This window comes from Labrus bergylta, chromosome 5, assembly GCF_963930695.1.
Source record: "Labrus bergylta chromosome 5, fLabBer1.1, whole genome shotgun sequence".
Lineage (NCBI taxonomy): Eukaryota > Metazoa > Chordata > Actinopteri > Labriformes > Labridae > Labrus > Labrus bergylta.
The window spans coordinates 1,300,414-1,519,705 of record NC_089199.1 but is presented as its reverse complement, the minus strand read 5'-3'; the positions used below and the strand labels follow the sequence as shown (position 1 = coordinate 1,519,705).

The 219,292-nt window shown below is 39.5% G+C and overlaps 12 protein-coding genes across 19 annotated transcripts; 9 read left to right on the top strand and 3 right to left on the bottom strand.

Annotated features, from left to right (window-relative positions):
- Nucleotides 1-14,058: 14,058 nt before the first annotated feature.
- LOC109990133 (RNA-binding protein 5) lies at nucleotides 14,059-22,172 on the bottom strand. Of its 5 annotated transcripts, none has more exons than XM_029278942.2 (26): nucleotides 22,045-22,141; nucleotides 21,545-21,611; nucleotides 21,350-21,402; nucleotides 21,123-21,270; nucleotides 20,861-21,031; nucleotides 20,373-20,442; nucleotides 19,924-19,997; nucleotides 18,932-19,015; nucleotides 18,758-18,818; nucleotides 18,580-18,648; nucleotides 18,338-18,498; nucleotides 18,136-18,233; nucleotides 17,726-17,813; nucleotides 17,073-17,135; nucleotides 16,915-16,975; nucleotides 16,720-16,823; nucleotides 16,482-16,611; nucleotides 16,239-16,330; nucleotides 15,934-16,125; nucleotides 15,713-15,850; nucleotides 15,537-15,611; nucleotides 15,268-15,447; nucleotides 14,996-15,070; nucleotides 14,797-14,897; nucleotides 14,592-14,721; nucleotides 14,059-14,419 (listed from the first exon to the last, which is right to left on the bottom strand). In XM_029278942.2, the coding sequence occupies exons 1-26, from the start codon at nucleotides 22,116-22,118 to the stop codon at nucleotides 14,294-14,296; spliced, it is 2,685 nt and encodes an 894-aa protein (XP_029134775.2). In that variant the 5' UTR covers nucleotides 22,119-22,141; the 3' UTR covers nucleotides 14,059-14,293. The 5 variants fall into 5 exon arrangements, 4 of the variants coding, with proteins under 4 accessions (XP_029134775.2, XP_029134774.2, XP_020497794.3 ...); XM_029278941.2 differs by having other exon boundaries at nucleotides 17,073-17,141; nucleotides 22,045-22,140; XM_020642138.3 differs by having other exon boundaries at nucleotides 17,073-17,141; nucleotides 20,861-21,004; nucleotides 22,045-22,139.
- Nucleotides 22,173-22,780: 608 nt separating this feature from the next.
- Nucleotides 22,781-27,894, top strand: emc3 (ER membrane protein complex subunit 3). The gene is made up of 9 exons (XM_020642084.2): nucleotides 22,781-23,015; nucleotides 23,445-23,610; nucleotides 23,700-23,757; nucleotides 23,846-23,939; nucleotides 25,134-25,238; nucleotides 25,825-25,906; nucleotides 26,028-26,107; nucleotides 26,903-26,985; nucleotides 27,070-27,894. Exons 2-9 carry the CDS (start codon nucleotides 23,456-23,458, stop codon nucleotides 27,196-27,198), a joined length of 786 nt encoding a protein of 261 aa, XP_020497740.1. The 5' UTR covers nucleotides 22,781-23,015; nucleotides 23,445-23,455; the 3' UTR covers nucleotides 27,199-27,894.
- A 296-nt stretch (nucleotides 27,895-28,190) lies between these two features.
- usp4 (ubiquitin specific peptidase 4 (proto-oncogene)) lies at nucleotides 28,191-40,628 on the top strand. The gene is made up of 22 exons (XM_020642081.3): nucleotides 28,191-28,364; nucleotides 29,547-29,674; nucleotides 29,789-29,919; nucleotides 30,008-30,134; nucleotides 30,231-30,376; nucleotides 31,131-31,192; nucleotides 31,358-31,498; nucleotides 33,561-33,678; nucleotides 33,775-33,948; nucleotides 34,066-34,224; nucleotides 34,542-34,766; nucleotides 34,956-35,039; nucleotides 35,121-35,215; nucleotides 35,308-35,490; nucleotides 35,651-35,862; nucleotides 35,999-36,217; nucleotides 36,316-36,386; nucleotides 36,471-36,586; nucleotides 36,670-36,819; nucleotides 37,875-37,978; nucleotides 38,287-38,375; nucleotides 38,570-40,628. The coding sequence occupies exons 1-22, from the start codon at nucleotides 28,213-28,215 to the stop codon at nucleotides 38,690-38,692; spliced, it is 3,009 nt and encodes a 1,002-aa protein (XP_020497737.1). The 5' UTR covers nucleotides 28,191-28,212; the 3' UTR covers nucleotides 38,693-40,628.
- Nucleotides 40,629-41,036: 408 nt separating this feature from the next.
- Nucleotides 41,037-43,414, bottom strand: gpx1b (glutathione peroxidase 1b). 2 transcript variants are annotated; one of them, XM_065954522.1, is made up of 2 exons: nucleotides 43,123-43,414; nucleotides 41,037-41,682 (listed from the first exon to the last, which is right to left on the bottom strand). In XM_065954522.1, exons 1-2 carry the CDS (start codon nucleotides 43,336-43,338, stop codon nucleotides 41,305-41,307), a joined length of 594 nt encoding a protein of 197 aa, XP_065810594.1. In that variant the 5' UTR covers nucleotides 43,339-43,414; the 3' UTR covers nucleotides 41,037-41,304. The 2 variants fall into 2 exon arrangements, with proteins under 2 accessions (XP_065810594.1, XP_020497739.1); XM_020642083.3 differs by having other exon boundaries at nucleotides 41,037-41,655; nucleotides 43,123-43,402.
- A 551-nt stretch (nucleotides 43,415-43,965) lies between these two features.
- Nucleotides 43,966-58,509, top strand: fancd2 (FA complementation group D2). Of its 2 annotated transcripts, none has more exons than XM_065954521.1 (44): nucleotides 43,966-44,066; nucleotides 44,311-44,371; nucleotides 44,718-44,852; nucleotides 44,962-45,029; nucleotides 45,226-45,332; nucleotides 45,442-45,502; nucleotides 45,851-45,903; nucleotides 45,992-46,070; nucleotides 46,237-46,361; nucleotides 46,441-46,528; nucleotides 46,617-46,721; nucleotides 46,811-46,911; nucleotides 47,015-47,126; nucleotides 47,248-47,283; nucleotides 47,632-47,778; nucleotides 47,884-48,018; nucleotides 48,109-48,240; nucleotides 48,357-48,464; nucleotides 48,569-48,678; nucleotides 48,776-48,830; nucleotides 49,835-49,954; nucleotides 50,108-50,181; nucleotides 50,279-50,422; nucleotides 50,551-50,651; nucleotides 50,756-50,871; nucleotides 50,953-51,061; nucleotides 51,159-51,257; nucleotides 51,364-51,458; nucleotides 51,663-51,818; nucleotides 52,008-52,115; nucleotides 52,474-52,602; nucleotides 52,704-52,822; nucleotides 52,961-53,071; nucleotides 53,434-53,564; nucleotides 53,753-53,852; nucleotides 54,337-54,459; nucleotides 54,613-54,706; nucleotides 55,016-55,087; nucleotides 55,243-55,281; nucleotides 55,363-55,437; nucleotides 56,617-56,691; nucleotides 56,859-57,005; nucleotides 57,102-57,197; nucleotides 58,283-58,509. In XM_065954521.1, the coding sequence occupies exons 2-44, from the start codon at nucleotides 44,311-44,313 to the stop codon at nucleotides 58,367-58,369; spliced, it is 4,338 nt and encodes a 1,445-aa protein (XP_065810593.1). In that variant the 5' UTR covers nucleotides 43,966-44,066; the 3' UTR covers nucleotides 58,370-58,509. The 2 variants fall into 2 exon arrangements, with proteins under 2 accessions (XP_065810593.1, XP_020497744.2); XM_020642088.3 differs by having other exon boundaries at nucleotides 43,968-44,066; nucleotides 51,999-52,115.
- Nucleotides 58,510-59,312: 803 nt separating this feature from the next.
- Nucleotides 59,313-126,095, top strand: tex264a (testis expressed 264, ER-phagy receptor a). Its single transcript, XM_020642152.3, is given in 5 exon segments — nucleotides 59,313-59,846; nucleotides 72,387-72,554; nucleotides 72,556-72,609; nucleotides 116,592-116,763; nucleotides 124,767-126,095. Coding segments are annotated over 5 exon segments (1,014 nt in total). The 5' UTR covers nucleotides 59,313-59,588; the 3' UTR covers nucleotides 125,129-126,095.
- A 1,825-nt stretch (nucleotides 126,096-127,920) lies between these two features.
- Nucleotides 127,921-158,538, top strand: grm2a (glutamate receptor, metabotropic 2a). Of its 2 annotated transcripts, XM_065954519.1 has the most exons (7): nucleotides 127,921-128,255; nucleotides 128,363-128,710; nucleotides 136,862-137,603; nucleotides 148,563-149,400; nucleotides 150,923-151,986; nucleotides 157,558-157,735; nucleotides 158,096-158,538. In XM_065954519.1, exons 3-7 carry the CDS (start codon nucleotides 137,076-137,078, stop codon nucleotides 158,167-158,169), a joined length of 2,682 nt encoding a protein of 893 aa, XP_065810591.1. In that variant the 5' UTR covers nucleotides 127,921-128,255; nucleotides 128,363-128,710; nucleotides 136,862-137,075; the 3' UTR covers nucleotides 158,170-158,538. The 2 variants fall into 2 exon arrangements, with proteins under 2 accessions (XP_065810591.1, XP_020497763.1); XM_020642107.3 differs by having other exon boundaries at nucleotides 127,921-128,710.
- Nucleotides 158,539-160,686: 2,148 nt separating this feature from the next.
- parp3 (poly (ADP-ribose) polymerase family, member 3) lies at nucleotides 160,687-165,208 on the top strand. The gene is made up of 11 exons (XM_020642156.3): nucleotides 160,687-160,844; nucleotides 161,128-161,324; nucleotides 161,408-161,533; nucleotides 161,732-161,911; nucleotides 162,075-162,213; nucleotides 162,916-163,139; nucleotides 163,227-163,379; nucleotides 163,457-163,543; nucleotides 163,619-163,796; nucleotides 163,888-164,031; nucleotides 164,186-165,208. Exons 2-11 carry the CDS (start codon nucleotides 161,145-161,147, stop codon nucleotides 164,356-164,358), a joined length of 1,584 nt encoding a protein of 527 aa, XP_020497812.1. The 5' UTR covers nucleotides 160,687-160,844; nucleotides 161,128-161,144; the 3' UTR covers nucleotides 164,359-165,208.
- Nucleotides 165,209-166,406: 1,198 nt separating this feature from the next.
- gpr61l (G protein-coupled receptor 61-like) lies at nucleotides 166,407-169,638 on the top strand. The gene is made up of 2 exons (XM_020642131.3): nucleotides 166,407-166,739; nucleotides 167,634-169,638. Exon 2 carries the CDS (start codon nucleotides 167,668-167,670, stop codon nucleotides 168,979-168,981), a length of 1,314 nt encoding a protein of 437 aa, XP_020497787.1. The 5' UTR covers nucleotides 166,407-166,739; nucleotides 167,634-167,667; the 3' UTR covers nucleotides 168,982-169,638.
- Nucleotides 169,639-173,393: 3,755 nt separating this feature from the next.
- Nucleotides 173,394-175,241, top strand: LOC109990113 (caveolin-2-like). The gene is made up of 3 exons (XM_065955512.1): nucleotides 173,394-173,870; nucleotides 174,430-174,617; nucleotides 174,754-175,241. Exons 1-3 carry the CDS (start codon nucleotides 173,760-173,762, stop codon nucleotides 174,911-174,913), a joined length of 459 nt encoding a protein of 152 aa, XP_065811584.1. The 5' UTR covers nucleotides 173,394-173,759; the 3' UTR covers nucleotides 174,914-175,241.
- A 1,955-nt stretch (nucleotides 175,242-177,196) lies between these two features.
- cav3 (caveolin 3) lies at nucleotides 177,197-179,965 on the top strand. The gene is made up of 2 exons (XM_020642155.3): nucleotides 177,197-177,485; nucleotides 178,742-179,965. The coding sequence occupies exons 1-2, from the start codon at nucleotides 177,369-177,371 to the stop codon at nucleotides 179,081-179,083; spliced, it is 459 nt and encodes a 152-aa protein (XP_020497811.1). The 5' UTR covers nucleotides 177,197-177,368; the 3' UTR covers nucleotides 179,084-179,965.
- On the bottom strand, nucleotides 179,837-190,241 carry oxtra (oxytocin receptor a). The gene is made up of 3 exons (XM_065954518.1): nucleotides 188,767-190,241; nucleotides 180,685-181,892; nucleotides 179,837-180,012 (listed from the first exon to the last, which is right to left on the bottom strand). The coding sequence occupies exons 1-2, from the start codon at nucleotides 189,692-189,694 to the stop codon at nucleotides 181,639-181,641; spliced, it is 1,182 nt and encodes a 393-aa protein (XP_065810590.1). The 5' UTR covers nucleotides 189,695-190,241; the 3' UTR covers nucleotides 179,837-180,012; nucleotides 180,685-181,638.
- Nucleotides 190,242-219,292: the final 29,051 nt, after the last annotated feature.

Genomic DNA, 219,292 nt, shown 5'->3' with positions numbered 1-219,292 from the left:
CACTAATTACATTCATGCAGAGATCATTCTAACCACACAGATTGGACCATTAGGAAGGGTTGACATTGCATTAGATATTTATATTGGATTGTGTACCACATTTTTTTCTCTAAGGTTACGTATACACATAAACATGTAACAAAACGTAAAGAAATGTAGCTCCATTAGACAGCGGTGGACTCAGGCCATCTGTGTGGCATGGAGTAACAACGCAGAAACTTTTGGTGTGAGATATATAGTGCACTGTAAAACTAAACCTTGGTTAAGATAAATATATTATATAAACTACTGCACCTCTGTAATCATAGAGGGAACAATAACCTATTTAAACATTTATTTAACAAAGGCACATTATCTGTACATATTTAGGAGATAGCCATGTTAGGAGGATAGATCCAGCCTTTCAAGAAAGAACTGCCTCTAGCTGCATTTTGAAGACCTTTTCAGGATATTCAGGATACAAAAGTATTACAGCATTACTGCTTGATTTGAGTTTGATTCACCAGTTAACTTAGAAACAGTGAAGCAAGCTGTAGCTGCAAAGCCAGACATCCTCCATGGTCTTGTAAGGTATGGTTTTGTTTTTGTAATCAGACAAAAACAGTCTACACACAATAATAGTACAGTAATAAATGTTATTCAGTAATTCTTCCACACAACTGTCTTTATAACTGAAAAGAAAACAACATCAGGGGTAGAGTCATCTATAGAAGCATCCCATAAGAGCACATTGATTTACATAAAGGGATGTGAAAAGAAACTAATTTACCAACATGTATAATTTTATCCACCAGAAGGGCACCTGAGAGGGAAGATGATTCATCCATTGGAAGGACATCTGAAAGAGCCCTCTATTATGTTTTATCCATAATTACAACCACTGTCATGTTTCCCACCTTGGTTTATGCTAGTAGTTAGCATTCTAAAATAGCACTGATGTTTAATTTCATGAGACAAGATCAACTGACTGAACAAAGACTGCAACTCCAATGATGCTAGCATATGTTGCAACCTAGAAATATTTGTATGCAATTTAATTTGACAGAAGAAAGCACACTACACTATAAGTTAGAAAGTACTGTATATAATATTATTTAACATTTGTTTAATTTGTCAATTAAAAAAACATACAGGTACTGTAATTTCATGTTAGTTTACACAGAAATTAAAAAGTTGTTATTAACTATTTTAATTTTAGGTTTTGATATATGACATCATCGGCCTGCTTGCAGAGGTGACGTAAATGGTCAGGGTCGTAGTCAAGAGATGGATGCGCATGTATGCCGTTTTTATTGTGAGGACCCGATGCTACTTAAGAAAGATAATCATAAAAAAAATACAGCACTGGGAAGTATAAAGTTGCCAAATGGAAGACTTTTGGTCAACTTAAGGTCAATCTCCTATTCATCATTTGTGGAAAATTCATAGAATGGGTGTTAAATCATCTTTGTTCAAACTTCAATACACACACTTTTGAACCTAAAGTATTACATCTACAAAGCAGTGCAGCCTTCCAAACAGCTTTGAATGGATTTCTGAAAACAATGGGAGCATGTGATCTCTAGGAGGTCAAGTGAACCTGCAGAATTATATAAGAGTTTACAACTCTGGAAACTCGGGTTAATACATAAGTGGATTTAGTCTTCACAAGGCCAGGTCGTGAAAGAAATACCAGATGTTTTACCCCACAAAAACTCTCCTCTTTCCTTAGCACAAAAACAGTTTAATCTTCCCTTGATTGCTTTCAATTAGATTGATTTAAAACTTTTTTTTTTTTTTTTTAATCAAGGTCTTTTCCAACACCCTCAAATGGAGTTTGACTTGTGGCCTCCTGTCATTCTCCACAGCCCCTGCCATGTTCATAATGAGGAGAAGCAGGGAGAAAAGATCTCATCACAGACCACTAAACCCATTCACCTTATTCTGCTGAGCCCTGCTGGAAGATGTTGCAGTCAAACTCAATTAAGGTCAATCTCCTATTCATCATTTGTGGAAAAGCTATGTGCTTATTGAAATCAACGTGGCCCACTCACCAGCAAGAAATAGCCATGCCGTGGAAATGATGATGCTTATGCAATTACCTGAGTGAGAGCTGGTTTCAGAGTGATGGAGCTGTATGTAGGACTACAGACAGTATGGTGGAGGTTTGTTAATGCCTGGTGACTCATAATCACGCTCTGTGAATATCAGCTAACACTGGTGACAGTGGACTTGCAGCCTTGAGGGCTCTATGAGTCACTCTGTAGGTGTTCAAGAAAATTACATGCTTGCTTGGGCTATCCGGTTTATTTACATAGATTACAAATGTAAATAAGACGTAGGTGGAGAATGAGATCCATATTAAAAATTTTAACTGTCATTTAATAAGATTTGTTACATATTTTTAGTTCTTCAGTATTTGTTTACATGAAACATTGGTTGAGTCCTAACAAACCAATCCCTTTTGTGCAGAATTAAAGATATCAAGGAAATAAAAGAGGCTGAGATCTTTTATTCTTCTGATCTTTATTAACAAGGCGATGTGTCATGACTTAGAAATCCACTTTCTCCTTCCCACTCAAACTCAAACCATGTTTTTACAAAAGTCATAACTTGGAAGTAGAGGAATGTTTTTAACTTTATTATTCCTCAGAGTTAGCGAGTAGCTACATTTCTTTCCACATATACAAACCCAACTTAAGGTCTTGGTTTTCATCAAAACATGTAGTTTTAAAATGCTAGTTTTTAAAAAGGATCTGTTACATCTGTCAGCTAAGTTTTTCAACCTATAATTTTTCTGTCAAAGTGAATTTTTTTTTAAACAATTTCAGCAAACAGACTGAAACTGTAAGGTCGCCAGAATTGGCTGGCAGCTTGAAGGCTACAGTCCTTGCAGCCGACTCAGGGTCGTTTCTGATCCTCGACATTTGCAGCATGTCATCGCCCAATCTCTCCTCCCATCATTTCCTGACACTCTTCATTGTCCTGTCCAAATAAAGCTAAAAATGGCTCGAAAAAATATCTTCAAGGGAAAAACTTGTTTTGTGTTTTGACAATTCAAACCGAACTTGGAGGCAATTTGCAAGTTTTTTCCAAAGCTTTCATTTTTTAAAAACATGGTATTGAAAAATTTAGTCAGATCTGTTAGACTTGTTGACCAGGGTTTACTAGATCAGGAGTTTTCTTCAGTGTCTGTGATGTGGTTGGATAAAAAAATATGAGGGACATTTTAACTTATAGTTTCTCCCTCAAAGAAAGCAATTAACAACATTTAAAACAAAATCTAAATGCTTTTCTTTTTTTGGACAGATTAAAACCTCAACTAGACTAACATGGTTCTAAGGAGTTGGTGTACTCATGCAAATTTTGTAAGTCTTAAACTCTTAATGTTATGCAGAAAGCTACAGTAATAAATGGATTTCTAAATCTTATCAAAAGGAGACATCTGTCATACCCGGGGAATGCTGTTTGTTATTCTCTTCTGACTTCAATCATTGAAAAGTTTTTACAGAAGGAGTTCAGTCTCCCACACACACACACATACTTGGGCCACCTGCCCACCCTCCTCTTTAGCAATCAAAGAGCCTTCACTGTATGACACACACATGGAGTCCTGAGCATTATTTCTCTCTGCGGGAGGATTTCCCTGAAGGAGCAGCCTGGCGGTCCCAGGGGGAGCTGGAACATGGAGGCCCAACGAGGGGAGAGAGTCAGGGGGGTTACAGAGTGAAGTGAAGGCAGCAGAGATGGAGAAAAATCACTCTAGTTTGGCTGTTTTAATGTGGCTGTCTAAATGGTATCCCTGAAGTACATAAAACAATGCAGCAGTTAAGTCTAATTTGTAGATGAAAACAATCACATCTCAATTCAAATATTGCAATTTGTTACACAATTGTTTCAGTTCACCATATAAGTATAACATATAACCATATAACAATAAGTACCGGTCATTTTGGACACAATAGCAGAATGGCTTATTGCATGGGGATGTTGTTGGTTGGTGACTTCCCTTATTGGACCAATCCAAAAAAATCTCAACAACTACAGCATTTTGACATTTACTGTGATACAGATGTTCATTCAGAGGAAACATCCCCACCACTTTTGTCAAACCTGAAACTGTTATTTATCCCCCTGAGTTATCTTCAACTTTGCTGAATGGCTTAGTTTTAGACCAACATTCATGGTTCTATGAGGATCCTATACTGGAATGTCTCAACAGTTATAAGACAAATAACCATGAAGTGTGATGAACATGAGGATGATTGTCTGACTCACCATCATCACCACAATTTATTTTAGTTACCTGATAAAAAAAACCAAATAAAGTTAACATCAGTTTGAAGTCTGTCATATGTTTCTTGCAATTGTTAGTCCAAATGGCAATTGGACTTGGAGTTAATCAAAATGGACAAATGTTTTACCAACAAAAACAAACATTGTCTTGACATGTTGTCTTTTGTCTCAAAGCACAACTCAAATCAGAGGTGAAAAGAGAACATGGACCTGGTGTGGCATTAGAACTGTATTCATCTCTTCATTGGTAAATCTCATGCTAGAAACAGATTATAGTGTTTGTATTCATGTAATTATCACCATGTTTGCTTTTTACTAAAGGATGTAATGAATTGGATTGCACTCAACTGCACTGTTAAGGGGATTCTGAGGGTCCGCCCACTTCTCCTTATAAGATCATCACATTTATCCTCTTGACAGCTGTCTGGTTTGCTTGTCATGTTCACATGACGTGATTTGTTCAAGAATATTATACTTAAATACAAATTGAAATGCGCTATTGAAGTTTTATCTTCAAACAAATGTGAGGATTTAAAGAATCTAAAAACTAATTTCCAAACAGTAAGTTCAAGACTCCCTCTCCATAACATCACCAAAAGCGTATGCATTCTTAAGACAGTCTAAATTTCAACATGTAATTAAATTGTATGTCGGAAAATAAAATGTTCAAACAGATGTTATCAGACTTGTTTTTTGGGGGGCCCTATGAGAGAAATATCAAAAATATTTTTGGAATGTTTAGTAAATTTGAAAAAGCAGAAATACCTCAGTTTATTACTGCTCAGATTCAATAATACACCTCAACTCTTTCTAAATGAATATGAGGATCAGAATTCCCTCAGTTATTGAATTCTGTTGATTCTGTTTGGACAGCTGTCCAGAGTTTGAGATCACTTGCCTGCATGAGACAAGTGTATGAGCAGTGTGGTTCCCCCTGTGTGTCATGCATTTGATCTGAGTATAGCCTCAGATGTATTTCCTGTTAGATCCCCGAGGAAAGGAACACAAACATTTAACATGTAGACAAACACAACATTGTACAGTATGTACTCTGGGTCAGTCTGTGAACGTACAAAGCTCTCCTGTTTCATTTGACAACAGCAACTTATTTCAAAGTTTGTTGACATCTACACACAGTCAGCAGAGACACACAGACTTATCACTTGGTCAATTAAATTAAAAGGTCATATTCTGAAGAAGTCTTATATCACAAGACACACAAATCTAATATTATGTACAGTTATTTTAAATGTATACATTAGACACATATACCTCATGTTAACTTATTTTTTCATTATAGCCTTCTCTCCTTCAAACTTGTAAAGTCCCATCATGCAATAGTTTCCTCAAAGCCTTTTCTTTATGATGCAGATGTTGTTCAGTTTCTATTTTCCACGTGACTTCACATTTAATGTGTCTCATCACATGTCACACTTCCACAATGATGACATTTTTTAAGTGTAAAAAAATTCTTTAAAATACTTTTAACATGATATTATGAATGATTAACATTAGATCTGTTTTGATTGAAGTTGTATGCACAAGCAAAAATGAACATTGCTCTTCATATCTGACTTAATTGTTCCAGTATGAGTAGAATTTTATAGTGGTGAGAGGAAATAAAAATCAAACATCTAGCTAACAAGAAGATGCAGGTTAGGGATTCTCATTTCTTAAGCTGTCTATTAGAGTAAGTCACTGTAAAAAAGTTTAATTCTATAGGATAGGATAGGATAGTACTTTATTGATCCCCAGAGGGGAAATTCAGGCATTGTAGCAGCACAGACAAGTAAGGTCAAAATACAAAATACATATTAAACAGAATAGATTAGATAAGATAAATAAAAATAGGGGGTATATACAAGTACAAAATGAATGATGAAGTTAACTATGCAGGGAATTGAGACAGTATGTGCAGAGAATGACAAGATAAAGTGATAAAAAACATACATATACATGACTAGTATTGCACAGTAGAAAAAGTTAAACTCAAAGTACACATTATTTGTGTATGTTTGTGTTAATGCATGTTCTTATGAGTATCCTTTGCAACCGTAGCAAGTTAATGCTTTTTTTCTTATATTACAATATGCAAAACTTCACACATCTTTGAAGTTGAAGTTGTTTCGGCTTCCATTTAGGTCCATTGTCCTACATGTTTTTTTTCGTTTTTTTTCTTAGCTTTTAAAAAAAAAAAGAAGATATTTATGGGGCCTTTCTGCCTTTATTAGATAAGACAGCTGAAGACAGATATGAAATGTTGGGCTGAAGACTATTGCCCTCATACATGGGACACATGCCAGGCTATCAGCGCTCCTTCTTACCAAGTTTAATGAACTTAATTACTTGTTTGCTTTGCCTTCACCTATAATATCTTCACTTTATTTAAACAGAACATTCACTACAAGTTGTGTACATTTATGAAGTTTATACTGATGGTATATTTGTCATTCATATTCCCATACTTGTTTCCCAGCAGCACAGAAAAGTATTCAAAACTTTGTGTAACACCTGCCATTTCAAAACTTTAGCTCCAATAATTCACGAAGCATATAGCCCTAATGACTTTCAGGCACAAACGCGGCAGACGGTTTGCACATTTGGAATCTGCACCAAAACTATCGGCCAGACAACACACCCATATTCATATTTAATGGCTCCAGATTGTCTCCACACGTGGATGACTCTATTAGATCACCGTCACAGTCTGTTGAAGTGAGGATATAACCAGCACTCAATGTTACTTGTTGAGGCAAAAGTCGACCCAGTCCAAAGAAGCAAATAAGACAAATGCAAAATGTAAGTTTCAATTACACAATCCAGCAAAATGACGAGAGTGCATTTCCCTTAACTTTACACATGTCATGTCCTTTATACATTTGGGACATGGTGTACATATGCCAATCTCATCCTCTCGCTATTTTATGCAATATGTGGCCACTGACTGTGTTATGCAAAACGGCTTAGTCACCTGACACAGATTCTGGTAAACTGAGCTGGTGCCATGTGAAAACTGAGTAGGCATTCACAAGTGTCCCTGTGAGACAGTGAGCACAGTTCATTTCGTGCTGCCACATTAATCAACGGGCAGATCAAAGCTGTCATTCTGCTACTACATGGTTACTTAACAAGCACTGTTTGGTTGTGACTCATGAGGAGATGCTTCTTTTCCATGACTCCTGGTAGATACACAAAACCCCAATTATAACAAACTTTTTTTATCTTCAGTAAAAACAAACCGAAATGTCTTAAATTAACCTCTAGCCTTAATGTTCGGACAATTGCTACCAACAGCGGATGTGTTAATCAGCTACTCTCCTCCCCTTTCCTTCTCTTGCCAAGCATCAATTAGGACACTATCATGTCAACAGGGGACAGCTGGTGCTGATGTGAGCAACACAGCTTTCCTCATCAAGATGGAGAAAATGGTTGAGAAATAAGTGACAGAAGCTCAGTCCCTTGGGACTTGGGTTGGGAACATGAGGTTGCAAGTTCAAGACCTGATTCCGACCAAAGTATTGAAAATGGTGTGTTTGCTGGAAAGGTGTCTCCTTCGTTCCAAAAGACATCTCCTTGACTGCATATCCACAGGTTCCTTCTTGTGCATCTGTGTATTTCAGGCCTGTGTGTGAGCAGCATTTCACTCTATAACCAAAATTTCCCCATTTTGTATTTTTTATTTATCATTACAAAAATACATTTGACTAGTTTTACCAAAAACTTTAGAACTAATTTCTAAAATGCTGGGGGTTCCTTTTAATGTTTGGTTGTTTAAAGTTTTCGTTATTTTATCACATTTAATAATGACTAAGGGAAGAAACCACTTCTGAAAGTGACACTGCCCCCTAGTGGTGGAAAACACTAACAAGTGACCTCTACATAACATACAAGCTATAGTGTATGTTATATTTGAAGTCTTTTAATCCTCTAACTGAAATTGCATTTTGGAATATCACTTTTTGAATATTGATTCAAAGTGACAGTCAATAGGAAGACATCACAGAATACCATGATGTCACTAGCTTACAACAAGAATGTCGGAAATTCTTCCAAGAAATATAGGACTTGATACTCCAATCTGGACAAGGTCGTTGTAGAGCTACAGAATCAGGAGATTCAACCAGTAAAGTAGATATGTTGTACTGTATCTTTGTGGCTTTGCACATCACTCTATAAGCTATGGCTTTTTCCAGTTCTTCCAGGAAATACAAGCAATGCAATGAATCAAACATACAGCAAAGAGTGATTGAAGGACATCTTCAAAAAACACTGAAGCAATGACAGCTTGTGAAATGTTCCAGCCATGAAGCCTTGGGGACAGGAACGTGAAGGCAGCCAAAGAGGCTCTGACAGAAATAATTAACTTGTCTGCTGGTGGAGGAGAGATGAGAGACAAGGATTCAGCATAACTCAGGGAGATTTTTCTCTATGAAGGTCGATGCTGAAGACCCAAGTGTATCTTACATAAGGACTGATTGATTGGACTCTTGCAAAGAGACTGGCAGTAGATCAGGAATGTAAATATAGAGCAGATTAACACCACAATGCTTGAAAATGACCCTGATAAATAAATCTCTTAAACGTAATCATATTTGGCCTCTTGAATCACTGTCTTAAACTTAAAATAACCTAATTTAAATTATATCCACTGCAGTATGTACTTCTATTGTAGTTGAACTGTAAAGGCTGTGGATGTAATGGATAAAACCACAAAACCAGAACAAATTCTAGCCTTGAGCACCAAGTCAGTATATGAGCTACCCTAAATATACTTAATCAGCTCTATTTAGCCCTGAGGCTATGCTACATCCTCAGCGATGGTTTTGTTGTGCTGTACAACAAAACCAGTGCTGATACATCATCATCAGTCCAAGGTAAAATGAAACATTACTTATAGTAGAGGAACTTGGGCCCCTAAAAGTTGAGATATCCCTACCCGTGGTAGAACAAAGCACAACCATATTTTTTCATAACTTGAACATGTCTAGTTTATGAAACGGATGGTTGTATAAAAATATTTTACTGCAAAATAACTTTTTTGGGATGTTTTATGCATCTTACCAAAAAACGAAAATAGGTCAAATTAGGGCTTCTCCGAAAGGGACAGCTCTAGCCTTATCACATGTATCTCTGGGAATCAGAATTTCACAAAATTTGGAAAGGATGTTCACAGATAGTTATTAGTTTCAGTTATGCAAAGTTTTTATCAATACCATTTTCAATTTTTGAAACTTTCACACTTAAACACACGTAGTTTAGGCCGAAATTGAAAATTGAAACAAAAATTCAAAAGGTATGTATATCAAAGTCTGTCATTTTTTAAGTGAGGACACCAAACATTAAAATATGTCATTTTTATCTTCTTTAGACTGTTATGTCAACAAAAAAGCAAGTTATTTGACTCTCACTTATTTTGACTTTCACCAGCCCCTAACAGGAAACTAGTGCAGCCAGGATTTCAGGGTGACCTGGTACAATGTGACCCTATGGATGTGTATGTGGGAGGAGATGGCCACAAACAATAGATTAGGACTTAACAACAAGACACAATATAATTGTATTCTGTAATATATATATATATATATATATATATATATAATTAAAATTTTTATAGTTATTCCTAATACATTTTGTCTCATATTTTCTATCTTACATATGAGTTATATGATGACACTCAGAGTCAACTCGCTGCTTTCAACAATAGTCACCTACGACACTGTTTCTATTTCATTCTAAAAAATTAAAGCATGGTCTTGCCATCAGTTGTGAAATATTAATGAACTAAAAAACAGTATTGACATATTTAACCTTTAGTTCTTAGAATTTAAATATACTTCATATAGTCTATTTGTATATCAGCCATATGTTGTAGTTTTTTTTATGTATTTCAGTCATATAAAGATGGCATGTAATCACCATATCTCCTGCTTTTAAGACGAACCCTAGTTACACCAGATGATACATTGGATGAAGGGATAGTTTTTATAATACTCTAAGTATGATAAAGTGTTAAAAAAAGCTACAATAGCTATTTTTGTTGAATGATTTATCGGGCAACCAATGGAGCTGGGATACAAAACAATTCTTATGATGGCATAAATGTGTGTCAGGTGAATTAGGATAATAATCATGCAGACATGTTTATAAGAAACTTCTTTATACACTTATTTTACCTCATTATATATAATGACATTTGATTTTAATTGCTAATTACAAAGGATGATTTCCACTTTTAGACAAAATGACTGTGAACCTGAGAGCTTAACACCTTGCAACTAAAAACCTGTGTGTCACACTAAGCATTCCCTGGGGACAAAGTTTGACCTCTTATCTCTTCACTGATCTTGTCCTGTACTTGTGTAAGTTGTGTTTACTGATGAAAAATCTACTTCTACCAAATTTGAACCGTCAAATGTATCCCTAACTCTGAATCTTGGCTGTAGAAAATGACACCAACATGTTGAAAGCAGTAATGAATAAGAATAACTTCACAGAAAAAAAAATCTATCTTCTATCTTAAGGTCTTGTTTGCTTTTGTAAACCATTTAAAGATATCAGCCTAAGTTTAAGTGAGCTTCATAACCAACTAAAACAATCCTCCCAGGAGCTTTAAGAAAACAATTGCTGCAGAAAAAAACCATCAACAAAGTCAACCAACCAAACAAAGAATTGTAGAAATAAATTCAACAAAATCAAATACAGCAAAATTAAGACAAGGCAACAAAAAGTAGACAATACTGACTCCATAACCACATGCAGCCAACACAACAAAATGCAAGGAAAAGGCATTACCATCTACAAGCAATCCAGTCACAGACAATAGAACATAGCTAAATGTATTTTTAAACAAATAAGTTGTGTGTTTGGTTATATGTTGTCATTTGTCTTAGAATAGATGGTTGCATATGAATGTAGAATCTGAAGGGGTCTATTATCTTTGGAGGCAGGGCAATGTTAATCAGACGCTAAATGCTCATCAGACTAAAGCCAGTGGGTGTAAAATTGATTGTGATGCCTGCGTAAGGTTTTGCCATCTGCAGTCTATTCTATTATATATATTTGGTTGTGTTTTCTACATTTGGCATTTGTGGTCTGTATTTGTTTTTGGTTTCCTTGATTGGGTTATGTTGTCTTGATTTGGTTGTGATGTCTTGATTTACTTGTGATGTCTTGATTTGGTTGTGGTTGTCTTGATTTGGGTTGATTTGGTTGTGTTGTCTTTGGTTGTGATGTCTTGATTTGGTTGTGGTGTCTTGAAACCAAATCAAACCAAATCAAGACACCTCAACCAAATCAAGATATCACAACCAAATCAAGACAACCACAACCAAATCAAGACATCACAACCAAATCAACACAATCACAAATAAATCAAGACATCACAACCAAATCAAGACATCACAACCAAATCAACACGTCACAACCAAATCAAGACAACCACAACCAAATCAAGACATCACAACCAAAGACACCACAACCAAATCAAACCAAATCAAGATATCACAACCAAATCAAGACATCACAACCAAATCAAGACATCACAACCAAATCAACACAATCACAAATAAATCAAGACAACCACAACCAAATCAAGACATCACAACCAAATCAACACAATCACAAATAAATCAAGACAACCACAACCAAATCAAGACATCACAACCAAAGACACCACAACCAAATCAAACCAAATCAAGACACCTCAACCAAATCAAGACATCACAACCAAATCAACACAATCACAAATAAATGAAGACATCACAACCAAATCAAGACATCACAACCAAATGAACACGTCACAACCAAATCAAGACAACCACAACCAAATCAAGACATCACAACCAAAGACACTACAACCAAATCAAACCAAATCAAGATATCACAACCAAATCAAGACAACACAACCAAATCAAACCAAATCAAGACACCTCAACCAAATCAAGATATCACAACCAAATCAAGACAACCACAACCAAATCAAGACATCACAAGTAAATCAAGACAACCACAACCAAATCAAGACATCATAACCAAATCAAGACAACCACAATCAAATCAAGACATCACAAGTAAATCAAGACATCACAACCAAAGACAACACAACCAAATCAAACCAAATCAAGACACCTCAACCAAATCAAGACATCACAACCAAATCAACACAATCACAAATAAATCAAGACATCACAAATCAAGACATCACAACCAAAGACACCACAATCAAATCAAACCAAATCAAGATATCACAACCAAATCAAGACAACACAACCAAATCAAACCAAATCAAGACACCTCAACCAAATCAAGATATCACAACCAAATCAAGACAACCACAACCAAATCAAGACATCACAAGTAAATCAAGACAACCACAACCAAATCAAGACATCATAACCAAATCAAGACACCACAACCAAATCAAGACAACCACAATCAAATCAAGACATCACAAGTAAATCAAGACATCACAACCAAAGACAACACAACCAAATCAAACCAAATCAAGACACCTCAACCAAATCAAGACATCACAACCAAATCAACACAATCACAAATAAATCAAGACATCACAACCAAATCAAGACAACCACAACTAAATCAAGACATCACAACCAAATCAAGACACCACAACTAAATCAAGACAACCACAACCCATTTGATTTGGTTGTGATGCCTATATATATATATATATATATATATTACAGAATACAATTATATTGAGTCTTGTTGTTAAGTCCTAATCTATTGTTTGTGGCCATCTCCTCCCACATACACATTTATAGTGTCACATTGTACCAGGTCGCCCTGAAATCCTGGCTGTACTAGTTTCCTGTTAGGGGCTGGTGACAGCATAGGGTCAAGTGAAAAGTCAAATAACTTGCTTTTTTGTTGACATAACAGTCTAAAGATAAAAATGACATATTTTAATGTTTAGTGTCCTCACTTAAAAAATGACAGATTTTGATATACATATCTTTTGAATTTTTGTTTCAATTTTCAATTTCCGCCTAAACTACATGTGTGTTTAAGTGTGAAAATTTCAAAAATTGAAAATGGTAATGATAAAAACTTTGCATAATTGTTACCAATAACTATCTTGAACATACTTTCCAAATTTGGTGAAATTCTGATTCTGATTCCCAGAGATATATGTGATAAGGCTAGAGCTGTCGCTTTCGGAGAAGCCCTAATTTGACCTATTTTCGTTTATTGGTAAGATGCATAAAACATCCCAAAAAGTTATTTTGTGGTAAAATATTTTTATACAATTATCCGTTTCATAAACTAGACATGTTCTACTTATGAAAAAATATGGTTGTGCTTTGTTCTACCTCGGGTAGGGATATCTCGAAAACCAACACCTTTTTTGGGGGGTTTGTTCCTCTACTATTAAGAACATTTCAATTAAATCTATACTTCCAAAGAAAGATCAAGTCCTGAAATGATAAAGTCATGGACCTTTATAAAAAATAAAACACCCACTGTTAGGAAACATAGAAGAAAGAGATCTGATCACCTTGATCCTAATGTATTGATCCAAGACCTTATTTACGCCAATCACACATCTCATATCATTTAAAGTCATGAAATCATGAGAAAGCCATAAAGCATGGTTTATGGCTTTGTCACCTTTGTCAAACCCTAACCCTATGTTAACACTTCATCAAAATGAACAACACTTTTATGACTGTCTCATTCATTCATCTCAGAGTAATATGCAACTTTGTTACTAGTATTCGATTCATCTAAAATAATTGAAAAAAAGAAAAAGGCAGGCCAGTGTATTTTGTGAGCACAGATTTAATTTTCACTTTGTTTCTTTTGTTTTTCACAGAAACAAAACCTCAGCTGGTCCACATTATTTATATACAAAAAAAACTGTACAAGATTTACATGTTCATTCAACTGAGAACAGATAATAAAATGTCCAGCAATAAGATCAAAACCAATTATATACGCCAAAAAACATTGACATTTCAGTTTTTAAGTCTGAACAGAAACAAATAACTTGGTGTGTTCACTCTATCTCAGTGAAGCGTGCAAACATGGCCTTACGAACAGCATCCTTGTAGGTGTCAGATGCTGACAGTTCATATGAGCTTCCTTTAATACCCAGGCCGGTGCCCTTAGTCCTTAATGAAGCCTGTTGGGAGCAGAAGACACTTATTAGAGGAGACAGAATGCAGGCAGGTAGCCCTCCAGTATTGTGCTAATTGCTTTGTTAGTGCAGAGGATCACAGTGACATGCATATCCCATCTGTTAGGAGCTAGCACATATTTGAGTTAATGTAATAAGAATTGATGTCACTCCTCACCGCGATGGGAGTGGTGATGCCCTGCTGGTGGCGCCCCAGACCTTTGCCCTCCTGCCAGCCCATTGCTTGCAACATTTTGTTGCCGATATTATCACTTGTAAGGCCGTCTTTGGTGGGCTGCTCGTAGTTTCTGTTGAATGACAGGAGATGTTAGGAGATACAGACTCAAACAGACTTCAGATTGTTTTTAAAGGAAAATACTTACACTGTTGGGGTTAGTGGTTTGTAACATTTCTTTTTAGGTGCGGACGGTTCAGGAATACCGTACTTTTCCCTTCTTTCTGCAGCTCTGTCTCTGTACTTCAGCTGTTCAAATGACCATGAAATTGTTTTTTTTTTTTAATTTGGCCTCATTACATAAATCATTGCTGAAAAAACATGTATAAAGTTCGTGAGACAAATACCTCAGTTTCCGTCCTCTCCAACTCCTCGAGCTCAGCTTCTGTGAGTTGGGATCTTCTCTGGGTCTCCAAGTTTTGCTAAATTCAATCAAAAACTCAAAATAAAAAATCTTGAGCTAACCAAGTAAATATATTCACGTGTGTATGCAAGGCTGCATAAGACCCATTATGCCCTTTCCATTTTGTATTGAAGCTTTTATTATTGAACAGATGGCCACACCAGGCTATTTCCATGCTACTTGCAGATTAAACTCCTGCTGTTTCATTGTCCTCACCTTGTGGAGGTCAGAGAGCTGCTGGTGACGCAGCAGAGTCTCTTTGGTGGGGAACTGCCGACGACACAGCAGACAAACCATCTTCTTCCAGTCTGTTATTTTTCCATCCTCATCCTCTGCTCTATCTGAGCTGCTCTCCTCTGTCACACTGTCTCCATTGTGAGCAGCAAAGTCACCACTCTGTGACATGAAAACAAAAAGCTGACAGGTTAGAGTTTAACTTTTTATAGGTGATGTCACAGTGAGAAATATGACAAGCAAAAACAAACCTTAGCGAAACTCTCCTGCTCCACCATTTTGAATTGTTCAGTCATGAGGGGTGGCATCTCAAAGCCTCCCATTTGCTAAATAGGAAACAAAACATCTAATCAACAAATAGTACATATAAACTTTAATATCAGAACAGTACAGTCTAATAATACATAGAGAAGTGACTTCTGAATACCTTCTTCTCAAACACAAGGAAACCTGCATCAGCAGCTGCAGACTCTTTCCTCTCCTCCTCTCTGGATGGTCCACCGCCTTTGTAACTCTCTTTTTGCTTATTGAAGCTTTTTGCCCAGCGCTCCATGTCCTTTGCAATCTGAAATAGTATTAACTATTTGTACAATTATCTTTAAAACAACAAGGTATCACAAAAAACAAAAGACTGAACAAAGCCATTACCTGCTGTGCAGACTTGCTTTTTGGCTTGTCTTTTTTCTCTTTGCACTCCTTACTGTTTGGAGTGACTGTGGTTGAAGAACTAGCTGCTATGTTAGCTTGTTCTGCGCTCGAGTCTGATTGAGTTGCAGGGATGTAATTCTGCTTCTCACCGTCCCAGTAGAGGTACTGCTGAGTCTCCGAGTTGTAGTAGTACTGTTTAAATGAGCAAATGACAAAATGTGTAGAAAGGATCAAATAAATCAAACAACAATGCACAAAGTCTAAGGGTGAATAATGTACATATAGCAAGGCTTCAGGGTACATACTTGACTATTAGGATCATAGTACAGGCGGGTCTGTGGATCGTAATAGTAACCTGAAGACTCGTCATACTGGTATGTGGAGGTGTCAGGGGCTACTACATGAAGAGGCACATAGGAGACAAAACAGGATTTCTAAAATCACATAAAACTGATTTCAGGTCTATCTGATCCGTTACCCCAGGAAGAACAGCTAATGGGGATCCTAACAAATAAACAAAAGGCATTTCTATAGTTCACTTATCTCACCTGCTGTGTTAGCAGTCGGAACAGCACTGATTGTGGCCGCTGAACTGGAAGCGGCTGATGTCACCAAAGAAGAAGTAAAAACCCTGGCAGCCTGCTGTGCTGCATGAACAGGCGTCACTGCTGGATGAGACTGATAGTAGGCAGGGGGGAGAAGAATGTCTTTATTAGCTTTTGCATCCATCACACAACACCTCTTAAATCTAAATGAATAGTTGTTTTTTTCACTCAGACTGTGTACCTGTATGGCAGGATGGTTGATAATAACAGGTTGATACGTTTGTGCCGTCTGGGAGATGACCACGCCTGTCCCCACAGGGATCAGTGTCTTCATTCCTGGAGCAGCTGAAGAGAGGTGGTAATGTGAAAATAAGTCATCTTAGCCTTGGTAGTAGAAACAACACAACATTTAAGAGTGTCTGACACCTCATATTACCTCCAAGTAATCCATCTCCAATGACTGGAGCTTCAGGCTGCTGCTGCCACACTTGATGAGTCTGTCCACATGCATCAAGAAGTGTTCAAGTCAACTATCCATCAAGTCTTTCTCCATAAAGTTGTTCTTTCAAAGAAGTAGACTTTTTGTGAACTTACCTGTGTTTGCTGCGTGTAGCCCTCTTGGTGGGGAACATAGTCAGATGTGAAACCTGATCCTCTCTGTAACTTCATGAATACACAGGGATGAAAACATCAATTAGACATCAGATGCAATATCTTATCAATAACTGTGTTAACCAGGGGTGTTGGTGGCGCCTCCCCATGTATGGAGGCTTTGCTCCTCCAAGCAGGGGCCCAGGTTCGAGTCCCACCTGTGGCTCCTTTCCCCATGTCATACCCCACGCTCTGTCCCTGATTTCCAACTCTATCCACTGTCCTAGCTCTCAATTAAAAGCACAACAAGCCCAAAAATAAATCTTTAAAAAAAAAAAAAAAAAAAACTGTGTCAACCCAGATAACTGGGAATCAACAGCCCATTTCCTCTGGCTCTGGCTCCAACATAAAACATCCCACAGACAAAACAATCTACAATGACAAGTCACTTCTACCCTCTTGCCAAGCTGGATATGGAGGATAGCCAAATACAGCAAGTACCACTGAAGAAATAGTGCTGACACATATATCTACATACTAGTATTCATTCAGTATTTATAAAAATAAAACACATTTTAGTTCAGGGAACTGAAAAATGCAGCATACGCAAGCAACTCCAAACAAAAAACCCCAAAACACATGTGCATCCCAGGTACCTGACTGCATGACCACTGAGCAGCAGCAATGGCGGTACTGGCCACAGACAGGGCGTTCGCTCTGGTCCCATCAGGCTGGGCGGAGTCTCTGTAGAGGACAAAGAGGGATCAGTTAAACCTTCATTTTGCAGCTCAAGCAGAATGAAAATGATGATTGACTTTACCTGTGTTTGCATTTAAAACACTGAACCTGTGTGCTTCTTCTACTAAGTAAACTTCATGGAAATATGCGTATGAGGGTACATTTTAGAATGAGTGAATCAGATTTATTTGGATTCTATTGTGTTACAAAAAACAGAATAAAAATATCAACACAATGCTAAGTGAGATTAAACTTCCCACATGGTGTTGCTCACACATAATAGAGCTTATATGTGCTGAATCCAACAGTATGGCTTGTGATGACTCACTTCCTAGCGCTCTTGGCATAATCCACACCAATTGTTTTTCCGTCCAGTTTTAGAGGTGGCTGAAGGCTCTGGAGAATCCTGAGCAGTTGAGAAGCCTCCTTCACAAGAAAGCGCAGATACAAGATTGTCACACATTTATTCATATCCAACCAAAACAAAGACAAACAATAACGGCGACATATTGCCTCCAGAAATAACGTACCAAGGGGGATGAGAGCTGAACAAAGGCAAAGCCTCTATTCTGTCCCGTTTGCTTGTCTTTGATGAGGCGGATGTTTCCCACTGACAGGTTTGCGTAGGGGTCCAATATGCTCAAAATTCCATCAACAGTAGAAAGAGGACTGATGTTCCTTAAAATCATTGCTGTAAACAAAGATATTATGACTTTATGTTCCACAATTCTACTCGAGGAAGTAATAATGAATATGTGGAGAAAGTGCTCACTGTCTCCGCTGTAATCTCCCGGACGTTGAGCGTCAGCGTTAAAACCGCTCTGTCCCAGGAACTCCCCATCTTTACGCAGCCAAGACAAAGTAAGTTAAAATATAGATAACAATAAGGAAAGGCAAGCCAGTCACAGATGAAGACAGAAAAAATTTTGTATTATGCATTTACGACTTACCAATTTTGGCTGCTCCACACCTGAAACACTTTAACCTCTTCCGGAAATTGTAGAGGCCACACTGAGACAACAAGAACAACACTTTACACTAAGAGAAGGATTTCAAAATGCTTTGGTCTGTAGCTCTGCAAATGGCGAGTTGCTTATCTAAGTTAGATATGTTGCCGTACTTACTGCGTTGCAAAGCCAGTTTTCAAACTTCTGTCTCCTGTTGCTGTAGTGCAACGCAATGCTTTTCCCTTGGATCACCAACTTATCCTGTGAAAATCAAGAAGCCACCAATTATTCCAAATCCTGAGACATTAAAGCCAAAGATGCAGGTGAGGTCCTGCTGCTACCCCACCCCATGAGCGAGAGCAGAGTGGCTAGGCTTTTACACTCGCTGCTTAGGTAGAGTCTCTCAGGGACTAAAAAAGGAACAGAGATAGAAGGAGAGGTTCAGATAGAGAGAGAGGGAGATGAAGGTCTGTGTATGAGTGAATGAGTTCTCAACAACTGTACGTCTAAGTGTTTGGGATCGGAGTGCTTCCAGCTCATCCATATCTCTCACTCCAGATGAGAAATAACCAAGTGACTGAGCTGGAGCAGAATGTGCAGTGAACGGGAAGAGAAGAAAAAAAATCCTTAACCAGTTCAAGACTATGTGTCTACTGCAAATTATCTTAGTTTATATTAATAACATCGCAAAAGAAAGAAAATATTTCATTGCATTCCCATGAGCAAAACCCTTTACATAGTAATTCTATACTGAATACACAACAGTTCATTCTGAGTGACGAGCCTGCTGTAAACCTAAAAACATTCTATAAATGACTCTGTCAAGTATGTGATATCAAAGATATCAGTTTTGTATGACCAAGGTTGTGAGTCCTTGAACTTACCATCAACAGTATTTACCTCAATGTATAACTGTACTGTATTCTCCTCTCCTTTTTTCCCCTTATTTCTATCTGTAACTTCTAAAAGCCTCCTGTGCATTTTGCTATTAACACTAAGAGCAGTGCATCAGGGCATGGTTTAATGTTACAGCACCAATGGTACTGTATGTAAATCAAAATAAATATACTGCATATAATGTCCAACTCCCATTGATCACACTCATGTATCGCTTCAATGGGGCTCTTATGTCCTATAATAAAGCTAAACTTGGTGATTGTTGAGGCAACCTGATTGGTCTCCATCCATCGGGTAGAATCTTGCAAGTGATAAAACTCCACGAAGGCGAAACCTCGGCTTATACCTAGAGACAGCATTCAAATATAGACGGGAGGCGTGTTAGTTAGAATGCTTTGGTGCAACATTCAGACTCACAATGAGCTCCAGTTCGTGTTAATAATGTGGATGTGGTTGGGAAGGCTGCTTACAGGGTCAGGGGGGTGATAGTAGATTTAATTTACTTAAACATTGAATGTCTGTACAAAAATGGAACACATTGTATATTTACATCCTTACCTGACCATATCATCCAAAACCAGACCAGAAATCTCTCCTATGATCCACTGACTGACTATTGCAATATGAGGCTTTACTTACTCAGGGATAGCATTAGGGCAGGTAAAGTGTGTTATAAGACAGAGTGTGAGGGTGAGACACTCTTCAAATCAGCAACACTTACCTGTGCTTTTCTTCATCAAGCGAATGTCCACAGGCTGGGGCCCCTGCAGCAGTTCGAGGGCTGAGCGGATCTGGAAAGTGAAGGCAGAGGGTCCAACTGAATATGACTATCATCATATCATCAAAAATCGTAAAGCAAACGCAATCAGATTCAAAATCATCAAGCCAACATGATGATCAATCTTAAAAGGTGCTTCTTTCTGATAGTCAGGTTAAATAGAAACAGAGGACACTAACGTTAAAGTATCCCAATAATACAGATCCATCAACAAATGAACCCAGTGCAGTGCTGAAGTTGCCTCTGATTTGTACAATTTACTCTTTCATCTTTTCTGCTCATAAAGGATGCCAGGTGTGATTTGCTTCCATTACAGGTCAGTTTGACCCTCTCCACCTATGATACAACAGCATGGAAACTATCCCTATTGGGCAACACTAGGTGTGGCTGTACTTTGGAAAGCACAATAAAAGTGAAAGTTGCTGGCTTACGTCTTCCTCTGTGACATGAAGAGAGAGTCCCCTCAGCATTATAGTCTTGCTCTCCTCCTCCTGCTCCATATTGTTGTCCTGATCTGGATAATCTGCGTCATATTCATCATCAGAGAGGTCACTATTTCGCCGTTTTCTTCCCCTCTGTTGCAGAAAAACAGAATCGGCATGCTGTTGATGTAAAGTTTTAGTGCACATTATGTGTATGTCTTTGTAGGTTTGGCAGCAACGTAGGCATTTTCAGGTCCTCCTATTTTCTCACCTCTGGGCTATCCCAGCACTCTCTTTCCCTCTCATCACTCCAACGTCGATCACATCTCTCCATATCTTTACCTCGTCTCTGATGCCATTCTGGATCATCTCTCCTCCTATCTGAAACATATCTTCCACTACGTTCATCCCGACTGGGTCTGAAAATGATATATACCAGAGTGAGATACTATGGCACTGAATGTGTACCACATCTACTTTCTATTATGTTGGTCTTACCTTTTATCAGGTCCCATGGTTTGTGCAGAGGACAAGAGATTGATAAGGAAACTCTAGAAAAAAAAATCGAAAGATCTTTAGTTTGTTTGATGTCTCCCAGTAAAAACAACACATCGTTTGTTAGCTATCAACTGCAAGACTTGAGCTTATGCTGGGTTTGTTTTTCTTCCAGTGTTTCCCCTACCATTACATTACCAAAAAATATGAGAAATTTGGGGATGAGGAGTTGATGCTGAGGGTACTGTAGACCAGGTGAGAATCACTAATCCAAATGTTTCCATGCATTGGGGAGATAGAAAGGAAAAATAAATTATTTTCATTCTTGATAATATGTGCATTACTAACACTTCCTGCCACCCCTGCAGAAGTCACGGTAGCCCGGTTCAGCCACCCCAGTCTGGCTACACCACTGGACTCTTTCCTATAAACAACGCCAGCGTAAAAAGTGTCGCCCTGAACGCTTGGACGCTGCTTTTCCCGCTGGGTTTTGGCTAATATGCATTTGCAAAGTGACGTTATTTAGCATTTTGGACTTGCCATGGATGTATTGTAAAAGTGGATGTAGCGATTGAAGCTACTCGCGCGACCTAAGTTAGCATTCACTTTTGGAAATCTTCCGGGTCAAGTAGTGTAACCCCAAAAAAACCACTTTACGTTGGCTATAAAAAATAATCGTGTTTATTCATGTTACATACCGTAAAATTCCCGTTTCTAAGCGCAGTTCATAGCAGACAAAAAGGGTTTGTATAAACCGGTCGGTCAGGAGCATCGACTATAAATATTAGGTCAGGAGCATGGTCAGGAGAGAAGAGTCTTCTTCTCTATTAAAAGACTGTTAGGAATGAGACTCATTACGCTTTACCGCCACCTACAGGTGAAGGTTGGAATGGCAGGATACACAGTGTGGTCTGGTTGAAAAATATCCTATGAAAATATCCGACACACTAAACAAACGAATACAATGGAGGAAAGGCACTATACAATGTCAAATTACAGAACAACGTGTTTGTTCTTACCAGAGAAAACGTCTATTTGACTACTTTACTATAAATCATATGTATTGCAGTTTGATAAACAGTCGTGAAAATGTATGAGTCATCACAACTTATAACTATACATTATTATACAAGAACTGCTTGTTAGAATGAATACACCGTTTTAAAAAGTCTGAACTGTTATAATGGGAGACATTTAAATCCATATGATTTTTCCCGATTCTCATCACAGAAGTAGTAGGCTACTCATGTCCTAAACATTGCCCCCAATCTTCTCAAGCACCATTCATTATCAAGTAGATGGGGTTTCACCCTTCGTCTATAGTATCACCATTGGGTTTTTGTTTTACCATAGAGTTTCACTGTTCTCACTGCTTGTTTTGAGCAGGCAGTTCGCTCCATCACCGCGGGGTGGCGCTACAGTTCTGCGCTACAGTGTTGCGGATGACAGCTGCAGAAGCACGAATCAGCTCTCATCCGCGGAGCCAACAACGGAGCGATGGCGAATGTTGATGCGAGCTGTTAATAGTGTCTGATTAATTGAACTAGCTACATCACGTATCGTATGATAAACGTATCTGCTGCTGGGAAAACAACGCAAGTAGAGGTCGCTGCGCCAAGACGACTCACCTGGTCCTATCGACTGTGACCCGGCTGCTATCAGGAAGAAGGTAGCCTGCTGGCTAACGTTAACAAAAGATTAGCGTCATTTGTGTGAATCATTTCTAGTTTCATACACCTTCGCTACTGTTTTATATGAGAAATACCGTTTCAATCGTGTGTAGTGACTGTTTTATTGGGTTTTTAAAGTTTGTTCGCTAGCTTGTACGCTACGGTTACCTTAGCTTAACTTAACAATGCTGGTTAGCTAGCTAGTATGTATTGACAGCACATCCCTCTGTGGGTCCCAGGCCAGGTCATTCCTTGCTACCGCTGGCTACACCTACATTTTCATGGACATTTGCCAACTGGTTATAGGAAGCAGGCCTCATATTAGAGGGAGCATAACTCTAATACTCGAGATGAACCAAAGCTGATAAGAATTACCTGCTGGTTTGCTGAAAGTATGCCCTTCATGTCTTTCTGACTCTTCGGTTTAGCGACCAGCTTAATGGCCGAGCCGGAGCTTCTGCTGGACTCCAATATTCGACTTTGGGTGGTGCTGCCCATCGTCTTCATCACTTTTCTTGTTGGGGTGATTCGACATTATGTCTCAATTCTTCTTCAAAGTGACAAGAAGTTGACGTTGGAACAGGTTTCTGACAGGTATGTTGTGTCATCCTCAATTAGGAGTTGAATCATATTTCAAAAACCCCTTGAAATTAAGTTGCATTTATGTGTTTCTTCAATTCCAGCCAGGTTCTTATTCGGAGCAGAATTCTCAGAGAGAATGGAAAATATATCCCTAAACAGGTAGGCTTTTTTTTTTGTAAGTCTTACAAAATAAAGGAAATACAGACTCAACTCCACAACAGTTTGACTGTTAATCTCTTTGTTTCAGTCATTTTTGATGAGGAAGTTTTACTTCAATAACCAAGATGATGGATTCTTCAAGAAAACCAAAAGAAAGGTTGTTCCACCCTCCCCAATGACAGGTACATATTTTACTTATTTACCAGTATCCAGGATACAATGATGCGATCTTAAATGTTTTAATCCAGTGTGTGCCCTTATGCTGAAGCCCAATTAAATTCAAAATGCCAATGTGATGATACTTTTAATTAGAGCTGGGTGATATGACCTCAAATCAATATCATGATTAATGGAACATTTTACCGAGATTACAATTAATGAACGATTATTAGTCTTTTTTGCCCTCATAGTTCAGTGACATGGTCTCTACTGTAAATATGTTCAACTTTTAAAGCTGGGATATGTTTTCTAATGAATGAGAGTACAATTTCTGATTAACTATTTTGTGGTCATTTATTGAACATTTCAAACCGAAATCAAAGCATCGCTTGAAATGAAAACGACCTATTTTAGTTTTAAAGTAGAAATTAACTTCTCTAATGGTAGTGGTAATGGTCTAAAATGGTAGAAAATAAATAATGTGGGATGGCTGTGGCTCAGTTGGTAGAGTCGTCGCCTCTCAACCAGAAGGTTGAGGGTTTGATCCCCAGCAACATGTCTGATGTGTCCTTGGGCAAGACACCTAACCCTGTGTTGCTCCCGCTGCTTCAGTGGCGGTTTATGAATGGATTAGTGTTGTACTTACTCTCTGATGTACGTCGTTTTGGATAAAAGTGTCTGCTAAGTGAATTGTAGAATTTGCATTTCTTGCAAACTTTTTTTCCGTAGTGTTTACATTTGACTTCTATTTGTTCGGTGTCGTCTTTCCTAAAGACAAAATGTGTCCAAGCGACGGAGATTGCTTCCATGTCGCGGATTGGACGTGTCATCACATGCCCTGAAAATAATAAAAATAATCGACAAGGGCAAGTTGACGTAGGTTAGAGGTTCTGAATGTTGGTTTCGATTAATTTCCAATTAATTACCCAGCCCTACAATCAATAATGGAAGTAATATCAATCAGAGTCAATTTGTTTCCATTGTAGCTTCATTCATTTGGCTAACCCAAAACACGAGAGTAACAGAATTTCAGGGCCTTTTAGGTCTCTTCTTTCTTTATTTTTACTGGTATTTTTTCTTCCAAAGGAATTATATAAATCATGTTTAACATTTACATTTGTATAGAGGAGCAAACTGACTGTGACATCCTTATCAATTGAAAACAAAGGAGTTTCTTTCACTGAGTGTATCTTACTGAACACTGTATCGTTCCACAGATCCCAGCATGCTGACAGACATGATGAAAGGAAATGTCACCAACGTGCTCCCCATGATCCTCATCGGTGGCTGGATCAACTGGACCTTTTCAGGATTTGTAACAAGTAATGACAAATATAATGACCCATGTAGATTTAAGAATTAAATCTCTTAAGATTGTGTCAATATTGGGCAAAGCCCAAAAACCACTGACTCAACTATTTACTGAGAGGACAAGGAAGAAAGCCAGGAGTATCCTAGCAGATTATCTCATCCTCTCTTCTGCCAGTTTGAGCCTCTGAGCTCAGGGAGGTGCTATATAGTCACTCTGGCAACTAAAAATGTCTTTAAGAAGTAATTCATCCCAAGTGAAATAAACATTCTTAACCTTATAACTGATGAGATCTATCATTACATGACCTGTTTTTACTGTTTTGATGTGTACTGAACATTTAGCTGCTCTGCTTGTCTGTGTCATTGACTGTCTGAATGTTTTTATTTCACTGTGGGCATCTGGAGAGCCTTAGGGAAATTTCCACATTTGGGCAACAAAGTTGCATTCTATTATATTTTATTACATGTGGCAGAGGTCGCTTGTTCTTGTAGAGAATGTGGCATACACAAAACGACTATTATTATGAGTTACTAACAGATAAGATAACATTTGCACAGGAGTTCTACATTAATTTTTTTCTGTTCTCTTTCACACAGCTAAGGTCCCTTTCCCCCTCACTCTGCGCTTCAAGCCCATGCTGCAACAAGGAATAGAGCTGCTCTCACTTGATGCTTCCTGGTAAATGAATAAAAACCACATCTGTTGAGAGAGAATGCATAAATCATTTTTTTAATCAAAGCTACTGTGCTAGCTTCTTCTAATTTGTTCTCTTTGTGTTATTGTGCATGTTATCTTTCAGGGTTAGCTCAGCGTCATGGTATTTCCTAAACGTGTTCGGACTACGGAGCATGTACTCATTAATTCTAGGACAAGACAATGGTAATGAGCTAATTTTGTTTGAGTTTTTTTTGTAATAGTAACTTTTGTTTGTAACTTGAGAATGTCATGTGTTTTTGTTTATTCTAAGTGGGTTCAATAGTTAAAGCAAATCTGTTATACATGAGTTTGTAATCATTAAACTGAGCTCTACAGTACTGAACAGGTAAGTGTGATAAAAAATATTGATATCTTAGTTTATAATTCTATGTGTGGGGATACTGGTTCGATTCTTTAAAAAATAATGAATTATTGGTTTTTGACAGTGGTTCATTTTGTGTTGTGTTTAAACTCTAACTGCCATGTGACGGTGCTGTAAGCTATCCTAAGCCATTGGACTCCTCTACTTGAACAACACTAACCCTAACATAAACTGACACAGAAGGAGTTAAGATTATATCACTTTTATATACACTGAGGTCACATGCCTCTGAAACAAGCAGTCTTAAAGTGTGATGTGCAACTTTTTAATATATCAGGATATATTTAAGCTAACCCCTGTATTAGATGTATTGTATTACCAGATTATCCCTAATGCAGAGACCTAGAAACAAAGCTATTTTATCATGAACATTATTCTATGATCAGGAATTTAAACATAAAATTCAATTTCTTTTGCGCACAATTTGACAGATGCTATATCATGACTATAAGATTTAGCTGTACATGAATTCTTGCCTGTGTTTAAATCCTGTTTAGCCTTCAGGTCTGAGTTAGCACTGACTGTGGAACATTCGGGGTGCACCATCTCTTAGTGACTGCTTTGCATTCAGATGATCATTTGGCAATCCCCTACAGGTGCAGATCAGTCGAGGATTATGCAAGAACAGATGAGTGGTGCTGCCATGGCTATGCCTGCTGACACAAACAAAGCCTTTAAGGTATATGCCGTAAACATACTGTAGCACAACTCATTACGGTGGTTGGTCTTTGCTTGGATGTCCATGTGATATCTTTTATTTCAGGCTGAGTGGGAGGCACTGGAGCTGACTGACCATCAGTGGGCGCTGGAGAGTGTAGAGGAGGATCTGATGAGCAGAGAGCTGGACTTTGATGGCATGTTTAGCAAGGAGCTGCCAAGCGGTATCTTCTGATGCCCTGCTTACTTCTACCTGGAGCCTTCAATTTGAATTGTGTTCATGGCAGGGATTTGATTCAGTCTAAGCAACAGAGATGGGACAAATCCCTTTATGTTATCCAAAGTTTACATTCCCTTATTTGTGGTCCTTGTTCTTTCACACAAAATTCCTTTCCATTCCTATCCATGAAATATTTAAAATGATTTAAAGTACACTGGTTATGTGCTGACTATTTCATACTAGTAAACATTGCTTTTGTTATTTAACTTTAAGGAAAGTGAAATGTTTCGGAGCAATATGGCAGGTTTTTGATTATTCAGTTGCATTAGAAGCTTGAAACTGTTACCATCAACATGCTATCAGGTAATAAAATGTAAACTATAGTGCTTCTTTTCTCATGTCACGCAAAGGTAGAATATCTGCCCTAATTTTCATGTTTAGAAACAAGGAAGTAATGTAATTTTATAGGTCAGAGTTATGGTAGTTACATTTAATTTTAACAGTATTTACTGACTCCCCTGTAAGATCATATTAGGTTGATGAAGTGTTCTGTGACAGCTACATTCTGTTGGAAGCAGACCCAGAACTAATGAGTTGTTGGCAGAGGAAATGATTGTGTTTGAAATATTTTGTTTTTGAAGTTTTTAGGCGGTTTATTTTCTAATGTAATTCTCCTGTGTTTTGTACTACATTAAACCCGTTTTGACAAAATACCTGGTGTTATGTGTTTTAGTGAACAGTCAAAACATTATATGAACGCAGTATGTTATTCTTATTACATTTCGCAATGATGTGGAGATGTGTTGATGCTCTGAGGTTATTTAAGAGTAACGCTGGCTATTTTGGTGGCTTGCTGGTCCAGAACAATCTGCCCTTCAGCATGTTGCTGTTTGGTCACCAATAAGTTTGTCAATCATACCGGGGAGCTACAGTCAACATGCCCTGACCGTAAAGGAAGAACAGCTCCCTGATGCTCGTGAACGCGCGGCTCTTCAATCTGCGCGGTCACGACACCGGTACACTCGCTGCATGATGGCCGAGGGAGGCGGACCCGAGTCGGGCGGCGCGGCAGACTCCGACTCGGAGCCGGTAGCCGCTCAAATGCCAACACCTTCAACAGAAAGCCAAAAACAGACTATTGGGTCACTTCTGAAAACGACTCTAAGAAAGGGTGACGAATGGTAAGATGTGGCGACGGCCAACGTTTCCTGGGTGATTCAGTTAGCATTAGCTAGCTAGTGACATACAGTGAATGCTAACATGCTAAAGCTACCAGGCTAACGAAACCTATGGTTGTTAGTATGGAAATCGAAAGCTAATATCAAACAAGTTAGCGGCTAGCCAGCTCGACCCAACACTTTCTGTTTCAATAGTGTTGTTTGGAGAAACAGTTGTTATTGTTAGTCAGAAACAACCACACTTTAATGGAAAACCAAAGGGCTTATTTGTACCGCTAGTACTTTGACGTTAATGCCTGTTGTGTGATAAGTTAAGTGACGTTGACTGATACGCTGGCTAGTAACCCGGTAGAATAGGCCCTGTGTTCAGATTCTCCTGCCAGTCAAACATGCTCGTTGCTGGTTAGGCTTTCCTTAGAAATTATATGATGCAATGTCGTAACCTTACTGACATCGCAGTTAAAGTTGCCTGACAAGTTTGTTAACCCTACAGCCACTTTGTAAGCTAACAGTTTCCCATCAAACAGAAGATGCAGGCCTGGACAGAAAGCATTCAGATGTACTAAAGACTCTTCACATCAGCTATTTCTTTTTACATGAAGGGAATTTAATTATCATCTTTGCTAATGTAAATGGGAACCAGGAGAAGAGAATGCTGAATTTTGATGTAGTTATTGCAATTCATAAGGGGCTGCCTTTACTATTTCATGACACTATGGTTGAAAATGACCGACTATGTTTTGATAGTTTTCAGCTGAAATCGATTGGGGATTTAAACTTCAGGTTAATGAGTAGAGATATCCTGCGTTTATTTTGACAGTAGTTGCACTAAACTGGTTCCATGACCAAACATCTTACCATGTTAACACTTGCTAACAAGCTTATTAAGTAAAGAAGATTTCTTGCTTGGGATGAGATTAAGTCAAACTAGCTTGCGGTTGCTATATCTGCAAATGCCAAAGCAGTTTGGTGTTACATAATCTTCCGGGTTTGAATAAGATTGAGTGTACTTACTATCTCGCCAAGCCTGACACATTTTATCACCTCTCTTCCTGACTCTTTTGCTCTTGCTTTATCATTAACATGTCTGGCAACCAAAGAAAATTCCTTTAAAGTAGTTTAAAGTCACAAAGGTTGAAGGCAAAAATTAAGTTTACATCAACTGTAACCGACCTTTCTTTGTAGGTATCTAATAGACAGCCGGTGGTTCAAACAATGGAAGAAGTATGTTGGATTCGACAGCTGGGATATGTACAATGTTGGAGAACGTAGCCTCTATCCAGGACCCATTGATAACTCTGGACTGTTCTCAGGTACAATTATCATCTTAAGAGAAATACTGATTGGGAGTTAATTTCGATTGCTCTAAACAAAGCACAAGTTCTATTATATTTCAGCCTGTAGTAAAATAATTTGTTTCTCTAAAGACCAGGAGACTCAGGCCCTGAAAGAGCACCTTATAGATGAGCTTGATTATGTCCTTGTACCCACTGAGGCATGGAATAAGCTTGTCAGCTGGTATGGCTGCCTTGATTGCCAGAGACCCATTGTTCGGAAGGTAAAGCTGCTTTTTTAAAAATCATTATTATTTTACTATGACATTCTACTTATGGGTTTGGCTGCTGATTCTCTTCTTCCTTTTCCAGGTTGTTGAACATGGAATGTTTGTCAAGCATTGTAAGGTGGAGGTCTATTTGCTGGAGCTTAACTTGTGTGAGAATGACAACATGGACAATGTGGTCACGCGTCATTTCAGTAAAGCTGACACTATAGGTAAGAGTTGAGTAGATTCAACTATGGACACTGGAATGTAAATGTGTTGTCAGTAACTGAATGTGTTTTGTGTAAAAAAAAAATCCCCTTTTCCAGACACTATAGAGAAGGATATGAGGACACTGTTCAATATCCCGTCAGAGAAAGAGACACGGCTCTGGAATAAATACATGAGCAACACCTACGAGCAGCTGAACAAGCCAGACAGCACTGTACAGGATGCTGGACTCTTCCAGGGGCAGGTAGTGTAGAGCTGCGTTATTCAAATAACCTTGAGATCACATATAGATACTCTTCCCTTTCCTTTGAAGAACATCACAATGCAATAACACAGGGTACTCACTCTGCATACATAATTCATTCACAGGAGATGTAAAAAAAAAAAAAAAAAAACAGGAACGTCTGAGAGTCTAATGCAATACGATACATGAGCTGTGCATTAGCATGTACTGTGAATTTTTAAGGTTATGATGTGTTATTCTTATTGCAACTGTCCGAGAAGTCAGGTTATGCCTCAGCTTCTTTAAAGTTTATGCTAAGTGTGTGATGCTTATACTGCAAAGGTAATGTAAGGCTGTACTAATATTGGTCCACTTTACATAAGTAGGGTTGGGCTGAGTGTAGGCAAAGGAATTAGGTCTTACCATAACATACAGACTATAGACACAAATATGATTGCAAAGTTTATATGCTATCTCAGTATTAGCTGTCAAAAGAACCTTTACTGTTTACATTTCACACTATCATATTGAATTACATTGAACTGTAGACTTGTCCATGCTGTTGTTCCAATACTCCATACAGTTTGTCACAGTAGCCTTTGTCCTTAAACTGTAAACTGTAGATCACAAGCAGAATAGTAACACATCAAAGGAATGCAGTTGATACATATACCTAGCACTTTAAGGTATTAGATTCAGGCCTGAGACGCGATAGCTCTGACATGAAGGCATGCTTTGCCACTTGGCTCTCACTCAGCAGTTTGTTGTCATACAGGTGCTTGTGATTGAGCGGAAGAACGAGGATGGCACTTGGCCCAGACAAGCCTCTCATCCTAAGTAAGCAAATACCTTTTTTTTTTTTTTTTCAGCGCGCACACACAGACACACACACACACACACACACACACACACATTCACCTATCATTTGTATCCATGTTTAAAAGTTGTAGGTCATTTGTTTTTATAAAACTGTAAAACACAAGTTTTGCTCTTGCTCAACAGATCCAGTACAACACCATCAAGGAACTTCACTACCTCCCCAAAACTCTCCTCCAACTCAACAGCCAGCATCTCCTCAACAGTAACTAATGGAGACAGCAGCCCTGGCTACACACTTAACAACAGCACCACCTCTGGCAACAGGCAAGGTTTCTCTTCTGATTCAACACCCCTTTAAGGTGGAGATATACTTGCTTTTAACTGTGCATACAAATACACGTACACGTGGTGGCTGCCTCGTATCCTCTGTGTCTGTTTGGTGCATCGACTGTGCACATCCTCAAAAATGTGTGTGTTCTGTTCCTCACTCGTCTAAGCTGATCTGATGTAAGATCAGACTTGAACCAGGGCCTCCAGCTTGAGGGACTACAGTCTTTGTACATGGGGTGCATGAATTAACCACTAGGTCACTGGCAACCCTAATATTGTTATTTATTGTTGTATTTTAGTTTTATATTGGTTCTAAACTCATGATAAATATAATAATGACCTGCTCCAGTGTAACCCTGTCTGTTGATACATCCTGTATGCAGACTGAGCCCTCTGGTGTGCCCTCTAGAGGTGTCCTCTAGTAACACACACCTGAGCTTTATTCTTAATGCTGCACAGGACTGGTATCCTTTCCTCATGTCTGTGAGAGAAATGCATTATAACCATCCATTAAGTACGCACAATCTTTTTCTCTGCCAGTCTCTTTTTTTGAGATTTTTAATTTCAATATAATGTGACTAAAAACAACATCTAATGTTTTCAAAGCTATTCTTTAAATTAATTAATTAAATCAGTACATCAGGCTAATGTTGAATCCCTACCTATCTTCCTCAAAGCAGGAGGACTTTGTTCAAAGAACACAAAAGGGAACAAAGAATACCCTTTCTGTTACACATTGCAAAACTGATATTATGTACTTCTCCTCTTCTTTTCCTCTTCTGCTTTCCATTCTTTAAATGTGTGTTTGTTTTACCTCTGTGAATTTGTCTTCTGTTGGTTTTGCTTGCTTACCAATGCATGCTGCTTTTAGAAGCACACTGGCATTTCTCAAATAGTCGAACATACACTAGGGTGCTTCATTAGCTTAGTTTTAAAGATATTGTACCATGAGGAACATGTCAAAATTTGGAATCAAGACTGAAAAGTCTTAAAATGGGAGTCCTGTACGTTGGTTGACTTTTAAAACAGACTTTTCCCCGACCCCTTGGGGAGTGCGGTAAAACAAAAAAAAGTTAGCTCTTTACTGAATGACCCTGTGTAACAGAAATGAATCCAATTCTCGATTACTGGTATGTCAAAAATAAGTGACTGTTTGTTTGTTATTATTACAAGTGCATGGAAAAAAGTCAATCTCAGATGTAATACAAAACTATACATAGGCTACTCTTGTAAAGCTACAGCTTTAGAGATTCAGCAGGGTTAAAACAGTGCAGAACACAACATGCAGGAAAAGAGCCACAGGTCAGAATAGAACCAGGGTCTGCATGAGGACGTCTGTACATTGGGCGTGCAAACTAATGGCCACAGAACCTTAGATGTTAGTGTTGATTATTGTATCTTAATATTCAACTTGTTTTGACCTCTGTATTAACATAATGGTAGTCCATGTTACTCAAAGTATTCAAATGAATTCACTTATCATAACTGTTAGAAGTTTCCAGATAAAAAAAGGGAAACTCAAAACAGGACACAAGACTTAATCATAGTTATAAAAAGTTTTTGCCCAAGACAAATAAATAATAGTAATACAATGAACTTGTAGGCACAGTATTTGTGGAAACATTTGAGAAGTACCAGTATTTGTTTTACTTTTTGGTGGTATGCTTGGGGTTGATTTTTACTGCTTTTTCACATTTTAGCAGTTACATCCCTGTACCATAAACTCTATGTGATGGAATTCAACATTATATTTAACATGAAAAAGACGATCTAACTTTTATCCATGTGTCTTAGCGATACAAGACTTTATGACTTAGTGAGCCAGAATTAAAAAAAATAGCAATGTGACGGTGGTAGCCTGGGCAATCTCACTTGATGAAAATAAGTAGAGGTTTGCTTGATTACTGGTAAACATGCTCATGAAATCGTAATTTGTCTGTCTGATATGTATCTAGGTACCTTGAATGGCATGCTTAAATATATTTTCAAAGTACAGGATTCTTCCCAGCATATTGTCTCTTGGTTAACGATAGTAACAGGTTTGTTTACTCTGCAGATTGGGAGGCTACAATTCATACAGCTCCTCCTACAACTACAGAGAGTCCCAGTCACAGCCTGGCCTGTGTGGTCTCAGTAATTTGGGAAACACATGCTTTATGAACTCTGCCCTCCAGGTAAAAAAATTTAACAGTCACAATTTCCTCTCAGAGAAAGTATTTTTCCTTCAGGTGTCATTCTTACTTAAACCACCTTTATTTGTCTTCTTCCAGTGCCTGAGCAATGCATCTCCACTAACGGAGTACTTCCTGGAAGATCAATACGAGGCAGAAATTAACCGAGAGAATCCTCTGGGAATGAGAGGCGAGATTGCAGAGGCTTATGCTGATCTAGTAAAACAGATGTGGCTGAGCCGCAGCAGCTATGTTGCCCCTCGCACGTTCAAAGTGAGTTGTGTCCATTAACTTTGTCTGAAGTGAATGTACACCGATCAGACACTGAATCTTTTCATAATCTTAAAGCAACAGCCAAAATAATCTGGATGTTGTTGTTATTGTTTCCAGACCCAGGTTGGACGCTTTGCCCCCCAGTTTTCAGGCTACCAGCAGCAGGACTCACAGGAGCTGTTGGCCTTTCTGCTGGACGGGCTCCATGAAGATCTGAACCGCGTCAAGAAAAAACCTTACCTGGCCCTGAGGGACGCGGAGGGACGCCAGGATGAGGTGTTTTGCAGATTTTGAGTTGATGTGATGAAGGTTTTCAAGCAATGATTTTTGTGTAGCTCTGTCTTTTAAAAACAGGTACCACACATTTGCATTCAATGGCTCAGTGTGATAGGGAAAAACTACTGCTTATTTCAAATTGATTAATTTTCAGGGAAATTCTGTCTGAGACTAATTGACTTGGATACATACACTCATATTCTCTGACAGTTTTTATTCTCAAGCTGAATATTAAATGCCTCTATTACCTTTTATATAGCATCAGAAGGCCATGGGGTTTGAAATGATGTCTAATGAAAGTTTATTTGTAATTTCAGATTGTTGCCAAGGAAGCCTGGACAAACCACCGCTTGCGTAATGACTCCATCATCGTTGATATTTTCCACGGTCTCTTCAAATCCACTTTGGTGTGCCCAGAGTGCTCCAAGGTGTCAGTAACCTTTGACCCATTCTGCTACCTCACACTGCCTCTGCCCATGAAGAAGGACCGCACAATGGAGGTTTTTCTGGTGCGGTCAGACCCTCAGTCTCGACCCACACAGGTGAGATGGAAACACGCTCAGGGGTTTCTTTCTTCACTATAACCACATATGCAGTTTAATTCCAACAAACTGTAACTTCTACTCCAATTTATAAAAACAGAGCTGGCATGAGTTGATTCTGAAAGTGCGCCAACATATCTTTAATGGTTTACTGATTTAGGTCACATGTTTTATTGCTTTGCCTTACAGTATCGAGTGGTGGTCCCTAAACTTGGTGCGGTATCAGATCTGAGCAGCGCCTTGTCCAAACTCTGTGGTTTCCCTCCAGAAAATGTGAGACCTTCATGCCAGTCATACTATACTGTGATACTACCACTACAATTATTTGAGCTAACTTTACACTTGACTCTCTAGATGGTGGTGGCGGATGTTTACAATCACAGGTTCCATAAAATTTACAGACGAGATGATGGACTCAACCAAATCATGGAAAAAGATGACATTTTTGTGTAAGTATTGTTGACAATATGATATTTTCTGTCTTTTCTGTTCAGCAATAGTTGTGTTAAACATCTGAGTATTGTGTTGTTGCTCTTTCCAGGTATGAGGTACAGGAAGAGGACAGTGAGAGGATGAACCTGCCTGTATATTTCAGGGAGCGCCACTCCAAGCATGCAGGAAGCTCTGCAAGCACCATGTTGTTTGGTCAGCCTTTACTCATCACTGTGCCCCGACAGAACCTCGTAGCAGATGTTCTTTACGACAAGATCCTTGAGAGGATCGGGTAAGAACCTACTGTTTGGAAAATGAGACAGGCATGGCAGAGCAGTGAGCGTGTGTAGAGCCAGCTAGAAAGGAGAGTGCAGGAAATTGAGGGAAACAAATCCATACTGAGGTTAAAACTACTGTTTGCAGTCTAATCCCCTCTGTTCCCTGTTGTGCAGACGCTATGTAAAGCAATCCCAGAGCCATAACAGTGAAAGCAGGGCCTCCTCCTCAGCCACCTTCACCAGCTGCAGCCGGGCTCCTGATGGTTCATCGTCCAGCCTGGGAGGCTGTGGCAGCCCCTTGTTGGACGGGGCGTCTTGCAGTGCCAGCTCCAGCAACGGCAGCAACCACTCAGGGACCTGCAATGAAACCAATGGGCTTTGTGATGGTGAGCAGGTTAAAAAGATGTTATCTGTAACCAGATTTTAACAAATGTAAAGGAAACAATGATGATCAGAGTGCTGTTAATCATTATGAACTTTAAAATGAAGCCACACATTTTCAATATATCTGTGTCTGTTCAGCTGAGGAGGAGGCCATGGACCACCAAGTGAGTCCAGAGCCAGAGAACGGCCAGTCTGAAGAGGAGGAGGAGACCTCTGACTTGGAAAATGGGCCCAAAGTAGACTCAGCCAAGCAGTGCTCTTCACCAGCCAAGCTCTTCACCTTCAGCATTGTGAACTCATACGGAACAGCCAACATCAGCCCACTGCCTTGTGATGGGAATGTCCTCAAACTCAATCGTCAGTTTTGATCTTATTATTAAGAAATATCTTGTAGTTTTATTATTAAAGGCCTCTTGATGTTTACGCAGCGACACTCCCACTTCTTGTCTCTGCAGCACATTCCACTGTGGCGATCGACTGGGACACAGAGTCAAAGAAACAGTGCTACGATGAGCAGGAAGCTGAGGTCAGTGGCTTTATATTCATCGCACAGTTGTGTGAAAACTTCCAGCAACCAGTCTTGTTTATTTTGTGTAAATGTGTTGTGTAGGCGTATGAGAAGCACGAGAGCATGCTCCAGGCCCAGAAGAAAAAGGCCACCGTGGCTCTGAGGGAATGCATCGAGCTCTTCACAACCATGGAGACACTTGGAGAACACGATCCATGGTAAGAGTTACATTAGCCTAAGTCAGTGTTTTACCTGTGCTGTTGCTCCTATCTCTTTTAATTAAACATGGTCCTTTTTGCAGGTATTGCCCAACATGTAAGAAACACCAACAGGCTACAAAAAAGTTTGACTTGTGGTCACTGCCTCGCATTCTTGTAGTTCACCTAAAGCGTTTCTCCTACAACCGGTGTTGGAGGGACAAGCTGGACACAATCGTGGACTTTCCCATCAGGTTTGAAAGCACTCATATTTAATGACATATAAAAAAGCGTTAAGAACAATTTTTTAGTCTGATGATTCTGCTGGAGTTTTAAATAGAAATTACCCATCTGTGTACTAGTTCTTGATGAGAACCGTCTGTGCATGCTCAAAGCGTTCTGGAATGAGGTCAAAGAAGCAAAAATCAGCTGTGTAGGTGGAAGCTTGATTTGTTGGGTCTTTACATTTTAGTTTAAATTTAAGAAAGCTTAGGCTTCATATCTTAACAGTTGGGTTAGGGTTAGGGGTATTTTGAAAATCAAAACGACTCTAAAATGTGGACATGTTAATGAATGTCTTGCTTGAATAATTGACTTCTAAAAATGAATACAACATCTTAAGTGTATCTAATTGCAGAAGTTTGTAGAAAAGCAGTTTTTAGTATTTAGTGACCAAATGTTACACAAATAACCCGTGGATCATGAATCCACATTTCTTCACTGGGTTGAAGAAAAGCATTTGTCAGATTGCAACATCAGTGGGCCTTTGCACATAAGGGAGCTGTAGTGATAAATAACAGAACAAAGTGACCTGAGGAATGAGGATATAAGAAATGGACTTCTTGTCTCTGAGAACTGACATCACACTCCAAAGAACAATTACTTTGCCTGTAATGTCTTTATCACTTCTAGTTACGAAACTTTAACGACTTTAAACTCTAAATGAGTCAATAACCTCGTGGGATGGCAGAGGACAGCATTTCCTTTGTGTTTGAAAACAAGGAAGTTGCATTTGGATTTTCTGGACTAACAGCTACCTGACTCACTAAACACGTTATGTGAAACACACAACAACCTCTGTTGAGAAACCAGGAAGCAGTGAAAATGTAAATTAAATCCCTCCTTTTAAAAAAAGAAACTGAATCATGCTCACTCAGGGTTTTCCAACACACATGAAGCTTTCATGCTGCTTTTTACAATGGATATGATCAAGTGTCTTATTTCCTGCCTGTTGTGAGATTCATATCTGTCTCAGTGTGATGGCAATGTTTTTTTCCCCCTGGTTATCTGATGATATTTTCTTTGTCAGGGATCTGAACATGTCTGAGTTTGTGTGCGACCCCAAGGCCATCCCCTACACGTACGACCTTATTGCCGTGTCAAACCACTATGGAGGAATGGGAGGCGGTCACTGTAAGTCCCTGTTCAGTTTTTCTTGTTGTCTATAGGTTTTCATGGTAAAACCTGCCGTTGTCACTCCACATCAACATACCCTAAAGAGCTGTTAATCAGTTGTATTATTATAAGTTAGTAGTATGATGGCTCAGCAGTACATCTTGTGTTTCAAACTTTCGTGTTCGAACATCATAACATGTTGTCATGGATACTGTAATCGTTTATATCTCTCGGACCTTTATTTAGTGTTTGCTCTGTTCATTCACCTCTTCCTGGGTAAATGAATCACCTGAGTAATTGTTTGTCAACACTTCTCTGTTTAACAGACACAGCGTATGGAAAGAACAAAGTGGATGGAAAGTGGTATTACTTTGATGACAGCAGCGTCTCCTCTGCCACAGAGGACCAAATTGTGGTGAGTTCTGACCTTAAGTTCTTACTAGTACTATATCGTGTAGTTAAACACATTCAGAGATGCAGTATTTGTTGATCTATGTGCTTTGTATCCTATTGCTGATGTTTGAGTTCTGGAACTGTATTTGCTCTCTGTCCTTGGTGTCGAGTGTCTGTGTTTTTGTAGCGTAACTCTATCCCTGTCTTCCCTCACAGACTAAAGCAGCCTACGTGCTATTCTATCAGCGCAGAGACGAGGAAGCCCCGTCCAAACCTCAGCCTTCGGCCTCACTGGGAGGAGCCCCGGAAACAGCCGAAGACCACATGGACACAAACTGAGGAGCCCCCCCCCCCCGATATGACGGGACACGCACTGAAACACACATGGCAAATAGAGACACTCTGACGCACACACAAAGCTACTTTAGAAACAGAGGACTACTCACAGACTCATCATTATTAACCCTACCTTCCCCATATTTTGATTTGATTTCTGTCTCATATGTTGTCAAATCGAACCAACAGCCTTGTCAGGAGAGTGACCTGAGGCCCTCCCTCTCTGCAGTGGGTGCTCTATCGATTCATGAACATAGTTTACTAGTGTGGAACTCAAAGGAGTAAAACATGGATATAGATCCTTTCACTGGATCAACAGAATGTTAGAAGTGCCCTCAAATGCGTAGCTGAACAAATGTTTCTGTTGCCCCTAACAACAGTCAGAAATACTTAAAAAAAAAAAAAAAAAAGAAGCCAAATGCAAATGTTTCAACCAAAGCGTACCAAGGTATTTATGACGCGATGAACCAACTGTCTCCTTTTTTGCTGTATTCTGGCATTATGCCTAGATTAATCTCTTTAAAATCTTGCTGCACTGCAGTGAATGCAAATTTTAGTGTGATGTCCACACAGAACAGTATATGCTTGTTGAAAGAATCCTGCTACCTTCTTCCACCTGTGCAGAGTGAAGCACTGATGGGGATCTCTGCAGAGTAGCTGTGGCAGCTGTGCTACATGCCTGCAAGGTCTGTGTTGCAATCTAAAACCGCAGAGGGGGTGGTGTCTTGTGTTTTTTAGGTTTTAAGATCGACATCTTGACATGTGCACCCCCCCCCCCCCCCCCCCCATTGGGACACAGTTTGGTGTAAATTTGCGTGAGAAATCCCAACCCACTAACACATTTTCCTTTTTTTTTGTAATCACAATGCAAAAGCGGCCTTTTGATTCCTGCAACCTGACAAAAAGGAGGCACTTTGAATTCTCCATAAGTACATTATCTACCTGCTTCTTGGGTATGTATGGTTTGGCCTTAGCATTAAGGGTTATGGTCTGTCGTACACTTCCAGATCATTTTTAATGTGTCTTATAAGAAGATTTTGATTGCTGCCTGATTGGACCCCTAGCTCACCTGCAATGGCTTCTCCTTATTAGTCTTGTACATTAATGCAGCTCTGTATTGAAATGGCTCTGTTATTTGATATCTTCAAAGCACACTGAGTGAAGCTAAATAAACTAGTATAAAAGTGGTGCTTTCTTCATGAAACTTGAAACTTGCTCATTGTCTTGAGGAACAATCTACGTGTGTCATCATCGGATATGGTCAGGACATTATCTGCACCTTATCTGATCTCTCACTGAATTCAGGCATTGTGATCTTAGACTGAACGGCTTAGGAAAATATGACACAATGATCCAAGTTGGAAGCATTAGAAAGTTATGTATTTGATTAATCTTTATGGAGTCACAAAACAATCCCAGGAAGCACAGCTTTAATGGGTAACTTGTATTAGATGGACTCAGTATAAAAAGCAGTATTTATACTCAGTCCTCGGGGTCTTGCAGTGAAACCAGATGGCGGTCAGTACTTGATACAACTTCAACCATAGATCTTGTTCTGTGGCATCAATATTACACTCAGTTGTATAGCAGCATGTTGAAATGCAGGGCCTCCAGTTTCCCTCTTTGCTGGTTGGTCCTGCTGTCATTTTGCTTTTGAGAGATGACTTCCTCAATATAATCATTTATGCCTATGACTAGAAAAGCTTTACATCATATCTGTAATCCGTGCTACTTAAAGACCAAATGCAGCCAATCTGGTTTTCCTTCTTTGAAATCATGGCAGCAATTCAAATTAAAAAATAACTCAAGATGTAAATAATCATACTATTGAAAATAGGTGTATAAATTCTTGTCCTCATATTTATCTGATTGCCGCTATTGACAATATTTGTTTTTAAAATATTTCAATTCAAAGTACAATAAAGACTGGAAGCCTCAACGGGGTGGTTTTGTTTGGAGTAATTGCATGCAGAAATTGTATGTTGGACCCAGGGTGGCCTTCACGTCAGGAGTTTTGCAATAACTGCAATCATTGTTTATTTGTAGGTTATGCAACCTTAACTACACACCGTTCAAAATGACCAGGTGCAAAATAAAATATGGTCTGTGGTTAAGAAGGCGTAGGCCCTGAACTGCTCAGGTAGTGATCTTAATATCACCACGAAACCAGAATTCACTGGGCAACTTCTGGATGGATATTTTACCAACAAGTTTCTTAGTCTCCTTTATATAGAGCTTCCTTTAAATTTTAAAAATAGAACTTTAAATGTGGTCTGTACCATGACATTGTATTTAAAATATCAACAGTGCAACTTGAGATTCCAAATAAGAAACACAGTCTGAAAAGTACTGTGAAAAATGTTTTTATTCTCCTCTTCATACATCGAACCACAGCTGTGCTTTACATGCACCAAATGCAGCTAAACATGTTCAGCCTTTTACATTTCATCAGTCATCCCCCTCACAATGAGCTTGGTTTCAGAGGACGACTTCACACAGTAAAAGAACAGAAGACAGCCAATCAGGTACAGTTGAGCACAAGTGGTCTAAAAACACCATCTGATAAGATGAAAGAGGTGGGAGCTGCAGGATGGGATATTTCAGTGGACGGTGATCTAGCTGGCCTGGTCGAGGAGCTTCTTTATGTCTCCCTCGATGTTGCTGGTGAGGAACCTCCTGCTGTAGCGCTTGAATGGCGTGCCGTCAGGCCTGATGAGGAACTTCTCAAAGTTCCAGGCCACGTCATTCCTGCACACAGGACTCCAGATGATTAACTTGGGATCACTGATCAGGGCCGACGGATCGTCGCTAGGGCATGGGAGTGCTTCTCTTAGGAATTCAAACAGAGGATGTGCGTCCTTCCCATTCACGTCCACTTTTTCCAGGAGCTGAAACTTTGGTTCAAAGCCATTTCCAGGGCGGACATACTTCAGAGACAGCAGGATTTCGTCATTCTTGCAGTTCTCCTGCATGACATTAGGCTCATAAGAACACTGTACAAAAAGTGACATTCAAATGAAATGAAAGGTTATTTAATTACTAGAAAATAGTGTGTGGACGAAGTGAGAAGAGTAGATTCTTTCATGGCATATTAAAGATTTGAAAGAAATAGCAGATACAGTTCAATTCCTCTTCATTATTCTAAAGTCATACGTCAGAAGTTTTACCCCTCTGTCTCCAGTATGTGATGTATGTAAATCAAACGATGGTTCTTAGCTGCATTTATTATGGGACTGTCCTTTAATTGATCTGGTCAAGAACTCTTTCCGTCCTCTCTGGGGTCTATCAGAGGACTCTCTCCTGACAGAGACTTTGCACTTAGCTGTTAGCAAAACGATTCTCAAAGACTGCTGGAAGGCACATACTCCACAGAGCTTCAGAAACGTGATGCATGAACTGGTTTGGGTTATTTACAAATTGCAAACAAATAATCTAAAATGTAAAAACTGAATGTGAAGAATCTTTTTTTTTTTCTTTTTTATTACATTTGGACTCATCTTGACAGCATTTGTATCTCAATGGTGCTTCTCATGTCTCTTATTTTTCATTTCCTCGTGTCTGCATCTCTGGTGGGAGGGACTAAGACACCGGTGAAGGAAGTAAGAGAAGGAAATGTGGATGTTATTTAGGAGACACAAGAGGTTTTGTCTCTGGATTGTTTTCTTTCATTTTGTATGATTGTTTATGGATATTTCCTTTTTGGACAGTTTGGATTCAACATGTGGATGATATATAATAATGTACTTTACACATAGATTCATTACTTTTCATCTGTAGTTGTACTCCTCCTCCCCGTTGTAAATGTGTGTGTGTGCGTGGGTTTGGGTTTTTGTTGTCATAAAAACATGTCATTAAAACTTATATAGAAAAAAATCTAACTTTAGTTTTGAATTGGCTGTTAGTCAGACTCCTGTTATCATCCATCAATGAGTTAGTCTACAAATAGTTGACTGTTTTCAGGAATGCTTGAGTTAATAAATAACCTTTAGAGGACAAGTCAAAATGTAGAACTGGTAGAATTGCTTTGTCTGGCTACCCAGTAACCCTACACCAGTTTCCTCTTTCATGAATATTGCTCAATGAAACTGGTAACAGTTGAGTTACTAAAACAGAAATATGCTTCCTTAAAATACAAGTTTATTGTCACTCGTTCTACTTTTCCTGTTGAAAACGGTGTATTTAGTTTTATTACGAAAAGGTTAAAATAAGACTAAAGCTACACAAGTGAGGTGTTAGTACGTGTAAAAAAGGAACCGTTTAACATTTGAATACTTCAAATGAACCAAATAACTATAACACTTAATGAAGCTTTTTTTCTCTTTTTTTAAATAAACACTATTGATAATGTAACCTTAGAAGCAAAATACACAAACATCATTCAAATAATCCAAATCCCAATAGAGGAAAACAGAGGAGACCTGGGAGATTCGTACCTGATGGCCGAACTGGTTGCAGGGCACTCCCAGGACCACAAGCCCCTTACTGCCGTAGCGGTCGTGGAGCTCGTTCATCTGGGTGTAATCCCTGGTGGTCGTACCTCAGAGAGATGCCACATTCTCAATAAGGACAACTTTTCCCTTCAGAGAAGAAAAATTAAACGTTTCTCCCGTTAAAAGTTTGGATGTGAGGTCGTAAAATTTCGCTTCCATCTTTATTCTGCCCAAGTTATTTTCCTCCTTCCTTATCTCTGTCAGACACTCACGACACTCACACTTCACTTTATCTTATCTTGGTTTCAGATAGTTCACACCCAGCACCCTGTGGGACGGACCAGTGGAGCGTCCCTCCCCTCTTAAGCCCTCCCACTATCACTGGAACTTCTACCCAAATTAACATATGTTATTATTTTTTTGGCTCTTTTGGACCCCCAATATTTTTCTTATTATCTAAAATAGTTTTTGGGGTTTTATCATAGGACCCCGACCTTGTAATCTTGCAAAAAAAGTTTCCCATGTAATCACCCTGTAGGCCTATCATGTTTACAAGTCTACTGAAGTTTACCCCGCCCAGCAACGCCGAAACGGTTTTACAAAAAGGTGCAGCCCAATGCTACAACATTATAGACAGTCCTAAAAAATGTGGTATTCTGTGTAATGTTGAACGTCGGGCCACTTGTAATAACAGAGTAATAATAGAGATTTCAGTGTAGATTCGAGAGAAAAGGTTATAAAGGAACAATATTCAAATTGCATAGTTGCTTTATTTGACTTTTCTCAGACGTGTTTGGTATTTTTCGTTGTTATTCAGTAACAGTCAATGCAGATGATCCCTAAGTCTGGGCGATGACGTCATACTACATTGGCGCGGAAGATTTGTTTTGTAACTTCTGTGTCTGAGCTCGAAATATCGTTTTCTGTGGGCTTATCTGTTAATTAAAGTATGTCTCGCTTTTATCATACTGACATATTTTGCTAGCTAACAACATCTCCCCTATATAACATTATGCACGTACTTCCGCTAATGAATGTCTGTACTCGTAGTTGTTAGCTATCGTTGCTGTAGCATATAGTTTTTTTTCTTTGCTAGGTCCTCAGGAGAGTGAAGAACTGCTAAGCTTGTTTGCTACTGTGGATCTAACCTTGTCTAGCTTTCTCACACCTGACCTTTTTTTATTTCATTAGATGATGCGTAAAAAGCGACGCCCCTCTGTGGATAAAGAAGATGTGGCTACTACATCAACTAGTAAGTTAGATTTAACGTAACATCAGAACTGTTCATTCCTATGTGCCAGTTCCAGTGATGTCCTTATGTTTACCAACTATGATATCCTAATGTCATTATTCAAATCCCCCTGTACATTGACCAAATCATCCACACAAAGGAAACACTTTTAGAGGTGTTTAACTAAAACTGACAGGAAGACTGTATGCGTCATACTCACTGACATGACAACACATACATGTCAAAAGTTTGGATCTGTCCCTCCCATCACTGATAAGCCTTAGACATGGACAGCTCTACTGGGTCATTTCCCCCCAGCTTTTTTTTTTTTTTTTAATGTTCAAGGTTTGATTTCTTCTGGTCATAGAAGCAAAGAAGAGTCGCAGTACAGGTCGCCAGCCAAGGGAAGCTGCTTCAGAGGACACAAATCAAAGTGTTTTTTGCACGTTTCTTCGAGAGGCAGGTGTCACCCTAAAACAAGGTGGCACATCCAATGAGATCGGTAAACACACTCCAGTCCACGATTCAAAACATTTCTGGCCAGTAAATGAAATCAATTTCCCCACTTCTGTTTTCTTCCTCATCGTAATCTTTATTTTTTTTTTCTCTAGATGTGGACCAAGTAGTCTTTCAAAAAAAGATACAACAAAAGTTACAAAAGAGTCCACGTTACCCTGGGGTAAGTAGATTACACCCTCCCTTTACAAATCAACACATTTAGGAGGAGATAGATGGGGTATGAAGAAGAGTGAAGCATGCTTGTGGTAGAGGACAACTTGTCAACGACTCTGCTGTTGGAGATTGACAATGGCTTCAGCAAACATTGCAACCTTAAGCGTGAGAGATTTAATTTTCATTGACAATTTAAACATCAGATTGTGCAGGAATTCACCACTGGATTGGAGTCTCATATCGAGGATCCTGAGTGCTTCAGGAACTGCCTCCTTCCATGTGTTCCAAAATTGCAAGATGGACACTCAAGGTAACCAGCAAATAAACATTAGAGGCCAATTCAGGCCGCTCACAGCTACGACTTAGACAATGGTTTGTACGGCTCTATGTGGAGTGATGTGTTTTTTCCTGTGTTGCAGTGGTGTTAGCTCATTCCAAGAAAGTCTTCTGCGTATGCTGTTGGGGATTGAGATGCTGCAGGTATCTGCTCAGATTCTTCTAAAGACAGCTGGGTGGGGGCGCTGGTGGCGCAGTGGTTAGTGCACACACCCCATGTATGGAGGCTGTCGTCTCAAGCGGGTGGCCCGGGTTCACATCCCGCCTGTGGCTTCTTTCCCGCATGTCATTCCCCACTCTCTCTCTCCCTGATTTCCGACTCTATCCACTGTTCTATCTCTCCATTAAAGGCACAAAAAGCCCCCAAAAAATAAATCTTTAAAGACAGCTGGATGTCACACAATAAAAAACAAACAATAAACTGTTCCTGTTTTTGGGCATGCCCATCACGTGCTGCTGTTCATCCTCCACACACTTCTCTTTTTATTACAGACGTTCATCGTTAACATTTTGCTTGAGAAACTTCCTGAATTTATGCTTGATGGGTCAGTAGTTCTTATACAGTACTTTAAATCATTGTTACTATTTGTTCCCCATTGATTTATTCTAAGTACCATCTTGTTCTCTTCACAGCACTGGAGACGGGGGGCTCAGTATTCCTCGCATTATTATAAACCAGCTCAAATGGTTGGACAGAGTCATGGACAGCAAGGTAGTCATTCCTTAAATGATAGGTCTTGTTGCTCGTGCAGTAGACATTTCATTTAATGCTGATCTCCTCCCACAGACCTATAATCATTTTGTTTTAGCCATTGCATATTTCTAAATGGCAATAACAATCTCTAACTTTGGCCCTTTTTTCTGTCCCATGATTGCAGGAGTTGGCTGCGAAGCTCATGGAGCTGGTCTCAGTAGCACCTGTGGAGGTTCAGTGTGACATCATCACCAGCCTGCCAGAAATCCTGGAAGACTCCCAGCACAATGATACAGCCAGAGAGCTCAAGTATGTGCTGTAAAATCTCTGCAACAGATCTGTAGTTTAGTTTTGAGAGGTTTGATAAGCCCGTCTTTGTTTTGTGTAGCGCTTTACTCCAGGAGAACACTCAGTTAACAGTCCCCATCCTGGATGCCCTATCAAGTCTGAACCTCAGCTCCTCATTACTGACTGAGGTAGTACACACACTCTTTCAGACTTTTTCATTTATTTATACTTTTTGCAAAGGCTTAGTTCACTTCCCGTTCCTGTCTTCTGTCTCAGGTCCGTGGAGCTGTTATGGCCACTTTGGCTGCCGTGCAGCTCGATGACCTCCCTGTGGTGGTCAAGTTCGTCCTCCACTCTGTCTCAGACTCTGATGCATGTGAGGTCAGAGTCAAATCCAAAGCATTAGTAATGTCCTGGTTGTTAAAGTACATGACACTGTTAAAGTGTTGGGTGTCTTTTCCCACGTGTAGGTGGTGAGTAATCTTCGTAAAAAGCTGGAGTTGGAGCAGTGTATTCTCCCTCCTGTGCTGCAGACCTCCCAGAGCCGCACGAAGAGCAAAGGATCAAGAGCGTAAGCCAACACAGTTTCGAATACACTAACAACTATTCCTGCTGTGCATGTACATGTTGTCCTTCAAGTATTACAGTATGCTCTTCTGATATATCTGGAGCAGGTCTGCCTCCACACCAGCAGCTGGCAGCAGTCAGGACAGTGTAGCATTGATTCTAGACGGGATCAAGTCAGCTGTTCGATTCCAGAAATCAATATCTGAGGCCTGGCTCAAGGTGGGACATCACTTCTTATGCCCCCCTGATTTAACTCCTGAATACTTTTCTTTTGTAATGGCAATCATTCTTCTGAATTCCAAAGTTGCTTACTGATTTTTCCACTGAATTTCTTGCTTAGGCAATGGAATCGGTGGATGATGTGGAGGACCATAAAGTAAGTGTCATCTCATTAGGTCAAGGTGTTGTTCCCATGTAGATTGGTAATCATCAGTGAAGGGGTGGATCCCTCTTTGCACATACAGTAGGCTACTGCACAAGGAAAAAACAGTTTTCTATCTGAAAAGTAAAAAAAGCACCACAATATTCTCTCCTGATGCACACAGATAAATAATCATAATTCTATGTTTGTAGAAACACTCAGCTATCATAACCTCATGTTGTCCCATACAGACTATTCTTACACTATCATTTTTCACACTGTTACATCACTTTGTTTTTTGTAGTGTTTGTGTGAGGATGTGAATCAATCTGCCAATCCTTCACATGTGCCCTTCTATGTCAGGTCATTGATCTTCTGGTGCTTTTCATCCTGCACTCCACCAACGGCAACCAGAGTCGGCGGGCGGCGGAGAGGTTGCTGAAGGTGAAAATGAGGACTGGGCTGATCTCAGAGGCTCTGCTCCAAAAGACCTTCAGGGACTACGCTCAGGTGGTTCAGAAAGCTTATTTGAAAAGAAAGCAGCACAGTGCTCTTTGTTTTGACGAATTGATAAATTGTGATTATAATATTTCATTTTTTACAATTTGACTCTAGGTCATGCGAGGGTATTTCCCCTCAATCCTGGCTCTGGCTCAGGGTCTGCTGCGCTCCCCTGACCCCTGCGTTGTGCCTTTTGGAGGACACATGTACAGACACTCATTCACTGTTTTTGATTCTTACAGCCAGCAGGTGGGTTTTTTAAAATGCCTTTAAAATGGTTTTCTTTAATCTATAAATGGAGCTAAATCAAATTAATTCACCCCTATGCTGTGTTTTTAGGAGTTGGTGGGCTCCTTAGTGACCCATGTGTGCAGTGGTGTAGGTGGGGAGGTGGACATGGCTCTGGAGCTGCTCTCTGTTCTGGTAACAGAAAAGCCCACAGAAATGGCTCTGTATGCAGTTTTTGTCAAGGTAAGGAGACGGTCACACACATTTGTTAATTTGCCAACAGCTTGAAGCCAGCAGAAGATTAAGTGTCTTACTCTTGTATCAGTTTTATTTTTAACACTACAAATAATTCGACACAGGGAATCTTGGACTACATGGACAACTTCACGCCCCAGCAGATCCGCAGACTCTTCCACATCCTGAGCAGACTGGCGTTTGGGCAACTGCAGCAGGGATCTCACATCCAGGTTGATGATCATTTAACCCTTTAGTTCTACTTTCTTCTTGTCATTCTCACATCAACTGACCCCAACTCTTTTGTTTTATTCCACCCCCCCCTCCCCCTTTTCAGGACGACATGCACATAGTGATTCGCAAACAGCTGTCCAGCACTGTGCCAAAGTATAAACGTATCGGCATCATTGGTGCCCTTATGGTTGTAGGCAGCATGGGGGCCGGCAGGTACGAGCTGTCACTCACAGCCATCAGCTGTATTTTTTATTTGTTCATTTTGCGTCTCTCTCTACATCTCGCACATAACCTCTGCTCCGTAATCCAGGCTGAAAGTGAAGGAGTCACAGAATGCCTCCATGACCCAAGAGACTTTCAGACAGGTACACATTTCCTTTGTTTATGATTAATGTGTCTGTTACGATGCAGCTTATTTAAAAAATAAGTTCAATATTGTTTTACCTGTGGATTTCAATTAGGGTTCAATAGTGAGCTATAGCTGCAATCTGTTGCATTAAGACAACAGTATCAACGTGTTAAATACTTCACTCTATACATGGGGCGGGACCTTACCACTAGGCCATCTGGTGCCCTGTGAATGGTTGTTCTAATAAACCTCTGCAGTGACCTACCTGTGAAAGAGGTCACACAAAAAAAAACTATAATGATAATGTATTCTACTGCAAGGAACTACAACAGACACATCCATATTATTGCTCTGGTGCGTACAGTTAACTTCTCCATTCTCTATTTCACCTGCTAACAGAACACAGAGTCCCTGTGACCGCAGGTTTGTGGTCGCTGAGATATGTTCCTGTGTTTTTTAATTGCTTGTTGCAGGCATGGACAGGATATACAAATGGACAGCATGCCTTGGCCTCCTCTCGTTGAACAGGATGAAGCCAGAATACCCCCGAGACGGGCATTGAAATATCGCGAATTTGCAACTAGAGTCTGTACAGTAGGAATTGGCTGAAAGAGCAGTGGTATTGACATCACACAGCATCTGCTAATTTAACTTATCGGTCCCTCATATGGGTACAGTCCACAACTTAACAGATTGAAGCAGACACTCACGTTATGGAAGTTCAATGACTCGTGTGTTTGTGTCTTTTTCTGCGGTTCTCTGCCAATCTGGTGCACACAGCGCTGCTTGACACAAAAAAAAACCTAAATGAAATGATATATCTGAAATTTATAGTTTGACCCATGTCCCTTCTGTTAACATAGAGGAGGCAGGGTTTTTGACCTATACTGCAGCAAGTCAGCAGGGGGGGTGCTCTAAATATTTTGGCTTCACTCCCAGGAAGCTGTTTCTCCGTCAGTCTTAATATAAATATATAAATATATATATATATATATATATATATATGGTCTATGGGTGCAGGTGACCGCCTTGTTGGAGCTGGTGAAGTCGAGCAGTGAGAGCACAGCTGAATCTGCAGCGCTGTACTATGATGAACTGGCCAACCTGATCCTGAGCTCCACCCTGGACCCACAGGTCCAGGTGAGTCTTGGACAAATATGTACCTCATCTCACGTCTCAATAGATTGTCTTGTTTCTCAGTTTTAAACGTTTTAAATAAATATTAAATGCATACAGCTTTGTAGAATGACATTTGATTCAGCAATGCATTTCTGTTTTTTCACCTTACAACAGGACACAATCTCAATGAGTGTCCTTGATGACTTCCAGAATGACTTTGTGGTGGATCTTGGCCCAGATATACCCGGGTTAGTGATGGAAAGTTACCCACGTACAATCCTGGCTTTGTTGTACATTTATTCCTGTAACTAGTTTGTATAAAACTCTCCTTCCCTTGTTTCTCAGTTCTTATCTCTTCCCGGCCCGTGTGATGTACAACCTGGATGAAGATGAGAGTCAGGGAGGCATCGTCATCAACCTGCTGCCTCTGCTGGCCAAAGACCTCCAGAACAAAGGAGAGCAGCAGAGTCAAACCAAGAAGGCTCACAGGTCAGCCCCCCCTACAACAACATATTCAGGCTATGATACATTTCACCTGCATGGTGATGTTCCTAATAGTAACTGCATGTGATTATTGATGTGCTTGTTTTTTCTTGTCTTGTATTGTGTGGTGTCAGGAGAGTGTCTCCGCTGTGTCTGTCTCCATTTTTCCGCCTCCTGAGACTCTGTGAGGAAAAACAGCACCAGGGGGACCTGGAGGAGATCGACGCCCTACTGGGTGAGGGAGTGGAAGCTACACATTTCTCTAAAAAACCACTTTCTTCTCGTTTTAATGCCTGTGAATGAATCCATCTCTTTTTGTTTAAATGTGCTGGGACACAGGCTGCCCTCTGATCCTGACAGACATGGATGTAGTGGAAAAAATGGAGAGCCTGACAAAGCCAGAGAGGGAGTTTCTCTGTACTCTGCTCTTTCACACCATCAACTGGTTCAGAGAGGTAACTGCAATTGGTTTGACTGATCTGTACTCTGACTGTACTTTGTGCACAAAGATTGATCTTACCTCTGTCTGGTGATAGGTCATCAATGCATTCTGCAGACTCAAAGAACTAGAGATGAAGATGAAAGTGATGACTCGTCTTCAGAACATCACCTACCTTCAGACACTGTTGGAGAGAGCGCTGTCAGGTGATCCATCTCTATTAAAGATCTCTTCATTATTAACACAACATGGTGTCAGGCCTACTTCATTTTTCAACACGTTTTTCTTAAACATGTATTTCAGGGACACTGGGCTATGTTCCACCTGTTGCCAACTTTGATGGAGAAAGCACTGATGGGATTATTCCAATTTCTGCTGCTCCTGCAATCAAGACAAAGAAAGGTAACCATTCCTCACAGCAGATATTTTACTCCACATTCATTTAACCAGAAACTCTGTTAGAAACCAGTTCAAAATCATAATTGCCATAATTACATTATTTATTTAGAGGGCACAGGAAAGAAGAGGAAAGCTCCTGGTAGGATTTCCTCAGAGAGCAGCTCTCAGCTGGATGAGACGACGGACACAGATAAAACTATGCAGGTAGACCACTGCCTTTCCTTTTCATCTCTTTTAATCTCTTTCAACTTAGATTATATAAAACTATATGTTTTTCAATTATATGTCTGGAAAAGTTCAGTAATTAATTTGTACCTCCTCAAATGAGGCTGACCTTTGGACATCAGCACAAACTGTATCATGGTTAAAACATTGTGTTGAAACTTGTGGTTTACATTCCTTCTAAAGGAGCAACCAGAGAAGGAGAAAGAAAAGGAGATCTGGCAAGGAGTCAGTCTGGGGTCCTACAGACACTTCTTCAGGGAGTTGGACATGGAGGTGCTGAGTGTGCTGCAGTGTGGCTTGCTCTCCCGCTCACTGCTAGACTCTGAGCTCCACTCAGAGGTAAGACGTGGAATAATACTTTTAAAAGTTGTGGCCTGTCATACAGTGGGTTAGGGTTTAGTGTTAGCTCACTTATTATCTTAATATCCAAACCTGCAAAGAAGAATGGGAACTATATGGATTGTTGTGAAATTAGTGTCATTTATGTTTACTCCATTTGAAACTTCTCCCGTGATTGAGATGCGAAAGGAGGTTATGCTGGGTCCTGCTGAGCTGGTGTTCCTGCTCGATGATATGCTACGAAAAGTGGAGTTCAGTCTTACAGCTGCACCTGCCAAGAGAGCACCGTTTTTCAAGGTACGGAAAATAACTCAGAGAGGCAACAACAATGTTTGATACTCTCTGCTTTAAGAACTATCCTTTTACAATAAACAGTTGTTACAGTTTGTTATATTATTTACAAAGACCCAACATGAATCCACAATGAGCACAGCACTTGGCAACATTTAGCAATCGTTAGTAACAGTCGTAAGGAAAAATTTCCTTTTAATAGACAGAACCCGACTCGTGTTGATCTGCTGGTACTGTGATGGGAAGTGGGATAGAAGGAGATGCTTGGATTGTTAATGATGTTTAGTTAGAAGTATATCAAACTGTACTATACAAGCCTTTATCAGACAAAGAGTAATGATATTTTGTTCTTTCTTTACCAAAGGGAAGGACTGATAAGAGTTTGGGCTTCTCCCATCTACAACAGCAGAGCTCCAAGGATATCGCCTCCTGCTGCATCCAGCTGCTGCCCACCCTCTGCTCACATCTGGAGAACTGCCACAACCATTTCCAGGTACAATTCAAGAATCAGAAGAATGTTCTTCATCGCTTTCTTCCAACTGTATATAAAAAGTGCTTGCTGTGTCCCCCCCCCCCCCCCCCCCCCCCCCCCAGACAATTCTGTCTGAGAACAATGGCGTTGTGGACAGACCTGCCACAGATGTTCAGGAGCACCAGCTGATGTCCTCAGCCTACCAGCTGCTTCTGCAGGTCTTACACACCACCTTCAACTGGTGAGGAGGACAAGAACTGCAGACTGTCATGTCAGACATGAAATCTTTTCAATTTCTAAAACATCCAAGCAGTATTGAATCATATCAATATCAGCATGTCATTTGATCCTGTTGGCTATAAATGTTTCTATGCATCAGGTCAGGATTCAGCCAGCCAGGACAGCGGAACTTACTGAAGAAGGCCCTTGGAGTTTTGGCTGGACGACTTAAAGAGGGAGGTGCTGAGCTGATCTTGGAGCAGCTTATAAAGTGAGTGATAAAAATAATGATTTCTAGACTTCTAAAGATTATGTTTGGCACGTTTGCCTTAATCAATTAGGGCAAATTGAAGACAGACAGGGAGTTGATAATATGCAGCAAATGTGTGACTTTGGTGGTCTGCTTATGTAAAAGAAATAAAAGGAAATACAGAATAATTTCTGCTCATAATGCTAGAAAACAGAGAATGACAAAGTCTGGTATCTAATAATAAAACTGTGGAACCAGTAAAGAACATGTCTCATTCACCTTGTTTACTCCTGATACCAGAACTTTCTAATCACGTGAATAACAAGGTTTTCATTGTGCTAAAAGATCGAATGTGTCTTTCTGCGTGTTGTCTTTTTGTTTAGACACAGCTTTGAGTACCTGGTGAACTTCAGGAGCACAATGCCGAGTCTCACCACCGCTCTGTGTCTCTCCCAGCTTCTGTCCACTGTGTCGGAGAAAGGAGGGAACCCTGCTGCCAACAGAGAGCAGACCGGTCAGTCTGACATGATATTTCATTCCAACAATTCTTGTATCAGATATTGTTATTAAGAAGTTTCTTGGTATAACCTAATCCCTGCTAAAATAAGCCTTTTGTAACCCCTTCTCTGTAAAGATGTAGTTTCTTATCAAACTGTGGTAATAATATGTTTATATATATATATATATGTATCTTGTTCTTAGCTTCCCTAGCTAAACGTTTCCTCAGCCAAGAGTGGGTGACAGCCAGTGGAGAGAAGGAACGAGGGATTAAATTTAATGAAGCACTTCACACTCTCCTGAGGTGCGTCTCACAGTCATCGACGACGTCTTACAAGAAACAAAAACAAGTGAAGGAAACAAACAGCATGTTTGTATTAGAAGCCATATGATGCTTCAACAATGAATGTTACACACTTATATGGATAGGGTTTATTTGATGACTCATGTTGTAGATTATGCATACGGTATGTTTATGGTCATTTAGGAATCATTTTGGCTGCTAAATATCAGAAACATATCATTCTTCTTATCAGCATTAACTTTGGGCTTTTTCTATTACTGAATCTGTATTCATCTGTAAGACCTTCATTATAACTAAAAGTAAAAACACCACATTCAATCATTTATTACATTTGTGTTCTCCATCCTCATACCCAACAAGATGTTTTGTGCATTTATACCTCTTATATAACTTCTCTTATATAAGTGCATTCTTGATAACCACATAATATGTTTGATCACCCCCCCCCCCCTCTCTCTCTCTCTCTATCTCTCTCTCTCTGCAGAATCTACTTGGAGCATGTGGATGATGTTTTGAAAGCAGTGGAGGAGATCGCTGGAGAAGGAATAACTGAGCTCATAAACGCAGCAAAAGATGAGAGCTCTGCAACATGGCCCACTCTCAGCAGGTAGATCTTCTGCACCATCTGTCCTCTGTGTTTCAGTTTATAAGAGCACAAAGAAAGGGTCATGTGAGTTAGCAAGTGTACAGATGTAGCTTAAATTGCTGTCAGATGATGTTGTAATTCCAGTTGTTTATTGACTTCTCTTTTTCTTTTCAGGCAGACATTCTTGGTCTTCTATAAAGTGTTGATGGCAGAACTAGAAAAAGCTGCGAGGAAGATTCCTCCTTGCAAAATCAGTGACAATACTGAGGTGAGCCACCAGGTGTCACACTATGCAACGTGTTCTCTCTGTTTAAGTACTGTACCTTATAAACACAACTCCTCATCTGCTTAAATGTACAAAATAAACTGTTAATATACATCTTTATCGTTTCCATTTTTTTAAAAAGCTATACGATGTACAATGAATACTAAATGTTTGTTCCCAGTCTTTTTCAAGTAATACACATAAATGAGACAATTCTCCTCATGTTTGTGCGCGTGTGTATACACATGTATGTGTGTTTACACATGTATGTGTGTTTACTTTTCATACATGTAGCCCATGTCTTCCCTCCAGGCTCAGAGTGAGAAGCTGCTGACCTGGAACCTGGCTGTAAGAGATTTCCACATCCTGGTCAACCTAGTTAAGGTGAGTTTGCCTGATACAATGTCTCTGGATTCCTTTTGTACTCATTTATCCTGATATATTCATTTGTTTGAGATTTTTGCATCTTTAAAAAGACACGTAGTGACACGTAATGATTTAATCCTAACAGGTATATGTCCTTTGATCTTGTCTTGTAGGTGTTTGATTCTCGGCCGGTGATCAACGTGTGCCTGAAGGTGAGACGCTGAAAAAGACTAAACATTCAGATGAAGCTGCTGCTGGTTTGAATTAACTGATGACTATATCCTTATCTTTAGTACGGCCGTCTTTTCCTGGAGTCTTTCCTAAAGTTGGGGATGCCACTTCTGGACAACAGTTTCAAAAGGCAAAAGGTACAAATGAAACGCTGTGACATCACACTGTACATCTATGGAAATGAAGCTGCATGTTAGTGTGGAACTGTGTCTAAGTAGAGTTTTTAGAAACAAGACATTGGCTTAAGTCATTGACATGGTTGATGTTCTAACTTTAGTAAACATCTTACATTCTGTTTGTGTGAATGTAAGATGTAAATTCCGTTTTCTTTTCTTTTGTTATTTAGACATAAAGATTCAAATACACAGGAACATGTCGTCAGAAAATAAAAGGCACAAAAAAATATGAAGGCAGGGAAGATTTCTGAAAAGTCAAAGTTCCTCTTTTAACAAGTGAAATAATAACTTCACAATCAGAATCGGGGTTTATTGCCAAGTACATTTACACAGACAAGGCATTTGACTTGGTGTATTGGTGCTAAACAATTAACAAGGCAATAGAGCAGAACTAGCAACAACAAATGGTGCTGCTTCCGCTGCTTCAGTAGTGGTGTATGAATGGGATGAGTTACTTCTGATGGATGATACTACATAGCGATCATCACTACCATGAGTGTGTGAAAGGGTGTGAATGGGTGGGTGTGACATGTGGTGTAAAAGCGCTTTGAGTAGTTGGAAGACTAGAAAAGCGTAAAGAAGATACATTTTTAAAGTCCTTAAGTTAAACTTGAGTCTTATTCAAGCCGCGATATTTATGCCCCTGTGAGGTTTTGCCTTCAATCTGAATGTCACAAGGGCGTAATGGGGGAGACCAAGTGCCCCCCCCCCCACTGTCCTCCGAGGTAGTAACAGGCGTGACAGGGGCGAGACGGTTTAAGATGAGCCAGCGGGTGCAGCGCTGTGTGTGTGTGTGTGCATGTCTGACTGTGTGTCTATGTGGAGCTCCCCCGTAACACAATGTGACTTCACAGACTGGGACACCGATATTATGCTGTCACAAAATCAATATTAATGTACAAAGACGTGACAAATCAATCTGAAAAGAGCTTTAGTTTGTTAAGCACTTTTTATAGACACATTGAATACAAAGTGCTTTCCACCAATAATCTGATTCCTTTATCTATATGTATGTGCAGGTTTTCTACTCATTCTTTATCATTAAAACATGGTGTTGCATATGAAAATGATTATGTTATTGTGTTAAAAATTATGTGCTGCCAGTGTTGTGACTATGTATTGATGTATTGTCTTATTAAGGAGGATGTTCAGAGCCTGCTGAAGACCTTCCAGCTCAGCACCCGACAGCTCCATCACCTGTGTGGACACTCAAAGGTAGCTGCGGGTCAAATTTTAAAGTATAGTCTTTTCTATTTTTTTATTGGCTTTAAACATCCCCATCATGAAATCCATTCTTTTCCTGTTAAGTGTTAACGTGCCTCTGTTACCTCTCAATAGACCTGTATGACTTGGTAACATTGTCACAATGTCTGGGCTCTCAGATTCTCCAGGACACAAGCCTGACCAATCACGTTCCAGCCTTAAAGAAGAGCCTGGAACTTTTTGTTTACAGAGTTAAGGCCATGCTGACGCTGAACAACTGTCAGGAGGCGTTTTGGATCGGCAACCTGAAGAACCGAAACCTGAAGGTAAAACATTACAAGTAGAAGTAGAACAGGACAAGTAGAAGATGTCTCTCTTCACATTTGTGCCATTAACTTGGGAAAAAAAATTGTACACTGCAGGGTGAAGAGATTCTTTCTCAGATGTCACAGGGGAGTGATGAAGAGGAAGACGAGGTGCAACATTCACCGCCGCCTCAGGAGCAGTCAGAGGACGAGGTACCTGCCTTTTTATAGGAAGCTCTGAGTGCGTTACATTCCCATCTGCTTAAGATATTAAGACATTTAATGTATTTAATTTTGATCTTTGACAAGGGTTCTTTTTTTTGAATATGCGTACAGGGATGATATCTATCAGTAGTGACATGACCAAGAAATAGTGAATCAAACTGTCTGAAAATATTCTAAATAAACTAAGAGATCACAAGGTTCAGGTTTAATGTTATTGATGAGAAACAAATCTATATTTATTGTGATGTATGGTGTGTTTAAAAGCCATCACCTGTGTAGAGTTTTCAATAATATCAGTGAGTGTACCATGTAATCAAAGCTAAAAAAAAAAGAAGGAATTAAAGAACTGAAATAATTCAACTTCAGGGCTGCTGTGGCTCAGTGGAAGAGTCGTTCCACTCTCAACCTTAAAGTCGGCGGTTCGATTTCCAGCTATTGCAGTAACATGTATGTGTGTCCTTAGGCTAGACACTTAACTCCAAGTTGCTCCCGCTGCGTCATTCGCTCTGTATGAATGGGAATTATTCAACAATGTGAATGGGTTAAGTGTGAAAACACTTTGAGTCAGAAGACTAGAAAAGCTCTACAAGCTCAAGTCCATTTTCTATTTTTATAATAATATTTTCCATAGAAGTGAAAAAATAAATGGTGGAATGGGGAACATTAACATGAAGGTAAGTGTCTAGTTTCTGAGAAGACTGGCAGCATTGGGGACTTAATTACAGGTTTCTTTCTTTAAGGATAAACAGCACAAGATAGTGACGATGACAGTTATGTAATCAAGCCAAACATTTGACATGACTGCTTGGTGGGCCATTACTTTGTGAGTTTAAACCACACAGGTCAGTTAACAGGCAGTTGACATTGTGCAAGGCAGTGGGCTGATAAGATAACTGGAGCTGTTCAACACACTAACGATAAGTGGCTGAAGCAGTTAATAAGAAATCTGTTTGTTTCCTGATATTTCTAAGTCGCTACATGATCAACCCTTTCTGTTCTGCTGCTTTATGCAAAAAGATGTAGAGTTTTTGTTTTGCAAGTTTGCCAAACGTTTTTCCTGTGATTTCTATCAGGCCCAGGAGACCGACTCTGAGGAAAGTCGGACGGTCAACAGACAGGAAGATGTGGATCAAGATGATCCTACAGACGACTCTGACTAATAGAAACATGAACTATTAAGGTTTTTAAACTCCTCTCTGTCACATCCCTGTTTGTGGATCACCTTTTGTTTCTGTATAAAAACAAAGTTCTGTTTGTTCTGTTTGTTTGTGTTGAAATAAAAAAAAAAGATATTTGGAGATGCTTTTTCCAGTTTTTTGGGCTATTTTTTATGTTTATTATTCTTTCAAACTTACTTTGAGGGATAAATGCAAAACCATTTATCAGCTTTTATACTGACAAAATAAATGTAATAATTAGATTTCTAATAAACAATATTGTATCCCATCTTTTATGTGTGATCAATGTATGATTACTTAAAAATATATGTTTTTTGTGGATTATTTCATTATCAATTTCACGATGACAAAAAAATAAATTCTAAATAATGAATGCAGTTTTTACTTTTAGGCATGCTAACACCTTGACTTTTACAGGTATAGTTATAAAACCCTCTGTTTATGGCTCATACTGTTAGTAATGTTTCATACTTTGCTTCATTTGTTTTCCTGGGTGAATTTCCACGGTTTGATGAACTTTACATGAGGAAGCACTTTGCTATGCTCGTTGAAGAAATTACCTGTGATGTTAGGTTTAACAATCCTTAAACGCCGCACTACATGTGAACGACAGCACGGATATCAGTCACAAACAATGATTTCAATGTAAAGACATCAAATCTACGTTTTCTAATGACAGAGCTGTACCACCTCAAGTCACACCCCTCCGGGTTGAACCATGATAATGAGAATAGGGGGTTCCATTGCCATACATATGTATGCTAAAGTCACTACCTTGGGGTTAGATTTGATCAAGATAAAAAAAAAAATTTAATATATGTATTATAAGTATATTTAATGTATGAGAAATATATGCAACGTAGTTTAAAAAAACAAATATATATATATGTATGTAATCCCCCCTCCCCTCTGTTGGACAATGTTCTAATCAGGAAGCATGTTCTACTGTTTGGGATTTACCACAAACAAACAGTTTTTTACTTCCAACTTGAGCTAGCGTTTCCTCTTTTGTGTACGGTTTAACTATCGTGAAAACTACATTTGACTCAGGTTTTGGTAAAGCCATTGTTTCTCTGCTCTTGTTTCAATCTGTTAGACCACATTCTCGGTCTATGTGACCCGGAGGAGGACGGGTTAGGCTTCACAGTTTTTTTTGTCAACTGCATTGTCTGCAGCTGTAACGTTACCGCTTTGAGAAACCATGTCCGATCTAATCCTGGTGCTCCTGGTAGTCGTGCTACTCGTGTGTTTGGTTGGAACATTGGTGGGGTTTCTAGTGTACTCGGGGCTCCTGTCCGACGTGATTATAAAGACTGGGCCACCTCCTATCAAAAATGTTACCTTTGCTTATAAATTCAAAGAGGGATCATACAAGGACTGCGGTGCAGCCTACACAGAGACCTGCAGCATCGGGCCAAAGCTGAGCACCATCAGTGTCTTCTACGATGACCCCAAGCAGGTGAGAACCTAGGACCCAGCAACTGCCAACCTAACTACAATACACTGCACTTCAGTTACACATGACCTGATGACATAACCACTAAACCCAAAGTACGTTACTTTCTGATGTTACAGTCAGTCACACACCAGGGTTCAAAATATGTACATTCAACTTCAAGTTAAACACACCATCACAACATCTCACAATCCTCTGTGATATCTTAAAGTTTCAAAATATATGCCATATAGTGTGTCTAATGGTGTGATAAATCAGACCATTACACTGTGTAGAGGCTGAAACCAGGATATGTTTGCAGCTTTACATAAAGCCATATGCGTGCTGCTGGTTTATTTCCTGTCTGTCATAAGCGCTAAAAAATTTTAAGGTTGTCTAGTTGCAGTGAGTTTCTAATGTTATTGTTAAATCTACTTATAAGTCATCTTTAAGGGCCATGGGTATTTCACATGAACGTATTCTGTACAAAATTCTGAGAAATAATTGGACTTAATTCAGTGTGTAAGACTAAAGGGGTTGGTGTACAAGTGTCCTTTTGTAGGAACTGAGCCTGAATGATGAAACCAGTGAGCTGTTCAATGCCACGTTGCACTGTTGATATTTTTTCCCCTCTCATGTGCTCTTGTCTGCCACTGACTCCAAGACGGTGGCCTAAAAGGGCAAACATAGCTTCTTCACATGTCTGTGCAGAGAGCGGATGGATATGTTTCATTGTCCCCTCCTTTGTCTAGTCTAAATATTTATGAAATAACAGTCACAATGCAGAAAGGCAGTCAATCTGCCATTTGCCATTTGGATGGTGAACTGTATAAATAGTTCATTGCTCAGCTGGGATCTGTGGTTGTCCCACTCTTTTATGTCCCATCCCGCGGCTCATCACGAGTTGTGTTTTCAGTCAACAAGAAATGTCTGCACAACAGCTGCTTGTTGTTAGACGGTAATGTTTACTGTGTGCCCAGCTGATCCATGCTGCCCAGCTGCCCAGCTGAGCCATGTATTGCTTTTTCCAAGACCTAACTACAAAATAGTTTATGTTTGTGTTTGTTTACCTTTTACTGAATCAGTACTGTTAACAAAGGAGTCTCAAGCATTCTGCACATCAGCCAAAGATCACAGTAACCCCGGTCAGAAAAGTTGATAATGGGCAAAGTCTCTGGTGTAGGACAACTAGGTTAGCTTTATGTTATCTTGTCTCTGACTCTTATAATAAGCTAAATTTTCCCAGCTGCTGAGCTAAATCACAATTGAATGATCCACTATGGAATAAAGAATATGGCACACTGGCACTCCTGAGTGTTTATCTTTCTGCTTACCCCTGCCAGTTTCTCTGTGGCGCAGTGTCTTCTTCTAACTAAAGGCTTTTTAATGGAAACCCAAAGTGGGAGCCTGCGGAAAGTTTTTGGAAAGATGCTCATGGAGGAGCTTTCAAGACTTTTCTGCTGCTGTCAGAGTTTGTGGAGAGTCTGGATCATAGGGAGCAGTTGGATGGAGCTATAAACCCTGAGTTTCTTTGGAAAGAAGAATACACAGAAAAACAGCAGCTTGTGACTATATTATCATTAACTTTACCAGGAAGCCTAGTAACAGTGAACAATCTGTTGTGAGCCCTGTAAGACTTATAGTTAAAATAATAAATGTAAATAAGGGTGAAGGTAACTTTTAATCATTTCTAATTAAATTATTGGATCGTCATTTATTAATGAGGCTGATAAACGCTAATGAAAGCTGTTTTCATTTGTTTGGTGTCTAGAGAATTAGAGATACCCTTATTACTTCACAATGGCTCTGATTGCTCACCTTAACCCGAACAATAAAAATCAACTAAAATGTGACAGATGTCATATGAGATGAAATAGCTCCTTTTCTTTTTTTTGTTAGATTTATTTTGGGGCTTTTTGGGGCCTTTATTGTATTGACAGTACAGTGCAGAGTTGGAAATGAGGGACAGAGAGAGTGGGGAATAACATGCGGGAAAGGAGACACCGGCCAGATTTGAACCCGGGCCACACTCTTCGAGGGCACACCTATCTTTTATGTGACTTAACCTGTGTTGTAGTTTTGCATTCATACACAAGTATGAATGTGGGCACACTGTTGGGGCTAAAGGGGGCAGCGCTCCTCGCTCCTTTACAAAAGTTCCCGTGGACTTTGTAGTTTGCTGTGTTTGGAGTTGACCTCAATACTGAATGTGGCCTCTGCATCTATAAACAGCTTATAAATCTTCTCACTGTGCCATTAATGCTTTAAGTCTTTCAGTCTTACAAACCTGGTTCTAAACCAGTTGAATTACACGTTTGGTGTGTAGAAAAAAATGTAATTGTTCTTGTCAGGAATTTACTTGAAAAAACTAGAAACTAGAAAAAATCAGATTGTATTAATTGGATCTATTTGTTGTTGTGTAAATCCACAGTTATTCACAGCCATCCTTTAATATGTTATTTCACATGCAAGGTGGAGACTCTACATGTATAAATGAAATAAAAGTGTCTCTGTATTGTACAGTGCACTGATGAAGTCAAGGCCAGAAACACTTTTTTAAGTTTTTAACATGCAGATGGCTATCCATTTTATTTAGGGTGCAGGAAATAATAACCTTCTGACATTTCGCCATGAAGTCAATGAGAATAGTTTTTGAGCTCCATGCTAGTTGGTAGCATTTCAGCATTTAAAATAATATCTTCAGTTTCTTTACACTGAATATTAAAGGCCTGCCCTTGTGCTCACTGTACCTTGTGGCCACTAGATGGCAGTGCTATCATTGATTTGGGTTTCAGGCGGTAGTGGGGCACATCCTCGAACCACACTCATCTTTATACTTAATTTATCATTTCATTTTTTTCATATCATTGCAGTCTGAATCATCCTCTTAGCACAAATTTTCTCAAAATGACTTTTTATCATGTTAAGATAAAATAGTATTTAATCTTGGTACTGTAACTGTGACACTAGTGGTACAGCTCTGTCATTTGCATACACCTGCAGTTAACTTTGAATAAAGTCACTACACCTGCTGTATGTTTGCTCAATTTTACAGACTGTAAGATTTCACTGGTCTGGATTTCTTAAGGCATTGGCTGACATCCTCACCTTAAGTCAATAGAGGCAACACCAATTAGCAGCAAAGCAACTTCCTTTACTTGATGCCCACGTCTTGTATCCATTCCAGCAGTCTGAGTTTGCATGTATGCTTGTTATTGCACTAATGTATCAACACAAACGCCTGAGGGATCTTAAGAGTTCAGCCTGGCTCTCATTCGACTGGAGAGTGACCCGTAGCAGCGGCGGTTACTCTTAAAACTCAGTAAACAATTCAAGGCAGGGTCGCCTCAGGCTGAGCTGTAAATGGAGCTTTGACCCAAGTATTGAGCAAATCCTAGACTATAGATAAAGTACAGATGTAATCACTGAGTTCTCGGTTTGCAGCCTTTTGTTGTGTTGCTGAGTTAAAAATCTACTGGCAGGCTGCCTGTCTTCGTGCGTGCGTGCGTGCGTGCGTGTGTGCGTGCGTGCGTGTGTGTGTGTGAGTTGGGGGGGTGTTATTTAGAAGAAAAAAAAAATCCACAGAATAAGGAACTCAGAGATAAATTGCCTATAGAATGGATGAACCTATATTAAATGAATTGAATGTATTTCTATGAAATAGGGACGATGCAGTATTCTAATATAAAACATGAATGTGATGTGCTGCACAGAGACTTTATAGCTGTTGCTTGTTTCTAAGTCTCTAGTTGAGCCTTTGTGTAAAAGGTGTATAAATATATTTAAGCATTATGCTTTCTGATCAAAGCCTGTCCATACTTTGTAGAAGTTCACAACAAACACAGCTGCCTCTGTCCCTGATAAAATTATGTGTTTGTATCCAGGATAAACCAGAGCTGCTGTCTGCTTCATCCTCTGATCTGCTGAATTCCCCACTTTGTTTTGGCTCTTGAAGCAAAAACCCACTCGTGGCTCCCCATAACAAGCAGGAGAAAATTAAATGTCATGTGTGGACTCATAGGGGAGTGGCCATGAGAGACGAGCAGAGGTGTGTTACTGCCTTGGAAAGAGGGGCTCTACATTGGTAGGAGTCTGACTCACCTTGAGAGCCTCACCTCCAATTCATCAATCAGAATTTCAGATCAGAGCACCGAGCATCATTGCGCTCCCAGTCAAATTTATTAGCATTTTACTGCCGCGTGACTGTCTGTCGATGGCAGGAACATGAAAGGCAGGCTTCTGGCGAGTAGTTGCAGCTTTTAAGGGTTTACATAAAATGAAAATAAATATGCTGATTCTGATTCTGATTCTGAAGTCTGGTCCCACATGTCTTTAAGTCAATAATATGCAAGATTGTGGACATGCCAGCTCTCCCACTTACAGCCCCCCCCCCCCCCCCCCTCCAAGAATGTTTTTGGACATCGCTACAGTGAGGGTAAAAACGAGAAGACAGCAATCCAGACAGAATCTATTAAACAGGGATCTACTTTTCATCCTGAAACACTTCTCTAGTGTGAGTGTATTTTTAGCACGCAATCTTGGTTCCATTCTCTAAAAGACGGTGTAGAAGGAAAACATTAAAGCTGACATGCTACCATTAGTCAGTGAAACAAGATGGTGAAAAATGCCTTTAAATCTTCCGCGCCATCAATCCTGTGACATACATTGGCTGTTCAGCCTGTGTTATGATGCGCAGGATATTGGATTACACAGCTGAATATTTATCAGAACAGCTTGCAGAGAGTGAGGAGAAGCAGAAGGAGAGTTTAAGATTTGTAGGGAAGAAGGCGAGGCCATGCAGAAAGAGGGAGGAATGCATTAATTTCTCCTAATAGAGAAGATTATCTCTCTGCTTCTTGACATCTGGCTGGATGAGTGCCACACTGTGTCCAGCTGGCCAAGGAGTGGTGATCCAGCCAAAGGACTGTGGCGAAGGAAAACTGTGCCTTGCCTCCAGCGGGCTGCTTATCCTCGCCAGTAATTATACATGCCAGAACTCCCAGGATGCCATGTGTAATTACCAGCAAAGTCTGAGAGCTGCCTAAAGGCACAGAGATCCATTTGGTGAAAGAGTGAGTTACAAAAAGGATGTCCACTGGCTCCTGACTCAAGGAGCCAATGGGGCCCATGCCTCATCACTGCAGTGTATACATAATCTGCTCTGGGTGCCTGAGGAGAGAGGACAGATTCATGTTTATTTGAAGCCTCAAGTTTAGCTCATTGGCTGCTGCCTTGTTGGTTTTCACCATATTTAGACTTTAGGAAAGCTAAAAGAACTTCTGTTAAATAAATGTTTTAGAAACACTGCACAAGCTCACAAGCTGGGTATGATGAGCATAGCTGCTGTAAAGTAGAAACACAGTAATATTGATTTATTAAGTACCAGAATATCACTCAAGAGAAGCAGAAAGCCATAATATTTAAAAAAAAAGTCCCTTAAGGCACTAACAACACAAACTCAGTTACTGGAGGTAACTGGAGCAGGGCTGCTAGTTGCTGTTACCTGTCACTATACTTATTATGCAAAACCTTGAACCCTAAGCAAAGTTTTCATGAATTAAAAAACTTCTAAAAGCCATTTTTGAACCAGGTTTATAATGTGTAATTCTGCTGTAGAGTTAAGCATTTTATGATGAGACCTAATGTGCACTCACACTAGGCAATCTGTAACGGGGCCTAAGAGCGCTTCACCCCTAAAGTCACGACGCCTCCTACTACTAAGAGTTGCTCCAAGTGACACAATTCTAATAAAACAATTAGAATCAAGACATTTTCTAAGAATCTTTCCTTAAAGTTAGAACTGGATCCTTGTAAAGATGAAAGTTATTCACAAAGCATCTTAGCTTTAGAGAGCTCCTCAGGTGTATAACTGTTAGGAGTAGTGAGGGGGACTTTTAAGAGTTTCTCAAGGAGAAAATGAAGACATGTTCTGCAAACACTGCATGAAGAATATCATTGAATCATAGTTGTGCCGAACAGACAAAAATGATTTGTTCAGACATTTCAAGCCAACAATTACTTTTTTTTTCCATACATAGTGAGACATGCATGTTAAGTCTCTCTACATGTGGTTACCTCCACAGATGCGTCCAATCTCTAATTAAAGCTCTTCACCTGCTGATATAACGATCAGCATGTGAAGAAGCTGCTACACAAGCGGGCATGTGATTTCAAACATTTTGTAGGCGTTGTACTTTTAAAGTAAGTAACACAGATGATCATTTCAAAGTGTTCGTAATTACATAATGTCTGACTAGATTCTATCATTTTCACTTTTTTTCTCAATATTTTTAGATCAACCAATCACAGCTTCTGGAAAAAATGTTCATACCTAGCAATGGGGTCAATCACGCCCTCTCAATAAGATGAAAGTTAATGGGTGCATCCAAATTGCCAAGTACCTACTCAGTCTGTCAGTAGGCAGTACCTACTATCTGTGCTGTCTACTGTTTAGTACCTACTATTCAGTAGGCAGATATTTGTTCCTACTTTGTCTGATTCATTCAGTAAGGAAGTGGCGTCATTTACGCTACCCGAACCGGCCGCATCCACCCGTTTTTATTTTATTTTATTTTTTTAGTTTAGCTTTGTAAATGTAAATTGTAAATGTAATGATTTCACAATGTAAATCAAGTAAAAGACAGATTAAATAACTAAATAACATACAGTACATAAAGGAAAGTACAAATGAAAGACAGTAATATGCAGAATATAAAATAAACCAATAAAGACATATTTAAATAGTGAAATCATTATTTAAATAGAGGGGAAAAGGTTTTATTATAATGCAGACATTTGTTATATTTTCTGTTGTTAATTAAAAGTAGTGGTTTCAGTCGGGATTTTAAATTAAGATTAAATTAATCCATGCTCGTTTGTTTTGATTTGGAGGCGCACGTGAAGTGACGATTTAGGTTTAATTTCGCAAAGCATTGTGGGTGGTAAAATACAATTAATTTCCTGAAAGGATGCATCCGATCCATACTGCATGAAACCAGGAAGTTAGTATCCATACTGAAATGTTGAGTATACTGAGGTGTCCCAAAAAATGCATACTGAATGAGAGTTCAGTATACTGAAACTCCCTCCTGAAAAGTACTGCATACTGAACTGTGGATATTTGGAAAGGGCCCTCGCCTCTTCCTCGCTCAGAGTCACTCTGAGAATATTCCTAAATGACAATTAGGCTAAAAATCCTTGCTAGGATTTTGTAAGCTAAGTTAGGAGCTGTCTGAGAGGATCCTGCTGAAGCACGGCATGAGTGAGCTCCCTTATTTGGAAACAACTCACAGTTGGAGCCTCAAGTGGCCAATCCAGGAACTGCAGTTTTTGGCACTTCTTTGTTGGCTTCACTTCTCAGCTCTGGAGGTTGCTGTTTGGAATGTCTCACACTTTCTCCTTTTTCAATCAGTTTGCTTTAACTTTATGTGGGTAAGTCTACCCTCTATAGTGCATTTGGATATACCATTAATTTAGCTGCAAACAACCCATCACAGCCTACATGTAGCCTCAGTGATGTGCAGCCCTATTACTTTCAATTTCCCTCCTGGTGACTTTGTAAAAAAAAATCTCTGCAGATTTATTGACTTTGCAGTGAAGTACAGACTCTTGTACAATCACAGCCTCTTTCTACATTCTGGCATAATGGTAAACCAGGTACAGGAGCATGAAGGACAAATGCGATGTTTTGCTCTCAGGCTTATATATTTCAAATATTTCTTATTTAAATAACACTTCTTAGTTGTTGATTTACCAACTAAAAGCAAACCTGAAAACACACAAATGGATTCATTAAAGCTATTTATTTCTGCTATGTAGTTGTAGCAATGCAAATATCTGTACTGACTCTAGTATCAGCAGTTCCATTACCAGTAACAGTATCTGTCTCTAGCTGTGTTTGGGCACGGTACAGATGGCCAGTGTGACCGCGCCCTAAACTCACTGAAAATGAGGTATCATGTATTAGCCAGTTTGCCAGTTGATGAACCGACCCCATATGCCACTCCATTACCAATTTGTCATGTCCTACTATAATAACTGACTTCAGGTTAATTATGACGTTACTTCAAACAATTAGCAAACAGTCCAGTGCTACAGCAGAATAGTGTCTTGTAAGTCAAAGCTAGCAAAACATCATGAGAGCAATAAAATCCACTAATAAAATGGATAGCAGTACTTGATATGAATTGTTACTCTAGTCCAGGTATTGGTAGTGGTGTCTGCCGGGTTGCAGTGTTTCCATGTTGCCTTTTCATGGTTTGTATTGTTCCTTTAAAGAAAGAGCTGATGTCGTCATCTTTCAAGTCACAGTATTGGACACTTGCCTTGTTGGTCTCTGTCCTCCCTTACCTGCTAACACTTCAGTAATGAGCAGTAGTAAATTGGGCCAGCTGATCAGAGCGATGCATCCCCAGTGGTGATAGCCAGGAGGGGAGAGAGCAAAGAGGAGGAAGGATGAAAAGAGTAAATCCTCATTATGTGTCTGCTAATAAAGAATTACCTCTGTCAGCCGTACTGTTTTATTGTTGAACAGACCTCATCTATCAAAAAAGATCCTTGTAGCCTCAAGCAAAGAATTGCTTTTGAAATTACTCCCCCCCCCCCCCCCCCCCCAACAGGTCCATGGAGACTTGGCGATGGGGAATCAGGTAGAGATGGGAATGGCACCATTTGTGATGGGAAGCCATCTAAGAGTCCCCTGTGCAATGAGCGCCACCAAACTTGGCTATATATGTCTTTTTTTCCAATTAAATGAGCTTGCTGAGAATACAGTAGAAAATGTGTGCTGGCTGCACATGAAATCATCAGAAGCTTATTCAGATGAAATTAAAAAATGTAAATCTTGCATCTCACTCTCCATTCAGTAGACTTTACAAGTCACTGCTGGCTGAATAGTTTTTTCTGTAGCTTGGTTTGGAACGTAAACATGTCAGTGTAAAAGCTTTTTCCCATTTACCAACTCTCTGCTTCTCACCTTGGCCAATCACAAGCCACAGTGCGTATTTTTCAACTATCTGGGAGAAATGGAATCACATGCTGTGTTTAAAAACACAGCTTTGGCAGCAGCTGACTTTTAAAGGGCTTCTGCCCAGTGAGGACAGCGTCTGAGAAGCTTTTACCTTTTGTGGTGTAAGAATTTTAGATGCAAACAAAACAACTTTGGTGGAGAGAAGGAGTGGTGCTCTTTTCTATCCTAATTGGCTGCAGTCTCTGGGGTTTGTTATCTAGAGGGAAGCAGAGATGAGATGCAGTCAGGACGGCTGTTTGTTTTTTAGCCCCTGTGTGGGATGTGAATGATAGCTGGAGCGCTGAATGATATCATTAGTGAACTACTGGCTAGGCGAACACACTCCAGTCAATCAGTGTGGAGAGGCTGAGAGATAGGGAGATGGTGATACTGAAGCGAGACCGTGGGAGGACAGTTGTTATCCTCTCTGAGTTTGAATGGTTATTGTTGCGTCTTATCATAGTGTTGACAAGGAGCAGCACTGAGCAGAGAGCTTGTTGACTTCTCCATACGTTTGATGCTTTCATGTAGGAAAGTGGGCGATACAGACAAACTCCAGCACATAAATGAAATTAGATGAGAACATATAAAATACAATGTATATGTCCAAAAGCTAGACATAGAGGTCTGAAACAATTCAAACAGTATGTTATGTTTGGTAGGTTGATAATTCAGGATTATGAAAACAGTTCCTTAAGCTGTTGTTGTTGTACTCGAGTTGTCAAAATTAATTATTTGATTAATGTAATGCTTTACATGAGGAAAAACTTAATTGCAGTTAGAATATTTTACGAATAGTTTTGCTTACAATTGAAATACTATACATTAGTGCTGCGAATCTTTGGGTGTGTCACGATTCCATTCAATTTAAATTACGATTCTTGGGGTCACGATTCGATTCAGAACGATTCTGGATTCATGGATCCATGGATTCAAAGTTTATTTAGGAATTAGTACATACTTCAGGATCTTCTCCAGTCATCTGAGAGACTGGCTGAATTTCTTGTTGCTCTCTTTGGTTAAAGAGCTAGCCTTAGCACTTAGCAGGGAATGACTGATTAGCCAAAAAAATGCACCCACCTCCACTATACATAGTATATACAATATAAAATATGGATGTCCACACCCATTCTAGCAGTTTTCTGAGATTGCACTTACTGAATTCTGTGTAGCACATGGGCATTATCCCAAATCAATGTATATCACGATATGTATCGTTAGGGATACGTATCGTATCGTGGGGTTGTGGGAAATACCCAGCCCTAGTACATCCAACACTAACAAAGGTGAGATAAACATAGGAAGTGTAAACACCTGTTGTCCAGAAAGTACAACAATTATAAATACTTATGACCACTCTGGGTGCTGGAGCATTGCAAAGTACTGCAAATGCTGACCTTTGAGCAGGCTATTTGAAGGATCTATGTGAATAAGCTGATAGCAGACCCTGGTGAAAACAGGCCATCAGTTTGTTATATTGTTTATCATTTCTTTCAGCCTTAACAGAGCATTTATTTGACTTCATGCTAAGATGTCACCTTATTCTTAACTCCTCTTTCATATTTTTTTATAATGTAATTTCCTCAATATGTTTTATAGAAGGGTTTTAAAGTTATGTGATTTCATTATTGCTGTAATAATTTACTGCAAAGATCCTAACGCAGCCATTGTGGCTGGCTAGTTTGCATTGAATCATTGCTACGTTGAAAATAGATCTTGTGTATCTCGTGCTGCTGAGGATGAATAATTCACTGTCAAAAGCAGGTGATCTGTGCTCTCTGACTCACTGTTGAACACAGTGACAAGGGCCTCTGTCAGGTGACAGGAAATATTATCTGCTCATGTCTAACAAGAACTGTCAGTCATTATTATTACCTACATGATGCAGACAGTAAGAGGCACTGAGGGTTAGGAGTGGGGTGATCAAATAGATTTATCTTAGCCGGGGAGTCTTGAGGCAGCCAACAAACGCTGAATTACTGCACAAAAGCTGCTGCGCCAACAAAGTGGGACAACGGAGAGAAGTGCAGTGTAGTAGCAGCACAATGCTGTCAAAAAATATCCCAGAAAGTGAGAAATGCAATGGAGAAGAAGAGAAGATTGTGGCATTTAGATGTGATAATTATGCAAAGATGCCAGGGACATGAGGATGAGTGTTGCTGGCTTCCATCTGTGCCCCCTCAGTGCCAGCCCTCCACAGACAGCCACTGTCACAGAGCACAAACCAGCAGCAAGTCTTAAAAGACCACAGCAGGGTTTTTTGGGTTTTATCTCTTTAGTAAAGATCACAGACTATACTATTGTACACACTATGACTAAATACATCTCATACCATCATTTGCTATACCCCTAAACATCAACAGCAAATTCATAACTACTTCCATGTTAAGTAAAGCTAGCAAAATGTCAGCCATATCAATAATAAGTTGTGTTTTTTTAACTAACACTGAGTATCAACCAGAAGTCATGTCTCGGTGTCATAATTGGAATCATATTATCCCTCTATAAAATGTACGTGGATATCTAAAATACAAGATAAAGAAACCTGTTTGCAGAAATGTAAAGCAGTATGTGATATCAAGCAAACTGACATCAAAATGTGCAAAAAAAAAAGAAAAAGGGCAGCATGCTCCTTTAACAACAGCTCCCACTCTCCATCTGAAGCTCTACAGGCAGACTGCAGACAGATGTGAGTGGGAGAATCTCTGTCAGATATTTCTGACCGACAACTTGCGAGTTGATTACGACTCTCTGTCTGCCTCATTTCCATGCAGACATGAGGGCACTTTAATAGACGCTTTGTAGTAAAGGAGACGGAGCCTGCTCGTTTAATGCGTCAAATAGACAAGATGGATAGTCTCTGCAAGTTCCTCCGGCTGTTCTGAAAACACAATTGTACACATGTTTTTTGTAATACCTTTAACTTAACATTATGAAGATTTCTGAATGATTAGAAAAATGTTCAAAGGTAGAATTATACGAATAACTCCTACTGTAACTTATTCCTCAGAATCCTTTAAGATGCAAAGTGTAAGGTATAAAATACTTTTTTTTATTATATTCTGAAAACATCATGTTGTAAGAAGAAGCGACTGTTTTCCTCACAGATACAATTTGAGCTGCCACATATGTAACCTGGCTGTTTGACGTGTACCACAGCAGGCAACCCCCTCCCCATGCAGTGACACTAAAGACTATGTGAGGATGCAACGTCTCCTCCACTTTAAATCAAACCAACTCTATTTTTATTTCTCACATGTGCCGTTTGTGCTGCTGCAGCACTTGCCATACCAATGACACACCAGTTCCATCCTCTTTAGTCGTCCCTTCCTCTTGGACTTCCTGTTTGCTTTAGAGAACTCTTTTTTATGATATTTTATTTAAAGAATGATTTGTCCAATTCTCATGTAAAATAGAACTATATGAAAAAATCCCATTGCTCTGCCAACAGATGGCGCTACATTGCTGTGTGTTTTATAGTCATATAGATATGCATGGTAATTGAATTTGTAGATGTTTAACTTCTATCCTTTCCTTCCATCTTTCTGTCCCCTCAGAGGCCAGCAGAGAAATGCCGCTACGTGGTGGGCAGCGTCCTGTGCGAGGGTGAAGAGCAGCCAGATAAAGAGCTGCAGGAGCTGTATCAGAAGTTCGGCTTTAAAGTGTTTTCTGTGCCTGAAGTGAGCCACGCTGTGACCACCAGCTTCCCCTGCACCACACCTCTGTTCCAACGTGCTGGGACCGTACAGAGTCTACCCGAGACTTTCTTCCTACATCGAGGTTAAGACAACTTCTACTGTTTTCTCAATGTTGAGATGCATGTAAACATTGGTGCACCCTAAGAGGCTGTTTACACCTGGTATTAAAGTGTGTCAAAGGTGATCTGATCAAATCAGGACAGCTCTAAGAACTGCTGTTCACACACATTTACATCTTTACATCTTCACATGCTTCTCTCGTGACTATTTGTGATCAGACCTGACTTTCCTCCTACCCAGCTTTATATCAGATAAACATATCGCCTCATTCTCCTTCATTAACCTTTCAAAACATTAACTCATACAAAAAGTACAAAAAGTGTGTGAGAGAGAGAGAGAGAGAGAGAGAGAGAGAGAGAGAGAGAGAGAGAGAGAGAGAGAGAGAGAGAGAGAGAGAGAGAGAGAGAGAGAGAGAGAGAGAGAGAGAGAGAGAGAGAGAGAGAGAGAGAGAGAGAGAGAGAGAGAGAGAGAGAGAGAGAGAGAGAGAGAGAGAGAGAGAGAGAGAGAACTAAATAATTACAGGGACTTTACTAAATAACTTTACTAAATAATTACAGGGTGCACAGACTTGGCTGGAACATGTGTGTACACAAGCTGTCAAATGAATGTAGACCAACGTGTCAGAGATAACCTCGAAATGTGGCCAGAATAAGAATACCAAGCTTTAATGTCATTATACTGATGTGGAAGAAACCAATTTAAGAAAAATTGCAAAATGGCACTACCTAAGTGAAACCTATAATTAATTGCATCAAAACAGATTAAACAAAAAATGCATTGTGGTGTGTAAATAACCATTAGAGAGCAACAGTGCTGTCCACAAACACATAGTTTCCAGGAGCCACTATGTACATGCACAACACCATCTTTGTGTACTTGTGATCTGATCACTTAGCACGCGAGTGATACCAGGTGTGAACAGGGCCCAAGGCTCTTTCAGTAACATTGAATCTTGAACCTGTTTAAGCTGCAATTTGTGAACGTTCATGTCAGAAAAGGATCTGTCTGTAAAACCTAAAGGTAAGGATCTTTCTGTAGTAATCACTTGTTTCATGCCCCTTCGTCATCATAAGTAAGACATGCTTTTGCTCTCCTGACATCCTTTTGTTCAGTGGGTGGCAATCATCTTTTGATCATATCTGTCCTCTTTTCTGTCTCCCGCTTCTAAAAGAGACCCTCGCTCATGTGTTGTTTAATTCATCACATTGGCAGATTAAGAATAGATGAAATGGTCGGAAGTGAAGGTGGGTTTGAGTCCAGCGGCCCATATGCTCGGCTTCATGTCCTCGGGAAACGCCTCAAAAAGCTATTGACATTTACTGATGACATTTACACACACGGATTCATTTAGGGGCATTGCACTGCATGAATAATGCTCCTCCAAATGTGTTTGTGTGTGAGTGTGTGCACACTCTGGCTTGCACGTTTGTCCATCTGTTTATTTAAGCTTCTGTCTCCTCACAGGAGGTAAAAAGATCCCACCCTCTAGTCAGAAATGCACCATTATGTCTACAGAATATGCACTGTAGACCTTCACCTTTTGTCTTTCTCATGGTCATAACAGTGGAAATAGGGCTGTTTGATGGCTATACCCTTTCCTGTTTTACCAGTAAACTAGTGTTTGAATTGCCTTCTCAAACCCAGTGCATCATCAGCATGTAGTGCCAAACAGTAGAGCTCGACTGCTTTGAGTCATCCATCTGTTTTTGTGTTGGGTTTAGCAATAAAAAGTAAAGGTGCAATGACCCCGCCAATGGAGGTATTCATTCGTCCTATCCAGATCTGCCAGCATATCAAAACCATGCTAAAGGTAGCCTGTTTGTGTTGTTGACTTTCATCATGACCTTCTCACAGAGTTTTCTGTATTCTTTGGCAACTTTTTGAACTGATGACATCATTAGATCTTTGTTTTGAATTCAATTTAATGAAAAAATGCAGTAGCTACAGATAACAGGAGTTCACATGGGGTTAATTTTTTTAAGACCTCTGGCCCCACCATTGTAATTCAGGATCATTAGGGTCATTAGACTGTGCCCTTACATTTTGCTTTGGGATGAAAATGAACTGATCTGATACAAAAGTCAGTTATTTAAAAACCTTTTTCTAATTCAATTGTGGAAGTCTTTTGGAATTGAGTTCAATTGAGAGACATTTTTAGATCCATCCGGAGCTCTTGCCAGTGTGGCTGGGACCTTCCTTTCTATTTTCCTACTCTTTGTCTCTTTCCCTTGTCATTTCTGGAATTTTCCTTTTTCTTAAATGTCGACTTTTGGCCAGAGAACCGGTGGTTTTAAAAAATATTTTACCATAATAGTTTCTGAGAGAAAACCCATTCAACAATCAAGAGTCTGATTGCACTATCAGTAGTGAGCGTTGTTGTGGGAGTGACAGCAGTAACGTTGTCAGCAGTAGCTGCCTTTCAGCGAAGATCCAGGTATGTACAGGTGCTTATTCAAATGTTGATGCTGTAGCAGTAACTAACAAGATGATCTCACAATCACTGACAAAACACCAGTATCACAGGACAACCAGATGAAGTATAGATGAAGAGATGAAGAGGAAAGAGTTCAAAAGTGATTATCAGGGCTTTCTTTTGCCTCCTATTTGGATTGTCTAATATTCAATACACTTAACTTAATATGTTTCAATCCTGCCATCCGTCTTCTCTTATAGCTTTTGTTGCCCGATAGATTTTTTACCTGTCTTGCATTACACCCTGATTTGGATCTTGCACCCACACAGCTTTACCAACCAGTAGGCGTTGCTAGTGCAATAAGAAAATGAACCTTCAGTGGTTTCCCATCCAGAACACACACACGTGTTTTTGATGCTGCAGCCAGCAATTTAACTTTAGTTGCATCTGAACAGTTAGCTTAAGTCAACAAGTTGCATGATGGTACCAGTGAACAATTGGAGGTCATCTGGTGAGAATGCCTTGGATTTTTAAGAACACACACAGCAATATAATTACCACAATATCAGTCATGATCTACTGTTTATCCTCAAAGAAAGAAATGTCTGGCTAGCTTAGCTTATCAATGTTCACCAGCTTGGATGCATCCTGTAACACCTCACATCAAAGTGCAGGACAAACTCTATCATGTGCCCTGACACAGATTATATGGACTCAAGGAGAAGGAATAACATCCCTCTGGGACATTTTTTTGCTGTATTTCCTTTCAGGATCTCACAGTTACATAATAATGGCCAGTGTTTTTCTTTCAGGCAGCTTCTGTCTATCACTGTAGATAAAGCCCCAGTTTTCCTACCTCATAATTGTCGGGCAAGAGGAAGAAGGGCTTGTCACAGTCCATCAGTTGACCTAAATCCTGTGAGAGCTCGTTAAGGAGCTGCTCTTGTACACTAGATGGTCTAATAACAGTTTGAGTTGTGGAGTGGCAAGTGCACTATGCATACCAGCTACAGCGAGGTCAATGAATAATGGAGTATGGGTTGGAGAGGCTTGGTTAGAGGGTGGTATGTGAATGTGTTAGAATGTGTGCCTATGTACTGTATGTATGATTAATTGAGTCGGTTGTAGAATCAGGGGCTTTGAAAGGAGGGTGGCACTGGTGGGACATAGCTTTGTACTCAGTTTCGACTGTAGATTCAGGAGATTTAAACTGTTTAACTGTGCAAGCTTCTGCTAATCTTTGGAAAACACAAGCTGGGGTCTCATGCACTTGTTTGACTGTTTGTGGTAACCGGCAGAAAGTTTAACATTCAGAAATGATTTTTCATCTTTAAAGTAGTTATAGGTTTTTTAGGTATGTGTCAGTAGATGTTTGCTAACATATTTAGCGACCTATTGGGAGTCCAATACTCAAAGTGCATTCAGGCACCTTAATGCTTGGATATATAAGGACAAGTGGATATAGTGTTTAATGTTCCTTTTATTCATATGAAGACAACTCCTTGGCCCGAAAAGCTTTCAGATCACAGAACCCATGGACCAAGCTCACTAATATTTTTGATCACCCCACCTGTCCATGCCAGAGGTAAATAACTGTTTTAGAGTTTAAAGGGAAGTATACCTCTTTATTTTTTTGCTAACTCAATAATCTCATTCACAGTTAAGTTGATTGTTAGATGATTTGGCGGTTTCTGAAGGATCCATGTGCACTGCCTTCAGTCTGTGCAGCACACTCCTGAGTTGATGGTGCTATTCTAGTCATTGCTTGTGTTTTCACTGCACACACCGCAGTCCGTCTCGAGTCTCAAGCAAACATCAGGCTAAACAGACCAGATCGCCCAGGACAGGAAGTCATACAAGGGAACGCATAGAGCATCCGGTGAATTTCAAAATAAAAAAATTCAACATACAGACTCCTGATCATATATTTCATCACTTTATCAACATGATGACAAAATGAGCACCAAATGAAAAGCAAATAAACCCTGGGAAAAGCAAAGTAACCTCGCATGATCTCGTACAGTAGTTCTCCTGTGATTCTGTGAACCCCCAAGTCCAGCTACTCATGGCTGCTCTTGCGCTTCAGAAATGGACCTCGTAGGGCAGGGTGCCTAGAATTGTCATGAATGGGAGTCAAACATTTTTTTTCTACCGGTCAGTCACCATGTTCAATCATGCTGTAAACATCTGCTTGCAATGGGATCAATTCACTTTAGTAGCCACCCAAATAACTGAATTGCAGTTAATGGTCTACGTTCTTCTTCATTTTCAGCAAATGGTTGCTCATTTTGCATGTCATTTTCCTTGTAATATGCTGCAGCAGAACACCAGAGAACAGTGAACCAAGACATTTACATTGTGAATACACCAAAGGTCTTTGCTAAACAACTAGAAAATACATCATATAAACTGGGAATGTTACCAAAATCGGTATGACTAGCTTACACAGTTGGGTTCCAGTAAGTTGATTATAGTTCATATAAAAATACTGCATCCAGCTTTAAGCCTTTTAATTCTCAGCCATGCAAAGCCATATAGTGCTGCCAGCACGATGGGGAGGCTGGGCTGCTGAAGTGGGCTTACTATCTGGCCACGTGCCTGGACTTCAGTGTGAAAGTGTTCTCTCACAGACTCTGGTACACCACCTGGACTCGTACAGAGCTTTAGATATCAGAGAGCAGGTTAAGTGGAGAACTGCCCTTTTTCACTCCAACACTTTCTCTCCGCTCCAATAGCTCCTTCTCCACACCAGCTTACTTTTCCTTATCTTGTCCATGCACTACATGTAAGCTAATACACACACCCAATTTACAGACGCACGCACACACACACACACACACACACACACACACATACACACAGGGAGGTAAAATTGGAGCTTAAAAAATCTGAAGTAGGTGATAGGTGTTTACTTAGTTTAATCCTGATGTGTGTATTTTTTCAGTGCCCTTAATAAACTGAGGTTATCAACTCACTTGTTTCACCAGTTGAATGTTTGACCTTTAGTTAATTTGTGCTCAGCAGATGTATATTCATTTGAGTCTAAATGTCAGCAGTGAGTACTGGAGATTACATCATCTTGTGGTGAAAGATGGAGAAATGAATGGATGAAGATGTAGTTGTCACAATATATTAAAGGATTTCCTCCAATCTCTTTGATGTTTGAGAAAGCGTCTTTTCAGGATGTGCAGAGTGAAAGCATCAGTGACTTGAGGGGTGTATTTCTGTGGCATGTCAAACAAAACTCCAGATAGTCCCTCTGGGTACGACATGAGATGAGAAACAGATAGCATCAGTCCATCAAGTAATCCATTTATCTGAATCAAGCTTAAAGCATCATGGTAGCATTACGATGTTTCACTCTGAATATTCTACAGTTTGCCTCACAGGTCTCACAACAATTAAAACGTAGTTCTGTAATCCCCCCTACAACATCTTTGTCTGTCTTTGTCATCAGAGCTTTTACACTATTCCAATGCATGGAAGTATTCAAACTGTTATTAGGCTTTTTAATAAGACATTCTATACAATGTAGCTGTGAGCCAATCATCAGAGGAATTTTAGGCACTGTCTAGCAGGTGTGAGTCTAAACTATACTGCAGTATAGTTAATTATCGGAATAAACACGATACAGTGTCTTCCACTGTGTTGAGGTTGAGTTTATATGTCATTTGTTGGTTTAATGGATGTCACTACTATGTCTGTTTTCACCCTTTTCTTTAAAATCATAAGTGGCACCTTGATGTTGTGAGTGTTGATTCCTCACCTCCGTTTCGCTCATGCTCTATTTACCAGCCACTCTTCTCCATCTTCTTTGATGTTATTATTTGTTGAATTAAATATAGAAAATGTGTTTTGCCTTGTCCACAGCATCAATATTTCATACAATGGCCTGATTGGGGGGGGGGGCTCAGTGGAACTGAGCTGATTTCAGGTGTATCCATTGTGTAAACAACAACAACCATGATGCCATTCACTCTGGTTTAATAGTTGTGTGTGAATATAAATAAGTCTCTTCTGTCTTTGTTTCTGCACTGATAGAAACTGCAGATTCATATTTCTGATGTTGAATTGTTTATGTTCTTTACAGTCTTTGAGGTCTATCTCCTTTCTAGAGGATTACATCTTCTCTGTTTTATCAGTCAGCCTCCAACCAAACTTGTGCTTCTGATAAAATATCTGCTGTCTGTCAGTCAACCTGCAGGATCGTGATGGGGGAATGAGGACACTCATGTAAAACAGCTGTGCCTCCACCACCCGTTGTTACAGGGTTATAAAGTTATTTTCCTCCTAAAATCACGTAAAATAAATCCTCCCACTCACTCCCTTTAGTTTACAGCTAATCTGAATATCATTCCCTGCTTTTGTGTAATCTTACTGACAGAGCTGGGTTCATGCCCCAGCTTGAGGAATAATTTGTTATGCAGATAACAACTCTTTTTTTTGTGGTTTTGTTCTGTGGCACATTGTCACCACACACAGGGAACGCTCTGGGCTCATAGCTAGTATAGATTCTTAAAGGCTCCCTGGGTACAAGGCTATCTCATCATCAATCCAGTATCATTCTAAAAACTCTTCACAGATTGTTTTTTTTTCTTTTCCCACCTGTGTCATTGTACGAAGGTAATGCAATATGCTCATAGAATTTATTTTCCTTCTCATTTGGAATGGAAACTGTTTTCAATAGACGTAAGAGATATTTAACAGGTCTTAGAAGGAATATTTAGTTTTTGAAATGAAATTCAACTTTTCCTCAACTCAGTCAGAGCTAGGAAAGCCTGTAGATGCAGAACTGCATATCTGCACACAGTTGGAGGCTTACTTAAGCACACTTTGAGGTATCTAGGGGATCAAAAACCAGTGTTTCTGCACATGGCACTGTGAGCGGGGAAATGAAAAAAAAAGGTTTTGTGAGTTTTTCCCACCTCACCTGGTAATTGATCAACATTATATAATTATATATATATATATATAATTAACATAATTACTGAAAACCTTTTTAACACATACTGTTTTCTTAGCTGTCCATGCAGTGCCATCATGTAAACCTCCAAACTCCATATGCTCCAGTTCCTACCCGAATGCATTATTGTGTGTCCACATAGTTTTTTCTTCCATAAAATCAGCACTATCCAGGGTTAACACTGTACTACACTGTCCCTACAAGCACGTTTTTTCCAGCATTGTGATCTTGATCACTGCCTGTACAGAAAAATGGAGATTGAGGGGGGAGGCGTGTCAGGATTCTGCATCTTTAATGCCTCCTCGGCTCAGGGCGCAGACTGCTCACTGTTCAGCGGTTTCTGCGTGGGCTGGTGCAGGATGGCAGGGGTTGTGGCTGCGATGGCATCAAAGCGCAGAAAGCAGAGCGGGAGTCAAAAGTGATGTGTGTGTTTGTGAGTGAGCTTGTTTCTCTGTGGCTGAAAATGAAGATTTTGATGAGATGGATGTCTGCTGTCTTTTGTGTGTTTGTGTCTGTGTGTAGAGAGGGCAACACGTCTTCTCTATTATTCATTTAGTCATTGCATTCTTCCCTCCATTACATTCTTGTTAGCTCTTACACTTTTTGTTTCTTGAGGTCACTCAATAATTACCTTAAAATAAGAGAAGGCCACAGTCCTGAGGAGATCATCATACCTGGAGTTTTTCATATCCTATGTTTACTTTTAATATTCCTCCTTACTCCTTCATTCTGCTGTTTGAGAGTCTTTAGAGGAAACACTCTGCTGCTGATGCTATATTTAGACCCCAGTGATGCTGATGTCAGTTTCATCACTTTTCCCCGCCAAGAGTGGGATATGATGTGCTGAAGCCCTTTGTGCTCACACCGGGATCTTCCCAAATTTCATTTCATATAATGCCTCCTTTTTCTGTTTGCTGTCTCAGGCTTTCAGAGAATTGCTCTAAATTCAATAATCAGTTCTTTCTCTTTTTCATCCAGAGCCTTGTTCTCAGTTACATTTAAAACTCACACTGTTCAACCTCATTACGGGGAGCAAGATTTCTGCATTCTTTTAAGGCATCCATAACTGAAAATAATTGAAGTAGGTTCAATGTAAATATTCATGCATTTTATAATAAAGAGTTTTTCCAATAAAAGAAAGTGGAAAGTCAGACATTAAATACAGCACTAAAAGCAGCTGATAGTTTTTTTTTTTTTTTTTTTTAAGGAAGTCATTTTTTAAAAATTGTATTACTTTGATTCATAAACATTAAGTTATTATCATAACTTAATGTTATTGCTTTAAACGAATAAGCCAACAACAAGATCCAGCTCTGTAACAATGATGCTGTGTTACTTTATATAGCTGTTTTACCGTAACATGAAGTATGTCGTAAATAACAGTTGCCTGTCAAGTAGGAAGACCAATTAGAAAACTCAGGGTCCAATGACAGAAAGTTTGACTCTACTGTTTGCTAATGTCAGTAAATGTTATTGGTCAATACTCTGCGTTCTTCTCACTGTTGTGTAAAATGAAAGCAAAATCTTTTCTGATCTCCGTCTCCTAAATAAGGTTGTGACAGTCATTAAAAACAAGTCATTTATATCCAAATAGCTCATCTTCTCTCGAGGTTCTTCTCTGCTTTTGTCATGAGATCATCTTCTTATGAGTACTTTTTAAACTTTTGATACTTTGAGTACATTTTGGAGTCTCATAGAATTTGTTTTACTTTTTTCATTGAAGATTTTAAGACAACTAGTTAAATTTGGATTTACTTCTAGGCAGATATTCTAACACGCTGTTTCCTGTTCCCTCACGCCTTCATGTTTAGGTTATCACCCGTTGGCTTTTACTTCAATTCACTTTGTGTGTTGTTTTTTTTCTCAGAATGACAGACTGTTCCTTTAAGCTTCTACACCTTTCCAGCCCTTGTTGTAAACATATAAGCAGTCTAAGACTTTAATCATTGTGCTGGTCTTGTAAGGTTGCTCTGCAGCTCTTCTCCTAAGTGACAATCCTGTGATGCAGTAAGTGAGGTTGATAGCAGGCAGAAGCATTTGTGTTGTTCTTATTGATTCCTGCTTCCCTCTTGCTCTGGGATACTTATCCCCCCTGAAACTCCGGCCGGGCGTCGCACACCACGCTGCCAATTAGATGCTTTCTTGTGAGCACAATCTGACAGTGTTTCACTCTTGTGTTTGTGACCTGTGGGTATTTTGATCTGTATTTTTGACAGTGCATGCCTTTTAAGGGTTAAATCAGCCTTACACTATTTTTGTGATTCACCTAGCCCCACCCTTATGGATATGGGAATAATGATTGCTATGGCAACACCCTAACTTAGACATGGTATGTTCATGCTTCAAAGATAATCACAGATATTTGAAGTGCATGCCAAGGTCTTAGCATGCCCTTAAAATGATTTTACATTTTTTAATGTGCTTTTCATTACAGCTGTGATGAATAAACACACAGCACTATTTTTTTTTCCTTTTAATCAGCACCGTCCTTTATATATGAGATTAAGAGTCGCACTCTGACTCGTTTCAGGAAACTAAAATGTGTGGGCCTGCACTCCTTTTGAATGTGAGACAGATTTAGTGGGATTGTTGAGAAATACGGAAATTTGATGGCAGAAGCGTTTTGCATCCAGGGTATCTGGTCATCGCCCATCTGGATGGAAAAATGCGACTTTGGAGGCACTATAACCCTCTGAACTCACACACGCTCTCACAAAATCTTATTTGGGTGTCAAGTCGCTTGTTCATCAGATAGCTCTGTCAGGTTTATTGACTTGATTTAAGCTTGTTACATCCAGCTAATTCGGCTCAGACATGTTGGCCTTTAAAGAAGTTTGTGGCCTTTAATAAGTAATTCTCCAAAGAACGCTCAAGCTCAGACCCAATCTGTCTTTTTAAAGTTGCAGACTTTGGGGAAGTGAGTCTGCAAAGATTAGGCCTATCTCTGCATCATCATCTTGAGAGGAGTTCAATATAGCGGTAAAGTCGGCTTCAACCTGGGAGAGCTGCTCTGAGGGCGTACAGGAGACAGAAACAAGTAGGAGAGCAGCAATGTCCTCATGACGGACCCCAGCTGGCTCCAAAACAAATGATGATTTTTTAAGGATTTTTCTTTTGTTTCAAATTTGCAAGAATGATCCTATTTATTTTCTTGAATGTGAAAGTTTCCTTGTATCACTGTATGGATAACATTCGATTTATCCCTGCACTGCAGCTATCTACAGTTCATTTGAGCAGACAAAGGTCTAAAATGACTTATACCATGTGCACAGGTTTCTTTTTCACTGTGAGGTAATTCCACATGCAGAGCCACAGACAGGACTACAGAATGTGGACGTGAATGTGTGTAGTCACAGAAACTGAGAGGAAAACATGAGAGTCAAACACATTTGCATAAAAAAAAATCCTGCACCGATATACTGCTACAAGACATTATGCTAACTTAAGATCCTCTATATGTGAAATCAACGTTAGGAAGATTTTTTTGTGCACAGGTTTCTTAACAGGATACATAACTTTGAAACGAAGCACATGGTGTGTTATTGTATGATACTACAAACTGGTTTCAAAATATAAACATTTGCCACCTTAAGGACATATTTTTTAGCCAGTGAAATAATCGCTGTCATCACCAAGTGGGCTCACCTGAGCGCTTTGGTTTTTACTTGCATCATATGCTCAAATATTTCTTAAATGAAATGTCATAACAACTTAGAATGCATATAGTGCCTTTCAAGGGACACAGAGTATTTACTTTATTTACAGTACTCCATTGATTCTTTTTCTCTGTTTATTGTAGTTTTTGTGTTGGATTTCTGGGAGGCTACCGATGTTCTCAAGGTTAGTTCCAGATAGTTGGTTGGGGATTATGAATGTGTCATACACATTGTCACCAGGGGACCATGGCCCTATAGAAGCACTGAATGCATTAAACAAATCAATGAGTGGATGTGCCATAATTTTCTTCAGTCAAACCAAGAAAGGTAGTTGTTTTAGGAGCCAAGGAGGATCGATTATGAAATGAAGAAAACAAGAAGGGCTAGAAATCTAGGTGTGTGTATGGACTCAGGCCTGGTTTTTAAAAAAAACACACAAAGATGATAACAAATTGGGACAGAATTTTCTAGGATTAAAGGAGACAATAAACTTGTGTCTCAGCAGGATCTTGAAAAACACATCTATCTGGCTTTCAATTTATCAAGAACCTCAACTGAACTCTGAAAATGGTCTGGAAAGCAAAGGTCTTATTTTTGGCACCATTGATGGTTATACCTTGATCTCCATCTTACACAAAGCCCTGTCTTCCAGGTTTAGAAGCACATTGTACTATAGACCACAGTTTCCTCTGTTACTCTCTCTGCCTCTCTGGCTGTCCCGCAGTGAAAAGGCCACACTCCCTCGCTTCTGTGAGTGAGCAAATATTAAATAGACGGCAGATTGCTGAGAAAGACCCCTCTGGGTGGAACATACAGAAACTAATCCAAACCTCTCTGGCTTTGGATTCACAAGAAGAGCAGGAGCAGAGATGTCAAACGAGATCAGCTGTTGACATTTCCTACGATACGCTTTTTTTTGTCTCCAGATTTTATTGATGTTGTCGTGCTGCAGATCTCATTCTCTGGGTGTTTGGGTGTTTTATTCTCCCAGTTAATGCCACATTATGTAGCCGGCTTATGTAAAGTAGCCAAACAGACACCAATGGCCTTTGGGGACATCCATCCCTGCAGCATAAGGAAAGGAGTAATAATATGGGAGGAGACAGGGCGTGTGATGTTTGTGTTAATAGAGTGATAATCGTGTGATAGCACTGTGCTGGGTGATGTTTAAATGCAACATGTTCTGAAATGAGGCTGCGTTCTACTTGCATAGATGTTCTATATATCTTTATATATGTGTTCATCTGTCTCTCTTGTTAGCTAAAAATCATTATGGAGAAAACCTTAGATTTCTCTTACTGCGCTCTCTACTCAAATGAATATACTGTCAAGCACCGGAAGGAAGTGTCAGAAGTCTTTGATTGATGATGTGACTGCTGACAGCGGGTGATAATTGAGACTATAAAATGTACCTGGGATTGCTGTGCTGCGAAAAAACAAAGATGTGGTTGGCTGAAAGGAGTAAGTTAATACATCTGAAATACAGAACGTGGTGAAAGGTGTAGCGCATCCCATCCAGGTCATTTCTCAGTCCTAGCTCTAACACATATAGACAAGCACATTCACACCTTCTCATAAAGGTTTGGTTCACCTAACCTTCAGGGTTTTTTTTAAACGTTTGATCAAACAGGAGCAGAAATGTGTTTCATTTACCACAAGTATCCATAAATCTTTCTCCTGTCCATGTAAGCTACATGGAAAACCAATTTATGTCTGAACTTGAAGCAAAATGACTTTATATATATTTGATGTGCTTAATATCATCTAAACACCTTTGGTTCTTCAGTCTAAACTCAGCATGTGATTTCAGCCCCCTCTTTCTTTTTTTAACCTCTCTGTGCACTGCACTGTGTCCCACTCTCACCAGCATCAGCCTGCAGCTGCAGAGGGAACAATCTATGTGTTCAACATGTCTGGTGAGCCATCCCTAATTAAAAGAGATGAGACATCAGTGGTTTGTAGTGCGGAGCCTGGAGAAATACTTCATGGGTGCAAATATTGATTCTGTTTATTCTCTCCTCGTGGGATGAATGTTGTAAATCCATGAGTGTTTGCTCTGATTAACGATCAAAGACTGAAGTCATTGAGATATTTCTGATACATGTCGATGGTGATCATAGGTCTCATTATCTTAAATATTCAAATGGAATTTCATGACTTTCAACTACTTCTGGTTAAATAGTATTCACACCAAAACTTAGGGAGAAATACAACATTTTATTTTGTGGCACTAAAAAGTGTTTTGTTGATCGATAATTAAAAATCTTGTTCAAATCCAACAGCTCATTTATGCTTTCTAGGATCCTTCTTTTATTTAGCTGTGCTGCTGTAAGGTGAAACTGCTCATGTGAGCTAAAGCTAGAATAAGTAGGATAGATGACGTAACAGATGAGATGAGATGAGATGAGATTCAACTTTATTGTCATTACACATATACAAGTATAGAGTAACGAAATGAGGTTTGGCATCTCACCAGAAGTGCAAATAAGCAGAAAGTGCAAGAGTCTGTGCTATGTACAGTAATTACAAAATTTACAGATGTAGACAAAAAAAGTGAATTATTAGGTATATATGGATGGCTGGATTAATGGGATGCTATAAATATAAATAAATGCTATAAATATAAGTGTATTCTTAGGATTATAATATACAGATTAAGGTGCAGTGAGCATGCTATACTAATAATATACAGATTAAGGTGCATTGAGCATGCTATACTAATAATATACAGATTAAGATGCAGTGAGCATGTTATACTAGTTTACAGATAATATAAAGAATATGGACATAATATGAACATACTATAATACAATAATACAGGTGGATGAGAGATGTGTGTGTGTGACCAGGAGGAGTGGTGGGGGGGATGATGGGTGTGAGGTGATATGCAGGGGAAAGGGGGGGGTCAGCAGGGGGTGGAGAGAGAGAGGGGGAGAGAGAGAGAGAGACAGAGTTCAGAGTTCGGGGGGTAGAGTTCAGTAGAGAAACAGCTCTGGGGAAAAAGCTGTTCCTCAGTCTGCTGGTTCTGGTCCGGAGGCTTCTGAAGCGCCTGCCGGAGGGCAGGAGGGTAAACAGTCTGTGGGCAGGGTGGGAGGAGTCTTTAAGGATGCTGTGAGCTCGCCGCAGACAGCGTTTTCTTTGGACATCCTCAATGGCAGGAAGTGGACACCTTGTGATGCGCTGGGCGGTTTTTACCACCCACTGTAGCGCCTTACGGTCTGTGACAGAGCAGTTTCCGTACCAGACTGAGACACTGCTGGTCAGGATGCTCTCGATCACACAGCGGTAGAAGTTCATCAGTACAGCTGAAGACAGGTGGTGTCTCTTCAGTGTCCTCAGGAAAAAGAGGCGTTGATGAGCCTTCTTAACCAGACTGGAGGTGTTAGTGGACCAGGAGAGGTCCTCTGTGATGTGGGTCCCCAGGAACTTGAAGCTGGAGACACGTTCAACAGCCATCCCGTTGATGTGAATGGGGTTGTGCGTGCTTCCTCTTTCTCTCCTGAAGTCCACGATGATCTCCTTCGTCTTGCTGGTGTTGAGGAGCAGGTTGTTGTCAGCACACCAGGCGGCCAGATGCTGTACCTCCTCCCTGTAGGCTGTGTCATCGTTGTTGCTGATGAGGCCAATCACCGCCGTATCGTCCATGTACAGGTCTGCAGTCGTGGGTGAAGAGGGAGTAGAGGAATGGGCTCAGCACACAGCCCTGTGGTACGCCTGTGTTGAGTGTGATGGTGGTGGAGCAGGTGTGTCCTGACCTAACATACTGGGGTCTGTTGGTCAGAAAGTCCATTATCCAGTGACGGAGGGAGGTGTTGAAGCCCAGGTCTCCGAGTTTAGTGTTTAACTTGGAGGGGATGACAGAGTTGAATGCTGAGCTAAAATCAACAAACAGCATTCGTGCGTATGTGTTGTTATTGCCCAGATGAGTGAGCACAGAGTGCAGCGCAGTGGAGACTGCATCCTCTGTACTCCTATTGCTGCGGTAGGCAAACTGGAATGGGTCCAGTGTGGGTGGGAGGCAGTTTTTCAGGTGTGCTAGGACCAGTCGCTCAAAGCACTTCATTATGATGGGTGTGAGTGCTACAGGGCGGTAGTCATTCAGGCCTGTCGGGCTGGAGTGTTTCGGCACTGGGACAATGGAGGTGGCTTTGAAGCATGCTGGCACAGCTGCTTGGGCGAGGGACAGGTTGAAGATGTCCGTAAAAACCCCAGTGAGCTGCTCCGCACATGCTCTAAGCGCGCCTGGGGGTGCCGTCTGGACCAGCAGCCTTTCGAGCGTTGATCCGGCTCAGTGCAGCGTGGACGTCTGTGGAGGTGAGTGAGAGGGGCTGGTTGTCTGCAGGAGGTCTGGTAGTGGTCTGCGTCTCTCTGTTGTCTCTATCGAAACGAGCATAAAAGTGATTTAGCTCGTTCAGGAAGGAGACATCTGTGGTTATCGGGGTGGAGTTTCTGGGTTTATAGTCACTGATGGCCTGGATGCCCTGCCACATGCGTCTGGGGTCGGAGTTGGAGAAGTGTTCCTCAACCTTCAGCTTGTAGCAGTGCTTGGCCTTGATGATGCCCCTCCTCAGGTTTGCCCTGGATACGCTGTAGGCCATTGCATCATCTGATCTGAAGGCGGTGTTGCGGGCCTTCAGCAGGAGACACACCTCCTTGTTCATCCATGGCTTCTGATTTGGGTACGTGGTGATCTGCTTCCATGTTGTAACACTGTCGATGGTGGTGTTGATATAATCCAGCACAGAAGAAGTGTAGGTGTCAATGTCTGTGTGAGAGCCCAAGGTAGCCTGAGAAGCAAACATACTCCAGTCTGTGTGATGGAACTTGTCCTGAAGTACAGAGTCTGTCCCCGCTGGCCACACTTTAATCGTTGTTACTGATGGCTTCACACGTTGGATGAGTGGGGAGTACTTGGGGATGAGGAACAAAGAAAGATGGTCTGACTGTCCCAGGTGGGGGAGGGGGGTCGTGGTGTAGGCTCCTGCGATGTTTGTGTAAACATGGTCCAGAGTTTTGTTTCCTCTTGTATTGCAGGAAACATGCTGGTGAAATTTAGGGAGCACTGTCTTTAAGTTTGAGTGATTAAAATCACCTGCAACTATAAATGCAGCCTCCGGGTGAGCAGTCTGTTGTTTACTGATAGTGGTGTAAAGTTCCTTCATAGCAGCTTTTGCATCGGCATCAGGGGGGATGTAGGCTGCAGTTACAATAGTGGAGCTGAGCTCCCTTGGCTGATAGAAAGGTCTACATTTAACCATGAGAAACTCAATGTTAGCTGAGCAGTGTCTTCCAATAATGACAGAGTCTGTACACCAAGCTTTGTTAATATAGATGCACAGCCCTCCTCCTCTGGTCTTACCCGAGTCCTCTGCTGTTCTGTCTGACCGGAGTGTGTGGCGACCGGCTAGCTTGATAGCATCGTCCGGTACTCCGTTGTTTAGCCGGATATGTTTTAACGTATGTGTACACAAAGATCTGCTTTACCTGATTTCTTGATTTATAAAATAGCTAGATAACCCATAAACATCTGATTTAAAACATCTACAAAAAGTCTTAGGCATTAACTTGATTATGATCACTTAACACAAAATAGTGTCATTTTGGTTTCAGGTTTTTATATAGAAAAATGTCATAGTGTAGCTCATTTCAATAGTCTGTGTTAAACAGTGAACATCATTTCTGTGACAATGAGCACAGTAATGATGTGTTTACACCTATTCTCACCTATTAGTGGAGCTGCTAAAGGCTTGCTTTGAACATGGATGGTCCTCTGCATGCTCTCTGCGCGCTTCCTTACATCTTAACCGATTTCCTAAGAAGCAGGCGGCTAGCTCCTGGGAGAGGGCGGAGGCAAATCTGTTTATTTGTGGATGAAGTGAAGCCTGTCCATGAAGACATGTGTGGATATGAATGCGGGGCAATAGGGTTTAAGCCTGTGTATGCGTGCAATTTGTGTCAGCATGCGTCGGGGGCGTATGTGTTTGTTTGTGGATGTATGTGTGTGTGTGTCACTGTTTAACTGCGGAGCTCATGTTTTCCATGTCACCAAGTGTGCAAGAAATAAAACAGGGCAAAGAGCTGTGTGTGAGCTGCTTGATTAGATTAGGGGAGCAAATTGATTGTAAGCGTGTAGTTGTCTCTATCGGAAAATGCCACTGATTGCAGAGGCGGGAAAGCGTGCTGCGACTAATTTGATCACTCAGCAGCTAATGCAATCTGCATTACGGCAGCAATTGCAGATTGGGAATAATGTGCCAACAAGCCGAGCTGGAATGAGGAGGTGGAGCAAAGTTAGACGGCTGGAGACACCCACAGCCCAGTGATCAATATTAGTAGCAGAATGACTTCTGCACAAACATCATCCCCTCCCACGGATGGAAACAAGTCTCTATATTCTCAAAAGACGGCCCAAGTCAGAGCATCCTTTACAAATGCAGCAGCAACACAATCCTCTGTAGTGATTACAAAGAGTTGAAAAACGTACTTTCTAACCCAGATGCCTTTCTTCAATTTTTCAAGAAAAAATGTATGAATGTAAATGAAATGCAGAAAGCTACAATCTATAGTTTTGATCTCTTAAATGCACCTCTGTCGATGTATTAAGCAGTAGAGCACACACCCATCTGTGTTACTGGAGTGCTTACTTGTATATTTGTGTCAACATGCAACAACTGTCAGTGTCCTCATATCAGCATGACTGCTACACTGATTGATGGTCACACACACACACACACACACACACACAGATTAGCCACACACTGATGACAAATGCTCACACGCTAGCCACAGTTTAAGCATGACCATCAAGCATATTGGGTAATTTTTGATAATACTTTAAATGTACTTTATGGCCCTTTATGAAGCAAGTAAACCGATGCCACAACTTACAATGTTGTACCTGGTTTGCAACAATTTGTAGAGTACATTTCTAAAGAAGCTTTGCACAAGTTGCTAGAAGTAGATACTGTTTGATTTCCTATTAATCGTCAACAACTTCTCCATACGTTTTACGGCTTTTCCAGCATCATACATACTATAAGATTTGTAAACCTTAATGTTTCAAAACATGTGTTGTATAAATAGGTGGGCTTTGCCGGTTTCTTCTTCTCCTCGTTATTTTCCTCTTTTTCAGCATATGCTTTTGCTTTACTGCCATGTACGTTCACCTGTCCTTGTGCAAACAGGAAAAATATGAAAACACAGGAAAGTGCAAATCTTCAAGAAACAAAAAACTTGTGATAAGCTCTTTGTTATTACAGAAGTAAGTTTTCAAAGATTTTTCTGTCGTAATTGTGCTGCGATCCATTTCTTTCTTCCTATTCATCAGTTAATTTCAGAGGCTAATTACCACAAAACAAGTTGGGCATGTGTGTATTGATTAAACTCTGTTTGAATTCTGATTGACCTCGTATGAAATGGGTGAGAGGAAGGAAGAGCTGGTTATCACAGTGATAATAAGGGTCCTGTCTGTCTCCTGTCTGCTCCCATTATTTCCTGTCACATTCACTTCTGAACCCAAATGCCACATTAGCATGCCTGAGACCCGGTCCCACAGTGGCATCACACTGACAGCTCTCATACCTGTGCAAACCCCTGTAGATCGCTTATTCAGACAGCAGCAGCTTCGATCATGGTTTATGCATTTCTTCACTCTTCATGGATCTTTAACGGTATTCAGACAGACTCTGAATGGTATGAAGTGGAAAATATGTGCAAATGATGTGTCTAAAGAGAAACACCTGAGTCTGTTTATTTGTGCCAACTTTGTTCAAGATGGCAAAGACTTTGGAACATGAAAACTAATGATAGAGGAACAAGTTCATGTATGCATGTTTTTTTTAGGTTATTGACATCATTTAGAGATATTGATGCCATCTAAAGCAATCTAATTTAACGTCTCTCATTTGGTTCCATTACTTTCATATGCTACACTCAACTGTTGTAAATAACATGACACCATATGATACAATAACATATGATGTGATACAACAAAAATAAAATACAACACAATTCGATGCAAAACGATAGAATATGATGTGATACTATACAATGTGAAGCGAAAAAATGAAAAGTGAAAAATAATGATATGATGCGATGTGATATGAGCTATTCTTGTCTTGAAGTATCAGCAAGCATAAGAATGAGCTTCAGCCAGCAGCAGTTTAGAGTCTCTATCAAACTGAATGACTTTATTTATTTACCTCTTAGACATTTAGGTATGTGTTTGAAACTTCATGAACTTCCCTGTTTTCAAAGGGGGCAGCATGAGTTCTCATGCTCAGCTCGTCAGTGTAACCAGTGTAATTTTTCCATTTGACGTCAATGCTCGCAAGTTTCTCAACTAGCACAGGTTCAAGGAGAGTGGTATTTATTTGAATGCCCTTGTTAATAGAATTTGATTAAGTTTGAATGAAATGGGTACAAACTGTAGTTCCATCCATGGTTGAAGCAGAAGCAGCATTGCATTCATACCGTCTTTATTAGGAATGCGCCAACGCTCAGTCTACATACAGATACTTAGGCTTTGAGTATTGACGGACATCGAGTACTGATGCCACTGTGTTGAAGGAACTGAGATCATACTTTGATGTAAAATCAGGCTTGACTTAAATATGGCTTCTCTTACTTTGTAAAAGTAGCTATTGAACTTGTTAACCAAGTAAGCATGAAATACTTCCAAACAGCAGAAACTTTGACTGCCTCATACAGACAGAGGTGCTCTCTCCTTCTTCCTTTAAGGCTGCTGCTGACATAACAGCAGTATTGCACCACATGCAGAATTGAACTGATCAGCCCAGACTTACTGTACTTATACCCAATCAGTTTGTATCAGACCAATATCAGACTCAAACTGGACAGATATCAGACTGATCCATGTCAGGGTTGGATTTGTTAAATTATTCAACTGTTTTCATGACAGCAATTCAGGCACAGACTGATCTCATAGCACATCTGTAAACTGTCTCACCCTGCCCTGAAATCACGTGAGAACACCTTTCTTCATCACACCATAATGACCTCAATAATGACTGTGAATGATCAATACTGGAATATTGTTACAAATCATTTGAGTTATTTTGTCACTGAATTTTGATAAGGTGTTGCTTATGGTGACACAGAATAAATCCATTATGAGTTGTTTGTTTATTTAACTCCACTGTTATTTGAGTGTTCCTCTCATAGCTTAAATCTTTGGTTTCACAGTGAATATGAATGAAATCAAATCTTAAAATACACCAAGAACGGCGTTCGGCAGGAATAAGCCCAAGGATCACATCCAATTAATATGTAAAGAAGAGCGCCAATAAAGATAATCACAATCAATTCTGTGACACTGACATTAAATCATCTAGCTGTGGGAAACGGTGCGCGAGAGGGGAGCGCTTTCTATCTGAGGGGCACATGTGATATTTAGCATTCAACATGCCACAGGTTATGGATCAGTAGTCTAAGTCATACTCCTCCCCACACTCTCTGCCCTCCTCCCTCTCGGATCTCCTCTTACTATTTCAACCGCTGAATGTGCTGTTATTGGCTGGATTCCTCCTCCCATGTCTACTCTTAATTTCCTTGTTTGTCTGCAGGGGCTGAAAGCATCAGGAGGACAGGTTAATGTTACAGCCAGAGGAAGTCAAAGCTTGATCTGAACAGCCCCGCAAGCATGCACAGAGCCCAGTGATTAAACTTATTGTTATTATATCCGGTCCAGCACCTATAAGGCTAAAACAAGCATCCCAGAAACCTGTAGGCTGCTCGTTCGATATTTAGAATGCTGATGATAACTACAATATGCCTTCTTCTGATGCCATATTTTGGCAGCAGTGTAATGAGAAATGAACGTGGTGTGGGCATTTTAAAGTTGATCAAATGTTTAAGACGAATGTCTGCCCATAGGTCGCTCACAAATGGGGACTGAGTGCTTGTTGCTGTGTGTACTCGGGTGAAGACAGCTAACAGGGTGATTCAATTTATTAATGCCATTCATGAAGCTGTCACTCAGAGGGACGAGGCAGAGCTGGGCCGGGTGTGAAATAACACAACAGTCTTCATGGCGCTGAACGGTTTACTGAGCAGCATGGCAGGAGCTGATGGGATGCATCCGAGTGCAATGAAGAATACCGCATGAGCAGAGGAGTGAAGGCTGTGTTCTGCAATGTAGACTTCTAGACGGTTAGACATCAGCCTCCTCCTCTCTGTTATAATGTGTCTATTTATTTATGGCTTCCTATATGTGTGACCTTTGGTATGTAACTCACATACTGAGTTCAGGCCTGAAGAAACACTTTACAGCAGGACACCAGTGAGCTGTGCTTCACTCACAGTGAAGACACAATGAGAACATGAGACACAGGTATACTTGGTAAATAAAACAGCTTGGACTAAAAATGGGCTTTTTCAAGTCTGCCTTCAAAGACAACATATCTTCATGTATTTTATAAGTGTTATTTGCTGTTGTAATGTGTCATCCTGTTGATAATAGCCCTGAAGAGATTATTCTATGTAAAAGGGACAGGTGAGAGAATGTCTTTTTCTTTGCTAAGTTCAGGAATTTCAGTCCTCTAGCCTATTGTCTCACTTGTGGACATAAATACTGTATATTCAAGAATTTCAGTGCCCCATTTTGCTATTTTTTAAGCTGTTAGAAACACGTAGGACTGTTTAAATGGTAAATGGACTTGAGCTTATGAAGCGCTTTTCCAGTCTTCTGACTACTCAAAGCACTTTTACACTGCATGTCACACCTACACATTCACACGCTGATGGTAGTGGTCACTATGTAGTATCATCCATCAGAAGTAACTAATCCCATTCATACACCACCACTGAAGCAGAGGGAGCAATTCAGGGATAAGTGTCTTGCCCAAGGACACATTGGACATGTTGCCCATCTGGGGATCGAACCCTTGACCTTCCGGTTGAGAGGCGACGACTCTACCAACATGGAAAGCAAGCCTTCCAGAAATGCTAATACCTGCTAAGGTTTGGATGGGCTAGGTCAAACTAGCATGAAGATTCAGGGTTTGCTGAACTTTCTGGGCAGAATGTGGTCAGACTCTACGGACTGCATGTAACCCTGGTTGATATCTGATAGTTGTTCTCGACAATGCTTTGTCCTGCATCTTCTATTAACTTGTACTGAGAGACAATGTCCTGAGTTACTTACTGGAATTTGGCACCGTAGATGCAGAAAATTAGTTAGTTAAATGTGCATATAGATTTTGAACAAAACTTGTTTATTTATCTCACACGTCAAATGAAGTGGCTGAGTTGCGGAATAGCCTTTTTAAAAAACTTGTTTTGAATACAGTATATTCAATTATCAGTATTGTTTATTATGTAATATGTTTGTTTTCCACACATCATTATGCTTTATGAGGCAGAAACCATTGAAGTGATAATATCAGACATAGAAGAGATAGAATTGTGGCTGTGTGTACTTCTGGTGTGCTGCTTTTGAACATGTCTGCTAATTGGAGAGGCTGTGTGCTAAAAATAAGATTTTCTTGGAACCTTTGCACATTGAGTGGGAAGTCAAATTTGTCTCAGATATGTTTCTCACATTGTGTGTGTTTGTATGCTTGTGTGTGCATGCGTTGGTGTGTGTGCATGTGTGTGTGAGATGGTACGTGTGTTATATCCTTTGTCACTTTATCTGACAGTTTTAATCATGCAATGATCTGCAATCCCGGATGCTCCCTGTTTGCTGTACATTAATATGGTGACATAACGGCGTTGCTCAGAACCATCCTTGGTGCCTTCATACATCTCCCTCCTGTCACCAGCACAGCCGCAGCTATATGAGCAATACTTTCATATAGATCCTCAGTCCCCTGAGACTCGTTGGCAGCTTATTGTTCTCCATATTTTCTTGTCTGGGTGACTTTTTTCATATTCAGCTGAAAATGAAGATAAATTGTTTCTCATTTTTATGTGGAGGATAAGGAACAAATTTACATTTTCTTCTTTCCATGACTCATTTGCATATTTGCTCATTTTCTGTGTTTCCCTGCCTTTGGGTAACTGGCCAGTTTGTTTCCTGTTTACTTTACTGGATGTAGTGTAATGATGTCGAGATCTAAATTAGCAATTTTCCTTGCGGCTTACACTGAGGTTTAACATGTTCAAATCATATTGCTTGGTGATTTAACATCTCTTTTATAACAAGTGCGTCATCAGATTGAGCTACAAATTTAAACCTAAAAATGCAACAAGATACATATTTTGCAACAGTTGGATTTGGTTTTATAAACCTATTTTGTGTGGCACGCATAAGAATTTACTGCAATTTCATTTCTAGACAGTTTTTTTGTGTGCAAATTTTATTTTTTTAATTTTATTTTTAAAAGCCATCAGCCTTTGTTGTGAATAATCTCTGAAATGTTTCATCATCTTGCTGACATGTTTAACAGAATAATCGTCTTTCACAAATCTCATTAAAATGATGAAGCTGACTGGGGTAAACCTATTTTTGAGACATGGAGGATGAAAAAACAATAGCCTAAAAAGTCAGATTTTCTTTTAATATATGAATAAATCTGGATCTAAATGTGGACCAATCATGAAAATGATCAAGGTTAGGGATCTGCTCTTTGACAGAGGAACTACATTTTGAAACCGATTCAACATTCAACATTTGTCATCATATTGACCTAAACTTGTTTTTTCATTTAGAGCTGTGTCTTGAAGTAGAAGGAAAAACCTATATTTTTAAAATGGTGAACATCAGTTGATATTAGTTGCGTGTATGATGTCTGTAAATGATGAACTATCGTCACAACTTTTGTCACAATTCTTGCATGACGCCCACATTTCTGTTGAGTTCTTCTGATAAACAGTATTGGTATTGGCCTCTGATACATCCTAAAAGATGGTGTGTGCCAATCCAATACCATAACCTGTTGGCTCCAGAAATTCAGCTGTTTTTAGGAACATTTTGGTACGACAATAACAAACAATGGTGTGTTGTACATCAATAATACGTATATTTTTGTTATCACATTAAAATCTAAGGCTAATTGGTGTTGGCCAATACTCATGGTTGGTTATCTTGACCGCTAATGGGAAAAATAAATTGGTATTTGTACATAAGGAGAACTTTGGTATGAAGGTTAGACACATCTTTACTGTAATAAGATGGGTTTTATTTCTTATTTTGTTGGGAAAATTGGATATACTGTGTACTGTTGAGAATGTTTGGAATATTCTAAATTTGAAGGGTGATTGGATCGATGACAACATATTTATTGAAGGAAGGTTAAGCTGCTTGTTTTCATTCTCATGTTTTTGAGCTTTTCCCCCAATTTAATGTTAATAATTTTGTTAATAGATCTTAATGTGATCTTTTTGGTGTATGCTTCCTAGTCCTCTATAGTCTATTTTAAAACGATGAATAGAATATTGGGATCAGCATAAGGGTTTAGATGATTTCTGCCTCCTTAAAACCATTGATAAAATTATCATGGGTCTAACATGTGGATTTGAAAGACTTATAAACCAAACACCATAACGCGTAAACATTCCAATAACACCCAGTATCAGTACTGGCATGTCTTCTTCTTCTTTACTTCTTCTCTTTTTGCTCTTTTGAGAAAACTCATGTGCTTCAAAAGACAGTCTGCAGCCACTCCACACTCCCCCCACGTCTTCTGCAATCCCTGAGATTATCAAAGTATCCGGTCTCCATGGAAAACACAGAGGGGGGATCTTTGGCAGAGACGGTTGCCCCGGCAACATGCTCAGTTAAGTCAGCTACCCAGAGTGGAGGTAAAACACAACCGACTAAACTCACATCAATGGAAGTTGGCAGACAGTTAAAAGGATAGATCGCCTACCTGTCTCAGCCCAACAAGGACACCAGGGGAAAGAAATGTGTAAAATCCTCCAGAACGAGATCTGATTTAATTGAAAGACCAGTCCTGAAACATCTTTGTTCTACTCACTCTTAACACTGTTACTTTCTATAGTATTGCACCATTCGGCCTATAAAGGTTATTTATCTTAAAGTCTCTCCTCATTACCTCTGCTTTATTCTGACTATAGAAAGTCTAAAGTGATGGATATATTGACAGATCCCCAAATGTGTAGCTCCCACTACTGACTGGCTCCAGTATAGGTCATAAAGCCTATCTGCTCGTTATTAAAAGGCAAACTATGAAATCAGAACACAAGTCAAGTAATTATTTCTCAAAAATCTTATCATTACGTTAGTTCTTATCATAAAGATGTATCTCCAAGTGTTTTTATTAGTTATTTCATGCAAAAAGGGGATGTGATGCCATTGTACTTATTTTGACGAACCTAGTATTCATGTATTTAGCAACTGAGGGGTGAATAGGAGCAAGTTCTGTATGCGTGTTCCGTACGAAGCAATCCACCATGGTCCAATGCGTTTCTCAATGACTTTGTTTGTGATGGTCTATTTATTCTCAGTCCATGATTCAGGATTCCAATAATCCACATATATATATATTGTACCATAGATCCAACAGAACATAAAAACACATTAGTGACAGTTTGCATTCATACACACACCAAGCCAAGGCTCCACTTGATGTTCTATGTCGATACTACATGCATATAAATCATCAAACACTTTTACCCAAGGTCTCAGGCAGAAATAAAATACTAATCAAATAAAGCACTCATTTTTGCTCTATCAGCCATGATTGACTGCTCTGTTGACAAATGTGGTTTTGGGTGGTGCTGTGGACACCAGATTAGCAATAGGACATGTATTGAAAACCAACTCGCAAGACACTGAACCTTATATAACCATATGACCATGCTCTCAAAGTGACTTTATATCTCATGTTATATTCACTGTTACAAACACACATGCACACACATACCAGCCCAGTCCATGTGTAAAAAGAACCCGTGAAGTGTTGAAACAAAAACAAACGTTACTTCAGATTCAGTCTCTCAGGTGTCTGCGTCCTCTCGTCTTCCTTGTGGCGTCTCTTCTACTCAAAACCAATTTCCACAGGCTCCTCCGCAGGTGCTGCTAATGAAGGTTACAGAGACAGAATCCCCCCCCCCCCCCCCCTCAGGTGTGTCATCAGTACTGACCCTGCTTCTCCTCCTACCAACCACGCCTACCGCTAAAGACACTGAAGTGAATCCTCCTAACGCATTATCATAACATCGCTACATAAAGTTCCCAACAGTCCATAAGTACCCATCACATTAAGCGACATTCACACACTGATAGATTTGCCTTTATGAACAGTGTCTTGCCCACTCCAACATGTCGACACCAGGAGCTGGGAGTGAATGGCCAACCTTTCAATTGAAAGTTGACCCACTCTTTTATTATTGAACTGCAGCTTCCCATGCAGTGTACTAGTGCTTTATTGACATTTTCTCCTTTGACGCAGTGAGTTTTCTTCGCATGGTCACTTACACCTGAATTTTTAACATCTGCAGATTTAGTTGTTGATACCATTACTGGTGTTGGTATGGATACCAGTTTGGATATTGGAGCATATCCATCTATAATAATGTTAGAGTATTGGATTTGTCATTAAGTATCTACCTCTGATTCTTTCTATAATTCAGTATATCGTATCCTCTCAGCTGGTTTAAGGTGCATTATCACATGACGAACAGCTACTACAGTGTGCGGATAGCAGAGTGTGTGATATTTCTTAAAGCAAGAAAAATGGTATTGACCAATACTCTAGTTAGTTATCACTGGGAAAAAAACTAATTTTATCAAAACCAACAGACATACACTTATTTTGATTGAGCATTCTGAGCTACTCTCATCCACACAATGTTGTGTCATGGGTTTTAAGTGGAAAGCTGCTGAGCTCTTCGGTTTCCTTCACCTTCCTGTAGAGCGTCTTTAAGGAAGACTGTCAGGTTAGTGACATGTGTCCCTGAAAGAAGCTGCCAGTGATGACATTTCCATCAGCTGTGCTCCTGTCAGTACAAAAATCATGAAAACTGAACCTGACAAGCTGTAAGTTATTCCTGCAACCACAGTTTTGTCTGTATCACTGTTTCTGTTTCTGACTGAGTAGACTATATCAGGATGATATATTACCGGAAAGGGCCTTGTCTGCTTGTGCCAAAGGCTTCATGCACTTTAAACTCAGCCCGTTTGCCAGTTTGAGAAAATCTATCGATTCACAGTATGGAGTCGCATCAAAATTCTTGGAGACTAAATAATGCATGTGTAATTCATGTGGTTTGACAGTTTGTCAAGAGTTGACCAGAGCAGGAGTATTCCACTCTTTCTTGACTGATACCAACTATGATGCTGACATAGACCTTCCTCTCCTGAGGGGAACCTGTGATCCAATTAGTTTTCTGTTGACAGGTTGGGAATGTGAACATTGAAACACCTGAAAATATTACAGGTACAAAATGAAAATGTCAGCCATATCAGATGCACTTAGGAGATAATTGTGGTAGTTCTGCTGGGTGCTTGTGTTAGTAGATTTACTCTACTTCAGAAAATGCTGAGTATTGTTAAATGTTGAAGTAATGCAGCATTAACAAAATACAAATAATAATAAAATACAGGGCACTGGAATAAATCAGTGGAAAAAAACAGAGTCCTTTCAAATTTAATAAAAAAAGGGCTCACTAAGCCCAAAGCAAACCCAGTATCAAAAATGTAACTTTAAAAATGTAATAGAGCTTTATGAGTCTAAAGAGTGACGCACATTTGTACCTCCAGGGACAATCCACAATGAGTATCTATAAGAGGCACATGGACAGTTGCAGATACACTGTAGACTGACAGACATAGTAATAGAAAGCAGTGAAACGGACTAATGGAGGGGTTTCAGATGACCATTTTCTTACCTTTCTTAATAGTAATTTAGACTCAGTGGGGTGTGGCAGAGTAAATGAGCTTTAGGAAGGCAGGTGAGTCAGACTTATGTGTCTTTAAGATCGAGCTGTTTGAAAAGTACAGTATGAATAAAGTACAGGAGTGATGACAAACATTGAGGTTCTTTGTAATGTGAATGTTTAAATGTTACTTATATGTCATGTCCCAGGCCAAATATAGATTCAAATAATTATTAATAAAACTTGATCATTATCATTATTAGCTTAGTTAAAGCTCAGATTAATCCACAATAAAATTTAAACTTAACTTGAATGATCAGATATATTCAATGCCTACAGTAAAGACTGTTTGATATATGATTGAGAGCTATACTCAGCTTTAAAAAAAACCTGATAGAAGCTTCCAGCAACAATTCATTGCATTACTTGTTGACAATGAAATTACATACCCAATTTTGTATGATCAATTAATAAGTTAGTTTTTAAATAAATGGAAAATGTTCTGATTTAAACCTCATCCATTTCTGTGACATTATTACTCTACCACAGTCATTTTAAAGTTTATGAATTGCTCGACCACTATATATTATATTATATGACTTTATATATATATATATTATATTATATTACTTTATATATATATATATTATATATATATAATATTTATATTACACTATATTACTATATTATAGAATAATACTATATTTTAAATTTTTTACGGACCAAACAACTGACATAAACTAATTGTCAGACGAAAGTTAAAATCCAATTAATTGACAACAATAATTGTAGTAATTAGTTGCAGTCCTGAAGAAAAGAGTTTATCAGCGACTGCTCGCCTTTTTGTTTCTAACTTGTCACTTAAAACAATCAAAGGCCCAATGTCAAGCCGTATGCTTAGTCCCAAACTTTGTAATTGAGTTCAGCATTTTAAATTGTTTATTTCGGATGATAAATTATAAAATTTATTTTCAATTCGGAGGTGAAAGAGCAGTTCTGAATATGCAAGTCCTGGAGGCGAAATGGACCATATAGTGAGACAGCTAAGAACAACTCATGCAAAGCTTAAAAACTAATAAAAATTGCACCATAGAAACCAGTACCAATCCAGAACTCACAATATGAACATGCTGTTAAACTATAAATCTTGTGAATCAGACTTGCGTTGCTATTTCAGGAATCTCACAAAGGGAGTCGGCTTGTGCAGAACAGAAACTAACTTCCTCTGTAATTTTCATTTAATAATTTGGCATAAATATTTGGCTTGCATAGTACATACAGCAAACAATTTTTAAAGTCTTATGAAATGTAAGAAATCATATTTAATCCCATGCAGTTGAACTCAGAGTGAAGTTTGCCTTTCCTGGATGTTTTAGAGGCAGAAGGCAAGTGAGTGAAGTTGGCAGGAGAAGAGGAAAGGACTCAGGAGATGTGAATCTAAACGCTGCCAGCTTCACATGTGTATGGAGCCAGCCGGTCAGCCCTAATGAATGATCAAACAACATGAGAGAATGTTTTTCTTCCCTGATTTTTGTACTGGTGTTTCTACACTCATCACCAGCCCACTGGTCGAACAGCCCACCCAGAACTCCCACTCCTCCAGATGGCCTGTCTGCCTCCAATTGCCAATATCTGTGAGGGCATTTTTCTGAGTACTGAAATAACTGAAGTCAACAGGAACATTAGATAACTTAAAAAGTATCTACCTACCTTCAAATGACAAAATAACTGTAATTATTTTAAAGAGCGGGTTTACTAACTTCGCCTTTTCAACAGATGGTGTTTTGAATGCAAGGTTATGCGGCAAAAGAGACAAAAAAACAACAACATAGTGTGTTTCTCCCAGCTCTCTGTGAGAGTCCTTGCTCTGATGGGTTTACTTCATCAAACAGCAGCAGACATGGATTTACAAAGTCTTGAAAATATCATTTTCCATCTCTGAGACACATGTGTGATTGTTTTTCAACACAAAACATTTTTAAAGTGTAATAGATCAATTGAGGCTTCTTGATTGATTGGTGCAATATCTTAAGCATCTTATATCACCATGTACTGTCGCTTTTCTAAACCCAAGGGTCACTTTCTGCTATTTTCAAAAATCTATATTAAGATTTATATTAGTCTTCTTTTTTTATCTACAAATCAGTGATTTCTGTATTCTTTACATTCCTGCTCCATTCTTTGGTGCAGGTTTTTCATTCACTGTACCCATAATAAACAGTCATTAGAAAAGGAACAGGCGCTTCTGTCAGCAGAAGGGATTGTTAATTGTAAACATTAGGCTGCCGTAGTGCCATGCTGACAGAGCTCTAATAGAAGGTGGTCTTTGGTTTAAAAATGCCTCTTGCCTTGAGGACAGCAGCAGGGCTTCAGCGATTTTAACCCGGACCCCACAGCGGCTCTTGTCTTGTAGCTGACAGTGGATCAGCCCTCTCTGTGTTTTTTTTTGCGTCTTTGAGGGTTGTAGGCGTGGAGCTGAATCAAATTGTTATCTTTGGTTCCTCTTAAAAACATGCCATTAGTCAGAGGATCAGCTCCAGTATCCTGTTTTCTCTTCAACTCATGCTGATTGTGGCCATGGATGAGAAGTTTTTTGTATCCTATTGATCACAGCTTTGTAGACTCATGCAGTTTATGTGGGCTAATTGAAATACTCAAACAGAATTAAACTCTTATTAGCCACCCTATCATGCAATAATTAGATGGCAATGATATGTGGATAGCAGAGATTTGCTTGTACTTATAGTTTTGTCGGATAAAATCTGTTAAAATGTATAGCTGGTTATAAAAGCAATTAAGAAAAAAAAAAAAGAGTTATACCTATCATTTTTGTGATGTTAAATGTTGTCTGTCCTTTATTATGCTTTATAGTCTTAACTGAATATTGTAAAAAGAAAACATTGGCTTGACTCTCAGGACTGACAGGTTGATGTCTGTCAGCTTTTTTACAACTACTCCCGATGAGAAATGACCCATGTGACTTTGGTTATCCCCCATATTTCTTCTGGTTCTACTTCAGATTTGACATGTTGGGTTTTTAAACTTTGGAGGGGTTGCCATGAAATGCTGCAAAGTTTTTAAGGTTACCTCATTTGATTTTTCATTCAATGCCATTATCATGTTTAATTTGGTTCCTTACTTTGCTTACAACCACATAACTCAAAATGAACATTAGACTTGACTCACACAGTTGGCTCAAACAAAATGAAACATCTCACTTCTTCTGCACTAGAGAGGATGCACTTTCCAAGGAAAGGGATGATACAGTATATCTAGCATTAGGACACGAGGGAAGGTTTTGGGGTCTTTGTGTTCTGCTTTGGGGCTTTTTGATCGCCGACATGCCCAGCCGTAAATAAATGGGAAAGGGAGGAATCGTAAAAAAAAAAAAAGACTTTTCTGTCTTGACACAATTAGTTCTAGTAGTTACCCCTCTGTGTGGCAAGGCTTTTAAAGAAGCAGACTGTCACACTGAAATCCACAGGATATTATTGTCAATCCTGCTAAAGTAGTCAAGGTTACTATAGATACCAAATATGTCAGATGTATCGTAGAGAAATGTGTGTGGGCTTCAAAATATGATTTTGTTATTTGAAGGGATAGAGCTGCTAGAATAAAACATTGTATCAAGGGGCGTGCTGGTGGCGCAATGGTTAGGGCGCATGTCCCACGTATTGAGGCTCTCATCTTGAGCGGGAGGCCCGGGTTCGCTTCCACCCGTGGCCCCCTCCCACATGTCATTCCCCACTCTCTCTCCCTGGTTTCCGACTCTATCCACTGTCCTCTCTCTGCATTAAAGGCACGAAAAGCCCAAAAATAAATCTTGCATCAAATAAAAAAAGACTAAATTAACCAGTTAGTGTGGATTTTTTTTATTTCACTTTAATGCAAATAAACAGAACATTTGAAGCAGAAAAACAAAGCGTTCAAGGCACTAATGAGTCCTTTTAGTTGTATTTACAGTGGGTACGGAAAGTATTCAGACCCCTTTACATTTTTCACTCTTTGTTTCATTGCAGCCATTTGCTAAAATCAAAAAAGTTCATTTTATTTATCTGAAATACTTATGACCATGTGATATTTCATTTTTTCTTTTTTAATAAATTTGCAAAAATTTCTACATTTCTGTTTTTTTTCTGTCAAGATGGGGTGCTGAGTGTACATTAATGAGAAATAATTTGATTTTAGCACATGGCTGCAATGAAACAGAGTGAAAAATGTAAAGGGGTCTGAATACTTTCCGTACCCACTGTATATCAGTTGCTTGTGTGCACTGTGACCACGTGTGCTTCTAGCTGGTGTTTGCCCTCTTCCTGTGTGAATGCCAAGGATGGTACCCATGGTTTATTCATGGAGAGGTGGTAGAATGCCTGATGAGGTCTTTGTGAAGGACAGTAGTTGAAGTGAAGACTGGTCAACAAGATTCTGTTTCTCTTCTTGATGATACATTTCCATGTGTGGGAGAAAGGATTTGAATCACTAATTACATCTTTTCAATTCTGTGCAGGTCTTTTGTATAAAAGTCACATTTTTTTGTCATTAGTTGCCCTGCCTGTCCTCTCATAATTCAGCTGAATCTTGCGAAACACATGCCAGAACTCATTAGTGTGACATTAATCAAACCTTTTTTAATTGTTGGACAGCATACCCACTTTTTTTAGCTGCTTTTCTCAGTTTTGAATTATGTCAGGAAAAGATGTACCAAAATGAATTGGCTTTGAATGTTTTCTTAGATTCCACAGCGTCATAGACACATTCTACTGATCTGCTCTTGGTTTTGGGTCTTTGTAAGATTAATTATAGCACTGAACCTCTCAACCAAATGCCACTTCCTCAAAACTGAGCCCTCTTCGCTCGACAGGTCAGAAATGTTTTACTAATAGAAATGCCTTGGTCCCTCTAAATGCCTCCAGGTTTGCTGGTGCAAAGAAACTGTAGCGGTGTGACGATTCTTAATACGGTATTATACGGCATATATCCTGTATTTAAGATGCTCTGTGTTTGAGGAAGCCTGCCGGAGAAATGAATACATAGTCCCGTCTCTCTGTCCACATCCCCTCCCTCTAATTGTATCTCATTAGAATGGAGATGTGAATATCTTGAACATTAGACTCTTAGATTAAGATCTCATTTAGAGGAGGGAATCTATCAGCCTGTTATTCATATTCATGTATTTCCATATCCTCCTTTCTGTGCAATGGTTCAATGAATCCTGCAGCATTAACGGCTAGGAATAATTGACCACAAGCCTCTCCAATGGTTTCTTTAATGGCCTCGTGCTTTCTGTTGAAATCCATTTTCAGAGTGAAATCTCACAGCTGCTGTAAGTATGCCCTTTTCTGTTTTAGTCTTAAATTAAAGCCTTAAAGGCATATTAAGTTTCCTCCTCCATGACTTTATTTAAAGCTCTGAAGGAACAACACAGCTAACTCAGTATGTTTGGATGCACTCAAGTAATCCTGTGATTATTCTTTTTCTGTAGTAACCTCATTTCAGGAACATCATGTAAATTAGAACCCAAAATACTTTGAAGAGGATTAAGAGAAACCCGGTTATCCTGGCTTTATATTTACATATAACCTGGATTCAGGCTGTTTTTTTTATTTTTAAAGTGCATTTTTTAGGACAAAGACTTAAGCGATGGAAAGTATTACTTTGATGAGAATGTGGAAAAAAAGACAGGAAGCTCATTACTCTTAGTGCTGAGTTGAAAATAACTGAATCTGAAGTTTGACTTAAACAGAATCCCAAGATTCAAATACATACACTGTTCAGGTTTGTCAAATGATCAAATATAAGCTTTGTATTACTAATGGACTTAAAATATATAAGTCTGGTTTCAACACACAGGCACTATGTAAGCCTTAAACAGAAAGGCAATCTTAATATTTCCAATTTAACATGCTCACAATGTCAACATTGTGTTGTTAAACTGGTAGGCTTGTATTTATTTTCCTCTTTCTAATATTCGTTTATTGGCATTAAGTACCAAATGAACCCAGGTTGACAGATAGATTGTTTGTTTTGAGGGTCAAGAGATTGAAAGTGAAGTGATCACAAAAGCGTTTCTAATTTATCTCCAGGATGTTAAGACATAAACTGAACTCCATTGTGTGGTTTCAGTAAAAGCTATGAGAATGTTCTTAAGGATAGGGTAACCCTTGTGTTAGACATGAATGCAAAAGAAACAAACAATTTTTTTTAAATGTGCCTGAACATCAGGTATTGATGTTTAAATGTTTCCCAGGTTTTGTGTAAAATTGGACCATGCTGGAGGTGAAAAGTTACACATTTGAATAGGCTCCATAACTTTCATGGTAAATGATCAGATAAATGAAAAATCACTGGGAATCATCCCTTCAATTTTAGAGATATTTAAGTCAGGATTAAACAGTTGAAACCACTATTTACAGTCCAGCAATTCTAGCCACCAAGCCATCCAACAAGCTTGGCCTGAAATATGTCACTGAGAGAAGTTTCTTATCTGGCTTCTTGTGTTAAGAGAAAATAAGCTTTTTGGAGTCCAAGTTAATGTTGGCAGTAATACTCCCTAAAAGTGATTTTAATGCACATATGATGCAATAAAACAACGTATCTACAGTCTATAGTTTGACCATTAATTGACCTTTTTTTCCCATTTCCTCTTGCACCTCTTAAAGCTCTCTGGTGGAAAAGACGCTAAAGGAAGGGTGGTGGTTGTGGGGGTGGGAGCTTTATAATCCACAGCTAGGAGAGTAGCCACTCTTATTGCCTCTCACCCCTCTCTAGCGTACCAGATCAATTGTGGAGGAGCTCTGGAGACCACATCAGCTGCTGACAGAGTCACTATGCTTGTAGCTCATCCAGTGATTCTTCTTATTGATTGCACGGGTGCATGTGGAGGTTGCAACAAAGCCTTCACCCTGCCATTCACTCTTCTAGCCCCACAGTCTTGCCAATGCCAATTTCAGTCTTCATATCCAAGCTACCTCCATCTTTGCACACTTCTTCCACCAGGGCATGCATGAGAGATGGAGGAGGTCTGGGCTTGCTGAGACAGATGCAGAAAATAGACCCACTGCAGGCACAGTGACAATACACTCTTCTGGGGAAGTGCGACCTTAACAGACAGTCTGAATTGGACACCTCCACAGAGGTGTTAAGTAGAGTTTGTGTCTCTTCCCACAGAGAGGAAGGGGATGAGGAGGTTATGGAGGGGGTTAGGAGGGTGTACTAGGTGGCTGTAATAGGTGGCTGTAATAGTGTACCAGGAGAGAAAAGACCAGGGGAGAGGGAGGGAACTCAAGAGACTGTCACCAATTGTCACCTCGAGTCGCCCAGCTTCTGTATTAATTTTCATTTTGGTGTGCCTGGGGTCCGAGGTGAGAAATCATCCATCTTCAAATAGAAGTGTAAGTATGAGTGTGTCCATACAATTGTGTGTGTCCTGTACGTACCCATTGTGATGAAGTGGCTAACACTCATAGCTATGGGCCAAGGGCTTTCTCCTTGTTGCCGTAGGCTACAAGCTAGTTGGAGTGTTTCACAGTGAATACAGGGCCGAATGAATGTTCTGCCCCGAGGGTGGAGGTGTTCTGTCACTGAACAGATTTTTCCATCTCAGGATCAGGAGTTTCTTTGATTGATGGTGAGTGTCTTCATTCACCTGTAGACGCCCTTGTAAATATCATCAAACTCCCCCCCCCCCCCCAAGTATTGCATATATTCACTCAATCTGCATCATTGACCTCTTCTCTAATGGGATGATTTCCTGTACTAGGAAGGATTTTAAACAATACAAGTTGGTTACAAGCTTCTCTACATGAGTGTCATAACAGCCAAAACCTTGACTCAAAAACAATAGCAGCTCTGAATTCAAGTTGTCTGAAAAGTTGTTTTTGGCTTGTCTCTTTATTGCTATGCTAGCTCATGGGTTACTTTATTGCTGTGAAGCATCGAGAGCAGATTTAAAACCCCTTACAGTATTTACAGAGGTGCAGTTAATACAACGCCTGGTCAATTTGTGACCTTTGACGTCAACATACAGTCGATGAAGACTGAACACAGGCTGGGCTTACTTTAGGCAGAGCAGTGAACAAATGGAGGGGAAGGAGAGTAGTGGAAAGTCAGGAAATAATTTGTCGAGTTGTTGCTCCTTTAATGTTGGTTAATGGGACATTTAAAGAGGCAGCAGCGATTTAGCGCCGTCAGGATCCAATTAATTCTCACCAGCCCAACTTTTCCAACTTGTCTTTTAAATCAAATGCATGCTCAGTTTTCTTATTATTATCTCCTATAAATCCTCCATTGTTGAGGCTCAAAGAATCCCAGGGGTTGTGATAAAGTGCTTGCCCGCCTTGCCTCTTTCTATTTAAGTTTGTGATTTTTCTGAATATCCCAGAATACCTTCCAATGTCTCCAAGGGAACACCACAGGCCATTGAGAGCCCAGCTGAGTTTTATATGTTGGCACAGAGAGTAAGGAACGGGAGTTAAAGTTAAATCAGGATGGTGCATTTCTGGTGGAAGCAAATGATTAATTAGCCTGTAAATGACAAAGATCTCCAGTTTCTGATGATCATTAACTGTCAGTTTAAAAATGATTTTTATAATATTTCTGTCTTTGATTCCTGCATTAATGGTTTATAAACAATTTAAAATAGTGGCTTTTCTTTAGATTCAGAAAAAGTCATATATGTTTTTATTTCTCTTCCAACTTTTGACCCTTTATCATTTCTGTGTTTCGTTAAACACCACCAAGCAATACAGTGTATATCTGAAAACACCTAAAAAAAAAAAAAAGCATCATAAAAATGTTTCCTTTTTTAAATGGACGCAAGTTAGACTTTTAGATTTTTGCTGTGGTTTTCTTCTCTTTTTAGTCTTATTGCCTCTTGAGAGGAAGATTCTTCGCTGGCCATCAGCCAGACGAGCCTCTGAGCTGAAAACAGACACTGAGTAAGAGCTGTGAAGGGACTTAGTAAATCCAACTCTGTTTCATGTTGTTTAGGGCTGCAATTAAGGATTATTTTAAAACCAATGAATTAGTCAGTTATATTAAAGGTTAAAGCTCCTGTGAGGTGTCAGACTGCATGCTGTAGATATAATAGTAATTTATACTTTTTTGATCCCGCGAGGGGAAATTTGTTTTTACCACTATGTCTGAACATGCTACACAAACATAGGCTGAAATATACACACATGCACAAACAGGATTCTATGGACATGCACTAATGGAGAGGTCTCAGAGTGAGGGGGCTGCCCACGGCGGGTGCTCCTGAGCTGGGTGCCTTGCTCAAGGGCACCTCGATTCCAAACCCAAGTCCCTACAGACTGAGCTACTGTCTTTGTTAACATTTTTTTCTTCAGAGGTTCTCAGAGTGATCATTAGACTGGTGCTGACTGCTTTGTCCACTGAGAACTCCAAAACCAATGCAAATCAAAAGTTCTTAACAATAGCTTTAATTGATTGTGGGGGTTTTTTGTGCAGTTTTTCGATTTTATAGCTTAAAAAAAATGTAAACAGCCTGACAAAACACACAAAACAACTGATTATCAAATTGTTTATTATTCTAACTTTGCAGTTGTCTGTTTGCTCCTCTTATCAGTATATCTATAGAATGTCAGCATCCTCACACAGCAGCTGCCAGAGGTCACAGACATTGCAAATGAGACTCCTCTATATCTGTCTGTATCTGCAACCCTCATCAACCCACCTTCCACAAACATACTCACTACGCCTTTTTCCAGAAAGCCATCCTAATCATTCAAGAATAAGTCCGAATGACTAGATACATCACCATGTAATGAACCAGCCAATTAAATAAAGAGCCTTTAGCAGCACTAATTAGCTCCTTAAATTGTTTGCTTTCGAGGGCAGTAATCCTGTTAGGACTCCCTAAGAGTTGAACATAGTCCACACATAACAGTTTACCCTTGTGGTCTCCCCCCCCCCATCTTACAGTAGTATATTGCCAGATTGTTCAGTCTGTTAAAATGCTGTTAGAATTCTATCGTTGTTGAAACTATGGAGCTCATTTTGATTGTTAAATGAACAGTTACACTGTTCCTTAGAGGCTTCTTGGCAAGCAGTCCTAATAAAACTGTGATACTTTTTATTGATTTTTTTTGGAAGATTACTGCTTATATTTTCCGATGATGGAAAAAAAGGTTAACTACAGAGTAGCACCCTGGGGATGCAGAAGCTTGAGTGTTTTGGTCACGACAAGGGCACACCAGCAGAATATATTCTTGAACCTGTGACCTCTGATCTGTGAAAAGACCGTTTCACCGCTGGCTGTGTCACTACACTACACATTTACTTGCTTTATTATGTACCTTTTTAAACTCCTTCTGAGATCCTGTTCATACTAAGCTGTTTCTGTCCTTTCACTGAGACAGAACTGAACTCTCCAAGGATAAAGGCCAGATGTCACTTTTATCACTTGTTGCTTAGTGAGCATGAAAGTGAAGGTGATCTATCTATCTATCTATCTATCCATCTATCCATCTATCCATCCATCCATCCATATGTAAGAGTAGCGACAAATATAACTGATGAATCCCTTCCTTTCATTTAAATAGACATCTAAATAATTCTCTTCAATTCAATTACAAAAACCTTCTCAATCCTTCCAACGGCATTGGTTTGGAGCAGCTCGTAAAGGACATAAAAAACAGAAAGCCATACAAACACAAGTGAGTTATACATGAGAGCTGAATCATAAAAGATAAATATTAATTAGGTTATTAATTAGGTATTAACAGTATAGCCAAGTACATTTAAAAAAAATAATAAAATCAAGTAGTCATGATTTTATTATCACAAGCTCACATGTATCACATTTTGTCCTCTAAAGTCTACGTCCTCTTATTACTCGAATCAGGACACTTTGACACTTTCAGAAGACGTAACCTCATACAGAAGTGTAATCAGAGGGTGAACGTTTCTTGGTTTCAGTGAAAACTTGTTTACCATAAGTGCTTGATTGTATGTTAAAGTAAAAAGTGGAGGTGTGTCGCTGGAGGATATTGGAGGCTTTAGTTTGGCGTTTTGGTTTCCTGCTGGTACTCAAGAGCCAAATCTATTGGATAATCACATTTCTTAACCCTTCATTTCTGAGTAGGAATTTCACTTTCTGTAGTTGCATCATCATTTTCTGTCATAAAAAATCAGTACATGCTTGATCATTTATTCTCAATCACGTTTTCAGCGAGGTTGTGCACCACAGAGAGCATGGCCCATGACCCATTTAGTACAAGCATTATGAGTGGGAGGAGGAGGTAATGGTCTGTGGAATAAACTGCTTTAGCGAGGCAGATACAAAGTTTGGATAGAATAAGTGTGACTGTCTGTGATGATCATCAATGTTGAATGTGCTCTGAGGCAGCAGGGCGGAACGAGCTCGCCTGTATCTGTGTGTCCTGCAGGAGAGCACATTTCAATCCCAGCAGCTCCTCCACACAGACACAGGTTAAGTGGATGCATGTTGACTTCATGATAGACTTTAGGGAAGTATTTGAAATCCAATTAGACAGCAGACATGCAGGCTGAGAGCAGAAAATGGCACAGAGAGGAAATAGAACATCTCGCTCGCCATATAATTAAAACATTCAAGCCAGGAGCGAGTTTCTATAATAATGGGACAGCCAATCTATCGGCTATTTCTTTATTAATTTCCCTGGTGAGAGGAAGTATGGATTAGTGATCAGGGAAATGTAGCTACTTTGAAAAGAAGACACCTTGATGGTCCTCTTATCATTGCTTAATAATAAATGCTGAGTTTCTTTTTTGTTTTCGTGTCAACTAAGACATTGGTCCCCAACCTGGGGTCCGGGCCCCTTAGGGGCGGCGCCTAAGATCTCAGGAGGGGCGCGAGGCTCTGTCCACTCTGAGGTTGTCAAAATTAGATTTGCACATATTAAACAAAATCATTTAGTGCAGCTTTTCTTAGATACAAGTAGGGGGGGCTCCAAGGAAAAAAACGTTGGGAGCAACTGAGCTATACAAAACAACAGTGACTGCTATGGGTGTCGAACTTTCTGCTCACAAACAGCAAAAGTGCTGCTAACAATATCATCGTAAATTTGCAGTAATATCTGGGAAAAATGTGTTTCACTTACAGAGGGAAACAAATAAGGTGTCTCACTGTATTGTGAAATTGCAACTTTTACTAGCAGAGTCCATGAAGGAAGCAGAAGATGCCGATGTTACATCAAACAATGCTTTGTATTCTGTCAGAAGAAACTCAACACAGCCTGAAGCATTTATTATCTCTATTATTTGTTTTACACAAAATAGGAACATACCCTACAAATGCACATGATACTGTATTAAAAATACTTGAGAAGTCATAGAACTCTTTACAGTAACATTTATTTCAGTCTCTTCACCCTTCTGCAATCATCGTCTGTACTCGTCTGATGGACGATATACGCCACTGACGTGAATTTCTCCATAATTCCGGTAACAACAGAGGTTACCGTAATGACTTCACTCATATGCAGATATCATCTAAAAAGACAAGTTCATCATCATTAGAATACTGATGATGTCATTATATTACGTTCTGCCTGTTAATTGTCATCCACACCAGTCTGCTGATAAATAATGAATCAATACATCTCAGACATCAAAAGTATTACGAACGGAAACCAGAACACTTCACATAGTTTACGCCCCCTGTGTACACATTTCACATTTCTATTACATTAGTTTTTGTAAGCTGTGGAGTCATCCTCTGAGTTAGTTAAACATACAGCTTTGAAATATTTTCAGCAGCTTCACTTTTTTCAGACTTTGTACCTACCTTCATGTCTTTTATCAGTCCATGGTTGGTGGTAGATTTAGGCAGCTGTAGGTACATAGCTAAATGTATCATAATGCAAATGCACTGTTCAGTTTCAGCAAGTGCTAAATGATTGGATGAAACTATTCTGGTTAAGCTTTGACGAGGTCTTACTAAAAAAATCACACACAAAGACAGACGTATTGTTCAGGACAGGAGAGTGTGAAGGAAAAGGTGTAAATTCAAAAAAAATTTTTTTCCAGAAGTAATGTATAATAAATGACTTTACTGTTGCCTTTGGAAAAACTATTAAATGTATGAAATTAATAATTCTATGATTAGGTAGTTAATGTGTTTAATACAGGCCCTCTCCCTTAAATGAAAGTATTTTGAGAAAAGTGAATGTTCCAGAAAAATTCTGTTTTAAAGAAAGACATAATTAAAAGACTCTTTATCATTATCTTCACTGTCTGTAGTTTTTAATAAGCATAGACTTATACAGAGAAAATGACAAGTCTCTTCAGGAAAGTGGAAACAATATTTGGAGATGCTTGAAGGCTTGTGACACTAAAAGGCTATCTCAAAACGTTTACTGGATAGTCAGCACAAGCTCAGTTGATGTCAGAATGTACTAATTTCTTCTGCCAAAATGCAAGATTTAAAGTTCGTAGAAAATGGTATGCACTAACCTGAAGGTATCAATCCATAGATACAGCAGAGCAAGGTGTCATACTGTCACAAAGTCCTGAATATACACAGATAATAAGAGATGATTTCATGATGAGTTCCTCCTCTCTGGCTGATGTTGAGATGTCGTCTCTGGTTGAAATGAAAACCTGCATTTCCCCCGACACTAGGGTAAAAAAAAAAAAGAAGTGACTATTTTAACAAGGTAAATGTTAGCATCAGAATTGCACACATTTGAACGCATCTTTCTCAAAAGCTGTTTTTCCCTTTATCTGTGACAGTATCCCTTGGAGACATGTATGTGTGTGCTTACAGTACAGTGAACTGTCTCTGTCTCTATTTCCAGCTCATTATCGGAGCAGGTTCAAGGAGATGGTTACTTATCTGGCAGCCTGGGGCTGGAACCCCTGTGTGCAGCAGCCAGGTGATTCATGCCATCTACTATGGTCTTATTTTTCACAGGATTAGATTAACTCCAATCAATCAGCCTAGATCACCCTGACCCGCATAAAAAATTAGCATGCATGAAAGGATATGAAGGGAGTCCCAAAAGAGATTCTTAACTGAAAACAGTGACAAAAAAAGTACCATCCATACATACAATCATACATACATACATCCATAAATACATCCATCCATGCATCCATACATACATCCATGCATCCACCATCCATCCATCCACCTACCCACCTATCCATCCATCCATCCATCCTTCCATCCACTCACCCACCCACCCACCCAGCCATCTATCCATCCATCCATCCATCTATACATGCATCCATGCATCCATCCACCCACCCAACCAACCAACCACCCACCCATCCATCCATCCATCCATCCATACATACATACATACATACATACATACATCCATGCATCCATCCATCCACCCACCTATCAAACCATACATCCATCCATCCATCCATCCATCCATCTACCCACCTATCCATCCATAAATCCATCCACCCACCCACCCATCTATCCATCCACCCACCCATCCAGACATACATCCATGCATCCATGCATCCATCCATACATCCATCCACCCACCTATCCATCCATCCATCCATACATACATCCTTACATGCATCCATCCATCCATCCATACATCTATACATCCATGCATCCATCCATCCATCCACCCACCCACCCATCTATCCATCTATCCATCCATCCATCCACCCATCTATCTATCTATCCATCCACCCACCCACCCATCTATCCATCTATGCATCCATCCATCCACCCATCTATCTATCTATCCATCCATATATCCATCCATCCATCCATCCATCCATCCATCCACCCACCAATCTATCCATCCATACATTCATGCATCCATAAATACATCCATGCATCCATCTATACAATTCAGACTTCCCTCTCCACAGTGTTTTCCAGCTCCTCCTGGGGGATTCCGCCAGCTCTTCCATGATAACTATATGAAAGCATATAGGGGGTAAAAGTATGCAAGGCTAATGTTCTCTTTGGAGAAAATGTGGTCTAATATTTATAAAGTCTTTACTTTTTGTACCAACCACAATTAAGACACATAGATTCTGCTATGCAATTGTAATGGCATCACATGGTAAGGCATATTTACATGAATGTGTCAAGTACATAGTGTTGTGTCAGCAAATGAAAACCTTTTAAAAATATATATCCAATATTTTCTACTTGTGTGAAGTATTCTTGCCTGTCTGACAACCACACCGTTATCTACGCCATCCATATTTTCATTCCCATCACTCTGAACTGTGTTCATGTTTCAACAAAGATCAGAGAGATGTTGACAGAGCGAGTCAGCTTTAACAGGGAATTTGTTGATTTTTCTGAGTTTGCTTCGGGGTTTTCTGCGCATGCCCTGATACATGACAGCATTCACTACAGCAAAAAGCTTATGCATGAACATTTAGAAAAAAAAAAGTTCTGTGGAATTTATGAGGGTGAAACATTCAAGGCTCCATCTTTAATTTGGTGCCCAGCGCAGCACAACTGTCTTTACTGTACTGTGCGAGCGCCCACATTGTGTGAGACGCAAATGTTGAAAATTCCATTTGTGTGCCAATGGCCAACCAAAAGCTTGTCCAAAGACAAATCAAGCACACGTTGGCATCTGTTGAAAGACTGCATAATTTAGATAGTTGGATGCTCCTGCATTGGTGGGTTGACACAGCGTGTACACTCTGCTTATAAAACACAGGGACCTGACAGTAATATACAGCTTGAGGCTTAAACATCACCACGTGGCATTGTGAGATCCTTTCGGTGATGTCAGTACACACTGCTACTATTCTCCCATGCCTCCTTTTGTTGGACTCCTCCCACAGAAGGGTTGGGCTTTAAACACCAGCACGATCACCACTTCCTGACTCTAAAACTTCCTATTTCCACCACTGAAATGACTTTGCTTAAGGGGAATATACACCTGGCTTGAGTTCATTCTTTTTATTTCCTCAGGACACTAGTGACTGACTGAGAAATGTAATATAAGCACTTGTGCTTTACTTTACACACACTTTGAATGCCATTTAAGCAAAGTTATCTAGGACACACTCAAGATGCACTGTTAACTATTCCTGAGCTACTTTTATTCTGACTTTTTCCTTTGAGGGTTTTTGTGCATCACTACAGTGAACATAGGGAGTAACTGAAGAAACAATGCATCAATTTCTTTATCATCTAAGTGTCTTCTTTGTTTCTCTTGTTTTCACAGGAGAGGAAACTGAGTGCATTCCCCACTATAGAGATCTGTGGTTCAGATGTCATCAACTACATGGTTCCTCTGTCTCGCCAGACAGACTTCTTTGTACCAGAAATGAAGGAGGACGTTAAAACAGACGTTAAAGAAGAGGACTCCGATGAGGACAGGGGAACTGATATTACAGGTAATACTATTATTGGATTTGATGTATCCTGAAGTGTCATAACAATTTGCTAAAAATCCGAACACAATTGCAGGTCTGCAATATTACACAGCTGTGGCAGCAATAATTATATCTAAAGATACCTCAAAGAAGGTTTTCAAATCCACAACATTATAGATAAATGCTTGGAATTAGCCAAATCATGGCTAGTTCAACTGAACATCTGGCTTGTTTAACATGTTCTGATCCAAAATGTGAGCTTTTTGGGTTTTGACATTTGACATGTAAGTATAATTTGTTTTGATACATTATGTGAATTAATGTAAACAAATGTGATGAATGTAGCTCTTGGCGACTTTCATTTTAGTAGCCATCTGACGAAAAAAGGCTGGAAACCCCTAATCTAGACGGGGCAGCTGTGGCTCACTACTTGAAGGGGGTCAGGAGTCGATACTCAGCAACTGCAGACACATGTCAAAGTGTTCTCGGGCACTGAACTCTGTGTCAGCAGCATGTGAGTGTGTATGAATGGCAAAGTGAACACTGATGGACACTTTTCATTCTCTGCCATAAAAAGAGCTTTGAGTAGTCAGGAGGCAAGTGCTATACAAGCTCAAGTCCATTTTAGCATTTAGACTCATCTTTCAGAGCAAATAAAAGAAAAGAAAATCTCTCCCAAATAACATGACTTCAAATACTCCAAGAAACCCCACGTTGTTTTACTTCAAAACAAAGTAAGAAAAAACAGTTTCATCTCATCATAATGATGAGATGAAACTGTTTTTTTTTAGTGTAATGTAAGATAGATTAAAATATTTGTTTTGTGTAGTCAGCTGGGATCAGCTCCAGCCCCAAAATATTTAGTTTAGTCTGCCACTGAACTGACCCACAGCCTGTCCTTGATCACTGAAGACATCTGATATACGAGATGTGTAATTGTTCTGTCACTGCAAGTATGTGTCTTAAAACACAATGTCCTCTCTGCCGCCATTATTCTTTCAAAGCTGCTGGACCTGTGGCAGTATTGACTTTGTCATTATACAAACCACCAGAAAAAGAAAGTGGTGACAGGTTGATGGGACAGAGTGGGTGGTGCTCTCTGCCTTGAGCTTAGATTCTGCTGTATCTTTTGTAAACATAACTTAAACATAGAGGATGAATCAGGAAGAAGGTCTTATATCATGATCTACATTTGAACGGGGCTTGGCATTTTTAGATGGGCTCGCCTTGCGCTTTTAAAGACAAGTAAAGTGAAGCATCTAATTGTCAACTGCAGGGACACAGCAGATACTTTGTTGAACTGAGAGTCGAGGCTTTTCACAAAATGTAAAGGCTTTATATGTGATTTTTTTGATCCAGCAGATGTCACCCTTGAGCACCAGCATGAAACCAAAACAACTCACACTGCATTGTTGTGTTAGCATGCTAATGCTAGCGATTTATTATGCTCGTATCTTCACACTGCATGTAAATGTACCTGAAATGAGCGTGATCTAGAAACACAGTTAAGCAGTGAGTACAGTATGTTATTCTTCTTTTCTCTAGTCCCTCAATTAAACAACTTTTATACGTGAGGGGAGGAGTCAGCCGGCCGTCCAGGCGATGTAAACAAACTGAAGATAGGACTCTGAAAACATCACAGACAGTGGGACTCAGGTGTTACACCCATTGTAGACAGTCATGACTCAGAGTTATTTTCCTTGATATCCTTGATTTCTATTACAATTAAGTGTGAAGAATCACATATGTAGCCTTTAACTAAATATGTCTTCAATCAGGACCTAGACTTCTTTTTGATGATGATTTTTTTCTTCTTCAAAAAAGGACAAAGTTAATAAGAAGCAACAGAGACTAACACGTGCTATAAAAGATTTCACTTGTTTAGACAAGTTAAGATGATTTGAAAACAAGTAATATCCTTGTAAGAATCACTTAATCGATAAACCTGAAGTCATTTGCTAAAATTATTCAAAGAAGAAGACTAATGCTTTATGCACTGTTCAAAGTAATGTGTAATAGTTTTGATGCTCCTTTTAAAAAACTCTTCTTAAGGGTCTCTGTTGTTACATGAAAAGGAGCTGCAGTGGAATGTGCAGAAGAAGAAACAGACAGACTTTCTCTTAAGTTCAAATCAGAGTCTATGTAACTGCCCTGTATATTGTGCTATTGAAAAGCCTACATGCAGAAATGTGAAAGTTACTAATCTTTATTGATGCTTTTAAAAAAAAAAAATTCTAAAGAGAGTGTTCTTGTTAAGGTTTAAACATTTGCATCGCCAGCACAGGCGAGTGCAGAGTTTGTGTGTCGTTGTTGGTGTGTCTGTGTGTTTATGAGTTTGTGTCGGTGCATTACATGAGTTTTAGGGTTCAATAACCACTGACAAAACAAAGTGTGTGTGTGCATGTGGATGTTCTCTGTCTCAGACACAGCTGAGCTCTCTTAATGAGAGCTGCATCAATCAGGGGAGCAAAGCTTTGTCTGACAAGCCAGCTGTGGAAATCCCATCCCGGCACCGGGGAGATAGACTTTGACTTCTTGTCTCTCAACTCAACTGTCCACATTATAGACCGTCGTGACTTTAAACTCTTTCTGGGCCGAAAACATTTGTCCAGTTTTAAACAACTCGGTGCACTCTGGCAGCAGTAAACACTCGAACAAAGTGAAAACACTTTCATGATAATCTGGTGATCACAGCAGACAGTTTGTGTGGAGAGAAGCTTGTTAATCCAATGAGGACACAAACCAGCGCCAGTGTAAAACAGGACAGTGCATGTGCTTAATTTGTCCACCATTAAACTCGTTTCTTTAAAGTGTTAAATGGAACAATATTTAAATTGGATAATGTTTACATACCTCATTATAAAAACTGTAGAAATGCAAGTCATTAGGTACTCAGATATTCAGTATTCCTGCTTCCCTTATGTAGCAGTCTTTGACATTAAATCCTGTGTTTCCACGGCAACGATAAACATGTCTTGTCTGTCATCGCTGCTCAGTCATGGTAGGCGCCAAGACAAGTCCCCCCTACAACAGATTTCTCTGGCTTTGATAACTGTTGGAAATATTTGAGGTAATGAAAGTACTCAACAACAAAAAAAACATTTTTAATTTCAATTCAATTTCAATTTTATTTGTATAGCGTCAACTCATAACAAGTGTTATCTCAAGACACTTTACAAATAGCAGGTAAAATACCTTACTCTTTGTCTGTTAACATTACAAAATTACATTACATTGTTCTGGCAGGCCGTCAACCAACGATCTTGAGGAGCCTAAGAGAGCTCAAGAGCTCCCAGGAAAGTAGGTGGTTAGTGACTGAGATTTACAGATAGATACATGCAGGAGACACATTAGACAGGAGTAATGTGGTCCCTTTTCCTAGTTCTGGTCAGTACACGAGCTGCAGCGTTCTGGACTAGTTGAAGAGTCTTTAGAGACTTGCCAGAGCACCCTGACAAAAGAGAGTTACAATAATCCAATCTGGAGGTAACAAATGCATGAACTAGTTTTTCTGCATCATTTTGCGACAGGATATTCCTGATCTTGGATATATTACGAAAGGTGAAAATAGGCTGTTCTTGAAACTTGCCTGATGTGAGAGCTAAAAGACATATCTTGATCAAATAGAACTCCTAGATTCCTAACAGTGGTGCTAGATGCCAGGCTGATGTCACTAAGGACAGTCAAATCACTAGAAAAAGTCTCTCTGAGGTTCTTAGGGCCTAGCACAATAACTTCAGTCTTGTCTGAGTTAAGTAGCAAAACATTTCTGGTCATCCAGGTCCTAATGTTTTTAAGGCACGTTTCTAGCTGACATAACTGACTGGTGCCATCGGGTTTCATTGATACATAAAGCTGAGTATCATCTGCATAACAATGAAACTGTATGGAGTGTTTCCTCATAATATTTCCCAGAGGAAGCATACATAATGTAAAGAGAATTGGTCCAAGCACTGAACCTTGTGGGACTCCATGGCAAACTTTAGTGTGCATAGAGGACTCATCATTAACATGTACAAACTGAGATCGGTCTGATAAGTAGGATTCAAACCAACTTAAAGCAGTCCCTGTAATTCCAAGCAAATGCTCCAGTCTGTACAACGGGATCTGATGGTCAATGGTGTCAAAAGCAGCACTAAGATCTAACAAGACGAGCACAGACAGAAGTCCCCTGTCTGAAGCTAGAAGTAGACCGTTTGTAACTTTAACTAGTGCAGTCTCAGTGCTATGGTGGACTCTAAATCCTGACTGAAACTCCTCAAATAAACTGTTGTCATGGAGAAAGTCACACAGCTGATTAGCTACCACCTTCTCCAGGATCTTCGAGATAAAAGGAAGGTTGGATATAGGCCTATAGTTAGCTAGAGTTCCTGAATCTAGAGTAGGCTTTTTAAGTAGAGGTTTGATTACCGCTACTTTAAATGCCTGTGGTACATAGCCTGCCAGTAAAGACGAATTGATCATATCTAATATAGAGTTGCTAACTAAGGGAAAGACTTCCTTAAACAGCTTGGTTGGGATTGGGTCCAAAAGACAGGTTGACGGTTTCGACGCAGAAAAAATTGAATATAGCTCTGAAAGGTCGATTGGAGAAAAACAGTCGAGACTAACATCTGGTCCTGGAACTGTCTCTGCCGTATCAGACGTATCCGCACCAGGTAAGGGCAGGAGGTTACCAATTTTGTCTCTGATGTCTAGAATTTTGTTGTTGAAAAAGCTCAGGAAATCATTACTGCTGAGGGCTAGAGGAATACAAGGCTCAATGGAGCCATGACTCTCTGTCAGCCTGGCTACAGTGCTGAAAAGGTATCTAGGATTGCCTTTGTTTTCCTCGATTAGAGAGGAGTAGTAGGCAGCTCGAGCGTGACGTAGAGCCTTCATGTATCTTCTATGACTATCCTGCCAGAATAAACGAGAGACTATGGAGTCTCCAATAATCAGAGTTTTATTCTCAGCGGGTGTGTCGCTGAGTGGGGAAAATTTGTTTGAAACGTGAAGTGGTTGGTGGGGAACCGTGTGCTTCGATTTTCGACTATGCTTCCCTCGGACAGTAACCCAGCCACTGCTTCCCGGCTGCTCGGGAGCTACCGGGGGGGAAGCCAAGCTATGTCGGCCCGCACCGGCTACAGGTGGCTGGCTAACTACTGCTGCATACGATGACTCTGACTCAATGGTGCGGAGCCGTCTCTCTAACTCAGACACCCTTGCCTCCAAAGCTAAAAATAAACTACATTTCTTACATGTATCATTATCACTAAAGGAGGACGAGGAGTAACTTAACATCTGACACGTAGAGCAAGAGAGAGCAAGAGAGGGAGAGACAGAAAAAGAAGCCAATGTAAAGCTAACTGCTCAGCTAAGAGTAGGTACACAGTAACACAGTACAGAGGAGAACAGAACAGAAAATGATGCAATACGCTCACCCGTAGTTCGCTGCTCAGGTGCTGCTCGCTGCTTAATGAATTAAGATATTGTAATGTAAAGATTTGAATAAAGTTCTACATATTGTATGTTTAAATAATAAGTCCTCCGATCCTGTATTTAAATATCTATAACACTGTACCACTTCTTAAATTATGTTTGTTTTATTTGATCATTACACTATTGTCACCATCCAGTCAGACTCCAAAATTTACATTTTTAGATATCTTATCCTTTGTTTCAAACAGTTTGAATGAGGACCTTGACTTCCTGCTTACAATACAAACGGGCCTTATTTGCAACAGATGTGGGCAAATGTACTCTAGAAGACTTTCAGGGACACATTTCTCTAGCTTCAACCAACGGCCAAACTTTGCTTGCTCTTGTGGTAGGGTTGAACATTGTTGAACGTGTTGAGACTCTTTCTCAGGGGTCTGTCCACTCAATTACCCTGAAAAGACATCCATTATTTCCTGTAAAACTCCTTTAATTGTAAAAGAAGTCTCAGTGGAAACGTCCCTTTATTGCAACAGACACATGTAATATAAATCACTATGTTCCCTCCATCAGTAAGCATTTTAAAACAATACCTCTGAGGCACATCACACTCACACTGGACCTGTTCCACCAAATACTATTCCCAACGGATTGCTTTGGATATGCTAGCTAATCAACAGACCCATTTATAGATCTCATAAATAACCATAAATACGACGTCCCTTATATATCATTCTTCACTGCAGACAGGATGAGATCTGTTGGATGTGATAATTGCATTGCAGAGTGATGTTTAGTTTCCAATGCATGAACAGGAAGAGTGACCTCAGCAAGGAGTTTAGAGACCCCGTGTTTATTGTGTTTTGTGCATGAACGGAGGAGGACAACTTCTTGGACAGTTGTGCTTTAGTGTCCTTACAGTCAGCTTGAGTCTGATTTTATTGATGCTCTATAGATATTTTATTTTAATCTTTAAATTCGATACTCAGGCTATATATTTCAAACAATCAGTCCATAAAAAAAGGTTCAGTATATTGTATAAGAACAGGAGAGATTAAATTCTCCATAACGAAGAGCAAACACTGTCATAGTGAAGAAACTTTGACTACTTCACCCTTTATTTAGACAGAAGATGAGTCATCCATCTTTCTTGCAAACAGCTTGAACTCTTGTTGAGATTTATATTTACATGTATTTTCATGAAACAAACCTGTTTCAGCTCACTGCTGTGCACAGTACAACATTTCTGTTCTGGTTCACTAATACACAAACAGAGAAAGGATAATAAATGGCCATTTGTTCACAGGGAATCAAAGGCCAATTAGAATCAGCTTAAGTCTGAAAGCATTAGCAAGCTGATCATGTGGGTGAGAAAATCTTCATCTATTAGGCTAATGGACGCTCTTCATGATGATTTCAGAAATGTGATATGTGCTGCAGACATCTCCAGGAAGAAAATGAACTCCGTCCAGAGCTCTAGTTAGCTTAACAGTAGTGCACTAAAGTAAAATAACACAAAGCTAGTGAGTAGTCTTTGTTTTATATTAAATATCTTTTGTCTATTTAGCAATAATAATCTGGTAAAGTCAGTTTATACTAAGAATCGCAGTGAACTTCAATAGCAAGCATTTGCTGAAATTTTGCTGACAGATCTGGTGATTTGTAATGAATCAAGTTTTTTTTTTTTTAACTAAGACAATTTTGCTGAGCAATAATCAAAGGTTTGCAAAAATGAGTTCACAAAAATGTAGTTTACTTGGCATCACCTTCATACCAAAGCATGATGTTAATCATACTTAATGTACTTATTTATCTGTTTTATAATTTTTAAAAAAATGTTAAAGACATGCTAATAGCATATACAGCTTCTGTCTACATTTAAACAAGAAGGAGGACATATTTTAGAATAATTAGTTATTACTCATAGTATTTGATAAATTGTAAATTGGAGATGAACAGATATTTATTTGCCCTACATCATAATGACTGTAGTGGACCCCTGACTCTATCATTCAAGTCAACGTTTCACTTATCCTGTGACATATCTCATCACCTAGAAATGGGCTGACATCCAACTTTCAAAAGACTTGTATGGTCTACTCTCCAGAGGATGTCTCTAGTGGCTGTGGTGATCCTTTGACTTTAGCTCTAGTGTCACTCTGAGCTTTTTTTAGTTTTGAGTATAATGTCTTAATATCAATTAGATGAGATGGGTTGTTTTAAGTGCCTGGAAGATTAATTCTAATAACCTTGGTGATCCTCAAGGCTCCATGCTAGGGGCTCGTCTTTTTCATATGAACACCAATGTTTGTTTGTTTTTTAAATGAAATTATGTACAAAAATTATTTATACGTCAATGCTAACAGTTTTTCAATGGAGCTGGAATGCTCATAATGTCTCGAGTTTTTTATCATAGGTGACATTAATATAATTAAGATAGTTCCTTTTGTCTTTCAATTTTCCAACAGTTATGCTTTTTACCAGAGTCTGCATATTTTCCATATTTACAGATTTACTTCTGTTAACTACTGTTTGTTTACTTTGTTAGATTGGTTTTGTTCTCACAGAAGCTGTCTTCTCGTTTCCTCTTGCCTTTGTTGCTGCAGGTGCTGACTCCCACAGCGATGTGAGCTCAGTGAGCGGTGGCGTGCCCTGGGACAGCAGAGAGACTTCTTTGGCTGCTTCCACGGCTGCCTCCCTGGCCTCTTCCCTGCCTCTAAGGGACGTAATGGATGCCAACGAAGACATTAAGCACAGGGACCAGGGTGACAGATGCTCAAATGAGTCTATGGGCAGCGGCTCATCTTTTGAAGAGCTTGACATGGATCAGGAGGAGCAGGAGGAGGCAGCAGTGAAGGAAGAGAAGGAACATGGAGAGGAGGAGGAGGAGGTCCCTGAGGGTGAAGACGGAGCTAGAGAAGAACTGGTGGTGGAGAAGAAGGATCACCTGGGTGATGGGGCGGAGTAGCCTGAATGTTGAAGAGATAAGGCTTGAGGCTATGTAACACTGGCATGCTAGAGAGTTTCTCAGTCATTGCTGGTTATCTGTCGTGTAATCTGGTTGGTGGATCTAATTCTGTTTATGCCATGACCAACATGCCGTATTTCTGCGCCTTGTTATTCCTCATTTTGAAGCCTGTACTTCTTGTTATACTGTTACTTCATTTTTTTCAAATCATTTCTGATCATTTATATAAAAGAAAACCGCCTCATACATTTAAGATCTTCCAGGGTGAACAACACTTTTTTAACTTTGTGTACATCGAATAGGAGGCAATATTTGTTCAAATCTCTATTTCATTTGCAACTTTATACTTATGTTTACCCCAACCCTTTCTGTTGAGATTAGAAGTAGCACTTCATTTTAAGATGAACTTCAAAAGAGAGACACCGACACCAGCTTACCTGGCTCAGCACGTTTTTCCCCTTATGTGACCCTGTTTTCAAGGTCATCTTGCAAGGAAGTTTATGTCACATGTTTGTTTAAGTAATCCGATTTCTCAGATTAATAAAGAGTATTACTGGGTTGACAATAAACAGGACTATTGATGTAATTTCTTCCGTCACATAGGAGACACTCTGAAGTCTTTGGAACAGAATATTAATTAAATTAACATCAGTGCATACTCTCAGTAGTTAACATACCAGAAAACACAAGCGACCAGAACTAGGCTTAAAAATGCAATTCAGTGATGTAAACGTGTTTTCTTCGACTGTACAGAACGTTTCATTATCACTCTCCACTTTATTCATTGCTTAATTTTTCACCCATAATGTTCCCTTCTGTACTTTTCTGTTAAACTGCCCTGCAGTTCTGTTTGTAACCAACATTCCCTCACTTCCAGAGACTAGTTATGATTTGTTTGTTGGTGAAATGATGTACAGCACATTTCCATGGCTGTGTCTTATATCTGTAATAAAATGTTCAAATGAAATGTTTGACTGCACAGAAATCAATTTTGGGAAGATTTTGTTGAACAACAATGTAACCTATTATTTAGCACTGGCTGTCAAAAAGAACCTAATTTTTAAGTTTTATAACACAAAGTCACATCCTAACTGCTCCAGCCTGAGCACAAATCTCATGTTTATTGTTTTCCAACAGAGACGGAGAAATGTACCACAGTGTGGGTGCCAACGAGATACACTGTTGTGCCGTCGTTATTGATGAGACACCAAAGTGCATAATAACTTATTAGGTTCTTTTATATGCTAACCGCTTTCGTTGCTGCTGCTTCCTTTGGAGAGGCTCAGACATGAGATTGAAAAGAAGGATTCAAAGGAAACATTAAAAAATGAGCCAATAATGGCAAAATGCATAAATGCAATTTTTAAGTACAAGTTAAGAAAAGTGAAAGCAGAACTGAAAAGCCCTGACGCCCTGAAAATCCCAATCATTATGCTCAATATAATATGAATTTGGTTACCTGTGGGACGCAGAAGGACTCAAAATGTTATTAGAAAGAAATGTAACTGGATCAGAAATCTGTCACCTCAGCATGAGCTGCATTGATTTGGGCAGCATCTGAATCAGAGCTATTTGGTATCGGTGTTTCTTTGTCGCAATTAATTTGATCAGCATTGCGTACAGCAGAAGAGGAAGAATAGGAGCCGACACAATATTGATGTTTGTTTGACACGTGTATTGTTTATCGAATGCTCCTCAATTAGCTTCACAACCAAAAGTACAAATGCTTTCCTTCAAATGGAAAGCCTCAGTTACTTTAATGATTAATATGCCATCACACATATAGAGAGAAAAAGCCTCCCCTGATCAGGCTCTCATGATGCTGGATATTTGCTTATCCAACATACATTTTATAAATATAGATTGCATTAATATGAAATATTTGAATAAAATAGAGCATTCAGCAGAGGCAAGTTTTATTTTTCAGAAGAGTCTTCATATTTTGTTCACACTCCTCTAAGCCCACTTTTAAGGGATTTCATTTAAACGATTGTGCATAAAACTTGGCATCAACAAACTATAATTACTGTATGTAATCATACACTGGTCTTGCTATGACTTTTCCAATAAGCAGAAAAGAACACACCCCATGGTGGCACCAGATACAGTGTAGATTGGTGAAAAGAATGTGTGGAAAAACACAATACAGTAAATATAAAGGTGCTTTCATTCTAAGGAAAATGTTGGTAAAAAACTTAATATAAATATTCTTGCAACTTGTGGAGGTGCAACAACTTCAATTTGTCTACCCTCCTCGTGTTGTTGCTTATCTTTAAAACAGTAATGATGAGAAGACAACTTCTTAACAGATCTCCCTAAATTCTCAGTTTTAATCAGAATATAAGAATGGTGTACCTCACTAAAGGGACAGCTGCCCACCACATGTCTGCTGCACTTACAGAGTAAATCCTGGCACCTCAAACTCAAAAAATCAGTCTGGAAGCGGCACAATGATGACACACTGGGTCAGAAACAGATTTAATTAATTGTGAAACCACAGCATTGTCATGCAGCTTTGAGCGAAGACTATTGCCTTCCCATGATGTTAATTATTAATCTCATTACAGTGCACTTGGAGATTGAGATCAGGGGTCGATGTCTCAAACAAATTTAGATCTTGAGAACTGCGTATGTGTGAAGCTGATTCTGTCATAGAGAGAAGTGGGTTCGCTTCCACCTCTCTCACATGCTGTGCCATCTGGGATTGACCTCACACTCTCTCGTGCCATGTCACAACTTGTTTGCGGATCCCAAAAAAAATCCAAAGAAAATCTACCGCTGGATATAAACAGTCTCCAAAGAATCGTTATTTGAATACCTTCTTCCCCCTTTCTGACTGCTTGAACAAATAGGGGGCGACTCTTAAATCCTCTCCCTTCCTCACCTCCAGCCCTGCAACTTTACAAACCAGAGAAACAGCGGCTGAAAGAAATCGTCTCCGTCACGTTCTATTCGATTAAATGTACATTTTGCACATCAGGGTTAAGTCAGACTGTGTACTGCATGGAGCAGCTGCGCCTTTGTTCCAAGTGTACAGACCCTCTGAGAGTCGAGGTCCATTGCAGCAACATTTCTCAAAATGTGTTGCAAGTTATTGAAGATTTAGCATGAGCCACTCGAGTAACAGGTAGAATTTAAACTACAACGCGACAATCCCGTTAGACTCACAAACATTGTATCTACATTGATGAATGAATTTATGATCAACAAAGTTGAGTTTTTTTTTGCCATCAGGTGGGCGTCGGTTCGAGTCTTGTGAGCGCGTTTAAGAAATGTGACATGTGAGCGGGATCAGCGCGGCAGGTATCCGGCGGCTCGTCGTCTGCTTTGTTTCAGCACCACGGACAGCTCCTGGCAGGCGGCACAGCTGTACGCGGTGTAAACTTCAGGGTACGACCATCCACCTCCTTCCCTCCTTCATTCCTTCATTCATTCATTCATTCATTCATCCCGCTCCAGCTCCTCTTGAGTCCACAGCCACACCGGGGCTTTTAGGTTTAAACAAGTGAACGCTGCTGCTGAGGATATGTGCTGGCTTCATTCATCACACTGCTGCGCTGCACACTGAGGATCCCTGCACAGGTAAGACATTTTTTGTGTTTTTTACTTAATTTATTACTGAAGTTTGCGTTTAAAGGATTAACAGTGCGTTGTTGTCAAACTTCTCTGTCAGTTTATTTAGTTGAAATCGTTATTTATTTATTTATTTTTTACAATTCTTTGATAGTTTACATCCTGAAAGTAGCGTCACACTGGTGTGATCTCCAAAGGGATGAGGGACAACATCAGTATCAAATTTATAGTTTTATGACGAAATAATTACTGTATTGATCGACAGTGGGCTTGTCATATGATGAGCATATTCCCCCTCTTTTTTGTCGCTTTTGTGGCTACAGCAATGTCTCCACATGTGCATAACTACAAAACAAGCACTGCAATAGCTCCATCATTACCCATCATGTCTCCAATCTCTCTCATTTTGAAAACCCCTCTTTGTATTTGTAAAAAAAAAAGAAAGAAACCTCGATTAAAATAAGGAGAGAAACTCGATTAAATAAACAACAACAACAAAAATGTTAAAGAATCGTTCTTCATGTGTAAAGGGGTGTAGGACAGAAGATGATGATCTCCCCAAAACGCTTCTCTCTTTCATTGTTTAATGTCAGAATAAATCCCTGATAGTTTGTTTCCCCTTCAGGAGAATTATTTAATATTTGTCAAGTAGTATAATTATACAGACTGGCCCCATCAGTGCAAATAAACATCAGACTATGTGAAAGGAATGTGTGTGTGTATGTGTGACTAAAGGTGGAGTGAATCTTGAAATTGCTTAAGTAACCATACCATCAGGAGTTTAGAATAGATTTTTAAACAGCGGCGGAATATAAATGAGTACCTGCAGGCACAAAGGTTTAGAGGCGGTGTTGTAAATACTGGACAAAGTCATTATGAGGGAAGCAGAATGTACTGTGGATGCTTCTTACAGTCCCTGGGGCTTCTGTGCTGCATGTTCAGCAGATAAAACACAAAAGGAATCCCCCCCAGCCTGCAGTGGAGTCACGTCACTGAACCCACAAATCCATGCAGAAAAAAAATAATGTTAATTAAGAGTTTAATTCAACGTCATGCATGTTTTTGAAAATTTAAACTAACCTATTAGGAAATCGTCCTCCTGTCAGAAGGGTTAGGGGTCCTGAATATGAAATGAAGCCAAGATGTAGTTTGATGCAAATCATTCAGGTAACTGTTGTCTAGGGTATAATTTTATGCAGAGCGGAACCAATGAAGAAGTTACATATCCTGATATTTCAAGAACAGGCAAAGCATTTCTGCACACCCTTGAAAATCTCCTCAAAGGTGTAAAAGTTTTCTGCTGATAAGAATGTTCGAGCAGTATCTCTCCATTACTCATGTGTACACTATATATGGCTTCCCTCTTTGTCGTGCTTTCTGTCTGTAGTTTAAAGTTAGAGACATCTGCCGTGTTACTTTATCCTCCTCCATATGATGTCGCCTCTTTGTATTAGCCACCATCTCCAGTGATTAAATACCTGGACATGAATCACTCTGCTCCTATCAAAAGAGACAGCTTAATAACTTACATGCACACAAAGACACACACACACACAAACACACACACACACACACACACACACACACACACACACACACACACACACACACACACACACACAGACACACACACACACACACACACACACACACAGACACAGACACACACACACACACACACACACACACACACACACACACACACACACACACACACACACACACAGTATCTACCATAAAAAGCCTGGTGTTTATGGTACACCTGATGCCCATATTATCTGTTCAATTAAATATTCACTGTCCGTCTAGTATACGTATATGCTTTGTAAGAATTTATTTTATATGCATTTATAAATACATTTTCCATTCTGTGAGCTGATACACCTGCACTTGTGTTTTTTCCCAGAATGTTCTGACAGGACACAGTCATTTTTTAAATGTATGCATTTTAATAAACAGATATTGTTTTCTAATTCAGCTCAACGAACACCTTTAACATTCACTGGGAATGGTCAAATCACATATTCATATTAGAAAAGTTCTTTTCCTGCAGTGGATTCAACTTATAAGGAAAGATTTAAGTGTGGACTTACTCAAGTAAAAGCGTGGAGAAGCCTCCAATTAATTAAAGATGTGCACAAGAATCTGAGATTAAAATTTACAGCTGCACTGACTACAAATTACTCGTTCCTGTTTTACATTCCCTGTGTACGTGTGAGAGGCTCCTAGGTGAGCAGTGGTTTCTACTTTTCTCCCAGCTTGTGATGCCTTTACAATATGTAACTTTGACACATTATGTTTAAAGTTGGTACTGCAGTCCAGATTCTTCACTTCAGTGATTAGCTAGCTCTGCATCGGTCTTGAAACCTTTTCGAAAAACACAACAGAAAAAAAAACAACACAGAAAAAACAGAGGAAATACAGGAAGGGGATACAACCACTTCCTGTAATAAAGCTAGAAATACCACGGTGTAATCTTGCTGGTGGTATTTTCCCTAAAAAACACTCAGTCTGATTACAATGTAAGTGTCGTTCTGCCATGGCAAAAAACAATTTGAGAGAACTTGAGGCATCATTTAAAATCAATCTGCTCCAGGATATTGTGTTTTTTTTTTGTTATATAAAGGATGCAATTTAAAAACATAGACACACTGAATGTGAGCTCTCGTCTCGTCATATTCAAGATAACATAACTTTAATTTTCTTACTAATATCAGTTGTCAGTCAAAGCGCGGTACTTATAATAGTTTCCAGAAAAAAATTCATGGTGTTTCCAGCCTCTTTTTTTTCTCATAACAAGGTGCTGGTGTGACAATGAATAATGCAACGATACATTAAAAACCTCTGAAACAAAAGCACCATACATCCATCCCCGGCCAATCATAGGGCTAGCAGTAATGATCTCTGAGAGACAAAGACACAGGATGAATGTTTGATGAGTGAGGCAGAATGGGGCTCCTGGGAGGAGAGGGGACCAGTGAACGCATGCAAGGGATTCCCCTTTTACAGGTGGAGAGACAGAGTGGGAGATGGATGAGGGGGAGGTGTGACACAGTCAGCTGGAAAGATGGTGCTGGTGTTTGTAAATGAGAAGCAAAAGCATGCAGAGTATGAGGTGGATTGTGCAGGATATGATGTTGGTTTTACATTTACTCACTGTCTCAGGTAAATGTAGATTCTTAACTTACAGAGTTTCTGAATTGATTCATGTCTTCTTAATTGCCGTAGCTACTTTTCAAACATAGAGTGAAAGGACTTCCTCACTTTTTAATTGCCGATTGTATCACTGACCTTATCAGAAAAAAGGTCAGCAGTTGTGTATTTGGGAGACATTTCATTCTTTTGCAACTTGTGTTGATATAATTGATTCAGACCTTCTCTTTGCAACATGAATTCATCAGGATTCAAATTTACTATCACTTCTGAGTGCTGCCCAGACATTATCCCTGCAAAAGTCCTGTAAATATTTCAGTGTCTAAGTCTGAATGAGTCATTATGATGAATTCCACTGGGATTAAGTGAGAAAATGGTATAATGAATTGATAAAGGGTGAAAATGGATCCAATAATGAGAAAAAACACATCCAAATTGTTGGAGAAAGATTCCACTTTTGCAGATTGAATTTTGAAGGCAAGTTGACAAAACTGGAGAAGCTGTATACGAGATACGAGACTGTGACATAGTGACATGTGACTGTAAGATAGATATTATATAGCAGATGTTTGACATTCAACAAATAGATCACAATATATATATTTTAAACATACATATATAAATCATCTTCAATGTTGTTTAATGAATTTATCAAACTACAAAGGTGTTTGTGGAATTCAGTCTAAAACCATGAAGCACATGTTTAAGGTAAAAAAAAGAAAGAGGGAAAAAGTATCACAATGTAATAGTGATGTGTTTCTAGTTGTGTTTGTTAAAACTGAAATCTCTATCAAAAAGAAATAAACTTTATTGGCTGTTAATAAGAAAAAAAAACGTGGTTAAAGTTGATTTTGGTCTTGTAATTGGAAAAAAGTATTTCCATTCAAAATGTGTGGTGAAGTACAATAAAGTATCAAATATATCTAAAAGGGATCATCACTGAGTTTCATTTGTCACAGGTGCTTCAGGCGTTTGTGCTCCATACATTGTTTGTGCGTAATAATATGTGTGTGTGTGTGTGTGTGTGTGTGTGTGTGTGTGTGTGTGTGTGTGTGCAATCTTGAGTCTTCTTTCCCATTAGCAGACCATCAGTCTTCCTCCCACCCAGGACCACTCTCTTTGTCAGCTGGAAATGTGATTTTAGGGAGACCCGACTCCCATTACCTTGGCTTCCTCTTAGCCAGCCTCCAAGTTATTCCACAGGGATCTCCAACCTGCTCAGCCGTAGGGCTGCATATACAGTAGACGACCCCCCACTCTTCAACACTTGCTATTGCCTGGGGGGATATTACCATATTAATGCTGCACTCCACTCTTGGGGCAAATGAGTGTCATAAAAAACATCAGCCTGGATAGCATCTTTCTCAAACTCACCGTTAGTCCGCATTCACTACTGCCCACGCTGCCTTCCTCTCCACTTCTTATTCCTGCTCTCTCAGCCCCCACCCACTCCTCCCATTCCTTCACACAGTCTGGTGTGGAGTGTGTAAGAGGGTGGCTGGCTTCACATTCTTGAATTAAAAAGGCCATCTGGTAAAGAGTGAAACAGAGATGGCTGCATAGAAGGAGAGAGGGGAAATGAGAGGCAGAGTTTGACTGAACCCTAAGTGGGATATGACATCTTAAATATAGTCCATCTGATGTTTACACATACACACAGTCTTCATTCAATCAATTGTCATCTGACTCCGCAAAATAAAAAAGAGAAAGAGACAAAAGGAAGTGAGTATCTTTCCAATTATGTCAACAAAATGACTTGTTAAAAAATCTGATTCTCAATAAACTGTAGAATGAGCCTTTAGTGGACCGTTTGTGTCTTAGTTAGTACTAAATATTTGATTGCTATCATAAGAGGTTGGGTAAAGAAGCTCATTGATCAAAGACAGAGAGAAATGGAGTCCATGGGTGAGTCGGAGGGATCCTTTGGGAACGTGGGATAGGAGAGGAGACTGACAATGTGTCAGCCAGAAATCCTTTTGTCCCTGTTCTCTCTTGAGGCTGCGTGCTTAGTGCTTCACCAGTGTTGTTGCCCGCTGCTTTAAATTGTCATATTTCATTGAAAAAACAGTACGCTCAAAGTATGATTTGTCGTTTCTTTTGCAATGTTACAAAAGCTGCACACATCAAGAAACACCGTAACTCTCCAAACATTTGTTCCTACACTTATTTTACTTATTTTAGTTGCAAGAGAGGAAGTGACTTGGCCCATATGCGCAAGCTGTTGCATAGGACTTTAATTTGTTGACACATTGTTGAAGTGGAAAGTCTGACAGCCTTACACTTGTTTTGCTTGGAAGGAGAAGAAGCTTTTAGGTTTCACTGATGGTTCATCAAATGTAATACAACATGTCACATCTGATTTCTTATTAAAAGGCTGTCATTTATGCAATAGGAAATCCCTGAGGACCTATACAAACATTGAACTATTGATGGATCATGATTCCGTTGTAAATCAATATCTCAGCACATTTGTGGTTAGGATCATGTGACTAATCTTGTGGTTGAAATGTGTCAGAAAGGCAGAATATGGAAAGTTCTGACTGGAGTCATATCAGTTTTGCTTCCCAGTTCTCCCTCAGGACCAGTCTGACCATGAAGCATGGTTTGACTGGCCCACTTGTCCTGGTCTGTCTTCCCCTTCCTCCTCACCCTCTCCATCTACTAGTAAGTTTCCATGGAAACAACAGGGAGATGGAGCGAGAGAGAGAGAAAAAGAGAAAGAGAGAGAGAGGGACGAGAGATAGATAGAGAGAAAGAGAGAAAGAGAGAGGCAGAGATAGAGAGAGGAAGACAAGAGAAAAACAGAAAAACCTCACAGAATATGGTCTGTATCCTGAGCGCTGTTGAAAGCTTTACATTGTTTTAAAAGGGGAGACAGTGTTTTGAAGACCAAACAAAGACATGTAAATGTTAATAACCTAGAGCTCGAGTTAATTACTACATGTCAGCCTGCTTTACTTGTTGAGACAGTGGATATGAGGCAGATAATTCTGGCTCAATAATTCACTCCGATAAACTTCTCACACATTCACACTGCTTAATTAAGCCTCTGGGATTCAGGGGGACTGACACCAAGGACTGAACAATACATCTGCAGCAAATCCATACATGACCTGCATCAGCTCCTGACAGGAGTCTGCATCAATGCTATGACACGTTTGAGTGCCTGAAAAAAGATTATTTTATTTGTTATACTGAAGAACATTGTTTTTACCATTTAAGGTAAGGGACACCTGTATGTCAGAGAGAAAGAAAATACAATGAATCAAATGAAAGCAGCTGGATTACTTTGGCTTAAAGACTTCAATTTTAAATTACATATTTTAGTACCTGAAAAAATCTTTGAATATTTGTTATACTGACCTATAAATTTACCAATTGACTTTTGCATGGTAGCAGGATACATACAAGCAATAACAAACTGCAGGATCTATGCGGGTTTATTTGGGCTTCATGTAATCCAACTTAAAGTAATACTGAATGACATTTTAGGGAATACACTATCTTTAATAGATTGCTTAATACTACTTCAGTATAACTCTTGTCTATTGTATTTTGGATTAACATGGTGACCCAGATGTGGCATAATGTTTGCTCTCTTCTAGCTTCAAGGATTCCCTTAAGTGTATCATCTAAACATGATGCTGTTCACGTAGCTCTCCTTAAAGTTATACTAACTCAATGACTTTGTTTGCATCAAAAAGATTTCAATCATTTTCTCTCTATGTGCATGTGGATCAGGCTGTTTCTGTGCACACGTCGGGTTTTTGTAAAACTGTGTGAGAAGTTGATGTGATTTGACATAAAGTTCCTCCGGGACATGATTTGTTATCTTCCCAGACTTAAGGTGTACAGGAGCATGTGCACATGAGATTATGAAAGGGTTGTACAATCATATGCCTCACATGGGAAATATCTTAAGGTTGGACGGACAATGGGATCAGGAGGAGAGGAGGAAAGAAATAAAAAATAAATCAAGCCCTCCCAACAAGGGGATGACAATGTGCTGCTTGAAAACTCTAGAAAACCATGAAGGTGATGTTGTTGATGTCCTGAGTGATCGTCACCTCTTGCCTTTCATTTCATTTTGGTTATTTTATATGTCAAAGCAAACTGAACTAAGGAACAGATGTCTGTTTACAACTCAGTCTAGTTCTGCTCAAAGTGCTCTCTCATTAATGTTGGGTCTCTGTAAGTAATCTTACAAAGAGCACAGTCGAGACCTCTTCATCATTTGGTTACGTGTCACACGGGAGCACGTGTGGTTGCTGATTACAATCAATTGTCTTACAGTTTTTCTCATTTGCTCTGGTTCTATTCTCAAATGAGAAAAACTATTTTTCAAATCACAATAAATTTGTCGTTTGCAACAGATCAGCATTTCTCATTCATTCAGTCAAATTGCATTGTTTTGGTACGTGGGCTAAAAGAGAGTAGGTACAATTCTTTACACATTGTTTATGGTTCACTGATTCTCAGTGAAACTGTCAAACTCAGTGAAACTGTCAAACTCTTTCAAACTCCCTAACTTTCTCTCATCATTTGAGTGTCACAAGCCTCGTTGTCCAATCAGTTACAAAAATGGGTCAGACAAATGTGTATAGTCCATAAATATCCATAACATGGGATGTTTGTGGTCTCTGACAGCTGACAGTGATGAACTAGGAAACACATTTTGTGGTAAATACTCTTTATATGGCTTTACATGAAGCGTGAATTATGACCTCTTGCTGCATGCAAAAGAGTTTTGATGTCTGATGAAACTGTTGTGATGTTTGATCTCACAGATTAGAGAATGTTAAAACAATTTCTAAAAATGAGCCATAAATCTCTCTTTCTGCACATTATATGATTAGTAAGCCTTAAAGGAAACACATATTTTTAGACTTGTTTAGATGTGAATCCATGGGATTAGTCTGTCCCTGGTAGTCACTATGTATGTGAGACAAAGGCATCATTGTCCTCCAGCTCAAAGGCTTTGACTGACTTTCTCTGTTTGATCTACAGGCTTTAATCCAGGAAAACCCTAAAAAAGAGACGGACATAGACGATGGCCCTGGTGCTGTAAATGGCCTCTGAAAGAATAAAAACACTGGTGCTTTGAGAGCTGGTGCTGCTCTGCCTCACTGTTCTATTCTTCAGAGCCGCCATCATCAAAGACTGAGTAGACGCTGACCAGAAAAACAAAGGCGGGGATTCTGACCTCGCTCTGCCCAGGGATATGTCATTGGGGAGATCCCCTGTTTTGGGGGTGCGCCCTGTGCCCCAACCCCTTTGGCTGTCCCACCTCAGCCTGCTGTGCGTGTGTTTGTTGCTCTTTGCCCATGCTCCCTATGGTCTGCCTGTGGTGGGTTATAACACTGACTCCAAGAGGGAGATCACACTGGACGGAGATTTGATGATCGGCGGCCTGTTCCCCGTGCACCAGAAGGGGGAGGGGGTAGAGGACTGTGGGAAGATCAATGCACAGAGAGGGATCCAGAGACTGGAGGCCATGCTGATGGCACTTGATGAAATCAACAAGGATGAACACATCCTGCCAGGGATCAAACTTGGGGCTCATATATTGGACACTTGCTCTAAGGACACCTACGCACTGGAGCAGTCTTTGGAGTTTGTCCGGGCCTCGCTCACCAAAGTGGATGACAGTGAGTACACGTGCCCTGATGGCTCCTATGCCATCCATGATGACGTCCCTTTGGCTATCTCAGGTGTCATCGGAGGCTCCTACAGTGACGTCTCCATACAGGTAGGAGCTAATTACAACACGTCGTCACCCTACAAAAAAAAAAATAATGAATTTCCATTTACTATCATCACCATGGTTACTCAGCAGCATCTTAAGGGAACAGCTTTTTTTTTGTAGCTAATGCATTCTGTAAAAATATTTATGTAGCCTAGATTATTCTTCTTCTTTAGTTATATTAGTGTAGACTTATAATAAAACTATTAGATTGAGCCTACATTGTTTATTGTAATTTATAATTTCAGTTAATTTATTGTAATTTTTAGAACAGGGTGTCTAAATTAATGCAAAGACAAGGAGACTATTGTTGAACATCAGAGCAGCAAAAAGTGTATTTTTTATTGTTGAATTGAGATTTCACAAAGACATCAAAAATAGAAAAATAAGAAATAAATATTAACAGCAAAAAGTTGTCTGCAACATGATTCAATATTCTTTTGTTTTTGCAACAGTCCCTGTTAATATAAAACACTTTACAATAAATACATATATTTGATCCTCAGTACACATTTGAAGTTGTTAACGTCTGTATGAGGATATTAAATGTCTATCTTAGTTAGAGCAGTGTTTGAACTCACAGGTTGCTTCATCCATGCCGGACACAATAGACATGTTGCATGTGATCCGAAAGTCGGCATCGATGCACACTCACTGGTGGAGGGTTTTATAACCCACTACCACTCCCCGCTAATTGGTTTGGGATGGCGGACCCTCGGCGAGGACGCGTAAACGAAGGGGTAGGGTAGGGAGAGGGTGTAGTGGCCGGTTTGAAACCCAGTGTGTTTAACTATCAGCAGCTATTTGGAGTTTGAGAGGGAACCAGCGAGAGGGGAGGGAGTACAGTGTTAGAGCATGATGGATGGACATATAAATGTGCATTTAAACTTAAGTACCGTATGCAATTACCCCTTGCAAGATGTTAACACAGGGACTTAATGAGTATCAGTTCTGCAACAGGGATCTGTTTACCTATACCCCCTTCCGCTTGGCTGATCTAATTTAGACGATCTCCTTCTCTATCCTGGTAATTCACACTTCAGCAGCGGCCCTGTCAGAGGCAGACGTGCTACAGATGTTGCACTCAGGGCAGGCTGACAGGATGACTAGTGACGGCATGATTACTTTCAGCAGCAGCAGCTTTCGGCTCGTTCAGGCTGATACGATGAAACCTCAGCTAATTGTGTCTCTGAAATCTCGTGCTGTAATGTGGCTGCCATGTCAGTGTCATTTCAAGTCATTGTTGAAAAGTGACAAGGTGTCACATGGAGCTTAGTTTTTGTAAATATCCACAAATATACATGCCTCAAAGCATTAACTGCACCTCATCATCCCAGCTCAGTCAGCCGGAGGAGTGTGTCTGCTGCCTAAGGGTGAAGGGTACAGTTCAACTCACTCCAGAGATACACATGTCTCATGGTCCAGATGTCTATTTGAAGAGAATAACACGCTTCTGCTGCCCATATACAAACAATTATTGGTTCAGGATCATTGATAAACCGTAGATATTTCAGGAACACCAGGCAGGGACAGTCTGCTGTAAACAGCTTTACCAACTTAAGGACAACTGCCAAACAATAAATTCATCAAAATGAAAAGCTGTGTCAGTATTTATATGTGTTGTCAGACCGTGTCCATATTTTGTAGACAAGATTACAATGTCTTGATCAGAAATGATTACACCTTTTATTTCAATGCGTAATTCCCTCCGTCAAAAGTATGTTTGCTTTTGTATTCCCTGATAGTACTACAGCTACAGTTTTTAAAACAGATGCCTGGTCTCATCGCTGACACAACAAAAATACTGTAGCATACAACAATCCATTAAACAGGTGGAGAGCTCCTGGGAAGCAGGAGGAGAATTCAGAGCATCTATATTGGGACTGCTGGTGAAAAGGACAGTTTGGAAATAAAGTGGTTTGATAAACGAGCCCTAATTCCAGTGAACCCCTGAATCTGGGGCTCCTTAGACAGCACCCTTGTCTTGTGGTAATTTATGGATATACTATTACAAGCTTGAGGTCGGAGGTCTGTCCTAGCTTTTCACTGAATCATCCTCATCAGCGGAAGCACATCACAGGACACTTTGTGCTTTCTCACAGTGAACAACCCTCTAGATGGTAATGCAGTGTTTTCAGAGCAAATGTTGTCCAACATATGTATCAAACATTGGTGTGCATTAGGGAAATGGTTGGCTGTATGATTGTTAAACAGATCCCATCTCCACACAATGTTTATTTCCTTGTTAGTTGCCGGTTTGTGCATAAAGTCCAGCCAGTCAGACCTTTGAGTGAACCAGTACAACTGTGTGAAAGGCCACCCTGCCTGCCCTTCTGTGTAAGCCGCAGGTGGTAAGACGTGTTTTTCACCCCAAAGGGATGGTAGTTACAGGACAACTAACGCTATTAGTTTCAAGATCCTTATCGCCATGGCGACGTGGTAGAACGTTGAGAAATGACAGGTGGTGAGAACGCAGAGTGCTGTCTAAATCTGTCACAATGAAGGAGCGTGTTGCTGTGCTGCTGATTGTGACAATCGCAGAGATGGGGGCGGATCTGGCTGCAGGCCCGGCTGTACTGCCATCACATGGCCACAGATTGAGTAGAAGTGTGGAGGCGAAGTTCTACCACACTCTCGCAGGCTGGGGTCTGATGCTTGTCTGGTGGCCTGGCAGAGGTGTTGCAGCTCATAGAGGATGTAGAGGGATCCAATGCGAGATCATGTTTCCCAGAATCACAGAGACATTGACAGGCAGATATTATCATGGGGGGGGTTGGGGGGGATGGAGTGAGGCACATGGCATCGCGTAAAAGCATTTTGCTAATGCACAGTATCTTTAACAGTCACAGACTAGTCTTTGATGTCATCTGCACACTTTGAATGAAACTACTATTTATGGGGTTCCTCCCTGTGGTAGCAGGTTATCAGTACAAGGTGAGTAATGACCTTAGGATGACATGTTCAGTAAATTCAGAATCTTCATTCATGTGTGAAGAGCTGAGCACTGACAAGATACATTCACTTCTCTTGTGTAAGATGCTATGCACTGAAAAGCAATCCTGCACCAATCTCCATCCAATATATGAGGTTTCTGGATATTGCAGCTTCCTAATGGGGAACATTAGCCGTCTCCTCAGAGTCCTACAGGTGTGTGTTAATCAGAGATGTATTATATTCCACAATTACAGCCAAGGAACATCTACCCTCAGGGCTGGCTTCTGATTAATACATGGAAGGAACTTTCACTTTTGTTTTCCCGGCAGCAGTCTGTGTTGCTAAGTATAACTCAGTTGATAAAAGAGCATCCCTGAGGAGAAACAGCAGAATCACCAGGGCGCATTAGAAAAACAACACCTCTGGAATGTTAACTACTCAGACGCTCACTGAACTATTCCAGGGCCTGAAACACAGACAGAGGAACTTTCTGGAATCAATCTGCCAACAATGAAAAGATACCTACTCTGATATCTCACAGTGTGAAGGTGGAAACCTGCGTTGTTTCAGGGTTTACAGATGGAAGTTGTTATTTTGTAATGATACCTCAGCAAGTTCATTTTAATATTTAAGTGCGCTGTCTGAGGTGTGGTTATTTATTTTTTATCAATTAAGCTAGAGACACAAGGATGCATGCTTGAATTTAAAAATATAGATCCTTATACAAACACTCGCGGCATAATAAGGTACATGAAGGAGATATCAGTGAGCTCAGATTTCTTTTTTCTCCGTCCAGAATCAGTCGTATTTATAGAATTTCCTTCATCTGCATGGTAGACAGTGCCAATCTCTGGAGCACACATGAGTCATACAAAGGATTTAAACATGGATACACACATGACGGAATTAACCGCAGCAAGAACAATAAGGATGAAACGTATCGTAAAACCATGCAGTGGAAATGCATTATTCATGGTTAAAACTACAGAACATGCTTCAAAAAGTGTAAATTATTCACGTGATTGGATTATTCAGCGGCATGGCAGAACCCACTATTTGTGCAGTTGAGATATTTATCATGTCCATTGCACGAACCCAATATATGAACAGGTTTAAGGAAACCATCACAGCATGGTGGAAAGTCTGTTGGATCCCAGTTCAGTTTGACTAAATGAATAGTGTGTGGACTTTTAGAAAACTTAAGAAGTTATGCAAAAAGCAATTGTAGAGAGATGTTGATGCAGTTCGTCACGAAAGAAAGAGATTAAGTAAATAGAAGCAAGTCCAAACCAAAGCTGAATGACTGACATTGTAAATGAATATCCTAACATTTGCTGCAGTCTGAATGGTTGCATGAAAGACTATTTCAACATAAAGCAGGTTCTTTTTATCCTGCAGGATGATGGGACAGAACCAGATCAAAAAACATCCTTCCTCTAGGTATCTTACAGTTCATATTTTCACCCTGTTAAAGCTGTTGCCAAGCAACTAAATCATAAGAAATAAAGTAATAATGATCTGGTGCATACACCATGCGTGCGCTGTATGTCAATGTGCGTGGCTGTTTTAGTGTGTAGGCTTTAGTGTTTGTGTTTCAGAGAGCTGCAGTGGGCCATATATGTGTGATATTGGGTGGGGATAAGGACTGCTGCTCAGGGAATACAGTGTTATTTCTGTAGAGGCACACTGAGACAGTCCTCTGGGACGAGCAGATGGGCTTTTCATGTAGAAAAAATCACGACATCTCTACAAAGTAGACCTGATATTTCCTGGACCAGGACGCTGGCTCAGTCCTAGTGTCAGTGTTTGTTATTTGATGATTTGTCTGTGTCTGTGTCTCTTCTCACTTTCTTTATCTTTTTACTTCTCCTGTATTCAACAGTGTGTTAAGCAGAAACAAATCCAAAGAAGTGCAGTGAATGAAATGTGCTGAAGCTGTGCTGCATCTCCAAAACACCAAAGTGTATTTTAAACTCTACTTCATTTTGGATCTACTATACAAGTACATTTTTCTGGCATTTTAGAGAGCTGCACATTTCTAATCAAATTTGCTCTCATGTATATTGAGCTTTTACACTATATTATACAAGTGTATTTTGACATTTCACATGGGCAGTCTGAATTATTCTGGCTCATGGTGTTGGCTGGCGCCTTCGGGGTATCTCTATGGAAACAGAATACGACAGCTGAAAAGAACAATCCTGTTACCCGGTGTATCTGTGTCAAATTCAGCTACCAGGTTCTGCGTGCTCTTGTTGCTTGGGAGGAAACCACTTTTACAGTAATCGGCTCAGGAACAGAACCTACGGTGCAAAGCCACTCAAGGCCACTTCTTAATTCTATTAATTAAATAAGGTGCTGTCTGATGCAGAATGATCCCTATCGCTGAAAGTGAGACACTGTAAGCCAAACCACAGGGCTAGAAACTCAGGTGTGGACCTGCTTTACATTCAAGTAGCATTTCTTACAGGGTGGAATCAGATTCGAGAAGTCCGTCCAGTATATCTACTCTCCTGTGCATCCGCTCCGAAAGTCTGTATTTGTATACTTTCTTCCTTTTACTTCTTTTCCCTAAAATGAGGAAGGCTTAAAGGAGTAACTTAGTACAGTAAAATATTAAAATAATATGAGTAATAGACTAAAATACATGCTGATACATAAATCAGTATCATGTAACTGCAGTAGTAATGTCAAATTTTAGAGGATAACACACAGATTATCCGTATGGGGGCCGATACAGCAATTTTGAGCTGGAGTAAAAAGTAGACCTTTTCTCTGAGAAGTGTGCATCAATTTTGGTTCAGTGTGACAATGTAAAGTGCTCAGAGGGCAGATTTCTTAAAAAACATAATTATCAAAGAATACGTCACACAATCATGCATTGATAACCAATTATTGAAGACAACTCCCTGCTCAGTGATAATGCTGAGGGTATAACTACGTGATGAAATCTTTCATTATTGACCCCAAGTATTATTTTCATGATTATATGTTTGGTTAAATATGAGTGGGATACCATAGTAGTTGATGCGGATATGTGATAGGCCCACACTGAACTGATAATATGGGCTATTCACCCTCAGCTGGGAGCAGGAAGACACCACACCCTCCAAGGATGTGTCATGTCTGCAAGATATGAACTTGCCACACGGCAGCCGCTGATGCTCTGCACATTTGTTTTGGCTCATCTTCATGTCACCTACACCTCAAGCTCTTCTTCTCCTCTAGTCTTTTTGATGTTGACAAATTACAAACATCATGCTTTTACACAGTTGAAAGGAAGAATGTGGTGAAAAGAGTTTATGAAATGATGATGGTGGGCTCCACACTCACAGCGTGTCACTTAAAGACTTTGGCAGGTAGAAGGGTCTTGGCTTAGCCATAAATACATCTATGTAATGATTCCCAATAAGTCCATTGTATGGGTGACATATTTGCACTGTTCTGTAAAACATCCTTAAGCCACATGTGAGTGGATTACCACACTGGCATAGTGCAGCCTTCAATACCCTGCAGGGAAATTACTCATTCACCACCACAGGCATAGTCCAATCTCAGTAGAATGGATGAATAACCTTACTTTCTCTTTTACATCAGTACCTGTGTGGGGACAAAATGTGAGCCAACAAGATGTGAAATGTAATATAACATATAATGATGCATCTGTATACAGACAAAGAACCCCAAAGAAAATATTTCACACTCTGATTGAGTATGGCATTAAAACCTGCAACCTCATAAAAGAAAACTAAAGCTGCCACATTAATTTACACGTAGATCACCCACTGATATCTCTATTATGGATGTTAATGTCTAGACAGGCTTAACGCACAAAGATAGTTAAGACCCTGCAGCTGAAGCCTTCTTAGCTTTTCAAACCACCTTTAAGACGCTTGTCCACACTTGTTAGAGTGACCAGAAATCTATATCACAGTACCGTAAAACTTCAATTAATAGCCCAGGCTTTTATTAACTTCAGTCTATACAATGAGCCAGCCTTTATTTAATCAAGTGTAGATATGAGAGGGGTCTTATGTACAAACAAAACTTGTGTACAGCAAAGATGGGAAAGACACCAGAAAGAATCTTTCACTGCGTGAAAAAATAAGATGTACCTATCTATGCCAACCTGCTGCACTGTTATTAAATGAAATAAAGTAAAGTCTAAGTCTAAAAAAAGTCTATGACCAACGAGTGCTGTTGCTTGAAGTATATGTTATAGCTCCCATTCTTAGCATTACAGATAGAAAAACATTTATTTCATATTACATTATATTTCTAAAGCCAGCACAAGCAGCAGAATCCTTCCTGTCCCTCCGGTCACAGATTATTCTCTCTTTCCCACATATTTAAGTTTCTTTATTTTTTGAGTCTTGCTTCTTTTTTTCCTTATTTTTGATCTACAAACTATTTCAAACCTTAATGCATAGGGACCTCAAATGGAGACCTGCCTTTAAATAGCAAAACAGTGCAGCATGTACTTACACCTTGGTGTATGTCGCTGTAAGCGTCTGCTGAATGAACTGCAGAATTGTAAAATTGTAGCAACACCAGGCTAGTAAAAGGGACTGGGCTATAATTGGGATGGGCTTGAATATGATATTTAATAATTACCTGACTTGAAAAAACTACAAACACTGTTCAGTCAGCAATAATATCACCAATCATCCTCAAGTCCATGTCAGACTATAGCTTCAAATACTTCAGTCCTATTTCCCATCAAGCCATCACAGCTTTTAATCTTCTGAACTAGTGATGTGTCGGTCATGAACGATTCGTTCAAAACGAACGAATCATCTGGATGAACGAACTGAACTGAATCACTTACTGAAAAGAGTTGTTCATTTTTCAACTTCAGTTGCGCTCTCCTCTCTCCCGTCTCGTGTCTCTCTCTAGACCGTAAGAGTCGCTCAAAGCCCGCCCTCCCTCTCCCTTTCATGTCAGTGATACGTACTGACTGAATCAACAGGACGGAGTCGGTCGGGAGCTCTGTTTCACTAAAGCCCGCCCCTACTTCTCCCTCTCATGTCTCCAAAATTGAGGAAGTAGAAAATATATTATTCAACATTTAGGTGTCGTGAAAATGTATGTGCTTTTTATAGCTGCTGTCAGTTTACAAACGGCTTTTATATCCAACTCAATTTCACTCAGCTGTTTTAACATCTACTAACGACCGTGTTTCAGTCAGTACAGTGTGTGTGTGTGTGTGTGTGTGTGTGTGTGTGACTGAGGCTGGTGACTCGCACTGAGAGGAAGAGCGGAGCTCTCGTTCAGTTCGTTCACTGAATGAACTGAACGAGAGCTCTGACGTGAATCACTGACTGACTGAACGAGAGCTCCGAGTCTCTCTCTCCCTCTCAGTCATACAGTCAGTGAGTGATTTGTGTACTGAACGTACTGAACAGAACGGTCGGGGAAAATAAATGTGATTGTTTTAGCAGCTTTCAGTTTGCAAACTGTAGCTTCATCCAACTAAATTCTCAGCTCATTGGTTAGACAGACAGATAGATAGATAGATAGATAGATAGATAGATAGATAGATATAGAATGATGCAGAATGTAACACGTGTATGCAGCCATACATATATTCTTGACATGTGTCGGTTCACTCAGGGTTCACTAAATTAAACCCATGAATAACCCATTGAAATCATTAAACATCTTTAGAATCTTTTATTGTGGAAGGAGTTTATATGTATTTGTGAAGTCATCTTGAAGGGAGGATTTTTTAAAGGGGGCATTGCTTTAAAAAAAAAAATTGAGTAACAATGATTCATCAGAGGGTGTTTATGTGCCACTTGCTGCTTTGAATCTTACTTTGATTACTATCCAAGAGAGCAAGCACACGGCTGCCAGCTGTTTCAATGTTAAGAAAGGCTGTCAAGACAGTTCAAGGAGGGAGATGAGTCTAAGTAGAAATGTGATTATTAGCCCGTCAGCATAATCATGGATTTCTCCAGCTGACCGAGACACCTCAAGGGAAACCAACCTCTGAACTGATATGAAATTCTCACTCATGTGTTTCAACAATCTAGATGTTAATGTTGTTTTTCTCAAGCTACACCAGAGACAGGTCAGAAATAGCTTTTATGTGGAACTGGGGAATTTTTGGGTAGCAATAATAATTCAAGTCAAGTTGCTCTTGATTGGTTCTCTCACTAATTCCAATAAATCTAGTTTTACTGAAAATCTCCAGTAGACATATTTAATCAGATTCGGACAACTTTATTTGTCCCCACATGGCAGTTTGATTTTTACAGTCATCCACACCGTACCGTACATACATTTGCAATTAAACAGCAGAAAGGAGAATGTCAGAGACAATAACAATAAATGTAAATATCTGAACTAACCTGCAGAATAACACACAGCCAATCATCCATAGATGCACAGTCGGATTTTTTGTAATTTCTTAGTTTATTGTTTGCTTTTCCAGTTAGCGTACAAACCATTTGACCTGACCAGTCTGGTTGTCTTAATGGTGCTGTTGGCCTGTGTTTGACGTATGTTCACTGTAAGACTGTATCTGAACAAAAAAGCAAAGTAAAGACTCACTGCCTGAAGGAACTCTTTAAAGGCTTTATATTTGATTTGTTCACACTTAAATGTAATAGAAATCAAGTATATCCTCTGAAAATAACTCTGTGAGTAATGACGAGTCCCACTGTCTGTGATGTTTTCCGAGTTTTCCGAGTCCTATCTTCACTTTGTTTACATCGCCAGGACAGCCAGCTGACTCCTCCCCTCATGTATAAAAGTTGTTTAATTGAGGGACTAGAGAAAAGAAGAATAACATACTGTACTCACTGCTTAACTGTGTTTCTAGATCACGCTCATTTCAGGTAAATTTACATGCAGTGTGAAGATACAAGCATAATAAAGATTGCTAACATTAGCATGCTAACACAACAATGCAGTGCGAGTTGTTTTGGTTTCATGCTGGTGCTCAAGGGCGACATCTGCTGGATCAAAAAATCACATATAAAGCCTTTAAATGACCAAACACCAGACTAATAATAATATTTCATATTCAACATCTGGTTGAACTGGGACAGCAGCAACAATTGCATCATTTGTTGGAAATCCATTTAAACAAGTGTTAAGGAAAGAAGATGCAATTACCTACTTTTATGCTTTTGGTATCACACTAAAAGTACTTGACAATAAAGGGATGAGAACTGAAACTCAGTGAATGTGTTTGAATGTGAGTTTCCTCTCTGCCGACTCCAGGCATGACTCATTGGCATTCAAGATGTTGCGCCACGAGTGTGCCGGTGTGAGTGCCAGCATTAGACTCAACCAGATTTAGGTTGGCATCCTTTTGACAGATTGGACTCGCTCCCCTTAGGCATCCACAGAAGTGCCTCAAGCATCAGCTCGTCAGTAGCTGCTTCTGCACACTGCACGCAGTGTCACAACACTGACAAAACCTATTACACAGGAAACCCAAAGTTTCAAGATTCTTTGATACTTTGACTCCCTTTCACTTCCATACCCCTGCCCTCAACCCCCAATCTGTCTCTCCCTGTCTACTTCTCTCCTAAGCAGAGCAAAAAGTTTCTGAAATGTATTGCATTTTTGTAGTACAGCATACTATATCCATTCTGACATCAACTGTAAGCACTCACATGTCGTGCATACAGAGTTTTTGGTTACCATTGATGACAGCGTCCCAGATATGAGAAGATGAGGTAGGCAGGATTCCTCTCAATTGATGAATTCACCAGTCAGCAGGAGAGTTCAGTTGTGAAAGGCCCAGCAGGAATTCAGAGAAGAAATGAGAATGAATGGGGTGAGACTAATTGCATCGGCAGGGGAATTACCATGAAGTGTAGACAGTTAAGTTAATTTATTTAATGTTGAGCATTTGACAGGTGTATGTTTTCAGTGTGAAGTGCAATTAATTAATAACCAGTTTTCCAATTACTACATCATTATAGGATGTATCTTAATGCCCAAATTACCCTGAATATTGTGTGATGACTGGTTAATGTAGCAAATACTCATTATGTTGTCTTTTACTCACTCCAGGTGGCAAACCTGTTACGACTCTTCCAAATTCCTCAGATCAGCTATGCTTCAACCAGTGCAAAACTCAGCGATAAGAGCCGCTATGACTACTTTGCCCGCACCGTGCCCCCTGACTTCTATCAGGCCAAGGCCATGGCAGAGATCCTGCGTTACTTCAACTGGACATACGTGTCAACGGTGGCATCAGAAGGGGACTATGGTGAAACTGGAATTGATGCCTTCCAGCAAGAGGCTCGTGCCAGACAGATCTGCATTGCCACTTCAGCCAAGGTGAGCCGCTCCATGAGCCGCTGGAGTTACGAGAACGTGATCCGCTCCCTGCAGCAGAAGTCCAACGCCAAGGTAGTCATCTTGTTCACACGCAGCGAAGATGCCCGTGAACTGCTGGTGGCAGCAAACCGCATGAATGTCACGTTCACATGGGTGGCCAGTGATGGATGGGGAGCACAGGAGAGTGTGGTTAGAGGCAGTGAAGCTGTGGCTGATGGGGCTTTCACCATTGAACTGGCTTCCTATCAGATTCCCCAGTTTAATGACTACTTCACTGGCCTGCACCCGTACAACAACACTAGGAATCCCTGGTTCAGGGAGTTTTGGGAGAACCAGTTCCAGTGCAGCCTCCACGATTTGGGCTGTGGAAAAAACTCGCTACGGGAGGTTCCGTTTCAGCCAGAGTCCAAGATCATGTTTGTCGTAAACGCTGTCTATGCAATGGCCGCTGCCCTACATAACATGAGGCAGGCCTTATGCCCTAACTCAACCAAGGTGTGTGAAGCTCTCAAACCTGGCAATGGCAGAAAGTTTTACAGGGACTACATTCTCAAGGTCAAGTTTGAGGGTGAGTTTAATCAGATTTCACATTGCCGAATCCTGTACATGATTTACAGGATAGATTTTTAATAATTTACAGAAGCATCCTTTTTTTCTCATTATTTTAATGTCATACCACATTTCCCCATCTGCACCTCCTCTGCAACTAGGTTATATCAATTTAGATTAATTCATATAAAATGTTGAATTAGTGTTGGAGTAATTTTACATCTTTTTACACTGCAGCAGCAGATAGACTTTGTAATGATTCACTTTGCAAAGCTTAAACTATTTGCTTAACTTGTTTATGCAACCTAATTTCAGTCTGACTGAAGAGAGGGTTTCATCACTGAAGATGCTGATCAAGCAAATATGACTTTTCTGCTCGTCTACTCAAAGCTGCAACACAAAACATGTTTCAATCAATAGTATTTGCATCAGCAAATCACTTCTGATTGACATATCAGTTCTAAAGCTCTCACTTCCATAAATGAGTGTTATAGTATTACTGACATTTGCATGATGGGAGACAGATGCAGACAGTCACACAACTGGGCTTTTTGCTCTTCATGATTTGGGCTAAAACAATTACATGTAAGATATGGACCTTCCAGAGAGATAAAATAAAAACAAAAAAGTCAAAATAAAATAATTTTCATTATTACTTTTCAATGCCATAAATAGAAAACAAGTATACGATAAAACCCCTTACACATAAAAATATCAATGGGAATACAATATATCAACTCCAAATAGATTTGAGCTGAATCACAAGGAATATTGATGATCACATTTTAATGAGATGCTACTGAAGAGTATGCTACTGTTGAATGATAACACTATTAAGGAATTATATAAGATGATAGTAAAATGACAGGTCAATCAATTGATTATTTTGGGGAAAATGAATCATTACAAAATGTAATTGACTAATTTATTTCTCAGTTTCAAAAAAATGGTCATCAGATTAGTTTACAATATAATAATAGTCAGTTGCGTCCCTCAGTTTATATTTTTCCTGTTAAGGTATGGACAGTTTTTGCACTTCTAATCTTTTAAATTCTTTTGAACTGGGTAATGATGGGTGTATTCTCAAATTTTGAAAATAGAGCTTTTCTCTCGCTGTAATTTACCAAAGCCAATTGCCCATTGTTGCATCAAGTGTGCCCACAGTTTGAGAAAACCATTCAAGTGTTCAATCCATAATCTTCCTTCAAAGTAAACAGACCCGCACTGTGGCCTCCATCATATAAATTGACAAGTAGCACCTGTGACCTGTCACAGTCAGTGTTCAGTCTATACTGCAAGATTTAAAAAGCAGCTTTGACACATCAATACGCAAAAAGACCAATGAAATATGACACTGTCCTATAGTAGAGAAAAACGTTTGATATTATTTCAGAGTGCAAAGTCCACTTTTAGTAAATACAATAGACAGTGGTTAATTATTTCCACTTTTTCCTTTGCATTTGATGTTTCGTTGCACTTCCAAATGAATGATATCTGCAAGTTGTTCTTTGATAACATTTTCTTGCTTTTTCACCTTTCAGCGCCTTTCCGTCCACCAGACACAGAGAATGTAGTCCGCTTTGATGCCTTCGGGGACAGCCTTGGCCGTTACAACATTTTCCACTACCACAAAGAAGACGGACGCTATGTTTACCGCAAGGTCGGTTATTGGGCCCAGAGCCTCACCCTGAACACCAGCTCGATCCCCTGGGATGGCCAGGTTGCACCGACTTCCCAGTGTAGTGACCCCTGCAGGAAGAATGAGGTGAAGAGTATGCAGCCTGGAGATGTGTGCTGCTGGATCTGTATCCCCTGTCAGCCCTACCAGTACTTGCAGGATGAGTTCACCTGTGCTGACTGTAGATTTGGACAGTGGCCCCTTGCTAACCTGACAGGCTGTTACGATCTGCCTGAGGAATACATCCGCTGGGAAGATGCCTGGGCCATTGGACCCGTCACTATCTCCTGTCTGGGGATGATGTGCACACTCTTTGTCATTGGCCTCTTCATTAAACACAACGAGACACCCGTTGTGAAAGCCAGTGGACGTGAACTCTCCTACATTCTCCTGCTGGGAGTGTTGATGTGTTATAGCATGACTTTCATCTACATAGCAAAGCCATCAACCGCAGTTTGTACGCTGCGCCGACTGGGCTTAGGCACATCCTTTGCTGTGTGCTACTCAGCCCTCCTAACCAAGACCAATCGCATCGCACGGATCTTTAGCGGGGTTAAAGATGGAGCCCAGCGACCGCGCTTCATCAGCCCGGCTTCACAGGTCGCCATCTGTGGTGCTCTGATCTCCTGCCAGCTGGTTGTGGTGGTGGTTTGGCTGCTGGTGGAGACTCCAGGAGTGAGAAAGGAAGTGAGCCCAGAGAAAAGAGATGTGGTCACCCTTAAGTGTAACAGCAAGGACTCCAGCATGCTCATGTCCCTGACATACAACTGCATTCTCATTATTCTCTGCACGGTTTATGCCTTCAAGACCCGAAAATGCCCCGAGAACTTTAACGAGGCCAAGTTCATCGGGTTTACCATGTACACTACCTGCATAATCTGGCTGGCATTCCAGCCTATTTTCTACGTTACTGCCAGTGACTACAGGGTGAGTTCATTCACAAGGTTATACCTGCTACTGTCCTTGCTCAATACACGGTTTGGTTACGATTTGTTTTTATAATGATTTGTTCAGTTTGCACTAGGTTTGCTATCTGAGCAGAATACATCCTAGCAAATAACGACTTCTTCGGGGGTTAAACTTGAATTTTAAATGTTTAAACTGTCATTGATCCAGTCGTCAGCTGAATCTGTGCTGCCTGTGGCTCTTAGTAATAGTCATAATCTTTACTACTGCTTTGATTTAATTATTTTTAATTATCTGATGAGTGGATGGATGGATGGATGGATGGATGGATGGATGGATGGAAGGATAGATGGGTGGATGGGTGGGTGGATGGATGATAGATGGGTGGATGGATGGATGGATGGATTGATGGGTGGGTGGATGGATGGATTGATGGATGGATGGATAGATGGAAGGATAGATGGATGGATGGGTGGGTGGATGGATGGATAGATGGGTGGATGGATGGATGGATAGATGGGTAGATGGATGGGTGGATGGATGGATGGGTGGGTGGATGGATGGATGGATGGATGGATGGATGGATAGATGGAAGGATAGATGGATGGATGGATGGATGGATGGATGGAAGGATAGATGGGTGGATGGGTGGGTGGATGGATGGATTGATGGATGGATGGATAGATGGAAGGATAGATGGATGGATGGGTGGGTGGATGGATGGATAGATGGGTGGATGGATGGATGGATAGATGGGTAGATGGATGGGTGGATGGATGGATGGGTGGGTGGATGGATAGATGGATGGATAGATGGGTGGATGGATGGATGGATAGATGGGTAGATGGATGGGTGGATGGATGGATGGGTGGGTGGATGGATGGATGGATGGATGGATGGATGGATGGATGGATAGATGGAAGGATAGATGGATGGATGGATGGATGGATGGATGGATGGAAGGATAGATGGGTGGATGGGTGGGTGGAATTATAGATGGATGGATGGATGGATGGATGGATGGATGAATGGGTGGATAGATGAATGGATGGATGGATGGAAAGACAGATAATGGATGGGTGGATGGGTGGGTGGATGGATGGATTGATGGATGGGTGGATGGATAGATGGGTGGGTGGATGGATGGATAGATGATGGATGAATGGATGGATGGAAGGATAGATGGGTGGGTGGGTGGTGGATGGATGGTGGATAGATAGATGGCTGGATTGATGGAAGGATAGATGGGTGGGTGGATGGATGGGTGGGTGGGTGGATGGATAGATGGGTGGATGGAAAGATGGATGGATGGATGGATAGATGATGGATGATTGATGGAAGGATAGATGGTGGGTGGATGGCTGGATGGGTGGGTGGATGGCTGGATGGGTGGGTGGGTGGATGGAAGGATAGATGGATGGATGGATGGATGGATGGATGGATGGATAGATGGAAGGATAGATGGGTGGGTGGATGGCTGGATGGATGGATGGATAGATGGGTGGGTGGGTGGGTGGGTGGTTGGATGGATGGATAGATGAGTGGATGGATGGATGGATGGATGGATGGATGGATGGATGGATGGAAGGATGGAAGGATAGATGGGAGGATTTGTCTTCAATGTGTACTATACAGTTAAAGGAATAAATGACAACAATACAATTCATGTTCTAGTTCTTAACTCCAGATAAAAGATTGGCCTGAGTTGTTGGGTTATATTCCTACAAGAGTTGAACATTGAGCAGTGGGAGAAAGGCAGTATGGAGAATAGACAGAGCTGACACAGCTGCCTGCACAGAAACATGGAGAAGGCTGGCAGGAGAATGAGGTCTTAAAGGGAACTGAACGTCCCAGTGCATCCCTGTGTGTCCCTGTGTTGAATGGAGCGTGATTTACTGGGATGCTGATTCCCAGATGTACCCTCTGTCCAGGGACTCCCATCAGGCCCAGAGAAACTTTTCCCCCAGGCCCCCCATGCAACATGAGCAATTCACAGCCAGAACAGGCTCATCAGATAGGCACTAAACTCCCTTTTGACCGATGAATAATTACTGAAGCAACTGAGTTGGCACATTGTCTCTAGTTCTTCACAGGCAGAGACATATTACTACTGTTCTCCTAGTTTTACACAACTGTCTAAGTTTTTCTTAAATTGTTGTCACAGCCTGATGCAAACCTCCAGCTGAATAACAAATACAGATTTGATGGTGGTCTGTCATGAAATGTTAAACTGATGTAAATGCAGTCTAGTGAGCCATGAATAACACATTTGATTATCATATGAAATATTAAAGATGTTCTCCGCACCCTAAGGGCGCGGGCTCTCCTAACATGCCAGTACTGGTCATCTCTTCTCAGCAGCAAACACAAATGATTAAACATCCGCTGAATACAGAAGTCACAGTAATTGTGTGTGGACAGACTAAAAGCTAGAGACAGTAATCTTAGAACCACTGATTGTCACATTACTTTAATGCAAACCCTCCTTTCGTAGTTAATTTTTCTCTCTGTCATTGAGTCTCTTCAACATATTCTAACATCATTGTGTTTTTGCAATAGATTGCTGAAGTTTAGAGCCTTATAAGCCATTTTCATAGCCACTATTTTCCTCTAAAATCAAGCCACTGAAAAGCTAATGTATATTTAAAATCAGATTTAGGATCTGTTTCTATATCAGAAATTAACATGTTTACAGCCTGGTTCAAAAATCCAAAAAGGTCTGATTAGCTGATGTCTCAATCGGCATATACTGTACGGGGTTTGAATTTTTGGATAACTCATCTGTTTGATTTGATGAAGATAAGCGTTATTCACAATACGATGCACAGCTGACCTTACTTCCAGGCGGGCGCAATGTTACAGTTTGTCCATTAATATTTACAGTCTATGAGTTCAACTAAGAAGTGGAAATCTCCCATCAGAATTGAGCATCCCCCACTCCTACAGATTTATTTTTACAACTAATTTTAAATCACCCAATGTTATTATTTTTATTGAAATTATAACACCTTAGAAAAAGAGATTAAGAGTACAATTCCACATTCACGTTCAAAGTGATGTCTTCATTAATAAATGACTTATGGATGGAGTCAATGCAATTTGGCATTACCAAAAGGGTGTTGTGGCTGGTTCCAATAAAGCTTTTCAATAAACTAAAAGCACAACATCTAATAAAAAGAGGAATCTCATATCTTCACTGCTAGGTCCTCTGGAGGAAAAAAGCTAACTGTATACAGCAGACATGGTCAAAAGTCCTGTATTCATCAAACAAAATAATATATTCAAATCCAAACACAGTAAAAAAGAAAAACAGTGAAAGAAATAGCAGAAAACAGTGTAGCTATACTTTACACCCTATTTTTCCACACCAGAGAAGAAGCATCTAGAAATGATTACAGTAAAGGCAGTGTCCTCTGGTCTTCCAACGCAACATGTTGTGAATTATTAAAACCACTTAACTGGTCATTTCTATGCATGTTCCCAGTTTTACTCATAACTATTTCTGCAGTAAGCAGAGGACATTAAGCCCCTGTGCTCTTGGTATAGTTAATGTTATAATGAATAAACTGTTATTCCATATATACAAATATACAGAAACAAGGGAAACATTTATTTGGTAAGAAAAGAAACAACTTACTTGAATTAGTTGTTTAACATATCATGTTGTTATCTGTAGCATTAGCTGCATGTAACGCTCGGTTCTAGCCCCCCTCGATATAAATTTGTCAGTGCGGCGTCATTGTCAGTGTGAGATCACTGATCTAAGTCCATTGGCTCGTTGTGGCAAGCCCTGCAGCTCATGTTGCAATTTCCGAGAAGCGTGCCGAGCAACTGACCAATAACGACAGAGCAGATCGGCAGACCAATCAGAGCAGACTTGGCCCATGTGGGGTCTAACAGTGTGGGCTCAACAGAGCGTAGCTGACAGACTCAGAGCGTAGAGGGAGCAAGGAGGAGCAGTACATGAAAACAGACACTTTTTTCAAACTTTAGCTATTGTGAACGTACAAAAGTAGGAACCCCCAAAAGGGCATAATATGGGAAATTTAAATACAGTTTCTGTAAACTTTCTTGATATTGGGTAATAATTTGGTCTGTAAGAGGACATAAATTCTGCAAATCCATAAAGTCAGAGATCAGAGTGTCGTCCACAGTCGTCTACTTTTGGTTGATGATCTATTTAATGTTAAGTATCGGCCCATGGAGTTAAGGTCAGTAATAATATAACATTAGCTCACAATACAAAGCCATCATTTAGCATTGCCTACATAACAGTGAAAACACAAAGGGGCATCTCAGCAAAAGTTAACTCTGTATGCTAACTGCTAACAACCAAGACAGCTTTGCATTTTGTAACTCACCATTCTCTGAATAAAATAAGCTTCTGCTTCCACCTCCAATTCTGACTAAGATGACTCAAACATACTGTTTAGGGCTGCACTAGAATGTTACATACAACATTGATTGTAGATAATAAAATCCAGTGAGATGCCATGAAAACATGATCTACCACCCGGTACAGTCTCAGTCAGAAATAGTCTGTTTTTAAACTATTAAACTATGAAAACAAGTTTTAATGTGTTTTTACAATAGTTATGGAAATGTATTCTGGTTGGAGACATTCCACAAGCGCTGATAAAAAGTACATCACTTGAAGTCACAATGTCACTCTACCTTAGGTGTTCTGAATACTTAACAAAGCACACTGCTAGACTATAGCAGAGTACAACATTACAGCAGACAGCGTTTGTCATGATCTATCATGTTAGTAACTCAGAATCACAAAGGCTACCAATTCAACAGTCAACAAAGTCTTATTTCACTGTTTTATGATACATTGATATATACCAATACATGAACATAATATTGTAATCACTGTCTGTCTATTATCTTCGCTGCAGAACAGTGAGTATGCACAGTGACAACATTTCTGTAATGCCAACATTAGCATTCAGCCTGTTGACAGACACCTACAGTACTGTTCCTTGTAAAAATGGGATGCACCTGCCACACACCACACGGTGCTGGGCTGCATCCTGTTATCAAGGGAAACAAATCCAAGAGGAGGAAACTTGAAATAAAACAGCAGTCTGAAGACACAATTGAGATGTGGGCAGTGGGAGGGGGTGGGGGTTATAAAGTTGATTGACAAGTAAATAAACACATCGCTTAACACCTCCTTTTAGCAGTCTCAGCTGATAGCTTCCTCCTTCATCTTCTGTTGCACCTGGCTTTGATTCTGATTCATATAATGTATCCTAGATTTACAGCAAAAAGGTAATCAACTAACACCAATTCTGATGCTTTTAAGATTTGACACTTGAAGAGTGAAATTATGACTTTGTGCTTATTTCGAACACAAGTGGTGTGTAATTCAGAAGGCTTTCTACATCTTACAAGTTTATATTTTCTGTACTATTTTAATATTTTTTGTTTGTTTATTCAAACTCATACCACTGAACAACCATGATTCATGTCTAAAACTATAAAGCAGGTGCATGACTATGAGCTTAAAACAAACAGACTACATCTGAGTTAACTGTTTTATTTTGTCTTGTAGAGTGAATTTCTCACCTCTCACTCCTCCTCCAGGTGCAAACCACCACCATGTGCATCTCTGTGAGTCTGAGTGGGTCCGTGGTGTTGGGCTGCCTCTTTGCTCCAAAGGTCCACATCATCCTGTTCCAGCCTCAGAAGAATGTCTGCAATCTCAGAGTGGCCACCACCCGCTTCAGCGTCACCACCGGCCCAGGCTCCAGCTTCTCTCAAGGTACGTCCTGCAATACACAGTTTAGATAAAGGTCAAAAATAGTAAAAGACTGATCATCGCTCAACTGAAATGTGACGTTATATCAATAATAAAAACTACTTAATCTCTATATTAGGTAAAACTCAAATGCTTGAGAGTTCTCTTTCCCTTTAAACACATAGTAGGAATACAAATAAATAGAAAAAAGACTGCCCCTGTGTATGGTATTATGATGTTAACACATACATTCAATTATCATACTACTTATTCATCAGCGAGTTCTCTGGGCTGCTGTTAGCTTCCTGAACAAAATGAAACGACACGTGCCCTGTAATGTAGCATCTGTATTGTTCAAATAAAAAACCCTGCTTTCTTTCGCAGCATCAGCGTCCAATGTCGTTCCAACTGTGTGTAACGGACGAGAAGTGGTGGACTCCACAACGTCCTCCTTGTGAAGATCAGCTGAGTTTCTTTGCCAAGCATCGTAAACAGAGTTATATAATCACTAGTCATGAATCAGGTGTCTCAGATATTAAAGAGGTCACACAGACGATCGTCCTGACTTTGTTGTCCTCAAAGTGCTGTGATTACAATGTCCCGATTATTTGATTTAGTTCTTTTGCTCGTGGCGATTTTAAATGAGATGGCGAAAAATTATGATATATCCCTTGTTTTTATTGAAGATTCTACTTGGAGTATGGAGTAAACTGTAGTAAATCTGTTAAATGTAATATATACAAGACGTTTTTATTGTAGATTTTGGTGAACCAGTATGTGCTCTCTTGTAATTTATGTAAATAAAATGTGTTTTCTATTAATACTAAGGTGACTTATAGTCTGACAATTTATTTGAACACAATTTAATCAAATGGGTTCTCTATGATAAGCAACATGAGATGGGCTTGACAATGTAAACCCTGACACAAGTACACTGTAGTCTGAGTACACAGCCCACCCAAATCTGTCAAACATGTTTTAATACCACATTGTCTGTAAGCCATTCTGCTGCACACAAAATGTCTGTAATACACTAAATGGACTGAATACGAGTAGTGCCTTTCAAGCTCACAGGACAAAGAAATGTCCTGGGCAAGGGCACTTATAAGCTGGTTGGAAAGTCAGGAATTGAACCACTGACCCTGCATTGAATTGACACTCTGCTCTGAAGAAGTGTGCCATCAGGTTCCTTGACCACCTTATTTATGCAATGATGTCAAAGCAAATTGAGTTTGGAATTGGTTGGAAATCTGAGAAGTCTAATATTTATCAACCTCATCTACACCATCTGCCAAGACCAAACAGTCTCCACATTAATATTATCAGCACAAATTTCATCATCTGTCGATATTGGATAAAATCCACTAAAGCTGTCCTCTGTATACACACAGTCTGTATGAATTTGAGGAATAAGCAGAGCCATACAGTATATGTAATTTAACACTGCCATCTTGTGTCCAAATTGTTCAATCTAGGCCCTTGGGCTTGTAGTAAATAGTGTATCTGGAGGATGTGGACATATACGAGAACTGCATTTCTTTGTAGAGCTGCTCAGTGACCATCATTATATTATTATTATCATATAAACTAAGCATATCATTGTTCAAGATCTCCTTGCTGTGATAGTAAGAACTAAAGTGTGAACTTGTGTGAATATGGAAAAAAAACAGCTCACAAGATTAAGCTTAGTTTTGGAAAGATATTTGCTTCAGGAACTGTTACTGACCTATAAGCTCTATTTCACCTTATTGCATACTGGTATCTTTGAAAACACATGGCTCCATCGATCCTCATCAGCAAAACTACACACTGATCAAACACATACACACAAATGCAATGCTCTTATGAACTCCAATTATACAATTGACTATTATGCATACAAGGATTATTAATTGCTCATTATTGGGTTCTTTCTCTATCGAATAAACCTTTTATCTGAACAGCAACACGAGATAGGCTTCCCAGAAGTGCAACTATTTTTTAGGCCAGGCTTTTCTCACCTTGGGTTTCAGATCGTTTATGGAATTAAAATGTGGTTGCCTGAATTTTTTATTGATTCATTACTAAAAAATATATATTGTATATTAAAATATATTAAACACATGCTACTGTGGGCCATAGCCCCTAGACAAAAAAGCCTAAATGTGGTCTAAAATGAATGTTTGCTTGTAATAGAAAAGCTACATGATTGAAAACAAATATTTTTAGCAAAATGTGTATTGGCAACTGGGGAGTTTTGAAAGGTCAAAGTGGGGTCACTCTGATTATAAATAGATATTTCTTTATTGTCATTGCATGATAATAAACGAAACTTCGTTGAAGTAATCCTTTTTGCAGCATATAAAATAAAAATATAAAATATGTACCCATACACCATACACTCTGGACTTTTTGTGAATTTAGCAGAGATTAACTGTAAAAGCAGAGTTTATGCCAAAAGACAATAAAGGTCTTTAAATAATAAAAAAAGTAACTCCTTAACCACATATAACACCCCTAAGATAGAAATGTGACCCCCCCCAGCACTTCTGAAGTTCACAAAGAACAGATGAGGAGAAGTTGACTTTCAGTTGCTACCTCAATTGTTAAATAAATTGCTTGTTTAAAGTAAGCTTTTAACTTTGTTTTTTGTAATAAAATAAAAAACATTTAAAGGATCAACTGTTAACCTGAGCCTAAATCTGCTTTGTTGTAATAGACAGACTGAAAGCTGAGACACTGTTAGCTAACTGTTAGAATTATTTTTTTTAACTCGGCATCTTAGTTTACTATTCCTTTCAGATAAGCTACCAAATATGCTACACTTGCTATATATTTTTAAATAGAGACGTCGGTTACATTATCCATAAGGATTGTTTGAATGTGTTAGTAACCGGACTGAGCTAGGTGGCGGTATAGCCGTCAGCTCTGCAGATCCATGGACTCCGCCCCAGCAGCTACAAGAAGGGAAAACATAGAATACAGTTGAGCTCCGCCTCTTCCTCTTCCTCTGACTGTAAAGTGAAGGTAAACTTTCCGAAAATCAGCTGCCCTCACTCAGCCCAGTGACAGCTTCTTCTTCAGCGAAGTGTCTGCATGTGTGCCCGCCTGCCTTCCTCTTTCCCAGCCGACAAACACTACGTACAGTAAAAAGGTAAGTCAGGGGAATTCAGCTTGTTTACCGAGTTAAAAAGGGAGGGTGGAGGCTCTCGAGCCACGTCCCAAAACACAAGAAAACTACTTTTTTCATAATGATGACTTGCTAATAGTTATGGTTGTTGCTAACTCGTAATTACTTAGTAAATAAATGTTTGGGGAATTCATTCATTCGTGTTGATAAACAGCCTGAGAGGAGAAGCTGGCCTGTGTGTGTGTAGGCATGTCTGAACTTGTCCAGACATCATGCCCAGTTCACAACATGGCAAGTCTTTGTGCAGGATTTTACATCAGGATCATGGCACCAAAGAGAAAAGCTGCTACTGCTGCTAAGAGAGGTGGCAAGAAGGCAAAGGAGGAAACACCAAAGCCCAAAGATGCCTTCACTTCAGCTAAAGAGGCTCTTCTGGCTGCAGGGCCACAGGTGAAAACTACGAGAAGGGTGGACGAGCACTGCCCTCTGTCATCATCAGGAGAGGTAAGGAACATGCTGTACTTCAAGTATGATTTTCCCACAGTACACCTTGAATACTTCACTGACCCCCTATGTTATCTGATCAGGTGTATGAGGACTATGACTGTATGCTCAACCAGACAAACATCGGACACAACAATAATAAGTTTTATGTCATTCAAATTGTCAAAGCACAAAACAAATACCATTCATGGAACAGGTGGGGTAGAGTGGTAAGTGTGTCTCATTTTCTTAATACTGGTTATATTTGTATACTGTGCAAAGATATTTCTGCTGAATATTTGTTGGTGAAAAATACATTCCTAGTTGTTGGTGTTATTAGCATTACTTTTGATGTTTATTCAAATTTGATGGTCATTTCTGTTTCTTAAGTGCATGTTTGTGTGTTTCATCTTGAAATATGAATTCAGGGCGAAGTTGGGCAAAGCAAACTGAACATGTTTATTAATCCTGAGGATGCTGTGAAGGACTTTGAAAAAAAGTTTAAGGATAAGACAAAGAACAACTGGAGCGATCGGTCTAATTTTGTGTCTCACCAAGGGAAGTACACCCTGATAGAAGTGGATGGAGAAGAGGATGCTGAGGTCAAGGTAACATCAAAGTACAAATGTCACTAGAACAAGGACCACTGAATAAGAAACCCAGACGATTATCTAATCTGCTAGAATGATCCGTAACAGACTTCAGCAATATTTAATTGCCTTTGAAAGTCATTATTAGAGTCAGTAAAGTCTCTTCTTTTTGGTGTTGCAGGTTGACAGTGTGGATGGAAAGCCTGTCAAAGTCAATAAAAATGTCCTTCCCTGCATACTTGACAGTGCTACAAAGAGCCTCATTGAGCTCATTTTCAGCAACGACATGTTCAAGGAGGCAATGGAGTGTATGAACTTAGGTAGGTGTGTCTCAGTTTACCAACTCTTCAATACAAACAGGTTCAAGCAGTTTCCATGACGTTTAGTGTGCTGATACACTGCTTATGTAACTTTCAAATGGGATGCAAACATGGATGAACAAAGTAGTGAAAAAGAAGGATCACATAATGTTTTTTATATTTATCTCAGAATACAAATAGAAAATAGTTACCATTTGAAGGATACTTTTGTAATTAAATATTTCTATTACCTGATTTGAAGACTTATCATTTTTAGAAGATAGAAGATAGACGATAGGCAAAACAGGAAAACTTCTCAATTTCATGTAAAAAAAGAAAAGAAAAAAAGATGTCTCATGAGACATGTTTTAAATTCCATTATTTCTCATTTAAAAATAAAAATGATGCAGCTTTTATTTAGTATTTTTGTACTGTGTTGAGCTGATAGTAATTTATCATTCTGGATTAGAAACATAGAAGTAGTGAAGAGGAGAGACAACAAAGGCTGAAGTCTGCAGTAACACACAACACAATTTATCCAATCAGCACCAGAGCCTCTCTAACCAGATCATTACCATATGTTAGTTCTTACATTTATAAGTAAATTGCACTTTAAAATGACACAGGTGCAGTGAGGGAAATGCCTTTTCTTAGCAGAAACAAATGTACAATAACTGGACTGGTCTTGATTTGTGCTTTTGTGTGTGTGTATCTATTACACAGACATAAAGAAGATGCCTCTGGGTAAGCTCAGTAAGCTGCAGATTGCAAAGGGCTTTGAAGTGTTGGAGGAGATCGAAGCAGCAATGAACCGAAAAAGCAAAAGCGAAGTTCTGGAAGAACTTTCCTCAAAGTTCTTCACCATTGTTCCTCACAACTTTGGCCGCAACAGACCTCCGACCATTAACGACAGTGAGGTTGTGGGGAAGAAGAAAGAGATGCTCATGGTACTTCTTTTCTTCAACATGTTATGCATATTTAACATGTAGTGAGTAGTGCTCTTAACTCGTCCTCTTTTAACACGCTCTGTGAAGGTGTTGGCTGACATCGAGCTAGCCCAGACTCTGAAGTCGGAGACTGAAAAGGCTCAGGAAGAGATTGAGACAGTTCCTCACCCTCTGGACCAGGACTACAATTCTCTTAAATGTGATCTCACTCTGATGGACAAGAAGTCAGAAACATACAAGGTACCAATCTCAGATCATTTTCAATTCATACTGTCCTCTTGAACAACTATAATACCTTTATTTTCTTGGATTCACAGATCATAGAAAAATACCTGAAAGTGACTTCAGATGGCTATTGCAAACCAAAGATTATCAACGTCTGGGAAGTCGATCGAGAAAAAGAGGTAGGACCTTCAGTTTTGAAAATCCTATCTTAACATAGAACTCGTGTGGCCTTACACATATTATGCACATTTTAGGGAGAGCGGTTTGAGGAACACGATACTCTGGAGAATCGCCGTCTGCTGTGGCACGGCACAAACATAGCTGTTGTGGCGGCGATCCTTAAAAGCGGTCTGAGGATAATGCCCCATTCAGGAGGACGTGTTGGCAGCGGTATCTATTTTGCATCAGAAAACAGCAAGTCAGCAGGTTATGGTGAGCCTATTGACAAGTAGAGGATGGAATATTATTATAGTGACTTTAGTTTCAATTGTAACGATATACATTTTCCTTTTTCTATTGGAAGTGAGATGCTCTAAGAACACTGGAGTCATGTTTTTGAGTGAGGTAGCCCTCGGCAAAGAATCTACCATCACCAGAGACAACTGTTCTCTGAAAAAGGCTCCCATGGGCTATGACAGCGTGGTGGCACGAGGAACTGTGGAACCAGGTACAATACTTCTTCAATCTTATTAATGCATCGGTTTAAAGCCTATGTGTATAAAGAATTGGAAGCAATTACTTTTCAAAACTGTAACTTAGAGGAATGCTCAGAAAGATACAAATTATTGTTTGGTAAAGTTTTAAACTCTTTTTTTTTTTAGATCCATCTATGGATGTGTTCATCACATTGGATGATAAGACAGTTGCTGTGCCTCAAGGAAAGCCCATAGATCAGCCCCAGTTCTCAGACAGCTACTTCGGCAACAGTGAATATCTCATCTACAAAGAGAGCCAGTGTCGCCTTCGCTACCTGCTGGAGCTCAACATGCGCTAATTCAGCTTGAGGAAAGAAGCAGACCCCTTTGAAAGAAGTTTATTGATTCCTTCGATATAACCGGCTTCCTTAAAAGCTTAGCTATGTTCATACTAACATGGTTGTGGTCTTTATTATAACATTGCACTGATGTTTCAACCATTATGCATTAATGCCTTGTACTTCTCTGTGCCTTATCTTTTGAACACTTTAAAACCGGCCTGCCTCTGACAGACGGCACTTAGTAATAATACTTCAAAGAATTACTCTATTTGTCTTTCCTGCAATATGAAGACTTTTTACTTCTTACTTGGTCTTGAAAATGCTTCTAGATGATTACGACCTTTTTTTCCTGCATTGCTTGCTGCTTTTTTTTTTTTAATATGTATTTTGCGTCTGCATTCAGGTTTAAATATATCAGCATCTAGATGTTGTTTTTTTTAATCCAAGTGGCACGCTTATAAAAACACGTCTCTCAGAAGAAAAGTTCACAAAGGAAAAAAGTCCAGTGCACCTTTGCTTATTAATACTGAATGTCAGAAAAGGAAATGATGATCTATGCACAGATATGTTTACAGAAAGAATAAGTGCAATTTGTGTTTGATGCTCGAACACTGGTGAAAAAAGATGCTAGTTTGTTGAGCTGTAAAAAAAAAAACAAAAAAAAAACTTTTGAGTAATTCAGCAAAGCAAAAGTAATGTATCATGTAAGCCATGAGAAGCCTGTGCAATGACTTGTCCTGCAGGTAACAAATGTCACCAGATGGTGTCAGTGATGAGAGACTTCCTTGGCATGTAATGACCTGCGCAGTTTTGCACTATGATAATATTTGAATGGATAATAATTGATTAAAGTAAAGTGCCCCTCTCACTTGTTCCAATGTTTTTTTTTTTAGTTATGGCTGTGTCAAGACCATACGTCAAGACCAATTGCATACCTGTGTGTTTGTGTGTGTTATCCATTGTTTAATATGATCATTGTTTAATACCATTTGATTAAAGGCAATATATCTTATTTTTACGAAAAGCTTGTCATATTACAAATGCTAATACACATGGATTGAATTGTTTTAGATTTACAGCCTGTATTGCAGATTAGACATTCATATTAAATGTTAATGTTTTAATTGCTCTCACCTACTGTTACTTTGAGCAAACAAAGTAATCCGACACCCTTTGAGAAAGAGGGAAGAAATGAGGAAAACAGGCTAAAACTAAAAATGTGTATCTTTAGCAACTGTAAGGATTTACAATTTCTTCACAATGAAAGTCCTCCAGAAAGTTAAGAATGAATTTCTCAAATCTGGGAAAATATTTATTAGCAACAGGAATATTAAACCTCTACTCTGGTAAATAGAGAAAAGAATGTTTGTGTCTGCACATTGTTCAAATAGTTCACATACGAGTGATTCAATAGTGGGTAACGTGCAGAAAAGATGTTTCCCTATTTGTACGCAGTTATTAAAGATGCAATTGTTACTTATTGCTTATATTCTTTTTTATATCTGTTTCTGATATAGTTTGGGTCATAACAAGGCGATGGTTACATTTGATGACAACAGCTATACATTGAAAAATGTGTATCTGAGTCAAAGTCCTCTACAATATGAACCATATAGTTCATAATCATCATGTTTCTAGTTCTGAGAAAGTCTTTATAGTACATTGTTATAGTCAAGTAAAAAGCATGGGAGATAATGCTAAAATATATTTTGGCATTTGATTGGACACTCTGATGTAGTTGATTCAAGATAGCTTTCATATTTCTTAGTATATTTCATATTTCTTAGTGTATTTCATATTTCTTAGTATATTTCATATTTCTTAGTGTATTTCATATTTCTGATGACCTATCCACAACTTATTGTCAGTGGCCACTCCAGGTCTTAAGTAATGTTACATCTGATTACATAACAAATACTGCTTATGTAAAGACAGAGTGGACAGCATCAGGGTAAACATAAGAGTCCCCTTTAAACTGGTGGGAATTAGGACCCTGCAAAGACTGAGCTCTAGATGTGGGACAGTAGAGTGTGTGTCTATTTGAAAGCGAGAACAAAAAAACACAATCACACACAATACAATGTGTGACTGTCACTACCATACACAGCGCAGGACAGGAATGAGAGTGTTGCTGGAGGAGGGATGAGGAAAGAGAGGAAACAGCACATCTAAAACCATCATGGAATCATTGATCAGCTCGTCTTTGATTGGAGGTTTACATCTGTGACACGTCTGGACCGCCTCTCTGCAGAAGAACCAAATATCAGACATTGGAGTTAACCAGACTTGATAACATATATTTCACTTTTAGGAGGACCGGTTGAAAGTTGGATTTGTAAGGTAAAACACCAGGTTTACCTGTCTGCTGTACTGCACAACACAAACAGAGTGGATCATGGGTAAGTACTTTTACGCATGATATACTATAAGTTGTTTCTTTTATATGTTTTATTTTTTATTTTGAAATTAAACATCTCCAAATCAATGAAAATGTTTAACCTCATAATGGAATATGAATATATTGATTCTTCTTTAACCAGTCTCATATTTACTATATAAAAGCAGAAAGTTGCACATTGCAGAATTGATGAATGTCAGCTATGTGTGTAAATGTTCCTAGAAAATACTTTTCTGGAAAGGGAAAAATAAATCTGTTATTGAACCTTACAAATAAGTCATTGAACACAATGTAACAAAGTTTTAAGTAAAGTGGTAAAACTCTGAGACATAAATCTGCATAAAGACTGTAAACAGAGTGTTAAGATATGGATCAGATATCTGCCATTTTACTTGTCAGTGTTTTGCACTCTGTCAGAAATGACTGCATTACTTTTCTCTTGTATTAATGGACCACAATGAGTCAATTAACCTTCACTTGGCTTTCTGTCAGCAAACAGCTCAAACTACTGTGTTATTACTGTTTGTCTTCACAACTCTTTTCTTTAACAACAGATCAGAATGACCCTCAAGGTGGATTACATTGATTTGACATAAACAAAGCTAGTTATAACTGTTTGTCATTTACACACACAAGTGTACATAATATACAAACAACATACAAGCAGGTGTTCACATGTGTCTAATTAGATGTTAGCAATCAGAATGTATCTAATTGTGTTTAAATGAATCCCAATGACATGAAATGATCAGCCCGCAGAGTATTTGAAAATGTAACTCTTTCTTTATATTTTATGGGACGAGGTAATAATTTACTGAATATACAGAAGGAATAATCTTTGTATGTTTAATAGATGGTTACATCGACTTAACTTTTTTATTTTTCTTCAACACAGGGCATCCACATCGGAAAACATCTGAGACACAAATATGGGGCATTTTGAATTAATAATGGCCAACAAGCCTGGTCCCATGATAGCCTCTGTGCCAAACCACTCATTGACAAATCACACCACCACCCCATGGGAGCTCAATCCAACAGTTCCTGCCAATGTGGGCATTGTCACCAGCTCCCAGTCCCAGATCAAAGACCTGTTTGGGTTGTTCTGCATGGTGACCCTTAACCTCATTGCTCTGCTGGCCAACACCGGTGTGATGGTGGCGATTGCTCGAGCTCCTCACCTGAAGAGGTTTGCCTTTGTGTGCCACCTTTGTGCTGTGGACCTGCTATGTGCAATCCTCCTTATGCCTTTGGGGATCATATCCAGCTCGCCATTCTTTGGCACTGTGGTTTTTACTGTCCTCGAGTGTCAGGTTTACATATTCCTTAATGTTTTCCTCATCTGTCTGTCCATACTCACCATTGCAGCCATCAGCGTGGAGCGTTACTTCTACATCGTACACCCCATGCGCTATGAGGTCAAGATGACCATAAACCTTGCCATTGGTGTGATGCTCCTAATCTGGGTTAAATCCCTCATCCTTGCTTTGGTCACATTGTTTGGATGGCCATCTTACGGACCTCAGAGCTCTATAGCTGCAGCTCATTGCTCTCTTCATGCAAGTCACAGTCGTCTAAGAAATGTGTTTGCTGTGCTCTTCAGTGTGATCTGCTTCCTGGTTCCTGCTGTGGTTATCTTCACCGTTTACTGTGCCGTGTACAAAGTAGCTCGTTCTGCTGCCCAGCAGCAAGTCCCTGCTGTCCCAACGTGGGCAAATGCCAGTCCTGAAAAGAATCGCTCGGATTCAATCCACAGCCAGACCACCATGATTACCACCAATCGCACTCTCCCCCAAAGACTATCTCCAGAGAGGGCCTTCAGTGGAGGAAAGGCAGCTCTCACTTTAGTGTTCATCGTGGGACAGTTCATGGTTTGTTGGCTGCCCTACTTCACCTTCCACCTGCAGATGTCCCTGAGTGGCTCCATGCACAGTCCCGGGGACTTAGAGGAGGCAGTCACCTGGCTGGCGTACTCTTCCTTTGCGGTAAACCCGTTCTTCTACGGCCTGCTGAACAGGCAGATCAGGGAAGAACTTGTAAAATTCAGACGCTGCTGCTTGACCCAGCCGTCAGAGTTTGGGGCCTCCAGCCATGAGGGTTCCCTACAGGAGAACTTCCTCCAATTCATACAGAGAACCAGCAGCACAGCTGAAACCACATCAAACTCTGTCAACTCCTGTCCCAGAAACACTTCCGACCAGGGGGTGAAGATCCCTGGACAAATACCTGAAGACCATGCATAGACATTGACCACCATAAGCTATAGACAGTGCTAACATAAAGTCTTCAGGGTATTTCATTTCTGTTGGATAGGTAAAGTCTGTTTTAAAACAACATTTTTACAGAAATACTGTCTAATTCTTGAAATGATTATGGTGTAATGTACATGTAACTAGGTGAAAGTAGTGTTAACTTACAGTTTTGGTACCATTAATCATCTCTCCAGTCCACTCTGGCCACAATCCCCTTTCTTAAGGAATATTGAAGTATGTATGGGGTGGCAAGCTCAAAATAAAAAGCCTTTATTAATTCACAAACATTTTGAGTTTAATCCTAAAGTATTTTCAATTGTTTGGACTTTCTTGAGCTCATGGAATTAGCTTATAAGTAAGCCATCTTGCATGGTTGTCATTTAAGTTGAGAATTACGACAGCTTAGGGCCAATTATGTACAGGCTTGAATGAGACCATAAACTAATGGTTAACCTAAAAAATGTGAATCTGTCCTAAAAATACTGGCTTACATACCCAGTGCCTTTTTGTACTTTTACAGGTAGGCTTACTGATTTAAGGTCAAAGTGCTGTGTACTATACTCTAACAGGGAAATGTTGAAGTAGCTGTACTTTAAATGTCCCCTTGTGCAAATTTTATATTCATATTAAAAACTGACCAGATTTTAATGATGTTTATGATTTTTTTTTGTGTGAAAACTGGACTCTAATTTTACAATACTAAGGTCATGAGCAGATGGATATTTCAATGTTTAATTGTTTTTCAGAATAAACTATTAATTTGTATGACATGAACATTAGGGATCATTGTATCATGTTTAACATAAATACAAAATGGAGTGTTCAAATGTTATTTTGGTGAAGTATTGTCAAGTATTGAGTAAATGTTGCAAAGCAGCGGTCATTTGGCATAAGATGATAAGCAGCACATTGTGTGGGTCTTGCATATAATTAAATGATCCCTTCAGAGCACTCACACCGTGGATGTCTGCAGTGTGAGGTACAATGCATGCAGCAGATAATGTAAAAGGATAGATGGTGAAAGTCATCTACCCATGTTGTCATGGAAATCAGGTTAGCTGTGACTCACATAGTAACAGGGACCTTTGGATTGAATGTATGCTTTAGCTTCAGATCCTAATTGGATTTCAATAACTGTCTCTTGTGCCTGATTTCCATGTGGAAACTGATTACACACAGCCTTCAAGTTCAGTCAGCAGCTCTTTAACATGTGAATAGAGGCTGATTACAAAATAGTCCCTGCTTATATGGAAGGCTGTGAGACAAGGACCCAGTGAGGACGGGGAGTCTAAAACGATAATCATTACAGGGCTTTGATAATGTTCTGAGAGTGGTTACAAAGTGCTATTTTATGGCTTCTGCTCTTTGTATTAGTCTTTCACAAACAGAGGAAAATACAAGTAACCAAGAACAGTGTGGCCAAAGCTAATAAACACCATTTTGCTGTTTAGCTGTCATTAACTTACATAACCTTGGGTTGTGTGTTTAATACTGCACAAGCCAATGTCTAGCCAATCATTTTAAGACCAGCAGGGTAAATTTTAAAGTGTTAAAAATGTGTTTGCAGAGATTTGAATTTCAAGAACCATCGTTTCCATCCAACAATAGAGCCAGAACAAAGCATCACCTATAGATGTATGAGCAGCATTTCTCAAACTAAACAACAACAAAAATAACCAATAAGTTCACTGGATGGCTCTCATATGTCCTCTTGTTACATGTCTAAAAGATTTTTGCATCAATTTTGATCACATGACATTCAGACAAACATCTATAAGGTCAACACAAACAAGGGTCTGGAAAAGTGGACACAACGTCAGTAGGTGTAAACGAACAGCTTTAAGTCTGATTGCACACAGGTGCTGACAGGCAGTGCAGAGGCAGAGCATTTTTTATTTCCAAGTAATTAAATTAAGATATCGTGATCAACAACAACAACATCGACAGCTGTTCTAATCAGCAGGAGCAGCAATCTTAGCCAGATACTTCCAACAGATCACTGTAGTGTATATAAGTATTTATATCTGTTCAGGCTGAATAGCTGAGCTCCCACTCCAAAATCCAATCCAACATTTCAATGACCTAATAAACACATAAAACAAACACACACATAACACTCCAACATGTCAGCATGCACACTTTGAGGTCTCCTGCAGTTTGTAAGAAAATAAAAAGTCTTACAGTCATGGGTTGTATTGAGACGGATTATATGTGTTAAATTTGTAGTAAGCCAGCACTTCCCAAACAATTTCCTTTGGGCCCCCACCTACTTGTTTGAGGACCCACATAAAAAAAGTGATACATGTCTTCAAAAATGTACATAAATTATGACGTACCCAGACAATTATGATTGAGTTGCAGACTATCCAGCTAGAAATGATGACTCTGTAATATAATCTGTGAAAAATGTTGTGATATACTGTAAATAGGAGTAACACAACACATTCCACCGTGGTAAATCAAACTGCATGAGTACTAATAGTAGTAAATTCATGATGTTTTATTTAATGATTAAATCAGGATTTGTTGCAGATTAACCGAATGTGTGTTTGTTTAGCAGACGATCTACAGACCTCAGACATTTAACACAACAGGACATGCTGTGCTATTCATCACCATAGTAACCACACACACATTGTTAATCATCAGCTAATCAGACCCTGCCTCCACTCTCCCCCTGCAGTACTGCTGGGATTTGGTAAACAAGCACTCTGGTATTCTTCTGTCAAGCATGTAAAGAAAGTGAGCTACACGGGTTTATAAGATTTAATTATCTGATGGAAAAATCATTGATAAATTGTGATTTTTTTTTTTCTCTCTAAACCCTACAGCGACAAAATGTGGCCAACAGAGTGCGCTATGCAGCAGTATATCCCTCCTTTTGTTTGGACGTTACTGACATGGGGGCTTCTAGGAATTAACAACAAACAGTGAGATACGTGCTGCCTGCCAAACGTCTGGTCATGCTTTCCTCAAAATGGGAATCACGTCTCAATCAGATATTGGACTCAGATTGATGCCTGTCTGTGGAATGTTAATGATAAGTGTAAATAAACATCACAATCTGAACTCAAGTCATATTAAATTCACAGTGTGTAATCACACAGTCAGATGCTGCTGCAAAGGTTGAAAGAAAAGATGTTCTGTAATATGAACAGTAGTAACATGTCTCGGATAAAACAGGACCTCCTTTTTTATTGGTGGTGCAGAAAGAGGAATCCAGGTTCCTAGATCACGAGGACCCCTTGATAAGGGGCCCCATGTCATAAGGGTTCTTTGAAATTTGACTGACTGCCTAAATTCAATATTCACAATTTCTACAACATAGTTGTATGTAAAAGGGATAGCTCATGCTAAAAAAAACTCAGAGAGGATAATCGTCACGCTCTGCTTTCCCCATATTCAGGCTGGATCACATAAACATAATGGATAGCAGGAATGTAAATGAAACCTTTGAGTAGGTATTAAAAGAAAACTTTTTTACAATTGTGTTGATACTAAAGTTTTTTATTTTATTTTTATTTTTTGTGAATTGCTGAATCTACCATCGTGGATAAAGTAGACTTCAGGGTTAAAAAGCATGAAGGATAAAGGGCACCTAAGTTTACCTTCAGAAGTTTGCATCGACCCCTTGACCATTGATAAAATAATTTGCCAAATATTTTTGTGAATATCAAACATAAATCATTCCATCCATACCACCTTACAAGGACCTTTATGACTGTGTAGATATAAAGTAAGTCTAAGTCTGTAGTACCATGTCCTATTGAGAACTGTGGTAATCCATGTTTGGTAATCTTTAAAAGTCTGTATCTGGATCAGGTTGATTAAATCTACAGAAGGAAACTGATTTATCTGATCCTAGAGCAGAATTATGAATTTCCTAATTGGAATCATTCTTATCTAGATTTATACTTTTGAACAACCTGACCCAGGGTCCATTTTAACATCTTGTAAATGGCTATATTAGCTTGTAACAGTATTTCACTACATTTATACTTAATAACATTAGGTGCATGTTGACAGTTTGGCATCATCAGCTGCAACAACTACTGAGAGGCACTCAGAGTATTATGAATCATTTTTTCTCCGTCAGGGATCTGGAAGAAATCAAGAGAGGTATGAATATAGCTAGAGTCTGTAAACTGTAAGTTAACGCACGTACCTGGAAAACCACAATTTGTGCAAAGACAACACACTGTGTTGTGTCACACTCGGGTGTGACACAACACAGTGAAGTGAATACAGCAGCGAGTCGTCTCAGAGGGATGCTTGGAAGGACAGCTCTTGGCAAGAAGCAGTGAAGTCTGCTCTTAATGGACTAACACTGTCAGCTCTGCTCTGTATAACAATGACAAGGCCAAAATACTGAGTGCTAATGATCAACACAACGTCTTCAGTAGGAAGTGGAGGTAGATTTTATTAACAATGCCATTAACAATGGTGACAGGGCATTTCTTGTGCAGGTCTTAATGAGACTCTCCATGTAGTGTGTCACATGGAAAGTGTCACTGACAACATGCCTTTAAAAGCCAATAAAGGCATTTCTCAACAGGGACAAGGAGGTCAGCTCTCCACTATGTTCCACCTGGGTGTCAGAGACAAACCCTGCAGAAGTTATCGCTGTAAGCCATCCTCCTGCTACACCCTGCACATCCTCTACATTTCCAAAAACATGAACACAGAAGCCAACCGAGCTGGGGCAAACTCAGATTAGTTGAGGTATCGAGGATCAAGGATTAAAAGAGAAAGGACCAGCAGGGGAAGGGATGGAGGTCAAAGTGGACGTGCAGTCTGAAGAGATGAATTCTAACCACAGTGACACAAGCCAGGCTCTGATTCAAGACAGGGATCCCAAGAGAATCAACAAGAGTCTCAAGGTAACTAATGTGCACTGTCACAGGGACACAGGGCAAACTGAGGAAAATTATTATTTAAATGAACAAACCTGCTGAACACGCTCTGCATACTACTGCGCCTCTCCTTCTGTCTCCATTGAACCCTGTGTAACGCAATCTTGGAGTGAAGCAGAGAGACGATTCATGATCTCAGGAAAAAAAATTTTTTTACATAAAACTTCTTATTCTGGCTTCTTGTTTTGTAATATGCTGGCTGATTTATTCATGTTTTTGTTCTAATGAAAAATCAAGCCCAATGTGGCAAAACTAATATGTTGCATAATACTGACCTCAAGTGGACATGATCATACATACAGCTCTTGTTTTGCTCCTTCATATATGGTGTCCGCACCATACAAGTTCAAAAGGTGGAACAAAATGTCATTGTTTGCTTTAAAAAAAAGGAGCTTTTTGCAGTATGTTGCAGTATATGTGCATCGTTCTCATTATTTTGTACACCCACACTCTTATAATATTTATCAGAGTTCTCTGTGTTCAGTTGTACAGGGGACTCTCACTTACACTTTTTGTGTGTTTTGAGGTCACGTTTGAGGATGTGATTGCAGAGCCTCCCTCTGTGCGGAGCTTTGATAAAGTATGGCTGTGGAGTCACGCCCTATTTGAAGTGGCCAGGTTGTGGTTCTACTGTTTCATCTCCCTCCTGCTGGCAGTACCGCTCTCACTGGCTGCAGGGCTCCTCTTCGCTGTGCTCAGCTGCCTCCACATCTGGTTAGATGTTGTTGTTTTTTATACTGTTACAGGCAGAGAAGAAGTGCCAAATGATTCTGAGTGAAGAAGGATTTCTATTTCTGTTTGGATCAGTGACATTTAATCTTGTTTTGTCTACTTCCCTGTATGTCTCCAGGTTGATCATGCCCTTTGTGCAGCTCCTTCTTATCAACATGCACTGGATCAGGACGGTGTGGAGCAGCATACTGAACATTCTCATCAGCACCTACTTTAGCAGTATTGGAAAGTGCTGCGGCCGGATCACCATCCATCTGGAAAGACATGAAGACAGATAGAAAAACCCACTGTAGAGATAATTGGTTAACACAAAGAGAGAACAAGCGAGTGGGAACAGATTGCATTTGAATTCTTTATAGATTATTTATATTGCACCATAATTGTCAGTGATTATTTTTTGGTTGATTGTCATGTGTGGACATTTGGTACAAAACTAATTCATACAAATGTACAGAAAGAGAAAGAAAATGTGTATAAAAGCTGCAAAAATAAATGATTTATACTTATTCGCCGATCATTTCAATGTACATACTGTAGAAATACCAACCAACATAATTACATTGATATTGACATAAATATAAATAAACATTTGCTTGTAATATAGCATTACATTACTGTTGAGTGTTTATTGTTCAATATTCTATAAAGGATTGCAGCATCATATAAAGCTGTTGCATTGTGAAGTGAATCATCATGATCAGAGTATGAAGCCACATTGAACATCTGGTTAGCCTAGCTTAGCATAAAGATCAGAATCATGGAGCAACAGCCTAAAAACCTTTAAGAATCTAAAGAATTAAGAAATCCTGCCCACGCTTTTCTTTAGAGATAAATGTCATTTTGTAATTAATGTAAACATTTTGAATAAGTGATAAACACTGTTCATTCCAAAGGAAGCATGACAAATATTTGTGAACTAACCCGGGTTAGTGATACCCACTCCCACCATTACACTCTATATGTCTAAATATAGGTCAGAGCACCCAGCGTGTCTACACTAAATGTTAGACAGGGGCTGGTGCAGTCTCAGCTGATTGCACTGACACGCACAGAGGCGGAGGTATGCCCACTATGACTCTTTGCTGAACTATTTCTGTCCCTCTGCGCCTAACTGGCCTTCACTCTTGCTAAGAATACAACTCTAATTGGGTTGGCTCCCTATCATATGCACTCTGATCCCATTCCCCCCAAACTCCTCATCCTTGTCCTTGCCACCAGGGAACCCGGGCGGGGAACATCAGACTTCACTCCAAAAGTCACACTTCCTGTTCTGATCTTACACCCCTTCTGATTCACTCAGATAAATAGCAACAGAGAGCTGGTGTAGCTGCTCCTTCATTGGCAAGTTTTCATTGGCACACCCTCCTCTTCCCCCTCATATTGGAGTTTGTTTATGCGATGTGCTGTTATAGAAAGCTATGAGTGATAGCAACAACTGCTCAGCTTAGGGAAGGCTGAATCAGAGCTTTATTTATGGGGATGTTTGAATTGTATGGATTAGGTTTAGCTAAAATCAGGAATTACTGGTAGAAAAGTCTCAAATCTGTCGTTTTGTGATTGCTATTTTAAACATTTAAATGACTAAATCAACATATTTCACAGGTGATAAAGGGTAACCCGGAGGAAACACCTTGTTTAAAAGGAAATGGCAGATCATATATTTTCACTTTCTTTACTTCTTAGTCCAGGTAATTGCATTGCATGAGTTGCATTTTCTCTAACCCTCAATTAGTTTGTTGTGTTAAAGGTTTTTTGACCGCTATACACCGCTAGCTTTAGCCTGTGCATGTCCCCCAAATGAAACAAAAAAAAGCTCCGGGCAATCAAAAAGCGCATCAACAAACAATGGTTAGCTGTCGAACTGACTCTATGACACAAAGTTGTTTTAGTTACCACAACCATCAATAAGACTTGGGTTTATTTATGTGAAGGGTTTTGACATAAAAAAACATGGGCGTGGTTCCCCCTTTTCATTATATTCAGATGAGGATTCCTGGTATACTGAACATTTTGATGAATCCAATCTTTTTATGGCATGGAGTAAGTGTGTTAACTCTTTTGATTGTAATAATAACCAAACAATCAGTATTAAGTACAGCATAATTGTAAGGTGTCAGTAGAGTGTTTCTAACTGACATAATAGTGGCAGCTTACTTAGTTGGACTGTGTTATTGATATATCACATGACCTACAGTTTCACTCACACTTCTGTGACAGCACGTTTGTCTCCTCTGTTGTGCAGTGTGGCTGTAAAAGCAACAACAAAAAAAGTTGTTTTAGTTTCAAAAAGTTTAGTATTAGAACACAAAACAGAGTCTAAAAGAAATCCAGAGCGAGAGGGTGTGTTTGTGCTCCCTGCCACTCTTTGGTGGAAGTTCGTGCCAGTGTGCAAACCCTGCCCAGTTAGCCCCACAACCCTATGTGAAATGTGACACAAGCCTGGGTTCTCCTTTACGGCATGCCTTTTCTGTCTCAGTGCAGTACATTGTGTGTGTGTGTGTGTGTGTGTGTGTGTGTGTGTGTGTGTGTGTGTGTGTGTGAGGGTTGTAGTGTTTGCAGGGTGGGGGTCAGGCCTCCATTTTTACCAGGACGTCTGCAGCAGCTGTCCACTGGCATGCCAGAGGGAGCGTCAAAGTGGTGATACAGGGGTTGAAGTGAACTAAAAGGCGTTTGATCCGTTTATAAGCTTTTACTCTCGCCGTCTCTGAGCGATCCAGGACCTGCACCCCCACCATGGCGGATCAGTACCAGTACAACACCAATGAGGAGAAGATTGTGAAAGACAGCCACACCAAGGAGATCGATCTCATCAACAGAGACCCAAAGCAGATCAATGAGGACGTGGTGAAGGTTTGTGCTGCATGGACACATCACCTGTCACAGAAGGATTTAAGGTTCATTGCCCCTGTTCCTGTGGAAAGAAATAAGCAAAGTGGTTAGTGGGAACCCAGACATGGGAATAGGTTACTATACTGTCTAGAGCCTTAAATAGTCCAAGTTCTATTCCTGTTGCAGAGGATGAAGTTTATTTTGGGAAACGGGTAGAAGCTCGTGAAATTGATACACTCTGCCACCGTGTTTTATTTAAGTGTGACCAATGTTATCCTGATTGTTGCCATGTTGGAGCAACAAAATATTTTCTGCAAGGACAGACTTTGAGATTCAGTTTGTTTGACCGGAAAGAGGTCACATTAACCTGATACCTGAGGAGTGTGAATCACGAGATAAGTAGAATACATGATTTACATACCTCCATGTTTGCATGAAGAACTTCAATGAGTCTGATCAGGAAGTTACTTAGAGTGATAAAACTGCAAGTTTTAATACCTTAAGTCATTGCTAATTCCATATTTTAACATGACCTGTACCATCTTTAGAACAGTTTTCCTGATCACTAATTTACCAGCGTTAGATAACACAGGTTTCCTTCTATTGTTCCACTCTGATTGTTCTTCTGCTGAATCTGTCTCAAGCAATCCCTCTAAGAGCACAAAGAGAGCAGGCCTCACAGAGAAAACGTAAAACATGTCCACACATTCATTCAGAGGATGTTCTCTCCAGGTGCTATCTCTACAGGAGGCGGACAGCCACTCGTCACTTCCTGTACTGATCCTGTCCGATGGCTGGAAAGAAACAAAAAGGTTTTAGATGGGTCGGTGCATCTGGGGGGCGGTGATTACAGAGAAGTTAATTAACATTTTAGAGCACGGTCCTTTTCCTAGAATGGGAGACTGTCCAAAAATAAATAAATAAATAAATGAATGAATAGATAAAAAATAATTAAAGATTTTGTATTTCCTCTTCTGTATTTTCCATGTGATGAAATCAAGGGTACTGAAGATGAGCTTTTTACAGAGATTTAGCAATGCCATTAAAGCCACTCCATGGCTCCACTGCTACAAATTTACCTGTATGCCTCTACATTAAGTTTTATTCCATTAAGTGCAACATTTCTTTCTGTCGTCCCTGCAATACATTTGGAGTGTTAACACTTATATCATCACACTCTACTTCCCCTGTGCATAATATTTAGGGGCCACAGGCTGAGGTGAAGTGTGCACTCAAATATGTATCTTAATGAAATCCTCTCACGAATTTGCTCGCAGGTGGAGTTTGAGGATGTCATTGCAGAACCTGATGGCACACACAGTCTGGACGGGGTGTGGAAGCTGAGCTACACCACCTTCACCGTGTCCAAATACTGGTGCTACCGCATCCTGTCTGCTGTCTTCGGCATCCCTGTTGCTCTGCTCTGGGGCTTCCTGTTCGCCTGCATCTCCTTCTGCCACATCTGGGCTGTGGTTCCCTGCATCAAGAGCTGTCTGATCGAGTCACAGTGCATCAGCCGCATCTACTCTCTCTGCATCCAGACCTTCTGCGACCCCTTCTTCGAAGCCTTGGGCAAGATCTTCAGCAGTGTGCGCGTGGCACTGCGCAAAGAAGTCTAAGAAAAACTCAGCCTAGTGTTTGTGGGTGTGATGGGATGTAGTGTGGTACCTTTTTTATACACCAGAAGATCAGGCCTGGCATCTTGCTTACTCCCTCATACGTCCTCCTCCTCCCCTCATAACATGCTCCACCAGATTCCCTGTGACAGCTGCAGCAGGCGGCAGGCTTCTGTGACAGCTCTGGCACTCCTGGAGGCCTCAGGGCACCTCAGTGAAGGAGAAAAGAGCCGCCCGGCATGAGGAGGATCTGTCTGCCCTCATTTATTCGTTTCACAAAAAGCTCAGGCGATTGCGCATGGTTGACAACAAACAACATGGATTCCACCACACTTCTGCACCTGTAGCAATGCTGCCTGTATGAGTCACTAAGAAGTCACATTGATGCTGTATGTCGCTACGTGTGATATTGTTGAATTTTATATCGAATTGACTTTTAAAATCCTAAATGTGTTACTTTTAAAATGTTAACCAATAGAGAGAAATAATTAGGATGTAGACTTTTTGAAGATTAAAAGATAAGAAACATGTTTTGAACCAACTGTGATAATAACTTTGTGTTATCAGAGTTTGATGAGGAGTGTATTGGATCATCTTGTCTGCATTACAAGTACGTAATACGTTTAAGTATATTAAATATATGTAACTTACTTATAATGTAGAGAAATTAATACCGGTCTGTTTCTGCTTCACTGTTTTATTTGGATTATATATGTGTATATTACTTTTGTTGCTTTTTTCCCAGCAAATTAGAAATGAAAATGTAAAACAAAGAGACTTGTTGAGACTGTCAAAAGTATTTGTATTATGTAGGGCTGTCAAAGATTACAATTTTTAGTCACAATGAATTTTTTTTTTGGTCCAAAGTAAAATAAGACATTCAAAGATGTAGCAGTGTCTTTCTTTTCCATGGCTGTGACTTGAGGGAGACACTGCAGAGGCGGGTAAGGAGGGAAGAAAAGACAACAGCAAGTTAAATAAATGCAGTAAAAATTGGAAATAGAGTTGTCAAATAAACTATCATTTAAGCACATGATGAGCTACTCTTGTGATTCAGAAGATGATAAGTAACTATAAAACTATATAAAGCTTGAAGGTAGTAGTATAAGTGGGCAGTAGTTGACATTATATGTACAGTGTAAGGTAAGTGAGAAACCACATATCAAGATAAGATTAGTAGAGACACACAGATTCAACATCTGTCAAATGGTGTGATTACTAAAACTGAACATTAATAAGGTGGTTTTCATTGTAAAGATAATATATTTGATTGTTATTATTACTAGGGCCCGACCAATAGGGAGTTCTTGGTGCCGATACCGATATTGATATATATGCAAATATCGGCCGATATTATCGGCTGGCCGATAAATCGTTCGGGTTCTAGTTATTACCCAGGACTTTTTTTCATTAATGCTCCTCCAAATCATTTGAAGTGATAATGTATGTGCTGTAATTAAGTAACTGTTATTTAAATGTCTCTCATACTTGAAAAAAGAACAAAATATTTGATGTTTGAATAAATATTTACTCGACTGACTAAACAGTAGACTAATTAGCTTGGAAGCAAAGAAAACATGGGTGAATTCCTGGGCAATATTTACCTTTGATGTCACTTCCTGAAGGATACTGCACCAACTCACGAAACAAATGTTGGCTCAAGAAACCTTCAAATACACAAATTACTTGAGGACATTTAGGAGTCTCTGCAGTGTTCAGATTTCATTTTGGGGCTGAGGTGAACAGGATGTTGGAAGTGTTAAAGTGCTGCCAAAACTTTGCAGGAACTCAGTGACGTTATTGATTCAGGGTGGACAAACATCCCTGTAGGACATTCCCAGCAAGCGTGCCAAGTTTTTTCTTCAACCATCCCCACAAAGAGAGCTCTAATGAGCATCAGCTAAAGGTGAACATAATAGAGGTACAATAGAGTTGTCAGGGCATTTGTTTTGCTGCTTTCATTCTTATTTATTTTCCTTTTTTTCCCCTTTTTTTTCTTCTTTTCTTGACTTTTCCTTTTAAAACAATTAGTGCTGACAGCCATGACGTATCACATATTACAATAGCTCAAGTAACAGTTTACATGTGCAATCCAAATGTAACAAAGTTAATATCATTTTACAGATTATTCATAACACGGACTAACACCAGTTTTAGCCTCTACAGGTGACATTAACTAAATCAATAGTGTGGCTGGCCAAATCATTCAAATATTCTCTTTTCCATAAAGTTAACATATATACTTCAATCTAAAAACAAAGACAACAGAAGTATTCAGTTCATTGCTCAGCCTGGTAAATGATTATCGCCGCATATTTTTTTATGAACAAAATATCACATCCTTTATAATAGCTGTACATGTTTCTATTTACACTTAAATTATAACTTTACATTGCAAAGACATGGAATGGAGAGAAATAAGCCATTTGCTTTTCTTCCCCCTGAGCTGAAGAGCTTTCAACGGGAGTTGAACTGCTTGTTTTTTTTTTTTTGGGTGACAGCACGTTGTGAAAGGCAGACTAGAAGGGGTTAAATAAAAGCAAAAGAGGAGGGGGTCCTTATGTGCTGGAAGTCTGTGTGATGCTCCTCTGACTGCTCGTGCTCTTTATGACAAAGGTGGAGGAGATGCTCTTGTGACTGGAGTCAAAGTCACGCTCACAGTGACACTGGGAGGACTTGAGGTATCGAGAGGAGCAGCACAGAAAGTTCTGCCGCAGGTCGTGGAACAGATGCCCGGCGAAGCACATGTAGATCCAGGGGTTACAGCAGCTGTTGAGGCTGGCCAGCAGCATGGAGATGATGAAGGGCATGGCTGTAGGAGACCAGAGAGAGCGGGAGGACAAAGTTAATGTGATGTCACTACAGAACCAGCAGATTGTGTTTTCACTGGGAATGCTTCTTTCAAATAACTGGAAGTGTTACATGCTCGCTAAAAGTTTATCAACCGCCTTTCCTATCACATATTACCACAGTTCCTGAGTTTGTACATGTAGGCTTTGTACTTTCTGCAATATTGGTTGATCAGTTCTTAAAGGCTTTATATGCGACTTTTTGATCCAGCAGATGTCGCCCTTGAGCACCAACATGAAACCAAAACAACTCGCGCTGCATTGTTGTGTTAGCATGCTAATGCTAGTTATCTTTATTATGCTCGTATCTTCACACTGCATGTAAATTTACCTGAAATGAGCGTGATCTAGAAACACAGTTAAGCAGTGAGTACAGTATGTTATTCTTCTTTTCTCTAGTCCCTCAATTAAACAACTTTTATACATGAGGGGAGGAGTCAGCCGGCCGTCCAGGCGATGTAAACAAAGTGAAGATAGGACTCTGAAAACTCTGAAAACATCACAGACAGTGGGACTCGGGTGTTACACCCATTGTAGACAGTCATTACTCACAGAGTTATTTTCAGAGGATATACTTGATTTCTATTACATTTAAGTGTAAAAAAACACATATAAAGCCTTTAATACAACAATATATTAAAATATTACATGAACCTTTTTAACGATTTCTGTAGGCCTACAGATATTTCATTCTTTATTCATTCTAATGATAACTTTAGCTTCACCTTAGTTTTTAACAGCATGAGGTTCCCATTTGTAGTTTTGAGGGAATTTCTCTTCAACTCTAAGGTGACTTAATTTTAAAGATGCATTTTGGTGTTTTTTATACACTGAAATCAGGAAGAGAGAGAGAGTGGGCAATGACATGCCACAACAAGGCACAGGTCGGATTCAAGCCCGGGCTGCTCGCTTTTGAGGAATGTAGCCTCTGTTGAGGGGACACACACACTAAGCCGAAGCGCCCTAGCCTTAAAGGTGCAATATGTTAATCTGACACATAGCGGTAAAAATTGGTACTGCAGTCCAAATTCCAAACATTGAAGAGAGGCGTCTCTTCTTGAAGAGAAGATTCCCAGTGCTTGAAATCATAAACATAAGAATATAAACGGTTACCTGTTCAAAATAAGCAGGCTGAATACACTTTCATGTTCCTCATACAACATTATAGAGATACCTCACTGCAGAGAAACCAAACAGAGGAACGCTCGATGACATTTACGCTATGTCAACTTCAACATCGCTCTGACATTTTACAAATTAGTTTCGGATTAATCGTAACTGCCGTGCACCCCGTATTTAACCTCTTCTTGCTAATTGCTAATCTCTCTCTCAGCCTGCCTGCACTCCTGCTATTCATGTGTTGTCTCCAGTGACAGGCAGAGTAAATGATCTGTGGAAGGGCACACAAGACGCATGATAATCAATAAGGCTTGATCTTCAGCTGTTATGGGTTTGATGAATTTGAATTAAGGATGAGTTTAAATTAGTGTAGAGCATTCGATTGGCCTTTCTTTTTACAGTGTCAAAGGTTTTACAACGTTTCAGTTGTAATTTGGAGATGTACAAATGAACATGGCAGACAAAGAAAAGCTAAGACAAAAACTATAATTAATGTGGGAAGGAAAAGAATTCAATCAACAAAAAGACAATCAATAAACATTGTAGTTCATGGATATTTCTCAAATGTAGATATTAATGCAGCTGGCATGGATGGAGGTATTAATTTCACTGGAGATAGTGAAATAGACAAATTGGTGGTTATTGGGCACTCTCATCATCTAGAAACTCATTTAAATAATGTGGGGAACAGTCACACAGACATCTTCTCTGAAATGTAAAGACAGAATAATCATCCCCCAGGTGGTGCGTACATCTGTCTGAGTGTCAGAGCAGAGACTATGAGGCCCTAAAGACGCTTCAGTAAGTCATTATCAAGAATTATTAAAGCGGCTTCTTAAATGAGCATTAGCTGTAATAGAATTCAGATTTATACAAAACAAGTCGGATTGAGAATGCTTCTAAGACACTCATGTATTATTTTTCCTGCTTGTTCAACTCTAAATAAAGATTCATTAAGAAATGTAACACTTGCAGATTGAACACTAGGCTGTGATGCAGATCAATGAAAGACTTGGTGAGTCAGCATCAGAGGGGGCCCAGAGGCAGCACCAGGTGATATTTTTGTCACACAGAATCGTTTGGGAGCTTGTGTGAGTGTCTGATTCAGGGGTTTAACCTTCAGGTGTTTTTCTCCTCTACATAATGGAACCTTTTAAGCTCTTAAATGGGAAACACCAGGCTTTAATGCCGCCACTCCGACAGAGCCTAGAGGACTGAGGCATTTGACTGTCCCCTGAATATCTCAAATTAAAATTGAGAAGCCTAATGGGGAGCTAAAGCTGGTCGACGTCTTGTCTGTGAAAAGTCCAAGCTTCTTCACTGTGACTCAAATGTTCAAAATGTAATATATGAAATGCAGTAGCTCAATAGTTTTTCTGGAACTCTGAGCGCTATGTGTTCAGGTATGTGATACACAAAATGTTCTTTTGAAATAGTGTTTCAAATTGTATGAACCAAAGTACTTTACACAGCACTGTTATAGTATACTGTTACAATTTAGAATAAAACCATTGTTCTACATTCTTGGATAAGTGCACATTCACCTTCTTTTTGAATGTGAGACAAGAAGACTAATGTCATTCTTTATCTTTACGAGGAGTATGAGTCTAAGATTTATGGGCCGGGCTGGAGATGTGCGGGAGTCTGCATTTAGATTCAGGCATAGAATCTGCTGAGATGACATCGGCTTTCTTCCAGGAGTGGCCTTTTAAAGACAGACACCAACCTTGAAGAAATAAACCTACGTTTATGTCGAGGTGTCAGCTTGATGGATGGAAAAAATGGAACGAGATTTATCAGGTGAATCTCCCAGGAAACAGATGTAAATGTTTGGAGGATTGAGCCAATCACAGACACACAGATGAAACATACAGTTTTTTTCTGAAACCTGGAAAACACGGCCACAGTGAAAATTCTCAATTTTCATGGCTCTTCTCTGCCAAACTAAAACAAAAGCTTTATGTGATATGCACGGGATGTTTGTAAAATAATAAAAGAGATCATATTACATGAACCATATAATATCATAATCTGTGTTTGAGATCTGCTGCTACATAAATATTTGCTGTAAATTGGCAGGTTACATCGTGAATAATGTTTACACTATTTTTTTTTTTTGGATATAACCCTCATCTGCAGTGAATCTAGGGGGTGGCAAAGGGTTACCTTGAAATCTGATTGGCCACCCCAAAACCCCAAACTGTGATTAGCTATTTGCTTTGTCAGAGACGAGCCTTGTGTTTAAACCAACTGTTTGGGCTGTGTTGAAACAGGCTTCTAGTGGCTCTCTTTGAACATTTCCTTTTGCAAGTCTTTTTTCAGTTGGGAGTTTGAAGACACGTCTTCTTTTTAATCCCTCAAGAATGAAGCCAAGCAGGTTGATATGTTGTTCATCTATTGTGTTACTTTTTATAGTTACAGAATATTTCAGACACTTTATTGTAAACAATTAAAGTCAAAATCATTAGTTGAGATAAAAAAAGTGTGTGTGTGTGTGTGTGTGTGTGTGTGTGTGTGTGTGCGCGCACGTGCGTGCGTGCATGCGTGCATGCCTGTGTGGGAACACACATAAGTCAGAAGAAAGTTTTATAAATGGAGAAATGTTGCCATCTGTGTCTGCCATTTTTAGGTGAGCTCAATATGCAGGAGTGGTCTTAAATGTCACTGTTTACAACAAAGAGCATTAACCATTGCTGGACAGGTGACTGAAGAAGAAACACATTTGGGGCAGAGTATACCCACTTCTCCAGACACCTCTGTACAGCTCAGTGCCCCAGTTAGGTGGTCCCATGCAGTCCACCCCTGCACCACACTTTCTTATGTGTCACCAGTTCTGTGGTAGTATGGTGTGGGTCATGCAGTTTGTCATTCATGCTGACCAATAGCATTTGACCTTTTTTTCTCTCCAAAATGTAACCTATATCTTTTCCTTATTGAATACGTGCATTTCAATGAACAAAAATCCATCCTGTAAACACTTTTCAAAAAACTGCTTCTGGGTTGTTAACATTAGAGACATGTCTGTGCGTTCTCAGCTCTGTGGTCAGGGCTCACGCTTTCTGACTCCAATGGACACTTTATCTACGCACACACAGGTGACACTCCAGCCTATCTTCTGTACACAAACACTGGCACGTGTCGTTGCCAATCAAGGCCTCCCTGAGTGTCGCTCACGTGGAAAAAGACCCTATCAGACATCCGCCTCCTCCCTTTCTTTTTTTCCATTCAAAGCCTGAAGAAGCGTTGTTGCTCTTTTCTTGCATCTCTAACTTTCAGCATCATTGTGAGATGTAGCATCTAAGCCAATTACTGTCATTTCATTATATCCTACAACATGCCTCCTTAACAATAAAGAGGAAGATGACAGCTGTGTATTGTGCAACGGTCTCGCTCCAAAATGTGTAAATAGCTGGAGTGAAAAAGAAACTTCTTAAAGAGGATGACAGCAATACACAACCTGTCATCTGCACCCTCGAAAAGAAAATGTAAAGAAAATAACTAAGGCCTAAATCTCAAGCTCCATTTACTTTCTACTCACATAGATGCTTCCTGCAATTTAGTTAGTTAATATAGTTATTTTTAGCTTTTACAGAGTGAGATTTTGTAGAAAATGTTGATTTCTACATATTTCACATATGTTTCATATATACCATATTGATATACAGAGGCCTCAAATCGATACCAATTTTTTGCTAATACAACAAATACACCATACTTAAAATATCTAAATGAAAGCCTCTTCAAATAAATCACATATTGTCTTTCACAAGCATGTTAGGGCTGTTTACTAAGTTGCACCTTAGTATAATGAAATAATGGCAGAAGCGAAGCAGTTCAAGGAAAAACCCCCGTGAAGTCACACTGGCATATTAAAACCTTTTTTTTCATGGGGTGTGGTCATGGCCCAGTGGATCGATAAATATAGGGAGCACATACAGTAAATGGCTCCTAAGTGGCTGCTTAGTGGGCCATTGTGGTTAAATGTCAACGACGCACTCCAACATGCCCCACAGGCACAAATACAAGCTGCTCTGCGCGTTGTGGCGCACACTAAGTTGATTAATGATTAGCTGTCAGTCTGTCCCTGCAGCGGGCGGAGACGGCTCACAGGAGCCTGGGAAACAAATTGTGTATGCACTTTGAAGGTCTTATCAATGATGTTTGTTACCACACAACAAGTGAAACATTGGAGTGTGAGGTGTTCCTGATGAACCCTGAAGCAGCAGGGAACAGAGCTATACAAGTCACTACTCATTCATGACTTTGGACTTCAAAATGATGTTTTATTGTTAAGAAGTGAAGCAGAGACGTTTATAAGTTCTTCATCACTGGCTGTTATCTACCATTTTCTGTACCATTAAGACCGATAAGCAAAGTAAAAATTCATTCTCAGTTGCTATTGAGTACCTCAGAAATAAATCACTCTTTCTGTCATCTTCATTGTTATTACTTTACGCCTCTCTTTTAAATATATAGAAAGGAGCCATTTATGTTTGTCTACATGAAATTACGATCCAATTTCTTTGTTTTTAGCTTGTGGTACAATTTGGTGTCTTGCAAGATCCCTCATGTGAAGTGTACATGTGTGTATAAATGATGATTCGATGAAAATGATCAAGATTCTGCAGTCAATAGCAGATAGACAGCTGCCATTACGGCCTACCTGTAACTTTCACGTCGGTACATTTCTATCTTTGAACTATGGATTGGAACTTGAACAATGTTGGCTTGTAGGCTAGTGTTGGAAATGGGCATGACTGGAGTTTGTGAGTATTGGCTACAGTGTGAACTTAAGCTAATGAGAGTATAGCCTATATGTTCATATTTACTTATGTCATTTGTTACAGTTGTGTTTAATTGCAGCCCACTTAAGATGTTTGTCAAAAATGACATTTTGTTTTGTGAATGATATTTTGTATGTTTATTATTAGAATAAAGAAGTTCTAGGAGGAGTTTCAGATATTATGTTCCTGACTGTATTTGTAACATAATGATGTATTAACAAGGGACAACTGAGTATGATGCATCACTTTATATTAGGCTCCACAAACAGAGAAAGGCCCCATTAGCTCCTCAATCGTTTCCTAATCAACGGATCATTAACTACACTATAAAATCTGAGGAGGAGTTACTCATTAGCTAATGCTGTGCTAGGATTACTTCCCCAAATGCTGTCCCATTGCCAACGCCACATACACTCACAAATATGCACACCATGTGCTTCGAATAATTTTTCACAATTGGCAGATACAATGGTCTACATTTTATTACATTTGTTTGTTTTTTCCCATTTAGTTTTGAAGTGACAAACCTCTGGCAGTGTGATAAATGAGAGCATCAGTTCAGTCGGTGCCATCTCTGCATGTGCACCGCACCCTGCAACCCTGGCACTACAAAGTGGACCTGCTTTTTTTCTTTTCTTAAGAAACAGAAATACAATTCCAGGAACTGGCCAACTGGAATGAATAACAAACAAATAGACATGTCTCAACCTGTTTTATTTATTTGTTTATTATATCATATTGTATTTTTTGTGGCAGGTTGAGGAAAGCCATGCGCTGGTACCCTCATGCGTAAAGGTGCGCATCACAATAGGATGTGGCACACTGTAAGAGTGTAACATTGACTTATAAATCAACAAAATCATTGTTTTTGTGTGCTGTGTCTTAAAATGTTTTTCAGTCCGCACATAATAGTGAACTGTGAGCTTCAACTTACCCTCACGAGGCGCAGCTGGATCCCAGGCAGACCACATCTGCACAGAGAAGAATGGGGTCCAACAGACGATGTAAGCCACGACGATCACAAAAGTCATTTTCACCGTGGTTATCTTTGCCTTGGAGATGAGCTTCACGCTGCTCACCCGCGCCAGCGCGTTGCCTTTGGAGGTTTTGGGCGTCAGGCTGATGCACTGCTCCCGACGGGTTTTCAGTTTAAAGTTTTGCCATATTTTGAAGCTTATCAAGCCGTAACATATGCTCAGTATCGCAACTGGAATGATGTATATGGTGAGACTGATCCATGTGATGTAAGCTTTGGCTCCCCACGGCTTCACAAAGTCTCCCCAGCAGTCATACACCCCTGATCCCGGAGAGCCGACCTCTATCAGGGAGAAAATAAACATCTGCGGGATGCTGAACAGCAGACTCAACACCCAGGAAAAGATGACATAAAAACGGTCTTTTCTTCTGTGCAAAGAGCGGAGAGGCTGACAAATGGCCAAACACCTGTCCACGGACATCAAAACTAACATGTAGGTGGAGGCGAACATCCCAACAACCTGAAGGTATTTCACCAACCTGCACAGAATGTCCGGTCCGTAAAACCGAAATGTAATGTCCCAGATAAGTTGAGGGAGAACTTGAAATATAGCCACCACTAGATCTGCAATGCTCAGGTGCTTCATGAAGTAATACATGCGGGACTGGCTGTGCTTGGTGGTGTGGATGGCCAGCAGGACGCACAGGTTCCCCACCAGCGCCAGAAACAGCACCAGAGCGAGCACCGTCACCTCCACCTTTGCCACCTCCTCATTCCGCTTCAGAGGGTTCGTCTGATTCAACAAACCGGTTCCGTTAAGGAGGTTTGAGTTCCGACACGTCTCGTTGAACTGCCAAAAGTCACTTTCGTTTGATATACTTTCCATTGCCGCAGTCTGGTGCTCTGCAGATGCGTCAGGGTTTGTGCAGTCATGCAACGGCTCAAACGATCACCTGGAAGTCCTGCTGGTGTCCACAAAGGTGACTAGAGGAGTGGTGAGCTCAAAACATGTTCCATTAATTAAATGTCAATCACTCATTCTTTCTGAAAAATGACGATTTTTGACAGGGGCAAATATTTCCACTATTATCCAAATAATAGGTACATTTGCTAAATTGTGTGCGCCAAAATAATCTTACTTTAGCGGCAGAAACTACAAAACAGAAAAACAAGGGTCTAAAATCATGACTTCCCCTCCCTGAGCATGGATAATTCTCCAAAATCAAAGTCTGCGTAAATCCAAAAAATAGCAGCCCTGGGTCGAGTACAAAAGTAGAAATAACAAATATACTATAACTGGATATTCAATCAAAATTAAACTGAGCCGCTAAAAATATAACGAGAAAGAAATAATGCTACACAAATCATTTGGCTCCATCATCATCTCTGGTGAGAAACAGAATGACCAGCACCACAGAACACAAGCCCCTGTTATATCTATCCCCGGTTCAAACAATAAACAGTCTTAACCATCACCACCACAAGGGGGCGATATGATTCGTTCAGAAGTACCCTCCGTGTCCCACTCTGCCGCTAGAGCCCCAATTCTCCTCAGAGAACATCCACATGTAAGTATCCGAGTCAGGCTTTCCCTTTTCTACATATCAAGACACGTGAAGATTTGCATGAAGCCTTTCATGTCAAAGCATCCTTTTTTTATCTTCTTTTTTTTTTTTTTTTTTGTAAATTGTGTTGAAATCCCAGGAGCACGAGGTATAACATTTTGTTTGAGACTTAAACTTCTCTTTGGTTTGAAGTTGTTGTTAGGAAAACTACCATTAAGAATTAGCTGCACTTTTAAATCCTCCACGATTGCTGTATGACTTTTAAACATTAAAGGTTACAGGAAAATATCAAATGTAAACATTATTTGCAATGAAAAGTGCTTAAAATAAAGGCTCATTTAGTTCTTTCTAGATTTTTTGTCAGATTTCCAACTCCTACTGAAGAAAATATACACTGTTTGGATTTACAAGAGGATAGTGAACATAGGTATACAAGCTTATATTGGCACAGAGGTATGACATCATAAGTAATGATTCATATCTAATGATTATAAATAAATGACTTTCTTGAAACTTTTCTGAGCTGTTGCTTGCACACATCATAAAAAAACCCAATAGGTTCTGTTAACATGTGATGTTTTTACTTTTGGACAGTGGAATCGGCTGTGCTGCTTTAAGCTCTGGAACAGACATGTTTATGTACAGAGGATTCCAGATAACAGGACTGGCATGACTTACTGTATTTAGTGTTGACTTTCTGTTGTGTGATGATTTTGTTATTTCTAATGTTCAATTCTGGTGATTCCTCTCAACACACATCTCCTCTTCTTCCTATTTGTGTTGCAATGTTACAAAGATGCTGTTGGCTAAATTGTTTTTTTTTGTTATTAGGTAATTAATGGTAAAGTAATGGCAAACATTTATATTAAAATTTCAATAAAAACACAATGAAAGCACAATTATCAGAGTTTCACATAAACAACGAGCAGCCAAACATACAAATACAAAAAATACATTATTATACATTAAAAGACAGAAATAACAAATATTAACAGCACATTATTGTCAAGATCATCCACAAACACATCAGGGAGAACATCTATGGCCAGATGTGTCCGCCTCCAAGTTATTTAACATCCTCTTAAAAGCATCCAATGAGAACAGCTCGTTAAGTCTAAGCTCTTTTTGTCATTCGTTCTAAGTAAACGAAGCAGCAAACTTAAACACATTTTTCTGATGAAGGAAGTTGACCTTAGACAGACTTGTACTAATAATAATAATAATACATTTTATTTAAAGGCGCCTTTCAAAAGTGTCAAGGTCACCTTACAGAGTAGAGATAAAAACAACAAAGTAACAACACAACGATAAAGTTAAGGTTAAAAACACAAATGTACAGGATGTAAAGGAGTTCTGAGACCGAATGGAGAATGATCAGACTGAATATGACAGTTTAAAAAGATGTGTTTTGAGATGAGATTTGAAAATGGAGAGAGAGTCGATATTATGGATTTGTGGTGGGAGGGAGTTCCACCAGAGGTGGGGGGCAGAGCGGCTGAAGGCCCTGGACCCCATGGTGGACAGGCGGGCGGGTGGTGCAGTGTAGATAAAAATGCGACAGTGTTTAAGTACATGTAGAGTCAAAAAAGTCCATCCAAAATAAACATCATCTGCCATTTTTTAAACATGTGCTCTCTTTGTATCATGCCTGTTGCTTCAAATGTAGCTATATGCTGAAAATACATTTTATTGGACACAGTCCTGCTTACAGGGTTAAAACATTTCAAATCTGAATTTGTCTACAACTTTGCTGCTTGTTCAATTTCCAGAAACACAGTGACAAACCCTGTGGGAAAAAGGCCTCTGGTCCTATCTAGACCACAGAGTTGTTTCCCCTTTTTGTGGTTGTGGGTTTTGGAAAATGTCAGCTCCACAGGAATTTCAAAGCAGCAACATAAAGACTGAAGATGATTCAGCACGACTGGAAATTTTAATGAAAACAAAGAATGAGGGTGCATGAAGTCTAATGATGTGACTTGTGAATTTGGAATGACATATTTAATGAGATACATTATTGCTGAGCCACATGAAATGAGCCTGTAATGGGTGTAACTAAACAGGCAATAGTGTGAATACAACAATAACAAGTGCAATTTTCCACACATAATAAAGGCATCAAATCGGAAAGTTTGGCCTGGCTAGAACATTGTTACAAGTCCACAACAAGTAATTGATGAGTGCTCATCATTTAATGGAAATAACTGTAGAGCTGCATGCAAGGCATGGTGTTCCTGCAGGTTTTATGAATGAAGATATATTTTTTTTAAATGTGAGATTATTTGATAAAAAGTTTTCTAAAGTAGTTTTTTCAACCTTAGTTTATATGAAAATGTAAGATATTAGAGTCAGAAGGTAGCTGTACAAGTAACTCAAATGCTACTTTAATCTTTCAGTGCCTTGCTCAGTGGCACTTGGCAGTACTTTGGCGGCGATCTGGCAACTCTCCAGCTACCAGACCAATTTCCAGATTAAGTCTGCCCCAGGACTTGAACCGGTTCCAAAACCAAGTCCTTACAAGCTGAGCTACTGCCGGCCAATTATTGTTTACAGATAGTAGTTTGAGTTACTTGTTACTTATGCCAAAGCACCAGCAGTGCTGGTATTTTGTAAAACTGCACTTCCTCTTGTGTGATATTGGTAAAATGGATTGTCTTCTGATTCTAATTTGGAAACAGTACAGCACTAAACTGATGAGCTCGCTTTTGAGGGCAGGACTCTGGAAGTTTTTCTTAAAACTTCTGATTTCAGGAGTCTCTGTGAGGATTAATGTCAACTGTTTCATGCAAGGCATGGAGACAGATTAGGACCTGCCTTTGTGGGTCATGTACTTCAGGAATCCTGAGGTTTATGACAAGTAAGGGTCCAGTTCCAGAAGATCCAGCTTCTGAAACTGGACAAATACTGTATTGTCAGATGAGGATGTGATTAATAGATGTAATAATGAGGTCAGCAGATGAAATGCAGTCTGTGGAGACATTGTGGATTCAGGTGAACATCAAACAGCATAAGGTAAAACTGAAGTTTTTTGCTGCCAGGTGAAATGGACAGAAAGCTGCTGCAGATAGAAGCCTAGAGGACCTGAATGCTAAAGCAGAGATGAAGATGGAAGAGAGCTTCTTCTCTCCATGAAGTCAGAAAATGAAGATGACACAGCTGAGAGAAGTCCAGGTTCACTGTGAGCAAAAGGCATTATGGAAAAAAAAAAAAAGTAAGAAATATTACAGATGGAAAAAATGATGCTCGAGGATTTCCTGATATAAATGATGTTGCCGGAGACAATCCTGCAAAAATATTGGAAGGATTTATATAATGTCAGGCCAGCTCAGAGTGTGAAGGATAAGACTGTAAATTAGGTCTGCAGACAGGGAATGTGATAATTCAAAATGACACCACTGAACATCAAAAAGACATTCAGGGCATACACGTGGCCTAATAGTCTGGGTTGGATCAAGTGTAATTACAGCTAACCTGGTTTGATTCCTGCTGAGAATATTAACTGCAAATCATCCCAGCTAGTCTGTTTTAATTAACCTTATGCCACACTTTTTAATATTAGCCAAAATGATCAAGAAAGGCAAAAACGGTTGCTATCAGGCATTCAAGTATAAGACAACGTGTGATTCTATTTTACATCACAATATATAAATTATTACTAAATAAAGAAAGTATATATCTATGTTTCTACCCCTGTGCCTTTATATTTCTATATTATATTATATCCTTCCATTACTATCAAACACTAGTTGACTTCACAGCATTCTTTTTTAAAGGTGTATGTTGCATAAAGCCGTGCTGCACATGTGTATGAAATGACATGTTTAGTAACATTATTGTCTGATTATATCCACATATTTCTCAAAAATATTGATGTAATTCACATGTAAGTATTGCAATATTCATATCCATATATCTTCTTTTAATGTCTTATTCATTTATTTTAATTCTTGGCTGGACTGCTGCAAAGAGGGATCTCTTTTTTTAAACATGAATGTCTGTCCTGATTTAAATAGTGATAAAATAACTCCATAGGTCGAGAGTTGCTGTTACCACCCAGCCTGTTGCTTTCTCCAATTCTACAGACTCAAGGACTCATTTCTCATCCTCAGGACCTTGTGACTCATAAATAACAAGCTATTTGTAATTATCAAATTCAAACAGTGTAACACCTTGATCTGTCTTGATCTTCTGCTGCTATAACATGTAAATGTATCTAATCAATCATCTTATCTTATGAAACATACAAAAGATATGAGTGAAAACTTCAACTTTAAGCGATTAATATGGACACTGTGGATACAATACACACTGGCACTGAGCCTTTTCATGTGATCACTTACAGTATTATAAGAACGGGTTAACCTTCTCCTTCATACAAACCTGTGATACACACACTGTCTATCCCTCCCCCAGAATAATTCCAGTGGCTCAGCAGTTCTCTGTGCCATTCCCACAGTTCCTGGGCTTTGAGTTGACAGATTCAATTAGAGACAAGGTTCAAAGATGAATTAAAACACAAAGGTTCTGCGTGCTAATACTTCTGGCTCCTGCTGCTTGTGTAATCACACAGCACATGAGCACCTCAGCCCGTGATTTCCCTCCGATGAGATAGTGTAAAAACTCGACCTGACACACAGCAGGGAGCTAAGGGATGCTGTAACTCCTGGCTCAGTGAGTGTATGATGCATTCTGCATGCCAATACCAATTAAAGGGATAGTTGGTCTTTCTTTAAAAGTGGAATAGTATTAAGTACTTATCAATACACACTGTAGTTGGTCGTTGGCAGGGCGTGTGAAGACACTGGAGTACCAACAAAGAGGATAAACAATGTACAAAAGTTGTGGCTAACTTCTGCAACTTGAAATTAAAAAAAAAACGGCTCAATGTGTATGGAAGCAACTAGTGATCAGAATTCAAATGATAAAGCTAATTTGAAAATGAAAATGCATTAACAGAAATGCTTTTTAATTTTCAGAATATGGGTGTATTATTTGACTCAAAAATAAAATTATGATTAATTTATCTAATTTGCATTTTAGTTTTCATTTTCAAAAAATGCCCCGCACCTATATTCTGAAAGTTAAAATGCGTTTCTGTTCTCAGGTTTATTTTGGGGCTTTTTATGCCTTTATTTTATGCCTCAGTAGAGCAAACAGCATTGTTGCTGACCCCTCCCAACCCTCACACAAACTTTTTCCCATCTTGTCGTCTGGAAAAATGAACCGAAGCACCCGGGCCCTCGCTACCAGACTGTGTAATAGCTTCTTCATCCGAGCCGTCAGACTGTATAATAAATGTACACTGTGTATATACTCGCAGCACTTCATAGTTACATATGTAGATCAGCTGATGATGGTCTGCATTTAAAAAACTACCTCTGCCATTGTTATTTAAAATTGATACTTTATCTGTTTAGCCACTTTTCAATCCACTTTGCTTGTTTACTAATTATTACTAACTATTTATAACCACCTTCTTGTCTTTGCATTTAATCTCCTATTCCTACCTCTTCATTTTTAGTTCTCATTTGTCCTATGTAGCATCACTGTTCTAGAGGAACAACATTTTGTTTCACTGTGTACTTTGTATAAGACAACTTGACTATAGGACAGTGGGTAGAGTCAGAAATCAGGGAGAGAGAGAGAGAGGGGAATGACATGCAGGAAAGGAGCCACAAGTTTGATTTGAACCCAGGCCGTCCCCTTCGGGGAACCAAAGCCTCTGTGCAGGGGACGCATTCTCTAAACAGTAGTTCACCGGCACTCATTGAAGTACATTTGCTCCAAACCTCATCTACAGTAATACAGCTTACTTTCTTTATCATTACTTCAAGCTGGCTTCTCCAAACAGGGGCAACACCAACCAACATAATTCACTCTCTATTGATAAAACTTTCCCTTTACAGCACTGTTCTTTGTCTCCACAGACAAAGCAGCTCTGTGATATCAGGGATGATAGTTTCAGGTTTCAGAGGCTTGTAAGATTGGGCGTAAACAAGTCATACATCACACCAGCTCGATACATCTCTCACTCAAGCTTGGAGTCTGAAGATGTGGAACTTGTGTTGGATAATACAGCAGAGTTCTTCAGGTGGGCCTCTCAGAGACAACACCCTGCTTCATTACAGGAGCTTCCTGCGCTGAGTCTTTTAAAGTCAGGCTCTACGACATCTGCCTTCAAAGACAATAACAGGATAAAGCCTCCTGTGGTGTGTCTGGAAACATTGTGTACTTTCAGGTTCGCCTTTTGAAGGGGAATTTACAGGAAGTGGATCATGAATAAAGCAAACAACCCAACAATAGCCTTTACCTACTGCCTGTCCCATGTTTGTGGGTCAGAGCATGTGTTTTCTTTCAGCCATAAATCCATGAATCATATTTGTCCTGTTTGATAAAAGCCAAGCCTGCTGTTGTTCAGATGACTCACGACACCAAGGGATAAAGATTAGGCCATCTGTTAGTGTGAAACACTTGGCATCGCAAGCAGCAGTGATGTCTGATTCACGTCATCGGGCCTTCCTCAATCAGCCTTAGTGTATAAAAGCAGAGGCATTGGGCTTATCATACTTTACGACCAGTAAACTAGATCCCTTCCTTTTGTTGCTGTTATTTATGTGATAAATCACGACTGTCACCACTGTGAATAACACTTCATCTACTAAATGCTGCTTTGTTTTATCTTAACACAATACGCTGTGATGGTTACTGAAGAGCAATAAAAGTGAGTTTTAAATTTGATGTGCATTAAATACAGAGACTTAATAAAAGAGGTTGATTTTCCATAATTACATATGGCTATAAATGTAGCTGCCAATTTCTGGGATAGTGAAGGTTTGATGTTTTGTCTTTTATCTGAACCCCTGACTTTTCCTTTTACACCATCAGCAGGTTGATGCTTCAATGTCTTGACCCCTATTGTATGCTTTTGGATTGAGAATGGATTCAGAAACCAGAGGTCGACTTTTTATAGTTTTGAGAGAAAGCTTAAGTACAGATACAATAATGTTTAAACAATCCTTTGGTTTCATTAGCTTAATATACCAAAATAATAAATTATTCCATTATCATAGATAAGATGATCAAGAAAATCGTGATGCAAAAATGATTCAAAGTGAAAGTGGATGATTCGAGTGGTTTGACTTAAAGGAAGAATATGTGATTTTTCACACTTAAATAAAATAGAAATCAAGTATATTCTCTGAAAATAACTCTGTGAGTCATGACTGTCGCATATTCCTCCTTTAAGGCTTCTTTATATATGTTTAATACTTTTCAATTCAATTCAAATAACTTCATTTAGTGCAAAGCATCAGTGAGTATATATGTCAGCACAGCACATACCACATGTGCTTTATAAATAAATAAATCAGTCATTTAGGAGTCTGATGGATGTGGGCACAATGCTTGACATGATTCTTTTAGTTCTTTTAGAAGCCCCCTATGAGGCTCATGAGAGTAATTTAGGGGGTTAAGAGATGATTATTAGTTAATCAATAAAAGAAGGGTAGGAAATGTTTAATGTTTCAAGGGCAATCGTGAAACTCTTCAACAACATATTGTATTTTATCCAAATCTGTAGGCGAACTTATGTCTGATGAATGTGATGAAATAAAATGTACAACCCTACCTTTTGAAATGTATTGGTATAGATTTTTGATGTAGCATCAAAGGGGAGTAACTAAAGACACACTATTCCTCCACTGTCATATGGAAGTGATTTAATGTCTTGGTTTAATCATTCATCGTATTCTGCAAGCACACTTTTTTCATTAGTTGGCATAAGTCGTGATAATCAAACCTCACACTTGACACTTTTATTTACATGTTACAGTACATCCTACTCTTTTCTAAAGGTGTTTAGTGCAGTTTCAATCTCGTGTAGCAAATAAGGAGCAACAAACAACAGAGCATAAACATTTCCACTGTGACCTTAAAGCCAAAGGAGATACAAGGACATGAGGAAAGACAGAGGGAAAAAAGAGAAGTGATATTGACTGATAGGCAGCAGGTTTGGATGAAATGGCGAGTGGGCATCACAGCCAAGGACAACACTGTAAGAGGCCTGGACACATTGACTATAAATCAAGGCTCAATGTGACGTTATTTAGAGTCTCTTAATGGGGGTTAGGAGCATGGAGTAGAATCAGATTCACACATTTTGATCTTGCACACACCTGCAGGACACATGTCTGTCTCACAAAGTCTTTTCTTTCTGGTATTGCACTGAACCATACTTCCCAGATAAGAGCAGCAGCAGATAATGAGCAGCTTTTACTGAACTGCGTGCTTAAAAAAATCTAGCATGCGCTAAGAATATCAGGCATTGATATTAATCAAATATAACTGTATATAAACATCATGGTGGTTACCATGACATAGTGTTGGAGTACTCGAAATCGGTCTTGTCTCGGTCTTCAACTCCGGATTTTAAATAAAAACCGGTCAAGACCACCACTGAAAGGCTATTTTTCCATGTTGTTACTGTAATTAGAAGGAAAATGCATCTCTTTAAAAGAACAAATAACTTACATTCATTTTTTCCCCAGGTTATGGCCGCAACCTTCCCGGTGTTATGGTCTTAGTGATTGACACACAAGATTTCAGTGATATTTTTGGTCATAAGTGTGTTGGTCATGTCTCAGTCTCAGAGCACTCTGGTCTTGGGTATATCTTGGTCTCGGTTAGTGTGGCCTTGACTACAACACTACCATGACACTAATGCTGTGGTCATGACAACTTTAGGTCATTAGGGGAAGATCATGACCCAATGGTGTGTTGATGATAATTGTTCATTAAAAAACAAAAACAGCCCTTAAATTATTTTTTAAAATCTGCATTATCACATTTTTCCAACTGGTTTAGACAAAGAGTACATGAAGAGATTGAGCAGAACAACATACATTTTAAGTAAAAACTAAACAGGAACAACAAGTGTGATAGTGCTCATAGCCAACACATGCTCTCTAGGTGTTAGATTTCTGTCAAGAAGGCTTTGCAGTGTATTGGTGCGACAGATAAGATTTTATACTAAAAAGAGTTTAGCTGCTTTATATCAAGAACTGCAAACAAGTAATGACAAGGTTTTTTGAAAAAGCATACATGAAAAGATGATTGAAAAACCAGCTTCTTGAATATTTTTTGGAACACAATTTATAGAAAAAGTTTGATTTCATCCGTGTTTGGTACATTATAAAGTTTAAGAAATAGACCATATGTACTTTAAAAACTCCAAAAGCAGTGAAATTGAGCATAAATTGAAGAAACTTATCATAATAACTCACACTCAGAATGATAGGGAATACTTGTTTATTGGACTCAATTTTATCTATACAAAAACTCTGCAGAGAGCTGGGGTGAGGGAGGATAATCAGAGCTCTTTGAAATAGCTCCCCTCTCTTGGACCATTACCCCCAAATGCACCAGCAAGCTGCTGGCCATTTGACTGTTTATTATCTTGTGTGTTTGTGTTTGTGAGCGAGTTGTGTTTGTTGCTGTGAGAGGTGAGCTCTGGGGGGTTTTAAGCCTAATATCATTATTTAAAAAATTGCCATCATGTCTGCAGTATGTGCAGCAGTTTTAATTTTTTACTCACTTTAAATACATTTTATTTTGGATTAAGTCGGCCACCAGCGACCGAGTCCCAAAAAAAAAATTCACCAGTCAGTAAACCTGGCATTCTCACGTATGTAGACTGTGCATGTGCATTTTAAATGCTTCAGGTGTGTTTTTCTCTCTCCATCAATGGCTAATCTAAAAGCTCTTTGGTAACTCGAATAACAATTTACACCAACCTCTTTTCAGAAGAAATCCCCCAAGATCAGTTTGAACAACAAAATCAATTCAGAAATACAGTGGGGTGTGTATCACACAGCAGAAAAGCAAGCCTATCTATATCCTGATGATATATATGCAAATAGTAGGTTACACAGCTTTAAAGCACACTGCCCTGAGGGAGGCATCATTTTAACCTGATGGGTTTCGGCTGAGGTCTGCACTCTGTCAGAGCTTGTGTTCCACCGGCAGGAGGTGGCATGAACATTTGATCATAAAGAAACATTCCCTGAAAAGGTCTTTCATTTATAGAGTATACATCGCTAAAATAAAATCCATTAAGATATAGAGAAATGGTGAAATAAGTAAATTATAATGTGAATGTAAAAAACAAATTATATCGATACAAACTCTTTTAAGGCAACATAACATGGTATTCTGGATTTTTATGCATTTAAAAAGATGTAGTCATTAATTTGGCCATATTGAGATATGGCTGCCTACTAGATGCTCAAACACTATATACTGCATACTGCCTACTAACCCGACCATTATAGTAGCCTATGCTGTTAGCAACATACTAAACTATAAATTAACCTGAACCTGAACTATGGGTGATGTGATATATTTCCAGTCCGAGCTACAATGAATAAGCTAGCGTCAAGCTAGCACAATCATCAGTCAATAAATAGAATTTAACAACAACAAACATCAGGTCATTACTAATACAGCTTCGTAGTCATTTAATATTTGATTCTTAGGAAATCTAACCAAGCTAGGACACATCTGGGCTTTTCGTGCATGCACAAAACTGCATACTGTGATTTTGGAATATAACTCTAGTCAAAAATGAATGTCAACTTTTTCAAACAGTGATATCCAGTTGGCTAAGCCAAAGACACTACTCTATAACAAGTTCAGTAACATCAGTTATATTAGAAACACTACATTAGTTGTTGCTTTCATAAGACAACCATGGCTGTTAGTTACAACCTGTTAGAACCTACCCTGTTGCTGACCCCATGGTTTATTACTGAGGCATGGCTAGCTAGCAAAACTGCCGACTGTAATGTTGGAACTTGTAGAAACTCCGCTCAGGATGGGAGAACCAAAGATGCCAAAGTGCTCATTGGTTTTGTATCATTCAAGTGCTTGGTAGGAAAGAATATGCTAACGCACAACAGTGCGTCATTGAGCCCCCCCATTTGGTGCCTGCCAAAAAAACTTGAACTTAAAAGTAATTAAAAACTCAAAGCTGATCATTTGCTCTTACTGACATTGTTCCCTTTTTTCCAGATCCATGCTTGTGTTGTACTTACTCTCTGATGTACGTCGCTTTGGATAAAAGCGTCTGCTAAGTGAATTATAGAATTATAGAATTGTAGAAAAACAGTCTAACAGTGCAAATCTATAACACAGTTGACAATCTTGTAGTGTGTTTAGAGACCATTTCTGATTTTGCTTTTGAGTCATTTGATGCAAGTGATATGAAAATTCAAGTACATTGTTAACTTTACATTTTGTACACATGTAAACATATATGGTATGGGGACTATTTTCTTTATTTCTAAATTTTACTTTAATAATATTTGACTGCAGCCTTTTTTAGGGGACAACTGGGATAGGACAGATAAGAAATTCAGAGACCAGATGGTTTATAGTCTTGTAAACATATATATTATTTTACTTGAAATTATGGACTTTCAGTTTTGTTGTTGGCTGTGTAACTGCCCTACAACAGTTGTCATACTGCACCAACTATTAATTTATGTTTCAAACGTCATGCTTCAGAAGTCAGTGGAGTATAATGAAGTTATTGTTCGACAGTGGGTGACAATAATGAGAGGGAACTTCAGCTCATGATCCTGCCCAACGACTTATAGTATCAAATCAGTGGGTAATCCCATTTAGTTGAAACAAAACATAATCCTTTTAGCAAGTGAAACTTATCTTATTAGCAAGCTTTCTCTCAACCCATTTAGAGGAATATGGAGGATTATGTTCGCTCCAAATTAGTGTCAAGTTTTCCATTTTAGTCCAAATAGCAAAGGCTCCATTGTGTCTGTGATGGATTTCTCTTCATTTTCCTTTCTATTGCAGATGAATACAAATGTGACAAAGTCTGATGTAGATATCAATAGAATAGCGAGTCAACCCAAGACTCAATGGGCGGATTGGATTTAAGAACCAAAACATCAAGGCTGTCCTGGGCTTTTCTTGTTTAGCTTTGTAATATTTCATTGTTCATGTACAGACCTCACCCTCCTCTTAGCTAGCCCAGCCTATGATGCTAACAGAACTGCTGTGTAAAACAGGTATGCTAGCTGTCATGCTAAAAAGAAAGTCAGCATTTTCCAAGGAACTCCAGGAGAGTTACAGCTTCCTTTGAAAAGTGCTGGACAATAAATACGTTGCGTTTTGCACACATTGCAATAGTCCACTTTCAATCGCCCACGGTGGAAATACCTACATACAAAACCATATTAAAATGAGCAAACAGGTGGGTACAGTCTGGAGGTAGCACATAACGCTATATATTTCAATGAGGAAAACAACTGTGACAAGGAACTTAAACGTGATGCTCAGGAGGGCAACATTATTTACCACCTTGTGTGATCGGAGGTCACCAATCTGTGGATCGATACGCGTGGGTTCGCGGTAAAAATTACAGTGTCCTGATTTGAACGTTTGAAAATACGGTCACCATAGTCTCAGTTTCTCTCTGCAGCATTATGTGCACAACTACAACATGTGTAGAAATCGAAAGCCTGGGATACTTGTTTTCATCAGCAAAACATGAGGTCTTTGTGTAGTAGCCAAGCACAGCTGTGCCTGCACACATTTGTAGACCATTTCCTTAGCTTTTCTTTGTACTATTTCCGCATCACTTGATCAAGTGTGTCTTCAAAAAGTTTGAGGCAGAGTTCCAAGGACATGAGTTTTAGCAAAGTGACGACTTCGGGAGACATTTGCATCCAGCTCAGACTTTGCTTTTAGTGATTGATGTTGCTTCTTCTTTACGAGGGTGCAATTAATTGTTGATTGCTAATGAGGCTTGAATGAGTCTCAAGGTGAGTTTTGGTGATATGTCAATAATCAGAGGGAAGTCACTTTTGTCACACAACTTTAGGACTTATCCGTTATAATTAGAAGTATAAGTAATGGCTACTCTAGGACACATATTGGAGCTGCATGGTGCCAGCTGTCCTTTGCATCCTGCTTTTAGAATTTACCAGACATTTGTAGATTGATTAGTAGTTGGTTGTTTAGATCCATTATAGACTTCTGAAGCAATGCAAGAAGAAAGTTTGACAGTCATAAAGTTTTTGATATAAAATACAATGCTAGAAAAGTCTTTGATCAAAAGCCAGACAAATATATAAAAATATGTTTTTGTTTGTTGTTATAGCTAAATAGGACTTGTAAAATGACTTCTTTGCAAACTAGTTTGGTCTATACATCCCGTTTTACGCCAAAGTGAAGATTCTAAGTTATTTGATCATAAATGGAAAAAATCTCTAAAAAGTGCATCATAGATTTGATTGTTTTTCTTCATACTGGATTGAGAGGTGTGCTCAGTCAGTCACAGCAGTAATTGGGGTAGATTTATTTATTTTTTATTTGGTGAATTACTTCCTGTCTAATCAATGCTTAGTTTCATTACAAATAAAGGTTTGGTGTCAGCCACAGCTGCAAGAATGATTCTAAGCTGCACTGATTAACGTTAACTCCAATAATAGGAAACTAACTCATTAAAAAACAACATGAGATGAATGGATGGCAAAACACACTGACCATGATTTCAATCACTATTATTAATAAGAGTACGACCCACAGTATATATCAGCATTAAGTGTTCATATGAGGAAAACATTTGACAGAGTCTGATTGGAAGAGTGTTTCACATCCTGGTTTAATGCAGAAGTGTGATCTGAATCTCTAACATCAGACAGTATCCATTCCTTCAACTAACTATGTTAGTGAATATGCCCTGTGGAAAACCACAAAATAGATTGCTTCCCAACGTATCATAAAGCATCTCCATCCTTTTATCCGATTTGTGGCCTGTGAGTTAAATTAAGTCTGTAAAAGTGATCTTCTATGCCTCAAATAAGATTAGCCATTATTGAATTGCAAGATAATTAATTCTAGGACAAATGTAACAATGCAACTTTCAGATATGTTGATTCTGACAATACATATAACTTAAACATAGTATATGGAATATATATGAAAAAATGTCATCTAGCGTGATGATGTCTAAAAAGAGAAGCTGAAAAGACTACCCACAGAAGATGTCAATTTGATATGGTTCTGAACTTTGCAGTCTAAGTTATTCCTCAAAGTGACACTGAAGACCCTGTTTGAGCACCAGAAAGTGATAGAGGTGTTTTGACAGTCCTTCAAAACATAGTTAGAAAACAACTGATCGAAGCTAAATGGAAACATTGAAGGTGATTCCCCTTAGTGTGGTGGAAGAATTGTAAAATGAAAGAGTTATAACAAAGAAATCTAAATATTAACTTTAATGACAAGAATAACTGGAAGCCATACAGTGTCAGTTTAAGATATTTACCAATACTCCAACTCCTTAATTTCTCTTTATGCGTGAACCTAAACCTCTTTCATTTAGAGCTTCCTTATCTTAGATTTAATCTCCAGGTATTTTATGTTGAAGTGCTGTGTCATTGCTCCCACAGATTTATCATCTCCAGTCTCCAGCCTTACTTCCTCTGTCACTCCCTAGCAGTAGCAATCTCAGCCATTTAACTCGTGTCTGTGGATTTTTGTAATGCACAGGTTTGCAAACTATGAGCCTTGCAGGGCTCCTTACAATGATCACAAAACAAAGTATTTTAAAAGGCTCGGACAAAGCCAGCTGCTGCCGGTAGCCACTTTTACATGTTCAGCAGAAGAAAAAAAAATTGAGTAGAGTCATTTTCATAACCTCTGGACAAATATCTGATTCTAATGGCAATCGATTAGGCCCGGGCACAGACTGACTATGCACTTACCTGTAACATGCATGGGCGGTTCTGAGCCAATAGGAAGAGCCCCCCTAATAACACACTGTAATTTGACTCAACAACCGGACTCACAATCTAGTATTAAATACTGTTACTGAAACAAATATATATCATGGTATTTAATGATGTGCGCCATTATTTGGCATAATATATATATTTTGAAAGCGATCGTCTTTGTGTTTTTTTTCACCTGGGTTTAATGTTCCCCTCTGACAAAACAACTGGCCCCAGTTTGGCCCCCCTCAGTAAAAGTGGTCTAGAACTGCCACTGGTAACATGACAATCAGTCAGAAATCAAATGTATTGAGAAAAACTTAAACCTAATCTAGCCACGCCAATTATTGATTCTACTGATTAGACAGCAATTACCAAATGCAACTCAACATCATCCTCAATGTATGAAATTCTGAAATGTGTGTGTGCATTCCTCATCAACTCAGTTTGAACTGTATCTGGATGAGGGTGTGAAAAAGAGAAAAGAGAAGCCAGAGTGACAGTGGAGGTTTCTGTGGGTTGCCGACTTTATATTTAAGATAGAGCAGACAACACTATATACTTAATGATAAATGTCTTTCTCTTATGAAAGACAAGGACCTTTAAGCCATAACTGGTGATTCATTTTGTTGAAGATAGTAAGGTCATGATGTTCCACCCCAGCATGCTGTGATGGATGAGGAGGGCTCATTTCTAAGCTATTCTATTACTGTGTCTCAGTAGTGGTGGGCTTTTTAGAGGGTTTGAATCATCCATCCTGAGCATGTGGAAAGCACACGAGTCTCTGCACATGGACATTTATCCCAAACAGAAGTGAAGATAGTTTCCACAATCTGAGTAACGTGTACAAAGGAACACAAAGTGCTGTTGTCATTATCATCTTTAAAACAAGTCTCCAAAAGATGTACTCATTATCTGCAGAAGGGTTCCACCCCCATAAATCTGTGTAAGACACGGTAACCCAGTGTACAGTCAGATTGTCTGACTGACTCTTTTATTGGAGAGTTGGTTTGGATAAGCCACCTTGGAATGGAAATACTTTCAGGGACGCGTAATGCAGGCTCCTAATTAGTTCCACTGAGGTTAAGATGCTATCTGGTTTCAAGAGCAGATAGCAGGATTCAAAATCATTATTTATTCAGAGTCCTGCTCCAAATAGAGTGTAATTATATTACCTTAATTCTGTCTTCTTTTTAAATTATGCATTTATGGAACCTTCCAAGAACCTCTTCAAGATTGAAGACTTTCCAAACTGCCTCTCTTTTATAAACTATGAGCGCTTAAAGATGACCATGCAGCTGAAGGTGGACTTTCACCTTGTGTGCAATGTGGAACCCACAGAGGCCTAACAGCGGGGCGAAGTCTTTTGGCCCCTTATCTGCCATCCAAGGTAGTAACAGATGCATAATTGGGGGGAAGACTGTGGGGATGTGTAATGTTGTAGCCAGTGAGTCAGAACAGTGTGTGTGTGATCATTTCTTATTGTGTGTGTCTGTGTGTTCACATGCCATGCCTTTGACACTTCCGCAGTGCCATGTAGATTTAAACACTGGGACATCCATATCATGCCATGTGATAGTAGAAGGGCGTAGTGAAGGTGGAACTTAGTTACAGAACTGCAATCTGTAAATGGCAAAAATGAAAACGAGGTTTGCAGACAGAGAAGGGTGAAATCTATGAAGAGAGTCAGAGGATGGACTCTTGTGTCTTTTAAAAGCACACATTTAAACAAACAAAATGCTGTACACAAACACACATAAATAGTGATTGTTTGGGGACATTTTTTTCAAACGATTTTTTGCTGTTAAGGACTCTGAACCTTTTAAAAATAACTATTCAGTCCCCCCCAGGACTCTAAAGACTTTTCCAGCCTAAAATACCTGATTCCACAGTCCCATGATAGAAAGAATTCTTGCACTCCAAGTGCAATGTTTTAAAGCTTTTTTGTGGGTAACATAAGACTTGTCTATTACTTTGTTCAAGGTTCATTTAAATAAGCCAAACATAGTTTGTCACAAAGTATGGAAGCTGAAGTTATTTGTAATGAAATGCTTACTGCATGCCCATTTCATGTACAGATTTATGCCTATACTGCCTTGTTATAAAACCTCAAATAAAAGACAGTAGTAATGAATATCTAACTGTAACACTTTATGAGATTAGCGTGGACTGACACTGTAACAGAGCCTCTGGTTGGTGAATACAGACTGTGATTGGTCAGTAGACTCAACACAGGTAAATGGAAGTGGCTGAGTAAACAGCAAACAGTTTTTAAAAAGGACTGAATCACTAGACAACATTGAGTTTTGGATTTTTTGTTATGGATTTACTTTCAAGAGTCTCCATAGATACACTGCAGTCCAGTCTGGATTTGGCAGCTCATGAGAAGGAAAAAAGTCCCAGCAGCACTCTTGCTTAAACAGAACAGCTGTCTGCTTCACAGCAAAAAAAGGTAAGTCTCTAGAATGCAACGATCAAAAGGCACTTCAAGACACAGTCAACAATACCCTCAGATACTTATACAACCTTGCAGATCAGTTGGGATCTACATTTTGAATATCAAAGAAGTGAATTTGGTGTTGTAAATGTTGATGCCCATGTGTACGGGTGATTGGTCAAATTTGTGGAAAAGGTTTGAAGGTTGGAAAAATAGCAATCCCAGGAGGGAGGGATTATTAGTCCTGTATAAGTATTCACTCCTTCACACAGCCTGACAGGCAGAATGTTTAGTTGCTGAAGTGTTTCCTGCACTGTGTGGCCAACTGTGGTCTCTTTCCTATTCATAGTGAGTCTCCGTTCAGGGGCTCCCCGGTACAAAGAGGGAGTCATATCACAGAGCAGGAAGACTGACAAGAAATTGCCCCTGTGGTTTAGTTTATCCACAAATCCCATAGCCTGGGATTCCACCACAACCTAATTGAAATGTTGCAGCCAGCCTACTTAGAGACCAATGCTTTAGCCCTGGTTTGTTAGAATAACAGCAACACAGTGGAAAGAAAATGAAGTTCACTGAGGGAAATGGGATTTAACGCCAATAGAATCCAAATGAGTATGTACAGTACATGTCCTTATGCTCTTTTCCATTTTCTACAGCCAGTTTCTTATTTGATGTCCACAGTCAGTGTGTTTTTATTCATAGACTGTATCCTCAGTACAAACTGTGAAACACAAAGTTATCAAGGTTTCGATTAAGATAAGGAATACTGCACATCAGTTCAGATCTGTATTCTAGCTACAGATCAATAAAAAAAATCCTCTACACATTTTTATGAAGATGAAGGCTATTGGTATTGAAGAATAGCAGAAGGAAATGCAGCTGTGCACTCCAAGCCCTAACCATGCATTATGTATGCACTGCAACTGCTTCACTGGAGCTGATGAAGGAGGAGCATGATCCAAGTGGAAACTTCAACCTCATACTTTCCCTTTGTGGGAAATTAATACATTGTTAGATGAACTGATGCTGCGTTTAAGACAATTCTCATTCTCATTCTAAAAAAAATATATAATGTTATCTGATAATGTCTATCTTATGGCTCAAGTTTCAAGAAAGGTGGTAGGCAGGAAAACTCAGCAGTCTTCTTGTTTTCCCCCGTGGTGAGTATCTCATTTACACGGATTCTGGGAAAAAACAACAAAAACCAAAATAACTTGAAAAGTGAATCATAATAAATCAACCAAAAGGCAAGTGAGGATGTCAGCAGGGCCTCACCTCTCTCCCCTGAGAGCAAACTCCCACATGCCTTCAAAGAGAGTCTTTTTCACTCAGGGTCTGCTGCAGACAGTCAATACATCCAGCGGCTTGACTTAAGTAAATAAAACAAATTCTTACTTTTGAATTTAACTTCTTATCTTTCGTGAGCTGCTCTTTCAAAGTGAAGTTATTTCTATAGATACCTTGAATCAGCACAGTTCTTATAGGAACAACGCAGTGATGTCAGCAATGAAATAAACAACACCATGAAACTCAAGAAATGCTGAGCTGACCAAGCTGAAGTTCTGCATGGTGGGCCCAAACAATGGAAAACATGATGGGGAGTATGACCAAATAAAAACAATGGTGATGTGTAAACCTGAAACTTCCTAAATTGAAATTAAGTTATGTCTGCGTGTTTGCTTTTATTTGCTCTGATGCTTTGATTTGAACTGAAATGTAAAGCAAACACAACCAAGAAAGAAAATCATGCAAAGTTCCGAAAGCAAAGGTAAGTTATAGACGTATGAACCCATATGGAAAATAAAAAAGATGTGTCACAAACTCAAGGCTTTAAAATCTGTGTGCCAGTTCATCTGCTTCCTTCATTAAAAAATTAAACAGCTGTCTGACGTGACCACTGTGGTAGCACCTATGCGAGCACAATCTGTTAATAGTAAGCCATCAACAATAATTAAAGGTAAAGTATATTTCCTTCTCTTTAAGCTAAATATTATAAATTCTGTATTAAGTAAGAATTGGTTGGCATTTAAACGGATGTCACAAATTGTTGCCAATGTTATTAGCTAGCTGGTTATGGCTAACACGCTCTATAACTAATTTTAGTGCATAATTGTTATTGAGAAAAATTCTTAAAATGAAAACCAAACCTTAATTTAAACTTGCCAAAAAAAGTGGTTAGTAATCGTATTCTTTTTGTGTTGTGCACCTGAAACATATAGAGAAGAGGTTGGTAGTAAAATACTTTGATCCAGATGTCATTTATAGATGTAAATGATGTCTTTTAAGCATCCATCATCACATGATGTGCAGAATGTTTGACATTTAAAGGTGTCATCATCTGTCCGACAACATGATGAAGCACAGAAGACATCAGAGAGAGCACACAACATGACAGGTACCTGTGGACAGTTAACATCACAGCACACCACATACCTGTGACAGGCTGACAACATGAACACTGTGCTGTCCTCAAGGAACCATATCATTTGCAAGCAGTTGAAATGATTACATGCACAGGACCAATAAACACAGAGCTGGTGTCACCCTCATCTCCTCTGCATCCTATTTACAATCCCCTCGACGAATAAAAGTGCCCTGATCTGGCCTTATTAAAAGATGTTTAATTCTAGTCTCCATTTCATGCTCTCTCAGATATCAATCAGGGGTACACCAGGTGGCACGAGTAAATAAAATCAAGTCAAAATGTCAGCAGTCTGAGCATTGATTCAGTTAGATTGTTCGCAAACACAATCCTACAAGTCAGTCTTTTTTCATTTCTGAAATTCCTTCTCTTGTCCATTCAAATCCTCCTGAAATGACAAAATGTCCTGTGGTGTTTTATTGTCTGTGTAAATCTCACTACATCCATCCACCAAATGGAGACACTAACAAATCCAATTGTTTGTTGTATACAGGCCGATGAGAGAGGAAAGCAAATCAAGTGTTTCCCCTCGTGAAGGACAGCTGTCTTTCTTTTAAAAGCAGAGCAGTTTTGTGCTGTCTGAGAGACACAAGGAGACAGCAGCAGGCGGCTCACCACAGGTCTTTATCCCTACAGTAAAGTCATAGACGGGGATTAGGCTGCAGGGGTTACAAAAAAACAAAAAAAACAAACCAGTAGTACTTTATATAAAAAAACATCCTGCAAAGAACAACACAGTAAGAAAAAATGTTTTTCTGACCTTTAACTAGAAATACTGTCACAACCCAGGCAACAAAAAGAAAAGGTTTTTTACACTACCTTGGAAACTCAGTTGAAGTTTAAAGGTGTACTGTGGGACCTTCGATACAGTAACTGTTGCACTTCAGCACCAGTCTCTCAGACTAAAACAAAACTCACTAGGCTCACCTGCTCCACTCCTCACCCATCCTTCCTAACTGAGTTAAGCCATTTGCAGGACTGATCTCTATTGATGATTCAGGTCTTATTTCTCAAAAGGTCTTATTTCTCAAATGTCTTTTAGACCAAACAAAGTATTTTCTCTGGTTCAGAAAGGTTATTGGTTATTGGTTATCCTGCCAAGGACAGTATGCCATGATGCCTCTAAGTACAGCATACTTGGGTGGGAGGGTGTGTCTCCCTCTCCTCACATGGTGGCATGTATTTAACACTCAGAGCCTCTGGTTGAAACATAAACAAGCTGAAGGAAGAGATGTACTGTACTTCACTCTTTTTTAGAAAGTCATTACTTAATGATATATTTAGTTAAGATATATTAGATATCCTTTATCAGGGGTGGGCCACATGCAGCCCCCCTCAACCCTCATTGTGGCCCTCAGGTCAATTTTTACATATCAATGAATTGGAAACATGAAGAAAACGTGACAAAATCTGAAGATTGCCGGGAGATAAAACTTAGACTACAAATAAACTGAAATGATTTGTTCTTTTAGAAAGAAGTATCTTGAATGGTCTTAATATAAAATCTGTAGTCCATCCAGTATGAGACCACACAAGAGTATAAATGCTTTCAAGATCTTCAAAAAGACTGATTTTGAGTATTACATTTGAAAATCCGAAATAAAAATATCCTTAAATAACCAGTAAATACCAGTTAAATCTTCATTGCATTGGTAAACAAACGTCATGTGAACGTTGGTATCGTAGATGCTGATAAAAGCTATGTATTCCTTACTTTGGTTGAATTATAAGTACACCTAAAATGACAAGATAATCTCTGGCAGTGAAAATTAAATGAATGTGGCTCTTCCCTGCCCTATATTAATGTTTAAAATAGCCTATGTCTGAAAAGCACATTCATCATGAAAGTAGAAGTGCTTATTAAATTAAAGTCCATTGCATCAAAGCTCTTGCAAAACCACTCACATCAATCTCAACCATGCAGGTACATTTCTGTATTTTGCAGAATCAGAGTTTTCAAATCTGATGCGCCGACATCCTGGCACTTTCACACTGATGCATTATACATCAACCAGCAATGACAGGTTCCTAAAGTTATGCTGAACATCATAAGCAGCAGCTGCCTACTCCTCTCTAATGGAAGAAAATAAAAACAATCCTAGATACCTTTTCAGCCAGGCTGAAAGAGAGTCATAGCTCCATTGTGTCTAGCTCCATTGAGTCTCCATATATTCATCTAGCCCTCAGCAGTAAAGATCTCATGAGCTTTTCTTAACAATACAATTCTAAACATTGGTGACAAAATGAGTAACCTCCTGCCCTTATCTGGTGCAGATTCTTCCTGTAACTCTGATGCAGCGAGACATCTCTAAAACCTGATATTAACCTCCACTGTTTTTCTCCAATCGACCTTTCAGAACTGAATTCAATTATTTCTGCGTCTAAACCATCAACCTGTCTTTTAGACCCAATCCCAACCAAGCTGCTTAAGGAAGTCTTTCCCTTAGTTAGCAACTCTATATTAGATATGATGTCTTTACATATCTATGTACCTGTACAGTCATTTAAAGTAGCTGTAATTAAACCTCTTCTTAAAACGCCTACTCTCAGGAACTCTAGCTAACTATAGACCTATATCTAACCGTGCTCTTTTGTAATATTAAATAACAAAGAGTAAGGTCTTTAACCAGCTTTTAGTTAAATGTCTCAAGATAACATTTGTTATGAATTTAAAACATACTTTTACAGACTTGCTTTTATGTGATGTTGTCTTCTTAATGTCTTTTCTTACTGGTTTTACTATTTTTATCTTCTTTTACTTCTTACTGTCTTTTTATTTATGCTCTTTTCTTAACTCCTCTTATGTTTTCATAGCACAGTAATCACAAGTAATCATTAAAGCTGCTGCTCAGTTCCAGCTCTTCACTTTTCAGTGGCACGTTGTCTCTACGGCTGTAACAAAAACATCACGGGTAGATATCCAGATGATCACACATCTCATCACCTGCACTCTCTTATTTCTTCATAACACAAAGTAAACTGCTAACTCTCCTTCTTGCACATCACAGAGGCATTGAATCTTCATGTGTAACACCTAAAGTTCTACAGACACCAACAACCACCTACATACAGTACACCCGGGGAAAAGAGGATGATCTAACGCTGCTCCTATTTCACTCATCATAGAATAACACATATCAGTGTTTCAAATACTGTAAGTTCCTACATTTCTATATTAACTGAAAAAAAAACAGCATAAAACAGACATGGTATCCCATTAAAATCCCACACAGAAACAACAGCAAGCTCAGATGCATCAACAGTGAGTTCAGAATAAAAACAGAAACATCTGGCCGGAGAGTTATCATGGGCAGTGGTATCCACCAGGCCTGACAAATCTCAGAGGAAGCAATCAAGGTGAATATCTAAAAGCAACGACTCCTCATATTGTATGACTGTCAAGAGATATTTGAGAAGTGAAATAGAAAATCATCACTGTAACAAATATGTCTCAGGGATTCTGCCCTAAAGCTTTTTGCTATTTATTTCCATATTCTCTATATACGATTTGTGGGGATAAACAATAAAGCTCATCCTAGAGAGAGAAAGATTTTTTCAATCATGTAATTTTTTTTGTCTGCTTTAAAAGTTTTGAAACCTGAGAAATGCCTTCCAGGGAAAAATGGAGAAATTATAGCCAGGAAAATGTGCTGAGGGTCAGAAATCATTCCATGAAATCCACCTATAAGAGTAGGGTTTTGCCCTGGAGGGCACGCATGGTTGGCCGGGTGTTTTCAATTTCCTGCTCGGTTTTCCAATATTTGCTTTTATTTAACCTCTATTTCTGTTTAACCTTTGTATAATACCAGACAATTACAGGAAGAACCTGCTCTGAAAGCCTGCAGAGACTACATGGCAAAGTCGTAGCAGGGGAGAAACGGGAGAAGAGAAACTCTAACACCGGTAAAAACCAACAGTAGCGCTGGCAGAGGCATGTTTGAAGTCAAATGTTGAAGCAGCCAGATGTGACATGTAATGATGATTCTATAGGAGACATGTAGGGGACATGAATAAAAAACCTGATAGACATGAAGCCACTCAACAGCAAAAAAGCCAGCCAGCATCGAAACAGTCATTCTGTTTCAAACACAAATACACATATTGATATGCCTTTTAAATTTCAGTAAATCAATACATTGTCTATTCATCAAACCATGAAGCCTGTGATGAGTTCTCCAGTGAACGCTGACCTAGTCAGTAACTTTACAGAGCTGACATAATGATCTCTGGTGCCAGAAAGATTTCCATTTAGGGAAATTTAAAAAGAATGCAAATTTAAAAACATTTCTCAACAAAAACAACAATGCTATATGCTGCTAATGAAAAATGTGCTGCAGAGAGCAAAACCCATGCATTGACAGGAAATACACTGCAAATAGATAAATGATGCAAGTCCAAAACCCACAAACCCACAAATGTTTGTTGTTCATTTATTTTTGTTTGCCATTTGGTTTTTGTCTGCCACTGAACTGATCAATTAGAATTAGAATCGCTATTGAGTCAAAATGACGCCTATATATTGGTTCTTAAGAAACATATCCCTCTTCATAAAATCAGATCCCATTGGGTCATCACACCAACATGGCTACAAAGAATAGGTAAGGACCTATGAGATGAAATATGTGGTTAAATGTCCAACTGGCCCAGGGGGATAAAAATCTCAAAGCAATGAACCTAAAATGACTCATAACAACTATTTTTTTTCATCAACAGCCTTTGATAATTAAATATCAGTCCCTGTAATAATAATTTCACATGGTCTTCATGTGTTGGAAATCCAGTTCCCCTTCACTTAACCTCCTTTGTGTGTTTTTTCCCCCCTGGTAGGATAAGACTAGAAGAATTCAGCAGAGTGGATGCTGCAGTCTCTCTTCACTGCCTTCTATGGCTCGATGTACACTCTGTTCCCACTGTTTATCTCCCTATCTTAAATAATCAGCTCGGATGAACAGAATGAGCTTTGACCTTAATTATCAGGACAAGCATTGAATTTCACTACAAAATATGAAAACAGAATAGAGATGATGTTAGATTATTAAAGAGTAAATAGATTGATGAGATAGAGACTGACCACTGCAGCTTTAAGTGCACACATTTAAAAGCTCTGACGTAAATGCTGCAGGCACATACACATATTTGAAAGTGGTGCTATGAGAGGGTAGGATTACCCTCTGTGCTGCTGGAATAGTGCAAACTTAGTAAAGACAGATCTGGTAATGAAAGACAACTATTACTGACTGAAAGTTGAGCTTGATTTGGATTATTTGAATCTAAACTCTGCAGAGGGATCCATGTATTATCACCTGTTTCATAAAACACTTTTCGATGTGTTGTAGAAGTCTCTCTGTGTAAGGCAGTTCAACTCATGAAGACTTGTAGTCGTCTGTTAGACTGCAGATACAGTGCACTAATGGGCTGTAATAGCTCACAGAAAAATAAAATGTGTTTGAGGAAAAACTGTGTGCTAAATTACATAGCGATTGAAATAAAACATTGTGAAGAAAATGAAAAACACCAACTGTGACAATTATATAACATGTTCATCTGCATGCACTGATGGGAAATTAGATAGACTGGGGTTTGTTATTGTTGTCTGCCAATGTTCTCTGGTGTTTATAGTTTAATTGTCTTGTCCATTCAGGTAACAAAGATAATTTGTTGGTGCTGTTTTGTCTCTAAAAGATATTGAATGATTTGAACACAGTTAACTCTGCACTAAATGTTCTGTATTTCATTGCTAACCTGGATAATATCTTTGGGTTTTTTTATCTGCTTTGGTTGCAATCATCAGTTTTCATTGGTCACAAACTCTTCGTCACTCGACCAAAATGAATTAGTCTGTAGCCAAATATAAAACCTATAAAAATGTAGCAACATTTTTTTGACTTTCTGACTCTAGTGACATCACCCTTAAAGGAGCAACATGTAATCTGTATCTACTGAATAGAATGATAAAGTGATCTTACTATATGATCAGACATTAAAGATCCAATCAGTGAGATGTGTAGAGAGTGAAACGATAAAGTGATCTTACTATATGATCATTAAAGGAAACATGCTATGTTGAAGTGCTGGCTTCTCTGACATCAATGCAGCAGTCAGTATGTCCTCCTTCTAACTTTAGATTCTGCTCCTGAATGCTCTGGATTTGTTTGGACCAGAGAAGGTAGGCGGTTTTAAGGCACCCCCCCACACGGCCGTTTTGGACGCCCCTCGATTTGCCAGATATGAGAGCAGTTATCAGGGCAAACCAACAGGTGTTGCAGCAATGGAAGGAACCAGGTTCAGATATCAATGATTCTACCTGACCTAACAAAAACCTGCTTTTGAAAAATGGAGAGGGGTTAGAACGCAGAAGGGTTTCAAGACCGATGCAGAGCTGGCTAAACACTGAAGCTTCCGTCTCCGTGACATGGCAAGCCACGTGCACATCGACTCTAGAGAGGAGGGAAGACATCTCTCTCATGTTTTGAATTGGGATTGCAGTACCCATTTTAACCACTAGGATTCAGAGTTACATATTGCTCCTTTAAAGATACATTTACAATTTAAAAACCTAACAAATCAACAGTTTCTAAACACATAGCTCTAACAGTGTAGCCAATTATTAATGAAGACTATAATTGCCCTTGACACAATAAGTCTATAGACACATAACACATAGAGTTTCATGCTTTAAGACAAGAGGCTCCATGCATGATGGGAGCTCATTTCAGGTACCAATGATCATTATAAGAGGTAGAGTCTCATCATGTAATAGAGAAGCCTTTATAAATTATATAACCTTACAATAACCTCTCTAACTTATTAGTTAGTGCCATGCTCTTTACCTTTAAACATGGTAACAGCCCGGACAGAGAGTATAGCACAGGGAGCTAGCCAAGAGCAAATAAATATATTTTTTTCCCTGTGGTAGAAAGATTGCTTAGTGGTGAAATCCACAAAAAATATACAGACCAGTGGGTTCAAATGTTGATCTCTGAAATGTCTATCTTCTCGTGCTTATCCCTACAGGGAGGTCAAAGCACAAAGTCGGCCTCTGTCGATGCAGATGGGTATTCAGTTCCTTGCCCGATGACACTCATATACTGTGAGACATTTTTGTTCACTTTTCATCAAGTCATTACACAATTTGCTGCTGAGCGACCAGTTCACGTCTCTCAAAGTCAAAGAAGTCATAAAGACAAATATGGTTTCTAATTCAACTCAGCAAATCTTTGACTTCTCCCTCAGGGGCAATTTGATTCTGGGCACACATGGGGTTTAATTCAAACCAAAACCACACAGCACCAGGCAGCAGATACACTGACTTCAGAAATACACACGTAGGGCTTAGGAAAAAAAAACATCGGCTTGTTTTAAATGGCAACAAAAAACTTCAATGATGTCAAAGTTGTAATTCTTTTTAACAACATTAATATAACTTGACTGATTTAGTATCCCTGTGAGCACAAGTTCGGCTTTAAGTGACAACTCAATGTGAATCACTGCTTTCCTCTAGTACCAATCAATCAATCAATCAATTTTTATTTGTATAGCATCAACTCATAACAAATGTTATCTCGAGACACTTTACAAAAAGCAGGTAAAAGACCTTACTCTTTGTCTGTTAACATTACAAAAGAGCAGGTAAAAGACCTTACTCTTTGTTATGTTACAAAAAGCAGGTAAAAGACCTTACTCATTGTTATGTTACAAAGACCCGGCCTATCCATCATGAGCACTTTAGCAAAGCAGCAAAAGTTACAGTGGTAAGAAAAAACTGCCTTATTAAAAGGCAGAAATCTTCGGCCGGATCCCCGACTCATGACAAAACAGCCTTCACAGGCCTAGACTGCACCGGGCTTGGAAAGGACTGAAGTAAAGTGTCTTTCATGAAGATGCCTTATTTGAAAATGTCCTCAAGTTTGATGCTAAATTAAGGTTTGGCATGTTTTACCTTCTTGATGTTATCTGATAGTACAGCTGAAGAGAGGATTACGAGCAGTGTGTTGAGAGCTGTAGCCTGTGCGGCGCTAGCTCAACAAACTGAGCTAAACCAGCACCCCAATGTTTAACATTGTTTGATACAAAATACAAAGATATTTAAATTCCATTAAAGGGATCCAACTGAAGCCAATATTTTATTTTGATTTGTTACCATTTGTAAGATTCCATAAATCCACCTCAGTATGAATAAGATAGATAAGATAAAACACTTTATTGTCATTGTATGCGACAGCAAAATTTGGTTGGTGACAAATAGCCCAGGAGCAATCTATGAGATAAAAATAAGATAAAGAAATATATTAAAACAGCAGGTTAGGCACATACAACAACACACAATATATACAAAAAGTACAGGAATAATAGTTATTGCACAGAGTAACCATATTGCAGCATGTTTAAAGTGCAATAGTGCTACATTTTTTTCAAGTCAGTCCTTAGCAGCTCTGGGGGGGGGGGGGGTGATGGACACTACATCTCGGGGGAAGAAGCTGTTCCTCAGTCTGTTAGTCCTGGTTTTAATGGTGCGATACCTCTTTCCAGATGGTAGGGGGACAAACGGTCTGTTTCCTGGGTGTGTTGTGTCTTTGCTGATGTTAGTTGCTCTCCTTTGTAAGCGGCCAGCATACACAGCATCAAGGTCTGGAAGCACAGCTCCTGTGATCCTCTGCGCTGTTCTTACGATCCGAGTCAAGTCCTTGCGGTTTTCTACTGTGCAGCTGGCGTACCACACGGTGACACATTGACAGAGGATGCTTTCTATTGTGCTTCTGTAGAAGTTGACCAGCAGTTGGGAGTACAGTCCGGCTTTCCGAAGTTTTCTTCCTGTAATCCTGTCTTAAAGAAAATCCTGTTGAGCCTTCTTTACCAGGTGGGACGTGTTGAGAGACCATGTTAGTTGCTTGGTTATGTGGACACGTTTTCCACCATGTCCACCTTCTCACCATTTATGTGCAGTGTGTGGGGGGGGGGGGTTGTGGTTTTCTTTGTTCTTCTAAAGTCCACAATTATCTATTTTGTTTTCATGGTGTTGAGAACCAGATTATTTTCTGAACACCACTCAACTAGATATTGATGAAGGATCCTCTGTTGTATTTATGTTGTTCACATACAGATACTGGTAGCAGTATCGGCCTCCAATTCTGCCCAAAATGCAATAGCAAGTGTCAGCAAGTTTGCCTGAAAATCCACAGATACCATAGCCATAGCCTCCCGAAGAATCACCTGATTTCAGGTACATTATTATGTTAGTAAAACAAACAATATTGTTTGTTTGTTTTTTGAG

What these genes read in the sequence shown, in the direction of transcription:
- parp3 (XM_020642156.3), top strand. Translation starts at nt 161,145, where the DNA reads ATGGCACCAAAGAGAAAAGCTGCTACTGCTGCTAAGAGAGGTGGCAAG. An exon ending in AGAAGTCAGAAACATACAAG is followed by an intron (nt 163,380 to 163,456) that starts GTACCAATCTCA and finishes TTGGATTCACAG; the next exon opens with ATCATAGAAAAATACCTGAA. An exon ending in CAGCAAGTCAGCAGGTTATG is followed by an intron (nt 163,797 to 163,887) that starts GTGAGCCTATTG and finishes TTCTATTGGAAG; the next exon opens with TGAGATGCTCTAAGAACACT.
- cav3 (XM_020642155.3), top strand. Translation starts at nt 177,369, where the DNA reads ATGGCGGATCAGTACCAGTACAACACCAATGAGGAGAAGATTGTGAAA. An exon ending in TCAATGAGGACGTGGTGAAG is followed by an intron (nt 177,486 to 178,741) that starts GTTTGTGCTGCA and finishes ATTTGCTCGCAG; the next exon opens with GTGGAGTTTGAGGATGTCAT.
- LOC109990113 (XM_065955512.1), top strand. Translation starts at nt 173,760, where the DNA reads ATGGAGGTCAAAGTGGACGTGCAGTCTGAAGAGATGAATTCTAACCAC. An exon ending in GAATCAACAAGAGTCTCAAG is followed by an intron (nt 173,871 to 174,429) that starts GTAACTAATGTG and finishes GTGTGTTTTGAG; the next exon opens with GTCACGTTTGAGGATGTGAT. An exon ending in CTCAGCTGCCTCCACATCTG is followed by an intron (nt 174,618 to 174,753) that starts GTTAGATGTTGT and finishes GTATGTCTCCAG; the next exon opens with GTTGATCATGCCCTTTGTGC.
- gpr61l (XM_020642131.3), top strand. Translation starts at nt 167,668, where the DNA reads ATGGGGCATTTTGAATTAATAATGGCCAACAAGCCTGGTCCCATGATA.
- oxtra (XM_065954518.1), bottom strand. Translation starts at nt 189,694, where the DNA reads ATGGAAAGTATATCAAACGAAAGTGACTTTTGGCAGTTCAACGAGACG. An exon ending in TCCAGCTGCGCCTCGTGAGG is followed by an intron (nt 181,893 to 188,766) that starts GTAAGTTGAAGC and finishes GGTCTCCTACAG; the next exon opens with CCATGCCCTTCATCATCTCC.
- emc3 (XM_020642084.2), top strand. Translation starts at nt 23,456, where the DNA reads ATGGCCGAGCCGGAGCTTCTGCTGGACTCCAATATTCGACTTTGGGTG. An exon ending in GAAAATATATCCCTAAACAG is followed by an intron (nt 23,758 to 23,845) that starts GTAGGCTTTTTT and finishes TCTTTGTTTCAG; the next exon opens with TCATTTTTGATGAGGAAGTT. An exon ending in CTCTCACTTGATGCTTCCTG is followed by an intron (nt 25,907 to 26,027) that starts GTAAATGAATAA and finishes GTTATCTTTCAG; the next exon opens with GGTTAGCTCAGCGTCATGGT.
- fancd2 (XM_020642088.3), top strand. Translation starts at nt 44,311, where the DNA reads ATGATGCGTAAAAAGCGACGCCCCTCTGTGGATAAAGAAGATGTGGCT. An exon ending in CCTGAATTTATGCTTGATGG is followed by an intron (nt 45,904 to 45,991) that starts GTCAGTAGTTCT and finishes TTCTCTTCACAG; the next exon opens with CACTGGAGACGGGGGGCTCA. An exon ending in ATCTTGGAGCAGCTTATAAA is followed by an intron (nt 53,072 to 53,433) that starts GTGAGTGATAAA and finishes CTTTTTGTTTAG; the next exon opens with ACACAGCTTTGAGTACCTGG.
- LOC109990133 (XM_029278941.2), bottom strand. Translation starts at nt 22,118, where the DNA reads ATGCTCCTGACCGACCGGTTTATACAAACCCTTTTTGTCTGCTATGAA. An exon ending in CTTGATGAAGAAAAGCACAG is followed by an intron (nt 19,998 to 20,372) that starts GTAAGTGTTGCT and finishes TGCTGTCTCTAG; the next exon opens with GTATAAGCCGAGGTTTCGCC. An exon ending in TTCAGCTCTCATCCCCCTTG is followed by an intron (nt 18,234 to 18,337) that starts GTACGTTATTTC and finishes TTTCTTGTGAAG; the next exon opens with GAGGCTTCTCAACTGCTCAG.
- grm2a (XM_065954519.1), top strand. Translation starts at nt 137,076, where the DNA reads ATGTCATTGGGGAGATCCCCTGTTTTGGGGGTGCGCCCTGTGCCCCAA. An exon ending in TCTCAAGGTCAAGTTTGAGG is followed by an intron (nt 149,401 to 150,922) that starts GTGAGTTTAATC and finishes TTCACCTTTCAG; the next exon opens with CGCCTTTCCGTCCACCAGAC. An exon ending in TTACTGCCAGTGACTACAGG is followed by an intron (nt 151,987 to 157,557) that starts GTGAGTTCATTC and finishes CTCCTCCTCCAG; the next exon opens with GTGCAAACCACCACCATGTG.
- usp4 (XM_020642081.3), top strand. Translation starts at nt 28,213, where the DNA reads ATGATGGCCGAGGGAGGCGGACCCGAGTCGGGCGGCGCGGCAGACTCC. An exon ending in AACCAATGGGCTTTGTGATG is followed by an intron (nt 35,863 to 35,998) that starts GTGAGCAGGTTA and finishes GTGTCTGTTCAG; the next exon opens with CTGAGGAGGAGGCCATGGAC. An exon ending in GAATGTCCTCAAACTCAATC is followed by an intron (nt 36,218 to 36,315) that starts GTCAGTTTTGAT and finishes TTGTCTCTGCAG; the next exon opens with CACATTCCACTGTGGCGATC.